Source organism: Eutrigla gurnardus (assembly GCF_963514095.1).
Source record: "Eutrigla gurnardus genome assembly, chromosome: 11".
NCBI lineage: Eukaryota > Metazoa > Chordata > Actinopteri > Perciformes > Triglidae > Eutrigla > Eutrigla gurnardus.
The window spans coordinates 7347257-7635614 of NC_139925.1; the positions used below are offsets into that span (position 1 = coordinate 7347257).

The 288358-nt window shown below is 42.2% G+C and overlaps 1 protein-coding gene across 15 annotated transcripts; it reads right to left on the bottom strand.

Moving 5' to 3' along the window:
• Positions 1-1598: 1598 nt before the first annotated feature.
• Positions 1599-238202, bottom strand: LOC311021393 (neurexin-1a). 15 transcript variants are annotated; one of them, XM_084021931.1, is made up of 22 exons: positions 237406-238185; positions 221872-221889; positions 220315-220344; positions 219034-219081; positions 158093-158394; positions 155574-155597; positions 154327-154488; positions 149321-149762; positions 143486-143869; positions 135766-135969; positions 133670-133696; positions 128405-128527; positions 127444-127825; positions 126243-126433; positions 125344-125517; positions 121749-121868; positions 81849-82030; positions 44022-44193; positions 37616-37705; positions 35928-36247; positions 15659-15737; positions 1599-3448 (listed from the first exon to the last, which is right to left on the bottom strand). In XM_084021931.1, exons 1-22 carry the CDS (start codon positions 238118-238120, stop codon positions 3144-3146), a joined length of 4494 nt encoding a protein of 1497 aa, XP_083878057.1. In that variant the 5' UTR covers positions 238121-238185; the 3' UTR covers positions 1599-3143. The 15 variants fall into 15 exon arrangements, with proteins under 15 accessions (XP_083878057.1, XP_083878050.1, XP_083878060.1 ...); XM_084021924.1 differs by having other exon boundaries at positions 15650-15737; XM_084021934.1 differs by lacking the exon at positions 133670-133696 and having other exon boundaries at positions 15650-15737; positions 237406-238200.
• Between the last annotated feature and the right edge of the window lie 50156 nt (positions 238203-288358).

The following is a 288358-nucleotide window of genomic DNA, read 5'->3' on the forward strand; positions in this document are numbered from 1 at the left end:
GCGCCTAGTCTCAGTGTAGTGAGTCCAAAACAGCCATAAAAAGCCATGGTCAACTTTTTCAGGGAAAAAAAAAGTCATACTATAGCATGTCGGAAAAAAAGTAAATCGACAAAATTCATAAAATGTTGTAAAAATGATGTAAAAGTCCTAACATATGCTTCTATATCGCGTGTCAATCAAAATCTGAGTGTAGTGAGTCCAAAACAGTCATAAAAAGGCTTATTCATGGTAGGCAGGTGGTTGAGTGGTTAGAGTGCATGCCATTTACCCATGTCTGCATATATGCAGCAGCCTCAGGTTCGAATCCCGGCTGGAGATCCTTTGATACATGTCACATCCCCCTCTCTCTCCCATGTTTCCTCTCTATCCACCGCTAAATACAAAGGTGTCTATGCAAGAAAATAATCTTTAAAAAAAAAAGCCTTGATCATATTGTTAAAAAAAGGTCATGCTATAGCATGTCGAAAATTCACGAAAAAGTCAGTCAGAATATATTCATAAAAAAATATTTAAAATTGTTAAAGAGTCATAAAAATCGCTCATATCGCTTGATGCACCAAGTCTCAGTGTAGTGAGTCCAAAACAGCCATAAAAAGCCATGATCAATTTTTTTCAGGAAAAAAAAAAGTCATACTATAGCATGTCGGAAAAAAAGTGAAAAATCGACAAAATTCATAAAATGTTGTAAAAATGATGTAAAAGTCCTAACATATGCTTCTATATCGCGTGTCAATCAAAATCTGAGTGTAGTGAGTCCAAAACAGTCATAAAAAGGCTTAGTCATATCCCCCCCCCCCAAAAAAAAAGTCATACTATAGCACGTCGAAAATTCACGAAAAAGTCAGTCAGGATATATTCATAAAAAAATATTTAAAATTGTTAAAAAGGCATAAAAATCGCTCATCTCGCTTGACGCGCCTAGTCTCAGTGTAGTCCAAAACAGATCTATGTTTTTGACATGCAATACTATCACTTTTTGTTGACATGTCATACTATGACTTTTACTATCACTTTTTTGACATGCTATGATATCCTCACAACTATGACAACCTTGTATTTTAAAGACTGTAGCCTCCGGCTTTATAATAAAAAGACATTTTGATATCCCTATTTTCACTGACGTGTAACATCATGCACCATCAGTGCAAATTTGTACCAACTCCACACAATAGGTCAAATATTACATGAGATTAAGTAGATGTCCTCCACCACCTTGACACCATCTCCAGAAGTGGTTTACTCTGCACGTTATTGCCTGTGGGGTGAGTGACTTTATTGATTAATTAAATAACATTTGCTATATTATTATTTTTTTAATGGCCATCGTCATCAAAATTATATATAAAAAAAAATCATGGTTGTATTTTGTTCTATATTGGAAAGGTGTATCTAGAAAAACAAAAAAGACAAATGAAAATCTCGTCGACTGCATGTTTCTAGGATACATTTTGTCAGACTGGTTTAGGTTCACTTAGGTAATATTTTATTCATTTGATTTTTCAAAACTAATTTTTAGAATTAATTTTAGATGGAGTACAAGAAGAGTTACAACAGAACATAAAACACCCCAATAAGAAACAAAAGAGGAGCAAACAAAGAGAATTTATAATCATCATTTATAGTTCATGGTCATTTTCCTCATACTCATTCCAAGTACAGGTCTCCGGAAAGCAGAATTGACTGACAGAATGACAGAACAAACACAGAACAGTTGAAATGGAGACTTATTTTGAGCTACTCTCCTGTGGTTTTGCATCAGCCCAAGCACACATTAGACAATCTTATAATACCACTTGGAAACAGACACAGCAAGTTAATTTATTTTTAATCAAGTTCATCATCCATTATCATCATCATCACCACTCGTTTTCGCAGTCTTGTAAGTCTGGATTGAGGAGGAAGGCAGTGATTCTACCGGTATCCGTAAAAGAGAGCCACACAAGTTGTCATGCCACGCCTCTCCACCTATCAAGACCTTGTGCAGTTTTTGGGAACGGTTTGGCTACTACTGGTCCGGGATCCTCTATCTCGGGTTGGCGTTTGTATAAAAACTATATAGGAACACAGGTAAAAACAGGGGAGAATCAAATCATTGTCCAACTGAAAAAAATGCAGATGTCTTCGTAAAATCTTCTATGTCTAGCAACACTTAATAACACTTATGTCTTCTTTTTGTCCTTTTTTTTTTATTCCAAAAAAATGGTTGAGGAGCAGTTATAGTTTGCATCATCTATACAACAGGCTATAAAACACCACTTTGTCACAGTCCAGAAAGCACATATAGATGTGGTTGTACTGTATATAAACATATGTACTGTAATAAGATAATTTTGCGTGCATGGCTCCCAAATGATCCCTTTTAGAGACATCCCCATGATTCTGAGGAAAGTCTCTCCTGTGAGTTCACACCTCCAGATTCTTACTGGCACAGCGGACATATTCTTTTCAAACGTAGTCTTTCAGGAGAAACTGCCATCCGTTCTCATCTTTGCACTGCGGCTGCTCAGTCAGCCAGGCATTAGTCTCTGCTGGCCATCATAGCATCTTCAGTGAGTACTTTGGCTAATTCCTCAGACGTCCATCAGGGAATTTATTTTTTTTCCTCTTCCACTGATTCCCCCCTTCCCCCTCTTCATCCGTAGTAAATGTTTGGCGTATTTATGTATGTATTTATTTATGCTGTGTGTCATTTTTCTCGAGAAAAAGTCTCAACAACACAAACACAGGCAATGTATATGAAAACAGTAAGTGTGTAATGCTGATTCTCCCTTTGCAAAGTGCATCCGCTCCTCTGTCTACTAGAAACAAGGGAGTCGGATGGCATAATCCAAGGGAACAAGTCACAGATGGGTTAATGTTGTTTGGTTGTCAGGTTAGATATGTTTTCGGCTCATTTTCATCAGGTCGCCAGAGACCTCTTCCATCAGACTCTTTCTGAACACTAAATCTTTTCAGCTGTCTCGAGTGCTCGAGGCTAAAAGTTATGTTTTCATTTTTCGTGTTTACTTTTCAGAGCATTGTCTTATAGGAAAAAATGACTAAGTAATGTTCATTTTGTTATTATACTGTACACACGTCGATGTCCTGATTTGTCTTTTCAATAAACGTTGAAGTTGGTCAGGCAAAGACCAAGGCGTTGACGATCACACGTAGTACTCCTTGTCCTTGTTCTTCTTACTCTTGCTGGAGGTTTTCGCGGTGTTCACGGGTTTCTCTTTCACGATGGTGCCGTTGGACTGCGCCGAGTTGCTGATATAGTTGCGACTCTCGTCCACGTGGTACGACCCTTCGTCTCTGTTCCGGTATTTGTACATGGCGTACAGCAGGATGAGGATGCAGAGCGCCGCCGCCGCCACGATGCCCACCACCATCCCCGTTGTGCTGCTGGACTCCCGGAAGACCTCCGACGTGCCGGGGTAACCGTTGGACCCGGCGCCGGTGGGATTGGCTGCAAGGGAGACGGACATGTGATTACCACGAATGTACTCGGCTCACCGTCAACTACAACTACTACAACAAATGCAGTTCTTCTCTGTGCGTGTGGGTCAACATCACTGTTTAATGTTGACTGATGCAGACATGTTGGCGTGACAGGAGATGGAGGTTGATATGACGAATAGACAAACATGCAGTGAAGCGACAAAACAACATCAATCATTATACGATGGAAAGCATAGGAGGGATTCTTTCCGTCTATGCTTTCCATCTTTCCAACTTCAATAAATAAATCCAAAAGAAGAACCTGAATCCTTTAACTATCTTATTGGTATGCAAGGAGGTGAAATGACACACAAATACCCGAAAATGTGAGTTTTCTTTTAAAACTCTTCTCTTACATCCTCTGACAGTCAGAAAATCTACCACTGGCTCTAGACGTTATATTGAAATGCCATCCGGTCATTCCTGCAGCACCCTGAAGTAATGAGAGTATCTCTTAGAACTTTCAATAACGTTAGCGAGGGACTTTCTGTTCATTAACTATCAACTATATGCCATATTACCTGTCCAATCTTCTGCCTAACAGCCTTTTAATTCCTGCATAACATTATTCTGACGATACTCACTGAAATGTAATTGTTCGTCTACGGGAGAGCGAAGAAGGTGAGGCGCGGTACGGATAAAGAGATTTAGGAAATTCAGAAGGGGAAAGCTGACAAGAAGACTAATGTGTTAATGACTCATAGAGAAAGCACGGTTAAGCTCACAGCTCATTACACGTTTTACAGCACGGTTATGAATGAACGGAGCACATCTCCATCATTCACTACATAGCCAGGCAGCATGACTGTATCACACAGTCTGTGAAAAATAAATCTTCCAAGAGAGAAACAATTCTTCAATTGACTCAGCAGATTTTTGCCAAAGGCTGTCCCCACTTCTGCTCTGAAACGGTGCCATTCAATGGAGCATATTCTGAGAATGCGTCAGCCCCCTGATATCATTCAGTCCTCCTGGCACATCTCGCTGCACGCTTTTGTACCAGTCATCATTTCTGCTTAAGCCCTCTTTGTTGCGTTTGTGAAACACTCAACACTAACATTTGGGAATGAAAACGCTCCGCTGCTGCCGGATCGAGGCTGGGTTCAGATCCCAGTCATGTTGATTTTTTTTTATACTGGACAAACTAACAATAACAGCCGACACATGAAAAGTTGCCTGGACAGTTATGTTAAAGGTATTCAGCAAACTTTGCAGTGCTGCACTTTGCTGCTGCTCCTTGATCTCGGTCACAAAGTGCTGAAACGCTCCTTTACCCAAGCTAAAGATGAACCACATTGTTGCTCCCTGTAAATAACCTTTAGTGTTGTTTCCACCTTTATTCATCTCCCAGGTACTTTCTTTCTCATGTAATTACATTTAATGTGAACTCTGGAGATTTCATTTGGAAGGTGAAAGTGTGGTAGAAGGTGCAAACGCGGGGTAAAATGAGAATTTGTTAAAAGGGAATATTTCAAATGAAGGAAAATGTCGGTTTTTGGTGTTTTTTTTTAAACGACACAAGGTTCTTCAGCTTTCAGTTAGTTATGAGTTTCATGAATATTATTAGAAGATAATAAGGCTGCGGTAGTATATGCTGTCAGGATATTAACGATGGGAATATTTTTACTTTAGTTTTCCTTCTTTTGCTCTTTTTTTTCTATAACATTAAAGCTTTTGTGGCTCATCAGTTGAAAACCACCGATCAGCTGGGGATGCCGTACTCCCCAGTATACGTAATAACAATTTAATGAATGCTCATTATATATATCAAAACTTAGGGCAACAAGATGGTTGTACGAGCTCATGATCACCATCATGCAAACCGTATACATGTACATTAAAGTGACTACAATGTGAATCTGAATATTCATGAATATTCATGTGAGCCACAAGACATCAGTCATCTCAGAAATTTAATTTTGCATAAACAATGACAGGTGTCAACGTCTCCCACGAAATGGGCTTTTATTCAAATTCATTTGACATGTCGTCCCTCATGTCCCGTTTTCCTGTCCCACTTTCTTTTTTTTTTAGAACATATTGGTTTTTTCGAAAATAATTGCATTCGTCTGCTTTGATATTGAACCAGCTTTAAAAAGAAATTTCACTTAAAAACAAGAACTACGACAATGTCTCTTCATTATTTCATCCTTTGATCTTGGCCAGTCAGAGTGATATTTCCACTTGAATAACTTTCTTCCTAAACTGGAACTCAGTATCTGGAGTAGGGAGCAAATCTCTGTATATCTCTCACATCAAAAGAGAAAGACATGGAAAACAAACTTTCCCTGCTACCTTTATTAGAGGGCAGTCCTCGTTCTCATTGGAAAAAAAGAAAAGAAACGGTTCTTTCTCCCTGGACCGTGAAGGACAGCCAGAATTGATAATATAGTAGAGCACATCCCATCCTACACGCTACTTTTGTGGCAATTTCTCAATGTCGAAAAAACAAAACATAAACCTGAGACAGTTTTGGATTATTGTTGTTGACAGTTTGCCTGTCCTTCAGATTACTGCCAATACAACTAACTATTGCAACTTCAACTTAAAGGACTGAACTTTCCGATTTAACATCACAGAAATCTGCATTTTGTTTTAGATTGTATGGATACATTTAACTTGGGTTCCATTGGCTTCCATTGCTTTCTTTGCAATAACATACTGTTAGCAGACTCTAAGCAATTCTATATTGAGTAAATCTTTCATAGTGAACTAAAAATACCACTTTGAATTTTGTCGATGTTGCATCAATCTTTGAACATATCGAGGGATAATCCTCTGGGGGGCTAAAGACTATATTTTTGGGGTTCTGGTCTAGCCGGCGGATATCCGGCCCAAGGCTTCCTTTTCTGTTTACAATCCTATTAGCAACTTGGGATCCGAGACAGGAGTTGAGAGAGTTTTCTCTCTCCACTCAGGCTGTTTACCTGCATTCAACTAAACCCTGCTCAAACGCGGTTGGTCGATACAGTATGGAGAGTCTGCTCTGCTTTAAACAGCTTTGAAATGAATGGAATGATTGTACTGCAGTTTCAACAGGATGCGGAAAATACACCTGAAGGTCTGATGCTTAACAGCGGGCTTTTAAAACCGGTCAATAACATATTCCTGTAAATAAGGAGCAAACAATTTGTAAACGTTACACGTCCACATTTATGTCACGGTAATTACTGTTACTATTGTTATCATCCAGTGTTTATACAATATTGAACTTTTAATGTTCACCGAGAGCGCGCTGCACTTTTGTGAATCGTTTCCGTCAATGAACAGGGAAGTGATTGCACATCAGCGTGGCCACTTCATATTTTGAAAGCCATCCAAGTTATAACACAGCGCTGCTTATGCCTCAGATAGCTCTATGTCTCTCTCTTGTGTCTCACTCTGTGTTGATGGCCTCAGAGATAAAGTGCTTCTCTGATTGCATTCATTCCTCCTCTTGAGCGATAGCTCCGCGTTCCTGGTTTGTGAATGGTGTAATATCAGCTAATGAACCACACAAACGATCTATCCTCACTCGGATCACGCCGTACCTAGAGGGCACGAGCAAGCGTGAGCTGCAAAGGGCAAAAGTTCTCCAAGCTGTCTGCCAGGAGAGAAGACGCTGCCGCCGCTCGCCGCCGTGTTTTCCACCGCGGTTGGACCGATCAGCGGTCCCAAGTATGCCACCGATGCCAGCAGACATTCAAGGGCAAGCGGAGAGCACCGCTGGTGGATTGAGTGTGACTGAGCGTTGCAACAGATTAGCTCTGCTTGTGACAAGCCCACTTATCCTTGCAGACAGGTGTGAAGAATGCTCTCCCCTTGTGGGCAAAAGCCACTGGTTGACACGGCCCAAGCCATTGTGCCGGCGTTATTGGTGAGTTACTTTCATATTTGCTATCTACCTTTGTTCGGGGTCAAAAAGTTGAAAGTGTAGATAAAGTAGCAGGTTGATGGAGCAGAGGTTTTTGTACGAGACCACAGCTGGCTCCTACAGCAAGGTGACAGAGTTGGAAGGTTTCGGGAGGCGAGGCGGCTTCGCCCCGCTACATCCGGAGTGAGTCATGTGAAAACATTACCATGGTGCACTGCTGCTCTTTTTTCTGTGAGCTAACACCTCCAGATCTGGGCTTTGTTCTGCCGTCTTGCCTGGATCTGTTGATTGGCTCCCCACAGGCTGTTTGCAAGGAGATCGGGAGACCATCAATCTAAGGGACCGCTTTCTTTCTTTCATTATTGGAAAAGTAAAAAAAAAAAAATCCTATACTATCCATTCATTTATTTTGAATTTGAAGGTTTTTCACTAAATTCGAATTGTTTCCTGTAAAACCCAATTGAACTTCTTAACAAAGAAAGCTGAGTAGCGACCACTATTTAAATCATTAACACTGCATTTAGCAGCGTGCTGAAACAGCTATGTTTTGTCCAGAAACATTAGCATTCATTACAGCTCATTAGCTTGCATTCAGTCTCAGCAGTGTCTATCAAACGGCCACCTGATGGCACACGGAGATCTTTCCATTCCCCATTAGATTAACTGATGCACCTGACGACGCGGCTCATTTGTTACCCATGACTCTGTCTGTGCACCCGGCCCCCCGATTTCCCTCCAGACGGAGTTCAAAGCAAAGTAATGTGGCAAACACGAGGCCTTGGAGAAAGCCTCATAAGACCTCAGTCAAAATGCATCTGCCTGTCTATTCATTAGCACTCCATCACCTCGGAATGAAGGCACATAAACTGAGAAAGAAATAGCGCCTGAAACAAGTGTTTAAAAATGATGGCAGCTCTTATACGCTCTATCCGAGCGTACCCAAGGGTAAAATTAGACATGGGGAAAATGACCTTAAAGTGGCGCCTTGCTGCACGCCGGCGTAGTGGGGGTGCAGCGGTGAAGCTATATAGGTAAGCTCAGGGGGGTTAACTTTTGAAGGATGGCAGTTGTGTAAAAGCTGCCAGAATAACTTTCTCCCCTCCGTCCCAGAGCGAGACTTAGATTACAGAATCACATGGAGACCATCATGGAGTCCTTGCCGTCTTATTCACAAGGACAACAGTTAATGTTGCAGTCTTTTAGTCACAAATCATTTGCTTTTGCCAAGCCTTTTGCGGAGATCCGGTAAATAAAGAAGCGGAGATGATCTTATATATATATGACCCTGCTCCATAAATGTTAGTGAAAAATATTAAATAGCCTTTCCAGGAATCCCATTTGCCATGCTTAGACACATGGAGGAGTGCAATGACATGAACACAGATTGGATTGGCTTCAATGTCCTAGATACTGCAGGGCTGATAGCATATTTCCAGCTTAATTCTACCTGGATTCCCCAGCACGGACGCACCAGTCCGCCTCTCGGAGATATTAGCATTGCCTGCGATGGAGCCTGTCGTTTAAAAGCCTGTGAAACGCCTGATGTGATTTCCCCGTCTTCTTTTTTCCACCACGTGCTCTCAAGGAGAGGACTGGGATCAGAGAATCCAGACTGTCAGGCGGGATTTGAATAAATGGTCCTCTTCAAAGACTATTTCTCCCCATTTGTATCCAGCGAGAGGGTTCATTTGTTTGGTAATTTGTTACCGGGTAAGCAGGTTGACGGGGGCAACGGATGAAAGACAACGTGGAGGGGGTTGTTGGGATTTTTTGGGGGGAGGTGTGTGTCAGGCTTGTTGAGAGGTAATTGAGCAACCACAACTACTTAGGCTATATTGAATAGACGGACTGGGTTTGGCCTTTCATTAGCTGGTGGTGGTACTGGGTCACAGGTTTAAGAAGGTAATTAAAGTTGATCTGGTGGTGCAACAGTTGACCAGCCTGAGCGGCGCATCACTCCTCTTTGAGAGCTTTAGAAGGTGTGGCTGTGCGATGCCTTCGGAGCAACCCCGGGCTAAGTCGGCATGCTCGGTGACACGTCGCTGTTATTCTGCCAGATTACTGTTACGCCATCTTCTCACTTCTCACATATCCAGCTCTAATCACAAGCTGTCAGAGCCTTCATATAGTCGGGGATCAGTCTGCAGACAGGTCACTGCATCAACTGCAGCAGAGCCAAAACTCCTATTAAATCCCTCTTCCCTCTTTAATTATCCGAATGTCCTCGAGAAGTGATGCGAGCCATCCTGTACTTGTGACATGCTGGCAGTGCGCTCGATGACAGCATGTATGTGTGAGTCTGAAGTGGCTCTGCTCACGCTGATGGCAGATGATGAACGTAGAGCTGAGTGAGCAAGCGAGAATGATTAAAAAAAGGTGTCTGAATTAGCCCAGTAAAAGGTATGGAACAGTTTAAGCCTTTACCCTGAGGGGCTCCACTTAAAGAGCAGAGATGAAAGGAGCTTACTCATCTTGAACCTCACAAGTCTTGAGTTCGTGTCTTGATTAGATTCCTTACAGCCGAGTTACAGGTTCTTAGGGTCTATATTTATTATATACAGTTGGCCTGTAGCTACATGGAGGTTTCATTGCACAAAAAGCTGAATAGTGAATCTGAAATACAGACTTTTTGACACCAGCTGTTCTGCAAACTCTGTCTATGAAGCGTGAAGTTATTCGTTGTCAGTTATTCCAATATCTCTGCGAATTAAATCCAAAAAATCACATATTTTTTTCAGTCAAACAACGCTCATTGTACTTGGAAATGCAGAGTTTACACTGAACATTTCATTCTGTGAAGTTCTTCTTTTATTAAAGAGTATTTACATCCTCAAAGAGAAATAACGACCAGCTCTATATGATAAACTCTACTTCACTGGCTGAGAAAACGATAAGTACTCAGATCAGAGGTCGAGATGGAGATGCAGAAAACGCAGCGTTTAAGTGCATATTCAGAAAGCATTTCACTGACTGGTCAGCAGTGAATGGCTGGGTGATATTTACAAGCCCCGGCTTACTTATATCATTAACATAACTGACCTTTGGCGGGTCTTCTTTCCTTTCCTTGGGAAAGCAAAGTCTTTCATGCCCTACTTAGACGTATAAACCGACACATTGTGTTAGCATCACTGTCAAGCACACCAAAAAGATGTGTGGTGGAAAAATAAAAATAATTGAAAATATAAATATGGTGGGATCAGTAAAGAGAAAGACTGACAGTGAGTGTGAAATCCTGTTTTCTCTCAGAACACACTTCATTTAAAATAGAATGTAGAAGGAAGACTTGGAGGGCATAATCCTCACTGAAAGAGTGCAGAAAAACAAAAAAGAAATGGCAGAATTCCATAGGATTGGCTGCATAAATTGGCAGCATATGCAATAATAACGTTATGTGATGTAATGTGTTTGGCAAAAAAAAAAAAGAAGGGCATTCATGATGCTTTGGAGGTCATCAGTGCTGTCTGATAGACACAAGCTCTGATGACATTCAATGGGCCTCTTGTCTTCAGAGGGGCTTTTCATTTGCTAAACCATCTCTGCTGGCGGCAAAGAAAGGAATGGACACACACACACACACACACACACACACACACACACACACACACACACACACACACACACACACACACACAGTTCCAGCTGGGTATGATTGAATAACCTATTAAATGTGGGCAGTGACCTCTTAAGCCAGAACAGTGTTCTTAATGTTTCATTAATCTCACAGCTACTTTTAAAACTATAATTTACTCTAATTCCACCCCCCCCCCCCCTCCTGGCTGGGTGCATTCCAGTCATTGCCGTCGGGTTACAGAGAGTATTCATTTGCAGTTTGATTTATTGGTTTACGCTATGTATTGTTTCCCCGCCCATAAATTAAATCTATTAAAACAAATGTCAAACACATTAGTAGCTGCTACGGTCGTGTCACTGCAGAGCGCTTGAGGATAGAGGAAAAAGATGAAAGAGCACATAGAGAAGAGGAAACTAGTGATGATTAACCTTAACCTGCCTATGGGCAATCTGCAGCGGAGGGCTACTGGAGCGGAGGATAAAAGCAGCCAGAGATTATTTGTGAAATGTAGAAGACGCTTATAACAGAACTCTCGCCGAGGCTGCTGGCGTGTACTTGCATTTGACAAGGAGCCAATTTCTTTCATACGTGTTACATAATTAATGATGGCTCAAGGGCGGGAAAGGTGTAAACATATTGAAGATAAACATCTGGCCGATGCCTCCGATGGTATATTGGGGAATATCGCGCTCCTTCCGTGCACTCCGAGTTCAGAGGAGAAATACTGTGAAATAAAGCGCAAGAAAAACTTTGCTTTGGTTTTCCTTCATCGTGTTGTTTGGAGCATGATGCATGCTGGGGGTTTTTTCTCCGGTAACACTTATGGGCGCCCAATTGTGGCGAGGTATGAAGAGTTAGAATAAAACTATCATGTCCTCGACACTACACTGCTCATTCTCTATAGTATGTGGAAATATAGAATAAAACATTATCTATTTGGTTATTTTACGCAACATACTAGAGTAGTTTGATATTTTGAGGGTCGGATAAAAAGATGAATACTAATCTAATATCTGTATGTTACATATGACGCTGTGACACCTGTTATCTTAGATAAGAACACAGAAACAGTAAACAGCAGCTGGAAACAGCTAGCTAGCTCATAATTGTGTACAGATTAAACAAACAAGATATAACGGATTAATTACTGAGCTTTAAAGGTGCCGATTGAGGGATTTTGTTGCCAACTTAGCTGTTAACTTACTACTGTTCATTAACTGGCTGCTCGTTGTAACGTCATATTTAAGGTACGGACATGAAAAAGGAATCTGTCTTCTCATTAAACTCTCTGCCACAAAGCAAATAAGCATGACCCCAAAAATGTGGAACTGTTCCTTTAACAGAAAACACGTGATATGTTTAATATTCTATACATAAAGTGTGAGTCCAGATGAGCAAAACTAGACCATATGTACACTTGGACCAGTACTGTGAATGACTACATATAAAAAGACTAGATCAAATAAAACTACATGAACTCTATATTTGTTATTCAACTGCTAAGTTAGATTCCATCAAATTGGTGATTTAATTAGACTTATTTGAACAAAAATGGAGGGCCAGCAGCAGGAAGACTCGGGAGAAACACTGAACGATGAGGCACAAAGGCAGTTGCATGGTAACCTTGTATATGGGTCACTCTGCAGCAGCTGCCCTCCATCAACACCCTGCACGGAGCCAATGAAACCAAGCGGGCAGGTACGACACATCCGTTCCATCTGACCCCCTGCAGCTTCATTAACTTTCACCAGGAAAACCAGAGGTTGCTACATGAAAATCAGCACCGGGCCGCCGTCCCTACAGACTGTTCATCGGGCTATTTTCACACAACGGAGCCATTTCCTCCAGATGATTGGCCAACACTTCAACCTGGCCTTTAAATGAACAATCTGTTTTTTCTGTGTGGGAAAACGCAGGATTCCATTCAGCTAAATGTCAGGATGTATGGAGTATTTCTATAACATCACACTTGCCCTTAAAGGTACCCGAGGTCATTATGCAGAATATTTGCATATATCTTGTTATTATTCCGTCTGAGACGGTAAGGTGAGCTCGCGTAAAGCTTCACGATACACACCACAGAGACAGATGCCACACTGTGCGCCTGCAACAGTGTAACAGTGACATTCAGCTGTCTCGGCCTCTGAGTATATGCACACACCCGAACCATTGCAGATCTCCCATTACAGATCAGATGCGTTGCAGCATCGTAGGTCTGTGTACTCCTCAGTGGTTTTCTGAACCGGAGGGGGGTGGGCGGGGGGTGGGAATTCAATTTGCTGCAGTATGATCTAATCTGAGTCCTACCGGGTGATAAGCTCTGCTGGTACTGCTGGCTTTCTGTGGTTTTTCTGGAGGTAAGAGAAATAAAGCATGGCAATAAGTAAGTTTACCCGATTGATGTCACTCAACGGCAGATAGCGCCTCCAGATGATACACGGGATGATCTAGGGCTGACCTTGGGCATAACAGCCTGCTTCAAAGCTCGCCTCTCCCCATCACTTATGCACCGGCATTGTCTCACCGTACACATGTGCTGTGGAGGTTCGGGAGAATCACAGATATCGTGCACATCTGGCCTCCCTGCTTTGGAGTCGCCAGACAGAACAGACTGTCAACGCGGCGCTTGAAGAACAACGTATTATTGGCGTCATTAAAAGGGAGACGGCTGAACGGTAATGTGAGGAAGTGGTCCCTTTATCAGCGGCAGTGGATCCAGTTCTTTATGCGCAGAAAAGGCCGCCTCGCGACGCGGTGAGTGCTTGGCAGAGCGTGTGAATCGTTGTGAACGTAGATATTAATCAGGATACGGTGTTAGACAGCTGCCACCCTGGGAGCCCCGCAGCTCCGGTGTCAAATCCCCTCCAGTGATCACAGGCGGAGAGGGGATACTTTGCTCGGGGAGTGCACGCGTCCCCGAGCATCACACGGTTCGCGACTGATGTTTTGGCAGATGCCCTTGTCAAAAAACATCATAATGCAAGCTGCTAGTGTGAATCGGTACGGATGGTGTTTGACAGAGGCAGCAGATGTACACTGGAAGTTACCTATTGTGATGCCGCCCCGACGGGAATATCACTCTAATGTGCAGTTATAGGAGTAGAGTCACTGTGGCCGGAGCTAATCTTGCGAATGGAACAGGAAGAGAGACGGACTAGAAAGTTGATCGTCTTGGCTGTGGGGCAGACATTAATTTAGTGGAGGTTTTATGACCACATACTGATCGATAGCACATCTAGATGGAGTCGGGGGCCTTGGGTCTGGACTTAATTGTACTCCCTGCGTCTCATCGCTTCACAATGCGTTTGGAAATCCTTCCATTCAAAGGTGGGAGGGCGGAGGAAAGGGCTGGAGTTAATTGCCTTCCGTGTGGGGCAAAGTAAGAGATTACAAGCTTGGCGGCATTGGAGGGAACACACAGATACACAATCCCAATTTGTTTTTTGAGTAAAGCTGTTAATAACGGCTTCCTTTCATTTAAATATACCATGGGGCCTGGAACTCACAGATATGACTAAAAGATAGACGTTTATATTTTATGAAGACAGATACCTGATACGTGCCAAACTCATTGACTCCAAGGGATTTCATGTGCAGCTAAAATGAACAAGAGTACACGGGAAACAACAGGAAGAACTTCACTGCTCGATGCAGAGCGTAATTAACAGCGGTGGGAACCTCAGCTTCCACAAACTCCTCTCTGGGTTTACCTCCGTGCGTCGGAGTCATGTGAGTCTGATAATTACAAGTGTGCATTGTTCGCCCTTTCTGAGAACTCCTCAGTTAGCGAATTAGCAAAAGCCATCAGCTGACGCCGCCGAAAGAGGCGCACTGCTAACACGCGGCAATCACAGGTTCTTTGACACGTAAAAAAAAAAAAAACACCTTAAGCAGTGTGGACTTTTAGTCACGCATGCAATTCTCAGAGACAAAGCTGATCTGATTGTGTTGCGTGAGTTCAATCTTGAAACCAATCAGCCAATCACCTACGGTCCAAATAGTTTTGGGAAATGTGCTTATGCTTTTTATTATCGTTATTTTATATTTTATTATTATCTCTATGCAGTCACTATGATTGTAGAACCAACAGTCACTTAGCTTAGCTTAGCATAAAGACTGAAAACTGATGGAAACAGCTAGCCTGGCACTATACATTATTGTGAGGTAAATTAATGAGGGTTAGAGTTACGTTTGTACAGACCCAGGCAAGCTGGTCCGTTTGCAATCTTTAAGTTAAGCTGAGCTAACTGGCTGCTGCAGCTTCATATGTACTGAACTGTATGGGAGTGATGTCAATCTCATCTACTACCTAGAAAGCAGATTTCTCTAAATGATGATCTATTACTTTAAGCGACTGTAGTTAAAAGCTTAACCCAGCTCCGATTCCACTGAAGCCTGAGGCTGCGCACTTGAATACATACAAATATAATTGCCTTTTATAAGTTTTACTGCATTCATATCCGTTCCTGTACAATGAAATCTAAGAACCAGTGAAATCATATTGTGTGGCAGGATGGAAGCTTCCCAGACAGACCTAATGGATCGCCTCCAGGCTTGCTGCATCATGCAGTCGGTGGTAGCGAGGAAGAAGAGCAACTCTGCCCCTGAGAAGTGTTTGGAGCTCTAACTAGGACTTAATCACTGTGCGTTGGCCTGGAGTGTCTTGGTGGGGGTGGACTATGACACACACAGTGAGACACAGTGACACACCCAGAGAGAAGTAGAATAAAAAAGAGATGACTAACCTAACCCACCTGAGCTCGGCTCACAGGGATCAATGTCTTCGTCGTCGCTCGGACACTCGGCCGACGCCACCAGCAGGTCGTCGGTCGTCTGAAAAAGAGAGAGGGCACACAGAAAAGAGCGGTGAGGGCACGGGACGCTTAGCCGCGTCGACGGGGTGCGTCCCACTCGGAGCGGCGTCTCCACAGGGTTCGGTTAAGGAGAGCGAGGCAGATGAGATGCGGATCCAGACAGCCACACTGTTTGGCGGTTGGATTTATCTGTCAACACGGTCACACGCCGCCTGGCGCCGCGGCAGCAGCTGCTGCACCGCTTCCCAGGCAACGCTCTCCTCGCTAGAAATGAGATCTGATTATTGGGGAACGGCGGAGGATAAAGTTCACGGCACAATTGTCAACTCGCATGCTCGGTCTGTTGCCGCAGTGTGTGGCTTTGCATGGCCCCTCGGAAGGGATGGTTAAGAGCCATCACAAAACACCTCTGACATTTAGAGGACAAGCAGCCATGAGAGCTTGGAAGGGGGAAAAAGAGATTGGAAAACAAAAGGGCAGAGACGCAAGAGATTAAATCAATATATTTTCCTCCCGATTTCCTTTAATGTGATTCAGTTATCTCTTTTACAAAATGATCATTCAAAATAAACCACAATCATGGCACATGGTGTTAAGGGTGCTTCATTATTCTGCTGCCACTCTAACTCTCTACTAGCCATTTTTTTTGGCTGTCTTCTTCTCACGCGACGCGATTCATTTTTATTTTTACCCTCCTGGAAAATGGGAAAGGGCAAACAAAAGACTAGAAAAAAGGTATACTGTAAAACATTATACTGCAATGTTCTTTTATAGTCTTGCTTCAGGCCATTTGATCAGCTCGGCGTTAAAGGTCATTTCATTTAAGCATGGCAGCCTCTTCAGGGCCGGGTTAGATTTTTCGGTTACGGAGCGCTGCTAAGCAGAATAACCTGCTGCTCTATATTTAGCCTTGCACCTCTACTTACCCTCTTTGTAGTACTATTTTTATTGACACTATTAACTGCATACCCATACCCCATGTGTCCTACTCTGGGATATGAGTGTATATATAGATAATAAAAAAAATAAAGAAGGCGTGAGAAATCCATTAGGCCCCCAAAAATGAAGATGGACTTGGAGTTTTATTAAATTTGTGCCATATTTCACTGAAGTCTGACATGGGCATCAAAAACATATTCCTGAGTTGGATTAGTATTGACTCATCTTAAGGAAATTAAAGGTGATGTAATTTTGTTTAACATCCATTTGGCTGCATATAATGCAATTTCATTGCGACTGTAACATCATTTCGACATTCTGAACACGGACCGACATCATCTTTACATAATAGACCTGGAAATGATAGATCAAACCCATTAGGGAGTCGCGGCGGAGGGCTGTTTTTGGGTGCATCTGTGCTGGGTGAGGCCCGGGGAAGCCGTCCAAATGTATATTTAATTTGCTGTGCATGAGGCTGATATACAGTGTTGGCCATCCAGATGGCAAAACCGCCGGATCCTGGAGTGCCACATCCATCACTTCAGCCTTGTGATTTGTTTTTCCTGGCGGGAGATCTTGACACTCTGCACTCACTGGCAGAGGAACGGGAATCAAGTAATCAATAATCCCTCTGTCTTCTTCCCACCTTACCACTCTCATTCTCTCCCTCTACCTCTTACACCCCCCGCTCCCTCTCTCCTTTTCAACTCTGTCCTTCAGATTTATTTGCGAGCAGAGACGAGGTAGCAATGTGATGTGGGTGTACTCGATGTAGGTTAACTCCCTTTAGAACAGCCTGAGTGGAGGTGTATGCCCGTTCATATTTTTATGCTTCCGTCGCCTCATTGAGGTCAGGCCGCTACAGCGCGTGGCCTTCGATTCTGAAATGCAATAATGGATATGAATAGTTGTTTATCTCCTACGCCAGAGAATCTTTGGTTTTTATAATTAAAGGTCCAGACATCAAACCCAGCCCTTTTATAAGATTAATGTTCAATTTAAAGCTATGACTCAACTCTGTTTAACTTGTAAAAGACGGGGGAAAATAGTTTATGAAAGATATGACCTTTAAAAATCTACATTATTCAGACATACTGTAATAACTGAAAGGAACTGACATTGGAAATGTGCCATACCACCTTGATTGAGATTTTCAAATAACTGACAGGGAAGCATGATATATCCTTTCATAACGCCGCCATAGGATAATGTCATTCCACCCTCCAAGGACAAAGGCTGTGTGTAGATCTGTGTAGCTCCATTGTGCCTGTAAGCCACCTCCAGGTCCAATCCGTCAGTCTTATCAAAATATCAACCACATGCGATTCTTTTAAATGAATCTGGCGCCTGAAGTGGATGTGAGCCTCCGAATCGACGCTTAAAAATGAATTGGCGTGTTGCTGGGCGTCTCTCTGCCGGCTAGGATTAGTGTGTAGGTCAACATTTTGATGTGGTCATGACCTGCTTGAAATCCAATAACATTACCAATTCATGGTGTCCTCCGACGCTTGGCTTCTTTTTCACCCGTGACAATTCAATGTGGGCTGTGTGAGGGGCTTACCATGCAATTTAGCCAGTGTGATGAAAACTGACAGGTACCTCGGGTGGGATGTCTGGACATTTTTTTAGAAGAGAACACAGGACATGCATGTAGTGATTTTGCCATCTTATCTTACATTTTCTGGAAATACTGTACGTGTTTGGGAGTTCATTAGCTCGGCAGATCCAGGTTTACTGAGGCGAGGAGCATCATGCCCACAGGAAAGATGCTCCGAAAGATAAACAAGATGTACCTGTAGTTCATTTTATGAAGGTACTTCGAAAATGCTAAAAGCAGAGCTCTGGGCTTGCAAAGCATCATTAATCTGACGGTAAAGTGCTGAAGCCATGGTGAACCTAAAGCATGCTCATTTATCTGCCTGCTCAGAGCGGCAGAGAGCAAAGTCCTACGAGACGTACCGAGAAAAACCTGGGGAGACAGGAGGGAGTACGAAACACACAATAACGGGTGAAAAAAAAAAAGATCCTGTAGGGAGAAACCGGCTTTTAGTGTTCATACAAAATGTATGAAACTCTTCATAGTTTCCAAGTACAGTGTCATTTCAAATACTTAAGTTGTCAGGGGAGTTTTATATACACAGACGAGAAAAGAAGAATAAATCTAAGCAGCCGCCGTGGTGGAGGAAACCCTATCGACTGACCTTGGCTCGTCCACTGATTGAACCATCAAAGGGGATGCGGACCAGGAAATTTCACCCTGACTCAGCCAAAGGCGCCCCGGTGCTTTCTTTAGCACTGTCATGCTGGATTTCGATCCCTGACGATTGATAATGGTCCTCCGTAATGAGATGTCCAGGCCAAGCCGTGCAAGTCTGCACGCGTGCTCCGCTTAGTCAGCAGTGTCATTCTGCTGGACACCAGGTTATCTACAGCTCTACAAACACTCATCTGCTCCCCGCTAATGCTCAGCGACGCACCGGCCAATGCCACTCTCTAATAACCACTGTATGGAGTTGGTGGCTTTACTATAATGCCCTACATTTGTACACTTCTCCCCCTGAAAGCGTGGTTTCCCCACTTAATCCTGGCAGGAAGAGGAGGAGGAGGAGGAGGAGGAGGAGGGGAGGGGCTGCTCTTCAGGGAGGATGCTGTGTGCTGGTAACCCGGTGCTCGAGAGCAAGAGACACCTTCTCTGTGATAACCTGTCGGCATGTCTCTACGGAGAGCCTTGGGTTTTCACATTGTTTTCTCCCTGGTCTAATTTGATGAATGCTCTCTGGCACACAACATGTCTCTTTGGAGACGAGCTGAAAGTCAGGAGGACACTGAAGGCATCTGAAGGGTTTATCCCAAGCATGCCTCTGCCGTCCCGGTAATGTATTCCACTGAGGATGCTTGCTGTTTTCTTTTGCCTCTCTGCTTTTCTGTTTTTTTGTGTATCCCTTGTAAGCCCTGTTACAAGCTCTTGTTTCACAAATTCCTCTCTCACTTGCTGATCGGTGACAATAATAATAAAATTGCTATTTTTTTTTCGTACTCAGTGTCTGTAATCTGCTGCTTATTAAGATCTGGCGTAAGTCACAATATTTTTTCACAATGCCCAAAAAAATGCTGTGTTATTATCAGAAAGTTGTTGTGGGTTGATTGAAAAATCAAAGGGGAAAATGGCTTCGCTCCACACTATCACGGCACACATAACAGACCTCCCTGTCTGCTAAACCGCAAGCAAACTTCACCTCATAACTTCTTATCTTTGTCTGCATCTTTCATTTCCACGATCCATACGCTCATCATCACCATCCATTAGATGTAAGCGTCCCACTGAATAAACACTTCCCGCCGACCGTCACTGATGTCAGACAAACGTCACAAAAGTCTCTAAGATTTGTCTGATAATTATTTTTTCAAAATATTTTGTATAATCTTTTATTCTAATCAAACTTTAAATGCCAACAGAGCAGGTTTTAGAATCGTATTATGTACGAAAACGTGATTTCAGGATGTTAAGAAGACAAAAAGCATAGTGTGCTTCCTGAAATATATCATTGCTTCATCAATTATGACGGTGAGAAGATCGATTGAAAATATTTTTGTGTTGGATAAAACTTTTCTACTCCTACAAGATTGTTCATACTGTTCTAGGTATTGGCCTCATATTCCTTTTATTTCCATTATCTAATGATCCCAGATAAATCATATCAAGATTACACTGAGGGCTCCGTTTCAAGCCAACACCAAACACGGAGCTGAAAGTATTACTTTTACCTTGTCTGTAATTGCCAACAGCTCTGAATGCCTAAGCAGAGGAATCACTATTGTGGATCTGTTCCCCGAACCGTGTGCCACAATCTCTCTTGCTGTCCCTGATTTACACCCGTAGTGGCCCAGTAGTGTCCAGACCCGACCAGAGTTGTAGTCTGCACCGACTAATTGGGAGGAGTTTGTTGTGCTAAGCTTCACTCTTGCAGCAACACATCATTAGTGTGCCAGGGAGGGAGAGAGAGAGAGAGGAAGCGATGGGACGGCAGATAGAAACGGCTCATGGTTAGACACGGGATGAATTTACCCATGGCAGCTCTCACGCTGCAGCAGCAGCAGCAGCTCTTATCGGAACGCCTGATGACATCCAAGTATCTAACTTAGCACCCGGGAACTAGGTCGAAGTTGATGAATAATTTAGTCCCAGATGCTCAATAGATTCCGTCTGAATAATGAAGGCGTGCAGGCCTCTGAGAGTGTGACTTCGGCTCAGTCTATTGCCTGGCCTTCAACCACACTCTTCCTGCTGCCGGTCTGTCAAGCTGTCAACATCGTGAACTCACACGGACAGACTTCAGTAATGGAAAACAATGGAATTACATTATCGCTATCGCAGCACAGCTACAGTGACATGCAGTGATGGATTTACACATTTATATATATATATATATATGCGTGTATATATAGATATAACATATTAGGTGTGTGTGTGTGTGTGTGAAACCAGTATGAGATGATTAGAGCTCTGTGCTGCTGGAAGTAGCCATCAGCAGATGGGTACACTGTGGTCATAAAGGGACGGACATAGTGAGCAATAATCCTGGTAGGCTGTGGCGTTAAAACGATGCTCAATTGGAAGTAAGGGGTCCAAAGTGTGCCAAGAAAATGTCCCCCACACCATTACATCACCACCAGCAGCCTGACCCGTTGATACAAGGCAGGACGGATCCATGCTTTCATGTTGTTGACGCCAAATTCTGAGACCGTACCATCCGAACAGTGCAGCAGAAATGGAGGCAACGTTTTTCCAATCTTCTATTGTCCAATTTCGATGAGCCCGTGTGAATTGCAGCCTCGGTTTCCTGTTCTTAGCTGACATGAGCTGCTGCAGGAGCTCGTCTGCTTCAAGGTTGGACGTGTTGTGCGTTCAGATTTGCTTTTTTTCCTGCAAAAACCTCGCTTCCAACGAGTGGTTATTTGAGTTACTCTTGCCTTTCTACCATCTCGAACCAGTCCGGCCATTCTCCTCTGACCTCTGGCATCAACAAGGCAGAGAACTGCTGCTCACTGGATGTTTGATCCTTTTTTCTGTACCGTTCTCTGTAAACCCCAGAGAAAAATCCTAAGAGCAGCCCTTCTGGCAACGACAACCATGTTGAACTTCAGCAGATCGTCTTGACCACGTCTACGTGCCTAAATACACAGAGTTGCTGCTATGTGATTGGCTGATATTTGAGTTAACAAGCAGGTGTACCTAATAAAGTGGATAACAAAGTGAGCGTATATTCATACTTTTCATGTTCAAATGTCTGTGATTGTCTGGGCTTTTTGAACAATTAAAGAAAAGCTCTGATGTGAGGCTTCATGGTGGCTCGACAGATTGCCAATGCAGCTGAACGAGTGCTGAACAACAGGGAACAAGCAGCTCGCTACCAAAAAAAAAATGACAGATATTCTCTGCTGTGTGCTCGCTGAAGAGGATTTACATCACATTCTGAAATTCTCCGTAAATGGATCAACAGAGCTTCAAAACAAGAACTGCCAAATGACATCAGGCAACAAACAAACCAAAAATATATGCAAAAGAGCACAACAACAACAACAACACCATCACCACCAGATGCTTCATTATTTCTTCCACAGAAATTAATTGTTGAGATGTTCCTGAGATATTGACAACCGAGTCTTTAACTGAGCATAAAAAATATAGTTTTCACAAGCATAAAAAAAAGGCATCTGGCCGTCGCACAGTTTGACCCGTTTGAAAGTTAATATGTGCCGCTACTTTATAATGGAGTTGGAAAATACAGGAACAAATAATAAAAGAGATATCACCTGAAATAATAGGCACGGTTGAGATAAAGCCTTCAAAAACTATCTAGAAATTCTTCATATATTACATATAATATCGTCATTATATTTCGATAAACAATACCGTGCTCTCAACAACAATCCTGACTTCTATGACTCCATCATTTCAATCTAAGGAAGGTATAAACACGAGGTGATTAAACTAACCATAACCACCATCTTTATAATGAAAGCTGGCAGTAATTACCCCAGGCATATGAGCAGTGTGTCCTGAGTGCTAGTATGCATTCCGTAGGTGTGATTCTACCAAACACCTGATAATTCATGCAACAAAAAAGAAGATGCTGGCATTTCTCAAAGGCAATTAACTCGGCGTAATTGGTATCTTCTCCTTTCTGTTTTGACTGCTTGTGTACGCCGTGGCGTGAAAAAAAAAAGAAACCCGGCCGCGGTGGACAGCTGTTTTCACTTGCCAAGTTATGAGAGACCGTCCCCTTTGGGAGAAAAGACTTTGCTTTATTTAAAACGAAGCAGCTGTTGCTGCAACTGGACCTCAGGCAGAGTATCAGAGTGTCATTAAAAAAAGAATGGTCGGAGGCTCTCCATCTCCCCTGGTACCCACATGTTTCTGTCCTGCCATACATCTTCCTCACGGCTCACGTCGCTACACCCCAGACGGTCTAACAAGGGGCTGGGAGGCAGCCTCACACACACCTGCTACACACACACACACACGGTGGAAACATACAACACAACCACACACGGACGAGTGGCAATGAAATGCAACTTCTGTTAGCAGCCTGGATTCAATCTGTCCACAAACAGTTGCTGCTAGTGTAACAGTGTGTTTTCTCCTCAAAGGAATGGCTACAGTAAACCTTGCAGATTTCTGGTCTAACAATGACAGAAAAAAAAACAATAATCCTCGGGAAAGGTGAAAGATCAATTGTGAGCTTGGTGCATGTCTGGAAAAGCCGTTTTACATGATGGACGGTGCAAAGGGGACGTCGCCGTGTGAAGGTGCACTGCACAGGAAGATTTGGATTTCAGGTGAGCAGGAGCTGCTTCAGGAAGTACACGTGCCCGTGCCCTCATTAAAACGCCGTCCCTCTCTGGGACCCGGCAACACTGCTTTGCTAGGACTCCTTTTAATGTGGCTGCTTCAAGGCGCTGCTACACCACTTTGTAGATGTTGTCTCAAGTTCCCCTCAGGAACCCCGTTCGACTCATTCTCCAGGAACAGTCGCCCGCTCGCCCTTAATGAAAATGCAACACTTAGCACGGTGTGTGACGGAGCTGGAGCGCCGAGGTAACCGGGGGAACGTTTTTTTTTTTTTTCCCCCGTGGCTGCGTGGGAGGAAACGCGGCCCGTTTCCCAGTCAAACTACCACCATGTCAGTCGCTGACTCAGACCGAGCCATGTGTGACTGCTGCCTAATTCACCGCCTCATACGACTCCAGACATTCTGTGCGACGAATGATAAGCAGTTGATATTTTGATTTCTAATTAAGCGGGGCCGCTTATTATTTATGACTTGGGAGACATAAATAATGTGCACACAATATGGGCGAGTGCCTGTAGTCACCTCGCGGTGCAGAAGGAGCGCACACTGAGCGGCTGCCACGCAGGATACAGCTTCAAGCAGATTACACAGGAGAAGGCTGGATGCCTTCTGCTAGCTACATGCTCTAAATGATAAAATCTTAATATGAAATTCATAACACTATCTGCCTCCATCTACCTCCTACGCTACCCCCTCTTGTTCTCTCACTTCTTCTCTCTCTCTCCTCGCTGATGCATAAACACCACTCCGTAGAGGTATATTACATGGTCGACTTTGTCCCTCCCCCTTATCCCTGCTTTCACACTTCTCCGATAAATGAAATCTGTCTGCATTGAAGCATTTTCCCCTCTGGATGCCCTGATATTTTCGTTATCTGAAATCGAATCTGGAGCTCTGTGCGCGTCTGTAGCTCGCCTTGGTAGTAATCTGGCCCGAGAGCAGAGAACTGCCCTGGAGGAATATCATACACTGAGGATAAACTGGGGAGTGAGGGAGGAATAACAATTACCGGAGAATGGTTTGTAATCACGGTGCTTTCTATCTAAATGCTAACATACAAACACTTGTTATTTTGGGGGAAGCTGTTTGGCTTCGATCCAAAGCGACGACGTAATTCTTCATTTTCTTCTTCCCTTTCTCCTCAAAATCTAAAAATAGATGACAGATCTAAGCATGCGTCTGTGTGTTTTTGAGAAAGAGAGCGCGTGAGAGGGAGAGATATCCAGCTCGGCCACAAATCACTGTCTTCCTGACTCTACCTGCTTCTTGACATGCAGTCCCAGTCCCTCATCAGGTGACAGCAACAAATTTGTCATCTTAATATAGATGCCATCACTGCAGAGATGAATGTACGCAGGGCCTAATTCCCACGTGTAACGCTTGCAAAAAAAAAAAAAAAAAAAAAAAAACATGACATGAGGAGAGAGGAAGAGAAGCTTTGCCCTCCAACAGCAGAGCGGGTCGCCTGTATCTCCCACAGAGCGCCGTCGTAATCAGATTCCTGTCCTGCAGGTCTGGATGTGTCATTCACGAAGGGCCGAGTGTTGGAAAGGCGTCAGCGATGCTCTCGTTCCGGAGAGACAAAGCAAAGACGCAGTCAGAAAAGTCAGGTCGCAACTCATGGAAAAAAAAAAGATCTTAATAATGGAAAGCCTAAACTGGCTTTATGGAGACTTTTAAGCAAAATTTATTTTTTCATTACAAATCCATCCTTTGTTGTAATGCGAGACTGTGTTTTGGACTGGACCATCTTTTTTTTATTATGTATCAATTATTTTTTGACTTGTCATTGGACTTTCCAATACATTCTATCTATCTATCTATCTATCTATCTATCTATCTATCTATCTATCTATCTATCTATCTATCTATCTATCTATCTATCTATCTATCTATCTGTCTGTATTCTTCTGAAAGGTGAAAAATAACATATTTATTCTATAAAAAAGTAGTCCTGCATAATATTTTATGCTGAATACAAAAATTTAATTAAACATTGCTCGGTTATTTTGAACATTATTCAATAGACTACATGCTGGCAGGGGAGAGAGTGTCTTAAACGTATTAAAACATTAATCATAAGTAAGAATCACATCTATTTATCTATGCATATATATTAAAGTCCAATTTATTTTTTTATTTTAACTGTAGTGTATCTATATCTTTGAAACCTGTTGATATACATACATATATAAATATATACATGATGTCCAACTATTAATTCGAACACATTTAGATTCAAATTGAAAGCACTCTGTGGCTTGATTGAGTTACATTTCCTCCCCAAGGCCATTCCTCCATTACTCTCTTCTCTTGTCCATTTGCCAAACAATGCTTCATTCGTGTGTTGCATGTTGATGCCCTTATTTCATCTCTGTAGCTCCTGGCATTTGTTTTCACCTTAATTGAATCCAAGTGGTAATGATGCTGACTCTCATTATCCTCCCTTTCATCCTTACATACCTTTAGAGCTCTAGATCTGATGTTCAACATCAGTATATGGTCGCTCCATAAACAGAGCCAGCCATCTTGCCTTGTGTACAGTATGATCTTAATCTAAAGCTCTTAGTAGCTGTAGACTAAATCACCACGCTGGTATGGAACTCTAGATAGAGACAATTAGATAGAAGAACATAGATTTAAGACCCAAGTAATGGTCTTCTAGTTTATTGATGTTCTGTTGCAACAAATACATTTTCTCCAACTGACGGATAGATTATGGGTTTTATCTGAACATAAAACAACATAAAACTGTGATTTCTGTTGTGGTGAGAACTAAAAAGATAAATTTGGCTGGCATCGGTTGTATCGTCGTCATAAAACAGGAGCTTTTCGATGCATAAGCCAGTTTAGGCCTGACACTTTCCACCAGCTTTTGAGAAAAAAAAAAAGATTTTAAAAGTGTAAACGAGCTCAACGAGCAGTTGGCACGCAGCTCGTGAAAAGTGTGAATCTCGCAGGTGGGAGCAATCCGTAGGACAAATTATAACTTATGTTCAACAGTTGGAGGACGAGGACTATTTTGTGATTTTCTACAAATCATCCTGTAACAGCAAATGTCCCGGGAGACAACAATATGGTCTATTACGCACGCTCTAAAGCTGTCAATGTCAGTATCTCCTCCACCCACAATCCAACACTTTAGAAAACAGAGACAACGTTCACAGTGCGTAGGTTTCATTTTTGTCATCTTAACAGACTTGGAGGGACAATCTGTAATCCTCCGTGATGCTGCCAGTAGTATGGAACCTACACAAACAAAGATGCTTCTTTGTTGATTAGCTCAATAATGGCAGTGCGTCTGAAGTACTTGGCTGTAACCATTTCAGGCGCCTTTAAAATAAGCAAAGGGGGAAAATGCATCCTGGGGGACTCAGCAGGCTAATTTTCAGATTACATTCCTCTGCCGCTAACTATTAAACAATGCAAACATTCATCAAACCCATGTCAACGCATGCTGGCATGTATGTGTTCACCGCTGCCAAGGTGGAGTGGATCGGCGAGTCGCATGTGTACGACACAGTGTTGAAGGGCAGCGTCTGTAATGGCCCCCGGTGAGGGCTGAGATGATGGATATGGTCTGTCGCTGGGAGTGAACGCCGCGGGCCTGAGGCCACCGCGGGTCCACGCCGTTGCCTCCTTTGCCATCTGTCAGCACTGGGTGGGCACAAAGCCATGACTGGGGGCCCGGGGCGGCACACACCAGGACCACCTTCAACAACGCGCACATCACTTTAGGGACAAGGTGGGGAGGTCAGCAAGACAAGTGCTGCAGCGGAGAGAGCCATCCATCTACAAAACGCTGGTTTTACTCTGATCTAATGATTGTTTCACATGCAACCACTGAATTATTCACTCTGGTTTTTAATTTTCTTCAGGATATGCGGTGACACCAGGCCTTTTCATAACTGAATATATGAGGATAAATACAATAAAAGCAGAAAAAAAAAATCAATAGTGCATTTGTCAGTGAAGCAAGCCGTTTAATAGCCAATGGTCTTCTTTTCCCCCTCGAGCTTATAGCATCTCAATAGCATGGTGGTCAATCCCGTACATCTGCATTGCAGGGGAAATCTTATCCCGAGGATGTTTTCTTTCTGTGAATAATTGAAGGCATCACAACCTCACAGGGCACTAAACACTCCAGTCTACAAGAGAGTCAGGTCTCCTGAATGAGATGAGACTCATCCAACAAGCCGTCTCTCTGCTAACGTGGAACGTTTCCGTAGTAACCTCTCGGTTCGCTGCGACTGTGTGTGAATCAGTGAAGAGGTAGAAATGTGAATAAAAACGTACGTCTGGTTTTCAGATGAGTTGAGGAAATCGGTTCCATTTCTTTTCATTATGACGAGTTATTTCTTTTAAAGCACCAGTGTGAAGGATTTAGGGGGCTGTAGCGGCATACATTGAGTACTTATGAGGGCATAGTCATGTGACACTAAGAATTCTTGTGTTTTCGTAACATTAGAATGAGAATGTGTCATCCACTAAAGGAGGAAGTCAAAATAAAAAGACCATAAGGAAATGAGGAATAGTTTGATATTTATTTTGGTCCTTTGCAAAGCCACGATCTAATTCTAATAGGACATGTTGGGCTGAATTTCATTTACCATCAGGTTGCCGGCGGTCAAATTGCATTTGATTTACCTTAAACAGCCTGCAATCTTTCCTCCGTCTCTGACTTTCAACAAAAAGCAATAAAAACCATCTTTCATGAAATGCAGCAGTGAGAACGGTGTGTACTCTATCTAGCGATCACATGGCCGACACCGGCACAAACACAGATGGGTACGACTCCTAAAGCCATTAAAAATGAACAAACAGAGTCAACCTATGCTTTTTCACTCTGCAATAAAATGAGCATTAACTTTGAGCGTAACTGGCAGCTATTCTGTTTCTCTTGTTAAATGTTTGCATTTCTTCCATTTGTTCATGAGAAAAGTTTTGACAAACGCTTCAATCAAAAAACAACTAGTACTATCGTGAGCAGTCCGTGTGATTAATAATACTTTGGTAAAACTTAAATAAAATGGAAGGAAACGGACGACCGTCTCGGTGTTGGAGGAGAAAGACTAAAAAAAGAAGCTAATGTTGCACAATAAGAAAGGTGGTTGCTACCTGCCACTAGGGGGCCATCCAGAGGGTTCGTGAACATCAACAGTGAATCATACGTTTAACATTATGTAATGTAGAATATAAATATTTATGGAATAAACCTGTATAGATCTATATCAGTAGATGATACAATTTACCCATGTTCCCTAAAAAAAAAAACCCTGAACCTAAATTTGGCCGCTGCTCAAAGGTTTAACTAAAGTTAAGGGCACTCTGGGGAAAAATAAGTTATGCATTAGCCCATGCAAACTATTGGAAAGTGCCTAACAAGTACAATTACATTTCCCAGTAATGATTGGGGAGCAGTGGTACTCCACATTTCCAGTAAGTAGTGAGGCAGCACAACCAATTGCTCATTCGCTATATTTTATCTCTTCTTGAAGAAAGGAAAGTTTGGAGGAAGATTACGCCACTTCTCTATCTTTGGATTCAGGAGAGAATGGAGGCGCTGCCGGGTTTGACGGTACGGAGTCGGCAGCTGCCGGTGGATCCTCCGGGGCAGTGCCATGTCCCGAGGGACGCACCTGACTGGAGAACACCTGACTGGAGAGCCGGTCGACTGGCATCTCTTTTTGCTCACATTCTGTCAATCCGGAATCATTCAAAAGTAAATATGAGAGAAAATGTTACGCAGTCAAGATTAGCTTTTCAAAGCTAGTCAACTGTACATCTATATGAGTTTATATTCACTACCAACAGGTAGAACAGCTTGTTCTTCAGGGATTGTTCTTTCTTTGGATGATGATTTCAGATATTTGGTGGACTTATATTCAAATCTATCCTAAAGGTGCAATGTGAAGATATAACAGCAGATCTCAAAGGTCTAAAACTAAATGAAGACTCATATTATGCAGCAGAGTTAAAGAAGCTGTACTGCATGTGTTCAGAGCAGTGCTTAATACCCACGCTAAGTCTCCGGTCTGAGTATTGATGCATGCAGGATTAGTATTAAAGCTAGGCTGTGCAGACTTATTGCAGCCGTAGCTTGTAAAACAATAATCCCTGCTGGTATCAAGACAATCACAACAAGGTCTAAAGGTAGCAGCAGATACAATAAAGAGACATAGTGCGCGGATGATTATAAAAGAAAAGAAGCTGCAGACTGAGCACTTATTGGATACTAAGTTGCAGAAGATTCTTCACCACGAGATTACGGTGACACTAAGTTTATTATAGTGTGTCGGAGCCAGCCAGCGAGGAGGCTGCGCGCTGCACTGAAGGTGTAGCAGTGCAGCATGTCAAATCTTCGATTATCCCTGTGAATTATAGAGGCCAGGTTTCTGCCCCTCGTCTCAGGGCCCAAGACAAACAGAGCCACTACAAGCCAGTTCAGCCGGAACTGAACCATGTGCTGTGAGTGCAAATGAAAATGGCCCACGCAATGTGTTTTGAATGTTCCTCACTTCCCCTGAACGACCATTACGCCCACCTCACCCCGGGTTAATTCAGAAATAGAGAGGCCAATTGGCTATTTGGTGGTAATGATGTGACATAGTGGCCGTTCGTTCTCCCTAGGGACAGACGATAATCTGCATTTCTGGTATTTCAGCAACAAGCTCCAAAACAGAAATTGCACTCTGTGGGAAAAGAAAGTTATTAAAGAAAAATGGGAAATAAGAAATGTCAGATAAGGTAAAATATTATGTTATCTTTAATAACTACCGTACCATATTGGCAAGAGGGTGTTTCTAATATGTTTGAAAAAGTTAGAGTTTCATTTTTAATTATTTTGCCAGAACCATTAACAGATACAATATTAATATATCCAGTACTTTGGTTTGGGATCACATACATACAAACCAATGACAATCCCATGAATCTGAGTTTTATTTTGTGTTTAGTGCTGAATAGGAAATGTAAAAAACAAAAATGGTGAACCTAGTGAATGTTAGCTGCTGGGCATCAGCATGTAAGCATTGTAAATGCTCCAATCTCACAGAGGTGGTTTTATGGTATGTTTTTATAACCATATGCTTAGAAGAGGCAACATCAACTTATACTCCTTTTTTTTCTATAACATTTTCTAACATATAAAAAAGGGAGGAAATAAGCAATAAAAAGTCAAACTTCCATATTAAAAACTACTGAAAAAAATCATAATGGAGAAAAATGATGGCTTGAAAACGAACCGAAACAACTGTTGCAGTGAGTCAAGTGTCAAGTCATTGAATCGTTCCTAATTACATAGAAAACAGAACTAGCAATTAACGTCGTGTCAATATTAACAAAGCAGATAATAACTATAAATACTGACTGACTGATGAAAAACTTGGTAAATTCAATATCAACACACAGCGTTTTTCTCTTGGACGTGTCTGTCCTTGAGTCTCTCCATGATGCTTGAGCCAATACCAACTTTTAGAGGCTGTTCCTGCAAACAGCTCGGCTGCTGGATGGCAGCATCACACTCCGGCCGCTTGTGAGATTGATATACTGTATGTGTACTGGCCAGGGTTGATAATACAGAGCGGTGCAGGTGAGGATCCATCACTGTCAAGAGCTCTCAATGGCTCTTCCAGATAGCAGGCTTTCGACTCTTTTCTTCTTTTTTTTGCAGGGATGGTAACGGCTACATAGGCTGCTATCTCTTATCCTTGACTGGTGTTGATTAAGCATCATCTGGTGTTAAATGTTATCTTCCTACAGTTTCCTTCAACTGTCCATCAGCAATCCAAAAAAGCTGCAACACACACCCATGTATTTCACTGAAATGATATCCCGCACATGTGCTGTTAACTTTACATCCATGTCTTCCCAACATGTCATCAGCCCCCCTCCCCCTCCCTGGAAGCAGTCATTTTATCAACAAAAAAAAATACATATTGCAAGAAGAAATAGTGCAAACAAAGCATATTGGTAGACAAGAGAAACAAGTAGCACCTCCTAGTGCATGTTTGCAATAGCTGGTCTTTTGTTTGTGAATGCAAACACAAGTGCATTATGGTTTAATTGGATGTGACCAGGCACCGCTACAGGGAGCGGACAATTCATTAAGACATAACAGTCAGGCCCATGTAGTAAGCCATTTTCCCCACGGAGAGCAGGAAGCACACAGCAGGAAGAAAGTCACTCCAGACAATACGTGACTCTCAAAGAGTCAAGTGTAGAATCTCTTAAGTCAGGAAACCCAAAGATATGATCAAAATGAAGGGAACATCAAGGCCTGTGCCTATTTCCTCTGTAATCTGTATTTGAGTGGTTTGCACCTCCTGGAATGAATCCAGTATCCCTTAAGCAAAGGGGGAATTCTAATAACTATTACAATAACAATTCTGACTCATCAGTTGTTTCCCATGGTGCATTTCTTTGGTGATTACACCAGCGAGCTCTAAGATGATAATATTCTTTGTTAATAAAGCGTGAGTGGACACCCAGTGATTTGAGGAGAATGACATTAATGTAATGCTACCCATAAGCCAAGGCCCACAGTATTTAATAATAGCATAACCCCAGCTGAGCATTTAGAGAACTTTTTGATAGGGCACCTGAGAGGCCAGAGTCCCCCCCCCAGACCCTTCAACAGCATTACACTAATGATGATTAGCACTGACTCTACCCTCTAGGAGATAAGTGGACTACTGCAAGAAGACATACCCTCAATCTACAGAGCCAGTGTCACTGAATGATGTCATTGTGCTGGCATTTTGACCATGTGTGCACTACAAGACGGCTGCAAACTTATTTTCTTATTAAAGGCATCAACAGTTATCAGTTATCAGAGGCCAGGGATTACGTGTTCTCATAAGCAAACTGATTGCAAAGGTTATTGCATCAAGCTCTGTTTCATTTAGTATCCTCTCATCGTTGCAATCCTGTAGACAGCAGTCAGCAGACAATCTCTTAAAGAGACAGTGAAGCCTGAAATACATTTCCCTACATTTCTGTTGGCTTATCTCTGGTTTTCCGTCAAACATATGCAAATAACCAAACATCCCTTTATTTTCTCTATCTATAAAAGCTCCAGCACTCAGTGGCATTCACATATGCATCACATGTTTTGAGGGTGCAGCGAGTTAACCATGCCCTTCATGGAAAACTGCACTTGAACATTAGCTCGCGGGTTTTAGCTAGCAATATCAGGGGTGTATATTCACAAGAGCAACGCATTGTTGATGGATGCCAACAATCTTCTACAGCTCTGTGGATTCAAAAAGCTAAAAGTGAAGGATTTGATCCAATTCCTCTTGGAATTTGGCAAATCCACATAAGTGGTGAAGTTGAGGAGTCTCCTGTGCCTCCTGAAGGAAATGTGTAGAAAACGTGTGGTCCACTGACATAAAAAAAATATGATTATAGGCACTTTAAATGTTGATATTGGAAGTAATAGGCACTTGCAATAAGTGAGTTTGACTGGATTTATGCGTGTCTAGTAACACCAAAGTGCCTTGACAATTACCTCTCATTGTTAGCAAAGGCCTTTAAAAGGTCTCAGATGTATTTTTCTTATTATTTTGGATCCAATTGCCGTCATTACCGGCCCCTTCTCCAATTTTCTGGAGCACCACTTTTACCGAGCTTCGACGGTTACAGTGTGTTACTGCCACTGCCAGTGTTAGTGTTGGCCGTCTGCACCGGGGGAACCGGCCGTATTAAAAATGTACACGTCCCAGTAATGTGAGGCTCTCAGGACATAAAAGCTTTCACTGAACTGCGTTCGCCATCAGAGTGGAGACAGAACAGCTGGACAATGATTAAAACGCTGACTATTCAAGGGTAAGAACAGTGAATGCACCGTCTCTTTTTACCAAGGCCAGACACGGCGTCTTTCTAAGTGTAGTGTCCTGAGACGGCGATGTCCTACCGCTAGTGCTCTCCATGGGAAGGTCGTCAGGTTGAATCAGGCTGAATGCATTGACATCTCCCAATGCACACGTTCCTGCATGCCTCATTCATCTCCCCACCTACATCACGGAGCATCTCTCTAATCCGATGACCTTTCTTTCTGTATGAATGCATTAGATAACAGCTAAACCAACAGTTAGCCTTGACTATTCTCCTCTTTCCAAGCCCTTATACGCCACTTTAAAGGTGAGCTTGCAACATCATTTTACAGTACAATATCTGTGAATGAATTTCGCCAAAAGTCATTACAGTATTGCCATTAACCTGCCCTGAAGCCTCGCTGATACAAAACCCACATTTAAAGCAATAGGCACAAGTAGATTCCCCACAAACAGGATCTGGTATATGAGCTGAACACATGATTGCAACAAGGTAAACTGTTATTGATTAAACTATTCAATCGGCATCTGCTTAGCATTAATGTCAGATATCCAAACATCGAACTGTATCTAAAGCAGAAAATGTGCTGTGTGCATATCTCTGTAATACACTGCATTTTTAAATTGTCATTAATATCAATTTACTTCCCTCCATGAAAAGGCCCGTAAAAAAACTAGGCATCCATCTTATCAAGCCTGTTCCTTTCTGCCAATCTTTTTTGTCTCCTTGGTGGCAATTTATAACACCGCATGGCGCTGGGATATAATTACACTCTATTGTGTGATATTTCGCCTGCATTACATGCTCCTGCAACGGTTCAGGAACCATGCTGAGTCTGAGAGAAAACCATTTCGCCGGATCAATATTTATGATTGTATTATTTGTCAGCATCTTATACAACCGGTTGGAATGCTGGGAGAGAGGGGGGGGGGGGGGGTCCGAGGACGGCCACTGATGTGGGGTCTTTACTGAAGTCCAGTTGAAAACTAAGTGTAAACTATCTGTGGGAGTTTGTCATTTCATAATGTGAGCCGGAGCTCAAACAGCCCTCTAAATTGAAAGAAACACTTGACATTTTGCTTTGAATAGAGTTGATCTTTCTAAAAAAGCTCCATATAAAAGCTTAAGGTTGACTTAAAAAAAATACATCGACATTCCAGCCTTTTTTATGCTTTCATTTTATCCAGAAGCAATCATTTGAAAAATAAACATTTCAATGGTTTTACTTTTGAACAATGGAACTTATCAACACTTAGAAGGCACTGAAAAGTTTTTTTCCCCTCAAGTCCTTGATACAGCCTGAGACATGTGTGCATTCACGTTTGTCTCAGTGAAACTGTGAAGGGAGGGAAAAAGGAATTCAAATGAAATGATTTTGATTGTGTGTATAATTCTCCCCTCCTGAGATGTTTTAATATCCCTTTATCCAATCTGCTTAATCCGAAATGAGTTAAATCCAAAATGATTTTAAACTATATTTATGAAAGCTGATTAAGCCCTGATTAAAGGGTCATTTAAGTGTACGACTATGCTTGATTTCAGCTATTATGTATGCTTTCCCTACAAATGACTCACTGAATATTGGAAATTCTGACACACATTTTAACTTTGCATGTGTTCTTTCTGCACGAAAACGTCTCAGCATCGTCTTCGCAGCTTCGTCTCCGGAACATTTAAAGCGTGTTTCGTATCAATGAGGTTGCGTTTTGATTTGTTTGTACAGGCTGGAAACGTCCCGCGGGCCCCGAAGCGTCTGGTTTTGTTTTGTACCAACAACACATGGCACAGCAGCCTACATTCTGACTATTCTCTTTGTTGTGATAGAAAACACAGAAACCATTTTTTTCCCCTTTGTGACCTAAATGAGTCAATATCATCTTCTGTGCAGTAATCAGGTATTCCTAGATCGTAATGAAGATCTGTCAGCATGTTTGTGTAAGCTCATTTCCCAGTAGAAACAACGTAAATCTCTTAAATTCACATTTTGAAAAACGGAATTAGTTAGTTACACTAATTCTTTTTAGGAAGTCGATTCATACACATACATTTCTAAATGGCATAATAGTCATTATTTATAGTGTTTTCTGTTCCTTGGAAGTATGATGGGCCGGCCGTATCGTGTGATCGGGCATACGTTTTGTGTTGCTCACACATTGTGACATCGGGGAAGTAATATGCTCCTGCAGACGCCTCGCCGCTCATACAGGACAGATAAAGATGATGTAGGACCCCTGTGATGGTTATCACTCTAATACACACCGGCACACGGTGGCACATGGGATTGCACGGGGGAGGAACGCTCTACAGCGAGGTCTGTGGTGCTGCTCCCAGTGGTGAAACAATGCACTTATTTTCCTTCGGTTTCTAGGTCAGAAGACTCGAGGAGAAGACAGACTCGGCACAGTTAAGTGAGGCGAACGCTCGACTATTTGAGAGCATAATGACTGAATGTATCGCATTAATCCGGCATGTGCTTAACGCCACGCTGTGCATTGTGAGTATTTCAAACGCGGATCAAGTTGAGACAATAATGAAATGAGTGAAAGACACTTAGAAAAGCCATTTAAAGCGGATCTTACCTGCTGAGGCTCTCGCGGCGTCGTCTGTTTGACTCGCCTGCTGGACGCCGTGGTGGTGGTGATCTCCATGATGGACGTGGACGTCTCGGAGCGATTGGCCGTGGTGCTCGACTGCGGGGTGATGGAGGAGGGCGACTCCCCCACGAGCCGCACGCTGCCCGTGATTTTAATGTTGGCATCCCCCTCCGCGGCCATGTTGAACACCTTCAAGCCATTATAGTAGAGGCCCGAAAGCTGGCCCTGAAACGATCGACTCCGGTCTTTCTCCACGGCCCCGATCTGTATAGTGGTTTGGCTGTTGAAGATCGTAAGCTGCCGCCCTGTGGGAAAACAATGTTACATATATACAAGAATGTTGGACTGTGGACTCAGCCACTTTTACTGAACAGGAACAAAAAACATAACAGAAAGACAGATTATTTGCCCAGTGGCTAATGAGACCAATAAATTACAGGATGTAGAGGCAAAACCTTGTAATTTATTGCAGAAAATATGATGAGATGTCAATAAAAAGAAAGTAAAAAGAAAGTAAAATAAAAACACAGGATTTGGAAAATCAATGCAGCTTTGCTAAAAGGGCAGACTAACCTAAACTACCACTTAAATCAGAAGTAATAAGGTTATTGGAAGGCAATAGATTTAACAGCCTGTTGAAGAAATATAAAATAGCTATAGAATTTTATTTGCAGCAAATTGCCTGGGAATTAAGGTAATGTGTCTGTAATGATATATTTCTTTATGCCTTTCCTATGCTATCTTGCACCTTTCCTTCGAACCTGATGATAACGTGATGGTGAGATTCACACGGCAACCATGAAAGAAAAATAAAATGATCTCAAATAGCTACAGGCTGTGAGAATTGGACTTTTCTTGAGCGCAATCTCACAGGAAGCAGGACACACATCAGGAAATGTGAAACTATTCATCCTTTTTAGCAAAAGCAACCAAGGGAAATTAACTCAGGACGGATATGGACTCATGGAAAACCTAAAAATATTTTATGACAGCACTTTCATAAAGGCGAAAACAGAAAACAAACAAACAGAACATAAAAATGATAGGGCTCATTTCACATTGAAAGTGAAAAATAAGAATTGGGTATCGAACTATAAAAAACAAAGCATGCACTCAGTTTGTTTTATATTACAGTTCCTTGATCTAATGCCCTATACATATTTACAATGTCTGTTAAAGGGACTCAGAATTCTGAAGCCAATTCATATTGCTCTCTATTTATCATTGCTAACAGTTTAGTCAGAACAGATCAAATGACACCAAGTACTGTACTGTACTTTATATCGTTCAAAAGTGTTTCAAATAACACTTCTAATGAATGACTAAACAAGAACGTTTAAATGTATCATTTAGATGTTTACAGCAAAATGCTAGAGTAATTTATAGACATTTTAACATTCTGATATTACTTCAGTAAGTGGATTTAAATTCATATTTACAGTCCCTTTAACCTTAAGTTGACAATAAACACGTATTAAAACAGCTGACATCTATAAAATAAATACATTATTATGAAAAGTATGAAACACTACAAACTAAATTTAACTGTTCAAATCATTTTATGTTTAACGTTTTACTGAACATTTATTTTTTAAGGTTTATTATTTACAAAATATTGCTACAACTGGTTATGATCAAATTATTTTATTTGAAATTTTAATCAGTGATTTTACCTTTGTCGAGTAGCCATTCGTCAACTACTCGACCAAGTCGGAATGGGATTCGCTGTCTAGCAATCGCCAGGCGTTCGTTATCATTGTTGCCTTTAAAGTTTAAAGAGACATTTCAGTGGTTACAATCTGTAGGGTCAAAGGTTAAAGGTTCATACTTAATGCTGAAGCTGTACAACTGCAAACCGTTTTTTTAATATATTTAAAAAAGTTTTGAATATTTAAAAAAAACAATATTTACTGAAACATTTTATTTTATTTTAGCCAACAAATTAGGCCTATATTAATTGAAAATAAGTGGACCAGCACGCAAATGTTTCATCTAGGTTAAAAGACCTATGTTATCAACCAACCCACATCACATATTTATACACTTCCATTACAAAATCTTTACTCACAAATTCCCATCCCCGTTGTCTTTTTAACTGGCTTTTAAACTGGTTATATCCATCCTCAAAAATAACATCATTTAAATTTATTGTTGAATGGTTTAAAGGACAATTTAACTTTAACATATTACAAATGCCCACCCCATTTATACATAGCCTAATTGACAAGAAATACTCATTAACAGTATACATTCAGAGTATCTGGTCAGAGAGAAATCAGAAGACAATGTCAAAGGAGGCACATACACAGTCAAATCTTCAATAAGACGGCTTTGACAAAAGTTATGAGTCAAAAGGAAGGAAATCCAAATATGGCAAATTTTACTGACATCTGGGTCAATGGAAAAACGGTTTTCCGACGAAAAAGAGCCGAAGTCAGGAGACAGAAGGAGCTCCTACAGAAAAACTCCACTCTGAGATTGGAGGGGCACTTCGGCATTAATGAGGGCAAACTCTGCATCACCCTTTTGTCAAGGCCAATAACCTCTCCAGAACAGAAGACTTTCAGCAAAGTGGCACTGTCTCACAGAGCTTTCCCCCCGGTATTGTCTGCAGAGATTGAATTCAGTCAGCTCCATTCTTCCGGCAGATTGACAATGTTTGTCCCATCAACTATATTAATTCAGTTCTGGCAGATAAAAGATCCGGTCGCTCACAATGATTCGGCGGAGAATAGCTTGGGAGGGGAAAGAGTCTTGTAGACATGAAGGGAAAAGAAGGTAACTTTGTAACAGATGCACAGTTTGGTCTGATGAAAGGTCTTAGAGGTAAGAAGACGCATAAAAAAAGAAGACATTTTTTAATCGCATCAGCTTGAATTACTGTAGGGGATCAGCTACCAGAAAAGGGTTTAAAGCTTGTCTACACAGCTAAAGGAATTTGGCTGCGGTTGATTGTGCCCGGTTGGAGCACAAAGGCTTGTGAAGGAGATTTAGTGGAAACACTTCTCCCTCAACATCGACGCAGACGGATACATTCAGAATTACACAGAAAAGAAAGTCACACAGGGACACTGTGTATATTATTTGATTTGGATCTCGGAATGTTATTTAGCGAGACACATTTCTGAAGCATGGCCCAGGTTATCTGATGCGACGCCGCGCATTCGGGACACGTACTGAACCTATTTTTCCACATTTCTATACTTAATCAGGCCACTTTAAATGGAGCACCTTGCTCGATGCTCATGAGAGTGCAACGCAAAACTCAGCGTTTAAAAGAAACCTCCACACGGAAGTCGTCCTCAACACAAATTTGTCCAGAGGTTTTTGAAATGACATGTAAATGTACTTCCTCTCAGTCTGACAACGACGAGGTTGGTGGTGTTCTGTGCATTCTCATCAAATCCCAAGAAGAGACAGGAAAATAACAGTGTGTTTGTCTTCCACACGAGTCTGAAGACTTAATGATTTCCTCACAAAGTTGGGCACTGTGGGTTTTTAGCAAACATCACTCAAACATGACAAAAAAGTGCATTCATTGGGGCCTATTTTCATCTGCAGATTAATACAGTGAGTGCTTTAGTGAGTATTTACGCCGGCGTCTGTGGGATCGATTAAAATAAGTCAATTAAACCGCGGAGCAGTACAGTTCATGGTAATGGAGGAACGTGTCAGCCGGTGCAACGGTGTAGCTGATTGACGCGTCTTTAATCGTTTCCACACAACAACTGAGCTCCGCGGCCTCCAAGTGTAAATCACAAACAGGCTGTGGATCCTCGTCGGTACAATTCATTGCTGGTTCTTGCTCATTTCCTGGGATTTGTTAACAAGAAGAACAATCAGCAGTTCAGCAAACCAAAAACTTCTACGGTTGCGCAAACGTAGAATTACTGAAAATGATATTTAATGTATTCCTTGGCTCGAAAGTCACTAAGCTTCCTCCAGGTAGGTGGATGTGAAACACACGAGCCTCCAGTTGCTTTCAGCTTATGTAACGTCTAGCGTACTGCCTGCTGCTGAACACACACTGCGTTTCCCTTTCTGCAAAGCTCCAGGAGCTCTGCACCACCTAATTCTCCTCAGCACCGCGCGGGAAGTATCGCACGCAAACAAATGAATACACAAAACAAGCGCACGCACAGCTGTACTTGTTTATATTTGGAATATGTTGAATGAATAATCCATTAATTGGTGTTGTCGTGGAGCTTTCGTGGGCTTTGTTAATTCCCGTCACCTCCGTTCGTCAGTCACGGGGTGTTAGTTCTGTCACCTCCCTGTTTCCTGCTGCTGTGGAGAGGTCAGCATCCGACTGGGCTCTGGAGAACAGTTAGCCTACAGCTGTTGGGAGGACGGCGAGGACGACGAAGAAGCACTTTCCCTCATTTATTCATTTTGAATTCATGTGGATTTCATCACGCGCATGCTTGCTTGGTTCCTTGACAGCCTGGATGTATCTTCATCTTTTGCATTTCTCTACATGCTGCTATCAACATGACAATTTGAACCACCAAGAGAAAGACAAACGGACAGGTGCACACACACAGCGAACACACGCTTTTCCTCGCACGGGGCGCAGCGGTGCCCAAATCCTCCACGTTTGTGCAAAACCATGCTCCGTTTTCAAAGGCGGCGGCGCTTTATCCGCTCGGCTCTGCACCCCTCGGTACGCCGAGTCTATCGCTAAGTCTATGCTTACGCCGAGGTTAATTAAGTGTGGATATAATCAAGGTCTGATCGTGTATTGATCCCCACTGTGGGACACAGGAGTGTTAAACAATGCTATCCCCTGGGCTTTGATGCAGCGGCGGAGCCCATTCATCCTGCCCGCAGGCGGAGCCTGTGACTGCTGCTGAGTGGTGATTTGGTGTGGTGCGGGACGGCCGGGCTTATCTCCTCCGCCAGACAGCAGCGATTCGGCTGAGCCGTCCCAACTGACCCGCTTTGCCCTCACTCACTTGTTTTCTTTTTTGTTAATAAAGTGGTCAGATAAGGTGGGGGCTTTATCTCATTACAAGCCCTTGGACACTCGCCACAATAAATGAACAAATATGCAAATGCTTCCTCTGTTCATGGAGCCGGGAGAATTAAAGGAGGAGGAACCTACACAAATCTCACTATTATTTTTATGATTCCGTTCCCCTTTTTTCCCCCTCTACTCTGGCTGTGGCAGCCATTGCACCATTTTTTTTTAATGCATGCTCAGTGATGACTGCTCGCACAATAGACTGAATAGGCTCATGTATAGAAGAGAGATGAAACCAGAGCAGATAGGACAGAGCCCTGTTGGATGAAGCAAACCCTCCTCTACCCTGATATCCTGAAAATCAGACTCCACACCGCAAGGTGGAAAAAGCAGGACAGAGGGCGCCGTCGACGGCGGGGGATGGACAGATAGGGTAGAAAGGACAGAAAAAGACAGAAATGAGAGCTGAGGGGAATGAAGGGAGAGACAGAGAGCTCTGTAAGTGCACCACGCTCTGATAACAGTAAAAGAATAAGGCCGGGGACTTCTCCATTATCTATGTTCATTGGGTGCTCTGATAGGATGCTGCCCTGCAGCCTGCGGGCCTTGCAGCGCCATTGTGATGGTATTACTTCCATGGCCAAGACTCGGGGAAGAGAGGCCGAGTTTTTTGTTCCTGCCCAGCCTTTTGTGTGTGGCACGGCACGAAAGCAGGGCGAGATTAAAGGAAAAGGGGACCTAGCTACAACAAATACGAGGCTAGATATGTGTTTTGCATTTTAGATTCTAATAATCGTGCTAAAGACTTTTAATGGCCCATAAGTATACAGCGGTACGAGACTCTTTTTAATGAGATTACGATGGCACCAATGCAGGCCCCGGTGAAGCAATTATTTCCTCGCTTTGAGAACGATCGCTCCCTCCCATATAATCTCCTCCTCTCCGTCATTCTCACTCTCCAGCCATCATTTTTATCTTTGCTGTCTCCTGTTATTATAATCGCTGTTGTTCTGTGAGTGGCCTAAGAGTGGCTGAGGGCTGCTATTATGAGTGCGTTAGAGGCAAACATGGATACTAATCAAACTACAGGCGAGCTGAGAGAATAATGGCTCTGTGTGCTGGGGGTGAGAGGAGGAACTGCGCAGTAATTGTGATTGGATGTAATTAGTCTGCAACGGGCCTAATAAGGTAGCTGGACTTGGCGTTGTCACTGATGCATGATTGGTGGTGATGAGATTGGTCACTTTCCTCCCGCGGCAAATGTAACTCAGCATTTATCATACGAGGGATTTATCCTACATCATTATCTCGCTCCCTAAATCTCACAACACATTGACCAAGATTTCAAAACACAGAGATTTTTGCGCCCTCACAATATGTTAATCACGAGTATTCAAATATACTGCAGTGCTTTTTCATTGCCATGCAATGGATCGCCCAATTAATTATTAACCTTAAAAGCTACTTCATGTAAGTGATTTTACTGATAACAAAGTGGTTAATTTTCTATTGAGCCGAAGCGAAGCCCATCAGATTTCCCTCTGCAGTATTAAACGCTTCAATAAGTGACACTTAAAATCCCATCGACGACAGGCTCGCACCTTTGTGTATAAACTAAAAGTGGCGTGCACCAACTTCCTATCTAGGCTACGCGCGGCACATTTGCAAGTATTATTGGCGTCCCGGGGACCGGGGGTATTTGTTGTTTGAAGATTGAGATCGCAGCATCCAGACGTTTAACCCCGCTGTGCATTCTGCCATGTCCACAACATGTCAAAAGCCATTAGCGTCCCTTTTCCACCTGAGGCGAGCAGCGGGGATTGAGTCCATGTCATAAAAACCTTCTTTCATTTGGATGAATGCACTGGTCATTGCTAAAAAGGTCAGCAAACATTATGCAAAAAGGGGGACAGACAGGTTGTCTCCCGTTTTGTCCTGCTGCCCGGTCGTTATTATGCACGCTCACAGTCTAACACATGTTTGGGGATTTGGGGGGCTGCAGGTCTTTCCTCTCGTGGACTGAGCATTACCACACAGTCACACTCCTTTAGAACTCTATAGGTTTTGTCAAAGCCTTTAAGCAGTTAAAAAGTGAACAGTTTCAACACAAGCAGAGAGCCATCATACTACTAACATCTTGACATTCTACAGAAACATACCAGTGTTGCTGAGTTGTTTTCCATTCCGACAGCAGATTACCTCATTTTTTCCCCACTAAAATAAATCTCAACTTTCCGGAGACAAAGTTTCACCTTTCCACTACAGTAAAAAAAATAGAGTGCCAGTGCAAATATTCCTGTCATATAAACTAGAACATATAACATATATTCTACTTTTTTCAATTACTAAATAGTCATTACACAGGCCAGTAATAAGGGAATTAATCTCCTTTAGTCATGTAAAGGAAAGTGCTACATGAATGAAAATAATAAGAATTAGTAGTACTGATTACAAAGAAAATAATTACAGCTTCATTTCTGTCCACGAGTAATTGTGGTGTCTGCAGTGAAAATGAATCACGTGTAAGTGCACCATCAGTGGTAAACGTATCCGATCATCCGGCATCTAATTTTGAGTGAGCAACAGATTAAATCGGGCATTCATTTCGTTTGACCGTCTTATTACATGTCTGTCTGTCCCGTTTCCTTCATTCAATCAATCTTTCCGTATTGGCAGAGGAATAAATATTGCACTGGCACACAATTACCTGCCACGGTAAAAGTGGTAATTTGTCTATAAACAGCCTATTGATTGGCTGTATTGTGAGCATAAACTGTAGGTGGATTGTTTATGTATATGGGGAATATAATGCAGATGTGCAGACAGGGTGGGTGGTTGACCTTTAATACGGCTTGTATTTGAGACTATGGGAGCGCTTGAGTGCAATCCATTTACATCGAGCGGGGTTGTTTGACAGCAATGTACAGCGATCATCATCGACATGAGAAAAAAACTCAACAACACTTGTATAATCGGTAACGGCTGCTGGAAACAGAAAAATAAAAAGCAATTAAAGCACATGCCAAGTCAACTAAAAACACCCTAACAGACGAGGCTTCACTAGTTGTAGCTGCTTAATCATAAACACGTAATTAAAGGCAGAGTGGGTGACTCACCTGTGGGGTAGCGCTCAATGACTGGCAGGTCATCCACCTGCAGAGTGGCATTACCCCCACTCCTCGTAAACTTCACTATATGGTACTTTCCGTCATTTACAAACTTTGACGTCTCCTCTATATTAATGTCATCTGTTCCGACATTAAACACAACGGCGATGTTTCCTTTTTCCTGAAAAAGACAAGAACAGAGGAAAGAAAAGCTTTTAGTGACATCAAACAATGCTGTTTTAGTGTGCTCAGTGTTGCTAAGGGACTGAAGGGAAATAATGGATTCCTTTGGCTGATTTTTGGGACAGCGGAGGAGGCTCCTCAGTGATTGAGGGTTATTTCTTGAGCACGTCATTAGGCATAATCCTATAGCAGGTGCAAACTTCACTTCATTCTGCATCGTGACAAAGCAGAATGGCTTTTAGGTAAAATGTCTCAGAACTGGTGATGTGTCATATCAAGTGCCAGTGATATCTCTTAGTCCCATAAAGAACAGCTGGAACATTTAGTAAACAAGTCAAATGTGTTCTAATGTGTGATTTGTTAGCTATATGATATATATTCTCCTTTAAAATAGTTTGAGTCTGAAATGATTGTTTGTTTTTGTTATAATAGCAAAATTATTATTAAAAAAAATCTGTTCAGCACGGCAACACCAAATAAGTATTATACATTCCCATAATACATCCATAACCATTCATAATATTTTGATTTGATTATTTATAAACAGAGCAGACACTTAAAATTCTAATTTCTGGTAAAAGTATAAAGGGCAATGGTGACTTATTACAATATAACAGCATCTAAATGGAATAACAATGTCCACGAGTTGAAAACTATGTTTGAATACAGCAGCTTTTTCGGCCAATGGGCTCCAGCGGAACAACCACTAGATTCTCAACAGACTGCATGGCTGTTTGTTATGTTAAATAACAATTAGCTGTTTTAATGCGACCAGAAAGGCGGTTAAATTGTGCACTTTTGACTCTTATTAACCGGAAAATTGGATGAAATTGTACATGATTAGAGTCGCTTTTGTTCTCCATGGTGTTGCTGGGGTCCTATGGCGTTCACATCTGTCACCCCCTACAGTCACATATATAGAAGCATATGCTCTCATTTTTTGCTGTGTGTGATATTATAGCTAATGCAGTAAAACATGCTGGGATGACCACGAGGCAGATTACTGTATGGATTATCGTCATGGATTGGCAGCCATACTTATATATATGTGCTATTGAATGTGGTATTGCTGTTCTTAGAAAAAAATAAACATTTTAACAGCAATGTATACTGTCCATTTAGCCCTTTATTGTTTTCATGACACTAGTTCGATAAATTATATAGTTAGTGGTTAAGAGTATCCCCTCGAGCTCCAGTACTCAATGTTACTGTTATGGGCTTTTGTGTGATGCTGCCATCTGCTTCTTTAAAAGTGCAATCTATTTTTATTTCATCTTTGCTTCAGCCATTCATCCATCTCACACACAGACACAAACACAATCTTCTCTGCCACCTTTTCAGAGAATACTGTACACACCCTTACCATCAATTAAAAAAAAAAAAAAAGAGGGGATATCACCGAATCTGAGCAGTTTGTGCGGGACTGAATGGTTAAACTGCAGCGTAACGCCGTTCATTACACAGAGAGTGTAAAAACATAAGCACGGAAACATTAAGAGTGTCTTAAAAAGGAGGTTTGAACCCAGCTTAGCCTCAGTCTCCCGGGTTCACGTGCTATGGGTATCTGCTTTAATAACCTCCTTCAACGGTAAATGATCGCAGTCCCTGAATCACGCCGCTTAATGCGGCTAAGACGCTGGCGCAGCCTCGCTCTCTCTGCTTATGAGCCGCAGTGAAAGGAGCATCTGGTTGGAGGCTCAAACTACTGTAGCAGCGCAGCACTCTGCATGTCATTATCCAGTCAGCACCGCCGATACTACACTACATCTCCATCTCGCTCGCAGACTCTCCCATATGCAAACAGACACACACACACACACCCCCACACACACACACGCACGCACACACACACACACACACACACACACACACACACACACACACACACACACACACACACACACACACACACACACACACACACACACACACACACACACACACACACACAGAGCCTCCGTTCCCTTTAAAGTGCAGAATGAGTCGAGCATGTCTCAAGAGCCAGAAGCTAAAGTGCAATTAAAACCATTTGTAATGTGTCACACTACGTTAGCAAAACTAGGACAATTGTATGCTTTGTAATGTAATTCCAACAGATTATATAATCTGATGCATTTAAACTACAGCAACCAACATCATTTACTGATTCCTTGTGGGCATTAACACAAAAAAAAGAAAAGCAGATGGCAACAGTGAGAGCCGATCACATCAGGTTGTCTGAACTGAATGGGCGAGCAGAAGATCCGTGGACGGCGGTGTCGTAGTGAAACTCATGTGAAGGGATTTGCCCTCTTCTCTGGAAACCCTTCAGCGGGATCCAGCAGCTCCTCAGGCGGACTAAATGCAGTAAGAGGCGGCGGATACCACAAGCATATATTCTAATATGTAACCTAAGTCCAAAATCTATGATTCCAACGGGGAATCTTCTTTCAAGGACTACCACATACTGAGCACATTAAGTCAGAACTTTTTAGTACCATTGCGCCTGGAAAAAAAAGCTGGAAGAGACAGGAAAAAAAAAGAAAAAAAGAAAAGGTTTAGTGGAGGGACCAACCCAATTAAAATCCTGCTTTTAATAGCCTCCTTCAATTGACTTTTAATGTTCCCCATGGTCTCGTTAATAAATTTACTGCATTTAGTCACAAACTGCCAACTCAAATTTCCATAGCATAAAAAGAAAAGCCTATTTCACAGTCTTGAAAGAGATGCAGAGGTAGATAAAAGCGGGTGACAGACAAAGGACAAAAAAGCAAACCGTTTAGGAAGTCAGATACCAGATGAAAGATAAGAGCTAAATCTTCAGGCTGAGGGAAACACAAAGTTACATCTCGGTCATGCTTAAAGCCCCGTGTTTCTCCCAGATTAACGTGATTAACTTTGACTGTTATTGCCTCTTGCCCTCTGAGATAGGCCTGGCTTTTGCTTTTAATTCCAATATCCCCCCCCCCCAAATTATAATCCAATCCATTTTAGCATTTCTTGAAATTCGATCTACTTAGACATGTCGTTTCTCACTGAGAGGAGCCTAATCCCGGAGCTCTAATAGAGTGCAGACTTATGTAAGGGAGTGATTGATAGCTGCTTACATAAACCCAATCCAGTACACCCTGTACAATTTTAGGGCTGCTCACTTTGGAAGTGCTGCTCCCCCTCAGGCTGCCCCTGTGGGAGCGTACTGTCCATACCACACCCGAAGAGCTCAGCCCTGCCTGACACTCCGCACGCTGCCTTGATTAATTGCTCATCAAGCTGCAATAGAGTTTAATTAACTGATGAAGTTGATCCACCATTCTCCTCTAATCTGCTCTTTTTTTTATGCTTCTCATCCTTGCAGCTGGAGGGTGGAGTAGCTGCCGCAATACTCAGGGTGTCACTTTCTCGTTAAAACTCCCCATCTGTCCTCATTATACGACCATAGATACTTGTTTTACTAGCTATAAAGCTGCAAAACAGCCTCCGCAGACCAAGTGTTTTTTTTTTCCTGTAATTATTAGCAGCACTGAGTAGCATGATTTTTTTCTTCTTCTTCCAATCTGTCAACAAAACCACATCTGAACAAATATGTTCAAGTCAGAGAGAATCCCCTTAATGGCAGCTTAGGATGTAACACGAGAGAAAATGAACTTCATAACAGCGGTATAAATAATAAATCAATTAATAAATAAACCATTCCGTCTTTATGTTTTTTGTTTAAATGATATGGTATGTTCATAATCTACTTGAGGCTGAAACAAACCCGCGTGTAGAAGAGACACTGAGTTGAAATGAGCCACAGTGGAGTGAGCATATTTCTCCAGCCCACGTAGAGGAGACGGAAAAGGACAAGACAAAAACAAAAACCAAAAAAGGAAGTGAGAAGTGCTATTAGAGATTGTGTCGAAACCTCCTCTCCAGTCTTTGCAAAGAAAAAAAAAAAAAAAAAAAAAAAATGAGCACCACTGTGTAGGCTGTAATGCTTTGCTTGTTTATGAGTCATTCGTGTTGACAACCATTGTGTACCCGTCACATTTCATATCTCACCCGCCCGACGCCACGGGACGGTAACACGTATCCCTCCGGTGTACGTGTCTGTGAGGGGGGTCCGTCGGCAGGAGGAGGAGGACCTCCGTCATCCCTCTGTGTGCGTTACATGTTGAGGGGGTATTACGCTCTCGCTGTAGAAGCTAAATATCTTAATGTAACTCGGGTCGGCAGACTGCTCCGTTCACCTTATCTTTTAATTACCTCTGACAGTGTTCCGCTTCTCCTTTTTTTTTTTTTTTTTTTTTAGCAAAGCTTAGTTAATAAAATTACAGACGTAATGGAATAATTAGAAGAACCCCCGACAACCCCCCCAGCAGCATGTGGTCCATCAACTGTACATTATGCCGTAATTCATCTCCAACCTGCAATTATGGGTCGGCAAACACGTTTATGCAGCCGCTCAGAAATAGTGAATTCAAAACAAACCGAAGGGCAGGAGAGAAGGACTTCTGAGGGGTTGAAGAGAATCAAATTTCACCCTCAAAGGAGCGCCACGCGATACATTAAGTCCCTAATATCCCGAACAGCTTAATCGCGTTATGGACTGTGACAAAACTACAGTATATCGTCCTTATAAGGAACGGTTTCATTTCACACTAGTAGAAAAAGTCCTTTTGACTAACAATACAAAGATGTATACATGCAGTACTTACATGTACTGTGTCACTAACCCAAACTCTCTGATACACACTTTCCCCCAGAGTTCCCAGCTTTTTTCCCAGGTTCGTTATCGCCGTCTGACATTTAGGTGCCATCACGTTGATGAACGCGGCCGTGTCTTGGCAAACACGTTAACATTCCATTGTTGCACGCGCAGGTGAGCAACAAGCCCCTTAAACAGACAGACCTTGACATCAAGTGGGCACATAAAATTGATTTACAAGCATGTGGAGGCATACTGTATACCTTTCAACACCTTTATCAGCCTTTAAATCAGCTGTAAAATGTCGGATGTTTGACCATGTGGTTTACTTCCCTACTGAAGCGCCATTCGGGATATTACTCGGCACTATTTGATATTAAACCCGACGTCAGAGTCGGATCGGCGAGGCTCGTTTTACAAGGGCATAACTGCCAGGACGAGCTACTGCAACTCTTTGTTACCGTCACTATTTACTGTGAGGGCACTCAGAGACATTACTTACAAAACTACGTCCACGGACAAAGTTGTTCAAACAGGTTTCCCATCCCCGTTCATTTTGGCTGTATCGCCTCGGAGCGTTTCCATCGTGGCGAGGTATAAGTGTGCTTGCTGGGACCTCGGCTCGTTTCAAAATCAAGTCCGCCGGCTAAAGTGCCTAATTATCTGTGAAGTTGGCTTGAAATTGTTTCCATTGCTAGGAGTCTCCTTTAAGTAGTTTTCTGTAGGCGAGCTTCATCAAATACATCAAGTTAATAAATCATCAAGTCAGCCGCGGCGACAGTTTAAAGGAGGGCGCTAACAAGAGGCACACTCCCACGGCAGCGTTAGAACATAAAAACATTCATTTATGTTCACGTATAATACAGCAGCACCTTCTTTGTGGGGTACTGCCGAGAAAACATACGTCACCTGAGTGTTCTTACAGGAGGATTAGAATAAAAACACAATGTTCTCCTCATTAGCGATACAGCAGCACTGGAGTTCATGAGTTCATCTTCGGTTGAAAGTGACAGTAATGGGAGCTGGACAGTGGTACTTTGGAAAAGGCACCGCTCTTTCTTTTTTTTTTTTTTTTCATTCTTCCTGAAATGACATTTTGCTGTCCGTCTACGCCTTTTCTCTCGCTGCGTCTTTGGCCCGCCTGTGACACATTCCATCAAGTGAGGTCAACAGATATCTGAAATTTCGTTCTCTCCCTCTTCTGTCTCGCTCAAAGAAATCAATTCAGGTTTCAGGTGATTCTCCTGTCCGTCCACTTGTGACAGCTGGCTCGCAGTCGGGGTGAGTTGACCTTCGTCTCTGTCCTCTCTGCCAGGACTTCCTGCGTCCCCCCTGAGCATACTGAAGGGGCCAGCTCACTCCATCTCTACGATTCATATGGCTTTCTGGCTTAAAAAAGAAAATCAGCTATAATGGTTATGGTCTCCTACACCCTACTATAGCCCTGACTGCACATATGTGGATACCTTAGCGTACTCACATAGCGTATTATTACTGCTATTATTACTTCTATCCATACAGTACAGACCTCCATCCATCCATCCATCCATCGTCTGCCGCTTATCCTGTATTCAGGGTCGCGGGGGGTCGATCCCAGCTATCATTGGGCGAAGGCAGGGTACACCCTGGACAGGTCGCCAAGTCTATCACAGGGCATAGAGACAGACAACCGGCGGGAGGAAGCCGGAGAACCCGGAGAGAACCCACGCTTACACGGGGAGAACATGCAAACTCCACACAGAAGGAACCCAGAACCCGGGAATCGAACCTTCTACCCACTACACCACCGTGCAGCCCACAGTACAGACCTGCATAGTATATTTACCAGACTCTATCACTGCTGTCACCTCTACCTACCCTGTAAGTAGCATGTTCATACTCTGAAATATGTAAATACTCTATAATTGCATCTCAGGTTAGATACTAACCTGCATTTCACTGTGTGCGTACTGTAAACAATGACAATAAAGTTGAATCTTATCCGAGTATGAAATGGAAAAGGCCGAGCCGGGGACATATGCCTGAAGGCAGGGGACGTATGCTATGACTGGCCCCGGGACTCCCACCATGATAGGGATCCACATCGGGACATTTGGTTGCGTCTGCTCGGATTATCTCCAGCAGGAGAAGAGAAACAGCTGAGTTATTCCTGCGCGTCAGAATGTATACTTTACATTTACGCCGACGGCCCGTTCTGTTCTTTTGTTTCGGTGAGATCACTTCTCATTAATATGCAGTTCTCTCTCGTTCTACTGAAATCTGCTCCGCTGTGTTTTCCCACCGTATCAGCTCCTCGTGGAATTACGTGACAGGTTCTCTAATCTTGTGAAAAGGTGTCACACACATTTCACCCCAGCGATGCCGAATCACAATCTTAACACCGCTCACATAAATTATGTCACGATTCTATAATTACGGCATTGTGTTTTTCAATTTAGAAACGTGTAATTATTTGGGTGACTGATATAACAATTAATTCATTACACGCAAAATGTGTCATCGGCGGGGATAAAAGATTCATCAATGGATTTGAGGTCATAAATCTGTAAATATGAGCATAATAGAGCATAACGGAGTACAACCAGGGCCTACTTTATTGAAGAGCAGACATTCTTTCTGGCATTTAAACTCTCAAAACGGCTCTCAGCTTCCTCACAGCTCCACTTTTGGCTCAGTTTGAGATAAAAAAAAAAAAAAAAAGAACGTCTAGAACTAATGCAACCAGCACAACTCCAGGCTCTCCTTGCAACACATCAGTCATACTGGTGGACTAAAACAAATGGACTCACGCTATGAAATAAGAACTTTTAAATCACTATATGTATAGTTTATTATGGGAAGGCACTGCTTGTTTTTTTTACTGCAGCACAGAAGTGTAACAAATTCATGGACGACATTTGAACGTAATAATATGTTGATAAAGTTATATAGTGGTTAAAGCAGAAAACATTTTTCATAAGAATGTGGATCGAGCATTTTATAGTAGTGTTTCACAATCAAATGAAGACAAATATACAAATATGGATTTAAATACTTCTGGATGGACATGTAAGCATAAAATCAATCCTCCTGCAGTTTTTCAGTATTTCAGTTACTTATTTATAATTGAATGTGTTCCTCAGTACAAGCTGGCTTCAATCTACATGTGTTCATGTCTGTTGTTGGGAGATCCATTAAAGTTATTACATGAGAGAAACGTAAATTGCAGCTCTTTGTAAGAGGTTTACTGCGGGAGTTAATAACAACACAACGATTGCAGCAATAGTAGTGTTTTCACCACATGCAAGAGGACTAAAGTGACAGGGATTCAGACAGGTCTGGTATGTCTTCTCTGTAACCCGTTGTGCATTCATGTCCATAATCATCCACATAAAGAGATGGCCAAGACGTTTCTTAAGTGCAAAGGAACGTGTTGCACAATATTTCCTCATTTGTTGGCCTTTTGCAACTCTAATTCCAATTATTTACTGTGAAGCTCTCAATGGAAATACATGAATTCACTCATCAGGAGCTATATATCATGGCCTGAGTAAGAATCTTGAATTAAGAGGATTTATTGAACAACATACAATAAATGAGTGATATTTTCAGATACTTTCTGCCTTCCCTGCCTCCAGTGTTGTTCAGTGAGGACGGAACATGGGATTCACTATTGGGGTCAGAAGTGGAAAAGGTTTGAGGAGGTTTCACCACATCAGAGCAAAGCTGCACACCACTCTGCTTCTAAAAGAACCGTTTCATCCAAACCTCAAAATTCTGGATGTTCCCCATAATACTCCATTTCTACCTCTGCAACTAAAATAGCCACGTGTTTTTTTTGAAGAGGAAGAAGGAAAGTTTCTTCGGGTAAAAATAACACGGACCTGTGAATCAACACCACAGCCCCCATACTGTAGATCCACGTTCTACTTTAGGCACTTCTAAAAAAAGGCTCATCATGCTGTTGGATTTAGAGCAGTGGGTGTCTTCCACAGTCTTGAGAAACCACCAATAATTTTGAAAATTAACGCAGTGTTGCATTTGGCACCAGGAGCGAGAAACTACCGCCTCTTACATGTTACTGCCTCTAGTTTCTAGGAAAGTACGTAAAAGAAATAGCCTGTCATTCCATAACTTGGCGCTGTTTGTCGTGTAGGGACATTTATGAGTGAGTCATTTGTCAGCTTTTCATTTTCAACAGAATAATTTCCCGGCCCCTCGTCGCTGTAAAGAAAATCACAAACGATTTGCTATTCATTGAGCGAACTGTCTGTAAACACAATCTGTAGCTGCAACAAACAAAAGGATTAGTAATAGAGGTTTGGGGTTATTAAGGTTGTTGCTATTGTGAGGGAAGGTAGAAATGCAGTTATGGCAATTGTCATAAGTGTAGCACTCATACAAAAATGTATCCTTAGTGTAATGCTGCATACTGAATATCTGCTGCTTGGCCAATGTTCAAACTCAGAATTTAGATGGAGAGCAACAGCGCCGACGCCATCTTATAATGAAAAACATGATGGACATGTGCTGTAAAAACAATAGCCATTAACTAGTTCCTAGATGTCCACCGCTGTAACGGCCAAATGGCACACCCTGCCAGTTACCCAGAGGAAGAACAGAAATACATTACCAAACACCCATAAATGTACATTGCCAATAGCTGCCATTTAACTGGGTTAATGTGTTGGGGAGCCTTTCTTCCTTTAAGACAACGCTGGACTACTTGTTTCTAATACTTCCACAGAACTGGGAGAGTGCCAAGCTTTAAAATTGCCACCATCAATCAAGAGGTTTTCAAGGATGCAACAAGCAATTTCATGGATGACTTTTTTCAACTTCTCCGACATTATTCCCCATCAATTCGTTCCTTTTATTCAGCCCCACTTTCTCTTTGATTCCAACGCCGGAGACAAAAAAGAGTCCCTCAGTGCCTTCTCACTTATTCATGTCCGCTTACTTCTATGTCTTTTAATGTTAACTTAGCTCAAACTGATTTTCCTATTCCCACACCGAATCGGTTCATCTCCGAAGAGGAATACATTAAAAGATGTGGAACAAGAGGTGTTCAGTTATGACAAGGTCTATGCTTTACTGGAACCTCAGAGGAATGAACCTCGCCCTAGATTTAGAGATAATGGAGGACTATGGTTGCTTTCACAACATTTTACAAATGTCATTCTGCACCATTGTATCTGCTCTCAGGCCCCGTTTTCATTTTTGGCAGATGAAGGACGTCGGTGAGTGTCGGGCAGCTGGGAAGATACAGTTCCTGTGTTTGTGATCCAGAATCAAGACTCTCCGTTGGCCCGCAAGTGGAGTATCCTTTACAGCAAATGGGCGAGGTGAGATCTAATCATTTTACCCCAATCAATCAAAAGGAACGGATGTGATATGAATTCTTAAAAGGCGAGCTGAATGTGCATCTTTGAAAGAAAATCATAGCATGAAAAAACCCCCCAGAAAAAAGCACAGTGTTTAAAGAGGAAAACGAGTACCTTAATATTGATTCCTGGTTACAGAAAAAAGAAGAAGAAAGAATCCATATTTTTAGTCTCCCACATGTACTATTTAGCCACAATAAAAATAATTTAACAGCAGCAGTCAGACACACAGGAAGGGCTGTCCTACTTCATACTTCGTAACAAAAAAAGAGATTTCCTACAAACCAAAAAAAAGGAAACACATAACCGTGAAAATGTGTGATTTCTTTGGTTTATGGGACATTTACTGATATTTTTCTCTCCGAACATATCTTCTCCAAACAGAAGGAGGCTGATACTTACACAGAACCCCCTAAAGAAAAGTGGGATCATTGTCTTTATCGCCAGGTCCAGCAGCTATCTGTGAGTGAAACTGACCCGTGTCCCTGTGCCGATGGGTGCTTTGATAAAGTGCAGGCGACTGTTAGGCTAAAATGGAGCTACCTTAATAGAATCAGGAGTATTAGAGAATAAATTGGGTCTTAATCTCTTTTTGATGTGCCCCTTTGCCATGTAATTTCTGTTAAGGCTGCCGAGTATACAGCTGAGTGATGACTAAAGACAGCAATGGTTTTCTCAGTTAGAGCAAGCTGGCCGACCGTAAATTAATGACTTGCTGCAATTGGCAAATCACAGGACCTCAGTTCAATCTGTTTTAATGGGGACATGTTATACTCATTTTCAGGTCCATACTGGTACTTTATACTAGCTAACACGTACTACTAACATGAGACACATTCATTTTCTCATGCCGTCTGTCTGACCACACCTGTATCCACGCCTCTCTGTAAACACCTCTCTGTAAACACCCTTCCCACCCTTCTTTTTCGCTAGCAAGGCAAATATGGCGTTCCTTTTTAAAAAGGTAGTTTTCAAGCTATGGTTGCATATACTCAGATGGGGGGTGGTGTATTCTAATCAGCCTGCATGTGAAATAGGAAAGGGAACCAAATCTGATTAATACAACAAATTAGCATAAATATCCTATTTCTAGGGATAAAAAGTAAATAAGTTTAACTTCAAATTATTTCTTGTTGGTTTTCACAAGCTGAAAGCACAACCTTCAACACCTGCCAGCTTCCTCCTTCCTCCTTAAAATGCATCTCTCTCCTCGGCCCTGTGGCAGGCTGACATTACGGTGCCGAAGAAAATACCTGTGAGGGCCACAGAGCTAGGTGACAAGTCTAGCCAGGGGCCGTCATTATGAGCCAACTGAGCCGTGAACCCAAATACATTTTCATTAAGTGGCAGTGTTTTTCTTTTTCCATTCTCCAAATGAACACATTCCCACTGCAATCATCAGCATCCCTTTAACGTGGATCTCAATCGTCTAAATCAACGATGAGGCGGCATAGCGGTGCGTGCATCCCCAGCCGCGTCCAACCCACTCGATTTCAGGATTGTGTCCAATTATTCTCACTTGTCATTTATTGTGGGTGCAGTGAGGAACACCTGCTCGGGGATAAACGGGGTGGGGTGAAAACCTACAGATGGAAAACGCTGACAGCGGTGAAGACAGCCTCTCTGGAAGGTGGCGACAGGTCGACGCCGAGTGACAGATATTTGGATGTATGTCATGTCTGTTGCGCTGACCAGGCACTTTCATCGGAGCTCAGTCTGCTGTGATGCAGACTCGTTTCTGCCTCCCTTCCCTTCCTATGTTCACTTACTGCATTGTGTAGCACATGCAGGTCTAGCTGAACGGCTCCGCCCAGATACGTGGCCGTCCGAGCCACCGTCTCGTTCGTCTTCATGGTCCACGGTGGTTATTTGATATTCATCAATTGATTATCATTAGAGGGACTGAACTTTGGAACTCTGCACCGTGCAGCGATTGAATGGTCACCTAAATGAGGTATCGACACATTTTAAAAGTTGTATAATGAGGACGCCAATTACATCTGCTCTAACGAGACCAAATTGATTAAGGCAGCCTCTTGGGTTGCATCAACAAGCAAATTGATGGAAGAAAAGTGTGTGATCCTCGGGGATCCAGTCATTTATCATTTATTCCGGAGATTATTTAGCACCTTCTAATGAGAGGATGTCACCTCGCCAGAGGCTTTGTGTGCATATCAACGTCTCTTTTCACCCCCATTCTGTAATTAATTATCTTAGATTTTGACCCAAATCCAGTTTTGTATCCGTTAGTCTGGGATCGGCAGCCTGTTTTCTGGACTGTGGTCGTTTGTTTTCTGGGCTGCCGGTTACGGCACATGAAAGGAGCTGCTTCCTGCTGGTGGTGAAACTAGAACAGAGCAGTCAGGTGTTACAACATCACACCTTCAAACCGGTCAGAAAGGAAGCCCAGTGCTTTTTGATTGGGCCGCTCCAGAAGTTGGGGCCAGGATATAGAAGAAAGGTAATTTGCCGATACCCTCCCCACCCACCCAAAGGTAACCTAGATTCTGCATGCAGGGTCATTTCTCCTCCCAGTCCGGAGATAGACAACACAGTTCTGCCTGCTGAGTTCTGGCTTGGTTCGACTCTCCTCTGTGCTTGCTGACGCCGCTAACCGCAGAGTACCACCCAGACCTCCAGATAGTAGCTAGTCCAGCCTCATTGATGTCAGCAAACTATCCAGACCTTGTAGAGCTGCCTAGTAATTGGGTATATAGACCTTTAGCAGCATCCAAAGTAAAAACATCTCTCAAAATGCAGTGGTCAGTCCGTAACACAGTCATAAAGTGGTTAGTAATTAAGAGTGTCTTGTAAATTCTCTTTTCAATTGAGAGTCACAAGAGTAGCCTTGATCCATACCATTTCCATCTCCGTTTCATCATGAATATGTAAACTGCAGCTACTTTTCGGGTAAAACAGGATCTGTAGAGGCCAAGGCACTGTGATGAAGACTTGTGTCAGGCCAAGTGAGCTGGAACTGATGGTGCACATAATTAATGGTCTGAAATAGACTGAGAATTAGTGCTGGGCTGGGATGTTAATTGACTATGATACTTGGGCTGGTGCCTCTCAGCCCGAGGCTCTTACTCCTTTCCCCCTGCTTTGCTCTCTCACATCGCTTCGATTTTCGCTGTGTCCTATTTCTTCCTCGCTTTGCTTTCTCCCGATTTGCGCCTCCTACTCAATTCCCCTCTCCCTTTTTTCAATCTCATTTTCCATGTTCCTTATCCTTCCCTTGTCAGTCTCTCTTACCTTGAAGGTATCTGGGGATTCAAAAACAGAGAGGGAAAGACATGTGACACACACTCCTCATGTTGAAGCAGCCACCTACACAAACGTTGCAAGCCTCAGTTGTTTCATACGGGACAGAGGAGTCTCTGTAAGGATGCCAGGGTGGTAACACTAATAGGACTGCCACACACACACACACACACACACACACACACACACACACACACACACACACACACACACACACACACACTTTGTACAGCATCCTTTTCCATAATGCATCTGCTCAAAGAGATGACCTGTGCAACTCTGGTGAGCAAGAGTGTGGGAAAGGTCGTGTTTGTATTTGATAAATATGCAACAAGGTCATAAATAAGCTGGCTCCAGCACTTTCTGGAACCCCCAATTTCCCTGACAGATTTTTGAACTTTGCATGATGCATTACTGTGACAGGTGGGACATGCAAATTATGTTTTTATTCACATCAAAGCAGAAAACAAGCAACAAACAAACACCACTATTTATTTGGATATATCCAATTTCTAAATTTCTTTCTCGGATCTCGCACTACAAATAACACCACCAGTGTAGAGACATTTAAAGAGGTATTCCAGCAATTAAGTATTGCACTTTTCAGAGCGTTTGTGGGTCTGGTCATTAAGGAAACAGACATCAGCAGAGGTTGAGATATTCTAAATGTAGTCCGTAGTATGGCTCAAAACCCCTGGATCCTACATCCCCCATCATGCAATGTGTTAGCACCTCTCATTAGACCATCCCTGCCTGGTAAAATCAATACTTCTTTTAAACTTCACTTAAAAATAAGTGAAATCATAATTAAAAAAAAGATTATACGTTATGATATAAACAGTGCTGAGACTGCTAATGATAATGATTCAATGATAATGGAGCGATTCCAAACTCATCATCACTGTCACACCCAAACTAAACATACAACCCGGTCGAGGAACTTCAGTTTTGATAATAAAAAAAAATCAGACGCTGCCAAAAACGTCTGGCCCCTCATTAATCTCCTGTGCCTGACTCCCAGGGAGTGACTGGTGATAGAGAGGAGAAGCAGAAGATAGAGCAGAAATGAATGACTGGAGTGAACAAAAGAAGTGAATTAGAGAGAAAAAGAAGACACATGAAAGCAAGGCTGGACAGATGAGAAACTGGATCACAGGGAAGAGAGAAGGCAGCACAGTATAGAGAAGGTGGACTTGGATGGGAGCTAAAGAGAAAGGGGTTCAAGGTAACGAGGAGCTGGTCTGAAGGGAATCGGCTGGACTGAAGGTATACGCTCGCCTCGCCGCTCCATCGGAGATTACATCGTGTCCACATGCCTCGTTGTCCACGGGCAGATAGCAATCACTGTCATCCCAATACATCCCCCATCACAAGCCATTACTCTCTCTTAGCCACAGATTCCTGCTTCCTGGCTCTGCACGTTGCCTCGGTGATGAACCTTCAGACATCACGCTGTCGCGGAGGTCTCGCCTGCCACTCCACATGAGCATTACCTCCCGTATTACTAAGTAGGCTTTGTCTTCTTCTTTTTTTTTTTTTTTTTGCGTAGGCAGGTCGTTGCTGAAGCAGCTGCTGGCCAGAGCAAGGGAAGACGGCCATTGATTTGTAACGCTGAAGGACAGGCTGAGGTTGGAGGCCTGAGGTTGTGGGGCTCAGCCTGCACCGGCTGTCAGGGTTTAAAGGCTGCTGGAGTTCTGAGACAGCGCAGCGTACAGAGGCATTTATCATCAGCAAGGTAACTGGCTTCTCTGAAAGCAACTCAGCCGCAAAATGAACAGCTGCCACGGCTGCTCTCACACAGACCCCACCGTTCTTTCTGCCTTTCACCAGCCTAAGTTCCCGACAACAGGAAACAAGTCAGACATATTGTCATTCAAATACATAACTGTTCACAAAGAGACTTATTTGTCTGAGTGGAAATGACATGTTGAATTGGAGGGCTTCTAAACTGCACAGTGTATGCAGGAAGGAAACAAAAAACACTTCTGCAATCTGGTATGCATGCGTTCTGTGTTTGGACCTTTCACAATTTCCGGCTTTATGGAAATCTGTCTCTCTGACAGCGTATCCCTGACAAAAAAACAATTTAAAGATAAACTGAAAAAGCTGCCAAAATAAGATGAGTCATCTCATCTTTTTTTTTAAATAATCTGACGCCCCTATGCTGCCTCGCCCAGATATGCACAATCCATGACATGAGATCAACAAGGCTAACAGCTCTTGTCGAAACATAAACCACTGAAACCCTGTTCTTTACACCTATCCAATTTACACCCATCGGCTATGTGGCTGGTATTTGAATTGCCTTTCTAGAAAGAGACCACACTTTCATTTCACTTAAACCTGTAAATGCATTCCCGCTTGAGAGTATGTGATATGAAAAGAAAAAAAAGATGTTTTGTAAAATATGCAGGTGTTCCCGTAATCAAGTATTCGGTGGAAACATAATCCTGTTTTTAAGTGGATGCGGAGTGTCTGCAATGTTATGGCTGTATAATATAAAGAGGAATGCATACTAATATGTGTTCTATGATACTTGAAAGATTGTATATACAGTGTGTCACACACTCCCCACATTTCTACGTGTACTGGAGAATATTTTAGCTATGCAGGCTTGTTCTTTTTTAATCACTAATAGAGCCTCCTACAGATTGCTCTTGAATCTTTATCACAAAGGCATTAGAGAAGTGTGTCCCTCGAATAAATCAGGTGTTCTTAACCAGATGCCTGTTCTATTACCACAGGGGAGAGGCGTTTGTGTGTGTGTGTTATTTGTGCATTAAATGACCTCCCTTGTAAAACAATAATTAAAATCCCCCTATGGATATAGAGTGTATTTAACACCTGCACTTAAAAAACATGTTTGTTTAGGATGGCAGCGCACTTTTGCCCTTCCTTAGAACAATTCATTTCACCTCCCTGATTCACTGCCATTCTACCGTGGCTTCAACTTTGATTTCCGTCTATGTCCAGCTCACGGTTTCCATATCTCCATCTTATTGAAGCTCAAACAGAATGTGGACCCATTTCCCTGTGCAGCGCAAAGTGTTGGGGAGGGCTGCAGATTAAAAAGCCTTCCCCTGGGTGTGCTCACCAGGCTGTTCAGCGCTGCTCGCCAGGGAGATTCACTACATACATTCTCTTTTATGGCCCTTTCCTTATTCATCATAACACAGCTTCAATTTTATTAACTTCTCCAGCCAAGCATACATCTTTGCCCGGGCCATCGGTCATTTCCTCTCTATTTCCATCCGTACAGCACCCATCTCCACCCGGTTCCCCCGTGATGCTCGTATGCACGTATACACAAGACCCACACCGTTATCTGCTCACATGTATACAGATTCAACACTGGGGAAGGCTGAATAAATGGAGGCATTTCTTTCAATCCAGCCTGGTCTTTATCTTCCTGTTGGGTAAGTGTTGTTCTCCAGCTGTGGCTTGCCTCGACACTGTCTCTGGCCCAGCTGGCCTCCTGTATAAAATATGCCGAAGTGGAAATACAGCCGTGACGCTAAACATTATTTTATGTAAAAATGGAAAGGACTGAATACTGTGAATATTGAGCAAAAGTATTGAACGATGAAATGTTGAAGAAGACTGCAGTCTTACTGAGCCATTATTCCAGTCTTTTTAAATGTTAATCAATGCATTTACCGTGCACCTTCACTTAATGTGCAGCTAAACAAAAACAATCATTGCATTGTTTTAATGTTGAGCAATACATGCATCGATAACGTGTAGTAGACTGTATATTTAGAAGCAGAGCGAGGATGCAGGATTCATTTGTCCCAGAGACCATGCGGGTTAAGAAAAATGCATAAACTAACATTCACACACAAGGGCATCCGTTCAATTGCATTCAATGTCATGAAAGGGAGCGACGTATTTGTCATGGATGTGGTGACTTATGCATATACACATTTTTTGGGAGGTTCCAATCTTAAGGACACAATGGAGTCCCAATGTCCTATTTCATAGCATTACATGGTATAAAACATCCGACTTCACACGGTTAACAGATTTGAGATCTATTTTTAGTGCCTTTTCTGTCCTTTCCCGAGGCTGTGGAACTGCTATACCAGACGCTGCAAGAAAGGCAAATTTCACCGGTCACAGTCTTCCCTGCCATAAGAAACGGGCATATGTCCTTGAACTCAACAGGGAGGCAGCGTGACAAGACCAGTAAGACTACTGTGATGACTTGAGCTGAGCGTACTAACGCTGGCTGCAGCGCTGCGCTAAGAAAAAGCTGAAGTGGAAAAGTGGATGCAACGGATCCCACCGCCGACTCACGGGGAAGTTGACGGCGTGAGGGCCATCTCAGCGTGATACGCTTTGATGGAAGGAGCTTTAGCCCATATTGTATCATGAAATCTGAAGTTTCTCAGAGTGAAGAAAATGGGAGGCCTTTCATGCTTGGGGTATAACGTTTACCGTTAACTGCGAAAGGCAAGTGCTCTATCTATGTTTGTACTTTACCCTTTTTAGCCATGGGACTAAATTATTCAGTATTGCAACCCTATAGCAAGACAACTGGAAACCCACTGTACAAGACGTGACACACGGTGTGTCAGAGTTGCTATTTATAGTACTATGGATGGTGCAGTATGATTGTCACTAGCCAAGATGGTCTTTAACTGCAAATGGTGATACATATAGACCGTATGCCTCTGAAGTACAGCATTAATTAATCCATCTTCCTGTAGAAGTGGCGGTGCATGCATATGCTGCTAGCTCCCATGAATTTCACTACTTTTTTTGTTGTAAGTTGTTGTCTTTTTGTGTTTGTTACTGGAGCCAGCAAACAGTCATCAGCATGGGGAAAGGAAGTGTGAGGGGGGGATTTAGTGCAGCGGACCTTGAGAGAATGAACGCCCGCGGCCGACCACCCAGCAAGACCTGACGGTCCAAACACCACCGAAAGCAGAGGCGACTGCCCCAGGAGGAGAGGCGAGATGAAAGCTAAGACGACCCAGCTAGGACCTAAAGCTACTCCACCACCCCGCCCACTCCTGGCTGCCTGATGTTCGGACGCAGGGAAATAAGATGGATGAAATAAGACTCCAGGCTAAGCCAGCGACGGGAGGTGACTGTTGTGCCCACGTCTTTACAGAGACCTGGATCCATGGTGGCATCCTGGATCAAGCTGCAGTTGACAGGTAGGCCTCGGGACAGAACGCAGGACTCCAGTGGAGGTGGTGGACTCTATGTTTACATCAATGATGTCTTGCTGTTCAAATATATTAAAAGTGTATGGACAATGTTTCTCTAATATCAAATATTTAATGTTATGATGCCAGCCAAAGGATCAAAGAATTATCTTTGTTGCTTTCTTTTGTCTTGCATTTCTAGTGGCTAACTCATTATGCATTCCTTGTAAAACTATAGAAACCACCAACTATTATATCATTATTGGTACTTTATTGTATTTGTAGTCAGCTTGGCTAAGTACCAGAACATATGTGTACAATCCTGCACTGACCTCCGTGTGATAAAATGCAAAACTCATTACCAGCTCACGGTTTATTAACATTTAGTTTAATGTAACGGGTTTCATGTTACACGCTTGTATATTCATGTACCTGAATTCATTCATTCAAATGATGAGGTCGCCCTATCTATGTTGAATAGTAAACATGCATGAAATATTGAACAGCACAGAAGTACTGTAGCCTGAAATAGAATATTAGCTCTAATGTCTTTTATTCAGTTTTCCCTCATCTTAAATCGCTGTAATTGAAAATGTTTTGCATTCCATAAAACAGGTTATTTCACAATATTTCGCTCATGGAGCATGGAGTGTTATGCACGGTAAATATTTAGTATCCAAGCTGTGCCAGTTGGTCAGTCAACCTTTTTGATCCAAACTGAAACATTCTCAAAAGCGATCAAAAGTACTGCCAAGTGATTTGGTCGAGACATTCACTGCATCCAGAGAATGGATGTTAATGGTAACTACTGGATGGATCGCCATGAAACATTCATGGCATTCATGTCTCCCTCGGGAGGACTTGGAATTACTTATCGTTTACTTTTACTTTTCATCGAGTCTACATTTCAATTTGTCCAATACTTTGGTCCATGATGACATTCTTCAAAGCCTCAAATGTATTTTATGTCAATTCTAAGGAGCCAAAACTCTAGCATGTTCGCATTGTCATTTTAAGCAGAGGACAGCTATTCTCACCTACTGAGCTACGCACAACACACTTTAGGTGTCGGACCCAAATTCCCAAAAAATCGTGGCATTTAGCAGCACCTGAAGAGAAACACAACATGCCAAGTATCACGCTCTGCTTCTCATTAAACATTCATGAGTTGCCCTCAGCCATCTTATCCCCCCCCAAAAAAGAGAATTCTACACAAAGACACATTCATCATCAAAGTGCTGTCCAGATCATAATGAGAAAAAGCCAAAACGGAGGAGAAACTGTCGTCTCCAGTTGTCCGATCCCCACCATATGCTGCGGCTCCTGTCGACATACTCGCTGCTTAAGAGAGAGCCAATTTATTCCCCCAGAAGGATGGACCACTTGTGACATTTGGCAATGGAGCATCAGACGTCTCATCCAGCTGTTCCAGACACAGGCGCACACAAAAAAACACGCGCACACACACAAATAGGAGGTGGTAGAGGTGGCGTAGTTACAGCAGAAGCTTTGATAGGCTAAGTAGGCTGACTAACAATCGTGGTGACCCTTATATAACCACCATTAGCCACCTATGCAGTGTTGGCAGCAGACACACGCACACACAGCCAAAACTGTTGTGTTCCAATAACCCATTGTATTAATTCTTCAAATAAACATTGCCATTTCCGCCATCCTCAGTGATATTGCATTTTGGTTGAATGGCCGCTGCAGTATTTACCAAACAGCACCCATCGCCGGAACACATCCAGTTTTTCTCCATAATATAATACCACTCCGGATTTCCCGATTGTGATTGCCTCGAATTTAAACTATTTATATCGTAAACGGGAGATATCATCATGTAACAATCTCCTGAAGACCCATCGGAATAACCGTTATATTGCTTTTCTGTGGAGATGAATGCACAGCATGAGTAGCAGGAAGCGCAAGCGTCTCCGATTCTAGCACGTGCACAAATAAATGTCCTGCCCAGTGCACCTTCAAGCATGTAGGAGAGTTAGTATGGGCGTGGGTGTGGGGTAAGGGGGTGCGCTGCCCTCATGGAGGGGGTTACAGGGCTAAAAATGAGCACGGAATCTGGGAACAGGGCTGTATGAATAATACAAATGGGATGGTTATGCCAGGCCTCCTGCATGCAAGTCTAATAAAATGCTTTCATTAGCCGAGCCATCCAGGTGTAACGTGGCCATTGACGGCTGGATACCCAAGTAGATAGAGAGCGCTGGAGCCTTGTTATGGTGGGAGCGAATCCAAGCCCGCTCTACCAAACATTAATCGGTGTGATGGCTCAATAGACTCTTTATGTCTCTGTGTGTATCTGGGCATGTATCTGGGTGCACACGAGAAAGGGAGGAAGGGGCGAGTATGTGTGTGGCACACTTGATTTGCACAGACTCGCATCGCCGTCACGGGGGGGCGCTGAAGGCGGCTCCGCACACGCATGTGCTCAGATTTCCATACTTAGCTCCAGGGCGCTCTCTGATGTGATGTAATCACTTTATCACGGTAATGGAAATTGGATTTAATTTTCGCTTTTCGGCGGCGGCGGCGGCGCGTTCGGTTCGCCCCTCACTTCAGCTTGGAGGGCAAAACTGACGGTAACTGATTCCTCGCCGACTGCCCCTCATCCAAGCCCATAAACACAGATCTTATTTGTAGAGGCGGTGAAATTGTTTAATTAAAAACAATAATTCACTACAGGTCGTTATGTGCTGCTAATTAAGCCGAGTTGACGGAGCAAGGTGTGTGGCGGGGTGGCAGTTACGGGAGATATATTGCTTTGTAGTCATTACGGTGATAATGCGGAGGGCATGTAGGAGTCAGTTATCTTATTTGTGCCTCGGCGAGGACGCCGTGCAAAGATTCATGCAGAGATGAAACACACCTGGACTGCTGGTGGACAGCGGCCGGGTACGTCTACCGCTCCCAAAATGACATGGTTCCCCAGAATATTTCACACAAGAAGCTCTGCGGCCACTTTAAACTGAAACTGGCTGTATAAAAAAAAAAACTCACCCGGCAGCTCTCCTTCTCTCTCTCACATTTCTACTACTTTCAGCCTCAACAAAGAGAAGTGCAATTTTGTAAATCCGCCCAGCAGATCAAAGTGCCACCATGTTCTAATGGCTGCCACCCACCCACCAGTCTCTCCCGTGGAAGAGCACCATCAGCAGAGTGTGTCTAAGAACAGCCAAGACAGCCTGATTAATCTTCTAATAGTTCCAGGGAGAGATGAAGACGGATAGCGGAGACGCAGCGGCGGAGAAAGTTGAGACTGAAGCCGGCGCGTTACACCGTACGTTCCGGCGGAAGGACGTGAAAGGAAGACGAGGGACGGGGAAGGCTGACGAGAATGGCATACGTTTTTGTCTTTGTTGTGACTCTTACACGTTTTTCCGCGTTTGAAATGATGAGGCTCCTCCGTAAGATGGCTGCCTCGCCTCAGCACCGTCTCCTGCCCTCCCGCCTCGCTCGCCTCTCTTTGACAAACTCCTCGGTCTGCCTGACAAGATGGTAATCACTATGAAACGGGCTCCATAAATAAGTGAAATAAAGATCAGAATATGAGATAAAAGGGACGTTCAGTTTGGAAAATGGACACGTCTGCCCGTGGAGGGTGTCATCTGTGAGACGTTGGGGGGTGAATCAGAAGGCGGGTAAATTGAAAGAAATGTGAGTGCATGCTAAGACTGACAATGGCACAATTCACTGGGAGATCAGGCCACCACCTGAGTTTGGCCCGATGAGAGTTAAATCATTTCCATTTACCTGAGTGAAGCAACGTGTGATCTGAGCTTTACTTTGACACAACAAGCTGAACACCTTTTCAGATTACAACAGATGATTTGTCGGGACAATTAACACACACGAGAGAATATCACATATGCCAGGGCCTATGGCAATAAATTAAAATATACACACGAGAAAAGCACCTTCAAAAACACGATGGCGTGAATGTGGGAAACAACAAACTGCTCTGGAAGCAGGCTTGCATGTTATACAAGTATTTCCCCTTTTACTGGTGCTTATGTTAATAAATATGATTATATTGGACATTTCTGCAACAGCAATTACGCTTGTTTACACAACTCCCATCATTATAATCATTGTTTGTGTTGGATGTTGATGTTAATATACTGGAGAGATTTGACGGAGGAGACTTTGATCTGACGTCAGGCTCCTCCTCTGGCTCCCTGTGCTCTGAGATTGTGACACAAGTAGGAATATGATTGGCTGAAATTAAAGGCTACATCATCTACCAGGTAGCCCTTTTTTGAATGGTGCCGTAGTTCCTGCTGGGTCTGACACCCGGCAGAACTTATTGGACAAGCTGCCCACGTTTTTAAAGCTCGGAAGCTGAGCAATTACATAACCGTGATGTGGGAGTTCCATAACAATAAAAACACAACATAACTGTCCTTGTAATCATTTTTGGTTAAAGTCAGCGTGGTACCGGTGCATGATTGAGTTTAATGTTTGGTGAAGGTTTAGGTGATTCATCAAAAAGCCAGAATAGATTGCCGTTTTTCCATTATGACCACACACTCACTGTTTGGCACGGAGCCACGGGGCCGCCGATACAGCTGATACAGTAAAATCATTTTTCTCCCCCGTTTACAGCAAATTTCATAATTCTGAGCGCTGCTCACTTCTTCCGCCAATTATCGCTAAACTCTCACAGTCAGCGGTACCACCTGGGCTAGAAAAACATCATGAATATTATTTCCTGTAAGTACGACATCAGTCAGAAAACATTCGCAGCGTGAGTGCAGCAGAGTTTTAGCGGAAACTTGTGATGAAAACGCACGCTTGGCTTTTGAGTCCCAAATCAAGCTTTAGGGTTGAGTTGTTTCCTGTCCCATCCAAGGCAGGAGTTTAGAGCATTGTATTGAAAGCTCCCTGCGCCTGACAAACAGGAGAACTGCTATGAGTGAATGTCGGCTTTTCAGATTGTCTATGACAGCGTCTGTCTTCATTCGGCGCTCTTAAATTGGCTTTGGAACCGATTGGAAATGGTTCTTTTATTATACACCTCCCATAACTCCCCCTCTCATCAAAGCCGGGCCATCTTTCATCTGGAAGATGACGTTTCCATTAGGGTCTGCCAACCTCTTACTGCTGCTCTGTGAGTTGTGGTGCCGGGGGAGAGCGTTGTTAACCAACACAACAACAACAACAGCAGCATCTGAGCGGCCGGAGCGTGCATACGGCTCGGTCGTGGCAAGCAGTTCATCAGAAGACTGCTCACCCACAACATACAGCGCAGCGGGCGCACGGACACACATGCTGTCTCTATCTCTCTCGCCCTCTTTTCTGTCTGTCTTACATGCGAACACGGGGAAATCATAGATCTGACAAAGTTAGACAACAGACACGCAGAAAAAAAGAAGAAAAAAAACAGGACTCGGCCAAAGGGAGTGTGCCTGTCAGCTCTTCCTCACTAGTTCCAGCGCTTCATCAAAGGTACGAGGGGCCCGTGAGGTTCGGCTGCCAATCTGGCAACACTTTCAGTCCCCAAAACACAGAAGTGGGGGATGTTTCAAAGACTGAAGCCTGGTAGCTCCCTGCACGTTACCGTCTTCATCAACTCCGTCTCTAGACGCGTCTCACATTAGCAATCAGGCCTCGCTTTTCAGAAATCGGGGGGAAAGCTTCAACAGCAAGGGCACTTTCTGCTCCTCGCCACGTTTGGGAGGCTGCGTGTTGACCAGGTCCGGTGACATTGCTGGTGGTAATGAGGACATGGCTGTGCGTGGCGTGTGCGAGTCGATAGAGACATACGCTCCGGTCCCACTCTGGGAGTTTTAATTAGATCTCCATTATGAGACTGTCTGTCCACATTGGCCTGAACAGCTATAGTGTTTGGATTCATTATACATCATCAGTCTAAGTGATCGCTAAAGAGCTGCATTGTCTCCGTGCCTGATGCAAGGTTAATATTGATGCCTCATATTGGTAAAACTGAAATGACATTTCCTCCTCTGGTCTTGTTTTCCCTCCCATGCCATTTCCTTTCTCTGCCGCTCTTTTATTCATGTCTTGAGGTAGAGCTGGGCTAAAAGAGCATTTCAGCCATCATGATCTCATCAGGCCCAACTCCTTGACCTTTTGCACTTTGCTGTAAATGTCAGCTTTCTTTATGAGGACGAATTTATTGAACAATTCACACTCACCGACGCCCACAAGTGTGTTCACAACGCACGTGCGTGTGCACACCCTGATCTGTCCTTCACAGCTAACTATAACTCTGATTCCGAGGAGTCTGTTGGAAATTCATGGTGCTCGGCGCTGGCGGGCAGCGTGAGAGCGGCCGGCTGCCCGCCGTCCTCAACAGAACCACCACAGATAAATCAAGATTTCATGGGGACCGAAATGGCTTCTTGCAGAACTGCCAGGCTTCGCTGAAGGCCTGTCCAGTAATTGTAGTCGTTGACTGTATAAGACTAAAATAAGTGCCCATTATCGGAATGGTGAAGTGTGGTAAAGTCCTTCCATATCCTTTTTGTCTACTACTGTGCACTATCCTGTGAATCAAAATGAGCCAACAATGTGCCGTAAAAGACCTGTGGTTTATAACGGGGAAGCGACTGGGCCAGGCTGGCAAGCGCTACTCCCGTGATGATAAATGTCGTGCATTAGACCGGTCTGGACCTCTGTGTCCACGCTGGCCTGCAACTCCGCCTAGTGGAGCACAGCTGAGGAGAGGGAGGATGAAGCAGGTATAACAAGCCGTTCCTCAACACTGCCGGTTTAATCTTCTTGTCACTCTCGCTGTTGCCCGTAAAATAGCCTATTGGAATAAAACGCAATGAAAAAGTCATGTCAGTGGAGCAGGAACGCCGCTCACCCCCGGCGGCGGGTGTCCGCACGGACTCAGACTTGTCATGCATGCCTGGCTATCTCCTAAAAAAAAGATGAAAAGGGGGGGAAAAAAAGTCACATATGCAGAACAACTTTCAACTGTGAGGACATAGACACACACTAATACATGCATGATGTAGTTCATCCGAGTGTCTGGCCACAGAGGAAACAACGAATGGCCACAGAGGTTCTGAGGACCAGGATGTACCTGACAAGCTGTCAGTAGTTCCCCGACACACAGAAACAGTACACAGGAGTGGGACGGATAGGAACCCATGTGTGCATGAATGCTCGTGTCCTCTCTCAGACTTAATCCAACCACCTCCCTCATTTCATCTTATCCCCTTCATCCCCCTGTGCACACATCAGGCTTTTCCTTTAATGAAATGTTTGGGTCCTTACACACTCCTTACTCTTTATCTTTTCAGCTCCATCTTTCCTCTTCCTACCCCCACCTCGACTTATCTTCCGTCTTTCCCTCCTCCATTGTCTTTGGGTCTTTATCGGTCATCTTGCAGCGAAAGGTAATAAAAGGCCAACATAGTGAGGGAGCCTTGCTCCGCTTTGTCATGCTGCTGTCTTACACCCTCCTTTTTGTCTTTTATTTTTTTTGTTTGTGGCAGCGGACCTTATCGGAGAGATGGCCGTGGGATAATCCCTCTGTGGTTCTTTGTGTTGAAATAATACGACAGGCTGATACGGCCTTGTCGGTGAGTAGTTCAATGCTGCTTCTCTCCTCCCACCACTGCCTTTCCCTCTTCCCAGGGTGTGCTAGGAAGTCCCCAGAGGGCCTGAGAGTTATCAAACCTTTCTGTCAGGTTCCGCCTTTGATAAAATGCCAACCCAGCCTCTTTGTCACATGCAATTAGGTGCTAGCGTTCGTTTACGCCGACACTTTCATGTTTGCATGTCTTACAAGATGAAATAGGTGTTTCCACACCACCAGGTCTGCAACTGCCTTGGCTGAACCGTTAACTACAGCATCCACTTTTCTTTTTAATTGTACTTTGAGGGACTTTTGTTCACAGGCTGATGCCAAAAGTCATAAAAACCAAAAACATTGACATATATAATGAAGCACCACACTTAAGTCCCGGACAGACACGAAAACTTTTCACCGCCATCTATTTTACTACTGATGGAGTCACAAGATCCTGGCTCACGCCATCACTTTGTCTCTAATCTACAGCACCTATTAAGATTTCATGAAGTGGTAATGATTATACAATTACTTCCAGCTTGGAAAAACCATAATAATGGCCACGGAGACCCAGGTTTGTGAGTTTACGGAGTGGATGTTTATGGATTAAAAAGCAAACACACACAGACTGTCTGACTGGCTGGCCGGACATCGATTTGTGTTGCTATTGACTAAAGGGTGGTGGGCAACACTGGCGCTCAACAGCAGTTACATTTTCATATAAATAACAGCGGTTATCTGGCTTGTAATTGCCCCAGAATGTATTACATGGGTGAATGGGGATGGGGTATTGATTACAATGCAAAGGCCCCATTTTAAAGACTTCAGAGAGTGATACAGCACTTTAATGACATGTACTTATCTTAAACTAACCATAATAAGCATCTTTACATCCTATTGGACTGTCCTTTATTGCTTACATGTCTCTTAATATAATTAAGGTGTGTTACTCGCAGGATAATTTGTTTTTGTTTGCTTCAGTCGTGCCGGGGAGGAGGAGGGGCGTACCTCGATCTCGACACCACTAATGTTTCAACAATCATGGCTGAAATAACCACTATTGCTTCTTTGTACATGTTGTGAAGGCCCAGATATGCCAGGTAACCAAATGCTGTCCTGTCTGAGTTCATCACCCAGAGGTGTAATGATGTGAATATCATTAAGCTGAAATACTTTCTACACTCCGGTTGGTTTACTATAGAGGTGTGAACCCCAGATAAACAATTTTGTTGTGATTTAATGGCAATAAACTGAAAAAAAGGATGCTGAAGTTACTACATAATGATGACAATTTGAAAACAGTCTGAAATCATGGTTTGTTAGATCTGTCTGCAAGACGATAAGAACATCATTTTTAAAATGCTTGTTTTCTGAATGGAGTTCGGATGGAATTGATGAATTTGCATCTTAGATTTCACTTTGTATGCAGGAACACCGCACGAAAAATGTGCATATTGTAAACATGCATAACCCTCAGCTCCACACTTATCGCTGATGATGTTTAGGCTTTGTAGCTTAGCAGACATTATAATGCTTCAGTGGTGAAGAAAGATTAAAACTTTGACTTGAGTGATAAGCTCAGCCCGGATCCAGCAGAGACATCGAATTCCCACAACAATTTTCTCTCTTTTATAGCGGCTCCTTGTCAGACACGAGGCTATTTCACAAAATGCACTGGTGAATTAAAGAGTTAAGGGGAAGCAGATACTTCAAGCATAACTGATTTATTAGGCCAAGTGAAGGGAGGAGACGAAGAGAAGAAAATGAATTAGGCCTCACATGCACTTTTAATTACTGTTGTCAAGGTGTTTGCGTCGTCCTTCTGGGGAAAGCAAACCAAGCCATCACTCATACCAACAACTCAGAAGACCCCGCAGAACGAGCCGTAAAGTTTAACACCTCGTCCGTGGTGTAACATTTACTGCAACATAAACAAAAGGAAGCCTTCTTCTGCGATACATCTCCACGGAGATAAGGTGCGCTGCATGGTTGATAAACTGAGCAGAATGAGGCCACTGATCCAGGGGTGCTCTTCTCACCTCCTGTGCTTACCGGAGGGATGGAAGAGGACAAAGGAACAACGCGGGCCTGTCTGTTTGATCTGCCTGTATGAGGTGCGCTGCACATGTAGGCTGCTGACACGTCAGCGGCTGTTTGCTCTTGCACAGGCAGCACTGCTGGCCTTCCATGTGCAGCACTTATTATAGCAGAGGGGCAGAGAAATATTTTCATGCACAATGTGCACACACACACGCACACCCTTTCCCTTTGATGAGGCTGTAGAATAAGCTATCTATGACCAGAGGCTCTGTTAGAGTGCTTGGCTGCAATGTAAGTCTGTTGTAGCTGAGAGACAAGATGCTGTCCAGACAGTCCGCCCTAAAAGCAATAACGATGAAGAAAATACATATGGGTTTTGCAATATTTAACTCAAATGTCAAGCGCTGCTCTTTGTAGACGTGGACTTAAAATCCCGGCGTTCCTGAGCCGGACCTGAGTAATATTGACTGGTAGCTATGGAGGATATCGGGAGGGTCTCTAAATCCATTATTCATAAACAGGGGACAAGAAGGGGGTTGAGTGTTTCTGCTGATGATGTGGTTTGCTCGTCCAGAAGCCAGGAGACGTTTTAAAAGAGGATATAGTTCCCCATCTCACCGATCCCAGTCAAGATTGGTTTCAGTTGTGCTGACTTCCGTGCGTCCACACGATACGACTCGCCTCTCCAATCCGTAGCTTCCTGCTGCTCGTTTACTCTTAATCTTTTATGAGAGTGTGTGGTTTTAGGGTGAAAGCAAACTGTAACAATACAGCAATCATTGTCTTGTTCCTGGCAGACCCATAGGGCAAGACGGCGTCTTCAGTAAAACAAAACAAAACAATGGAAAAATGAAAGAAAGAAAGAAAGAAAAAAATGTTTTCTCTCCTCGCGATTTCAGTTTAACTGAGTAAGACCACAAGCGGCGCACCCCCGACTCGCCCACTGTGTCACACGACCGAAAATGTTTCCACAGCAGCACATAATTAAAAACAGCATGCGTGTATGTGTATTATATTTTAAACAGGCGTCAATGAAAAGCACAAGGGGGCTGGAGATGAGAGCAGTGCAGCAGTGAAAAAGGTAATTAAGTTGACCAGAACAAGGCGAGCCAACTGTTTAATATTTCATGCAGCTCCACACCAAAGCGCCGTGGAAGCCGTCAACAACGGGGCACCAACAACAATTATGGCATAATTAGATGGTTTTCCTTTGTTGGGGATATGTTGAAGTAATTGTATAAGTTATTTCAGACCGGCCCACTCCAAACTGACTTTGCTTCAACCCTAAACACCAGAGGGCATACTTTTACGCTGGTTGGAAATCCTGATGTTGGGGTTTTCAGGAAATACACTTGCCTCAATGACATTTTGAACTCAGAAATGAGAACCATACTGCTGCTTTTGTGCTTATTTCTCCATTTCTCAGAAGACAGAACAATTTTCGGACATATCTATGGAAACAGCTGTTTAGCTTCAAGCCTCTGGGTGTGTTTCCCATGGCAGCTGTTAACTGACAGCTTGCTTTTAAAATGTTTATCTCAAATGGAAGCCAGCAAGCTAGACTGAAAGAGTCAGGGAGTACAAGTTAAGCGTATTAGCCGCCTTCTCACAAAGCAACAGCAATGGCACCGACTAATAGACATTTCGTTCATGGTGTTTGAACACCTGCTTAGTGCGGCTAACAATCAATCTGGGGACCCGTCGACTATCGGTATCTGGGTTCTGGTGTAACCGGGGGATATCCAGGCCGAGAAACAAACGGAATCCAGAACGTTTCCAATGTCACAATCTTGACTCGTTCTTTATATGAATGCAGAATCTGCTAATAGAGGTGAAGCTAACGTTAGCTGTTGTTCTTTAATGCGTAGGTAGCAAATCTACATTTTTAGTCCAAACCAAAAATGTATGCCTCCTGAATTACACTAATGTATGTGGCGCTACAAAACATAACAAAAGAAGAAACAATAATAATAAAAAGCACACAAGTAAAAACAAACACAAAGGAGATTAACCAACTGATTTAAACATCTGAAGCATGTTTATCCCTAATATTACATCCATCTGTTGAAACTCGTCATGGCAAAAAATAAATAAAACATTTAAAAGTGACAAAATAATATGTTATAGTGATTCGAGGGAACATGTGCATGTGCCATATGCATTAGCTGGGAGAAGCGCTACTTCGGCTCACTGCAATGGAGCGAGAAAGAGTGAGACTATTTTTATCCCGCCCCGGGGGCTGGGGCAGCTGTGTCAAAAGTCAACAACTATGGTGACTCCATGCTGCGACGCTCCAGTCCCAAACGCATAGACGTACTGAGATGATATAGTCTTCATTTATTTATCATATTTATCACATATTCATATAATTACTGGTGGAAAAAGTGAAAGAGGCTGTTTTATGTACAGGATCAAACAGGATCCAGGGAGGGAGGGGCTGAGCTAATACGAGCTGAATTCATCCTTCCAACTGTAATAACAAATAGAATGTGGATGCTCTTAACCTTGTAACCCAGAAGAAAAGTGAACATGCCCGACGGTGTAGCATTAACGATGAAATCGAATTTGCCCCATGTTAGCCATGGCAATATTGCTCCGTATGAGGCAAGCCCATAATGTATTGATGTACAGCTTTGAGAATGACAAGCTGTACTCACTGTGATTTGTTACACTAATAAAAGTGAAGACACATTATTGTCCTGCCCTCTCAAATACACATACGCACACATCTTCCACTCGCTTGTTCCCTCTCTCCAAACACACACACACACACACACACACACACACACACACACACACACACACACACACACACACACACACACACACACACACACACACACACCACACACCCACACACTCTCAATCCTTTTCATGGACCACTTGGCTTTGTAGTGGCAAAGAGCTTGAACAAATTGAGAAATGATTGGAATTGAAAGATGAGTAATGGTGATTCTAGCGCTGTCCCTTTCTCAATATGGAGATGATGAGATCTGATTCTTTGAGGTCAGGTGCATCATCCGAGCTGAATGGCTGCCCCTGTCTATGACTAAAAGAGGTAGGAGGCCGTTCACACGCACGTACGAGGCTTTATGCCACAATCGGTCACGGCTGACAGGAAATCAATGCCGTATTCACCGGTGCCGTATTACTACTTTTCATCGCCATCGCAAATTCTCTATGTTAACGTATTGAGATACAGTGATACGTTAAGGTAGCTCCAGACTGTCATCCTGTCTCCTCCCTTGTAATGTTTGTGTGACTGAATCAACACTGAGGGACTAAATGAGGTCAACGAGCCCCCCCCCCATCCATGCCTTTCACTGCTATCTGCTCATCATGGACAGCTATTAACTCATTAGCCTAGCTTTGCCACAAACGGCCCTGCAGACTGCCAAACATACTGACAAGCAAATGTTCTGGTTTCACTGGCATCTGGTTGTGAATGTGGCAGGGTTGGCAAACGCAGGGCGGTTTGTTAATGGGCATGCAGCTTTGATTATTAGCATTCCGTCTTTGATTAATTGATCCCTCAAATGGAGTATAATGCAAATTAAATGCGTCACAAGTGAAAGGTTGAATAAAACAAGAAAAACAAAAAATGTTTGAAAAAGAAAAACTCCACTCCAGCGCCTCCCCATCCGTAGTATTCTACTGATGATTCTCAAATTACACGCTCTGTTGCTTTTATACCTTTTGACAAAAGGTTGGCAGCTCCTGGCTGTCTTAAGTCATCGTCCCAGTGAGCCGGGGGAACTCCAGAAGTAAGAGTGACTCGTGTCAGCACAAACCGTGGAAAGCCAAATCACTTGTGAGATGCATGTGTTTACTCCTAGCCTCTGTTCGTTAGAGCGTGACGGTTCGATGATGAATAATGTCATGGGGAACAAATCTGTGTTTGTTTATTTAATACCAAAGTGCCACAGTGCACATGTATAGCAGTCCTGCCGTCATTTTATTTTTCATTCTTCTTTTTTTTAGCATGCATTTACCAGGATCCTCATTTGGTCTGGCTTTCATTTTCTTCCACCTGGATTTACAAGCAGGATTACGTTTTCAGCAAAGCTGTGACATTGCAATTAGCAAGATATAACATGCTATCTAGTTTCAAATCTGTTCGAAATGCATATCATCCCCATGGCACTGAATTCCCCGTCCTAAACCAGGATCGTTACCATAGAAACAGCTAATGAAATAATGTGGGGAAAAAAAGTGGGTTTCCCAACTGTGAAGTGAAAAAACTGTTCAAACACAATAACACCCAATGAATTATTTAAAAATGTGCAGCTGAAGATGGAATTAAACACTTAATCACCGCCCACATGGATTAACATCACCGTGGATGCATTTATTTCCCATTAATCGAAAGATGATGCATTTCAACAATAATACTGTATACATGCCAGTCGCTGGAGAGGTATGCTAATAACTTGACCAAACAAGCAACTCGGGGAAAGCTGAAAAAGCGGTGAACCCTGGAGGTGTTTGCAGGTCTGTTCTATGTTCGCGTGAGAGCGAGCGTGAGAGCTAATTACTGGGTCCGAAAGCTGAGCAGGATGAGAATAAGATCTCGTCCCCGGACAGATGCTCTAATAGGCGTATGGGGGATAGCGTGACACTGGTTCTCGTGACACCAGCAGCTCCTCTCCCAGGTAACGATCTCACCTGTAGCATCGAATCAGACTGCTCAGTAATCACTGAATGGAGTGTGCATAATCGCAACTCCAAAACTAAAGTGAACTCCAAAAATACATCGATGATGACATCTTCTTACTTGAGAATGGAGATGCTCAGACCTCCTTTTTCCTTTTCTCAAGCCAGTTTACATGATGAATAGTGTAGAAAGCAAGGGTTGAAACTGTAATTAAAGGTGTCTTCCATCAGAAGAAACCCTCCTTTCCAGGAGTCAGCTAAAGGAGGACCGAGGGGAGCGATGCTTCGCCGGAGAAGTCATTATTTCCCCACCATCCTCTCTGCTCTATGGAATACATTAACTTCACAGTGTCGCCGTCTTAGCCACAGTGCCTTCATTGCTTGTTTTTTTTTTTTTAAAAGGGGTGCATGCAATTAGAAGAAGGGAAAGAAGGAAGTGCTTGGAAGAGTCCCCGACCCCCACACAGCGATTGAGTACCAGCACAAAACAAGCTCAGTGGGCCCCTCGGGGCCCTGCCTGAGACTGAGGAGAGCCTCTGATAGTCACTGTCACCGCTGCTCATTGACAACAAAACAAGGAGGAAAACAACTACAAAGCCTCCATTTCACTGAATAAATGGCTTCCTAAAAATGTATAGATGGATTTCCAATAACAGACGCCTGTCCTCGTTTGTGGAGGAAAAATAAACGATGCTTCCTTTGTGGGGGATAAAAACACCTTAACGGCATTAAAGTGAATCCACCTCTACTTTATTATTCGTAAATTCCACAGACATGGCACGGTGAAACATATTAGCATGTTTAACTTCGACACCCACATCGTATCGACTTTGTTCCGATTCTTCCCCTGTATGGATTACCTTGCTGCAAACACCAAGGATCATTACATCCATAATTCCCTGTTTTGCATAATGTCATTGTGAATATTTCCCTGGATTTGACTTTCAGCTACAGTGCAATTAATTATATAAAGATTACTTTGATACTTTCCCAGGGCATACTACCGTGCAAAGACGAGCCTTATTTCCACATGGGATACGTGTCCAAGTAGTCTCATGAATATGCGTCACCTTCATAGAGAACCACCGTAATTGGAGAAATGGCGGAGGCATGATTAGGAATCCAGTCCTCCTTCCATGTGCGCTACAGTAATGAGCCTGAGGAAAGTGATTGTCGTACATTTGATGGTTCACTGACTTCACAGTCATTGTCTTTATCTGCGATAGAAAAAGGAGAGGCGGGGGAAGGATCGCAATTCCTTTGAGGTGCATTTAAATCATAGTCCCCACATATTACTCAGAATATTCCCTCTTGAGAGTGTGAGCTGAGATGGCGTCCTTCAAGCCCCGCTGGGTTTCCTGTCATCATGAAATGGGAGCAGGAGATTAGGGGGGTGAGGGATGTAGAGGATGGAATGGGAGGGGGGTAAATACTGAAATCTGGTCCAATCCCATCTCATACAGCTGAAGATACACTCCTACTAAGATATTTCTGCACAGAGCCGAGGTAACTGGAAGGAATGAGGGGAATACCGTTGGGAAGCAGCCTTAATAAATTGTTTGCAAAGTGTGCATCTTGGAATAAACTAACAATTCCAAAATTGGCACATGCATAGTTAATAAAGGAGATTATACTTATTCAATCTGTATGCTTATTTTTACTTTGGATTGCCCAAGGTGAGTGGAACTGACCCAATACAATGTTATAGAAAAATAGGCCAGAGCCATTATATGTAATGTTATTTCTCACCACAGTGTGAGCCACTAAGGGTACAATTCAAACAGATAGGGGCTTTTTGCAGGTGACTGGCTGAGTGCCGCTATTCCTGCATAAAAAAAACCACATCAACGTGGCACATTTTGCACAGCTCATTGTGTTTAATGGAGTGCTGTAAAACACGTCCTTTCCAGTGTAATTAATGAGACAGACGTGTGAAACATGTATCTAGAGGGTTTGTATCATCAGTTTTCCAATTTCATAATATACTTGTGATTTCATTTTCTGCTATTCTTCCATTTGGCTGCATCGCAAAGCTCAGAAAATATCCCTCATGACAATTAAATGTCACAACCAATTATATTTTGCTGAAATACTCCCTTTATAAACACATTTTAAACACAATGACAATTTCATCAGCCATTCCTTTTCTGTTATTGCAAATATTTCAATCAAATATTTTTAATGCTGTCTTTTATTGATAACATTTGGCAAAGCGCTTTATAACGCACAGAATGCAAATAATAATACCCTTCCATCCGGCGTTTTTGTGCGTGTATAACAGCCCCGTTGCTCATTTTAAATAACTAGATGAATGAAAATCAAGAGCATGGCCGCCGTTTATATTTCTCTTCTGTGCTTTCTCTCACGCTTCTCTCGTTTTCTAATGAAATGCAACATTTCACAAAGCCCCCAGATTAAGGTGCAGAAATAAATAAATAAGAAGACGCATTCAGAATGACTGCTGATGCAAGAGGAGAGGGGATTCTCGCAGCACATTTCCCTCGCTGTAGGAACATGCCTTATCAACATTTCGCCCCTGTAAAATGTCAATGGAATGCTGCACATTTCATCAACAAGGCTACACGGGCCTCTGCTGTAAGCTGCGTGATCTCCCGGCCCTGTTAGACTATGTGCGTTTCCCCTCTCTCACCTCTCCTGTCTGCATAGTTCATGTCTCTTAACCTCTAACGTTAAAAAGCTGGCATACAGCCTGAGACTGTCTTCTGCCCCGTGTCTTTCCTCAGCAAACGTCTACTCGTGTGTTAGCGCTAGCGTAGACAGAGTCATAACAATGCATGCCGGAAATATCTTCCAAGACGTTCACATGGCACGGCTTTCCAGTCAGTGTGCAGTGCAGCGGCTCCAAGCAACAGTTTTTCGAGGAATTCACCTTTACCTCTGGTCTCGAGGGCCTGAATTAATTAGCGACATGATATTTAAATCAAATGCAAAAGTGTGGGAAATGTTCAGCAATAAGTTAGCAAGTGTGCGTGATGTACAAGCAAGTGAGGACATTTGTATGTATTAATTCAGCACTGCGCTGGGATGAGCTACCTAGCAAAGCCCTGTTGTGCCATTTAATTTAAAAAGGCGCCCCGTCTATGCAAATCGCCGGAGAGGACATTTTTCATCACTCACATGAAAATAGCGTATAAAGGAAATCTCGGCCCGTTTCATCCCCGTTCAGGTGTTTGGTGCAGGTGGATAGGAGCCCAGAAAGCAGCAGAACACACAAGGATCTCAGTGGATCATTTTGAACATCAGAGAGAGCACATCAGTGCTTTTACACACATATTCCAATTTATGTCCTTTTGAACATCTTGTTTGTGTCCCTGCGTGGCATCTGGTGATGCATGATGTGCTTGAAAAAGCTTGTATCTGTTTAAACTCCTGGCTTAAAACTAGGGGCTAAAAATCACTTGGCGCCAAGGTTTGGGCAGATAAAAAGACGTGGCACAAAAAGCGAACCCACGGCGAGCGAGTGCGGAGGTGTCTCATGAGAAGAACATCGGGGCTGCTGTGAGTCCTCTGGACAGCCCTTCTTATGTCACCGTGTGCTTACTGTATGTGTGCGTATCGGTGCGTGGGCAGCTGCCGTTGAGGCAAACTTCAACACCAATTTCATGTTTGTCAGTGTGCTGATCTGTAGCTTTGTGTACGTGCAATGTTCCTGCATGCTCCTGGCCAGCACCAGTGTTGTGTGTATGTGGGCGGGACATATGTGAACGTTCAAACGCTCATGTGCATGCACGTACTAATGTTTAAGATAGACAATTAACAGAATGAGTACATCTGACATTTTCTATAGTTAAATGTGAAACTTGTATTACAGCAGAAAACATTATTACCCATATGATCTGTAACAAAATGTAACAAATGTGTTAAAAGAAGTGGAAAATAAAGAGCACATGCAGGATAAACATGTTCAGGCTGATAACCACTTAGTTTGGTGTTATATTCAACATGTTGTTATTGATGTGTCATGATTCAGGTTGAGCACCTCACCTCTCTCTTGTTTCTATCACGCGACAAGTCGATGGGGGCTCTCACGGTGTCTCAAAGGTGTTGTTAACGAATAAAGAAAGCCAACAGGCAGCACCCAGCAGTGCACATGCTGAATAAACATGGATGTGCAGACAACATCCAGCCTCACTCTTCCTACCGGACATACTATTTTTAATTGGTTGTGGAATATTTAAAGTGAAGGGATTTTATGTTCATGTTTTATTTTTTTTAATGTGCCATTTATTTGCCATGGCCAGTTATATTTAGCAGCTCCTCTAAACGTTTAACTGTAGGCCAGCAGTTACATCAGAATAATTATATAGAAACCCATAAATGTGTTTTTCCATTTTCCGTATGTGAACTTAAACAGAATAATGCATTAACAAGCACATGAAAAGGAAACGGTTAAATCCTACTTATCATATGCTAAAAGATGCTATTTGTATATTTCCACTGAGTTTTATTCTAGCCAGCAGGGGGGCCGTAGTCCCTAAAGCACCCTCCTTCCCAGGCTAATGAGTATAGCTGTTGGTATGAGGGTGCTAGCGGGCGGAAGGTCATGTGGTAGCCAGAAAAATGATGTCCAGGCGCATTGTATGGAAACAACCCTTATTACTGCACCATTTCCTCAATCCCTGCCGCACACACACACACACACACACACACACACACACACACACACACACACACACACACACACACACACACACACACACACACACACACACACACACACACACACACACGTAAACGTACTGATGGTCAATGGAAGTATGCAATTTTGTTTTGAGCCCCACCCATTTCAAAGCAGTGGGAGAAGAAAACACAATACAGAATAGTGAGAAACTGATGGAGAAAATGTGTTTTAGCTGCTTTATCCTAATGCACTGGGTGTTGTTTGGTGTAATGCACATTAGCATGCTGATAATGAACCGGTTCTTGACTTACGATGTGGAGCATCAGGAAGTCTCCGAGACCAGAGGAGCTGTCCACCCTCACCAGGACAGCATCCTTCAGGTGCGTGCTGAAGCCGATGGCTAGCCGGTCTGCCCTCGTGCTGGGACGTTCATTCGGCGGCCACATGTACGTGATCAGTCCACCATCTCGTCCAAATATGTACGTCGTTCCCGCTGGAGAAAGAACAGGAGGGAAGAGCAAACATATGAAGTTAAGCGTGTCAACATAAAAAAAAAATTGTTATTAACGCAGCAAAGGCGGCATCAGCGGCGTGTGTACACAGCAGCGTTCGATTGTGCTGAGTAATGACTTTGCAAAGCACTGAGCAACAGATCACTCTTGAACAGCTCTTAGCCCCGTCTGAGGGTTTAAGTACACTTGTGTCAATTCATGAAAAGGGTGGGGGGTGGAGGGGTGGGACTCTGTGGAAATGAGGGAGGCAGGTACTGGTGCCACTTTCCTCATAACGCTGCACAATCACTCAGCTTTACTGCCACTGGCTGCCTCTCCTCGGGCGAGTGGTGTCCCAGGTAACCGGCATGCCAAAGCGGGGCTCCTCCCTGTTTCCCGCGCTTCATTAGCAGCCTCAAAGGCAGACACGGGCGGCAGCATTATTGACTCACTGGTCCAAGTGTGCCCCCCTTGCGACCTCCAAACCAGCTACATCCTGCCTCGCTGCATTAGCGCGTTGTCTAGCAGCCGTATGAAAGGTCTGAACGCGACCTGGAAGATGGAAGAGTGCTTCTAATTACGTCGCTATTCAGCGTCACGGCATTATGCCAGTGACCTAGTCAAATTGACGGTTGGGAATAACTACGTCTCGGCTAATGAAGGAAGCGGTCTATTAAAAGTGGGAGCGTGTTCCGGTACGACGCCACAGTCTCAGGTTTTGATGCTTGCCAGCCATCCATTCCTTCATCATCTCAGAGCTGTCAGAGTTGTCTCGATCAAATAAGTGCCTATTTCTCCCCAATTAGGAACCTTCATTAGGGTAGCGTTTCGATTCATTTCTGCCAGGACGTAGAAAAGTGCGCTTGGGGAAGAAAAGTGTGTAAATGTGTGTGTGCAATCGTGAATGAATGAGTGTATGATTGGGAAATAAATGCCTGTGAGAAGGGCTGCAAAATAAATGCAGCTGTGAGATTAGCATAAAAACAGCTATCTTCATGAAAAATTAGACAAGGAGCTCTGCTAGTGCGATATGCATTCACATGTGTGTGTGTGTGTGTGTGTGTGTGTGAGTGTGTGTGAGTGAGGAGGCGAAACAGCGAGAGCGAGCGTGTTAATATTCATAGGGACAGGGAGTTAAACAGCCTGAGCCTGAACAATAGATTATAAATCATTCTGACTGTAATTCCAATATTTTCTTGTAAACCAGTTCACGAGGATATAAAACTATCGATATATATTCTGCATTTATTTATATATTTGGGTTTTCTCCCCCTTTGGCTTTCCGTCGCAGCACAGTGATTAAAGCGCGTCACTCGCCTCTCAAGTTGCTTTTCCAATTCCACTCCCTCATTTGAGTCAATACGCGCTGTCAACCATTAGCTAAAACGGATTGCATCATTAATTAACAATAATGTGATTAACCAATGATGTAGGGACGTACAGATCTATGGCGGGATTTATTGTTTTCATAAAGCATAACTCGCGTTTGTGAATCGTAATGAAATAACACTGTAAGCATTCGTGTTCGCCCCTAATGGATAAAGCGTTATGAAGCCTGATGACTTCTGCACAGGAAAAGACATTATGTGTAATATATTTTGCGAGGCAGGCATCATTTCTTTTTCATGAGGTCTGGCGGGCCGCTGCTGAAAAGCCTCCCCGTTCCACTAACGCATATCTGATTTTGGCCCCTTTCACTGAGCGATCTCCAATTCATGTAGCTGGTGCTGGACTGTTGTCACTGTCTCCGACTTTCACCCCCCCAAGCCACCAAACACTTGCTCCATGCTCCAGCTTATTATAATTAAGCTCTTTTAAACCATGTCAGTGTGGGAACTCACTGGGCCCTTAAGCGTCCATTTCCCCCTACTGTCTATTCACACGATTTGACACCCACTTTATTCCACTGACAGCGTATTTACTGTTGGTGACCTAAAAAGAAAACAGAGAAAAAAAAAAAACACTTAAATATAAAAGATTGCTCATTTCAGTGGACTGGTATGCAGATCTGGCTCATGAACCCTTAAGCCAAATGGATAAACAGCAAGACTCTCATGTCAAGGCACCAAAGGTCGACTAGACTAACGACTCGGTGACAAGTAATTACATAAACGGCTCCAAAGCAGATCCAGAGAGTGAAGATAATAAGGTTGCCGATATGTGGCAAAGCAGTCTCAAATCCATACGAGCATGTAAGACCGGCGGAAGAGTCCTTGAGGGACGGTTGAGGATTAAGATACATGGAGGGAACACGGCTAATGCACACCTACACGGTAGTGCAGTGGCGTGAAATCCGCAGACACGTGCCTGCGTAACTCCAGTGGTGGGAGTAATTATGCACTGGCTAGATATTTGTTATTTGTGGGCTCTCCTGGGACGCCGGGCCCCGATATGGATCTGTTGTAGTCATTAGATACAGTCACGTCCTGGAAATACTTGGCTGTTTGTTGTCTCTTTAATTTGACAAGAGTTTCAGCTTAGTTCCTATCCATCGACCGTATGAAAGGGAAAAAATAGCAGAAAAGAAATAATAGAACATGATCAAGGTCCAATGGCGGGCATTTGAGATAGAAAGCGTAGCACTACTCAACATCAGATCGACGGAACAGAATGTACATTCAGCTTTTCTTGCTCCATTTGTATCGCCTACATTCATATGGATTTTCCCACAGAAAGGTCACGGTGTGGAAAGCGAGAGGTTTTGAGGAGGTATCGGTAGTTCTTACTCGAGACCACTCCAGATGATCAGACCTCCAGGATGAACTCCTCAACCACGAGGCTCCCGTGTTAAAGGATAATGAATGAATGTGTCCTACATCGAGAGCTGGCTGCTCTCTGCTGTGTCTGTTAACATCAAGGAAGATAAACATTGGCAGATCAAACACTCTGCTTTCATTAAAAATGTAGCACCATCCCAGGAGTTCCCCCAGCATTTGGCCAAAGAGGTGTGTGGGATAGTAAGAGTGTAGGAAAGAGAGCGTGGCCTGTGTGTGAGAGCCCTCTTGGCACCGACTTCACAATGTCCATTTCTGCCGGAGTGGAGCATATAGCACAACAACTCTGCGGTGTCAGGTGAAGAGGCGTATAGGTGTGAGCAGAGGGAGGGCGATCTGGCTCCGTGCCCCCCGTGTAGCCGTTGTGCTGGTTAGGATACACAAATCAAGCAGCCTGCTTGTCTCTGCTGCTCGGCTAAGGTCAGACCCGCAGACCGTCTTTCCTCTGACCTCCAACACCACCATCATAACGAGCCTCATATTACCACCTCTGCCGAGAAACTGGGGAGGAATCCAATCATAATTACATAGTTGTGATGGAAATATGAAAAGGGGAGATGACATTATGGATCTGCTTTCCGTCAGCACCTAGCACTTGCGTTCCCCTCCTTCTGCTGCCAAGGATTCCCGTAATGACTGGTGTGCAAAAATAGATTAGCAGAGATGTGGCATATAGAATCTCCTTTTTTTATCCTTTCCGTGCTTCTCGTGAATGAAATACCAAAGCGAGATAACCTCTTTTTCCACCCAATCATCGTCTCTATATATTGTAAATGTTGATGTGAACACAGTGTTTTGCAGGTTTACTTTGCACTTTCATGTATTTATAAGGAACATGAACTTAATAAGGACATCATCTGTGTGATCTTTGATGCACGTTAAACTCCTTTGTAATAATTGCACTGACAAGAATGGAACATCCCCAAAGCATTTAAAAAGGACCAAACTATATTAAGCACAACATCATTTGGGTTTATCTTTGGTCTGTGCCCCTCCCCCATGGGAGGAGTACAATTAAAAGAAGCTTAATGATGCCTATTGGATTACTATTTCAGTTTCCAGAGAAATCATTACCACGATTTATGAGGACACTATTGTCCAATAAAGCACTATTGGTATCTGGTGAAGGAGCTACCTCCGATCAATGCTCCTGAAGATTTAGTGCCATGAGGGAAATTGTTAGTCAACTTGATCAATTTTTTTTCCTTCCCCCCCGATCCAACTTTCTCACCATATTTTAGCTTTTGGGGCAATTAAATGGTCTAGTAGTTGAGGAGATGAGGTGGTAAATAGATTGTGGGGTTATGAGCGAAACCTTTTCAAACTCACATCTTTTTTTAGCTGCGTTCTCCAACTTTGCAGCGATTACAAAGCTGTGAATTACAGAGAGTCAAATAGGGGCACAGTTCACACAGCCTGGTGAATAATTAAATGATACATCACACCGGATGATCCAAAATAATGGTGCCAATGCAGTGTTATCGGCATCTATCTAATAAAGGGATTTTCCTCCTCAGGCGTCTTTGCCAGACGAAAATACATCAAATAGTATTCAAACCTCTTGTGACATGAACCTGAAATAATAATGGAAGAATGAAAGAAGCTAAACATAACATGATTTGATTATTCAAATGCCAATAGAGCTGAAATCAAATGAATATGTGTCTTGCAGTTATTTCAACAGGCACATTGCAGGACAAAGAGATCTCAGCTTTCAGCATTTTAAATGCATGTTTTGTGGATTATGTCAGTGAATTATTGTGGCTCTGGAACCAAAAGTCACTTCAAGCCATTTTAAATACATTTCCAAATGAACACTATCTTAAGTAACTGTTTCTGCACATCTTTTTGTGGTAGTGGCTGTTCCCACTACACTGTTAGCATACAGTTAGTTCCTGACACGATCGCTGCTGCTGCTGTTGCCACAAATGTAAAACATCTCTCCTGTACACCACAGAATGCTTCCCAGAAAAAAGGACCGTGAGGAGGACTCTGCTCCCCTGTCGGTGCACGGCGAGGCTTTGTGCTGGCGAGGTGACATTACTGTCAGGGTTTTTTTTTCTTCTCTGTGCCAGTTTGGTGTTCTGGCAACATGCTGGGAACTTAACTGCTCCAAAGAAGGGGGGGGAGAGGAACTGTGGTATTAACGATCACCTGGGATTTTGGCTTGTCTCGTTCACCTTTCCGAGTCCGGCTCCAAAGGGTTGCGGTGCACTGCAGTGGCGTTCAGTGCTACTTAACCAAATGTGTGCATGTACGGATCCTTCTCAAGAGCTTATAAAGCATGTGGATATGTAGGCCAATTTGACTTTGATGCAATTCCCTTAGGCAGGGAGGAAATATCTTGATTTTTTCCATATCCACATGTGGCTATACAATGAATGAGGAGCAGGTTGGGGGATGCACCTCTCCCAATGCAAACTAGTGTCACAGAACCTTCCCATTCATTTGGCAAAGAAGCTCTTTGTACCAGAACAGCACAATAGGCTAATACGTTATCTCCTCCCGAGCTAATTAACTTTAAAGTGTCATCTACTCGCTCCTGGCAGTTCTGCACCTTTTTGCTCAAGGACACGAGAGAGCTTTTTTTTTTGTGATACAGTAGATCCATTCTGCACCGAGTTGTCAAAGGGAACTGCTTTGACTGGTGATGAAAATCCCACATCTACTCATAATGTATTCTGCAACACATGCACTGTGAACATCTTGTCGTGGCAAAAGTTACTTCCCACACCCGGCACCATGTGTCCACTGACCTACAAAAAGAGAGCCCCCGGTATTTGGAATAGCAAATGTAAGAGTTCTCGGTAAAAGAGGTCAAATAAAGAGGGAATTATTTTAATGTAAAATGTCACAAAGTATTATTTTTACATTTTAAAATGTATTCTATTAGATGAAGTCTAGTCCCAAACTTGGAGCTTCTGTAACTCGTCCTCACGTTCTAGTCATTTAGGCATTATGTCATACTTTAACCTTTGTCTGAAACAGTAGAATATTAGTGTTTTCAGGTTGGTTCTAGAGGAGGCTTTTACAGTGGGAAAGTGCTTTTTGTTGTACGTTGGATTAGGAGCCAATAAATGGACACTAAATGGAAAATGGGTCTTTTGTACTCTTGTCATTGTAAATTGGTACATTTTCAGTCTGGCGCTTTTGTCTTTCTTAACTATGTCATTAAACAAGAGTCATCATTTTAAAACCACCATAAAAGCCTTTATTATTACAATAATGATGAGTTTTTAAATGTTTTCCCCTGGACTTTCACAGATATTTAAAAACAGATGAAAAAAAAAAACCTTCCAGCCAGATGTGAATTCATTAGCAGGAACCAAATGCTTGGACATGTGAGGTGATTAGACGCTCGTCACCTTTGACTGGCAGCCTCGGTGTGTGGGATTAATTAAGTACAGTGAACAAGCGCCGTGACTATATGAGCTGAGAGCAATTGTTCCGGTTGTTTGGAGTCTGCAGTTAAAGCCCAGCCTCTGGTCGTCCGAGCCGTGGGCACCAATGAAGAAAATTCGGTTGGACAATGAGAAGTGGAAAGTGAAGTATAGCGGATAAAGCCAGATCCCTGTGGCCAACCTCAAAACCCCCTCACCCAATCTCTATTTTTTCTATCTGCTCATTGTTCCACTGCAGTACAGCGAGGTCCTTTCAACAATTTAAACATTGCTCTCAAGCTTTACTCCTGGTGAAAAAAAAAGCCATTCTCTACCTTCAGTGTTGTGTGAGCAGCCTTTTGGGAGACTAAAAAGGCTATGGATTGTTGACGCGTCTTAATCCTCTCTCTGCACAAACAACTGCCTTCCTTATAATGGGATAGGCAGTTAGAACGGAACCGGTAGGCATGAGAAAAGGTTTCATCACAGGTTGAGTCTGGAACAATCCTGTACAACATTCGACTGCAATGACAGCAGCACAGAATTTTTAATGTGACTGCTTGCACTAAATGTGCGGAGCGAGGATTCCCTCAACAGGATTAACACACGGGATAACTATTGTGGAAGCGTTTCATACATCTCGGGAATCTCGACCATCGAGTGGAAATTGAGCAATTTCGCCAGCTAGCCTATAACTTCTGCAGATCTGTCATGAAACTAACACACAACATAAAACACTGTATACTGCACATTCTGCTTTGCCTCCTTCCACATTTCTCTCCCTCTCTTTTTTTAAGTGATAAATCCTCCCTTCAGTCTTTATCAGACGGCTGGAGCTGAGCTATTCTCTTTGCAGTCAGCAGAAAGCAGAGTGGACAGAGGTACTAAATCAACCAGGAGCGCAGACTGCCTGCTTACTTTATGTTGGCTTAATAAGTCTGGGCATATTGGCACATATACAGCACAGTCGATATATACTTTTACAGTTCATTGCCCAAGGACTTAATCTTCACCACCGTCCGATAGACTATCCAGTTATATATATATATATATATATATATATATATATATATATATATATATATATATATATATACACACGGCATTTGTTTTTAATGCATGTCAATGATGGTTAAGTTATTGTAGACAATACATGTAAATGATACGCGTTACTAAGGGAAACATGGATAAAAAAATACAGCTACCTTCAAAAAAGGGAAGAATGTAAAGTGCTCCCTGAGTCTATAAGCTAGACTTGGCAAATATTCTAATAAGCCCATTTCCACAGTATTGTTTGAAGAATATCCAGTGACCTATGAGCCTTAAGCTTCTCCTAATGAAGACAATCCTAAAGTAGCATTTCTGCATAGGGCAGCTGACAGTGTCCAACCTGCCTTCATAAGCTGCAAAGGATTAATCCCCCCCCCCCTTGCTAATTTGATGTAATTAAATTAAGTGGAGACTAAAAGTGGGGCACTGTCGCTTGCCCCCATGATTGGTCATCCTTATTAGAGGGTATAAGATGCCGCCTGCAAAATTATAGGAGCAACAAAACCTAATAAAAACAGGGAGAGAAAACACAGGAGCACTCAAGTCAGACCTCAAGGCTGCTACAGTACAAAATGACCACATCAGGGAGGAAGGAGGGGGGAACGAGAGGAAGAGACGGAAGGGAAGGGAGAGATAACGATTTGCGATAGAAAAATTGTTGATTAGAAAAGTAGTTTCATGTTTTCTTTTTCCTCCGAAGGGACAAAGGGCAGAAACACATTTAATACTTTCTCAACCTTCACTGTATATTTTCTAAATTCCTATTTTTAAAGAGCATCTTCCTGAAAACCTCGTCTTTGCTGACCTTCAGTGGTTCAATGTCTCATCCTATCGCGTCACCTTGCAGTGATGTACAGGACGACTTCACGTCTCCGTTGGGTGTGGTTACAGGCGCAACACGACACACGTCTGACAACACCCACCCAGAGGTCAGAGGTTGGGATAAAAAACGGCATATCGGCCTGGTGTTAAAGCCCCGAGGAAGGCAAACACATGATTGGCTCTTAATTATGCAATTAGCGATTGAATGTGTGTATAGTAAACACCTAAGACGTCTGAGAACATAGCCTTTGACACAGCTCTAATCCTTCCCTGTTGGCATGGCTAAGCAAGGACATTAATTATGTAATAAATGTCTGCTCAATCATGTTTAAGAGCAGAACTATTGATGTTTCCATCTCGCCAAGCTGACTTTAAAACACTTCAAATGGTCTCCCCCATGGGAAACAGTGCATTGCACATTTCTTTGCTTTTAACTAAAAACTACATTGAGATTTGAAATGAATCTGACATGGTTTGAAAGATGTTAAAGCTTAACACTAGATGACCCAATATGATAAATAACGTAGCAAAAATTAAAACTACTCCAGTATAGATCAATAAAAAGACAAATATGGGTTTTTACAGATCAAGCTAACTACCACAATACTGGTAATTGATTATTGATAAGAAGCTCAAAAGTTTTGCAAAGTAAAGCTAATTCCAATAATAGGTGTGACCATAAATGGTGACCCCATTGTATTTTTGAAAGCTCTCGACTGAAGATAGTGACCGTATAGTTAACCTCTTGCGTCACAGAATGGGAAGGGTGACAGATCTTTGGCACATCGAAACAACAGCCAACACAATTTGGGACCCATAACAAAACCTTATTGGAGTATGTGATGAAATATGATAAAAACAGCACCATCAACCCAACGGTTCTTCAAAAAGCAGCTCCCTGGTTTGTACATGTCTGTCACATGTGCATGTGTCCTGCCTGTTTTCAACTGCCCCTTTGTGGATGCACTGAATTGAATTTGAATGTCTGAAGTGGCAATATAGCTGGGTGACAGAATTTGGTGTAAGATTGGGACTCAAGAAATCTGCCCCCCCATTTCACCATTGCAGTACTTCACAGTATTTCATCCTCACACTGCTCCGAGGAGATAAGCCCTCACCTCATCATGACGGGGCCCCCGGGTAGCCATACCAACTACGCTCACTCTTCATGGCAGGACACCATCAATTCATGGTTGAGGTAAAGTTGTGCCCCCTGGCCTGGTAATATAACGCCATGAATGCTCAGTCGACCAGTGTCACTCACACCCTTCTGCCCCCCTCCCCTGCCATGCTCACTTCCCCTAAGCCCTGAGTGATGCATGAGCCCCTGCCTTGTGGAGCAGAATGGCCCATCCAGGCAGAGCTGACAAGCCCCACTGTCTTAATGGGGCAATACACCAAACGGGCCCTTTGTTACCCTGACCAGCTGCATATCTGCCTCCCCAGCCAACCGCCTTGGCTCTGATAGAGGTGTCTCACAGTATCGACAGCTTCTAATTTACTCTCTCATCATCACTTGCCTCATTTGCTTCTCAGACTCAATGCTCCCTTTCTCTCAATTCGGGTCAGCCATTTTGTTTGCCAGCAATTTGTTGATTGGATTTTTCTGCATCCAGTGTTTAATTTGCGTGCCAGCGAACACACATATCAAAGTTGGACTTAAATAAAATCGAGCATCAGTCAATTCTCTGCTTTTTTTTCTTCTCCGTTCGCAGTTAAAAGCCTCTTTGACTGATTGCGTGCCATCAGACATCAGTGCATTATTTAGTTTCAGTGCGTAGCATGTAGCAAACATCACAGCCTCCAAATGGTCTCTAGAAGCTGTTGTCTTCTCTATTAGGGAGCCAACAGATGTGGAGTATGACTGCAGTTCTAATTACCGAAAAAGACAAGTGTGGGGGATAATTACACAGTGGGAGTGAGGCAGAAAACAGAGTCCAGGGCCAGAGATCTGATCTGAGACAAGAGACGACGCAGGCTGCCCGTCGCCATATGCAGCCCAACCTGCATCAGCACAAACACTGCTCTCGCAGGGAAGCTGCTCTTGGATCAGACGGAGCCACACTGAGCACACACCTACGTTAACGCTATTCATAAAAGCAAACGCTAAAGCCGTCTATACTATTCCTGTGTGATTACCGAACGCATGTGCTGCACTAGGACTTTCTTTGATGTGTATTCACACATCCACATATCAACCTAAAGACCGCGCCGCCGTCTCTCTTCGTTATTAACAAATCACTGTTTAGCTCAAGGCCAGGTACATGTGCAGTAGGAAGCTCAAAAGCGGAGCAACACTTCAAAGACTTGCAGACACTGTTTGACACACGCATATAGGAGGCACTGCACAATATGTGCAGTATTCATTTTACATAAACTGGTAAATGGTAGCGTGTACCATACGCTCACAGACATAAAAAAAAAACCTGATATAGTGTTATATATGTTTCATGTTATCACACCATTTTATTTTTACCATTTATTCCTTTGCAAGGTGTACCCAGGAGACAACGAGCAGGCCTTGGCTTTAATTGCAGGATTAAACATCTGCTTTGCTTATTGCTGACTAGCCTCACTTTAAAGGAAAGCCTCTACTAAGTGGTGAGATATTATTTAATTAGCTGCATATCTTATAGAAATGAAGCAATACAATTGATGGAATACGAGTAAAGCAGCAGAAATTAACATTGCATGTGTACATAGGTGTACCAGAGGGAGTTTTGTCGTGCAGCATAACTACTGCCTTTTGCAATTTATACACAGCTCTGCCTCCCCCTTATCAACAGCCCGTGTGCTGTAGGAACACCATAACAGAGCAGTGCTGTCCTTTATCTCCCACCGATGCCATGTATCTACCAACAAATAAATAGAAAGGAGAGAAGAAAAAAAAAAAGAAATCTGCGTGGGTATGCATTGTATTTCTACACTATGTTGCAAAATGTATGCTAATATTAGCTTGCACTTAGGTAGGCGTGTTTTTATCAGCCCATGCCAGAAGGCCTGAGGCTCTAAGAGATGGAACGAGCAATGAGGAAGGTGAAATCCCACACAATCCTATTAGAGTGGATTAGGGGGTAGCTTTCTTTCTCTTGCCACTCTGCTGCAGGTGAGCAATTGTAAATTGCAAAAAAAAGAATAGTTATGACATGGTTGGTTTTTATTGAGGCCTTCTATTGTAACAAGGAAGCCATTCATTTTTTTTTTTAAACATTACATTTTCATCAATAATCCAACATAACATGATATTAAAGTGGTTGGGTAATGATTTGTGAGCTAAAGGAAATTAGAACACTGTCAATCAAACCACCCACGTAGGAGAGCTAAAGGATGGACCAAAAACAGACATGTGGAATTTAAGAAGAGGCTCATTATCGATCAGATGATCAATGGCAATCATACAGTTCCGTCCTCTGCGAGCTGGCTGCCACAGAAACCCTTCCCCTCTGGCCTCCCTTGTGGTTGAGGTTATCAGGCTGTAAAGGCTGAGAGATTTCAGACTTCATCTTCTGTTTTTTTCCCCTCTGACCTTTCCCAGAACCCAATTAGACCATCACTAGGGGAGTTATAACTGTAGTCTTGAAACTACTGTACGCCACCGAACAATTTTATTTTTAAATCCTTTAAGTGCACATACTTTTTTTTATCATTTACAGCCAATTTTCAATTCTATCTCACCAATTATATGTTACATTATATGAATTTAACTTTTCCCATGTGAAAATCTCAGAATAACTTCCACATTCTCACTCTGGTGACAGTGATTCAAAGATGATCTGCAAGTGGTGATTGTTGTCCATGCAGTGAGCTTGTGTGCATTTGTGAGTAAATGTGCATGTGTGTGTGTGTGTGTGTGTGTGTGTGTGTGTGTGTGTGTGTGTGTGTGTGTGTGTGTGTGTGTGTGTGTGTGTGTGTGCAGGCTTGACTTGCACAGAGATAGCTGCTGCATCATCTTGATGACAGAGAATGAGGCTTCTCCAGGGTGACTGAACTCAATTCGGATTAGATAAATAAAAGAAAAGTGCGATTTGGCATTCTTTATCTCCACTTTATTTATTTCAATTGATCTATTTCTTCCCCCCTTCCTTGTGCTGTTCCCCTGGGAATCGGAGAGACATTCATAGAGTCAATCAGCATGGAGTGTGGAGAAACAGTTAAACTCTTTCATTAGCATGTTTAACACGCTGACCTGCGCTACAGATGCGTCACTCCTCCACGATTCCAGTCTTTCTACCAGTTATTGTTGGATGCAGAAGTCCAGCAGTGGTTCAAACACTCACAGTTATTGTGGAAGAAATCCTACTTTACCTATTTATAATGCTTTCCTTTACATACATTCTCACACTCCTCTCAGTGTCACACTATTTTATATGCACTTCTAATTTCTATTTCTACCCTTTTCACAAACGCACAAATCGTTGACATATCCAAGTTCTGCTAGCCAATTCAAATACGCACATCGACATCGTACACTGGAGAGTGGAGCCGTTTACTGTGATAGTCTCCCTCCCACTTCTGTGCAAGATGACAGGTTTTCTTTATCCCACTTGTTAGTCGAATGGAGGCAACGTTAGCGGCGAACATTCACCGGGCAACTTCTTATTTGAGGTAACTTTCAAAAAATAACTTGAAAAAGGAAAGCCAGAGGTGTAAAGAGACGGACGGAGGGGACGGACAAGAAAGAGGGAGATGGCGGAGAAGACGACGCTGCGGAGGATGATTCACTCGGTGCCTTTTGGGTAAAAAGCTCTCTGACTCAAAACTCATCCAGGACCGATGCATGTTGAGTCTAAGGAGGGGGCTTTTTTCCCTTCTCTCTTTCTCCTAAGTCTCTAATCCGAAACCAGACACATTACTCAGTTGACCCCTCGCTGCACAGTCAGGTCTCATTTCCCTTTCTGCCATCCTTCGCCTGGTCACCACCGAAACCACACAGACCACTGCGGGCGCAAAAGGCTGCCCACTCGGTCTGCTTGGATGGACTCTGGAGACCGACCGGGGGGGCTGGGAGTCGGGTGTTAGGCAGAGTGGTCGGGAAGAGATGAAGTACAGAGGGGAGGGAGGAAGGAAGATGCAAGCATGTTAAAGACCTAAAGTGCAAACAAATTAGAAAAAAAGGGGTGTTTGTGTTCTCACACATCAGAGAGAGAGGGAGGGAGGAAAATGAAACGACTGCAGTCTTCACTCTCATTCTCGGGTCAATAACTGCCTCTGCTCCCTCTAGAGCAGAGGAACATGTACTCAGATCCTTATCAGGGCAGCTATCATCTCTGCTGCCTCACAGAAGCAGAGATACTGTCATCCTCACACTATCGCAGAATGACATCAGCTCAGAGACATGGGAGTAATTATATTACACAAGCCCACAACACACCGGCAGCGAACATCAGAGAATACCCGCCTCTCCTCTCCCTCATTCTTTTAGCGCCCTTCCTTTCTTCTATCTACACTTTCTCCACCTCCGTTGTTCTTCATCCCGTCTTCTTTCTTTCCCATTTCTTCCATCCGCCCTCCTCTTCGCCCGCTCATCTGTTCCCTGCAGCAGTGGTAGCACAGACCAGCACCATCTCTAATCCAGTCTACCATTAGCTCTGAAGGTGGAGAGCTTTAAAAATGATTATAATCACTTAAATTGCTTTGCTGACTTCGATCAAACCGCCGGGTTTTGAATACAAAAGCTGTGTGTGCAGCGGTTGACGGAGCAGGTTTTGGGGAAGGTGTGTGTGTGGAGGGGGGGGGGGACATGTCTCTTGAGACATGTTAAGTAGATCACATAATCATCATGGATCCGGAGGTTGACTCTGGGCCTGTTTAACATATGTGCTATGACTCAGAGAACGAAACCCATAGCGTAGTCTGAGAAAACAAGTGAGGACGGGGGACGGGGGGCGGGGGGGGGGATGCTGTATATTTTGCGCAGGGAGTTGCAGATCACTATCGTCTGCATTTACCAACGGGAGTTAGGAGCGCATAATCCACAGAAATCCACAGAGTCTGCTTTCCCATTACACACCGAGATGCATTGCTTAAACTCGAAAACACTTTTCCTGTTGATCAGATCATCTCATCTATCCAGTCTCAACGATTAATAACAGCGGGAACAGAAGAGAAGATGATAGCCTAGTTATCCAGCATATCGAGTATCGTATCCATCTCTGGGAACGAAGACTATCACCTCTGGGAGTCTGTTGGTGATGAATGGTATGTCTGCTCCTCAGAGTTGATACTGTCTGAACCTCATTACTGCTAGCCCTAAACAAACAATGCATCACACTCCAACTCAATTTCATACATCCTGACCATGGTAATTTTCTTCTTCTTTCCACATAAATCAATGACAGACATACCAGTTCAATACAAAATGAAATAAAGCGTGGTTTCTGTCGCTGAATGCTGATGTATATAAAGAGAGAGAGCAATGTGTGTTTCCCTATGCGTGCTCGGATGTGGGAGAAGATTTGGAAACATGTGATGGATGCCCTCCCCCCCATCGGGCCAGCCGGAGTTGTGCTGCTAATTTAGCGACACACAAACTGAAATAGTGCATTTTCATGAAATGGAGGCAATTTCCATATAGAACTAAATGTCAACACTCTATTAGCTTTGTTTGGTCTAATCACTTGAGACAATGTTAAATGCACTGTGACAATAATAGGATTAGATTTTAACATTGGTGGTGACACCAATGTTTGGGGGGGGGGGGGGGGGGGGGGGGGGAGACAGGAAGAATCTAATATAGCATAAGGCTAGTTTCTGTTGTTACAAACACAAAGCAAAAAAAGCTAACGTTAAAAACACAGAATCAAACCAGAGGGGCTTCGGCTCTTGCGTTCGCAAATTAAGACTGAAAATAAATGAGCAGTGTTTAATTGCTGCAGTGAACAGACACTCCATGTAAGAAACAAGCCCCTTGGAAATCAAACCAATCGCAGCACAGCTAAGACAACAGCGCTGGGGCTTCTACAACAGCGGGCTTTGTCCTGCAGCCAGGTACCATGTTGAACAGCATGCCTCCCATTTTGCATTCGTGCACCCTCCGAGCGCTGATCAACCATAAATGTAATCACGTTACCCCCCCCCTCTCTCTCTCTCTCATAATAGCAGCACGGTGGAGGCAGCATCACTCACTATGATATTAAGTTGTGGAATGTGCCTGAAAGCACACACGTGCCCCCGGGGTCCCGAGGGGGAGCAGGAGGCGAGCTGAGCATTGTCCGCTGCAGACAGGTCACGGCAGAGTGGCCTAATTGCCTCTCTTGTTGTCTCAGTAGGCCGGCAAACCTCCCATCTCCCTCATCATCACTGAGGAGCTCTGACTCCCTTGTTCATACAGGTCTAACTCTGCCCAGTGATCCAGGCTCCGGTTTTAGTTTCTGAGCTGTTTCTATGTTCTTAAAAAAAAAAAAAAAAAAAAAGTGCTGCTCTGCAATGGTGTAATCTCAACTTGTACTGCTAAACTTTAATATTAAAGAATCCAGAACATTGCAGGAGAGATACTTATACATTATTAAGCCAGTGTACTCAGTGGAATCCAGGGTACCTCAGCATTACGTCAGTGTTACACCAGTAGTGGTTACGTCACTCAAAATGCTTGGGCAGTATGATGACAAAAAGAAAGAGTATTTTGTCTTTTATGTGCCTCAATTTTAAAGATCAGCGTCGCTCACAACTCGAGGTGAAATCCACACGGAGAAACATACAAATACGACAAAGAAGTGGGGGAGAAAAAGAAAACTGCAGCGTTTCTAAAGTCATTCTCGCACATACTGTATTGTGGAGAGCATGCTGCAGTCTACCATGAATACTTGGGTGAGGTTATATAATTCCTCATTGTTGAGATTCATCCTATTCTCCTTTGCGTCCTCACTTAATGCCAGTGTTTCGAACCTCCTTGCCAAACAGGGGAAAGAGGCCTGATCCACCCTCCATGCTGGGCAGAGGCCAGGAGCGGCTCGACGCCCTGCAGAGCTGGAGCAACATATCTTTGTCTCCTCCAAACACCCAGGGGCAACATGGAGCGCTACAGCGTTCTAATCCTGTCTAATCTGGACACAGTGGAGCATCTGGAGATAGGGATATGGCTAATCTCAGACATAGAGACAGAGGGCACTTTGCTGAGACAAATAAAAAAGGGGGACGGCTGTAAGCAAGACTTGCTGTCTTGGAAAAGGGAATATTATATCTTATAAAAACAATTCAATCATATCGGCAAAATATACAAGAGTGAAAGAAGATTTCAAAAAGTTAATGACAATGATGAAATAAAAATAAATTTAAAAAAAGCTAAATTTACTTTTACGCAGAAATTGTATTGATGGTGAGACAAGGAAATACTTACTGTGCCCTGCTCTAAGGGATGCAGGTGATCTGTGGATGGCAATAGGCACAATATGGTGACGCTTGTTTCCATGGGAGAGGTGAATGTGGTGGAGACTCTCCACAGCACCTGGTTCTGACCCTGCCACAAAGCCCAGGGCCAAGGCTGTGATCCACAAGGCCAGGTGGGTGAGTGAAGATGAATTCCGGTTTAAGGGCTCTGGTACGGGTCTCAGGGGAGAAAACTGGGTCCTCCAGCCTTCGAACATCTTCCCTGAGTGGCCAGATGAGGCTTCAGATCAAGGTGAAACTTCGGTGCGCCTTACAGCCCCATACTTCTCACCTTGTCAAATTTCACTACGCCGAGAGCCACAAATCCACAGAGAAAGGCGGAAAAAAAAAGAGCAAAAGGAATACACCGCACAAAATGTCGGTTGAGGGATAAAAAAAACAACCTCTTACTGTTCTCCAGTGAGTTAGAAAATCCGTAGCAGCGCCCAGGAAGGTAAAGAGGTATAATAAATCATCATACAGAAACAATCAAAAGCATTCACTCAAGAAATCAGGGCAACCTCAAACAGCAATGGAGAAATCCCAGCTTGCTCCAATTCCCAGAGTTCCCTTATTCTCTCTTTCTTTTTCTCCTTCTGTTAAGCCTTCACAAAATCATCTTCCCACCAAAAGCTGTTAATATTCCAAAAATGCAACTGCCGGGGAAAAAAATAACTTCAGAAGAGAAGGAAGGCACCTGTGCAAAGTGAATTTCTTCAGATAATCAAGACGAACATTCTGACTTTCCCTCCTTTTCCTCCTCCAGTGGTCTCAAAGGATGTCCAGAGGAATGGGACCATAGTTAAAATCCGCGTCTCATTTGCATGTGTCTGACAGCTGCAGCGGCGCGCGGGAGACGGCGTGATTGCACCTGTAAGTTGTGCGAAGTAGCGCACCCGTTCCCCATCCAGAGATCCCTGCTCTCAATGAGACCGAGCGATAGCAACGGCAATACCTGGGAGAGCAGCCCTGGGCGGGAGCACACACTCATACACAGGCAGCATCGGCAGCGCCGTTCCAGAAGATGTGCGCAAGAGGAAGAGGGGAGAGAGGAGGAGGAGGAGGAGAAGGAGGAGGAGGACAGAGGGGAGGGGGAGACTCGACAGCCAGCCAGGAAGCAGGAGGGAGAGTGGCTATGCAAATGGGCAGCATTCACATAGCGAATCACTGGAGCCTGAGTGCATTACAGAGGAAGAGCCTATTTAGGCAGAATAGCAGGAATTGAAGCTATGTCCCCCAGCCCCGATTCCTTTCACATCCTCCCCCTTCTCTCCCGGTTCAGTCTTTTTCATCCACTCTCCTGTGTGGACATTCATGAGCAGTAAAAAGGAAGAAAGAGAATGCGGGACCTGCTAGAATATATTTTCTATTCCTACTTCTATCCTCCTTTTCTTTCATTCCCTGGGTCCCTTCTCCTTCTATCTTTTCCATTCCTCTCTCTGCATTTGGGGAAGTTGTATGAAAATAGTCCTGAGGATATAAAAAATTGATGCCAAGCAGTCCAACCAAATCCGAGCCCCGCCATCGCCCAGCAAAACTGTTTCATATAGGATCTGAACCGGACTCTGCACTCTGTCCCCAGCAAAGATTTTTAAAGAGTGATGATTCTGCAGCTCACAAAAGCCAACTCTCTCTCTCTCTTTCACAAACATATGAACACACACACACACACACACACACACACACACACACACACACACACACACACACACACACACACACACACACACACAGACACGTACGTAAACAATGCATGCACAGTGCTCGAGCTGGCAGTCGAGCGCTGTCCACAGAGAGGGTGCTGAATCTGGGCAAGTCTGCCTCGCCTGCTAATAAAAGACCATTCCTCACAGGAGGGGGGGATGCTGATCGCAGACTCAGCGTGCAGCGCCGGGTTACGGGAATGTAGAGAACATGTGGACATAAAAGCCCTGCTGATAAACACAATCCGGTTCAGCTGGGAAGTGTGCTCTGTGTTCAGAGTTCAGGACTGGAGAGCACAAGGCTCAGCTGCAGTGTGCCTGCCTATGTTTGCACACCGGACGTTCGACATCCTCCCCTTCAAAATGCAGTGTTCTAAGCTAGAAGGGGAAAAAAAACAAAAAAACTAAGCACTGCTGAGCTGATCTTTACGGTTTACAGGGAATACACAGGCATTTCATGCCCAAAGAAAGCCAACTTAGCTAGTGTGACAGAGGGGATCATGTGTCCATCTCCACTCGCTGTTCACACGAAGACAATGGAAGACACTTTCAGGAAAGGAAGAACCAGTTAAATTAACATTAACGACCAACATTTGGGTTCACGTTTTAGCGTTGTTGCTGAAATCTGAATTCAAATATGGAAAAAAAAAGAAACAAAAAACAACAGAAACTGTATTGTTATAAGAAGAGCATAACCGGCGAGATAAATATAATCTGCCATCTGGCAGGAGGACAGTTGAGGATACCTCATATTTCTCTGTTGTATCTGGTATTGTTTTCCTACGTAGTAGAAAAATGTGATTGAAGTAGAAAACAGATGCTGCACACATTAGGCAACTGTGCTGTTCTCACCTTGTAAAATCTCAATAACTTGGTGCAGCCACCTGGTGCTAAAAAGTCAGCAGCATGGAACCACTGCTCTGTTCTCATTTGCAATGGTGAAAAGGAATGCTCCTGCTGAATGTGTTTACACTTTTATAATTATCAGCAGTGCAATCTGCATAATTACACCTAATAAGGCAATCTATCAGGGCTGTTTGTCAAGGACAACAACCTGACTTACTATGTCCTCAACAGCAAACTTTTACAGGAAAACAAAACGAGATCTTAATGTGTAAGAGTTGCTATTCAGCTAAATAGAAGTGTGATGTGTGCACATTGTCACCTTTTTTTAAAGTCTGCACTGGGTATTTAGTGGGAAGGCTGTGTTGGTATGCAGCTACAGCAGTTAATGACATCAGCAGCAAGGTGATACCTTTATCAGGTTTATCATTAGTTACTAGTTCATTTGTGCCCCCAAGTGGCGGAACTGTAAATTGCTGCAACAAAGGTCTGTTTATCACAAAGCCAGCAGCTGAAGTTTGAAATGTTCATTACGACATTAAGATTAATAGCATTCAAAAAGTTTCATTATAAAACAATTGCTAGAAGCCTCATCTCTGCATCATATTACTCCAGATATTCAAACATTAAAAGCAGACCAGTTGTGTTTGAATACGTCATTCTCATTGTAATCAATTCTAATGAGATCACCTCTGCTAAAATACCAGTAAGCCTTCAGCAGGTTGCCCTTTGCTCTGATCATTTCCCGGGACAAATCTGCTAACTGAAGTATGAGAAGCAAGAACAACAAAGGACGTGCAAGCGGCTTTAGGGGAAAACATTCACAACTTAATTCCGTCTGCCTGCACAAAAGCAAACACCTGGGACCACAACCTAAACTCATTTCAGCACAGTTACAGATATCATCTGCTTTACCCAGATGATTGTAGTGAGATGGCCACAAAATGAGAAAATCCTCTCCCACAACTACACAGCTAAACTTTCACCGTTAAAGTTTTTATTCATGTTTTTGTTACTCTTGTTTGACTTCCTGTTCGTGAGATGTCTTCTTGACAGCCAAAAACAGCTTTTCTTTGTTTCCATGTAAGACCTAAAGGATTGTGCAAGTCTCTGATGCATGTGATGCCTTGAACACATCCCCCCTTTTGGATCTATATCTTCCTATTTTTGTTTCTTTTCAAGGTAAGACACATGAAGTAAAGTGAAACAGAGTTATTCAAAAAGCAGGAGGAGGAACAAAAAGCGTGCCTGACACTTTGAAATTGGTCTTGGGTGTAATAGTCCCTTGGAGAGCAAGGAGAGAATAAAAAGAGTAGTCCCCTAGTCGTTAGTCACTTAAGACTCCAACCACAGTGCACCTCGCTGATGAGATGATTTTTAGAGGACCGGAGGAATAGTGGAGGGGAAGCAGCAAATGGGTGGTCTAAGAGTGCCTGACCCAACTGGAGCAAGAGCCTTTAAATCAGTTAAAGGGCCATCAGGCGACACTTTATCTCACATGGAGAGACCCTTTAGAGGGGCACTTGGAAGCACTTTGACAGCAAGAGCCACTATGTTTGCTGTACACATTACAAAAAAAAAACTACCGACGTGTTGTTTAAATGAACACAATCTGTGTAATGCTGAAGGCGCCGGGATTACAGCACTGTTTTCTAATTAGGTGCAGTTTAGTGCGTCAGATACCACTGTCGGCTCAGAGCAGATCAGGCATGCAGGCCAAGTCATGCATGAACCGGGTATACCTGTTGTGTGCTCGAGTGACACATCTGTGTCAGGCACAGCAGCATATGGGTCTCTATAAACCAGATTGTTTGGAGGCCTTTATCTCTCGGGTATACTGTAGTCAACATGATGTAATGAAAGGGAAAGGGATTCCTGTTACCAAGTCACCTGATCTGAAATGTTCATCGGAGGAGGAGGAAGAGAAGGAGGACAAGGAGAAGAAGGATGATAATAAAAGAAGTGGAAGCAGGAGGAGAAGGATGAGGAGAAAACGGATGAGGTGAAGGAGAAGAAGAAAAAGAAGAAGAAGCAGAAGGAGGAGAAGCATGAGGAAGAAAAAGAGCGACGACAAGGCAAATGAGGATGAGGAGTAGAAGATGAAGGAGGAGAGAGGGAAAAGGAAGAAGCAAAATGAGCAGAATAAGGAGAAGGACAGGGAGAATGAGGAGGGGGAAAGAAAAAGAAGGACCAGAAGAAGAAAAAGGAGGACTATTCAAATGTCTGTATTGATGCGCAGGAGCCAGTCAATGGAACGAGCCACCGTCGGAGTCACATTACATACTGTGTCATCCTTTCGTCACAAAGACGTAGGTATTCAACGCTGTTACTGTCATTCATTGACACAATGTTAAACCTGAGCTCTGAGTATCGTGTGAACATCAAACGTGTCATTACTCATTCAAACATGCTTTGCAATCGCTACAGAGAGACAGACGGGCACACAGTGCACTGATGCTAATGCGTGCAAGTGTACGGAAATAGAAACGGAGTGCTGTCTTAGTCATACCAAGATGTGACATGATGAGAACAGACAGATACAGGGAGGCAACGCTCAATACAAACACACAAGCTGTACAGTATTTCAACACAGAGGGCGGCCGGAGTGTTAATGCAGTTTGTGTTGGCGGGGGGGGGGGGGGATGTTACATCAGGGTGACTGTCCGTCAGATTACGTTACCGTGTCAGTCAGAGTGGGTGAGGTGAACTCTGACCTCAGCGGATCAAAAAGGCACCGACTTGCTGGCTTCCAATTCATCAGCACCTCAGCATCCATGGCCGGCTCTCGTACTGCAGAGCCGTAGTCAAGACTCCCCTCGTCATTAAGTGATTAGCTCTCTATGCCGCTGCATGTGCTGCTACCGCACAGCCAATGGTTAAATGCATGTGCTTTAAGCTAAGACTAAAGAGGTAGGGCTACATACATTACACCAGTCAAGCTGAGAAATTGGACCACTAATAGGAAATATGCAAAATTAGTGTTGTAAAATCAAATCCGCAAATGGTACTGCGTGGCATGGTAATGGAATGACTTCATTTTCACTCGGAGCAAAACAAAGAAACAAAAGCTACACATCAATCCTCATTCCTCCTTTCTCTAATTTCGTCTCAAACTACTTTGGCATGATTATTAATTTAATGGAGCTACTAAATGAAGTACAAAAAAAACGAAAAGCCCATTTAAAAACACTCTTGATGCCATTAATGCCGAAGGTTATTGGGTTTGATTTAAGTATTTACATACTGCAGCACTTTTATTGTGGTGTCTTGGTTTCAGGGAGTGGGGCGACTGTGTGTTGTACAGAAATAGAATATTAAGTAAATATGCAGCTGTAAGCTATCAAAGATAATGCAGAATTTGCTCTGCACATTTATCATCATAAAAGTACAGTGACATAGCTTTAGTCAAATAATGATACCGTCTTATTTTCTCTTGTTTAGCATAAGCACACAGATACAAACAATCACACAGCTTTCCTTCCATTACCAGGGCTCTAGCAGACGCAAACTATATATGGGATATTAACAGATGGATTTTTTTTAATTGCACATTGAGCCGTTTGTCTGCTGGCGAAGGATGCTTTGGAATATGTCTGGCTGGAGTTTTTTTTTTTTTTTCTCCTAATGCATAAACGATTCCACAATAGTGTTATTCATTTCCATAAATCCATTTAAATGCACAATAAGATCAAGCGGAAGGAAAATAACATTCAAAAATCCTTGAACCTGAGCGCCAATAAGTGTGTGTGTGTGTGTGTGTGTGTGTGTGTGTGTGTGTGTGCGTACAGGCATACATACTGTGTGTCAGTGAGTGTGGGTGTGCATGTGAGACGATGTGTCTGGGAACGCATAAACCAAATCCTAACTGTCAGTGAGAGAGATAGGGGTCACAGGTCGGCAGCTTTCCGGAGGCTTTCTCTCTATCTCCTCTGACAGTTACCACGATGCAACGGGCCACCGGGGCACCGCTCCAGTCTCTGTCTCTCCGTCTTTCCTAAAATCCGTCCAAAGTAGATCAGTTCCTTTCCCAGAGTGCTTCCTCCTGAACAGGTCAAGGACAGACGGTGTCTCCCGCCAGGAGTGCAAAGCTTCGTTGTTAATGAACCACTCTTCCCTCGCTCCAGCTAACTGGGACAACAAAGGGATTTAATGGAGAAATGTTTCTTTGTTTTCCTGAATTTTTAAAATTACTTAAAACAAACTGTTTTCACTCTTCTCAAAAGCATCTTGACTCCTTTTGAATGAAGTTCATTGCTTTTGGAATAAAACAACAAAAAGGATGCAAAAAACAAAAAAAAACTCTTTGGAGAGGCAAACTGCAGTACACTCATTTCGTTCTGGTTTTGAAAACATCATCGGAAATATAGCTGTTAAAAATAAAAAGGCATTCTGCAGCCAGTAGTCAGATCGGTAGTCAAGCGGGGATCCTATTACATGGAGTCATGTAATGAAAGCATACACTTCATACACAAAGTTGAATCAATGGGCACTACTACAGCTGCTGCTCTGTTTTTCCATTGTTCCTCATTCAAAGTGCACTTCAATCTCCATTGATGCCACGCACACACATCACCGCGTATTTTTCCGTCCCGTCTCCGTTTTGAATCATTCCAGTAACATGAAATCATGAAGAGAGATGAGTCGGGTGAATGAGATTCCAGAGACTAATAAGGGGGTTCTATGGTCTCTGGTGGCTTCTACCTTTATGACACACAACGCGGAAGCTGTACTTCACACAGGCTCCGCGCTCAAAGCCGCTCTATTAGAAAAGCACGCCGCTGAAGATCGGGAAATATTGTGGCGCTGCGATGAAACAGAGGGTGAAGCTGTGCCAAATGAGGACTAGTGGAGGGGGAGCAGCAGATGGGTGGTCTAAGAGTGTCTCACCCAACTGTTCGGCTCCCGTAGACGAATCAAAGCTGAGGTGGCTGAAACCTCTGGACACATTCTAACATATAGGAGCAAGCTAAAGATGAGCAGCTGAACAATGTCTGCTGGGTGAGCTTTGGAGAAAAAACAAATAATGTGGAGTGACTGTAGATAAAATGAAAAGGGGGAAATGTTATTTCAAAGTCAAAATACCGCTTTGAAAAGCTGAGGGTATTGGTAACAGAAGCTTTAGGAGCTGGGTCAGTCTCACCCATTCCCAGGCCGGATTTCTTCTCAGCTGGCTGGTCATGCCAAAAAAGAACAAGATGAAACACCTCCTGAATTGTAATTGAAGGTTCAGAGTCATCTTCGGAGTGCTTTTTGACTCCGGTTCAAAAAGTGTTGCAGAGGAGGAGGCGTCATGAGCAAAGGCTGCCTGATGTGGCGCCACTGTCCTCCGTGACATCAAAAGCTTTCAGACATCAGAGGGGACCAACATGCAGTCCCATCAGCCAGCAGGGTTTTACACATTGGTGGTGACCCGCATAATTTGCCAGGTAGATGTAAAAGGCTGTAAGGGGATCTGGCACCATGGTGGGTGTTGTTGTGTTGTTGTTTTGGCAGCGTAACTAGACAAATTTGCCAAAAAGTACATGCAAAGTGGATGGCGCCGTTTCACAGTGACGAGTAAGCAGATGTTCCTCACCTATTGAATCCAAACTGAAGTCTGGTAAACATTCACAACGCACATTGAAAATGCACCCTGACATAACATATGGTTACACTAATTTCATTTAGTAAAAAAAAAATACTTTGCTGGAGCCTAGAAGAGTTGTGGGGACAAGACAAACAAAGCATCAGACAAAATCCAGTAGAAAGTGAAGCAGGAAGTCACCACTGCTGAGCTATGCAGAGCCATTCATGCCTAAGTGAAGGCTTGGTATATGAATGGCCAGCGGCCTGAAGCACAGAGAGCATGCAATATATTAGTCAAAAGTGTGTCACATACAGAATGAGTGAGGCAGCGTGACTACAGTTGTCTGCATACACCATCACTGAAATTGGATCCGTTCTGGAGGCTGTTAGTGAGCCCCCCAACCCCAAATAGCCCGTCCAAAAATGTTCAAGCCTATTAAGCACGTTTCCTCTCTAGATCACTCATTCAGGACAGCGTCATTGCTGTGACTGACTTTGGCTAGTTCACACCAAATGACTTTGGCCCTCATTTTACACTCACCAACAGTGTTTGGAGCTCCCTGACAAAAGCCCCGGATTAGAGGTAAATCCGTGTTAGCTCAGCGCCCACACATTGGCGGCGCTGGAGTACCGGTGCTCAATTATTAACGACTGGAGTGTTGATTAGCTCTGATGCAATTGGTTCTTTTAGCTGTATGTTTAAATGTTTTGGTGTCATTTATCATCACACTATGCTGCACATCTCTGTTGCATAAGTGACATCACTGGCTCAAACTGACGGATATCATTCGTGCCGAGAGCAGCGACGAGCTGTAGTTCACAAAGCGGCCTCACACAAAACCTACCATTATCAAACTTCTTCACGATAAATCTTAATTTTTTTTGCATGAAAAATTATCTTTAAAAACCACAAACAACTTATGTGAAATTCATGGCACAATTCAAACAGGACCAGAAAATAATTTTGATCTAGCCATAGGAATACATGCATCAGAAATTCATATGGAGGTCCCATGTACCGGAAATAGAAAGGCGAGACTTTGCCACTCTATTGAAGCCCTCCAAGTAAACACAGAGAGAAGCAGAAGCCACAGTCTAGACAGTGAAAGTGAACCGAGGAGTATCAATAAGAGTAGTATGGATAAAATCCTAACACCCATCACCCTGCTTCGTGCATGTGTTATTATGACAAAACGTCATTTGGAGACCTGATTGCTCTTGGTGAAATACACAACGACTTGAAGACGACTGAATACAAGACGTGCAGGTTGTGCTGTGCGAGCAGTACAGCCATCTGACGACCTATAAAGTCATGTAGTGTGAACTTGTCTTAAGACAGCCTTTGCTCTCGGTCTCCAACCTGGCTCTCTCAGGATGTGAGGGGATTCGAGTAGAGCCACACACTCTCCTTAATGGGTAAAAACTTTCAAAACTAGAGTTCAAGGACGACTCAGACAGTTACGTTCTGTTGACCTCTACACGATGGAGAAAGAGAGGAGCGTTGGCACTGTCTAAGCCCTCCGTGCATGTTGTTAATAACACTCAGAGCACACGGCTATGCTCAGAAATACAAAACAGTTGTTTGTTTGTTATGGAGACTTGAAAGTGAAGCAGAGGCTCTTTCACTTGCTTCGGGACCACATTCCACACATGTATCTAGATGCTCCTGCAGGCAGAGCATTGCGTCAACTGTGTTATTTGGTTAAAACTAAAAAGTGCTTAGGGGTAGAAAAGGTTTATCTATCAGGCTGATTCCTTCACCAGGTCTCTAGTGAATGTGGAAATTAGTTGGCTTACACACCAACCAACAGAAACCAACCAACAAAAAAAACAATGCAATGGATAAATACTGATTTTTATGTAAAACAGGATGTTTAGCAGGGTACAAATTAGGGGAATGAAATACGTTACAGTGTTTGTCCTTGAGCTTCTTTGAGGCCAAATTGTACAACGGTGGAAAGCTTGTCAATTTTCTTCTCCAATTCTGGCGAAGTAGGTGACAAATTATCACAACCGTTTAAGCAAGGGCCTTAAAATGCTATTAATTTACATTGCATGCACCCTACCTTAAAGAAGTGGTTGTTTTAACCCACATCGTGATGTCTACTGAAGTTATTGATTAGGGGACTAAACCTCACCGAACCGTTACCATGGCACTGGGCACTAACAAATGATTTAGTCGATAGCAGCAGCAGATCAGAAAATCCTAAAAAAGGAGGTGGACATACTATGCATCTTCTTGCATCATTTGAAGGATTCATTGACAGTTAGGTATTCTCTCTGATGTGTGTAGATGCACGCATTTTATTGGCCAAAACAGTGTGCTACCAGACAAAGTTACATTGATCTGTTAAACTAGTCGAATTGCAACTTTTGAGCCACTGATGGACCTGCAACAGGACACCCCCGTGGAGCCGACACCCTGTTCTCACTGAAATGGAAAAGAAGCCTGCTGCAGTGCCACTGTTGATGATGCTCATCGTGCTAAACTTTAACATCAACAGCAGTGCTGCAGCATGTCCGCTCCTGAAATGTTTTCTTTTTCTTCCTTTGTCTCCATTTAGAGGCAAAAAGAAGTGCAGACCCAGTTAAGCAAACTTGGATTGCACAATTCATTACAGTCAATCAGGCTCATTGTGTGGAATGTTGTCAATATGTCAATTCCTCAGCAGGTGATGGGTGCACCAGAATCCCGTTTGACTCTAGATCACACATCTGCAGCTCGCGAGCACACCAACCTCTTGCTCCACATGTTACTCAGGGCATAATAGGTTTTCCATTAAGCCAATAATGACAGAAACCCACGAGAGCACTTAAGACTCACCTGGACCTAAAGAAATGATCTCACCAAGCAGGTGGGTTGCTTAAGTATAGGTGTCATAGTGACAGTATGCTTTTGACTCTTTTGTCCACCTCGACACATGCTGTTACTGCAACGTTAATTCTATTCTTGGGCCTGTCAAAGGGGTGAACATGCATTCCTAGTTCTGTACTCACAAATAAAATCACAGTAGTTTGAAAGTACATAGATTTGTATATTTAGTTTCTAATTGCAGAACAATTTACTGGTTCTCCTTTCATTGGAATTCTTTCCTTTTCTTTACAGCGAGTTTTGATTACAGTGTCCATCAGCATCTCATCTTGAAGTGAAAATCTTTTTTTTTTCCTTCAATTATATGACTTCCGACTGTGAAACCATTCTCAGAATGTCAACAGAAGCAATCAAAAGTTTTTAAATAGTTAAGTACCAGCAAGCAATCTTGTTTTTTTTTTGTTTTTTTTGGGGGGGGGGCACAGTTCTCCTGTGTCACGTTCAATAGCCTGGGGGGATATTCACAGTGTCAGTGTATCACCCAGTAGGGTAGTTTAGAAGATACTCCGTCTTCTAGTCAACACTTTAATTAGTATTGTGTTGTGAAGAAACAACAGCTCCTTATTTCCTGTCAACATCCCCCTCCGGGCTACCAATTAATAAAAAAACACCTCAAAGATTAGGTTCTCACCACTGCACCGCAATGAGTTCTAGATGAGATTCTGATTACAGCAGAGATCACAATGAAGACAACCAAATGGGCGTATTGCTAGTGCTCAACTCCGATCTGAAAGCATACTGTTCATTGACACAGAAAAAAGGCTCATTTGGGGAATGCACCAGAAGTGCTCTCCCCAACGGAGCTCGTATGACTGAAGAAACGCCAGCGCTCCGCCACACCATATGAACAGCAGCGCAGTTATAAAGCAATCACATGTCAGACACTGCTAATCCTCCATACTGTACGAATGCCACGGTGCCAGCATGGAGCCACATCACATAATAAGCAAGTGCCGAGCCTCCCCACAGCTGTATTCTGTGTTCTACCATCAGTCAAGTGAACGATCAAGTCATGGGCGTGTGTGCGTAAGTCAAATTCATGAGGATTCAGTATTCCATCAAGCCATCTAAACCGTCTTAGCGATTGCACACCACTTCCTGCTGAGATGGAACTGCTTGGGCAAAGTTACAGACATGTTACAGCATCCACCGTGAATGGAGAGGAGACCTGGTTTCCATGCCAACAGGATTTACCCACATATGGCCACTATTTCCTGGCACAGAAACCCATTTCAATTTAGACACTCAATCAGTAGTGGAAATTATTGAAAGATAATGAGGGCAGACAGTGACCACTTGTATTGAGTTGGAAGTGGAGGATAAGTGAAAGTAAATGAGGGGCAACAAGAGGATGTGACAATAAAGCCTGATTCAATATCTCAGAAATGATAAATAATAAGCAAGACTACAACTCTTTGAAACTTTTGCCGTAGGCGACTGGGCTTTTTCAGTTTGAAGTCTGGAGCTCTGGTATTCCACCTCTTGTGGGCTAACACCTTCTAAATGCCAAAAGGCATGAGAGTTCTCACAGTGCAATATTAATATATAGATATAGATAAAGAATAATTACCCATTGATAACATGGAATGGCCATTTGATTGTACGACTTTACATTGGACGCGCTGTAATTTGGGTAAGAGTGTGTGCACATTTGGGGGAATGGTTGAAGCTGGCTGAAGTGAACACACAGGCTGTGATAACAGATGATTATATTTTGTTACAGGGATGTAACAGTGTGAATGGTTGTTTGTCTCTACATGTCTCCCTGTGATAGACTGGCGTCCTGTCCAGGGTGTACCCTGCCTTCGCCCAATGACAGCTGGGATCGGCTCCAGCCCCCCCGTGACCCTAAATACAGGATATGCGGTAGAAAATGGATGGATGGATGGATGGATGTAACAGTATGAAAATTTAACCTCACGGTTAATGTGTCCAAAATGATCACGGTTTTGGGTATCATCGCGGTATTTTTAAGTGCGTTCAAAATGTTCAGAAAGCACTGATAGGCCTACACAAACTGAAATAGTTTCAAAAAGTGTAACAGTGTTTATTATATTTAAAAAATATAGGCAAAACCTTATCAAAAGTGCAACTCTTAACATCAAACAAGGGTTCAGCATTTAAACAGCTTATTTGTCAGGAACATTTCCAGTAGTGCAGGTTTATATACAAATCCAAACATTCAAGCTGAGAAAAATATGTAAACAAATCAAAGAAACTCCACTTATTATATAGTTGTTTTCTTCATCATTAAAATTAAAATGTAGAACTGTACACATGAGCATTTGAAAGTAAACCTTAAAAATAAGACGAAAAGTGCATTATGCATTTAAAATAGCCACTATAAACAAATTACAAAAATAACTACTACAATCATGTGCAATGAGGCACATAAGCAGACTCTTTTTTGAATGCTTGCTCAAGTGTCTGTGTCACTGATGAACCAGTAGCGGTACTTGGTTGCCTTACTGCATATCCTCTCTGTAAAAAAGAAAAGGGATAGCCATGTCATTATTGTTATTACTTATTATTAGGCTACAATTGATATCAATGTACATACGATTTTGCCTATAGGTGGTGTTGTTGCTAAATCAAAAGAAAATGATTCGCTATAAATTCATAATCTTACAGGGCAACTCATCATGTTTCGTGTTTTCAAAGAAACGTGGTTTAGACCGTCACCACGTAACTTGGTAAATCAAAGATATCCAACTTTGCTAATTATCCTTTGCTAGTGGTCCGTCTAGCTCCTAGGCTAGCAGCTAAGCTTAAGAAAAAGTGTCACGATGAGGGCCACACTGCTGATTAAAAGCATGCCTTTCCTTTCCTTAGCAGTGTTAAGTAATGTTTCACTATCTCATCGTGAATGAAAATTTAGCCTAGCCGTTTATCTTAGAATATTAGCTGCTAAATGCATTGTCGCTGGCGGTGGGCGCTGCATTCAGGCTTCTGTTGACATTAGAACTACTGACAAGTTAACACGTTAGACTGACGGATCATTGCATTCTCGAAGTCACACCATGAATGCACACCATGCATTCAGCAAAAACGTTAACGTTAACTTGCCTTGCATGATTCCCGAGCGCTGTCCTCTCCTCCTTCCGGCCTAAATCCAGTAGAAAGTTGTTGTTGATACACGCGCAGGCTACACACTGCGCCTGCGCGGTAACTTCAGGCGACTTAGATGGAGCTGGGAAAGATTAAGCGCACAGTTTCCACACCACGCTAATCCACTATGATAATAAATGTATTTGAAATGAAAACGGTAATTATACCGTAATATATATTAAGGTTAGTTAACATCATATGAGGGGCTTATTACCTATTAATTAAGGTTTATTACAGAGCTCTTGATATAAAGAGTTTGAAAAAAATATTTATTTATTTTGTCTAAAACATTTATATCAATTGAGGGTGGAGTCACACAAACACTCCATTCCATCTATTGCATTCCATTTCATCTATTCCATCTCCATTCCTTCAGTGATGACATCACCGCTTGATTCTTTTTACATTCCATTCTTTCTTTGATGTCCATTCTGATGACCTCACACAGTGACATCAAAGGATGAAAGGCAGTGAGTCTATAAATAGGTACAGGTACTGGACAAATACATCCTTTATTTGTGATGTTGCAGTCCGATCGAGAGATACAATCTAATACAGATACAATCTACTACGAAACCATGCAGAAGCAAGGGGAGAAGGACGACCAGCTGAGTGAACATTTTGAGACGGAGGAGGAGAAGCAAGCCAGGCATCTCAAAAGTCGGAAGTATGACATCCTCCTTGCAAAGTTCCGGTTAAAAAAGGCCGCACAAAAAAGCAACCAGGGGCTGGAGACTGAAGACCGGGAGAAGGTGAACGTCCAACTGATGGACGAGAGAGAGGCGCTGCAGGCAAAGTTCCAAAAGGACCTGGTCCAGTCCCAGCAGAGCTGGTACACATGCATCAGCCTGCTGGACACAAAAGTAAAACAGCTGGAGGACGAGAAAAGGGAAATGGAGGACAAGTTCCAAAAGGACCTGGCCAAGGCCCAGCAGAGCTCAAAGACAAGCATCTGCCTGCTGGAGACAAAAGTCCAACAGCTGCAGGAAGAGAACTGGGAACTGGTGGACAAGTTCCAAAAGGACCTGTCCGAGTCCCAGCAGAGCTCAAAGACAAGCATCAGCCTGCTGGACACAAAAGTCCAAAAGATGCAGGACGAGAAAAAGGTACTGCAGGACAAGTTCCAAAAGGACTTGGCCAAGTCCCAGCAGATCTCAAAGACAAGCATCAGCCTGCTGGACACAAAAGTCCAAAAGATGCAGGACGAGAAATGGGAACTGCAGGACAAGTTCCAAAAGGACCTGGCCGAGTCCCAGCAGAGCTCAAAGACAAGCATCAGCCTGCTGGAAACAAAAGTCCAAAAGATGCAGGACGAGAAAAGGGAACTCGAGGACAAGTTCCAAAAGGAGCTGGCTTTGCAGATGGTAAATAAGGTTACGGAGCTGGCCAAGAGCGAAGTGTTGGCCACAAAGCTACGAGAGGTGGAGGAGGAGAACAAACACCTGGTCCAGACAATGCAGGGCTTGGAGACAAAGGTCCAACAGATGTCTGTTCATGTCAAATCAATGGAGGACAAGCTCAGAAAGGAGCTGGCCAACGAAGCACAGAGATGTGAGACTAGAGTCCAAGAGGTCCAGAAGGACAACAGCGACCTGGAAAAGCTCTGTCTGAAGCTGAAGAAGAAGAGGACCTCTCCTCTAGCCTTTCTCTGCAGGACAAAGATACAGGACGAGCAGGCAGAACTGCAGAAGATGAAGGACAAGATGCATGAGAAGGAGAAGAAGAAGGAAGCCAAGCGGGAGAAGGAGGAGAAAAAACGTGAGGAGAAGCAGAATAAGGGTTTCTTGAGCTTCATGCACCGAACAAACAGGCGTGACGGTCACGATAAGGTGGAGGAGGCTGCTGATTGTTCAGCTTAGGTTGGACAACAGTAGCCCCCCCCCCCCCCTCTGTAAGGGTTTTTCTCCTCAACCCATCTACCTCACCTCCACCTCCCTCCCCTCTGTCCTTCCTCAATGTAAAAGGGTTTTCTCCTGGTGCTCAGGTTTTCCCAAAATATATACAGTACATATTAATGTATATATGTGTAAAAAAACAGCCTTCATCCATACACCTCACCTCCATCTCCCTCCCCTCTGTCCTTCCTCACCTGCTGAGGGGAGAAGGGCTGCTTTATGCCACACAGGTCGCTTACGGCTCTGACGGTCATCATTTAGCATCAGATTATGAAAGATATAAAAAATGTATTACCCTCAGTGTGATAGAACGGGTACAAAGGGCTCTCAAGCATTTCAACCTGTTCACTTGTTCGTTTGACGAACTACGCACAGAAACCTTGCACACTGAGTCCGATGCATTTTTGAATACATATTTGTTGTATTTGAAATGAAAACGGTAATTATACTGTAATATATAATAAGGTTAGTTAACAAAGACGAGCATCAGCCTGCTGGAGACACAAGTCCAAAAGGTGCAGGACGAGAAAAAGGAACTGCAGGACAAGTTCCAAAAGGACGTAGCCAAATCCCAACAGAGCTCAAAGACAAGCATCAGCCTGCTGGAGACACAAGTCCAAAAGATGCAGGATGAGAAAAAGGAACTGCAGGACAAGTTCCAAAAGGACGTAGCCAAATCCCAACAGAGCTCAAAGACAAGCATCAGCCTGCTGGAAACAAAAGTCCAACAGCTGCAGGACGAGAAAAGGGAACTGGTGGACAAGTTCCAAAAGGACCTGTCCGAGTCCCAGCAGCGCTCAAAGACAAGCATCAGCCTGCTGGACACAAAAGTCCAAAAGATGCAGGACGAGAAAAAGGTACTGCAGGACAAGTTCCAAAAGGACTTGGCCAAGTCCCAGCAGATCTCAAAGACAAGCATCAGCCTGCTGGACACAAAAGTCCAAAAGATGCAGGATGAGAAATGGGAACTGCAGGACAATTTCCAAAAGGACCTGGCCGAGTCCCAGCAGAGCTCAAAGACGAGCATCCGCCTGCTGGAGACACAAGTCCAAAAGATGCAGGATGAGAAAAAGGAACTGCAGGACAAGTTCCAAAAGGACGTAGCCAAATCCCAACAGAGCTCAAAGACAAGCATCAGCCTGCTGGAAACAAAAGTCCAACAGCTGCAGGACGAGAAAAGGGAACTGGTGGACAAGTTCCAAAAGGACCTGTCCGAGTCCCAGCAGCGCTCAAAGACAAGCATCAGCCTGCTGGACACAAAAGTCCAAAAGATGCAGGACGAGAAAAAGGTACTGCAGGACAAGTTCCAAAAGGACTTGGCCAAGTCCCAGCAGATCTCAAAGACAAGCATCAGCCTGCTGGACACAAAAGTCCAAAAGATGCAGGACGAGAAATGGGAACTGCAGGACAATTTCCAAAAGGACCTGGCCGAGTCCCAGCAGAGCTCAAAGACGAGCATCCGCCTGCTGGAGACACAAGTCCAAAAGATGCAGGATGAGAAAAAGGAACTGCAGGACAAGTTCCAAAAGGACTTGGCCAAGTCCCAGCAGATCTCAAAGACAAGCATCAGCCTGCTGGACACAAAAGTCCAAAAGATGCAGGACGAGAAATGGGAACTGCAGGACAAGTTCCAAAAGGACCTGGCCGAGTCCCAGCAGAGCTCAAAGACGAGCATCCGCCTGCTGGAGAGACAAGTCCAAAAGGTGCAGGACGAGAAAAAGGAACTGCAGGACAAGTTCCAAAACGACCTGGCAAAGGCCCAGCAGAGCTCAAAGACGAGCTTCAGCCTGCTGGAAACAAAAGTCCAAAAGATACAGGACGAGAAAAGGGAACTCGAGGACAAGTTCCAAAAGGAGCTGGCTTTGCAGATGGTAAATAAGGTTACGGAGCTGGCCAAGAGCGAAGTGTTGGCCACAAAGCTACGAGAGGTGGAGGAGGAGAACAAACACCTGGTCCAGACAATGCAGGGCTTGGAGACAAAGGTCCAACAGATGTCCGTTCATGTCAAATCAATGGAGGACAAGCTCATAAAGGAGCTGGCCAACGAAGCACAGAGATGTGAGACTAGAGTCCAAGAGGTCCAGAAGGACAACAGGGACCTGGAAAAGCTCTGTCTGAACCTGAAGAAGAAGAGGACCTCTCCTCTAGCCTTTCTCTGCAGGACAAAGATACAGGACGAGCAGGCAGAACTGCAGAAGATGAAGGACAAGATGCATGAGAAGGAGAAGAAGAAGGAAGCCAAGTGGGAGAAGGAGGAGAAAGAACGTGAGGAGAAGCAGAATAAGGGTTTCTTGAGCTTCATGCACCGAACAAACAGGCGTGACGCCATCCAGGCGTACCTCACCTCCACCTCCCTCCCCTCTGTCCTTCCTCAACGTAAAAGGGTTTCCTGGTGCTCAGGTTTTCCCACAATATATACAGTACATATTAATGTATATATGTGTAAAAAAACACCCTTCATCCATACACCTCACCTCCATCTCCCTCCCCTCTGTCCTTCCTCACCTGCTGAGGGGAGAAGGGCTGCTTTATGCCACACAGGTCGCTTACGGCTCTGACGGTCATCATTTAGCATCAGATTATGAAAAATATCAAAAATGTATTACCCTCATTGTGATAGAACGGGTACAAAGGGCTCTCAAGCATTTCAACCTGTTCACTTGTTCGTTTGACGAACTACGCACAGAAACCTTGCACACTGAGTCCGATGCATTTTTGAATACATATTTGTTGCGAAAATTCACAAAACTAAAATTTACGGAGTCATCCAGCAGTTAGCATGATAGTTGCGCAGCTTCATTCATTCATTTTCTTCTTTCAATAATGAGATGCTCACATCATTGTCATCACTGCTGGATGATTCTGTTTATTTTCAATGATGAACCTGAACAGCAACTGCAGTACGTTCCCGAACCTAAACTGCTCAGCGATCGCTCGCCACAATCTGTCCTGTATCGCCGCTTCAAAGCAGCCCTTCTCACCTTTTTTCATTAATTTTTTCGCCAAACTAAAGACATTTTTTTTAATTAGATATAAAAAGCTACATATCTTAAGGCACAATGGGTGTTCAAAGCTAGGCAAGCTTTGAACACACACACAGCGAAGACCAAATATTTTCAGACCCATAGATTTGTTTGGCTGAGCTGCATTGAAAGGAGGGCCACATCCAGGGCAAAGAGAACATTACTTCCATGTGACAGCAGACCGTTTACTCCAGTGCCTCATATCCCCTTGGCCTCACTACTGGACTGAGTGTCCCCTCGTATTGATCGAAACCAAACTAAGTGGTCTGATCGTTGCGTGCCACCACAAAGGACGGGGACAAAACTGTTTGCTGAACTTCCTGCATGTTAAATCTGGAGGACACGACTGTACAGAAACACAAGTGCCCTATTTTGATTGAAAGGGCAATTTTCTGAACAAGCCCGAAGATTTACACAAGACTAAACTGGGGCAAGTCATTGTTCGCCTAATTTCTGAATGCTATCTGCAGAATCCTAGAAACATTGAACATGGTGCATTGATACTTTAAAATGAAATACTTTTATTGAGTGATCCGCCACTCTGCAGATTGATGGTTTTCATTTTTTTTTTACTTCCTTAGATTCTTCGAGTCTTTTTAAAATATTTATTTGAATTCTGGCTTTTGTGAACTGATGCAACAAATGTATCAGTGTATGTGTTCCTCTGTGTTAGAGTAGCTGTCACATGAAGAGGGGCAACATGACAGAAATAAGATCATTTTTATCTCTTCTGTATGTGCTTAATAAAAACCAGACCCCAGTCTACTGCAGATCGTGGAGTAAATACCAAGCCTGGGGCCCAGACGGACTATTCTCAAGGTACAAAGACAAGAGTGAGCATTGACTCAGACACATTAGAAATGAAGAGAGGAGGGCTCGTCTTTGCCCCTTGGGCAGAGACAATGGAGACTAGACCTACATTACCTCCATTGTTGATACAATATTGACATGGCACTAATAGCTCTGCCTATAAGACTGAGCGGAAGAGCAATCAGGCGAGTCAAAAATTGCGTGGAGGCCAGACATGCCCCTCGCCGAAGACACTCCACGACCCACTTTAGCTTAACAGCAAACGCCATCCTGTTTGTCTCGTCTCTTACACTCACCACTGCCGGAAAACTCCCCCAGGAGGTCTAGACTGGAGTCTAAGTCCCACAAACGCACACATGCCAAGTCAGGGTCTGAATGAAAACTAGACCAGACACCAGTGGACATTACAGAGAAGTCAAACTGTAACACGGCAAAATCAACTCATACCGAACATTTAAAAGACAATGCTGGTAACGTTCTGCTTAACACCTTTCAAAACCATCATAGTTCACCTCACAGGCATGATGAGCTGACAGAGATTCATCTTGGCCAGCTTGGCTTGTATTTCTTTTTTTCTCCCCTAGTTTCACCGACTCTAGGTATCCAGTGGGGATAATTGGTTCTAAAAATACAACTCTAAAGACACTGTGTCCACAGTTCATTCAACAAAAAAAAAAAAAAAAATCCTGGAACATCACTGGGATGGAGTGTTTGGGAGATGATGAAGAGCAGATCTGAAGATTGTTTTTATATCTATGTCATCATCCCACCAATCATTTGGAACTGAAAGGTGCAGCACTGTTCTGAAAACTTGCAATACTTTTATCATCAAACAGTCACAGCACAGCCAAGAAGTGGTGGATTGCTCTGAAAGCCAGGGCAGAGTGTATGTGGCTTCATTTCATGCTCATTGTAGACTGTTGATGAAATGTATACGTATTTTCAAAAAGCATTAGCATGCAATGAAACTGCAAAAAAAGCTTTGAAGGGCTGGTAAGTCCCATTACCTTCTGGAAACGAAATGCATAATGTCATTCTCTATTCTATTAAAGATATGTGAACTTAAGGTGCATAAATAAGAAACTAGTCATGATCTCATTGATGTTTTAGTGTTGTGTCTTATTTGGCTCATGTGTAGCTTTTTGACACAATGAGCAGAACTCTGCAACAAATGTGTAAGCAATCACAAAAAAACTTTAAAGCATTCGTTTCATAGCATTAACTGCAAATCACTGTCACATACTGATTTTCTTTTTTGTTGCACTACATTAAACTGAATTTTATAACAGTGAATTTACACTGCGTACAACCATCAATACACTTTATTCCGCTCAAATTGATTTACGTTTTGAATTTGAATGAGCTTAGTGATGGGATGGTATTCTCCTATCAGACATAATATTCGTCCCCTTATGATTTGTGAGTGACGGTCTTACAATGCATCCCGACTATGAATGTTGTGGGGCCCGGGGCTGAGGAATGGAGTTTTTCTACTCGTGAGAAGGCAGAGTACACACCAGAGAAATATGTGGAAATGCAGCAAGCTCCCCATGTAAGTTGCTTTCTCAGAGAGCCATTGCTCTGTTATAAATTGCCTGCATTTCAGCTTATGCAAATGCATGTGGTAAAAAGTGATATTTTCCTCAGAGGCGCTTCTCTCGTTTCTTTGCCGCTCCACCATCTCCTCTATCCCCATGACAATCCATCAACACAGATAAACCCCAGCATCTCCAGCCTCATTTTTCCCACTCATAGAATTTCCTTGGCAGAGTTAGGATGTTTTGCACCACTATTTTTAAGCGTAGTTCAGTTCATCCGTAGTGAAAGAGATTTCCTGGAAAGTATGTTTTTTGTGGTAACATATCATATCCCTTGGGCCCACACACTGATCCGTCCTATTGTTTCATCAGGTCAGTAGGAATAATGAGACGAGCTACCGTTACTACACTCAGCAGGTAGAGCACTTTTGCCCGGCTATAATATACGCGCACGTGTCCTGTGAGCCGCTCGGCTCCCAGTGCTGTAAATGAGCCGGCCTCGCTCGGGATGAATATGTATGACTTTAATGCACACAGAGGTTCACGTGGAGTTCGCCATCAAAAATATCCCTCAGCACCTCCAGCGCCGCCCTACTGCGATGTTGATCCAAACACGGTCGGAGGAATAAAAGGGAGAGCAAAACGAGCAGGAGAGGGATAGGATAAAGGACAGGTTGCTCTCGAGCGAATATCTCATGGACAGGAGAATCCTTTTGGCGTTATCATGGGCAGCAGATATGTTCACTGTACAAGGCTGCACGGGAATCTATTAACACTTTGTGTTGATAACAAAAGACGGGGTCTTATCAAGCTGGTAGAAGTGACACAGAATGCATTAGCATTTATTGTGCTCTCTCCTCGCTCTTTCGTGTCCTCTCCAGTGTGCCCACTCTGTTCTTTTTCTCTTTAATGCAGTTCATCACGTTGCCCATTCACCCCTTACTGTGTGAACTGCTGCAGAAGAAAATAATGACCAAAAGAGAAAAAAAAAAAAATCCCCTGTGCATGTTTTGCATAAAGAAGTAGCACATTTTCAGAAAGGAGGAGCAGTCATTACCCTAGTTCTCTCAAAAGCTAAACATTAATGAGCAGAGAGCCCCTTAAACAAAACACTTATCTAACCGTCTTTAAGACAGATTAATATCATAGAACTTTTAAATTATACAATGTGGTTCAAAGTATGTTTAAATCTTTATGGTGTGTTTGAGGTTTAAATTGGTCAATGCAATGCTCAACAGAATCCCTTCTGGTAAAAATTCTAATAAATTATGAATGCGTTTTTTGGTAAGTATAATTTATTTTGTTAGTTTTGTAGTTGATGTTTTATTTAGCGGAACACAATGTCTGCTGCTCCCTCTAGTGGTACATCCCTCAAACTTTAATGATCTTTCATTGAACTGTCAGCCAGATGTCACAAATGTAAAAGTTTCTGCCCTGCAGACTCTGAACAGCTCTCGACACCCTCAGCGATGACTCAAAAACAGAACTACTGGGAAATAAGTTGGGTCAAAATGCATTCTAGTTGCCAGAGTCACAGTGCACAAGGCGGCGTGGGCCTTAACGGAGTTCAATTGGAGGTTTGACAAAGCAAGTATGTCTCATTTCTGGCAAACAACGTGTTTCACAAGGACACAAATATAGCACACAGACAAGAAACAATAATGAGCTGGAACAGAAAGACGGTGTGAAAGCACAGGATAAAAATGGCCCTGCTGTTGAAGCTAAAACCACCTTTAAAACGTCTGACACCAAGATTTTCCTGGACGTGTTTAATGAGCTTAACAGAAGGCAAAATTCTGCATCCAATACTTTGAGGTGCATATGAGGCATGTTTCTTTCGTGTGATTTGTTTTAACCCATCATCTGTTATTTTGGAGGGACAACATAAAGTATACCAGAAGCGACATTTCCTTTCTACTAATAAACAAACTATTTAGACTTTGAGTGTTAAGAACCAGGAAGTGGAATCCTACCATCATTGCACAGTGGTCCTCCGAACGTAGTCATGCTGCAGTCGCAGCTGAAGCCCTCCCACTGCTGGAGACACACACCCTGGTTGGCACACGAGTCCTCTTGGCACGTGGTGCTGGGGCCTGAATACGGAGACAAATAGCAACTTGGTGACTTTTATAATAACCAGCAGCGGAGTCTGCAGATTGATTGTGCATTGGAAATTAAATGTCAAACAAAAATATAGGAACAATAGGCTTCTGCAAATGGAAGAATACACGGAACAAACACGAATATGCTATGCAAACACTAACAACTGAGTACTAGCCATATTGTGTATTTCTTCTATAACGTCTTCAGATTTGCCTGCCCAGAACCCACGGTGTATTCAACTATACACACAATGAAAACCTCACGAATGTACAAAAACAGGATTAAAAAAAGAGAACGTTTTAAAATGACTTCAACGCTTTGATGAAACTGTCAAGTCGAGATTTCAATATTTTATTTTACATTATATATTGAAGAACAGCTGAGTTCAGAATATTAAAAGGAACGGCATACTTTAGACCGCAGTGGCACATTTTCAACCTCGTGTCTAGTTTTGATGTAGTTATTCTTACACCACCCGAGTAAAAACGCAGCACACACTGTAATATGCAGTCCAAACTGTCACGCGTCACTGACCACCTGTGCAGATGTTAGTGCAATCAGAGAACACCATGTTATTACCAGCTGTGAAGGGGGTCATAGCACAATGATGCTCGGTTCCGAAGCCGTGGGGGTCTGGGCTATCCATGTGCTTTTAAATAGCGACGTAATTGTGCTTCCAGATGTGTTTGCAGTCAAAGTGTTTGTGCATTGATTATCTCTGATCATTCCATCAGCGTATCAGTCAGTCAGCCGTAAAGAGACGACTGTACAGATGGTATCGTCTGTTTGTGTGACAGTGATGCCGAGTTATTTCAGTTAATGGAGAAATGTTAGGGGAATGGCAAGGGTTAGTATGGATGACTGTTGATATTGAAAAATATTTTAATTATGAGAAATTTGGGGGTTTTAGACTATTACTATTACTTTATTTGTCAATTATTATTATAACTGTCAATGTCTGGATACTTGAACTTTATTTATGACAAATGAACATCATATAATCTGAATTACCAGCATGGAACACAGCTCACTTTTTCGATAGTTTAGTCATTAAAATGATGAAGTGCATATTTATTTAGTTTGGTTTTTTTACTCGTTTTACTTGTGGGATTTTAAAGCTACTGAATACACATACATTACAAATTGACCTCTAAATATTCTATTTTCTGAATAAAGTGCAGCCACAGTAACCACTGCTCAGCCTCTGAGTAGCTATGGTAACTGCTTCATAGTTTTAAGTGTTTGCTGCAGCTCTCTCAAAGTGGAAAAACATGCAGAAACTAAAATCATGTAGAGTGCACTTGATTGAACTGTAAATCAAGATATTTCTGAAAACCATTTGAAAGCATGTCAACTATAATAGCATCTGACTACATGCTATACTTTCACCACATCTTTTAAAATATAATGACGTGTCTGATGTGTCACCACTGTGATGGGGGCTTGGGTTGACTTGGCTTGGGAGTCAAGGAAACAGTGAGACAACAGATCTGTAATGGTGTACTTATAAACATGTCACATCACATCAGATTTTCTATTGACTTACAATCATATTTTTTTCAGAGGAGACCCCATTTCTGTAATGCTTTCTAATGTATGTGCAAGCAAGGCATGAAGTAGAGAATATTTGAATTACTAAAATGTTTATATTTATTGATTTTATAATTAAAATTATGTTGTTAAATTGTTATTTATATTGAAATACTGAATTGCCTGAAATTAGTGGCTTCTGGTAGTATTGGTTTAAACCGTTAAATCTGCCTTCTGCTCCATGTAACTTACAAAGTGGTAATAGAGTGCTAGAGACTACAGGAATATGGCATTGGTAAACATGGGACCTGTAACAACAATCATTAATTTCATGTGAAACATGAAAATTACTGAAACATGAAAACAACTGAAGTTTAATTTAAAGTAAACCTTGTTTAAAAAAAAAAAAAAGGGAAATTCATGCAGGAGAAAACATTATTATTAAAAGTCATGCAAACATATCTCTTACATGTACAGTATGTAAAAGAACCATGTTATGTCCAATAAAGACGACATACAATATTTGAGTGCAAATCAAACCGTGAGCCCCATAGACTATGATACAAGATGGTGATGATGCTTGTATTCCTATGGGACCGAAGCCCATTCCACACTACAGGTTGGTGGATTCAAATCAGGTAGATATCTTGTTCAGGGAGTGGAGATTGTGGAGGTGAGAGTCCGTGGAGAGGTGGGGGAGGGGGGGCAGAGGGATTGCAGATGCAAAGGGAGGAAGGACATCAGACTCTGTATCAAACAGACGAAGCTATCTACCTTGCAAGTCAGCTTTCATCAATGCAACTTTTGTCAGCAAAATAATAGGAAAGGAAAAGGCAAAGTATACCAGCTGTTAGTAAAGGACCAAGATGTCAGAGATGGAGTAATAGAGACACAGGAGAGCTGAGAATGAGGCTAACGTGGAGCCAGAGGGGACAAATCGCATTGTATAATATAGACGGGGTTAAGCCGCACTTTAATACCAACTACTTCTAAAATCATCAGAAAAAAAAACATGCAATCGGTTGGGAAGTAGGTTAGCTTTGTCCATTACATTCAGTGAATAATAAAAAATGGGATATTGTCACTTGGTCCCTGCTGTAGTAAAATACAGAATACCATCAGCAACTTTATGCTACCTTCTGACTCCTTGAGGACAATTCAATAAATGTGTTATAATAGAAGCCATTTTCGTTTAAGAGCGACCGTTGATACTGTGTGGGGCAAAATGAAAACAGCGAGCCTGACCGACCTGCAGAGGGCGCTGAATTTAATTACATTTGTAATGTCCAAACACGAAAATGATCAGAAGTTGCGCTCCAATAGAAAATTAATTTAAGTGAGTGATGTTGAAAAATAAATCAAATATTGTCTTTGGATGTGGCGCACACATTAGACTGGGCAAATGATATTCAGGCATGCAACAAAGGCTTCATACATAATTCAAAAGGGATTGCTTCTGGCAAACTCTCAGATCCAGCGAGCATGCATAGAGCAAAACAGAATGGGGATAAAATGGGAAATAACACTGGCAGTACAAATATGGCAGAGAATAATCAGATTATGGCTAAGTGAAACAGAAATGATTGCCTGTGGAGGAGTGTCAGAGCTTGATGCATTCTAACAGAATACTAACACACTTTATGGATGTTAAATTATGTGCCACAGGTTGGCAGTGTGGGTGTGCTTCACAGCGTCATGTGTGTCCCCGCCGGAAATATATGAGCAGCAATGCAGCGCTGCATGGTGTCGCAATGCCCCTTTAGGATATTGTTGTGATAATGAGCGCAAACCAAAGTAATTAAAGAGGTTTATCAAATTGAATATCTCTCTGTTTTAATAACCAAACCAATACAATTCAAAGTTTCATATAGAATGTAGTGAACTCCAGAGACAAAGACAAACAAAGTTTTCCTCGCCTACTATGAGCGGACTCACCTTCACATCCTCTCTCTATCTGTCCCACGCAGTCCAGAGCATCGGACATCAGGTCTGGGAGCCGCCCGTTCAGATCCACCGATGCCAGACAACCTTGAAAACCCTCCTTGGCATGCACCAGTTTGGGCAGCTCCTTGAACATCTCCTTAGCCACCCCACCGATGTAAAGGTTACCTGTGCAGAAATAGGACAATACTGACCCCTAGTGGAAGCAAAACATGCTACCACGCTTACCAATATTATGCTGGTTATAGTTCAGTAGCAAGCATTTCAAAGTAAAATCTAAAGAGGGTCACTTTAATTGTAATGAGGTCAGACTTGATTTTTTTCTGAATAATGATCAGAACCATTAATGATAATAGAATTTCTTTCCATGTGAAAAGTGCAAGAAGTTAATCATCAGACTTGCTTAAAAAAACGTTTCCATTTGTGTGAAATTACATTTTATTGGAAAATAATTCAATAAAGGTATGAATAAAAAATAATATAATAATATGCTTTCTACAGTTTCATTGATACATTTTTTAAAATGCAACATACTTTAAGGCACTCATTATGCCAATATATTTTCAGTTAGAAATGTTTTTATCTTGTTAACAGATAATTCTTTCAAATACATTTTATCAAATGAATACTGAGCACAAATGGTCTTTCCTGTGAATTCCCGGCTCCGTTAGTGTTGGCTATTGAACAGATGGGGAGTTTTTTCTGCTCGAGGGTACTTCAGTGGTGGTAATGAGTGAGGGCCAAGCATTACCTTTCCCCTCCAGCCCTGCAGGCTTTATCCCGCTGGTGCAACCTTTCAGTCACAGACCTGCTTCCCTCAACTCTAGGCCACTGCTGCCCCAATTTAATGAAACCCAAAAACATACATTTATAAATCCACCACGCCTACGCACCCTTTAGGTCCAGGTTTTTGGCTCCTGTGGTCGTCTGCGTAGTGACCTTGGTGTCAATCTTGACAGTGTGGAGGTTGTTGGTGTCCCTGGAGATGATGACATTGTGCCAGTGGTTGTCGTTCAGGGGCTTGTTTGAGTTGCCTTTGATCAAGTGGGCTCCATTTCCCAGGTCAGACACATAGTGCAGGTAACTGGAACCAGATATTTGACAACATGGGTCCATGCAACCAGGGACAGGAGTAGAAGGACATCAAATCATGGCATTATTAAAAAGGCTTTGTGGGTGTTTCCGAATTCTACGTGTATTCAAGTCCATTTAGAGCATTTACCCACATATGTGGTATCAAGTGCTTCAGACAAAATGCATCAGAGTAATGAAATCAAAAAGTACCACAATTAAAAGTATAATAAACCTCTGAAAACTGGAGCAAGGCTGTCCACGTTGGCTGCTGTGTGTCTGTGCGCTCAAATGTGCAGATATGAGAGTATCGGAAAGTGCAGCTGTGTGAAAAAGAGCTAAATAATTGGCAGGTTGCAGCATGAACAAAAGGTTGTGGGCTGAGCTGAACAAATTGGTTTTGAATTATTTGGTTAACAGGCAATTACGATTTGCACGCCCATTTTAATTAAAATATATGACTTTAATGTTTAGCACATTGAATAATACCTTAACTCCAGGCATTACTTAAGAGAAGGTCATTCTATAGCTGCATTCCAGCAATAAGAAATGTGCCCTTGTGTAGCTGATTCCCTTTTATGTCGGGTGTTCGTCGTGCCTTCATGAAGATTAAAAAGAACAGTAATAGCCGACAGCTCTTTCAGTAAATATTCTGGCACAGAGGTGATAAGAAAAGAATTTGAATTCCTACGGTAATGGCACATAAAGCTGTCAGGAATTATATTCTGTTGGAAACTGTCACACACTGGAGTTAGGAAGAGCTGCATTATTAAAAGCCGTAATCCATTCATATGGAGATTCTTACATAAACAAATATCTTGCTACAGTAATATAAAACTAATTCAATGTAGTTTAAAGCATCACTGCTCTTTACACCTGATGGCAGGTAGCACGTACGTGCAACATTGGGCTGTGCAAAACACCAGAGTCCTGCATCAAAAAGACCGTCAATTTGGTAAAAAAGGAACTAAATATCTTAAATATCTAAAAACACACGCGGGGCAAGGCTTTGCATCCACTCACCCTTTAACCAGCTCCACCACGATGAAGTCGTTTCCATCCCCGCTGTTGAAGAGGATGAGGCCGTCGGAGGAGGTGGTTTTGAACTGAAAGAAAAGGTGCATGGAGTAGTAGGCCTGCAGAGTGGTGAGGGTCACGTAGCTGGAGCGCGACTTGAAGGTGACGGGGTCGGCGATGATGTTCTTGAAGCCGATCATGGCGTTGAGCTCGCAGTAATCTATGTCACCGTTTTTACAGAGGTCTATGTAGGCCATGCCGTTGAAGGCGAGGCTCTGGAGGTGGCCGATGAAGTTGGACGGCACCATGGACATGAAGCGCTTCTCCGTCACAATGCCCGTCTCAATGTTGTGGAACTCCAGCTGGGTGTGGTCACCTGCCATTTGACCTTTGATCGGCAGAGGGAGGGAGAGAGGGAGAGGGGATGTTATTGGGGGTTTACAACAATTAATGGAGCGTTGACAAAGGGTCAGCTACAAAGCCTCTGATAATGACAGTAACACCTCATGATGTGAAAGAAATCTTATATTAGAAGAAAAATTAGCAAAGGAGAATGTTTTTGAGTTCTGCATGGACACTGTAAAAAAAAAAAAGTCTAGACTAGTGTCTCAACTAAATTAGTTATGAATTTTTGGTATTTTGAGGTTGTATATTATGCAAATCAGTGTTGCAAAATGTAACAGTACACACTGTATTTATAAAAAAATAATTTTTCCCTGCAAAGCTACGAAACTTAAATGTGTATAACTCTCCCACGATGACAAAGTCAGCTCTCTGTGACTTATTATGAAATGTTGCTGGAAAATAATTGTGTTAGAACATGTTTTTTTTAACATTGCCTGATGAATATGAAATAACATAGGGAGAGCATCAATTAGGCAATAACAAAAACAATGAATACTCAAAGCAGTTAAGTTTACAGGAGAAAAAACAGGATTGTGAGAGAAGAGCAGAGGTTGAGAAGTACCTTCCACAGGCTGCAGATCATCTACGGTCAGTTTCAAACTCTTGCCCCTCCTGAACACACGTACTGTGTGCCACTCATTATCATTCAGATTCTGACCAGCAAAAATAGTCTCTGGCCCTTTGCCTGCAGGACAGTCCAAACAACGGTTAACACACGTGCACGCATACAGTACAGAGCACAAACATTATAGACAGGCTGAGAGAAAGAGACGGGGAGATCGAAAGATGGGCAAAGTGGATGAGTTTAAGTAGTTTGACGGAGGCAGAAAACATTAAAGTAAACATGGTTAATGATGCATTGAAAACGCATCATTCTAACTTGAATTTGCTGTCCTGATCGCACCATTAGGTAGGGCATCAAATCTCTGAATTCTCACTGAACACCATTTTCCTCAAACCGAGTGGAGGGAGGCTGTAATCAGGATGTCACATTATTACCAACACTGACTGTTCTGCAGGAAATGTACAGAGTCTAAACAAACAGGGGATAATTAGGTGTTTTATTACACCTGGTCCCTCATTCCTGACATTTCACTGTTCCTATGATGCCACTTGGTGGCAGTATACAACTACCAAAAGGCTACGACGGAGCAATGCACTAAGCAACGGAGCATCACTCTCCATCTTGTTTACCTACGCCAGTGCAACCCAGCATTTGATTTCTGTCATGTCCACCACATGACATGAAGTAGTGGAATTGAATGAGCACTTGCATAATGGAAGCAGTGTCCTTGGTGGTGAAAAGAACCCATTAAATGCCAAACACAAGACAAGAGAGTGTCCCTGGAAATCCAGAAATACAAAAACAGGAAATACAGAATGTGATTCGTATCAGCACCCTTGAAAATAAATGGGTGTTTTGGAAAAGGAGCAGGTAGCTGATATTGTAAGTTACACTTGATAGATTGCACAAATTCTTTTTAGGTTTGATGCACTCTCATTAAATCCATAAATAATGCCAAAAAAAAAAACCATTCAACTGATTAAAATCCAACTAACAATAATATTTAACACCTCTGAATCCTTCCTCCTCCACTGACTGCTGAAACCAGCAAATTAATATTGCATAAAGTGTGCCACTGCTAGCGGGCAGCAATGGAGATGTCACACAGAGTTACAGTGCCAAAAACCCAAGGAGAGATAATCAAATTTAGAATCACGGAAAAATCCGAGCGACTGCACCAAATCTCTGATCTCGTGAGCAGAAAGAAAAAAAAAGAGAAATTCAAACATTGTCTAATTGGGGAAACATGTTTTCATTTATTTTTTTTCCAACCAGCCTTCGTCTTAAAGCATCTTTAAATTGCCAAATAGCTCTTATGTTCCCCTGCTGTGCACATAACCAAACAGGCCAATGAGGAGCAGCCACTGTGACGGTATTAAAATCCCCAGGCGTCGCATACCTTGCCCACTGTGGGGGGAATTTCTCATAGGTGCCATCTTCATGCCCCTGCACCCATTTATGGCTATTTATTTCCCTCCTTTTCTGCAATCTTCAAAGCCCCGATGCAATGTGTATGCAAATCTGAGGGTGCCAAAGCACTGGGACATACTCAATCTCAGAGGCACAGTTCTGCTTTGTAAGCACTAAACACCGGGACAGGATTGAAACCAGACGACTGGCGAGGGATTAAGGGGGAGAGATGTGAAATAATGGGACGGAGTTGGACTTGAAAGCATGCTCGATCTTTGCCTTCCATCGTCCTGTCCTTGTAGCGCTCCAAGGAGGAAAGAAAGGAAAGTGGAGGAGAGGTCAAGCCCAGCATTCACTACTGTAGGGCCTGTGATTACGCCTGTGGTGCAGTCTGTGGTCCAAACCGCCAGCTGCTGGCCAGACACTGAGGTCCTGTGGTCCACTGTCCGTGTCCAGCCCTCTCTAGTGCCCTCGCTCGTGGTGATCTATCTGCAGTGATGGATCTACAGTGATCTCGGGACGCCTCATTGACTTCAGGCCCAAGGGACTAGTGGAGAAGGGTGGCACAGGGCAGCATGAGAAGATGCGATTATCCAGTCAATCAGCTCTGGCTGGCTGGATGACAGGCCGGAGCTGCCCCGCCACTGTGACTCACCCAGGTGGAGGGAAAGAGGGACCCGCTGACCAAGCAGCAGGCCGCCGCCGCCGCTGCTGCTGGATTACAGTCAGCACAGACATCAAAGCCAGCACGCGTGGCAAGCGAAGCTTTATCGGGGCTATGATGCTCGGAAACCTGCTTGTCCAATCAATGCCTCCCTGAATGAAAAGCCCTTGTTTAAGCAAGCAGAGGTTAAACAGTGTTAGAACAATAAACGATGACAATCAATACTATCCTGCCGTTTCTGGCCATTTAAGTTCATTTATTCTACAAACAGGCTGCTCTACATAGTTTAAAAGTTGCCATCCCTGTACTCGGAGTATTTTTAGCAATAACTCTATATTGGCCGCGTTAACTACCTGCTGGCTTGACAGGAAAGTCCCTCAGCACGCTGGAACTTTTGGGGGATGTCAGTGTTTTCCCCAGCATTTAATATAAGCAGCTAATGTTTGTTACAAGGACCTTCTGGGCCAACAAACCAGCCTCTTTATCAAACTAATTCTGTGCAACCATAAAGAACATCCCCATAATTGCTCATTAATTTCAAGCACTTCACTGTTCTCTCCCTTCACTGGCTGTTCAAGTTTGTACTGCAGAAAACATAGTTTAGTTTCAATTTAATTGGTATTGTAATTTTTATTTTGGCTGACTGCGGTGCTTATCCTATATTTACAATTAAATGAAATGTGTCTGCTGAGCAGGCTGAAGGTATGGACATGTGTTTCCCCCTTTGCATCATCTCCTTTAAATCACCCTCTCATGCATGATTTCTAACATGCACATTTAATATCCAAGTAAAAGAATCTCCCGCAGCTCTTTCACACAAAATAAGTTAAAAACCGAAAGAGCTACGCATGGAAAAGATCAATTATGTGAGGAAAAAACTGCCTTGAGATGTTGCCGAAGGTCATGGGAAAGAATAAATTACATGAAGTTACGCTCTTCGCTGTGACACTGTAAATTGCGATTATCCTGCAGTTCAAGTTAATGAATAATAGAAGACCAGAATGTCAGCCTGAAAAAAGAGCCAATCTATCACGAGATATTTTTAGGTCATATTTTTAGTTTGTTGTCACTCAGTGCCTGTTAACAGTGTTTAAGTCGAAGTGGCAGTGTTTTCTTCAGACAGCTCCGGGCAGCCCCAGGGAGCCGAGGTCTCTAATTGACAGTGATGTGTTCTTTGAGTCGGTGCTGAAATTCTCCATCCAACAAGCTGACCGGAGCTGCAGCGCCTGACAAGACACATTCATTAACACAGGAAAAAAAAAAAAGAGGACAAAAATAATAACCTAGAAAATATGATATTAAATGCTAACTCTTCATAAGTGTAAATGCCTTGGCTTAACACAGTTCTTTTCAAGAACTTCAATTAAACATCTTCCTATGACACAATTAGGTCTGGGTCTATTGAATTTTCCGTTTCATGCTTTTTTTCTCTATTTGACTTCAACATTAGCTTAGCTAGATATTAAATGTTGATGACCTCAAAATCTCTCTCTGATTATTTTTACGGAGAATAAAAGGGACAAAAAAAAAATACACACTGTCAGCATAAAAATGCTTGAATGCAGAAACAGACTGCATGGACATTTTGCAATTTCTAGGCTATTAACACAGACTGCATTACACATTACACTACACGGTTCAAAGCTAGTTTCTAAAGCAATGCTTGAATGTACTGAACACCTTAAAGATGTGGATTTTGTGGATTTAGAGCTCTATGCCTTTAGTCAGTACTTCAATCCATTCTACATTTATCCTGCCTCAATCGATTTTAGCAAAGCTGTGCATGCAACTTAAAGGAATATGAAAACTGGAATTGAAAAAAAATAGAGAAAAATGAAGAGCTAAAAATGGAAAGAAAAGTAAATCAGTCAAATGTACTACAACAGCTAGCGGAGTGCATGTTTGCACATATTATGCCTTCACACTATCCCCATAAACCAAGAATGACCTTTTAACGCATTAGAGAGGGGAATTAGAGCTTAGAGCTTTGTATTTGCATACACAAACAAGGGATGCAATCCAAGATGCATGAACAACGCTGTTTAGCATTTAGAAAGGTGTTAAGAAGGGCTGGCTCACAGAAGCATGTCTAGAGGTCACATCATGTGATTCCGTGCGGAGGCATTTAGTTGTGCAAGTCTCCGCTTCTCATCAGGCGATGACCTTCAAATACTGTAACACTTCACACACAAAAGAGTTCGCGCTTTCAGAGAGGACCGTCTGTCCCGATGTAAGGTGTGTGACGCCCGGCACTGAATTATGAAGCTTACACTATCTAATTTCTCTTGGCATTTTCCTGATATCGAGAGTGTGTCCGTCACTTCGGAATCATTAAACAGGAAGAAGGCACTCGTATTATGACTCCAGAGGTGTAATTATTAATTCATCACTGTTCCTGAATAATAAATGTCGGGGATATTTACCTCCCAAAATATTGCAATGTAACCTCATTGTTGAAACACACACACACACACACACACACACACACACACACACACAGATATCCACCATGAATCCCACAACGAGATCTATTCTCTCTCCTTCCCTCTTCATCCCTTTCTTTCTGCTCCGTGAGGCAGGTTAATGAGAATAATAAAATCACACTCTGTATTTCCTCAGTGCCTGAATGGCCTCATCAATTCACAACTGGCACGAAAGACTCAAGTAGAAAAACTGAATTGTGGAGGAGGAAGGGGGGGGGACAGGGAAATCATGCATGTCTAAAATACCTTAAATTCCAAAGCATGCTTTTTTATCTCGACCTGAGTGAAAAGGTTTGTTAATCAGTAGCAACTGAGAGTGCAGAATCACAGCTGACTGCCATATTTGGATTCGCCATTAATTCAAGCCTCCCTCCATCTCCTCCCCACTGCTCATCGTTCTCCTGGACAGATGATGCACACAACACCGCCAGGCATGTCTTATACACCCGCAGAATGATTGAATGGAACATCTACGTCCATGCAAGGTGCACGGCAGATATAATTCAGTGCACTGATTGCAATCCCACTGGCATAGCTTTGGGGATGTTTTAATGGCAGGGTCACGCTATGGCTGCAGAGAATAAATCCTAAACATGGCTACGGAACAACACTTATATAGAGAATAACACATTAATGCCCAGAAACAGGAAGAGTAAGAGAGTATGATGAGAAAAAGAAGAAGAAGAAAGGTGAACAGTAACTTACTGGAGGTACAGTTAATCCTGATACAATCTAGATGGGGAAGAATAGATGAGAGATAAATTCATCTTTCAACGTTACAGCTGCAGACATCATTAAAGCATACAGTCCACCCCTCTGGGGACACACACACGGACCCTGTCCGTCCTCTGATGCTCTCACCCATGGCCCCGAGCTGCAGTGAGCTGGTAAAAGCACTGCAGTGGATTTGTGCCAGAGGAGCACGCTTTACAGGAATACGTGTCCTAGCGATGTAGAACAGAAAATCACAAGAGCCGAGGTTTAGTTACGCAACGTTGTTTGTGTTGCTTCGTTTCTCCATGTAGCCAAACAAAAACAGGTTTTACGCGTTCTAATTAACAGGATGGGATCGTCTATACAGTATGAAAGCATCAGATTTGGGCCAGGGTCAGACAGGACCAGGAGGAAGCTATTCCATTTTATGCCATTTTATACCTCACCACAGCTTAGAGGCAAATATTGTAATTTTATACTCCAATACATTAATCAGACTGCTATAGTCCTTGGTTTGCACATTTTAACAACTTTTTACATAAAAGAAGAAGCATATGGTGATTATAAAATATGGTGCTCTGTTACAGTATAGATTTTAATACCTAACAATATATGAAGTGCATAAAATGAGAACCAGCTCAACCAGCATAAAAATGCTGCTCGCATGTTAATGCATCAGTGATAACCATCCTATCACTTTAAGTAGGGGCCCTTATGCATAATGACATAATGATACACATTTTGCTGATAACAGTACTCTTACATGAAGTGACATTTTGAAGGCCAAACTATACAAATATATTTCATAAAGGAGGAGGAAGAATATATCTCCAAGTCAAGCACTAGTTGACATTACAGTCAAAATAAAATGACTAATCTTGTAACGCACCATAATGTCATATTGACCTCCTCTATTTCTGTATCTCTTTTTTACCTCCGTTTCTTAGCTCATGTCGTGCTCGGAGAAAGGTGACCCAGATCGAACCCCCCCCTCCCCTCCTTCCCACTTGGCCCTGCCTGTCGTGTGTCGTCAACCACAGCAGAAAAGTGGTCGCAAACAGCCAGAGACCAACACTGGCCTACCCTAACAGGGAATGCTCTGCTTTGTTTAAAAGGACGGACGGGGAAGACAGGCTTGAAGGGCTGATGGCCGGGGACAATCCAAAGGAAAACAAAAAAACAACTCTTGTTTTCATGAGAGGGCATCTTTTTTGTAGTCGCGATGATCTGACTTGTCAGCCCTGTCAGTGTGTGGCGCTGTTGTCTTCCCGGGGTGGGACACAAGCTTCCTTGTGGTTGACAGCAGACACAGACGGTCTACTTTGTATGCACCGCTAAACGGCTCCGCTTAGGCAGCCCATTTCTGTTTAGCCAGTGGAAAGGAGAAATAGATGGCTATCATTTGTGCGGCATTGCTCTGTTTGAGAGATATCAAACTTTTCACAGGCATCATTGGATTCTTTCCTGAGCCAATAAGCACACACACTCAGAGGTTTTTTTTTTTTTCATTTTGTCCTCAATTTGCTTTCTGCTGCAGGCGGAGGCATGTCTCGCCTTGTGCTCATTTCAAGACACAAGTTGCCGATTTATGGGCAATCAGTTGCATGCTAGGTGCACAAATGATCGCAGGGCTTTTTTGGGCCACATCTCACAACAAAGGACTGTATCATATATATATATAAAAGGTAACCACTAGATGAGAGTTGTGGTATTATAAACATTCTCATCTTCTGAAGAATCATTATTAGCCTCCTCTTAGTCTAAATTGAACAACACCAGGAAAGAATACAGCAATGTGTGCAGCGTAAGGGCAATGAACATGTATGGATGTTGATGTGAGGTCAGCTGATGGGGCGGGCAGCGAGCATTCCCTGCCGGGCAACGGCAGCTGTGTGCTCAACTGGCAGTGAGCGGAGAGCCGCAGACTCTTTCCATTGAAAGGCTTTATACCTTCACCTTCTACTCAAAATATGTACATGGAGAGAGTGTGTGTGTGTGTGTGTGTGTGTGTGTGTGTGTGTGTGTGTGTGTGTGTGTGTGTGACACGTGACTTTGGTGCTGCAGACGGCACATGTCCGAGGCGTTACCTAAATTGACGGTCAGGCGGACGCGGCCGCTCTCCAGCTCCAGACGCAGGGTGTCGGTAGAGTCCCGAGACGTGGTGGCTATTAGGATGCCGTAGGCTCGCTGGGAGCGGAAGCGCAGGGACACGTCCTCGGCTTCTGTGTGCATCACCACTGGCAGCTGGACCTTCATAAACTTACTGCCGTCGTAGCTGAGGACGGTCGCCTCTGCAGAGAGAATGAGGAGAACAAGATGAGCTGAAGTGGATAGATGGATTTACAGGCTTGACTTTCGATCTTGATGTGAGACCTACATTAGCGGTGGAGTTATTAAACACATATAAAAACAGAGCGCTGTGATTCGAAGGTCACCACCCACACAGTGAGAAGCCGGTTATGTGTCTTTTGGACAAATGCAGATTCTACTACTGCTTTGCGGTGAGTAAGCCCAGCATCATGCACTGACTGTATCGTGTCCATTCATAGATGAACACTTTAACAATGAGGTTGGAAACTAGAAGCTTCCCAAAGTGTCTCTGGGTGATGCGTTTCTCAGACGGTGCGTATCACTGACGTCGGACATCCGGCTTGGGTGGTATTACGGTGTACGAGGCTATTTAGAAATCCCAATGCTATGATTTTCAACACTCATAAATACAGAGGCTGCGGGCTCTATGATGCTGTATTGATATGATGTGTTGTAGTGCACAGTATGCAAAAGCAGAGATCTCTAAAATATAACAGCAGGCAGTTCAGCTAAGATGCTTAGTGTTGCCATCTTTGGTTGATTTAAAGAGCTTACAATTCATGGTGGTGGTTTTTGTTAATTTTGCATAAAAAAAACAAGCAAATGTGAATCAACGGGACATATAAAGGCAATTTCCTTTTACTCTGATGCTCCGTTGACTCAATGCATGCCGTCACATACAATCATATACCCTCATATACCGTATACCCCTGATATAATGTGCGGAAGGGTATGGAAAAACAGATACCGCCCAAGCCTATTGGACATCCCTAGTCATTCTGACTGCAGATGAATCCAACAAACAGGTACTACTATTACAAAATAAAATAAAATGTATTAACACACTGTGTGTAAAGACTTGTCATAAGTCTAGCATCGCATTAAGCTGACAGATAAATAAACTCCCTCCAAAGTCTGAGTCCTGTCCAGTCCTTTCTGCAGAGACACGCTAGGACAGTAGTAACACATCATGACAAACAGATACATATCTTATATAAGTGTTGTATCTGCAATGTTATAGTGACGAACAACAAAAGGGACAAATTGATATTGATTGATGAAACAAAAAGAAAGACACAAATGGCGAGAGAATTGTAATAGTCCGCGGACCTGGAATATCGAGCCTCTGCTCAGGGTGACTGCATTTATTCAAAGCATTAGGCAGCCGCCTGGAGAAATGCAGGGGAGATTGTTTAACGCTGGCAGGGGGTTGTAACAGCATTTCCAGTAGTGTAACTAAACCATAACCCAATAACAAAGCCATTACTGCAACTGCAGCGCCGACACAGATAGAAGCCACGTTGGAGGGACCGGAGACGGAGAGCGGCGGGGGCGATGGGGTACCAATGTACACACACCACCTCATCACTACTTCCTCGTCACACAGAGCCAATGTCACATCCATCCCCTGAGACGACTCCGTCACATTCCTCACCCAAATCCAATTTCTCCACGCCCTCCTGGGGTATGCTGCAGATGACAGGGGCGTGTGACAAACGAGTTCTCACTGCTAAACTGTCTTCTTCCTGCCAGGCAGCTAAAGCAAAGAGCTGCATTTAGGCAGCGTTAGCAGATGCCAGCAAAAAATAAATAAAAAATGAAGCATGCCGCTAATACTTGAAATATGTTTGTCACTGCAATATTAGCTTAAACCACATGAGAGCATTTTCTAGTGGAAGCATGAGTATTTGATGTACTCTCAATATGTAACTATGCCTAATACTGTACACACACAAATAAACAGCGAGTGTCTGTTGTTCAGGTGTATGTTTACTCTGGGAAGATGGGACATGAAAATCATTACAGCTACACAATGAGTGACAGATCTGAGTGCTGCGCTGTATAAGATTCCTGCTCCAACCTAAATCCTCCCCCCTTTAAATGCCTCTGTGTGAAATCGGATCAGTTACACTTGTGAAAATATGCTCAAGGTAAAAAAAGGCAGACATGAAAACAAATGGCCACGAAGAAACAAGATGAGAAGAAAAGTATTGATGTGATGTACCTAGTGCAACATCTTGGATAAATAAAGAATCATCCGGATTTTTTCTTTTTCTTTTTTTTTCACCCCGAATGGATCAAATTAATCACAACTGGAGTAAATACTGCATTTCATCCAAGATGTCACCTCTGCTGAAATTCATAAGAGAGGTTGTCAAAAATGGCATAAATAAGCAAAGTCCAAATAGATATGAAAATATGGAGAATGACATGTGAGGGAATCATTACCTAATGCAAAGTGAGCACCTGTCAAAAATGCAATCCTGGACGCCCAGTCGTTTTTAATGGCACTCCCATGTCTAATATCATAATAAATTGAAAGGACTGAAAGTGGAGCTTCCGTCTGTGCCGACCCAACAGGAGGCTGTCAGGGGGGGGGGAGATGGAGCATACCAAAGCATTCATTCCCCGCCTTGAAAAAACACAATACAAACATTGTTCTCTGATTTTCACCACAAATCATGGAAGGATTGTGGTTAAGGGAGCCACTTTCAGAGAAGTTACAAATTAGGCTGTTGTGCTAAGAAGGGGGGAGTAATGGCAGCCAGGCACACAGTCCTTCTTCCATCCTTCCCCCAAGGAGAACAGCCTCTGCAGGAAGGGAGAGCTGTCAGCGGCATGTCACGGGATTGTGATGTCCCACAGTATCAGGGCGCCAGGCCCAATCCAATTCACAACTTGCCAGAAAACACCTGCCAAAGGCTTTTGGAAAATGTTTTCATGGCTCTGAGATATCATAAATAATTCAAAGCTGCTCATGTCTTCTTCACCGTAGCCCTCTTTGAGCATCTTAGTACACAAAATCCAAATAACAGACTCACTATTATTAAATCTATGAAAACAACCTGCCAGGCTGAGTGAAACTATTCTCACAGAAAGAAGCAGCACTATCATCGACAAATATTCACATAAACATCTGCTACCCTGTGATCTCGGGGAAACTTTGTTACGGCTTGCGAAACGAGAGCAAAGATGAAAGATGAAAATGGACCAGTGTGTCCGTTCGGGGCAGTGGAATCTGCAACTTCAGCTTATGCGACAGCCAAAGATGTTGAAGAATTAGTATGAAATGAGACCATTAATGGAGAATTACAACTAAGTTTAGTGATTTACAAGTTAATCTCCAGTCTTTGGTCTTCGCTGCGCTATCAAAGTCTCTCAACAAGAGCTATTATAAGAAACTCAGTGCAAACCAGACATCAGAAGGTGTAATATACAGCTGAAAATAAGGACTGAGAGACACCATGAATGTTCCTTTCAGGTCTATATACGGAAAACAAATGTGATCGTCTCCTTGCCAAATGTCTATTCCACAAAACATGCTTATATTCCCAGAAAATCAGGCCCCAGTACTCTTAGTCACAATTTCCAATGTTTTTCAACCGATTCTCTGCGCATCTGTACATCGCTTAAGGCATGAGACGACCAGTTCTCTCTCTAATTTGTGACTATGCTCAAGTGTGGTGAATGGTGACTAACACACAGCGTGTTGTCAAAAGGGCATGGCTAAAATGCGCTTTTAATGCTAAAACTCAGCCGTGTTCTCCTTTGAGGGAATTTCACAATTATGCAATAACATTCTGCACCTCTTGGCTTTAGCTTCAGGCCAGTGGCAAATGGCTTTATGCTCTGAAAAGCATCAAACATGCTCAAACAATCTGTTTTTCCATAGAACAGATAGAACATGTTTCTGTAAGTCATTGTCACTTAACATTGATTTTCTAAATGTTTCTTCATCGCCTCAGTTTTAAAGTAATTCCGACACCACCGTTGTCATGGTAACGTGACGTTAGACCGTGCGTGATCCATTGTCGGTATTCAGCCGTTTCTGTGTACTTTAACGACCATGTATGACTGAGAAAACGGCTTGAATTAACTCGGAGCTAAATTGTTTCAATTGTTTACCCAAACTGATGCAAAAATAGTACATTTGATTATCTTAACTGCATATTACTCCAGTGATTAATACATCCATTGTATAACTATTTTAAGTCAAATACTGATTCTACTTGGGTTGATCAATTAGTTATATTAAACTGGAATTAAAACGTTTTTTTAATTCAGTTGTTAGAATCAATTTAAGAAATCATGAGACCCCTGTTGATCCCCACACTCAATAGTCTGATTAATTTAAATAATTATTATATTTTCTATTCAGGTTGGAGATATTGCCATTTTCAGTAATTATGTTTTGGAGCTCGACATCAGCCACGTATTACCGGTCCTTGTAATGATACATTCCAATATAATGGAGCTTCACGTTAATGATGTATTACCTGCAGTGTGGGACTACTGAATTTAACAAGGAAGATATTAAGCTCACTCTTGGCGAGAAGATACAAGCAGGACAAAGCGCTGTGCAAAGCCTCTGTTCACGTGCAAACGTCAGCATGTGTGTGTAACACGTATGGCGTACAGTGAGTATATAGTGTATCGACCCGTGTATTGATCTTCAGCATCTCTCTGTATTCATCGCTGGTATCTGTAAGCAAACATCCATCTGCAGCCACAGTCCATGTCACGTAATGCAGGTGCTGTCAGCGTTGGAATCCAGCATGTCATATCTCGTTAGGGAGTACGTGCATCTGCTGCAACGCACCTACTACACCATCTGGGAGGCTGCCTTAGCCCCACACTGCAAGACTAATATTTGGGCTAATTAGCAACTGGAGGAACAATGTAGAGGAAGACATTTGGGATGCAAGGGGGAAAATTGCTTTGTCTGCTTAATTAAAACCTCTCAAAATAGGGCGAATAGCTCCGTGCTTCTCTTTTCCGAAGCTCCACCTCCTGTTCCTTCCACTCGTTGTCGCTCTCCTCCTCCTCCGCCATATGCAGTAGCTGTATTTTGCCACCGGGTGGTACAACATGCATGGATAAGTGAGAGCCGGGGTAATTCTTTTGACAGCTCCTCGGCCTGCTGGTGCCTGCTCCATCCTACCAGCGCAGAGGCAATCTGGAGCCATCAAAACAGCTGGCAACACGCCACGGCCCCATCCTCCATACCACTGCTCCCACTCACACTCTCGCAGATGTGAGTCTCGTACATGGATCGGAGGCAGCCAGAAACCAGGAGAGTTGAACATGGGAGACGAGACAGCAGATACTTGAGTGTTAGCAGGGAGAAGAGGGGGGGTCATGGTGGCAGAGACCTTCGTAACATGCAGGATTCACTTCCTGTCAGGCGCTTTGAAAAGCAGAGCGGCATGCCTTCTGCTTTTGTTTTTCCGATCAAAAAAAAGAAAAGCAATTGAATGCAAGAAGACTCCGCATAAGTCATTATCCTACTGAAGTGAAACGATCTGTATCCCATGCCCACTCCACCTCCCTCGTGTACTATGCCCTAATTCCTGTCAACTCATTAGCTAGAATGGAAGTGCACGTGTGGAGAATGAGAGCCAAGCCTAACTGACACATTCATCAGAGATGGAGGAGATTCACTCGCTCTCTCTTTCCTGTTCTCTTTTAGTATTTTCACTGAAATGATACAGAATGAAAATCCCGTCTTCACCGCATCAAGACTTGTCATGTCATAAGATGTTCATGACTGCATTCAATAACAGAAAATATGAAATCTTTCCGCTATTGTGCTTTTGTATTATGTTGCTTTCATTCTGACACAGCAGATTTCTATCAGCTGTATCATTAGCGTCTCAGCCAGACATGTTCTACAACCCCAACAGGATATTTAGGCAACACCATCTTACAAGGTGAGTGACTTGAACACAGTGGAGAAGCGTGAGCATATGTACAGATGACACAGAACTGCGTGGGTTGTGTTACATTCCAACTGGAGTTAATGTTCTCCCCGATGAGAGAACCTGGTCCTGCTGTCGTTCCCGTGCAGATGCATCACGCCGTGATAACGATGTCACATACTTGGGGCTCGTTTTGACATTTGCCTTGATTAAGCATATGTTAACTACTTTTTTGTTTTTTCGCTCATTTGCTGCTAGTGCTCCGTTGAGACTTTATGATGAAAACACTATACGTACTGCTGCAACATATGGGTTTTACCACTTGAGTGCATGTAATCCTGGCTTTAGGGACTTATAATGATATATTAAACATTGTATTTGTCCAGGACAATATTTGTATTGATGTGATATTCATTATAAATTCACTATATACAGTCGCTTCCTGCACTTAGTTATTATTAACGGAATACAAAATAAACACATCATTAATCCACTCATTTGTGAGTGAGTTAACAAATTATAATTACTGAATAATACTGTTAAGCCTAATTACAACAAACTCCTGGGCTCTTTATATAAGTTAATATTGCAAATCTCTTTAGTGGATAAACTATACATCCAACATATTGATTCACTTAGTCTGATTATGTAAATAAGCTTGAAATTTCCAATTTTAATCAAGAAATAATTGCCTCGGAGCAGACCATGCCAGTGAATGGCGTTGCTTCCTCACAAAGCTGGTTGCCGTTTTTAATCCGGCAAGGTTTCGATTAAAGAGGCCAAAGGGCAATCCTCGGGTCAAAAAGGCCAACAAGCTAAAGCTGAGCAGAAAGAAAAGCAGAAACATGTTGAGCTTCGCATTAGTCGACACTTATTTTTCCATGACTGGTTCTAATTCTCAGCTACATGACAGATACAGTAAAAATAATCTGCAGTAGAGCGCTAAAACGGGATTGTCTAGACAATCTCAGGGGCAACTTCAAGCAAATGCATCTCTTACTCTAAACAGATAAACAAATATTGGTTACAACGACTTTACCTATAACTTCTATAACCCTAGTGAGGATCCTGAGATGTTATTTCATTACAAGCACCTATAAAGCTGCGCTTTCCGTGCGATAAACTACTGCAGAGTCAGGTTTACGTCCGCTCCAGCTGCAAGAGTTCACTCTGTGACACTCACTTCTCCCATTTCTCTTCCGTGGAGGGGAGAGGGATAAGTATTCTGCACCAGGTCTGGTCATGAGCGAGTGGTTTGATGAGCCAAATGGTTAGCAGAAGACAGCCAATTTACAGGGTGGGGTGCACGGCGGACGTGACCAGCGGCGTCTCAGTGGTGCATCAGTCATCTGTCACTCAACGTAGTCCAACATCAGGCAGTCGACGCTCCACGTTCGCCGACTCATTCTGCACGCCTCTCTGTGGCTGTCTCCACATGCACAATTTCTTTCCCTGTCTTGTTTACTTTCAGCTTGCTGTTTGAGAGCGGCTGATGTTCAACCATGTTCAGCCTAGATAAAAGGACCACCTGCGGGCTTTTGTCAGTGATGCTGTTCAACCTGAACTTGAAAGGAGGTCCCATTCAGACAATGAATACTAAATCTAAAGACTGTATAATTAAAATAAGTCCGTTGCTGGTTGTCTTTGATGTCATTTGCGGTAAATCCACATTGTTTATTCAGTGCCCACCTCAAGACGATACGTAGTGAGGGAGAAGTGTGTCACTGTGTAGCATCGTCAACATTTCACAAATCCCGGTGATGTCGAAAAAAGAAATGAGACAAAAACAAAGTCCTACCTCTTTCACAAGAGCGTCCCAGGTATCCGGTCCCGGAGCAGTCACACACGTAGCGGTTCCAGCCCTCTCTACAGACCCCATTGTTTTGACAGGGGTTGCTCAGACACTGTTTAGGAGGCTCCTTAGAGCAGGAGGGCTTCACCCCCGCAGCCTTCTGGACCTCGGCCAGCCGCCGGACATCCTTGCTCTGTCCGTCAATGAATAGATCCCGGATGCAGCCCACGTAGCCATAGTTGAGAAGTGCTGTCCACACCTCAGTGGGAAACACCAGCCCCATTTTGTTCTCTGGCAGACCCCCGAGGTAGAGATTGTCATCCAAGTCCAGGATCTCACTTTCTCCAGGGGCTGTGTAGGCAGTACGGAGGGTGTTGATAGAGATGGTACCTGGAAAACAAAACAAAACCAATGGGATGAGTTTATTTTTTCCTATTTTGAACAACTCTTAACTTATTCACGAGATGGATTACAGCACCTATCGGTGACTGGAGATGCTGGAAAACACTATGTGCCCAGCAGTAAGACAAAGATGCAGAGAGGACCCATTTAAAGATGGTTTGATGAAGATATTAGCTTAATTGGTGCTATCCATGTGGACAAGGTCAGGACTTTCTTCATTTAGAAAGACTGATGAGTGTTGATAAGACACATTAATCATGGGACAGCTAGTCTATTAGTAGCCTAATCTAGGACCCCAAAGAGTATCCTCTCCATTTTCCTCTGATTTCCCATAATAAATCTCCTTTATCTATACAGCAGTGGTCATAAAAAAGAAAGGAGAAGAAAAATCATTGCCCCCTCTATCACTTCAGCCAACCAAACAAATAAAAAAATAAAAAAACATCATCGCCATCTTTTTGAACTTGATTAACGGACTGCAGGCTGTTTTTTTTTCACCCCGTCTCTCCTTCTGTTTGCCTCTAAACCTGCAATGAGAGTTTGTGTGTTTCCCCACCATGATTTATCGCTCTCATTCAGGTTTAATTCTCGATCTGGAGCACGGTAAACAACAGCGGACATGACTGGACTGTAAAGCTGTGGAAAGGAAGGCCTTACTGTGGGACTCAGACCGGGTGATTAATTTGTATATGGATCTGTTAGTCTCAGTGCAGGAGCCATTGTGGATCTTTAATTAATGGTGGCTGCCTCCACTGGCCGCGTCCTCGCCCAGTAATCTATATACCGCGCTGCCGAGGAGCCACACAGGCCACTGCCTGGGGACGAGTGTCCGAGAAATAATAGGCTAAGGATACTCAAAAATAGAATTGCCATAAAGTCATAATTTGCATTTTGAGTGGCAGATGCATGCCGTGGCAGATATGAAGGAGCTATTAGTTGATTCCCTCAGGCTAAATGGCAGAGTGCTAACTGCTTGTATGTGGAAGAAGAGCGCAGCTTTTAAGTAACTTTTCTAGTCAAAGTGTTTATGTTGGGAAACAAGCCCTAAGCCACGCATGAATTTTCAGCGGGGCTGCCTGGCACATTCTAGAGACACATTAGACATTAAATGGGGCCTTTCACGTTTCATTACAGCTACCATTAGCATGCATGAATGTACATATCACAATTCATTCTACATAAGATAAATATCTGTATGTTTCTTTTAACTAAAAAGCACAATTTTATTGTTTTTCATCTTTTAAATCTGAAAAGGGCTGCAAAGAAAAAATAAATAAATCACTGTGCTAATAATAATAATAATAATAATAATAATAATAATAATAATAATAATAATAATGTTGGTTATGTAAGTTCTTTATAGCCAAGGTGAGCAAGCCATCTTGCAAAAGTGCTTGAGAGAGACAGCGAAGGACCTAGTGCACAATGATTAACCTGGTCCCACTAACATGTTCCAGCTCTTTTCTCGGGGTCTTGGCCCCCGGCATCTGTTCCAGCACTTTCCTTCCGCCACCCACTGCCCCCGCTCACTCCAGCCACAGCTGCTGTGACTTCCAAGCTTTGCACACTTGGCAAGGGCCACCCGTCATGCAGCCAGAACAGCTCCCTTCAGGTTATCGCTAACGAGCTCAGTACATCAAACTCATTAGCGAGGAAACTTTTCTCGGAGTAGAGCAGGTGTCCTGCTGAAGAATGAGCATCATGTGGTCAGCATGAATCGTGATGGAGGTATCTCCACCACAGTTATGTCACATTTCACCATATGGAAGGTAGTATCTTTGGAACATTCCTCTGTGAAGTGTAGATCTACAAAGTGAGAGATAAGTAGGATACTTTAAATTCCATGGAATCTATACTTAAATCGTATTACGGTCATTAACAGGAAACAAGGATGCCGGAAGTCAACAATAAGCATGTCTGCCTAGATGGATGCAAATAGGAGGCAAGAGCAGGATGTCAACATCTTTCAGGCATCTGCTCAGAGTGCTCTGCTCACTTGTCACAGTCCTGTAAGGAAGCGTGTAAACACAGTCAAGCTATGTTAAATCAGAAGGCACTATACAATCCCATGGGGACACATGCCATCGCCATGCTAGCAGCATGGGACGCATATCACACATTGCAGGACGGCCTATGTTTGGAACAGTGTGCATAGCCAGGAGGGGAAGGGGATGTGTCTCGGCGAAACGCTAGCGAGCACAAAAGAGGAGGAGATGGATACGGAACAAGATGGGGACATGGAGATAAAGGCGTCTGTGGAGAAGATGAGGGAGGGATATATGATGACAGATAAGGAAGCAGATGAGGGAATGGCGGCGGCAAATCATTTCTTGAGAAGCAAGTACAGGATGTACAGTTTAGGAGGGTTGATCAAAATGATGATGCAAGCAGTAAATGAGGATGGATAATGATGTGGAAGCTCAGCATTCCAGCCAACTTTAAAACCCTTTGACCACATTTCTGTCCACCCCTCTCTTTCTCTACGGCCTGGGCAGTAAGTGGTACTCCATCACTAAACCTGAAGGCATGGGTCCAAGGAGATCTCTCTCGTACTTTCTGCATCAGCAGCCAGGCTCAACTTGGCATGATGTCCCCTAACCCCACTCACACATCCCCAAAACATGTTAGACAGGGGATTACTACAATCCAGTTAGGGCGATACGGCCAAATCTCTCTATGTGATTGGATTCTCTGTAGAGGGAGCGAAGCTGGCGAGTGGGCTGTGGGGATGGGAGGGGGTCGAGTTGTCTATATGTGCGCGTATGTGCACGTGTCCGTCCGTGTACTGTACGTGCGTGCATGTCTATGTGTAAAATAGTGTTTGTGCCCTGGCAGGAAGTGGAGCTTCAACAGAGCCATGTCCGTGTAATGTCTCTGATGAGAGGCTCGTGGCACTCGTGGCCTAGAAGCCCTCGCTTAAAAGCAGAATGTCTCTTAGCGTCTCTAATGCATTGAGGTTAGAAGATGCTGTCTGAGAGCGAGAGTACATTTACAGGGTTGCTTCCTGCAGGAAGAGCTGGCTAAACTAAATAGGGCAGGGATCATTATCCGCCATCGTCACGGCTGCAGGAAGTGTTGCCAGTAGAGGAACTGACTGCAGATAATTACGCCCGACTGTCGAGTTACACTTTTGTTTCATGTGATGTGCTTGGTGGTGTGTATTAATAAAACATCTGATACACAGATGAAACGGCGTACCATATGTTTCGTGACTCACCCTCTCAGGGGACAAGTGTGTTCTTTTCTTAAAAGTTTTAAAATTACCTTAATTCCATCAATTATTAAAAAGTATCACTGAAAGGGGGCCGGGGAGCATAATAGCCTACAAGAGCCAAGAAAGCATTATATACGTTGGAGGTATTTGATGGAGAATCACATGTGGACTATAAAAACTGAATGATATGTTGACAGGGATTGATTATGTTCGGCCAGGCTCCCATAAAGGTAACAAATTGGTAACAGCACAGCACAGCATACAATTCTCAATCGAATGTTTTTACACTTTTAAAATCTATGTCCACAAATGAACAATTTCTTTATTTCACGAATCAGCTCCCCTGTGACCCAAATATCAATATATAGCAATAACTCATGGGGGGAAAAGTCTGCATTTAGAAAGCTGTTATCAAAGTTTTTATATCTCTCAATTTACACAAATCTGCTATTTAATGCACCATTAAAATTACATGTATCCTGTGGGAAAGGAAAAGGCATGAGGCCTTTTCAGTACAAAAAGGTTCTGAAAAAATCATAATGCTTTCATTTGTGGTGCTGTGCACACATCATTACACACTGCAAACAATAGTGCTTTGTGCAGTTCATGGATATCTCCAGATGTGAGATTTTAGATTTAGGAGGACTGCATACTTGCAGAGTTTAATGGGATTACATTTAAAAGGGTGGGCAAATAAAACGGTGCTGGTAAAACTGCTCGGTAACTTTAAACAGTGTGCCAGTGCACTGTGCGGTACTCCAACCATTTTGTTACTCCTCTCACATGAAGTCGTCATATTACAGAGACCCTTTTATGTCCCCTGTACACTCCAGCTTGCAACTGTTGACGCCTCAGACTTGAGGAGAGGAAGAAAAGTTATTCTGAAATGTCATTAGTGCACAGCTCAGCACAGCACTGTGCAGTAACTGTCTCAGTCCTGGGAGAGACCACCTCCTGTTTCCATGGAAACATAGGCAGAGTAGACAGCGAGAACAGCGAGCTCCACCAACAGAAAAAGATGTTCAATAGCTTTTGTGTGTTGACGAGTGGGGGTGGATGATGGGAGGTTAATCGACAAATAATGAACACAATCTCATTTAGACAGTGTTTCCTATAGTTAGATGTACCATAACTAAATATTGTTTTTCTTCCACACCTATTGTAAATTAAGTTGAATCCAAACCACTCGGTACTGTTTATCACTGTAAATGACTGTATTCAGCTGCCTCAATCGGAATACTGGAGCTGAATGTCTGTCTAGGAAAAGCCCTCGATGATTAATGCAGCCAAGTAAGAAAAAGAAAAACATGAATGGGCTCTACAGCTATTCTAACAATGTGTACAGCTCAATTTAGACCACAGCCCAGCATTGCTTTGAGGGGTAATGAAACAGTTAATCTAATTTCCACCTCTTGAGATGGAGTGGAAAACATGGTCAAGGGGTATATCTAATTTGCAGCATGACATTGCAGGGCCTTGGCTCTAAGCACACACTAACAAATTGCTGCTTAGATAAGCAAATCAACAGGGACCAGAGGAGAGCAACCCGGGGCTTAGAGGACACAACGGGAGAGAGGGCAAAGTCATTTTGTGGCAAATGTGTCTCTGGTATCACAATATATGACACATGGGTCGCGCAATCTGCCATCAAGACTTTTTTTCTCTCCATTAAATGTCTAGGAATGTTTAAAACATGCATCCACTGGAAATAAATCTCTTATTTTCTGTGGAGATGTAGTGTCAGCCTTGGTGTGGTAATGGATATGTTCTTTCACAGCAAACTTAACTGTGACCCTGGAGTAGCTTTTTTTGGTGCAGTTAAATAATTAATGGGGATGGTGCACAGAAAACCTGGTCCTCGAGGTCGCTGCTGAATGTACATGGCACGCACGAATCTATGCTACTCATTCAGATTCAGACAAGATCATTATCACTCGTATCCAAACGTTTATGTATTCAGTGATCTAACTAAATAAAAAATAACAAAAAACCCAATGGAAAAGGTCTTCGCCAATTTGACAACACATGTAGTATAACAGAACAAATTCAGACATTAAGTTTTGCTGCAGATGTGTCGTGAAATTGTGTTTCTCAGCATTTTTGTCTCACGTTTTGTCTATTTCCATGTGTAGACTGAATATATTGGGCTCTCAGGTCCACCACAGATGTAGCGACAAGAGCTCAATCTCCTGTTACACGCTCTCCATCTAAAGATAGAAAGTTACCTGATCTCCCATCTCGCTGGAAGTCCACATGGTACCACTCGCCGTCATTGACTTTCTTATTGACTGCCTTGGTCTTTGTGGTTCCCGAGCCCATGTCCAGCAGCAGGTACAGGTGGCCATCCAGCATCTCGATGGCAAAGAAATCCACCTTGAGCGTCTGGGGATTCTTGGAATCCTTCGGCTGCTGCTTGGGCTTGCCGTGGCTGAAGAGGAGAAGGCCGTTGGGCTCGGTGGTCCGGAAGTCGAAGGAGATGGAGCCCGTCTTTTTCGCGTTCCACTTGTTCAGGATGATGAAAGACTCTGGCGTCTCGAACGTGATCGGATCCAGAGTGGCAACATTCTCGCACTTGAAGGCCACGGTGCCGTGGACTTTCATCTTGGGATCGCCCTGCTTGGCCATCCTGGACAGCTCCAGCCTCACATCGTTGTTTTTGTACACGACCTGAGTTGGGAGGAGAGTAAGACAGTCAATTCTACAGTCAGACATACAGTAGCACGTCTCACCTCACGAGTTGAAAGATTTACTTTCATAATAATGATTGCGTGTAATTTATTTCCAAAAATGAATGAGCTGCGTGTGTAAAACTGCTGTTTTCCATGTGACATTTCCGCGTCGCCGGACGGTCTGTCACAAGCCTCGCTCGTCCTTGTCTCGCTGCACCTATGCGTGAGGAACTGTGTTTGCGTGGCACTAAATGTCACTTGCATCACCCCGCTCTCTTTGCTCCCCGTTTGAAGCCTTCACAACACGTGCATAGTGTACTCCGGCTGGGCCAAGTGTAGACAGTTGAGACATCATTGTGATTTTTAGCGTCAGTGGCAGCTAAAGGAAGAGACAGCCTGAATTTAAAAAAAAAAGGAAATGGTGATATCGGTCGGAGAAAATTAGTCTCGTCGGGTTAGCATCTCCTGGGATTGTGCGTGGAAAAAGTGAGACGGAGAGTGATAAATCTCAACTGCTGCTTTGATTGCAGGTGTGGAGTAAAATGCTGATTAAGGCCCCTGTTGCAGCCTGTGATTACAATAAAAGTGGGCAGATGATGGATATTCCTCTCTAAGGCAAATTAAAAAAAATGACTGCATGAGCACACGCGTTGCAACAGTGCATTATTTTCAAAAGTGATGAAGTCGACCTGACTCACGGTTTTATGCAGAAATCCCTCATATATTCTCAGACGGCAGTTTATATTCTCACACACTGTAAACCAGACAGGGTTTGGCGTCTGAGTGCTTCACTAAATGAAGTGCGTTAGTGCCGTGACCTTTGAGATGCCAAGTGCTGAAGAGCTAAGACGCACAAGTGACAGACAGTAGTAGTCCGCTACAAAAACACGAACCGCAATGTCATTAAAATACCAATTAACCACAGATGAGATATGGTACTGCGGAAATATCAACTGACCAATTTGCCAACTTGATCATTTGTAATTACCGCTGTTTGTTTCAGTAATCAACTCCATTTGTGTGTGTGAAACGCATCTTTAATCTCCTGTCTTGTGGTTATATAAAGGCAGCATAACGGGCATACTAAATTCTGGTCTCAACACTGTAGACTTGAGAAGGAAATCTTTTACTGATCGCAACATCCCTCTCAAGACGCAGCAGCGGCTATAATGTGTGTAGGGGGACTCTGTAAGCTGCACTGTGTGCAAATCAAAAAGAAATGCTACTGTAATTGGCAAGTCTTGTGAAAAAAGAAACTTAGACAGCTATAACTTTGTCATTATCCAATCTCCATAATGAAAGAGTGTCTTGAATAAGTGCAGCTGTAATAGCATGAGTCCCTCTGTCTAGTTACGTCTAATTTCCATACGAGAAAGTAATTAACATTTTGGTGAATGTCAAAACATTTTCATTAAAACATCAGTCTGTCACGATTTCTCAAATTTACTTCTCTAGAAAAACACTCACACACGCATCTGAAGTGTTTTAATTAGGGATGCACCGTTACAGACTTCGGATATCGGTCTGCTACTGACTCGCATAGCTGGACGGAGGATCGGATACCTTTATTTTAACAAATACCAATTACAATTACGTTTGTGTGTTTATTTCTTACATTTTGTTTGACAAAGTTAGGAAAGCAATGTTTAGCCTGATGTTACCTCACATACAAATAATCAGTCACTCCCACACAGTGAAGCAGCTTATCAATTAAACACCAGTATCTGATCAGTACCCAGTACGAGCCAAATCCTAGTTATTGCTATCAGGAGTGAAAAAGCTAGATTGGTGCCTCCCGAGTTTTAATATGATGTGTCAAATGGCTAACTAAGCAAATATTATGAAGACAACAAGACGACTTTAAAGTGGCGATCTCAAATATCTTCATTTAATATCACCATCACCAAAGGAGATAATACAATGGTGATTGAGCCAATAGCCCACTGATAAAAGTATTGTATATATTTGCAGTGTTATGAATCTGCTGTCTGTGGATACTTTTTGATATATTCTCACACACAAATGTGTCACAGTTCTGAAAACATAAGAGCTCATGTATCAACCAGACCCCACATTACTAACCTCGAAGCACAATTTAAAAATCAACCTTTAAACACAAAGCTGTCAATAGCATGTAAGACAGACTAAGCCCTGGAAGAGCAGAGTCAGTGATCTCTTCCACGCTGCTCTAGCACCACTAATTGGTAGATAAGGTTATCCAGTGAGAGACAGCACGCATGTGCATTTTACATAACAAAAAGAGTTCTAGTGGTAAATCTATATTTCTTTCAACGGGACAAATCAAATGGGTTACAGCTGTGGAAAACACTGTCCGTGACTTTATCTGCCATCATGCTAAGCGTTCACCTGAAAACGGGGACACATCCGATGGGATTGCATTTGCATGGAGCATTATGTTTATCAGTGAGTCAGATCTACTGTGTCTAACTGTTCAGGTAGATGGAGCTCATAGCGGCGCATTGGAATTAGGTAAGCTCAAGCTTAGTCTCATGTAAATGCTGAGTGTATCAGAGTGCATTTAACTGCACAAGAGAAAAAGAAAAAAGGGAAACAAAATGGCAGGCTTTTATTCCCACATCTCTATTTTATATCTATCTCTATGTTTTTTTTAGCGAAGATATAGACATTAAACAGTCAAATTGTATGTTTTAAAGATTTCACAGATGTAGAAGCGGAATAAAGGGGTAATTTGACAAGACTGCTGACACGAGATGGAATTTAAAAGGGGTAAAGAAATAAAAGATAATATCTCTGCCAGCTGGATCTTAGTTATGTGGAACAGACTCGGCCTGTAAACCCAAATGTATTCTTTGTAGTCAAGACAAAGGACACCTTTCAGAGTCAAAGGAGCTTTGGTCTGAGCTACAACTGGTGCTGCTCTAGTAGTGCTGCACTAATTTGTCATCAAGCTAGGGCTGTGACAACTGAGCAATTACTGCACCACCGTTTGTTTTGCCATCAGAACCAACAGGCAGGCGCGGCGACTCAGACTGCAATCTGATCACGAACGCTGCAACAAGCCACCTCGAAACTCACCATCAATCAGGGCCCACAGCACATGCTGTTAAAGCCGCTCTCATATGTTATCATGACGTGCACGGAAGATGACCTGAGAGAGGACGTCTGTACATGCAACAGGCAATAAAAATGTCCCTTTTCACCAATTATATTAAATTAACTTTGGACTAAATAACACATAATAAATTATCCTCGGAAAAAATACTGTATAAGATGTGCTATTCTGTATGTCTCACATCTCTGCGGAACAATCACAGCCATGCAGAATGTCTTCAAGTTTTTCAGCAATTAAAGCCATTGAGCTCAAGATAGTAAGAACAGCTACTGTGGTCAGACTGACCAGGAGCAATGAGGGCAGCTCTCTGTGGTGGATGACCATGCTAAGGGTGCACCAATCCCAATCCTTATGTCACTACAACTACAGCACCTCAGAGACATGCAGTTAAGTACGATTCTCCCCTTCAAAAACCAGACCTTTAATGAGCTGTACGTGCCATGTGGACATGTGGTCCATGCCCTGCCTGCTCATTAAAGAGAGCTTCCTCAGACCTGAAGAACAACCTGCGCCTCTGGTGAAAAAAATGTAGGACACCACGGGAGTACGAGAAGGAAGAAGAAGAATGACAAACAAGGGAAAGGGGAGGAACGGCTTTTGAAATTAGAAGAAAAATGGATGGATCATTTTCGGAGTACTTTGGAGATCTGCCTGCTGGATATCTTCGTGCATCCCCAGTGGCTCTTGAAATAAATGCTTTAGGTCAAAAACCCTCTAAACCAGCAAACATTCTACTGCACAGCTTAAAAGTGAAAAGGAAATACTTTGAAGGAAGCATTACCTCTTCCTCTATTACTTCTATGAATAAAAGATAGACTATACATACTTCTACAGTAGAATATTAGAACATACCAGTAAAGGGGCGAGTGACAAATAACATCCTGTAAGTTATGACCCTGATTCAAAGGGCGCATTACGTCATATAATGAATATGAACACACCACCTGACAGCATTTAACTGTTACATTTGTAGCATAAGTTAAAGTTGTATAAATAAAGACCAAACATTCTGCGTTCTCTGATAATATCAGTCAGGTAGCCGATGCATTTCCCCCAGTGGAAGAATAGTGCGCTTTTAAGTGTGTCAGTTGGCTGACTGCTCATGAAAATTCACCTGCCTCATCTCAGGATCACTGCTCCTCTTTGAAGTGCACCTGACGGAGCTGTATGAAGCCGCCGGTAAATTCCACTCAGACAGCTCATGTGCGGCCGTGTGGTACGGCCGATACCTCGAAGTGAGTGTGTGCGTGTGTGTGTGTGTGTGTATAACATTATGAGTGCACTGAGGGGGCGGTAGAGACAAAACAAAGTTTGCGTGCGGAAAAAGAGGAGAAACAAACTAAAGCAAAGTGTAAAGGATGAGACGGGGTCAGTGTGTGGGTGGAGTGGCCTGTTTGGAGTCCTGGGGTGAAGCCAGTCATATCCGTACACCCACCAGCCTCAGAGTGCACACAGAAGTGGTGTTTACCTCCTTGAGGCAGCCCATGAAGTTGTTGCTAACTGGAGATCCAGGCAGGTCAGCGGTGCTAGGACTCCCTCCAACATAGAAAAAGTCGTCAGAGCCTAGCATGGTGTAGTCTTCTTGTGTGTATCCTGTGGTGGTCAGAATCCCATCCACGGATATTGTTACCTAGACAACAAAGCACAGGGAAAGGACACGCTATACTCAGACAGCCTATATACTGCAATGTTATTGCCTTTGCTTTCGGTTGTCTGACAGACTTTCCTATGTTTTTAAACCCATTTTCATGTCTGTTTTCATTGTCTTTTTTTCTTGTTTTGGATTTGTATTTTGTCCAGTTTGATTAGTTCGAAAGCTGCAAGCCTTCCAAAGAGTGCTGTTCTAGTTAGTGTGTTAGTGAAGTGCCCATACTACAGTGTTAGTATTGCCCCGACAGCAACTTAAAAGTACTTTAGCAGACACAAAAATGGTGTTAGTAGAATGCCATCTAGGTTAGTTAAACTACGTATTCCATATTAGTACGTCCAGCAGTTCTACAAAAGAAAACAGAAAGTGCTACTAGGTTAGAGAGGGAGCACACATGCTATGAAAAGGACAATCAACTTTTTAGTATAGGACAATGACTGAGGATACTAAAGGAAAAAAAATAGCATGCATGCATTTTCTTTTTGATTGTAAGCATACAAAAAGAAAACTCTTGACTGGGACACTGAGAATCAGTATCTGGCACTTGCCGCAGTGTCAGATACATGCAAAAGCTGATGGACACTGCGAAAGCACAAAGAGAAATAAGAACGCACAAGAGAAGTACCAATGACAAACACAGATCCACTGTCACGGTCATGTTGACAAATGGGCAGAGTGACATTTGCAACACATAGTCAGAGTGCATGCCATGCAAAGTGAATGGGGGGATACAACTGGCTGAGCCAAAGAGCATTAGGCCAGCCAGACAGGAGAGGGTCTTCATTATTAACCACAGCTTGATGCAAAAGGCTGGAAATGATGCTCCTAAAAAGGTGGATCAAACAGAATTGGACAGGAAACAAGTGAAATAAAGAGGGCGAAAACCAATGAATGAACCGAGAAATTAAAAAGGTTTCGAAAAAGTAAGCAGAAGAGTACCAACCGCAATTTCCCTTTTTTTGTAAATGACGTCTACAGTAAAAAAAAAAGAAAGAAAGGAAACACACGGCAAACCCAAACTAAGAAACAATTAGAATGATATCTACCGAACAATGTAGTTTGTTTACCATAGCGTGTCCAATGCCTGAGTGCTTTGTGGAAAAGGGGGGAGAAAGGAAATTAAAAACTGTGAACAGAATAACGATTGTTACTCAAATAATATATGATGGTCAATACTGTTAGTACATTGTTAAACGGCAAAAAACCCATACTGGTTAGTAGAATGACACATTCCATGAATGATGTTAGTTTGTTTCCAAAGCATGTTAGTAACGTAGAGGTAAAAAGGGCAAAATAAGTTCAACAAGAAAAAAGCAGACCAAGGAAATAACAATAATGCTCCGGAAGAGGTGCCGGAGCTTGACCGGCGACTCCCTAAGCTCCTCATGGTGTTTTTGCACCATGTTCTGTAGGCGACCAGACCGCTGAGTAGCAGGAAAACTCCCTGACCCAAGTCCTGACAAAAGGTTATGACTGACAGACATCAAATGGTTCATTAGAAAGAATGCCTAAAGCACATCAGTTGACCCTCTTTCAGTTCAAGACCATTTTAAAGCTTTGTATCTTTTGTCGGTACTAGCATTTGTGTTCTTTTGTACATGGTTTTAGGCCGGAGACCAATCCAGTGGATCAGACTCTCTGGCACTCATACAATACTGTACCTCCGTTTGGTCTTATTGATGAACTTTAGGATCACTTTACTGCAATGAGACAAAGCAAAGAAGACCCTGACACAGAATGAGCAGGGATGGCAGTTTTGACTCCCCCCGAAGAGCATGCACTCAATACGCTTGGTTATCTTTCACAATTTGAATGCGGTGAATGTTCAAGCTGCCCAAAGCTTTAGGTTTGCCAATAATCAATTGGCCGATTATGCAAAAGCAACAGATTTGGTAGTGTGGTGAAGACAAATGTTTCCCACCAAATGAGCAGAAACAAATCTAGAGATGTTGTCTCAACAATGCGTTTGAAAAGCTTTGCGTTACCGTCTTTATCGAATCAAATATTTGATCATTTATGTGGATTAAAATAATCAGTTGGATACTGAAGGATGAACAGCAAGAAATATGTGCTGTTCTATTTAACACAGGCTGCTTCATGCTAAAGAATAATCCTTGAAAAACTAACATGTTTTGAAGGCCTCATATGGCCACTAAAAACATCTTTGCATCCACTGATCTTCAGCATGTAAGATATGCTGACTTTAATTCACCTAGGTAACGTTGATGTTGAGTCCCCAAAGGTGGGAATTGTATTCATATGACTGAGTTAAGCCAGCACTAGAAGAGGACTTCATGCTGCCCCAGGAAACAGATGCTGTACCTAGAGGTGCAGCTGGACTCTGGGTCCCAAGTCTGTAAACCCAGATGAACAGTGATTGTGGACATGATACAGTACACTAAACAGGGGTAAAAGGTCACTGGCTTAGCGGTTATACAACACATCAGACACATGTTGCAGTGGTTTGTGCCCCTGGGGTCAGATCCCAAATGTCACGTTGCACAATGGACTCAGTCTTCCACCCGTGGCCAATCAGCCCCTGGGGTACTGTAGGAAAGCCTGTGTCCTGTTGTAACGGACCAGTTGGGCAGAGTGAGTCATGTCACATTAACATGCTGTAAATGGAAGCAGTGATCAAGCTCTTGTTCAGAGTTGGCAGCTTTTAGACAGCAGGGTTGTGAAATGCCAACCAGCAACAGACTCATTGGTGGCTTTCATCAATTGACCAGGGGGAGCGGTTGTCATTGTCTAGAGCCATGAAAAAACATGTTGATCAGCAGCCTCAGTGAGGCCTTGGATGGGTCACGGGTACAGAAGTCTGGCGCTGTTGTCGTCCAAGGGTGGTCTGCTCAAGATGCAATGTGTTCTTACAGGCCAAAGGCTCTGCTTTACACCTTTCCTCTCATTCCATCCGATTCCTCTGCTCTGAGTGAGAATCAGGCAAGAGCCAAATCTGGCCAGTCCTCCATGTTTGAGCAACATTGCCACATGCAATTGGCACCATTAGTAGGAGGTTGAATGAACCACCCTGTGGCGTTTCAGGACATAAGTAGCACAAGCTGCTCCTAGAGAAGTCTAACGCACAAGAAATCTGTCGCGATTCACTTTATAGTGCTTAAGAGTTAATAATGCAAAGGTAAATTTACTTATGCTTATATAATGTTCATACTATTTTCCAAAAAGTTTGCCTTCAAATGCTTCTCCCAAAATAATCCCTCATCAATGTCATCAAGTGCCGAACAACTGTACTAACATCCATCTAAAACATTTTGTTAAAACTGTGTTCAGTAATATTTAAATTTCACTTAAATACTGAAAACTGTGAGAATTGTAGATGCTTTTAAGGGTAAATAAGTGGCTCCTCTTTTCTCCATCGAACTGTAACTTAATAGAATCTTCATTCACATCTGGATGTCTCTGCTCACTTGTGGTCCTGTTTTATCTCCACCACACACCGCCATGATTCGATTTAGCAATCCGATTACAACGTCTGGGAAAAAAACAATATATTGTATGATGGTAATGATTAAAGTGCATTTGTTTTGATTCATTTACTGGGTCTCTGCATCACCCTCTGTACTGTTACCTGACGTAGATTCCTTGTTACTTTGACATCATGCCAATCATTGTCATTAAATTTCCCATTGACTGGCTCCACAAGAGCTTCAAAGGCTCCAGACCCCAAATTAATGACGAGTGAGACAGCCCCATTTTTCAGTGCCAGGTTGACGTAATCAGCTGATTTGCCCGTGTGCAGCATCAGTCCGTTCCTCTGCAGGGTTTTGAATGACAATGTGATTTCGTCACTGCTGCTTTGAATCGGGTTCAAGGACAAGTCGTAGCAGAAGAACTCGGATCCTTTGAAGGTGGCGACGTGCTCTTCTTTTCCTGCGGAGACAAAGAAAGAGAAATAGGTTTCATTAATATCGCCCGCCTCTCGGGTGTCTGTTGGGGAGCTGAATGTCTGAAAGATGCTGGATTAATAATGAACTCAATGAAACTGGAGAGTGGTGGCAAGCTGAAGTACACTCAGAGCTTTCAATAACCAGCTAGTACCTACCTTAGCCAGAGAACATAATGTCTAGATAGAAGCACTGCTTTATCCATTATACAGTATTTCCCACATATAATACATTTAAACAGGAAGTACATGTGCAGAACTACTGCCATTTCTTTATATGTCACACTAGATAGAGGTCTACCTGGTACCCAATGATATAAAACATTACAGCACTGATTTTACTGTATTTACTTGGTGATGTGTACCCGTTCTCTTTTCTCTGATGGGCAACGACAAGCACTCACTGCTACTTCAACACCCTTGCAGCTGCCCTACATGTCAATCGTGCACATGCACATACAATATTCACAAACCCACTTCTGCAACGAACGCCTACAGAATTTGTTGTGGATAATTCACAACAGTCTCATGAGACGAGTGTAGAACAGCAACTCCACATTCACACGCGATAATTAGACCCGCCTGCATAAAACAATGATGTGAAAGCACTCTACAAGCACATTACATAAAAACATATCCTGTAGCATATTTAAATCAATTACTCGATATGAGATCACACACTGAAATTCAAGTCACCAAAACAATATGAATCCATGGTTATACACAATGTAAAGCCTCTAAATTAACACAGGCCACAGGCTAAACAAAAAACTGAGATATCGCTTCATGATTTCACGAATAAAACGGACTCCAGTAAATTCATTATTTGATGAATTGATATCTATGAGCTTTGGAAATCCAAAGGGAATTAAGGGATTCACTTGTGTTAGTGTTGCCTTTGTGTTGACAATATGTCAGGAAATCTGTAGAATATGTGAAAAAACAACGTAAATCATTGTTATATTCCAAGTACTGATCACATTTGAATAAAGACTAGATATGATCACTATGATAGATTTTGATTCGATAATCATCAAAATGTGCTTAAAACCCTTAAAATGGCACTAAAACATTCTGGTATCACTTTACATTTAGTTAAAAAGTTTAGTATTGCATCACTGATAAGACATCCTTTTTATTGAAAATCCTTTTTAGAGATAAACAGTCAAATAATCTTGAATAAGATACTCATGAATGAAAGGTCTCTCCATAAAGAAGAATAAATACATTTAAAAAAAAATTATGGTACTTCTGTATCCTGTTTTTTTTTTTTTTAATCAGGCTCTATTTTTCCACTACAATGATAGCAATCTATACAGTTTTCGAAGTGATATTTACGATTATGCCAACAAGGGAAATTCCCCACGTTTATTGTGTGTGTTTTTAATCGCGGTATAATCCTATATGGTCCGATCCCTTGTGGATAACAGTCTGAATTCATTTTTATTTCTTACATCAATATCAATATCTCCACAATTCTACAAATCAATATATACAGTATAACGGTTGATTAGTTTAGTGTGTGTCCAGTTTCCTGACCAACAATCTCCCAGAATACAGCAGGAAACATCCCTGTGACAGATTCGTACGGACTCCTCCCACCATGAGAAAGATTAGTTCAGCTAAGTGTTTCTCAGTACACTCAAGCAGGTCAGCACTCGGCCATCCTCGGATATGACAGGGGGCTTGACAAAGCAAAAACAACCTTGAGAAAAACCTTAACACCGTCAGTGTGAGATAAAAAACAAAGCTGCGCGAGTGTCAGAGGGTGATGCATGTGAACACCCATTAGAAAACGTTTAAAAACGTGTTTAGACAGATAACAGGCCATTAAAGCCACTAGCAGAAAATAAACCACCAAAACACAAATGGACCAAAGCATTCAATTATCATAAATGAGGGAGCGCCGCACATTTATATATGCTTGCCAAACAAACACGGACACGCATTCAAAATACACTCACTCACACATGCTTAGAGTAGCATTCAGGCATAGACACAACAACACAACTAAAAGGGGCTGCTGTCCACAACAATTTGTCACCTCATTGATTCCCCCTTAAAGGCACTATAGTGCACCTCTGGGAGAACTGCAAGGGCCCCGTAATTGAAGTTGGCTGGATCTCACCACTCTTTGGTCATTCCCTCAATGTCTGAACTCCCTATCAGTGAAAATGAGAGACCTCTACCCTCTTCACTAAATCCACCCATCCCCGGGTCCACAAGCTCAGTGACCACATAACAAATAGAGCCAATAGTTTAGGGTCATTCTCATCTCTCGCTCTCGACACACATCCCCACGCCTGCACTTCAGTTAATTCCCCTAACCAATGGAGAATGAATTGTGTGAGTACAACAGGGGTGTTGTTGGGAATTTACAACACTTGGGGCTCGGCCCAGAGGCAGTTTCCGGGGCGAGGGGCACACATCTCCTTTGAGAACCATATTTCTGTTCAACACTAGCAGTCTGGTGCACTGTGATAGGTTTATTTATTTATTTTACCATCAGCCTGAAAGAAATAAAAATACTATTTTATTGTATCTTAAACTCAAAATCCAATATTTTTCTCTGACCTGGAAAACAAAATCTGCCACATGCTTACATCAGCTAGTATAGCAACCAATTTCAAGCAATAACATCATGACAACCAACCAGCTAATCTTTTGAACGATCACATTAAATTCCTACCAACTTTATGATGGCTGCTTTTCCTGTTTCACTCGGAAATATGTCACGGAATGGAAGATAGATCTTATACTCAACATATATAGAACTATGAAAGAGGATTGCTCCAATAATTAACAAACATGCGCACATTCATAAAGACACAAGGGGCATTTTAAAATGATGTCGGCTCTGGCAAAGCATGACTTGTCAAGCTTTAGCTTTTGGAGTCATTTCACCATAAAGCTGTCAGCCAAGTCAAGTGTCAGGCCAAGCTCGCACTTAAACTTCCATCTGGCCTCTGATGGTAGTCGGCTCCCAAGTACACAGCTGGCATCTTTTAGCCATCTTTCCATATTTGCTTAACAAGCCACCCTTTTATGCAAACTACATTTCTTAATATGGGGTAAAGTGCTTGGGAGGAAAAGACCCTGCATTTGTCTTTTGCTCTCACTCTCTTCTATTTTTTAAGCCTAGGCCTGGATAAAGCTGCATTAAATCTTCTTGACAACCGGGGGAAACAGACTTCATAATACATTTACAACAATGAGCCTTTATACTAAACATCAGCTGCTATTCTGCAGTTCTTACGGCTAACAAGCAAACAAGTATCTGCTAAACCTCCAGTAGATTTTTGAAACCTTTGAAGTTCTCGATCTCACTACCGTTAAAATTCAAAGCCAGTATCCACTGGTGATTTACACAGGGAAAAAAAGAAATCTGGGTCTCTTTCTAAATGTTTGACTTTCTCGAATGATGCATTCATCAATATTTTATATGAACAATGTTTCAAAGTCCTATGTGTAACATAAGATGTGAAGCTCCTTGTGATGAACCCACCAAGAACCACAAAGCTGCAAACCCCTTAAAAAAAACACATGGCATTTGAGAGGCGAAAGCAGCTGAAAGAGAGGCTGTAACAAATTATACAAATTACAGAAAAATACTGCTCAAATGTAATTTATACGATACAATATGTTCCCTTTTCTTCTCAAATGAAGTATGACGGGACTTGGCAGCACTCCTACCAAAACACGAAAGCATGACACATGAAGACAGCTGGATACGATGCTCGCATGCCAGATTTAAAAGCAGGGTCAGCTAAAGTACTGAATATTGAATCTCACATTTAATACAGCAGGCCTGACAATTTGAATGACAATTATATACTCTTTATATATGCTGAAAAGAGATAACATCATCCAACAGAATCCACCTGATTAGACTTCTATACGCAAAGAGTGTCATGAGACAGTGCGTAATTTATGAGCAGGCCAACGTCACCGGTGAGCAGTACACAAGATAATCTCATTCAGACAAAGGGCCATGACAGAGAGCGCAACCTGCAGTGTTAGAATTTAGCGTGCGTCACTCGGATGTATCATGTCTCTGCAGAAAAAATGCTGTCGTCGTGTTCTCCTGGGTATTTGGGCATGTCCCACTTGTCTCTCTGGGCTGTCCTGTGATCTACAGTCAATCAAACTACATCAAGCTGCCGGCACCTTAATGCCCTTGAGTCATGACACCAAATGTGAACATGGATAAGAGCCAGCTCCTTTCGTCTTTGTAGAGAGAACACAGCACAGAAAAGGCATGAGCTCCTAGGGAAAGGCCATAAATAGACACATAGGTAAAAACTTGTCACAGCTCTTGCCTGTTGTACAAAAACAGAACATTGGTGCCTTCGCCGACAGCCAATTTACAAGTTGTAAAATGTACCATTACCAGAAATAGAAAGGGTTTATCCAAATATCTAAAATAAATACAACTGGGTTCGACGCTGATTTCCCCATAATCTCTTTGGCATTTAGGATTTGTCCTCTGCCATATAAAAGAATTGTTAATCAATAGCATTGAATTGTTAGTGCTATTAAGGATCCTCATTCTCTATCACATTATAGCACATCTATCTGTGGTGGGGGTGCAGAACTAACTACCCACATGATGGAAGTAATGCAATTATTCGGCGCTCAAATTAAATTAGTGTGAAGAAAAAACGCTAGGTATACCTCGCTGCAAAAATAGAAGAGGCTGCAGTATCATCTAACACTCGGTTAAGTGAGAAGCTGAGTGTGCAGATCATACAAATCATTCATTTCTTATGAAGCAACAAGGGGCCACGGGAAGGAGCGTACATTCAACAGTGCCAGCATGTGACCGTGCGACCGGGAGGCTCCTCATCAGTCACTACGACTCTGACACTAATCTGGCATCTGCTAATCTATGGCTGCTTTTTTTTTCAAATTAGCTTGCACCCAGGGGAGCACACTGCCTGTCAACATCAAATCACAAACTAAAGGTCAAATGGTGGGAAATGGCACCTTTATTTATCAGCTCAAATACAAACATAGAAATGTTCTATATGCATTTTTCAATTTAACTTAAACTGCTTTTTTTTTCAAAAAAAGTCAGTGAATATAACTGACAAAAATACAATTGTCCTCCAGTGTCAGAGACAGAACACAGGATGGCATATAACAAACAAGACCGATGGCTATTTTAAGGGGAGTATTATAAGCATCGCACGCAATTATGTTGCCCATCTCCAGTGGTGTTGTCTTGTTCATGACAGTCCTCAACATTAACTGTGACTATATCATGGAGCGCTACATCGCCCTTTCCCTGTCAGAGATCTCACCAACACCCACCTTCCTAGCTTCCTTCCTCACCACTAGAAATATCCCTCTTCATCTCTCAGTAACAAGCTCAAGTAAAAAGACCTTGTTGTGCCACGCTCAGTTTTCAAAGGTTCAGCAGAAGTTCACAGTTCTGGGGGGAAAAAGGCAAAAAAAAGCAAAAAAAAGAAGAAGAAGGAAACACTTCCAAAAGTAACACCTGTGGATTTTTAAGGACTCAAATGTGCCATAAATAAAATTGGACGCTGAAGCCATGCATTGCGGAGACCAAAGTTGTTTAATCGTCTGTGGCGGGGCTCGGTGACTGACAATGTATTTCACTCTGTTCCCATTCACTCTCTGTTCCCTTGTTTGACTGGCAGCCTATTAAGATGATACAGAAGTTAGTGTCTGGCAGCCTATTAAAATGATAGGAAGTTAGCGTCATGAAGCCGGGTCTAAGCCTCTTACGTTATGACAGAGAGGAGAGTTTCTGAAGTGCTACATTCTTTGAGAACATATTTTATTACATGATTATCACACCATTCAAAAGACTTAATAAAATGTCTCAAACTGCTCCCTGCTCGCAAGTTAGACACTCCCAATACATTGATACTGTATTTCACATCAATTCCTGTTTTGTTTTTTTCTCCCCCCGTGTCTACAATAACATCTAAATCTCCGTGAAGCCGATTGTGTTGACGGAGCAAGGAGAACGGGCGAGAAACCCTGAATTAGATCCGTAAAACATAACCAGGCGTTTCAAACGAGTCAGCATGCGTGGATGTGTCTGAGCTTACACATACTAAATTCTGTCAGACGCCATACTGCGCCAGCTTAACGTACAGTGTCATTTAGATTCACAGCTTGAAGGGCGTCTTGCTGCGCTCAGAGAAAGTCCCCTCCCCTGATGTCAGTCTGCAGAAACACTTGGTCCGTGGTAAATTTACCCGTAATTGGCCTCGACATTCAGCTCGTCACCATGTATGGAAGCAGCCATCGATTAGACGCTCATTAGAACACGCGCGGCTTGTAGTCTGCAAACTCACTGTCATTCAAGGTATGCAAATGTGTGTGCACTGATGAATAAGACTGTAGTGGAAAAAACTGTCTGGAATGTTTTATTATACATCATTAAAATTCATAATAATTAAGTGTATAAGCAGGTGTATCAATGGTCACTTGGCAGTCAGCTGCAAAATATGCATTTTTTTTACAGTTGAATAGTGGATTATGACTTCTCTCATACTCATACAGAAAATAACAGACTGCCAGTGAAGTGAGTTGTCAAATAGAAATAGAGTCCAGAAGTTCCAGAAAACACAACTTTCTAAACGAATAAGTGAATACAACAAACAAAAACACCTTTTTAGAGTGGGGGAAAATAAAAGCAGAATACAAATGAGAGCCCAGTCATTGTAAGGGGCTGAATGGATGCATAGCAGCACTGCCACAAGGTGAATCAGTGAGCCTCCTCATTTATCAAAGCAGGGAAGCAATTAACAAGAAAACAGCCGCCTCAGCATTTCATCGAACAGATATGACTGTGGATGCACTATCAACACGGGGCTTATCAACCGCTTGTACCAACTGATTGAATGCAAACACAAACACGCAACAGACTTAATTGAGACATGATTGAAATGCAGAGTGACGTAGATGCACGTAAGAAAATAAGCACAGCTGCAAGCTAACGCTGCCGATTGCAAAGGGGGCCTTGTGAATATTGGCCAGCAGTAGCCTCACTAAATGGATCAACAAGTGTCTATTAGAGAACTGAATATGTATGAAACTACATCCTCGTGTGACTAAAAGTACTTATAGTTGCACAAAACAAAAATAAAAAGGCAGAAACGCCCGTTTTGATACTTAACGGCACTCACAAAAACAACTCCTGAGCAGCTTCCGGTCCAACGTCAATAGCCGCTAGCTAGCATTAGCAATAGCCAACACCTTGCTAGCGAAGCATCCCTGTTTTAGCTTATTCAACTTCCAAAAAATATACATTTTAACATACTTACAGGCGATGCATTAAAAAGACGTACGGACTGATGAATACACACTTCTCAGCACACCACAGTGGTAAAAGGCTCTAAATATTTCTTAGGACAAATGTCTAATACAAGTAACGTTAAGTAGTAGGGACAGGGCTAAACCTGAGAATTAGCCCCCCCCTGGTGGCCAGGAGTCGAACTGTTAGTAGCAGGTACAATTAATAGGCTTTGTATTGTAAGATTAAACTTCAATGTTTCCTAAAGCTTTAAGTACTCCTAAGTTGTTGTTTTCCCCCCATTCTTTTTAATTATTAAACATTGTATTTAAAGACGTTTTATCACATTAAGAGATTTGGACAAAATACTGGAACTGCCTACAACTCCATAGAAAGACTGCAGTAAGAAGTAGTAATATTTTTGCCTTCACAACAGCTTAAATCCTCATTGGATTTCTGTCATGCCTCATCCTGAACCGTGTCTAGTGAGAAATTGAACCATACTTCAAGAAGAAAAGCCTGCAGGTTTTTGAGGGACAAGAAGTTGGAAATATATTTCACGTTCTGCTTTGCAGAACCTCCCTGAAACGACCGATTCACGCCAAATTTATTCCTGAAGCCGCTGAATTGTTGTGTATGACGGTGTTGTGACATTGTCATCTAAGATGGCAACAACGCAAGAGAAAACTCCTTGGACCCACGGTGTGAATTTGGTCGTGTGAATAAGCTCCAAATTCCCTGATTATTCATGCGGGGCAAACACCACACCAAATTATTTCCACACAGTTGCTGCCAACAGCATCACAGATAGCATTGTGAACAGCTGGCGACAGGGATCAGGTAAGGAATCCTTTTACTTTCTCCGGACATTCATCCAGATGCAGTAAAAGGGGGGGTGGGATGCCTCATTAGACCATTTTCTGCATACTCAGTGTTCCATGTGTCAATATGTTGGACATAAGAGCAGGGCAACATGAAGATATATACGTATCCTAACAGCAATCGGGAGGAGATGGTGATGATTTGGATGTTTGATGATGGCAATTATTTTTGACATGCATTTTTTTGTGAAATGCAAATTGGGTGACATAAATCTGGGACAATAAGGCACAATATACCCACAAAATGTGAAGTACTTTTACGTATATGAGTATGTAAAATGGGACAATATTTTTTGCCCAGATTCCACATCTCACGTCTTTCGCTTTCTCTCCCTCCCCCTCTCTCTATTGCTCTCCCTTCCAATTATATAAATGTATCAATTCATATTAAGACAAATTACTAAATTACTGCTGCAATTTGACTGTGGAGTGGAGCTTAACAAAGTAAAAAAATAAATATGTGTTTGCCAGAGTGTTCATTACAGCAAAAGATCCGTGTTTACAGCAACTGCTGGCACTGAGCCAGAATGAAGGTCAGAGCTACATCCTGTTATTTATAGCCACCGCCTTTATCAACATTTCTCTCGAATAACGTATGATAATGGGATTCATATAGCATGTCAACCCTAATGCGACATCATGCTGATGCATACTATAAGTTCCTCAACAAAATGGGGGGGTCGACGGCCTTTCAGTGGTGGACAGCAGCCAATAACATCTAATAAAACGGAGCTCTAACAAAGACCCCGAACAGTCATTTTCAAGCGTGTCAGCCAGATCACACGCAGTCGGCGCCTGCTCACTCTAATTGGCAGCGTCTCAATCAGGTGCGTCGGCGGCGTTCCTGTGGGAACGGCTCCCACAAGGACATAAAACCACCTCGTCCACAGCTGTAATGGCACCGCCGCTTTGAGCCGCACACCTGTGCACATATTCATGCAAGCATGACAACAAACACATGACAGACAATGGAGCTGATGTGGATGTGCACGCATGCTCAACAATAACGCACACACACACACACACAACAAAGACAGTCTTGTCCTGACAGATAAACGGGATGCATTTCTAAAAACGCCGCTGACTCCTGCGGCGTCGACCAAAAAGATGTTTCAGACAGTTTTACAAAAACGAGGTATTGTGTGCAGACTCGCTCGCCACATGAATGTGCGTGCCAGAGAAAATATTTCATCTGATTCCCACTGACCACCAATAATATGTCATCGCATCCTCACACTTTCAAGATATTTTATAACAAACACAGCAAGCAAGGTGCTTCGACATGAGTCACAATATCACAATCATGCAAAAACAAAATAGGATAGAAGGTGGTGTGTGTGTGTCTGTGTGTGTGTGTAGGCTTTAAATACTCCCTTGAAAGGGTTCTATGAACATCACCAGAGTGTTTTCTGAGAAAAGTGGAGAAGGCTTCTTCTTTAAAAAAAACGACTGAAGATTCCCGAGATCAAATATACAGTATGTCTGAGATAAAAACAGGAAGACATTTATAGTTGGCAGCTGGGGCCATTAAACCCGATCTGTGCTTCCCCCACCAACATGAACATTGGAGTGGAGTGGGTTTAACAAATAACTCCTCCAAAAGCAGCATCTTGAGGACTTAATGGTCCCGGCAGTAGACAAGGGAGTCAATCTCTTGACGATATAGAGGAGAATGTTTTTAGCCGATGCACGGGTGAGAAAAGGTAGCCGAGTCTCTAAAAACGTAGAAATAGGAAGTCGACTAAATCAAACAGGGCATCAAAATAAGAGGAGATGAAAACCGCTCTCTGATGGACAGCTGACAGAAGACAGAGGTGCATGTGAATACCCAAAGAAATTACTGTATTAATACACAAACTAAGCAGCACACTTCAAGCTGCAAGGCTCTCATTTGCCCGCGGCCCATTACAGAATCACAACAGCATTATGGTGAAGAGGGAGTGTAATGTGCTGAATACTAATCTGCAAAGCCCAATCCATTTCTACAGACTAAATCCAGCGGATAATAATGTAAGCCTTGGGGAGGAGGGGGGGGGGGGGGGGGGGGGGGGGGGATCAATATCCTCATCAAAAGAGAAGCATTTTGATATTAATGTACACAGTAGTAACGACTTCACTTAACTAAACGCATATTTAAAGAGCGGGAGACTATAAACATTTTTCCTCCTATAGGAAAATCAGATGAGCCCATCAACTTTAATTCATCATACCTGATGATTATATTTCAGTGGTTATTTGCTAACAGAACACCAATGAACTGCATGAACAGGTGCGTAGTAACATTTCATAGCAGCTTCCTGTCTGGAGCCGTATTTGAAATGTGCTCGCGGCAATAACTCTCCGCCATAAGCATCTTAACAAGCTGCTCAATTTGGATGTACCCTTGTCAAGGTTGCCGGAGCCGACCTGAAGTGCACACTGCAGAGGTTACCGTCCACTTTTGATTACCGGAGCAGGGGAGGGGGGGGCAGTGTCTCACTGTAAAGGACTGGCATTTGGCAGATGTCTAATTTGGTCCTTCTACATGGAGACATTCCTCACACAAGAGCAAAGTCAAGAGGCGCCGAGGCGTGTCATTGCACAGAAATAATTCACGTGCTAATTACAATGCCGGCGCGTCTGGGGGATGATTTCTGTGCAGGGCGGCCTCTTGTCTCTCCCCGGCTCTCGGCTCCGAGATCCACTCCCTCCGTCTGACACAGCATGAATGCTTGATAGCGAGCAGACACCCAGACACGTCGGCAGAGACACGTTCTTATCCTGATCCCCGCTGCTCATCCCTCACTGGCCAGACCAACGCATGCATCAACTTAAGTATCAAGCTGCAGAGCTTCAGTGCGTCCTTGTTTGCGATTGTTTATCATTGCAAGCCAGTAACTTCACTTAACTATTATCTGCCGCTCGGATGGTTTGAATAATTGCCGTTGCTCATTTTGATTCCACTCGTGCTCGGCGACAAAACTCATTTTGTGTTTTGTGTATATTTAGTTTGAGCCTCGGACAGAAGGTGGCGTTATCATTCTGTGTGATATGAAATGACAACATGAATTCATTCTGAAAAACAGAAAGAAAGAACACAAAGATAGAGGGAACCCGTTTCAAAAGTGTACCACTATCATGAGTGGGGGGAAAAAAAACATACTGCAATATGTAATGTGAGGATTTACAGTACAGCTGCATCGTATGCCAGCAGCACTCAGACCTCAATAAAAGTGAAACTACTTAATCAACTGTGGCGGAAACACTTACTGTGTATTTTATGAGCTGCCAAAAAATAATTAAAGCATATCATTTAGAGAGACATCATCATCTGTGGGTCACTGCTGTAACCTTCATTTCAAAGAAGTTGAGAGCATGAACAGATCAGAGCCATGTTTTGTCATGTAAAAGCATTTAGTATAAATAATAACTCACATTTGCCTTTCAGGAACAGCCAGAGCAAATACCAGCAAAGGAACCATTCAATTATTTACTGAGTGACAATGTATAGGAGTGAAAATGAAGGCGAAACACTTGTGCTTTTAGAACTATTCATTTGAATTCATATCCAACTGACAATTTTTGGGGTAATAGTTTAACTGTGAAAGAAATCCTTTAAATGTGCTGTCGTTTTCTGAGGACACGGCGTCTCCGTGGCTGCAACTTCCAAGCATCATGTCTTCCAGGGGCACAGATATATACGCTTTTGATCTTTCAGTTCCAAAGTCAACACAATGAGATCAAATTGTTCATTCATGCCTTTCATACTCTGACACTAGCAAAGTGGCCTGCCTGTCAGGACCAGTTCTTTCAGGTGCAGTGAGGTGAACTTGAGATAAATGTATCCTGAATCCAAAACCAAATCTTCCCAGCACATCACCTCCCGCTCTTTCTTACTCCGACAAGAAAGCAGGGGAACAAAGAGCCCGCAGTTTGGTGTTCACCACTTTTCTTTTCTTTTTTAAAGTTGTGTTTTGTTGTCAGATTTATAGTGGTCACTCAACAGAGGTTTGCCAATAGCGTACTACGTGTGTTAACTCCCCTGCAGTGAAAGGACGGTGGGCCGAGCACCATCGTTGCATGTTTGAAAACGCGCTCCAATGAACAAAACGCTGCAGGATGGCGAGGCTTGACAGAATCCCAGCATCACCTCACTGAGCTGCCGGGCAAGGTCAACAACACCAGAGTGGGGTTTTCTGTTTCTCGTTGGCCAAAGGATGGCACTTCTCCCCTCCTCCATTATTATATTCACAACACTTCCACTTGTGCTAATGCGTTCACACGAACTAGCAAAAAAAACAGCATCCGTGCAATTATTTTCCTTTCACATCGGGCTGGGTAGCAGCTGTCCCGAACACATCCTGCAGATATGGGCTATGTGAAGTCGCATAAACACACACCGAGGAATTTCCTCAGGACCCTACATTGTGCGTTTAACGGCAACGGCAGTGCCTTTTCTCTCTCCCAAGTTGCCCGTCGCAATGCCAGCGTCGCACTGAGGGATATTTGAGGAAGGAGAGACGATACTCTTCCTCCAAGCTACGAGTGAGATCACACTTCTCCTTAGCGGCGGAGAACCAGAGGCACAAGTGTTTGCAGTGAGCCACACTCTCCGTGGCAATGGAGATGAAAACCAGGTAAAAGCAGGAGAGGAGCTTTCATCGAGGCGCTGCACTTCAAACACTTAAAACACCTCTCTAAAGTTGTTTCTAAAAATAAAGGCTACAACCCACCGGTCTCGCTTAACAAGTGATCGGAAATGACGGTGCCGCTTTAACGGCCTCACATCAAATAGCTTTAATGAAATCCAGTTGAGAAAGAAGATAAACAAATATATGGACTAATTAAACAGCCCTGAGAGGGAAAGTTTTTCAGTCCGCCTAATCAGATCGTTCTAATTACATCGACGCTGCTGTCCTCACTGGGGTTTGCGTGGTCACCCCTCCTTCCACGTCCATCGCCGTAGCGATTGGTAGTGGCAGGACCACCCCACAACACCTTTATCTGCAGTAGGAGATTGTCCGCCTGGCAAAGATGCTGACCTATGGAGGGAAAATTACTCACATTGTGGGTGTTAGTGTTTCAGCGGCGCAATGGCCCTGCTGACACGAGACCAAGGTCATTTCATAATGGCTTGTCCAGCTGCCACTCTGCCGTCAACGGGCCTGAGTGATGAAGGGGAGTGCAGCCAGTTATGGTGACAGGAGTCAAGGCTACGACGAGCTTGATAAAGATCAGCCTCTATCAGGAGTGAAAACGGCAAACAAAGAGGGATAGAAAAAAAGATGATCCAGCATTTTGCCCCCTAAGCCTTCAAAGCGGTGACAAATAGATCTACTTTGTAGCCGGGCGTCTGCGAGCCGCTCTGTTTTGCATTCTGCTCGGGGCTGGAGCCGGCGTGCCACAGGAATAAATGCATGTGATCGGCGCGAACAGTCATCACGGTGCAGCAATACCCTGAAAAGTATTGACTGTGCTACAGCTCTTTTCTCAGGTCGCTGTCAATCCTGGCAGTCCTATGAATTGATCAGTAGGGGCTCACATCCATCAGAGTGACTCACCCACAGCAGACGTGATGATTTGTTCTATCCGCTGGGAGAAGATGGAAATTTGTGGTTTAATCTGTATTTCTTTCCTATTTCTTGTATAACATCCTTATATCTGTATGCCGTATATACAAAATTGATCTGACTCTACACTGCAATGTGTGACCTTTTATCCTCTGACCTTTTAACCCCTTAAACCCCAGATCAGCATTTTTCTACATGTATGACCAGAGGTAACTGTTGGTTTCAGGTCTGTAATTTTGGAAGAACTAGGTTTGATAATTCATTATCATGAATTAAAATTAGTTTTTGTTGCTGATTTGCCTTTGTCTTGTTTCCACACAGTGCATTTGCCCATTGTGGTGGTAGTAGTAGTAGTAGTAGTAGTAGTAGTAGTAGTAGTAGTAGTAGTAGTAATAGTAGTAGTAGTATGCAGCTAAATAGTCCAATGAAGTGGGAAGATAAGAAACACAAGAATAAATCTCTTTCTGTATTTCAAAGGTTATTTTACAGCACACAACAGCATACTTAAATGCAGCAGCTTAATGCTCTCTAACAATAGATCTCACTTTCAATATCACAGCAACTTAATGTAGCCATTTGCTGAGTAGTAAAAAGATTGTTTTCAAAAGGATTTCTCTCATGAATCAAATAAAGAGATATAATCTCAATGGAAACAAATAGTAGAATTGCTTAACTGTAAAGGGTACAATGAATATGTAGGGAGTTATCTTATTGTTTCTGAAGAAAATCTCTTTGTCCTCCTTATATAATAAAAGTGCTAATGTTAAATCCATTCATGAAAAGACTTTGGTTTTATTTAACTCCACAAGAACTCAAATTGTAGTTGTGTTGTGTAGTTCTGAACCATTTTGACATGTCATACATTAATAGTGGGAGGATGGGAGGGGGTTGAGGGGAGCCGCAAGAAACCAATAAGCCAAAAAAAAAATGTTATTTGCTGTTAGTCACAGGATACTCTGTTTCCAGCTGGTGCATGTGTATTTTCTGTTTACTTTGCAATCATACAGCGTTATCGTGGAAGAGACTGCGGACTTAATGGGATTTCCTTGTTTCAGCTGTTTAAAGACAAAGGATTTATTCACTACATGCATAGCCTAATTCCATTTTATTCCGTCTGCTGTAACAAATGAATACACAAAATGTGACATACAGTACGCAAAACACACATCCTGCAAATTGCACGGAAGACACGTGCATGTGTGTGTGTGTGTGTGTGTGTGTGTGTGTGTGTGATTCCATGCCTCTGCTGATGCCTCTCACGAGGGAAGGAATCCATTTCCACAACATGGCACAATAAAAGCCCGGAAAATTTACGAATTAATTAAAAGAACAGGGCTGCGTTTCCCGTTCCTCTGAAGTGAGCTCCAGAGACCGGTGAAACGGCCCTAACAAGGGTCCCAGCATGTGCTTCTTGATGCCTCTTCACGAAATACATACGAGACAAAGAGGGGACATGGGACATGGGGCGGACTTTCCAGCAGGGATCATTTTAGTTCTTAAACTGTGCTACTCCCCCGCTCAGCAGAAAACACTGTCACTGTGGTCTACATGCAGTCTGCTTTTCTCCTCAAAAGTAAGTATGTAATTCAACCTGCTCCGTAGTATCAAAATGTCAGATAAACACTTGGTGCCACCAGCTAACGTGGCAGATTCAGTCAGCTTTCTGGCAGTGGCGGCGGGAAAATGAAAGGATCGTGCTTCGTGTGCTACTTTTCTAGAGAGTCTTTCTGTAGGAGGGGGGGGGAGGGGGCATCGCCCTGGGTGCCTGAGCCTTTTACCTATCTGCCGCATCCAGCCACCTGCCATGGAAATCACGGCTGTTTCCGCCATATGCCTCAATGTTCTGCCAAGCCCGCTCCGGTCTGTTCCGCCGTGAGCAAATTTCATTATGGGATGGCTGGGAGAACGCAGAGCCGCTCATTAAGGCTATCAGCGTGGCACGTCACCGTTTGTAACACGGAGGATGCAGGAGGTTGAATACCCACGAGCGCATGGAGATCGCTTGACAACTTTAGTAATTGTGTAACTTTTGTTCAGGAGTCTTCTCAAATCCAGACGGAGGTCGTGCTGAGGATTTAGGGTTAGGGTTAGGTCACCCTTTATTCAACTTTAGAGATGAAAGAGCCTGTGAGTTGTGTGGAAAATATGATTACAGAGGAATTTCTGACTAAACTAAAAAGGATATCACAGGTCATGTCAAAGACCCAATCAGGAGTTTAACCCACAAACTAAGGGTGTAGGTTTGTGGACTACGGTTTTCAAGCCTTGAGTTCAAAGTTTTGGCTGTCGCCATCTTGGATTTTGGCTGTCGCCACCTAAACAGTGAATGGAAGTGACCATATTTGGACTGCAGAGGAGCGTGGTAGCAACGGTAGCAACGCCTTGGTAGCGACCTGTCAATCATAAGGTGGCCACACCCTAAAGCATGCCCTTTTGTGCCTGTTTTACTCTAAATGGGACCATAATTCACTAAATGAACACCATGCTGTATTGAAGAAGACTTGAACTAGCGGATTGAGACCATAAACTCATGTTTACAATGATTACTTATTTAAGAAAGACTTTGTTTTGCAACCAGAGGAGTCGCCCCCTCATGGCCAGTAGAGAGAATGCAAGTTTGTCTACTTCAGCTTGCCTTCACTGTTCACAACCAGAGGTTGATGCCTGATTTGACCATTGTTCTGAAATCTTTGCACAATGTATATTAATGTGCAATTATGTACCTTTTGAAAGAGGATTCAACACATCCTCATACAAGTGAGAAGATTAATTAAAGCAATAAAAAATTCCTCCTTGCTCAGGTGAATAACTACCCTCACATAACAGCAAACGCCTACAGAAACAAAACCGCTTGATACTATTGTTAAATAACTCACTGAGACAAAATAAAGGATATCAATTCAATTCTGATCTGCGTTAATCGCGTGTAAACACAGTGACTCAACGACACATGCTGTTTTGGCTTTTAAATGACAATCCTAATCTGCGGCGGTGTATGTGGAGCTAAGCAGCTAATACCCTCCTGGCAGCCTTTTTCTGGCACACAGCGGGCTTTAATAAGACAGAGCTGATCCACGACAAGATAAGGCATCCTCCACTATCACCCATGAGCCAGTCTTGCGTTGCCATGAGCCAGTGGCAGTGGTCCACTAACATGGTCAGCGCATAGCCAGATGGAGCCGAGCCACGGGGATCAAACGGCGAGTTCTGCCATCCTGCCAGCTAACACTCACCACCCTCTGACATTTCACCGCGGCCCCGCTCTCCATCTCCTCACTCTACCCTTGAAGAAGAAATGAGTTCACTTTGCTCAGGTATTAGAGTCGTGGGGGGGAGTTGATCATGAGCACCGCAAAACAATAATAGCTTATCCTCCCGCCTGTCTTTTGCATTGTTTACCCACGATTGTTTCCTCATTTGTGTCCTCATGCGAGAAGGCCAATCTGTGGCCTGAGCGTCGGAGAGGCAGAGTTTAGCCTCACTGTGCTTTAACGTGATGTTCACTCAGCCATGCCGGTGCCATGCACCCAGAGCCATCACAGTGCATTAAGCCCTGGATGCTGCCTGGCATTGTCTCACTGGACTGCAACTGCAGACTGCTTCGAGTCCTGAGGGTCCGTGGACCTCAAGCTGGCTGAGGAAAGGGAAGTCAGGGTCAACCAACGTGGAAAATTATTTTGTAAAAAAAAATAGAGGGGCAGAAAGAAACGAGGAGAGTTTCTTGGCAGAGAGACAAACCTGCAGTTTCGGCCTTTTGACTGGTTTAATAGATGAAGCGTGTGAGTGATGCATGTTGAGAAGTGAATCCCTCACCTCTCTATAAACGTTTGTCAGAGATGGACGAGCTACAATGTTCACCGATCAATATAGTTAGTTATGTACCGGCTTCAACTGTCAATAAGCCTGTGCTTTTAAGGCGCATCAGTGGTGCATTCTTACTACGTTTCTGCGGTGAGAATAAACAACACGGTCGGGTTGGAGACAAAACACAAAACCACGATTTGTGGACAACGTTTTACATTTAACAACTTAATCAGCCGAGCAGAGTTTGGCAGATCCCGGGCCTGTGCTGGACCGACGCTGGTGACGGATTAAAAGGTGGTTGAATGTGGCATGGCCTCTGGTCATTAACAGGAATCCACTGCAGGCTCACATTACTAATACTGCACCCTGGTGTTGCCCAGGAATTACAAAAGAGCAAGCTAAACATATCAAATGTAAATACAGAAAATATGGGATGGCTGAAATTGAATAGCCAGCCAGATGAAAATAATTTTATTTTTAAACCAAATTATTGCGTTCAGTAAATTCAAAGCTTAAAATCTTAAAAAAAAATATTCATTCAGAAAACTGTCTCCTCAGACTTTGAGAGCAAACACCAGCACCTTTTCTTCAACCACAAAAATCCAACGTTCTGCACTCGCATTGAACCTGGGCCAATCCAACAATGTGGATGAGAGCGCAATCACAATGGAAGTGCTGCGTTTTACAGACAATCACAAACAGTGAAAGTGTTGACAACTGTTTCCCTCCAGGAACCTCCGGCGAACAGCAGTAGCAGTAATCACAGAGGGGGCATGATGGGTTGGCACTCAGGCACGATGAAGGGCATGACTTCACATCCAAATGACCCACACCAGTAGTTATCAGCTCTGCACTGTTAGAGAGGCAATCTACACTGACGTCTGCCCTCATTTACCACGATGCTTACGGAGATTAAAATAGCCAAGCAGCTTCAACAAATTTAGAGAGCCAAGGGACACAAAGCTAGGGGCGGCAATCATTTGTGGAAACTCTGCTGTCGTTGTTGTCTCTTTGCCGGTCCTTTATTCGAAAGCCAAGACTGTCCTTCTCCCGTGACCCCAGGGTGGCACTCTGTCAGGCAGGACCGACACCAAACCAATGTCTAATGGCTCTTAAGCCGTAAATATGGCCCCAGAGTTGACAGTCTGGATCTACAGTTCTCCATTACCTTGATTCATTCTGCCACAAAAGGAGTGACTCTGCAATGTATTGTGGTCAACTTAAGGAGGAGATTTCAGAGGGATCCACAGATTTGCCCCGGTGAATTGCAAAGTGGCTGAAGCCAATCTCCCCTAATTACCATCACCAGGTCTGCCCCAACAACCTGTTACAATAGAGCACCAGAAGAGGCTCTCTGGTGGATATTGGAGTAAAAAAAAAAGGCTTTTATAAGAGGCTCAGATAATTTAAAGTGCATTTCAGCACTTATGGCAGTTCCTAGTGCGTCCCCTTACTGATAATCCAATTGTCCTTTCTTTGCGCTGGGCTGGTGTGCACATATTCCTGGAGGACAATAATTGAAATATGGGGCAAGAGTGGGTCAGTTCAGCGGCTGGTCTACCGGAAGGATGCTAATGCCTTTCAGCAACATCAAACATGCAAAGTGAGAGACGGGGTTGATAAATATTTCACTGTTTTCCCCCTGAGATGCTTATCTTACACATTTTTGCCATTACGACTCTTACTTCCTGAGAGTACATCTGTTTGTGCCTGCAGCTGTGAAGATCCTGAGCATTTCCAAAAAGATCTCAAGATCAACAACAAACTAACAGATTCTCAAAATAAATAATTGAAAAAGTAAAGCAGTATGCATATACTGATACCAGCGGAGCAGAGTGTGAATAAATCACACGCCAAGCAGATTATTCGAATAATATTGAAAATATGTGAAGCGATTTTTCATTAATTTCAATGTCAAATTAGAATTTTCTACTTTTATGTCAATTAAAAGTAAAATGGAACATAAAAAATAGAGAATCAAAGTAGTTTCTATTTGTTGCCTTTGACTGGTTGACAGAAAAGGAAACCAGAGCTGTCAAATTTGGCTAAGAATTATTTTTCAAATATCTGTTCTTAAAAAACACATTGGTTTGAAGTATTCAAATCCATTTTTACGCATTATGTCCATCACTGTCAGTGAGTGAGGCAGCACAACCTGTTTCTATTCATTTATTTCGCTCGCTTTAAAAGCACTGTAATGGATGACTCCAATGTAAAGCCATCCGCCTCATTATTAGATGGTCGAAGCAACTCATGTATGAGGAAGAAGGTCTGCCTTAGGAGGGTGGGTGGGGACACACTGGACTTTGACTCAGGAGACCGCTGTCCTTGTCCCCTGAGAGTAGCAGTTATTTTAAGCCAAACCACAATGTTTTCCTCAGCGTGAGTGCTTTCGTTGCATAAGTAACAAGACAAACTAAGTAAACCCACCTTGGAAGTTAAGTTTCATAAGAGACATATAAGAGCATATAACCAGAAAGCGACACACCATCCCACGTCCCAAACTGATGCTAGAGGGGTACTTAACGCCTCGTTTGTAAGCAGAGGGCCTCTGACCGAGCAGATGAGTTGTGAGTGAGAATGTGTTGGCTCAACTGATGGGAGCGTCATTCACTCTGCAGGTATTTTGGTCATAAAGCAAAGTGGTATCCTCGGAAAAAAATTGAATTTTTGACCTTATGATGGGTCGGATGAAAGATGGGGAGATAAAAGTTATTCAAATCCTTTCTGAGGGGAACATAACTGTCTACACCAAATTTAATGCCGATTCATCCAACAGTTGCGGAGACATTTCCCCACAACCACAAATATTAACCTCATACTACATAAACAACTTACTACTTCGTCTGAACACTGAACATTTCCATTATACTGAGCATAAATCATGTGCCGCATCATTTCTGGGGAGATCATGGTGCTTCAAAATATGTCAGTAACTCCATATCATTACAGGAGAATAAAACAACAGGATGCCGAGTGTCATGCCGTCTTTGCTGCGCATGGTTGTCTGTGAGTCTCTCCCACTGTTTATTTACAAAGACGTGTCATTAGATTACACCACCGAATATGCAGCTTTAGAGAGTCAATCTTTCTCATTGTTCTTCCGCTCGTGAAACACGGGCTGCTGTTGCAGTGGTGGCCAATTAAAGCGCAGATTAACGTTGTTGACATAGTATTTATTTATACAGGGTAGTGGGTGCCCGAGAAAAAGAGATGCACTCCGTGATGTTGTGCCAGACAGTGGGACTTCATTACTACTCACAGAAGCAGCAGAGAATAATGCAATGTGCTGACATTGGGGCCTTGCTCTTGTGACAAAAGTTATCGGTTAGTGTAATGTAAAAGGCAATGCTCTGGGGGGCTAATGAAAATGTGATGGACACTTCTACCCCTTCTGCCTCCCTTTTCTTTCTGTGGCTTCAGCTCCAAGGTCACCTGTCTGAGCCTTGGCCCTAGTTTCTCAATCCCATCCCAGCTTAGCATGCAGACCATCCCAGAAGCCCTGCAGACCACAGCTCACTGTCACGACAGCGAGCTGCGCAGCAGGGCAGGCCGGCAGCTATAAAAACAGGATGTTGTAGAGCGAGGGATGGAGACGGGGGCAAGGGGTAACGGCAGGCGATAAAGCAAGAATGGTGAGTATCGTAGCTCAGAGGGTATCCAACACCTGACTGTGTGCTGACATCATCAGACAGCGCCTGGGATTTTCTCGATGATACATTGAGGAAATATGCCCTCATGTCGTACACTGCTTCTCGTGGCTAAAACAAACAGCTGTGATGTCAAAAGGCTGCTGATGTACTGTAGAACAATGTGCAGCGCGGTGCAGCCAGCGGCTATCTAATACTAGTACATCACACATCATTGACAACTAATCAGAGTGAAATACAACCATCAGTAAAAGTACTATAATTTATTTGGGCAAGCCTACTAAAAATACTGAGAAAAATAATAATATATATGCAACCAAGTGTAATTTAATTCCTTGGACGGCGTACGGTTCACTTTTACAGCTCCGATGCAGAAAGAGGACGGCCTCCCCCCACTGCCCCGCATCTGGTCACGCTGGCTTATAGTTTGTCACAGACCTCAATTGCAGATAGTAAATGAAGCCATAAATTTGATGGAAGTCCATAAACAGGGCTTTTAAATTTGCATGCTGGTCTTCCTCTCCGCTGAATAATGACAGGGAGCACTTTAACACTGGTAAGATTCAGGCAGATTCCCTTTTTGGTATTTATTTCCCAATTTCCTCTCATATCATCAGTCTGCATCGCATCACTTCCTTAGCACGTTCAATAATTTCAGAAAATGGCCTGGCCGCGATGCAATCTTATACCGGAGCTTAAAAGGTGCATGTTTGTGTGTGTGTGTGTGTGTGTGTCAGCACGTCTGAGCCTCAGCAAAAGACCTTGTGAAACAAAATGGCTGCAATGAATAAAGAGTGAGTGGGGTTTATGAATAAATAGAGGTAGATCACTTGTAGACCGGAGTGATGGACAGATAGATGAAGCGTTGCCTGCTGAGATGGGGAGCTGATTTGCACTCTGTATCCCTTCAATCCCTCTGTCTGTGGGGGAAAGTGCCGTCTCAGCGTGTTGCTGGCAGGCGGAGGCAGCGGGGGGAGTATCCACGCCCACTCACCCGAAGCACCCTCCTGGCTGGCCTGTCCCTTACTGTCCGTCACAAGCGCCATGCAGAGGGTTCCAGCAGCCAGCAGCCCCGCTTAACATCCTGCACATCTAACATATTGCATTTGAAATCTTTGCTGTCATGTTTTGTAATTTGCATCGGTGTTACATCATAGTTGTGCTCCCTTATGAGGAAAAAGTGCTCCACGCTCCGTGCAAACTTCACTGATATGAGTATTTACCCGGATTATTTTCCTTTTCACTAATTTAATTGCTATTTTACAAGTGGCAGCAGATAGAAAGTCTTGTTTTCACTCTTGTCCAGGATTCTTGACTGAAGCTCATACTGTATGTAAAATGACATCATGATAACACAGTTTAAGGACCATTTTCACGTTCCCACCCTATCACCATGAGTGTGTTTCCTTTGATTACATTAAAGGTCGCCTGTCATGTGTAATCTGTTTGCCATCTTCATCTATCCAAACTGGAGGGAGTCTCTATGTCTGTCCTTTGATTTTCCTGACAGCCGTTCGTCCGATCGACTTCACACGTGGTTGCTGTGTTGCCGAGGACCGCGGTGGAAGCGCGGTGTTGGAGTGTGAAGCTGTTTAGGATGATCGGTTCTCAGGAGAGCTGCGAGCAGCGATGCCAGAGGCCAAGTAATCGACATAAAAGCAGCATGATTACTGACCATGTGTGCTATTAGTGCTATGGAGCATTGTTGTTGGGAGTGGGTTCCGGTTTTGTCTGTATATAATGCATGCTGGCCAGGAAGCAACCTCCGGTTCTCAAAACTGAAGTGCCAGTGTGAAGTGCCTTGAATTTTTTTTTAATGATTTCAAATGGACAGCAGGGGGCGACTCCTCTGGTTGCAATAAGAAACAACTGATTTTGTAGAAATCTATAGGAAAATGACCCTATATCTAATGTATTAACCCACTACCTCAATTGCGAATTTCTTGTTATTGTCTACTTCAAACGAGACGCCGAGTTCATGCGTGACTCTCAGCCGAATGAGTCTGTGGTTGCCTGTAGCAACAGCAGCTGTATAAAACACAAACAGAACATTCTGGTGTCCTTGTAAAAGCCCTCAATCAATATTAAAAACATACTCATCTGTGATTATTATCTATGCCAACCGTTAGCGTATGTTAGTCTACTACAAGCACCCACGGACACATTCGGCTGAAAGCCAACCTGTCGTAATGAATAGAAATGGAGTCCGCCGGTGGAATATCCATTCTGACAACAGAACATGCAACAACCAGACATTTTGATGCCGGTAACGGTTTTGATTCGATGTTTACAGCTTGCCAACTTGTTTGGACGACTGGGACAAAAACGCCACCTCCGTTGCCAACATGCTGATGGATATTTTGGATCTTTATGTTGTACTATTTTGGGACAGCAAAAGCATTTTTTACATCTGATCCACATGATAATTTTGTTTTAATCTCTTGAGCATCTTTCAAGTCATATCATATCATTTTAATTAGTAATTTGCAAATACGCAAATATCACAACCTCGACAAATGGCCGATAATCACACTGTAAAGTAAAAAAAACAGCTCTCCTGATGTACAGGTAAAGACTGTCAAGGAAATTGATTTAAAAAAAGAGAAGAAACACATGAATAAGTGTGCCATTACACTAGAGAAAACGAAAAAGAAATGGCTTGAGGAGGCAGAGACAATTAAAAAGCAGGGAGGATACTCGGCACACTGGTCCATGATTAAGCTAATGGACTGCCAAAGACACTGAGATCTCAAGCCTCATTTGTCCGCTCCAAATACGATTAAATGATCAAATGTGTAATTATTGCATTGCCACTTGTTGCTCAAAGTCGTCTCTTCGTTTGATCTCCGTCCAGCCGCACAGAAACGAGATCAGTGGGACTTCACCTCCAACACTGTATGCATGTCTGAATCCCTGACTCACCTTTGTAAGTACACTTGTCATTTATGAAATCATGCCCGAGTTACGGCCCCTGCAGAGTTGAGTTAAGTGCTAACGAATAGCCGAGTGCTGGAGGAGGGCAGTTTCATCCTTGAGTCACAAGGAAGGCTAAATAAACTAATTAAAAATATTGCTGGGAGCGTGCTGTGTTCAAGGGGAATGGGTTTGAGCTTAATGAGTGGCTTAACATCAGGAAACAGAGCCGGAGGCACAAACACACAGAAGCCCTGTGACAAAGCTTGTGTGACTTGCCGCATCACCTTTGCTATTTAAGTCTCTGTCCGTTTGTGTGTGCTTGTGTGTGTGTGTGTGTGTGTGTGTGTGTGTGTGTGTGTGTGGGCGAAGGAGAAGGAGTGTGTATCCGTCCTGTGGTGAAGTCGGGGTGGACGGTTGGCTGCTCTAATCACAATGCGAAGGAGTCTCTAGGTGACTGGTACATCAATCTGACATGGCTCCTCAGGCAGCTGAGAGGAGACAAGGCCCCGCCAACTAGTGCCATGCCATGTGATTCATTATGCCAGTGGGCAAAAGAAAGAACCTCGCTGCATGGCAAAACTGACACCTGAAGAGGAGGTTAAAAGGAAGGAAGGCGTGGAGAGTGGGGGGAGGGGGGGGGGGGATGTAAAAATGTGAAGAAAAGCAGCTGAAATTAATTGAATCCTACAGTTAGTTCTCTGCGGAGGCCCTTGTTACTGAAGGATCACTGCTGTGTTTGTCCTCCACAATATGACAAGGACGGTGTCACCCCGCGGTGTACTGTAAGTTGCCATGGTGTTACTGTAACGGCAACGCGGTACACAAAGAGCGACCCGGCACAAAGGCCTATAGGTTAGCCTCGCACATGGGAGTGGTGAATGAAAACCTACGCAAAACAAAACAGTCATTTCAATCATTGTGTGGCTGAAAGGCCGCCGTGGTGTTGTGAAGTGTTTAGAAATTGAGCTATTATAGAATGTTAGCTCATTCCCCCTTAATACGGTTTAATAGGTTTATTACAGCTCTTTTTGTGAGTCAGTGTTATATAACATTGTTCTTTAAATGGTCAAGCCTGAATGGAAGATAATAATGTCAAAGTGACCACTTTATTCTCATTTAGTATGAATCCTTTAATGGAAGCTACGCAGGCTAAAACCCCCTCATTTCCAGCAAGAAGCAAGTCATTCTATAAAAATGGAGGGTTGTATCCATCTGGCATGTGAGTCACTCGCAATCCATTTAGTTTGCACACATTTATGTCAAAACAAGGCTATGGACCCCAACCTATAAACGCAAGTAAAAAAAACACACTACAGCTCATTTTCCACTGCTGGAACTTTGGCCAGACGTGGCATCAAAGACATGCACTGACCTCGTTTCATAGCAACATCTGTTCAGCTACGAGTCGTAACGTTACAGAAAATCAGAGCCGAGTTGCTACTGGAAATATCCTCATGTTCATCAGCACCCTCCGGGAGCCCGGGTGGGATTCTGGACCACAAGCATATTCTTATTCTTATACTTCTGGTGCTGCGAATCTCTCTTTCTGAGACTCATTCAATATGCATCTCAATGCAGACTCAATAATTCAGAGCACCTTTAATATATTTGAGGCACTCAGTTTAATGTGATTCAATCCGGACCCGCAATGCAATTTGTTTCAGTTCTACTTCAAATATGGTTCTGTTTGGAGGATCCCTCCAGAATATATGAATCTAAGACTCTTCCCAAACACAGAGGCTGTGCTGCATGTGTTGCTATTGTTTGAGATGTTGTGATTCCTTTAAAACTGACTTTAATCCACCACATACTGCATCACAACCGTAATAATAGCGCACAGAGAGAATCCAGAGAAGCACATAAACATCAATTTTGAAAAAATGTGAAAACTCTCAACTGAATTTTCAACATTCTCATACATTTCTTCAGTATTTTATCCAGCAGAGAAGATGTTTATAGGGTGGACTGCACATTGTTTCATATTTAAAATAATTTGATGATAATTTCCCCCCGGTCAAACTTCTCCATCGGACCGCTTGGCCTCGTGCCGTCTCACCTGCAGACCCCAGCTCCTAAAGAAGATCCCCGTCCTTGTTTGCTCAGTGTGATGCTCGGCTCGGTTTCCAGAGAGGAGCAAACAGACTCGACAGCAAACAGAGCGAACAGTTCATAATCACGTCACATGCCGGCGCGCTCTACTGTCTATCAAAGCGATAGAGTGGCAAAACCAACGCGCCGTAAAAATGTTAAGTTCCGCGGTGATAAAAATGAAATATAGCCAGACAAAAGAGGGAATTATGTGCTTACTCCTGCGAGAACACATACAGGTTGTCTTTTCAAAGTGTCTCAAGTGAATTGGGGTTTTTTTTCCATTACGGTACTCAATTAAAGTATAAATAAATAAATAATTAAAAACAACACGGAGAAATGTGGCACTTATATTCTACCTCACATCTGTCTCCAGAGGATTAAGAAATTGTCTCATATCCTTACCGTAGACACCTGCTGCTGCCCTGCAGGGCTAATGTCACCTTCATCTTCTACATAATTGTGTGTGTTTCAGCAGCTGTCCCGTCACACTGACAAGCATCGTGTCACACACACACACACACTCACATGCATGCATGCATATTCTCTCCCTTTGTCCCCCTTCTGTTCTTATTAGCCCTCAGGCTCTGTCCTATCCCGGTGTCATCGGTGGAATGCACCTGCAACATGCCATTATACACCAACAGCATCTACAAGCATTGAAGGAGTCTGAATAATTCATCGTATAATTTAAATACACATGATACCACTGTTTTAACATCTCACAGCTCTTTTTCTTGTTAAGGATCGTGCCTCTCAGCGACCGCTCCCTCCAAAGAATATTAAGAGTGTTTTGTCTCCAAGATGGCATACATTGATCACGTGTTGTCAGACGGGAATGTTTCCCATGTTTAATGTGTTTATCCTATCAGTGTCTTGCGGTGAGTAATTCTAGCCTATCACGGTTGAAGGTTAACCTCTGTGGACGTTAACCTTTATTTCTTTTATGGCAAAGTGAAAAATGTCTCAAACATTGCATTTAAAATACTTGTTATGATTATTCTACTTTTTGCCTGGATCCTATTTTCTTTATTTTTTACGGTTGTGATGATTAATTGAGGTCCGGTTTGACAGAAAATACCTTTAATTTGAAGGCAGAGCTGCCCTGCAACACACGCTCAAGGCCAAAGCAAGGTGAAAGCTGAGAGCATATCGTTCAGCAACACTGATATCAGACCTGAACCTGCCTACATCCTATTTTCTAGTGTAAAATGCCTCCCTTCGATATGGTCAAAAAGCGACTTTAAACAGATGCACCAGCAGAATCCGGGACGCAGATCTGTGAAACTGTGGCCACTATTTTCATAGATTGATGACCCCCATGGATAAAGGGGTGCAATCACTACCAGTCACTTCATTCATGCAATAAATCCTGTTATTCACCTTTCACTTAGCTGCTCCTGGCTGGAATTGAGAGGAGGATCACCAGATTCAGGGAGACAGGTTAGCAGGGCAGGTGGTTAGATTACAAAGCAACTTAATAAAGCAAAAAACAAATGCTGTCCTGTTTTTTTTATCCTTTTTTTTTTATTATTCCTAATGCCATCAGATTAAATGTTACAAAAAAATCTCTGTGATAACCTAATATCATAGAGATGTTTTTTTCTTTCAAAATTGATCAACACTAATGCAGAATCACAAATATAGAAAATAATTAGATCTCAGAGGTTGACCTGCAGTGATGCAGTGGTTTTGCAACAGGGTGAAACAACTGAACATCTCATGTTCTGCACATTTCCAAAAGCCTATTGGGAAAACTATTTACATATTCCCATGCTCATAAACAACGGCCTGGGGGGCAAAACCCTGCCGGGGTTACATCATCGCTAGTAAACAATTCTACCTCGGAGATGTTGTTTTCCTACAGCCTCCGCACGCTACTGTCCATAACCCATGATCCCCTATACTGTATAAGGTATATATTCCATACGAGTTGTTTTGAAGACTTTAAATCCATCATTTCTAACCCTCCACATCTCCTGAGCGAGATAGTAGGTTGTTTTCCTCTTCAGCTCTTTATTTTCCCTCATTTTCATTTCCCCTCCTCTCTGCCACTTCACCGCTGCCTCTGTATTCCTACGTCTCATTCTCGTATCACGCAGCTCCATTGCTGTGCTCTCCACCGGAGCTCAGTGATCACTACATTCCCTCCTGCTTCTACGTTAGTTTGTAGATCCTAAAAAGCAACATGGGGTTTTCCTGCCTCCATATAGTATTTACTATCATCGACTCCTTCTGCAACCCGACTGCACCTATGGGATGATTGTGACGGCGGTAGCGTACGCACCCCAAGGCTGTGAGATATTGCACACTGAGGCTATGCCTGTTTAATATTGAGCGCTACACAGTGTGTGGCGAGAAGTTTTTCTCTGCATAAGTTTTATGGCTGTGCACAGGTGGAGGATGATGATTGCTTCATTTAAAGTCTTAATTATGCTTTACAGGCTCGGAATAATAACCGAAGCATTAGTGGACCTGGACCAAGGTCTAACAAGGCTGCAGTGAAATTAACCTTAAGGAAAAGAAGTGACTGAACCTTAGAAGACAACTAAAATTCAAACTATCTCTACAGAAAAAAACAAGAAAAAGACAAATGGATAACCTTTCAATGATTAAATTGATTGCATACATTTTTAAACAGTCTCAATTTCTGTACTTGCCTGATTACATTATAAATTATCTATTCATATATCTGTCATAACATCAAGATACCAGGTTGCATAACCAAGACTGATAAAGGTGAGACGCTGTTTGCATGCAAAATACTAAAAGTATCAAGCTGCATGCCAGGTGTTACAGCTTTTTGCATGGTAATTAATTTTTACAGCGCGGTTTGCACAGCGATATAACGTTTCATGTGCAAGGGGGATGAAAGAAAAAAAAATCCTGAAAAAGCTGTTGTGTACTTTTCACATTATCCAATTAGTTCTCTTTATTCTGGTAAATCGTGAGCCAATACCAGGTCTGAAAAATGTTGAAATATTTATGTGTAGGATTAGTATTGTAAATTCAGTGATGTGTTTATCCTGAGGATTATTATTATCATCCTTATTATTTTCCTCACACAGCCAATGAGTGTGCTGGATTTATACCAGGGTTTGTTTAGTCAATGACCTGGGTCAAGGTAGGAATTTAACTTACTTTGTCTTTTCTTGTATTTGTTGACTTAAATATATAAATATTAAGTATCTTATCCCTGTTTAAAACCCTCTTTATTGTGCCGTAAGTAGTAGTAGAAGTATTTTCTCTGCTGTCTTGATGAATAACCCACACACTCCATGGTTTCAACATTTTCGCTTTCCATTCTCTCTTCCAACCATTTCCAGTTTGGGAGACGTGGTGCCGGTGTGTCCGACGTCTCCCTAATTGGCAAATTAATTGGGGTCACCCATTGAAGAAGACCTGTCTCTATGGCAACATTTCTGTCATGCTTAGAGTCTGGAACATTTTCAGAGAGTACACAAGTCAAGTGAGCAACATCGACTAAACACAGAAACAGGGTTTTTTTTATTATTATTATTTCTCAGTGCTGCAAACATGTCAAACCAATGTGGGCTATTGGAGTCGTGCAGACAACACCTTACTGAAGCTGTAGCCAGCAAACAAGAAAAAGAAGCCTCGTGTGTAAAGTGAGGGTCAATAAAAAGCACTGAGCTGACTGTAGTATTGGATTTCTCATACAGAGGAGGGTGTCAGCGGGGAGCTTTTAAAACACAATGCCTAATGCTACAAGGGGTCGTTGTAACGAAGGATGGGGAGCAGACTGTCAATCACTGGAGTCAAACGGCTGACATTTGTGTAAATGATCATTATGTGGGATAGTGGGGCCTACACACAAGCATATGCTGCACAGCATTAGATGAGCAACCCTTCGCACAAAGTATTAAGTGGATATTAATTTTCCCAAGGGTGCTCATTAATGATCCAATTCCCCATCTCCTGATCCTCAAGGACCTGGCAGGATTCCTAAGTCCATACAATGCACATGCAATGTCATTCACCTGCCTAAGATACACATGTGGAGGTAAAAAAAAGAAGAAAAAAAAGAAGAAATGCCATAAACACAGTTGGTGCATTCGATTAAAACAAAAGAAATCAATATAGCATAGATTTTTCATGATGATAAAAACTGATACGGAATTAAAATAGAGCCCGCTAAGCAGACAAGTGACATTTTTCTCAATATTACCATGTACAACTGTGCAGCTGGGAATAGGAACAAACAACAATATACTAAATGTAATAAAATAGCACTTGCTGAGAGTAAAATATTCTACTTTAGTTAGAAAATTATTCAACATTACTGTTTAAATGTCAAACAACTTCATAAAATCATTTTTGTGTTTTAAACTGCTCTCGGCAGATTCCCACTTCAGTTCAACAAGTCAAAATATGTATTTCAACCAAAGTTATTTGTTTCTCTCCGCTCTTCACTGCACACATTACCTGAAGTACTTCAATAACCTCTCATTGCTTTATTCAAAAGGATCGCAATGATTAATAGCATGCTCTTAAACGCAGCTCAACCTCCCTTGTGAGCGCTAATCTATTGCCAATATCAGATATATTTCATCCTTTATCAATCTGTTGAATCAGCTGTCATTCAGTGTGTTCCTGGCAACGGGCCGAGCTGATTGGCATGCAGTTGACTAGGTGGATTGTCAGGCACATGCCCTGCACTGGTGAGCCATAGTCGGAGAGTCATTAACACTCAACAAGCACGGTGCAGCCCCAGGGCACCCTGCTCTCTGACAGTAATGCATTCTAATCTTGTCAGCCCATTGAGAGCTTCAGCTACATTACAGATAACAGGAGCTGAATCAAACACCGCTGTCTGTCAACATCTCAGATCAATCAGGAGCTAAAAGTCTGTGGGGCAGCCATGCGTGCACTCAGGCCAAACACCATTAATCCGAGTCGAAGAATCAGACTTCAGAATCGCGGGACAAGTCTGTCACGTGCTGAGAAGAAGGAAAAAAAGAATCAGTGCTGTCTACTTCTAGTCACAAACGCATGCGATGTCCCAAAAGTGATTTAAATTAATGTCCTTCTTTTGCACATCCGCTCTGCACAGAAGGAAGCTGGTATATTTTATTCAGAGGAGTGTGTGTGTTAGTGAGGCTCCAGACAGTGGTGAGAGCAGGGGCACGAAGTGGAGCTGAGGCGGGTTTATTTTAAGGGTTCTGGCTGTGCATTATTCAGCAATCCGCGTGGCAGAGAGTCAGACATGTCAGGCTCACCTTCTCCAGCATCATTCCTCCCTCTTTAATAAATAAAATAGCATTCCCGTTCAGTCCTAATTAAGCAGCACAAGCTCAAGCTATTAGTAGGTAATGATTACTTGGAGAAAAAAAGAGGCAATGATCTCAATAAGCACTAACCCTTCAACCAAGCTGTTAGGATTTTTAGTGGGCTTTTTAGCTGAACAAGGGTCTGACGCATCACTGCAGTATGTGGAGCAACTCCCCAAACACGTGGAATAAATGCTTTGTAAAACAAAGCAAAAAAAAAATACTGATTGAAATAGATATTAGCCATGACTTCCTGTCTGCTTCCGCTGCATGATGTACATGTGAAGTGTTTCAGGTAAATTCTATCCGTCTGTTTCCATCACTTTACATTTCCAGTCATCCTGTATACATAAAGCGATACTTCAGACCATTAAGTAGATTCATTATTCATAAGGAGATTATTACTTTGCTGGTTCACTTCCCATAATTGTCCTGATATTTTTTCCCCAGTGATCCACGGGTACAGGAAGTGCACGGGAGGGAGGATAAACATCATAAATAATCCAAAAGATGTCATCAACGCAGACATGGCTCAGAATACGAAGATGTCCCATGGCAGACAAGAGACACTGACCACACAATACATAATGTGTGCCATAGCCACACAAACTATTGATCAGAGATAATACACTTGAAAGAGATTTTGAAACAGTAATTCATTACATTTCTTTAAGCCCTTTATTCTCTCCAAAAGTCTGAAATATACATGCGATCCATCAAAAACAGAACTGAGTAGAAACATAGTGCAGGACTACTGAAAGTGAATTTTCAGTGAATACCACTCTTATAAAGTTACAAATTACAAAACAAAGAACTGTGTGTTCAATTTAAGCCTGGCTAGGAATCCAACAATTTTACGCTTTGTTCATTTTCGTCTATGCCAACAATTGGTAGGAAAAGTTCTCAAGAACACTTTACAACAGACTGCTGACTGTTCTCTCCCCACTGGGACATCAACATGACCTCTTACAACACCCGAATGGAAAAAACACACCACTTACTGAGCTGTCTTTATTTCAGATTTTCATTCCGGCTTTTCTAAAAACATTTCCTGTAAACTAATAACCACTAAAATCTGTTAACAAACACAGCTAGGAAACTGCAATGCAGCTGAGGTTTCATGTTGCTGTTTGAATCCTGAAGTCTTAAAGGGGAACTCCAGATTTTACACATCAAAGTAGTAGTACCTGTCAATCAGAAGGTAGCCCCGCCCTAAAGCATACCCTGCTGTATTGTCTATTTGACTCTAAATGGTACCATAATTTATAAGAAAGAAGACTTCAAACTCAACTCATATTTACAATGTTAATAATAACTCAAGTGAGTCGCCCCCTGATGGCCAGTAGAGAGAACGCAAGTTTAAGGCACTTCAGCGTCGGCTTCACTTTTCTGAACTGGAGGATGCCGCTTGACATGAGTCTCACAGACTGTCAATAGCAGTAATAAGATGTTCCTGTTTATTAAAGAAATAAATATAAATTAAATCTTGTCTGCAGCTTTGGTGGAGACATGTTCATTTGCCTCAAATGAAGATGCATCTGTGCTGAATCTTAAAAGTGATAAACATTTAGGTTTAGGCTTCCACTTTCATCACATTTATGTATGTACAAAGCTCTTTAAAAACAGGTCTATATAAAGATCAGTTGAACTGAATTATATTTACTGATTATGCTGATATTTAATACATTTTTAAACAGTTAGATGAATATGATGAAAGAAGCTTTTACCAGCTAGAGAGAAGAACACAGTGAATATGTTTTGTGTTGAAAGAAGCATTTAGTGAACAAACCCAAAAGTTAAAAAAGGAGAAACTAAGTGTCTCTGTGGAGTATGTGGCTCTGTCTCCCCGACGGTTTGTCCATTTAGAAATGTCATCGGCTCCGGGACTCCCCAGGATGCCGCCTAAAAGCTTTACTACAATGGTCTTCCCCTTTTACAGACTGGGCTGGCAGCTAGATAGTGCTGGGTTTTTGTGTACCTGTGGTTACCAAGAGAGTCTGCGAGCAGAAGTCTTTAAACCAAGGCGAGGATATGAGTTGGCGACAGCCCTGGGGAAGGCTATACGGCGCAACGCAGATAAGAGCTTCTCACCGCAGCACAGAAGACGAAAAAGTCAAAACAGCACTCAAAGATGAGGACATGACTGAGTCACTGATGTGAAGTGGATGTGGTGTTATTATATTCATCCATTATTAATATTTTTAAACAGGATATCTTAAAAACTAGTCACCAGCTTGTCATGAAGCCTCTGACTGCTCCTGTAGCACTGACATCGGGTCAAAACTTCCCTGGGACAACCACATGGGTTCATGATATTATAGTGTGTGTGGATTGTTGAGGCTCCAGACTTTTAATTGTTTCTTATGACCCTGTTGATTTTTACTCAGATGAGCCAAAGTTTTATCCAACCAAAGTTTTATAAACTTTATCCAACCAAAGTAACTCTATCAGGCACTATCCTATAGTGTCACTTCCAGGTGGCAAAAATCATGACTTTGCACAGATTATTTCCTCGAAGATTTGGGAGCACATCCTGCTCCAAAGTGGACAAAGCTGTTTGATTCTAACAACCCAATGGAGGCTCTCTGAATAGCAAAAAAATCATTATTGCTTCAGTTCAGGATGACTTCCACAGAGTGAAGGACTAATTGTGCCCTCCATGTAGTGAAGCAGACTGTAATGGCTGTACAGCCCATCTGACTTTCATGTAGGTGGCTGGAGTTCTTGTTCTGTCACAGACCTGCAATTCATTATTTTACATAACTAGACTTCCCTAACCTTAACTTAGTGTTTTAGTTGCCTATGAACTGGACCTTATTATAGTGTATTTGAACATGCTCTTCCCCTAACCCTTAAAGTGACTTTAATTGACTTGTTTTATAATAATGTATCAAATGAAAATGTGAAAAACAATTTTGACAATGGGAAAGGGGTCGCTTGTCACAGTGAACCTACAGAGAATTATCACCTGAATCTGCAGCTCTCCTCGGCTTTACAGAGCTTTATATTGAGTTTCACCTGCAGCAGGCAGCTGTTTTCTGACAATAAATCAGTTATTGCAGGTTTAACTGCATGGTGGTTGCCATGCGTAGGTATTGTATAAACCAACGTATGTCCAGCCTTTTTTTTTTTACTTTTTAAAAATGTCCTCTATTGACATTCTTGTCAATCAGGTTGACTGCTGTAAAAGCTAAAGATGCTTTAAAACACACTCACATCCTCCACACTTTGTAAATGACACTCATCACTTAAACACCTCCACATACAACTGCATAATGAGACATTGCTTAAATCAAGAAGCCCCATAATTAATACCAGTTGGTGCTCCATATGTATACCTCCAGGAGGATGCTCGACGATGTTACAGCAAAGTTGTAATTATGCCATTTTGTAGCAGCAACACTGGCTTCTATATTGAATGTAGCCCTCAGGCCCGCGCTGGATGTGGAGAGGAGACATGGTATCTCAAGGTAAAAAGCACAAACTTCAGGGTTGATACTGTATGTAGCTCATTAGATGGAGTTCCTCAGGGGACCGACTTGGGATAGGATCCACGCCGGTGCCTTTGTTACCGCGGGGCAGGCGAGTCACCAGGGAGGGGGAGACAACAGGGATCACAGGAAACAAACAGCGCAGCCAATCAGGACGCTCTCTGAATTGCAGTACATGCTCCCGTATTCAACTGACACGGCTGAAAGATGGTCTTCCTCACTCTCCTAATGTATGTCATTAGTGCAGAAACCATAGAGAGGTAGAAGAGGGCTCAATGGAATCAAAGCAAAAACAACATGACGTGTAATATATACAAAAAACAGACCGTTCAATAATAGAAAACAATTCAGGTTTTCTATATTTAAGATGAAAACTGCCCATAATTTCTGGTCTGGAATTGTAGACAATAAAACAATACAAATAATACACGGTGGAGTCCCGTTTCCGGCGAAATAGATACTGTTGATCAGGTGGTTGTGCCAAAAGACTACCGACCGCAAATTCTTAGTCTGGCGCATGACTCCAGCTTAGCTGGCCACCTTGGTGTTAAAAAAACGTATAACCGTGTGTTGCGCAACTTCTTTTGGCCTGGATTAAAAAGCGACGTGGTAAAACACTGCCGCACCTGTCACACATGCCAGATAGTGGGAAAGCCCAATCAGCCTGTTCCTCCGGCGCCCCTGCATCCAATTCCTGTGCTCGGGGAGCCGTTTGAACGCGTTTTAATAGACTGCGTGGGTCTACTGCCAAAAACTAAGTCTGGTAATAAGTACATATTAACAGTCATGTGCGCTGCGACGCGGTACCCTGAAGCCATTCCGTTACGCACTCTCAAGGCAAAGCCAGTGGTTAAAGCTCTCATAAAGTTTTTCTCAACTTTCGGGTTGCCGAAAGTTATTCAGAGCGATCAAGGCACCAACTTTATGTCTAAACTGTTTGCTCAAGTAACCACAGAGCTAAATGTTAGACATGAAAAATCGAGTCCTTACCATCCGGAGTCCCAAGGTGCGCTTGAGAGGTTCCACCAAACATTAAAATCCATGTTAAGAAAGTTTTGTTACGAGTCCGACAGAGAGTGGGATGAGGGCCTCCCTCTCCTGTTATTTGCCGTGCGTGAAACTCCGCAGGAATCGTTAGGTTTTAGTCCCTGCGATCTGATCTTCGGACACACTGTGCGCGGACCACTCCGCCTCGTTAAGGAAAAATGGTTATCCGTTTCGCCCAAAGTTGAACATAATGTGTTGGACTATGTAAGTTCCTTTCGTGGGCGTCTTCTTAACGCTTGTAAATTGGCCCGTGAGAATTTGGCACAAAGCCAAGTTAAAATGAAGTCCCGTTATGACAGGAAATCAGTTCTTAGAGTATTTCAACCTGGTGATAAAGTCCTTGTACTGCTTCCGTTACCAGGATCTAGTTTGCAGTCACAGTTTTCAGGCCCATACTCGGTGGAAAGACAGATAAGTGACACAAATTACGTTGTGCTAACACCCGACCGGAAAAAGAAATCCAGAGTCTGCCACATTAACATGTTGAAACGCTACTTTTCCAGAGAAAGTGATCCTCAGATGACACCTGCTGTCCCTGCGGTGCCTGTTTGTATTGCTGTTTCTCCTCCGTATCAGCCCTGTGATGATGGGTTGGCAGAGAAAAGTGGTCTGATGCCGGTCGCTCGTTTGAAAAATTCTGAAATATTAAGTGATTTGGAAGGTTTCTTGCTTCACCTGTCTGATTCAGCCCGTGCAGATATCATGTCCCTAATTGAAAATAACTTGTCGCTTTTCTCTGACCATCCCGGACAGACCTCTGTTCTGTTCCATGACATCGATGTGGAGGGCCACCGACCCATTAAACAGCACGCCTACCGTGTTAATCCGACTAAACGGTCCCTGATGCAGCAGGAGGTAAAGTATCTTGTCGAACATGGTCTAGCTGTTCCCAGTGCCAGTGCCTGGAGTTCTCCGTGCGTTCTGGTTCCAAAATCTGACAATACTCCTCGGTTTTGTAATGACTACAGAAAAGTCAATGCGGTCACTAAACCCGACTCTTTTCCACTCCCTAGGATGGAGGACTGCATTGACAGAGTAGGTTCCGCCACCTTCGTAACCAAGCTGGACCTGTTAAAAGGTTACTGGCAAGTCCCTTTGACGCCACGCGCTTCTGATATCTCTGCGTTCGTCACACCCGACGCGTTCCTTCAGTACACTGTAATGCCATTCGGGCTGCGCAACGCTCCTGCCACTTTCCAACGTCTGATGCATCGTGTGTTATCAGGTGTTGAAAATTGTGAGGTTTATTTGGATGATGTGGTTGCCTATTCTTCCACCTGGGCCGACCATCTCCACACTCTGTCCCTCATTTTCAGTCGTCTCCGCGAGGCCTCACTCACCCTTAACCTGGCCAAGTGTAATTTTGGCAGGGCTACTGTGACATACCTGGGTAAGCAGGTAGGACAGGGGCAGGTGCGTCCGTTAGAAGAGAAGGTACAGGCAATTATTGACTTTCCAGTCCCACAGTCCAAGAAAGCGCTGCGCCGTTTTCTTGGAATGTGTGGCTACTATCGCGGTTTCTGCAGAAACTTTTCCGATGTGGTGGCTCCTCTCACCGGCCTTGTTAGTCCGTTGAAACCCTTTATTTGGACTCCCGAGTGTCAGGCTGCTTTTGAATCCGCTAAAGCGTTACTCTGTAGCGCGCCCGTCCTCGCTGCGCCAGACTTCACACGCGCATTCAAACTGGAAGTAGATGCCAGTGCGTGCGGCGCAGGTGCTGTACTCCTGCAGGAAGACGATCAGGCTATTGACCACCCAGTCTGTTACTTTTCAAAAAAGTTTAATAAGCCACAACTAAATTATAGCACTATTGAGAAGGAAGCTCTAGCCCTCCTGCTCGCCTTACACTACTTTGAAGTATACCTCGGTTCCAGTCCACAGCCAATCCAAGTTTACACAGACCATAACCCATTAGTCTTCCTGTCACAAATGCGCAACTCCAACCAGCGACTTATGCGCTGGTCCCTTCTTCTGCAGGATTTCACCCTGCACATTTATCATAAGAAGGGCACAGAAAATGTAATAGCTGATGTTTTGTCACGCTGTTCGATTTAAGTGGGAATTAAACATTTATAGGGGAATGTTTAATTCTTGGGTATGGGAATGTTACGACCAGCGTGTGTGTGTTGTGTGTGTGTGTGGTTTTTCGGGACTTGTTGATTTTATGTAAATTAGGTGTGCCAACGCCTGCTGGGGATTGGAGGGCCTTCTTCCCGCATGTCGACGCTTGATTGAGAACAGGTGCTTGAGGCTATATGGAGGGAAGATGGCGGGCGGCAGATGTCGGCATCCTCCTCAACCTCCAACAGCCCACGTGCCATGTTCTTTGTTAGAGAGAAGTCTATTGTTAGAAGTAGGGTCTTGGACTGCTAGAGTGGCTTTGTTTTCTCCTGTGTTTCGTTAGTTAGATAGTTTAGAGCTTGTCTTTTGTTTTACCACCTTTTAGGTGAAGTAGGTATTTATTTTTAAGAGTAGTATCATTTTGTTTGTCTTTTATTTGCAGTCCCCCCCCGAAGTTGTTTTGTTCAGTATTCTAGTATTGTAAATAAATCCTCCTTTTTTACTTGATATTGGCTATGTGGATCCTTGGGACTTGAGGAAGATGTTACACCCATCATGTTACGCCTCGGCCCCCTAGACGGGTCGTAACAATAATTAAAGAATGTGTTTGTTTTTTAAGTCCGTATTAATTATTGTCTTTTTTTTTTTTTTTTTTTTTAAATATAAGCATATTCGTTTAACTTGCAGACCAATCAACAGTCCAGGCACCACACAATAATGATTTAAAGCCATTTCTGACCCTTACATTTTTAATGGCCAATCGATCAAACTGGACAGACAGTGTATATAAATGAAAATGTAAAGCACTGAATTAGAGAGTATTGAGAGCATGCCCAGCTGTAAATTATGAAGACATGGTGCTTAATGGCAGACGTGGCTCCCAGGGTCACCCTTTATTAAGGTTGGGTCCTCATAAATCTATTCCATATGGAGTGCTCATTGTCACCGCTCGCTGGGAGACCTTTGTAGGGACGGGGGGTGCAATGCAGAGTCCCGCAAATCTCTAAAATAACGAGGAGGCAGAACTGTCAGGGGCATTGGCTCATAGAAAAAAAAATGAAGTAAAAGGAACACATCGGGAAATGTCAAAACTCCCCAGTGGGATATAGCAACACTTCCAAGGAGATGTGGATCACAGTGTTCGTGTCACACGGAGTCCTAGACCCTCGGACATTGTGGGAAATCTGTTTAATGTCTCTCTAAACAGATAAAAATAGAATATATCTTTTGATATCAATGTCACGCTGCAAAAAGGGCCACGAGACGGCTTAATGTGCTGTAAAAGCGACAACGCTCGGGAGTCAAATCAGAGGACCACTGGTTCATTTCACGCTTGTTTGGAACGCGATAAGAGCATTATAGCGAACACCAACAATGTATTTGATGACGACAAAGAAAATGTTTTTTTTTTTTTTTTTTTAGACATTTTGAATGGCAACAAGACAACAAGATACAGATCTTTAAAAGACACTTTAAACACCAGCGGAGGGAGAATATTTTTAGGTCCACAGGGCCCGATTTATGAGCTGTATCTCTTTTATTGCGGCTCTATCTGAGGACACTGATGGTTGGTATTGGAATTTATTGAGGCAGAATTGACCTCCTGATACTTGGCGGATGTTTTATGGGTCACCAATATGGGTCGCAGGTCATGAATTACTACCAAACAAGCCCACATCAATGAATTGCTATCCATCTGGGGACAGGGAAACAAAGTAAAATCACCTCAATGCCTTCGATGTTTGCATGACTCATGGCCTGTTTTCAGAGAAGGCCTGTTTAACGGCGTGTCAGAAAATATGCTTACGGTGCCCAAACATGAGTTTAGCTGAATGGTACTTTAAAGCTGCACTCGTCAATAATTTTTTATGAACAATTGATCGTATCAAGGGCCTCTCTTAGTGATAGAAATTATCACCTGACGCTGTAGCTCCCCTCAGCTCGACAGAACATTTTAGCAACTTTCATCCCATTGTTCTGTTTTTATAGCGGACTACTTTACTGTTTTTGGTTTGCAGAAAGTAAGTAACGTAAGGCAACAGATTTTAGGGAGAAACTTGGATGAACCCACTCTAACCACCCAACACCAAACAGCTGCAGTAGCAAAGCTAACTACTTGAGGACGAACATTGAGCTTTTAACATCTAAAGAACCAGAAAGTCCCCCCTCAAGAGTTGGTGGAGACCAAAAACAGAGCAAAACGGTTACTGTTTTCAGATGTGAAAACTGCACATCCCAGGAGCACCTTCAAAACCTGAGCCATAGTTGTTCATCAAAATAATTGTTTTATCTTGAAAGAAAAACCCATCTACTGTGAAGAAGATCCTCATTGAGATGAAATCATGAACAGAAATGTGTCAGCCTTTCAGAATTGGAAAACGATAATTGTATTGAGGCTAGTGGAGCAGAAGCTAGTTTCAAAATGGTGAGGGACTTAGTGCTCTATATACCAACATGATTAGGAATGATTGATAAAAGGTTTGTGCCCAAACAGTATCCTTTACTCTAACCACAAAAAAGTGTCAAATCCATCCAACAATCTGCTCCGATTCTACCAGTCAAAAAGCTATTTATGCAGTGTTATCACCGTTTCCAAACCATCCATGGCCCATTTATTGTATCTACTACAACTATTTTCTGTACCTCAATACAAGACCATGCTCTATTAATTCTCACATTGGCAGGACTTCAGGATCACTGCTTCCTACGGGGAATATCAAGGTCTCGGGGAGTGCCAGACAAACAAAACAAGAAGATGTACGAAGTGCTCTAAATATGATACTGACATTCAGCAGCAAAGTGCTCCGTGGATATCTTCTTCCAAATTTAGCCCGTTCAAGATGTCACATTATTGTGTTTTTTTTATTCGCTGTAATCTACGGTTTGAAGACATGTGATATCTACAAGTCTAGCAGGCATCAGCCCTCACACCACACTCCTACATGAAGTGATACTTCTGTTTGCATTTCAAGCAATCCAATCTCTATTATCTCTCTACAGTCCCTTACATCCGGCACATAGAAGTTCTGTCGCTCTCGTGTGCAAGCGGCATGATTTATTTATGCGAGTGTCTCTCTGGAGAATTAGCTGTTACTCTCTTCCTCCATCAGTAAATGCAATCTCACCACAATATGGCCGCGGTAATTTGTCTTTATTTAAGTCCCTTATTTGCTTTCTCAGCCACTCCTGTGTGGGTCATTCACTTGCAGCGTGCCAAAAGCTATATATATATATATATATATATATATATATAAAGCAGGTAAATCACATTACCAGTGGCTGACTTTTTGTTTAGTTTGGAGTATTCATAATGTTTTAAAGCAAAACACTTAAATATGGTTAAAAATATATAATACCACAAAATAAAGGTATGCATATTGTTGCTTGATATAAATAAAAGAATAAAATGAAAGAGCCTTAAAATATAAAAATACAATTTGAAATAATTTTCTTGAATCTACAACCAGTTTGAAAATAATAGCAATGTTTTCCCCCTCTATTAGTAAGTCAAAGGAAATGTATTTTCCAGCCATTAAGCGGAGTTGCATCCTGTGCTTATATGCTGACAATGTTGCCTAGCGCTCTAATATAAATTCACTTGAGTAGCTGCAGCCTGTGTAGGTGTGGTTCCGTTCCTGCTGCGGTCTGACCTAGCGGTGAAGACTGGGCTTCTGACTTGAGGCGCTACATCTCCGGACTAATTACAGCGAGGGTTGCCAAGCAACTGCAGCAATTGGGGCCTTGCGGGTCCAGGGGTGGCCCAGTGGTCCAACCAGCACTAGTCAGGTCTGTGATGGATGTTCATCTGCCCCCGGTGACCTTCTGGCCCTCCGACTTAGACGGAGCATCCGTGCTCCACGCAGCCTGCTGGACACCGTGAGCGATAATACAACGGAATATATGAATTTGCTGGCTGACGGAGCACGAATACTGTTCCAGATGTATTGAATTTCAACACACATACGTGGGACTTTGTTGAGAGTTTGCTTTTAGTTGAACTCCCTTATTAATGTTGCAACGATCTGCACCAACATAAAACAACATTTCTGATGATGTTTTCTCTCCTACACGCTATCGTTCCACACGCTTGCGTCGCCGTCCCGTGTTTAGCCTCCTCGCATGGCAATTACGAGGCTGTTTTGTCTTCACATGACAGCATGGACATATTCAACGCATGCCACCCCTCCTTCCCCCGTGCCCTCCTGTTCCTGTCTTATTGTCTCATCCCCCGGTGAGTTATGTCTCGCGCAGAGAGGCAGACAGCAGTCCCAAGACCCCCTCCTCGTAATTACCATCCTTGTTTTTACCACAGGGATGCCAACCAGCTAATTACTGCGGAATAATCACATGTTTGTCGAGACCCCTGCAATCCTGAGTGCGCAAACTGTGCGTCTCTTGTCAGATTGTCTCGCACACATGGACGCACGCAGCCCGTCTCCCGCACTCTCAGCGATATCACAGAGATTCTTCTGTTCACAAAGAAAGGTGGTCATCTCTGCAAATTATTCTTTAGTGGTTGTAAATGATGAAACATGAGAGTTCAATAGTGTTGCCAGACAGTCTTGCACTATTGGAAGACTGAGCAAAAAGCACAATAAGCATCCATTATATGCGGAGTGTGCCGAATACGTTTGAGGTAAGCCCGGCTTTTGTGGAGCGTTTTGTGTTCTCCGGTGGGTGTAATGGCTGAAGATGCTATCTTCAAATGGCCACACACACACACACACACACACACACACACACACACACACACACACACACACACACACACACACACACACACACACACACACACACACACACAGACGTGAAGTGCATGCTTGACCTTTTTGCTGTGAAAAGCATCGCACACACTGCCGTGCATAATTAGTAAAGTGGTTTTCAACACTTATAGTATGTGAGTGTGGCAAAATTAATTTCCCTGACAGACACCAAAAGCTATATATATATCTGTGTGTGTGTGTGTGTGTGTGTGTGTGTGTGTGTGTGTGTGTGCTACTACATATGTACTGTATGTATTTTATAAATATATAAATATTCAGCTCCTTAATAATTGATTTAATCATTCATTTAGTTATGTCAAGATAAGGAATGTGTACTAAAAGCTCCGTTCGTTCATGAGCTTTGTCTATTTCATCCTGAGCTTTTGCATCTCTCTTTGAATGTTTGCAAAGGAACCATGTGAAAAAAAAATTGCATCACATACACTGATATTCCCACTAACTTCTCTGGCTGGAGGGCGTTCGTTGTGTTTCACCAAAACAGGCTGTAAATTCTTACAAGGAACACGCCAATGTTACAGTTGTTGTTGATCCTGCTGGGGTGATATTCCAGTGGAACCACGCAGCCTTGTTTCCAAGTCAGGGCAACAAAGTTTAGGAGCTAACTCAGTTCAGGCAAACGGGTGAGGCAGTAAGCTAACCAGAAAACCGTTTAATGCACCACTGCTGAAGATCAACAGTGAACGACAGAGCACACAAAGTGGTCTTAAGTTGGCCATGTTGCATTATTTGAACATGTGAGTACCCATAAGAATGTGGCTTTTTAAATATGCAAAAACTAAAGTATACATCAGAAAATACTGCACCTCCATTTCATTCTACAACTTAGTCGCATATCACATTCTGAACCAGTTCTTATCTTTTTTTTTTCTCACTTTCACTGTTTTAATTGTTTTTAATTGTTTTTATTTTCTTTTTGCTCTTTTAATTTATTACCTGCTGTAAAGCACTTTGGTACGCCAAAAGGTCTGTTGTAAAGGGCTGTATAAATAAAGTACATTTACATTTACATTTAAAGAAACTTGCGAACAACATGCTTCAAAAAAGTCGTGAAAAGTCTAATTAACACCGTAACGCTCACATTGATACCACCTCTAGAACTTTTCTTTGTTGCATTAAATCGCTTATCTTTGAAGCGAATACAAGCAGTTATTGTCGTCGGCTCTTTCTTGCTTATTCTATAGCAGAAACACACCCTATCATAATACATCATAACTATGTGACATCAGCTATGTTTAAGAGAGTAGCTGTGAGTAAAAACGGGAAAACGTATCAAACAGTCAAGATCAAAATGCAGCTACTAACCCAAATCAGCGAGAAGCACACACACACTCACAGAAGAATAATCAGACACGTCCTATAAAATCACCAAAACATTGTCGCATTGGCAGTAAATGAAAGATCCCAACACTCACAGTGAGAAGTTGATGGAAAGATGCGTTTCTGGTATTTGTTCATTCATTCAAATGATCAGTGATGAAATACACGGAGCGGTGATGACATCCAACGGGCAATTTACGTGTCAAACCGTGCCAATTTAGCACTTATGGGCTGATACTGAACACCTGCATGCATCGACTTTGAAGATGCAGCCTATTTTTCTTAAGTACTGGAAAGTTATTACGTGGAGAGAGAGACATGAAAGGCAGCGTCCGAGTTCTAAAGTCTGTCCAAGGCTATCGAGGTAACAGTTGAAGGCGGTTGTGTCCTCTCTTTAGGTGGGTCACAGCTACACAGTTCTGGCCTCCACACAACACACAGTTCTCCGGTCAGCTGTGAGGTCCCCATTATTTATATTATACCGTCATACAGCAGGGTCTGGTGCAACGCTGGTGACACTGCAAACTAGGACAAACAAGCAGCGCTGGATGGAACGGTGGGTGTTCTCACATCCTCAAGACCCCCTTCCTCTGTTGATCTGCCACTTTAACCAATTATTCCCTGTATTCTCGTTAGTCTTTTGTCCCCACCCTGTCCCCAGTGACCCTCCCTCCCCTCAAACCCCCACCCATGGCTCGCCTCACTCTCTTCTGACCTCCTTCTGAGGGACTGTGGTCCTTGCAGTACACACGTCTGGTCATTAATAACACTCTCTGCTCTGTTTTTCCTGCCAAACAGAGCAGTGCTTTGCTGTCATCCTGACACAAATTAATTCCCCTTATTTATCTTCTGGCACCAAGGCCGGCATAGGCGGAATAACTGTTTATGGGGGGAAAAAAGGACAAAGAATTATAGATGGGGTGTTCTTGATGACAGGGCCATTTGTTTCTCAAATAAGACTCAAGATTAAGTCCACAACAATCATTTTGATAACAGAAATCCTTTGTCAGCTTTCTTCTTTTTAATCCCCAACTGAGCGAGTTGTGTGGGGTAATTGTGTTTTATTCCCATATATGCTATAATGGATGTGTGTATTGTGTGTTTCACATTACACGAATTGTCAAAGTGTCCTTAAGAATATTACAACATTGTTCAAAGTGACACTTTCCTGATGAGTAACCTGCATTTTGTATTCAAAATGTGTTTTTAGAGGGTGTGCTATGGTTGAAAGCTCTGTAAAAAGCAAGTAAGTGGACCTTGAGTCCGATACAGACCAGAAGAACTAAAAGCTGCAGTGGGAATGACAAAATCTAACGCGCTTGCATTTCAACAGGACCATCTCCATGACAACCAAGAAGGTCTATCTGCCGATGAACACCATGTTATATGGTCGAAAGCTTCGGAAAAGAGCTATTAATCGGATATCTGGTCCCGTAAGGTACTCACGTAAGTAGCTAGTCACGTGACTTGTTTGCCACATAGCGTCGTTAGTGAAGTTAACATCAACCACGCTCTTTTCCTAAACTTAACAACTTTTACGAACTATTTTTCTGTGAAGACAGAAGTTTAAAGACACGTATATTGGCGTACCGTCACTGACACGTACAGAACCGACGCTAGAGCGTTACATAGAGTGAGAATGTTTCGTACCTGCAGTATCTTAAGCCCACAGTCTCGTAAATATGGCTGGACTCTATAGACACAGCAGACGTGAATGTCTCTCTTTTTTGCTATAAACCCCTAAGTGAAATGTTAATAACGCTAAATGTCAATATAAATTATTACTACAGTCAGGTCAAACAAGCCCCGTTCCTCAGGAATCCTGCTGCACATCGGTTGTGACACAAAGCACAGTGTGGACTACCATCCACCTCGGTGTATATATGGGTCCCACAGGAGCAGGAGCACCAGCATCTCCTCATTCAAATCTAAGCTGCTCCAGCTCCTCTGACAGTGAGAAATGGATTTAATAGCCAGAGAACAGCTTGTCAGCAGTCTAAAAAAACACAATGTTAAGAGACTTTAAAAAAAAAAAAACCTCATCTCTGGATCCCCACGGTATTACAGGGAGGGATATTTGAAATATTGGAAAATACCTATGTCAACATTGAGTTTTCTTTCTCTGTAATGTATATGATTCATTGTCTATTCACTGTGAAGCCCGCGTGCGTAGATGAATTACACGTATAATGAGAGAGAGCACCCGTAATGTATAATAAATTAAAGCCCGTGTTTGATTGGATCTGTTGCGGTTGCTGTTGTGTTATACTGCTGCTAATTACTCTGCAGTGCCAAACACGTAATGAAATGACTCACTGAAGTGGCGTTTGATTATATTTTAAAAAGCTGACGGGATGACAATGACTGTGCCTTGCCAACATTTTCCAGCTAAGCGTACTGTACCTCTAAAATAAGCACACGGTTGCACGGAACAAAGCAGTCGCGCAATCGAAAGGCACACAAAGAGGAGACGAGGCAGACGAGCCCAACATCCTGCCCTTCAGAGATGTATACTTCACTTTTCAATTTCCCAGAGCGGTATCTTCATAGATAATACAATATTTTCTTTCTTCCTTCCCAGGGAGTGCTCGGAGTGGTGTGAAATAATTTCACTGATAATGTTCCTCGAGGTGCACTCGAGGCTCGTGCATCGCAATACCTGCACACGGAGAACTTTTGGGGAGGGAGAGGGGAAAAAAACCCTGATCGGAAGTGCATCAGCTTTATCACTGCTTTAGCAGACTGGAGAACAAACAGCATTCAAAGGATGTTGTAGCTTTGTTATCAGGCACTTCATGTCGCAGTGCACCGCAATACTCTTCATCAGAACGGCGTTAAAATGAGGCAACGTGAGGAAGGTAGGTCTGTGGTTATCTGGCTGTTGTCTCTCCGGGGGAACGGCAGGCAGCTCAGGGGCGTGTTGTGATATTTCACACTTAATGATGTGCAAGGCATCCTCAGCTCTTATCTCCGGGCCTATTTCAGTCACTGACACAGCCTCTAAATTACACAGCAAATGGAGCTCCAGCACTGTTAAACGCTTCATATACTGTTTCCTCACAATCACAATACTCAAGTTCATAGAAATATCTTCTTGACAGAAGATTGTCTTCCTCTACTATACGTTGTTTTTTGCTTGAACTTTCAAGATCAAAATCGAATCACTCCTTTTTGAGTTTACGTTTGCGTGCAAATTTGAATTCATTCTTGCTAGACTTTGGTGAGCTATTGCATTCACAAGAATGGAACGGACGGACGATCTGAAAACATAATAATATTCAATCAAGGTTTCGGCCGTTTGGGGAGCTTCATTTTGACCCAGTCATGTGAACTTCGTATTCAATTTACATGCACTTCGTTTTAAGTGAAAATGTAAATCAAACTAAGCTATGCGGCCTGATAATGACAACATTTTTGTTTAATGAATCAGAAAACAATACCATATTTAGAGCAGTGTTAATCCCTAATGGCTGAGTCATGAGTTGTTGTTGCATAAAATGTCATTCAGTTTGGAAGTCAAATAAAAAATCTCTTGAATTATTTAATGTTTTAATTCTCTACAAATTGGGGCAGCGTACAGTTTTCAGAATTAACTAAAAGAACATTACCTTCCTCTAATATCATATATTTGTTTTATTAGATTTGCTTATTTTACTTAATTTCTGGTAAAAATGAGTTTGTTTTACCTAAATGTCACTGTTGAACTTCAGATATCAGCGAGTCGAACCCAGAATATGAAATCATATGAATATGATTTTCTGAACATTTGCTGCTCTTAAGGGGATGACTTTGTTGAGCTCTGATTTTTAATTTCCTGTGGGTGAAGTGACCATTTTTAATGCCAGAATTTAATTTCAGCAAGTAAGGAAAAATGTGTGTGATCTCAATCACGGTTGAAATAAGCCCTTCTAGCACACCTCCACATTGTGATGCTGCCTGATAAAATCTATTTTTATGTAAAATCTCATATACTGTAGCTTTACTTTCAAAAGGAAAATGCTGGCAAGACTTCTTCAATGAATCACAATACACTTCCTGACAATGCCACAAAAACATTTCCAGCAGAGCTAAGGAGGATGATTTATAATAAAATAGCAAATATGTTCAACATCAGTGTACACTCAAGACTCCAAAACTACTCAGAGATTGATCGTTGCATGTCCCTCACTAATCTCAGTGGAGGCTGATGTCATCCACAAATGCTGTTTTACTTAGCAGGATCAATGTGCTGCAAAGGCCAACTCTGCTGCTATTCTGTCAAATTATGTGCTCGCTGCTTTAGAGGGAAATCTGCCCCAATCCCACAAGCTCAATTTTATAAAACCAGAGGATAAACAACAGCTGACTGCGAACAAAAAATGAAAATGTACGATCCAGGTTGGATCGACTCAGCCGGCCACTTTAATTCTCGGGAGCCTTGCTTTGCAGCGCACATTCATGGGAACATGAACATTTTGACAACTCCCCGGCGACCTTCACCTAGAAGTTATGGCCTCGGCAGCGCCTTCTGAAAGCAATATATTTACAGTTCATTATGGCGTTCCCTAAAGGCAACACAGAGTTTATCAAGCACTAATAATACCAAATCCTCTCAAACACAGAAAGGAGCTCCTGCATAATCACTCCAATGTAAGTATGTCCTTTTCTTTTAAGATTTTAGATTAATGATTAATATTAATGAGTAAGAATTTAAAAAGAGATAATATTGTTTAAACATGAATAAAAAGGCTTGTTCTATCAGTAAGATTCTAGGAAAGACAGGGTAACTCTAGGTTAAAATATCTTTCAAGTTCCAACTCATTTGCTTGACATTATATTGTCCTTTGTGTTGTGATGGTATCTTTCTTTGTAAGATTACCACTCCTCCAGTAGCTCGATTGTAGGGAAAGTTATCACCGAGGCTGGTGCAAAACACACCTGTTATGGTGATTAAGACGAGGAGGATCCATGATAGATTAGGAAAACACCAGAGGGAATAACCACGGATGGAACAATAAGTTTCATCTGTAATTCATTAGAGGTGCGAATGCCACTGGAGAGGAGAGATGTGGATGATAAATTGGCACTTTTATCTAATGGAGTTATTAATACTGTGATACATATTTAACTGCATGAGGCGGTACTGCAATTATTAGCTGTGAATCATCAGCATTATCAGGCATGCCATGACTTACACCAAATGCTACCATTTCTTACTCTGGTTTTTAGTTGATTATTTGCAACGTGATGTTAATTTGATCAGTAATGCTGCTCACCGTGCTCTTGTGAATTTCCTTTAACAATTAAACCGAGAACAGAAATATCGCTGCCATGTGTGTTGGTACTCCAAGGTGGATCTCAACCATAAGTCAAAAAACTAGAGTGCACCGATGACTAGAAACGCATTGATACGGCAGCTATGGCTCAAGTGGGGTCATGTAATCTCCCTCCGTCTTTCATTGGCTCGTTCTCTCTCTCTGAGGATGTGTGGGCGACGCACAAGTGATCTGAATCTCAGGAGCGGCGAAGAAAAAGCCACGGCAGGAAATGAAAGAGGAGGGCAAACGAATAACAGAGACGGTTGAGTCTGCTGCATCCGAAGTGAAAACATGACTTAAGAGGCGCAGCAGAAATAGCCACTAATAAAGGAGGATGGTTGGATGAAACCACGCGGATCTCTAGTCCATGAATTGCTCATTTTCATGACACTTTTTTTTCATGTGACAAAACAACTTAATTAGGACGATGAAATTGAGCAACATATCATAATATAATAGTTCCATGATTTCTTCCTATGAAGGCACCTTTAACGCCTGTGCGGCATGCTCTGGACTTTCTTCAATGTAACATAGATGCTTCGAGAAAATGCTCAAGGAGTATTAAGTGTATGAAGACAACCCTCCCCAAAAAAACAACCAAGATATTTTACTTAAACCTAACTAAATTATTTTGTTGCCAAAACATAAGGAATTGCTTTTGTTTTAATTTGTAACATTAACCACATATTTACGTTAGCAGAGCGTCATAGTTAGAGCTCAGGTTTGTATAATACGAGGCATCATCTCAAAAGTCACCTCCCTCCTGCTAAAATATGAGTAAACTATAGTTATTGATAGCAGGCCATTTTTTGTCCATTAAAATTCATGACACCTTTAACAACAAAATGTGTCTTCCAAGTGGCATAAATATGGTACTCTGCTTATAATTAAACAAGGGACAGGAGCAATTTGTTAAACAAAGATGAGCCACTCAAAAATAGAGGTTAATGAGATGCCACTTCACTGGGATAGAGGAAAGTGTTGCATTGAGCTGCTCACTATGCGTTTATGCTACTTTTTCTCTATTAATAAGATACTCCTACTTATTTTCAACACGTAAAAAAGAAATATTTATAATACACATATATATAGGGGTTGCAAGTCTCCTTGTAAAGAATGGTTCAGTCCCTCGAGACGTGTTGGTCTTGAGCGTAATGACTCTCGCTGCAGACCTCCTGAGACAAATTTCCACTGACCCCCATGGATTTTCCAGGGCACACTCGATTGGAAATGGACTATTCAATTTCCCACAGGGAGCCTTGCCATTTCTACGCTATGCATCATTGAAAAGGCATCCCCGTTCGGGTTTGGTCGGTCGTGAAAGAAAATGTTCCCAGAATGTTATATCAACGCCGCACGAACTCTCAGGTCCTAATTATACATTTGTTTATCATATTTGTTCATTTAAGTCAACCACTGAGATTAATAAAATGCAGCTTTGTTAAGTTATTCTTGTCATATTTAAAGCTATGGAGAGAAATGAGTGTCGATATGTGGACAAATGCAAGGTTCGTGGTAACATTTAATAAAGTGTTTAAAGTGTAAATCAATTATGGTGATCACAAAAGCATCATTCTATCATTTTTACAACATATTCAAAAATATATTCGACATATTTACAAATTGGTGTCTACTAGTCTACATTCTAAAAGGATATGCATGTTAATGTTTGTATTCTTATGCATAAACAGGTGTGGATTTTATTCCATTGTGTGTGCAGACTCAATGAAGATCCATAGGTGGATGTTTGGGTCGGGGGGCTTATATAACACCTAAACACGCCATTGAAGGACAATAGAATGGTGTTTCCTTGTTGGGGAAAAAAAATGCATTTACAATCACCATGGTTTGTTTAAAAATCATCACGTGTGATGATTTTTAATTTGTGTATCATGAAGAAGACATTTGTCTCGGCTGCACCGACCCACATTCCTCTCCAAATTTAGCGGTAAACAGTATAATGCCACCATGAAAATAGTCGGGACGAGGGACGAATGAATACTTTGTGTTGTGCGAGAGATTCCATATAAATTAGTCACACCGTATCCCCTTTCTCCAACATGTCTGGAAAGTAACACGTGGCAGACGTTATAATGGGAGAAGATGAATGGACCATTAAAGATGGTGGAAATAACAATCGCTTTGAAGGCAGCTAAGCCACTGGCTTGCTCTCATAAATCACCCACACAAAGCAGCGCTGCCATACGTCGCTCTGTAAACATGTATTGTGCACATTTAAAAAAAAAATATTAAAAAATCTCATCTCATAACACGTACGTGAAAGGATAAATATGATTGCATATACAGCACATCATAACAACACCTGACAAAAGCTCCTTCAGCGGTGGCCAGTGAAATGGCCACATGATCTAAACGCTGCACTATAAACAAACCAACATGCAAAGGATGCATTTCACAGTCCGCAGCCGAAGCATGGGTATCTCCTTTTTATCTATTTTCTGCTAAGATCCATCCGCTCCCATCTGCGGGGCCAAGAAATAGAGTTTTTCATCACTGCAGTCTCACACTGGCATCGACCGGCGATATTGATCTGGAGCAGATCTCCTTCCATTCTCCCTACCTGGGGAGCCAGATGAGCCTTGTTCATATTGATCCATCCTTTTCTTCCCCCCTACCTTCTCCTTCACCTTTCCTTAGGTTGGGAAAATATATATACGCCTGTCATCTTTTATAATAAATATTCTTTGGGAAAGGCATTGATAACTATTAATCCAGAGCCTGATGCTGTGATTTTGTTATCATTGATGATGTAGACGGGCAGGGATGCTGTTGAAACCTGCCTTCAGCCTAAGAAAGGCTGTCTGTTATGACAGTTCAGAGAAGTTAGTGACGGCACACTAGCGTTTATCTGATTCAAGATGCTGCCGATGAAGCTGAGACTGGCACAAAGAGGCAAAACATGTCTATCAGAGAGTCAGGCAGGCAGGTCTGATGTATGAAAATACATATTTGCTCGTAACAAACCTAATTTGCTCCACAAAGAAAACACTCAAACAACTCCAGGCAACAGGCGGAATGAGTGTATGTCCCCCCCTTCCCTTCATTACTATATTTTCCCTCTGTCTTTGTTATAATCACATGGCTCTGCTTTATAATCCCACTTTATCACACGTATTCTTTCCATATAATACCCAGCTCTCCCTTTCTCTGCCCATTTCCTTGTGCTCATTCTGTGAATGTCTCTTTCTGTCTGCTTTAAGTCCTTTACTCTTTTTGTGTGTCTTCCTGCCTCCCCCTCAGGAGCAGAATCTGTGGTAATGTACTAATCTGTGGTGCTTTATAGTGCGGTCTTGCCAATCTGCCACGTCAAGATACACAAATCTCACTCCAGGCAATTACAGTCCCTTTTTCTCCCGCGCTGCGAAGGAGTCTCTTTTATCCATCTCTGTGAAAACTGCCTCTGTGACCCATCGAGTACAATTACCTTGTTTGTAACAAACACTGATGGCCCTGGGGTGGTGTGTGAAGCAGGTGAGCTAAGCAGTGCAGGCATGAAAGAGCTAAATTGGTATGTAAGTAAGCTTGAAGGAGGAAGAATTCAGTTTGCATGGGATGTTATAATGTTGGTTTGGACAGCCAGCAAGGAAGGCAGTCCTTTATCAAGCTGACTGCATACGAAATCAATATGGCTACGCTGGGCAATCCAAATGGCTTAGCTGTTTAGATACATTATAGAAGTATCATGGATGGAAATAGTACTTGAATATGAAAAGTAGAAGTACTCAGAAAAGTAAAAAGTAGCTCAGTTAAAATGTATTCTGAATAAACTTTAATGCATTACACTAAAGGCAAAGGAGAGCTGGTATATGATTATGATAAAATGGTCATTTTATGACAGAACTAATACATTTAGGCCCTATTTAGCTCCAAAATAAAGTGTATTAACAACATCAGGCTGTCCCTGGTTGTGAACTGCACCACCGAGCCCTTATGTCCAAACCAACAATAAATTCCAGTCTGTTCATAAAACTCATTAGCGATTATAAATATAAAGCCAACTCCCTCATTAGAGCCTTACAACCTGACATCATTGCACTACTTAAATTAAATAGCCTTCCTTTTTTTTATATACACCACGTATGCAACTAGCACACGTGATTGTTGTTGTCCTCCTCTGTACTGTGATGTACTACAATCAATAGGTAGTTGTACTGAGCTGTCTGAACGGCATTCTGCCAGACCTGTTCCCTGCAAAGTCCACTTCAATCTGCTCTGGGTTCATCTTCTCTGCTAATTCATTCTCTTCTCCCACCATCAGCTACTTCATTAAATGCCTGTATGCTGTCGAAAGAAATCAGACACATTTGACATGATGTAGGCCTTTAGCAGATTATATATTTAAATCATGTATGTGCCTCAGAATCATTTGTGAATTTCGAGAAAACTATTTGTTTTGTTTTCAACAACAGTTGAATAAGCACTGTGTGTGTTTAGGAAGTAAAGACAGCAGATTGACAGAAGTAGCAGAGCTTGTTGTTCACCTGCTTATCCACATTGTTGGGATAAAACTGAACACCATGAAACATCATGTCTGTCATCTTAATTGGGAGATTTTTTTTTCAAGAAATGTCAAAAACAGCACTCAGTATCACACAGTCAACTGCAGCAGAAGTTAACGTTTGCCATCAGTAGGCAAAATTAAACAGTTTTGGAAAGGCAGCCAACATGGTTTAAAAAAAACAACCTGCATTTCAGTGCTGGGCACAAACACGCTGACGCTGGAACAATTTAGATTAAATTCATGAGAAAACTTGAACGGCACTCAGAGTCTGCAGGCGATGGTGCATTCACGTGCTCCTTGGATTGTGCCATTTCCCAAGTAGTGGAAGTTGTGCTCCTGATATCAGTGTTCATGAGCTTTAATGTGGAAACAGCTTGGATGCTACAAAGAAGATATGTTTTAATTTAGCTTTTATTTTTGGCTTAAACAACTCTTTTTGAGTCCTTGTGCCAACTTGAGGGTGCGTTCATGTGACTTTTCCTGGTTGGTAAAAGCTGCACAAATACACTAACTCGTGTTAATGAAAGTGACACTAAATGCAAGTAGAAACAAATAGATTAACCAAGGCAAATAACCTCCTTGATGCAGGTACCAATATGTTGACCTAACGTTAGCAGATGTGTTTTCTTGTTGGAAATGAGATCGTGACGGGTTGCTGTTTGGGGGTTTGCAATGGAAACGCAGCTGGGTCGTGCAGTAAATCAGCAATTGATTAAAGTATAGATTTTAGATTTCTTTTATATGCCAAGACGCAATAAAGTCAGTCTTTCCCATAACCCATAAAGAGTTATCATCCTTAATTTGCTTTCACAGTAATCTAGTAGCAGAAACGTTGAAAAATATAACTCTTGCATTGATGCCCTATGCCAGTGCTTATCTCAAATACACACCAAAGCACATATTTCAACTTTGCAGTCATGTCATCATCAGTTACTCTGACTGATGGTCTCACTTCTGATTTAAATGAAAGTTTGATGACATGAAGGAATGAAAGCCATCGACCTCTCCTTCTGTAGAGAGGCCGGGGGGCTTTGGCCTCAACAGATGATTCAAATGAAAGAATTTGAGTGTAGAGAATCAGTTTGGTCAAACAGCTTAGTGCTCAAAGAGACTCTCCAGGAGGTATGGCGAGGAGACAGTGAGGAAGCGGGGCCTCGAAATCACCTGTGACCAAACCACAACCTTCACAAGGAGAATGAGGTGATAGCTCTGGGCAGAAGGTCACCAAACTGTAAATGGAACAGCTATACATTTTCATTATGTGTGTCAGGGGGTATCCAGTCAATATGTTTAGGCATAGGGCATCATTGCATGATTCTTGGGTACATGTCGGAAAGTGATAGATATCATTCTTTAATGAAACTTATGAGGTTGTAATTTCCTCTTACCCTCAACATTATTTTGATAAGTCAAAAATGTTCCACGAGGTTCTTAAAATCAGTCAGTAGCAATGTATTGGAGGTGTGCATCACTAATCACTATTACACTTGGCAACACCATTTATTCATCACACTCCCCCCCCTCACTCTAGCATTCATCGTGTTTCTCACATACTGCTGTGAGAGAACATGAGTAATTATACGTGAGAATTGGCGTTGACTCAATGCGTATATGCACTTTAATGGTTATGTGGGAGTCTACCAATTCTGTTTGGATGTAGCACCAATGTCATGTCTGAGGTCTTTATCACACTACATGACTTTAGCCCTGATTTTCCATCCCCAGAAGTGTCCAAAGACGCGAGCAGAGAGTCTCGCTGGCGTGTTTTAGATACCAGACCAGATTCCTCCCGGTGAAAGATCTTGTAGTATGTGACCTCCCCTGTTGGACCCTGAATGCCAGCAGCTAATGAGGGTTTTAATGCGGATAAAAATGTAAATCAGTATTTGTATGTATTATTTTTTTAAATGTCAATCATAGGGATTTACAGTTATTTAAGGGGGGGGGGGACCTGCTTTCTTTTGAGCTATGGAATTTAGGTCAACAGGAATATTTGCTTAAGCTTGCAAAATAAAGGTCTGCTGAAACACTTCTTGAGGACTTCTCAGCAAAATTCTGAGCAAAAAAAAATATATAGCTGCTTAAAACCTGGAACTGAGCAAAGCTGTGACACTGGTGAGATAATGCCATGGTAAACATTTTCCTCCACCTCCATGTTTATAACTGCTTGGTGAGTTTCTTTCTTCTTGTTTGAATGTGACAGAAATTGCAAGGTAACATAAATATAAGGGCAGCTCCAGGTCTTTCTCTAAGCACTCGACTTTACTTCACTCGTGTTGTGAAAGCTTTGCCTGCTGCTGGAGACAGGCTGTATGTAGGATGTCTTCTTTACAGTGGTTTATCTCCTTTATAGTGGTGAATCCACTTCTGGGTTAACAAGACACCTCCTTTGGCCATCAAAAGTAATGGCCAACTAATCTCGGACCAAAAAAACATTTCATTTTGCAATATCATATTTTTACAATCCCTTTCTGTGCGAGCGCTGCTGATTTGTATGCAATATGAGATTAAGTCAGGCTCTTACATTAAATTGGGAGTTTTCAGACCAGCTGGTGGTGGTGTTACCCATATGCCAAGACCCGGAGATAAACCCAATTTAGTTTTTGTTGAAAAATCTGAGTCAGCTCCTCAAACAGCACTCCCGCTGGCATTTTAAATAATGAGAGTCCAGATGACCATTTACTGTAAGGTGTTATTTTCTTGTACCATCCAGGAGAATCAAGAGCACCGGAAATAAGCACTACTATCATGATTTGAAGACGTATTTTTATCTGAAAATACATCTACCTCACAGATTTCTTTAAAAATAATGGACTGCCACCACAGATATGCTTAATGGTTCAAAGCTGAGAAATTAAAATCCCAGAGGTGTCAGTGGAGCTGAACGTATTTCACTGGCACTCTTCAAGGTTTCATGTGAAGTTTAAGAGGCAGCATCTGTTGTTGATTCAACGCACACCACATGGTATTGTGTTACCTGTCAGATAAAGAAGACCGAAGTCTTGACAAGTTGCACTCTTGACATGCTATTGCACACCTTTTAAAAGTACTTGTTACGTTTTCATTGCAAAGAGGTGAGTGCGCTTCAGACAGGCTGTTTGGTTACAGCTATCATCTGGAAAAAAACACACAAGGCTGCTCATATTTTACTACGAGCCATTGTAAGGAAGATCATCTCTAGAGTAAACTGTAAACTATCTCCAAGAAAACAAATACAAATAATGCTTTGAGAATTCAGAACACCACGAAGGAACAAAGAGAGAGAGAGAGAAAGAGAGAGAGATTCCAATGCATACTTAAGGCAAACCTTTTTTATCTCACCACCACCGTCACCAATATAATACACACACATCCCTTTTGAGCTAAAAATAACACTGAATGAATACCTTTTTTGAGAACACTGTGACAAATCTTCCCATTGCTTGTCATAATAGTCATTGTTTCTGACTGACATGCACCTGTTGTGTCAGATGTGTAAAAGGGTATGCCGCCATACCCTCACACATTTCACCTTTCATCTCACGAACCTGCCAACCCAACTGTAAATCAACGAGGGAAATAAAACCTGACGCCTACACGAACAGCGTGGAACCAGACATAATTTCGACTGCTGGCCACTGCGCTGTCAACATAGACGGTATATGGATCCATTGGTTCGTGGACTACAGTCTTGAAGCCTCTAATTGGGCATTTTGGCAGTCTCCATCGTAGTTTTTGGCCGTTGCCATCTTGGCTTACTAAATGAACATCATGCTGTATGAAGGGAACTTGAAACTAGCAATTGAGACCATAAACTCATGTTACAATGTGTACTGAGATAATACATTAAGTGAGAAGTAGGGTCATTTTCTCAGATAACTTCTATGCAATCAGACTTATTTTTGCAACCTGAGCAGTCGCCCCCTGCTGGCCATTAGAAAGAAAGCAATTGGCTTTACTTTACTCATAATTTCTCGTAATTTCATCACTTAACACATCCCTTTGGGTTTCTTTGACCATTTGAAAACCTATGACAATTTTGTTTCATTGCTTTAAAGTTATACGTGAGACTTGGAGACAAATCTTTGCAGCACAGCTGATGTGGCCTTCTCTTTGGCCACACAATTGACTTCTCTTTTCAAGCCCGGTATAATCCATTCAAACAAGTTACTTATAATAATCACTGAGGCTTTAACTGATTTCATGTTACATAACGGAAAATATTCAAAATGAATATACAGTAAACTGTCAGCATTGCTACTGTGACTTAAGAGTTATGCAGATGGTCAAACTTTGCATAATTCGAGACACTAACGCATCTTACTGAGCTTGTTTTGAAGTAAACGTGTACTTCAAAATCCCACAGACAGCATGTCAGGTGAAGCTTTTCCAATGTCTTTCAGTGACCTCAACACACTCCTACAGCACTTACTCACTGAGCTGTGCTGAATCTCAGCTTTTCATTACTCTACCCGTCTGTGCTATAAGGAAAATAAACATACGCACATCTAATTTCAAGATGCTTTTTCTTCAGTTATCAACAGGGCCTTAGAATCTAGCTACACATAGATCTGTATCTGTCTTGCATGTGATTCAATCATCCTACAGCATGCAATGCACTAATTCCAATACTGTAACATGCTTCTCCGTGCTTTCCTGACATAGCTGGGCCGGCTGTGTGTGCTTTTAGAGCATGTCAGTGTGCACCCGCTGGCTAGCTCGTGGCCGTCCCTCTGCACTGCCTTCACACAGCAGATCACGCCTCGCCCTGACGTTGTCGTGAGAGTGCAGCACTTACCCTCTGGTTCCCCGTCAGGTAAGCACTGTTAGCTCTGTCAGCATTATTGCCGTAATTTCAGCTGTTAGCACCATTAGCTGCGAGATGTCATCGCCATCTTGAAAGCCGCTGAGGGGCAATCGAAATGCTCTCAATCTCGTATAAAGCACATTTAAGTTACTGTTTGATCGCATCTGTCAGACAACGTCGTGAGACAATCTTTAAAGGCTAAGGTTTATCAGCACCCTCTATAATAAAAAGAAAGGGGATAGTGCCATTTAGACATCAATTTAATTCAACACAGCACAGGGTATATAGGGTATAAGTGACTTCTTTAGAATGTGAAAGCAATTACATTAGGAAGTCTCCTAATTTAGAAATGCCCAAGTAGTACCTGTAAGCCTGCACAGCCTGCAGTTCCTCTTAAGCTGCACATGGCAGTTTATTGTGATGACAGCAATTAAATACCCAGTGATTCTGTGTGCCAGCGGTATTATGACTTATCCTACTGTATGCCCTGCTTTCTAGAGCTGGATGGAAACGAGGTTTTAGGAAAAGCAGCTGAAAGCAGCACACGGAAAGCAGCCCATCCTCCAGGGACCAGCCATGAAACAGAGGATAAACCATACAAGTAGTTAACATGACACAGGAGGACCTTAGGGGGGGCTAACATAAGACACAATATTCTCACAAGCTTAAAACAGACCATGAATAGAGGCACTGTCCTCGCTGGTGGATTTAATACTCAAGTGGGGATGTGTGTTTGTGACCACACAGTACATAACTGGACTGACTAGGTTTCACACTGTACACAGGGGACATCTAACAATGGCCCAAATTAGAAGCAGTGTGCTACGTGTGTCAGATTTGTGCCTCATCAGCGTTCTCTCAATCTCTCCCTGTGGCTTCCCTTCTGCCACTAAGCTGGTTGTTTGGTGTGGTGTTGTAAAAACCTGTGGGTTTCAGATGAAGCCACATAAGGTGCACTAAAAAACGCCAGCATCAAGTGTGTATTAGGGGTTTAAAAGAGGTTTAATAGTCAACATTTCACTACTCAAACAATTACCAAGTGAAGTCATTCGACTAGATTATATCAAATTTGTAGCACATACATGTACGTGCAATGAATAAATGGCCTTTGTATTGACAGAATACCAAATACCAAGACCTTTTAATATAGTTTTTCTACATAAGTAGGTCAACGACACCTAATCTATAAGTCCAAGGCTTGTGCAAGACTTGATGGCTGCAAAAAATGTCCTTTTTTGAAACCACCCACAGTGGGGATTTTCTAATTGAATCAAACGTTCAAGCTGAAATTACATTTGGTGTGTGTATGTCAAGTATGTGTGCAATGAAAAGCCAGCTGCTACGTGGAAATGACACTTACCTTAGGAGATGAAAAAATCAAACTCGACATTCTATAATGGAGAATGTTTTCATGTGTGTGTGTGTGTGTGTGTGTGTGTGTGTGTGTGTGTGTGTGTGTGTGTGTGTGTGTGAGAGAGAGAATGTTATTCATGTATTTATCATCCCAGCTTTGAATTCAAGCAGCAGAATATCTGACATGACAGATCCTGTTAAAACAGCATACAGTAAAGCCTCACACGGTGCGCCCACAGGGCAGTTTCAAGACTTACCTGTTCAGATGGCGCTTCATAAGTATATGATAAGCGATAGCATGACATCATATTTTTGACTCTGTATATTACTTGTGAAACTAAAAGCAATAACAGTAAATGTCAAAGCAAAAACAAGAGCAAGCTAAATCAAGGTATTCCAGATTTCGAATGAAAGCACCCGAAGGTCGTAGTGTTGATCACTACCACCCACACACACACACAATGACTTGCTAAATTTGGTTTTACTTCACAAACTAACTTGAAAGAATCAAAGGTTTACCTGGAATGCTCAGTAGGGACCTTAGTAGCCAAACTTCCCCTCTCTGCCCTAAGGAGGAGAGTCAAATGGCAAAGATCAGAAGTCCACTTACCCCACAGGGAGAAGAGGTGAGGATCACAGCCAGGTTGGGAGGCCCACAACGCTATGATCAAGCCTCACCCGGCAACCCCAAAACCCCGTTATTTGAACAAAAAGAGAGTAGTTACCCCTGGATGGTGGTGGTGGTGGTGTACTGGAACTAGGACAGCAACGATTGTGTTCATATGCCCACGTGAGTCTCATTTATGATTCCCATGCATCAAGCAGAAACGAAACAAGGTGACAAAGCTTGAACGTGTGAATGCAAAGGGAAATCACCACCTACCTTGTAAAGCTTTCATTAATAGTAAGAAAGCATTTTTTTTGAAAAGGCCAATGACTTTATATACCGCATTTAGCACTGAGTATATAATGCCACAAACACTGCTGTCATAGTTTCATGAGTTCAGAGGATTAAAAGGGCAATACCTTTACTTTTACCTATGAGATTTGATGAAATGTTCCATGAAGAAAGCAGATTCCAGACAAAAAGGGAGAACAAAAGGGAGAGGGGACACCGATAAGTGTCGTGGTCAAGTCGGGGAAAAAAAAGGACAGACGGCAGGAGAACGAAGCTGGATGGCGACACTTTTGTGCAAATCAAAGAGGAAAGGAAAAAGAAAGGAAAGTGGGAAAGAGAAGGACAACACTTCACATCCCTGCTCTGCTGCATGATAAGGATATGCAGCAGGCACACAAAAGGATGGATGAAGATAGAACGGACTGATCATCCGTGCATGACAGATGAGGATTAGCTCAAAAATTCCGTTGGCTATTTTTCCACCACCATGCATTATATTCTAATAACGTTAATGTAAATGCCCCTTTTTCTCGAACCACATCATCATAAAACATCAGAATTCTACAGTGTATGTGAATAATTAAAAGGAAAGGAAATATGGAGAGAAACGACACGGCTACCCAGCAGAGTGGGGAGTAGAAAGCCAAATGAGCATGAAAAAAGGGCCATACGGAGAGAGAGACAGAGAAATAAAACTCACTGGGAGCATAAAACCAACTAGGTCATTCAAAATAAGTGACATGGCAGCCCATATATGAAGCTTCAAGCCGAGTATCGCACAAGAGTTATGCACACACACGCACGCACACAACCAACCACACACACACACACACACGTCTGAGCACAATGGGAGCAGGAGGGACAATGGAGGAATGATGGGAATAAAGGAACAGAGTTCATACCTTGGTCGCCCATCATCAGGTGTGCCAGACCTTAAAGGAAAACAAGAGCACAGTCAGCAGAGAACAAGGGATCATGGGAAGCTGTGTGACACACACACACAGGCATCTCTTTCAGAGCAGATGTCTGTGTTACTTGAGGAGTGTTGGGATAGGGAAGAGTGGGACGGAGAGAAGGGGGGGAGGGGGTGCACAGACAGGGCGAGCGCGATGAGCATTTAGTCAACCGAAGCAGGTTGCGATGCATCATCAGCCACTTACGAGTCATCATTCTGAAATCTAAATTCGGGTTGACCTTTTTTTTTTTCTTTCTCTATGAATGAGTAGCACACAGACTATCATCCCACCTACCAATGAAAGAGCGATCCCTATGCACAAATATAGCAGAAGTTTCTGACCTTTAATGACTGTCAGCTTTGAGGCATACTTGTGTCATGCAGAAATTTAAAGAAAGGAAGTTAATTGGACATCGCTTGGTCACTGTGCCATTTTCAGTAGCATGTAGCACAAATTGTTTGAATTAACAATTAATGTCTATAACATTTGAATGGCACAGTTAACTAATTTAACCGTGAACAACAGGGTCTTTGTTTGGCTGGTGGAACCGTTTCCTCTCCAGAGTTCTTCTGGCATTCAGGTGACATGCCATAATGTTGCAATTTGACTCCAACATTTCCAACAACACTTGAAAGGCCTTTGCTATTGTCGAATCGCCCGCTAAAGCAGCTTGGCAAATGCATGTTGTTCTAGGAAGGGGCTTTATATTAGCTGCCAACAGCAGTAATTCCAGTGCTTTCCTTCAGCGAGCCTTTCTGCCTGCTATACAGAGCACATTGTCATTACCCTGCTGTTTGAAAATAAGGGTGATCTCGAACTAACAACGATTCCAGATGGAATCCTCCTTCAATTTTGCTTATAAAGAAGAATATAGAGTGAAATTATCTATATAAGTGGTTAATGTCACCTTTCAAGACAATATACTTACAAGACACTTCTCATAATCAACAAAATAAAAACTGCATATATTTTAAATTGACAGAGAAACCTTTCTGATCACAGCAGCTTATAAAGGCACTTACCACGAAACAACGTCAAACCTTTTTAAATTAATTTATTAATACCGATTTAAGTCTATATTGGTGTGTTTTTAATACCTTTGATTAGTGGTATAATTATGGTGCTCTGAGTCCAAATCCCTGCTGTTTGTTTTTGCTTGTTTTCTTTTTATTTAATTGAGGCAATCAAACAGAGCCCTGAATTACACCTGGGATAAAAACAGGTGAAGGGAAGAATTCACATTTAACCAGTTGATAGCCAGGAGTATTTCAAGTCTACTACCAAGAAGTTAGTAAACCTCCTTCAAATATTAATTTAGGTATTTGTTTAATCATATACATAACATAATGAATAACAGTAAGGTGTAAAAATAAAAACAAACAAAACCCAATGAAAATCCGATGAATGAGACTTACCACTCCAGTAATATCAATATGATTTCCAGTAAAATAATATGTGCTTACAATATAGCAAGAATGGTAAACCAACGGTTAAAATACCCACCTTCAGTATAGTTGTCTTCTGGAAGCACGGACAGGCAAAGAGAAAGAGAGGAAGACATTCATTAAGCAGCATGCAGACTAGTACTGGCCGTTGCATGTCGTAACCATGCAAGGCATTTAACATCACATGCAAGTGAACAATTAAAACTCCTGCAGAGGAAACACCCATCTATGCATAGGCCTTTCATTTTGTCGCCCACCCTTTGTTGCTCATATGCTGACCTGGGATACAGGACAGAGCTGTAACTGAATGAGCGCCTCTGAATATTTGATATAACCTTGAAGAACTAAACTCTTTGTTGGCGGCAGATAAAAAAACTGGCATCGCTGCTAAAAGATTGAAGAACCAGTATTGATCACGAGGCGTAAGGGGATAAACATCTAGAGGCACGAGGCCTAGTTCCTCCTGTTGCGTAAGGCTCGTTAAATTGTTTATTTCTTTTACTTTTTTTCTTTTTTTAACATGACGGACTGTAACTTTTGGTAACAACAACAATTTAATTCAACAGACTCAATGGAGTCTGTGTGCAGTGTTTTGTTGGGTTGGTTTCATAAATGAAAAGCTGCTCCACACCACATGTGATGAAATGCAGTGCAAGAGAAAAGCACCCAAATAAATAGACTTGGCTGTGGTATAGCAATGCTTTTAAGGTTTCAGATTGGGCGCTGGGGTCTCGTGACTGGAACTCTATTCGGTTGATTTGGTCGCCGTACTGAAAGCAATGACCAGTGTGCACAAATTGGCAATGCAAAAAGGAGATTGCCTCCCCGAATGAAATTGCCCTAACATTGATTTTGGCAACCAAAGTGAGGTGTGAGGAGGTGAGAGGACCGCCGTGTAAAATCTGTCACTCCAATAAAGGAGTGCAAGAGAAGAATTACACACTGGTAAAGTAATAGCAAACAGGTGAGGTGATCATGCTACCAGTGAGAGGAAAAATAAATGGGCTTTGAGGAAAAACATGCAAAGCTAGTGAAATGAGAGCGTGTCAGGGCACAACTGCCTACAAAAAGAACAAAAAAAGTCATTCAGCAGTTCTATTTGCCGTTGAGTGCTTCTGATTTGCCAGGAGACTGATTCCATATTTATCATCAAATATATCAAATATTTAAAATCAGAACAGTAGAAATGCATGAAATGGTATAAAATTAACATTTGGTTATACTTGTTATGATTTCTCAATATGCAATCTTGAGCTGAAATCATGAAGACAGTAGCATGCAATGTCTAATAAATATTTGTACAACAACAAAAAAGGCTCCTTTTATCTTATCAATTCAATTACTGTTACCATGCAACTAATTGGGCAAAAAAAGAAAAGCCCACTTTGCTCTACAAAACAAACTCCTACCTCTGTAAAAGGGTTTCTTGCCCAGACTCAATCGGATTTTTTTGACCCAAAACTTACCATGACCACTGGTTCCCCTTCCAAAATCACAGATCATGCACAAGAAACAATCCAAATCATTTTGTGAACAAATTACAATGAAACCATTTCTCTTGACATGGCAAGACCAATTCTGTTCAATTCTGTGTAAAATTTGGTTTTGCATACATTTTGCAATAGCTGTCACAGAATGTGAAGAAGGCCTACTATGTCATTTAAAGTACTGCCTCATTTATCCACACCCCTGTAGAATGGGATAGATATGCACTTTTTTCATTTTTTTTTTTTAAATTAAAAGTGAGATGTGCACAGAAACTCATATAAATTTATCCTAGCTAAAATGTGTGCATCATATTTCATGATTTCAGTTTGGACATCTACAGCACATAAATGAGATTGTGTTGTGTGAAAGAAACTCAAATAGGTGCACTTTGTTCACAAAAAGTAAGCTTGATGATGAAAAGCACACTGCTGAAAATGCATTCTGACGAGGCAAGCATGAAGCTGGCAGTTGCAAAGAGGCCACATGAGAAGTGAAAAAGCAAAAGAATCACAACCGTTTGCTGATGTCAAGTCTCCAAAGACCAACGCTGACATTTGCCACGGGACCGTAAGTATAATTCTTCCCACTGCATTTTTATTCCAAGAGTGGTCTGTTTATCTTAATATTTTATGTTTGTTATTATAAGGTGATGATGCAATTAATATTGATTTATAGGGATTCCCTTCCTCTTATTATCGGTTATCAAAACCAAATTAAAATCAGATTTAGAGGTATTCATTTATCCTAATTAGGTACAGCAGCATGCAGTATAGTATCCTTACATGAGATCTGATCCGAGCACGTTCTCCACACACACGATAAATGCTGACGGGAGAAACAGCATGTTTCTAATTGTGATACTGTATTTAAGAAAACAATGTCAAAATAGGATTTGTTGTTGTGTCCAGTGTTCTGAAGAGAAGAAGCTTTCCCTCTGACAGCAGTGTCACCTGACATGGGCCATTAAAACAAGCCTCCTATCACACACACACACACACACACACACACACACACACACACACACACACACACACACACACACACACACACACACACACACAGACTTTCTTTCACAAATGTACCCAGCTGGTTGCATCCTAATCCAGAGACGTAAATCCATTTAATCCCCTTGACAAAGTGATCCCAGTGCTATTGTGCTGGTAACACTACACCAAAATGCACTCAACTGTCTATCAGACGATCTGCATCTCTGATGGTCTTGTGCTGTTGATCATGCACATGGTGTTTAGCTCATGGAAAGTAATTACATTACTATTCAAGTCGATGCCAAACCAAATTAAGCATCCGGTATGTGACAGCAGACAAGAAAAATACATATCAAGGATGGTAAATATATCTATGAATCGATTCTATTTGCCTCCTGCAGACATGATTCTGACACCTCAACACAACATTGACACTGACTGTTGACTGTGAGCTCAAAACTGTGACAGTCGATGAACGTCAAAGTGACAGTTCGTAGAAAGCTACAATCCACTGTGACTCCAACACATTTCTCAATCCAACTAGTCACATTCCAATGTTTCGTCAGACCCATTGGGGTCACTTTCTAACGCACTGGATAGCCAATCACAGTAAACATGCGGTTAAAGTGGTTAATTCAAACAAAAACACTTAAGTTAAAGCAAAACAACATGGTTGGGTTTAAAATAGCTATGTAAACGAATTAAAACGATGTCACATGTATGGACAAACATCTAACCCAATTTAACTCAACAACACTTTGGGACACAAACACCCGTCTCCTGGTTGAATGTCCTGTATTTGTTTGGCCCACCAACCATGTGTGCGTATTTCTTTATTTGTCATAACACTCCCAGAGCATTTTCTCTGAACGTTTAATAATAACGCAGATGGGTTTACATTGTATTTACTTGAAAGGCTGGTGCATCTCATTCAGATGCCAAAGGGTCACTCGTGCGTCGGTATCAGACGCCGAAGGCGTGACAAAGCGTCGGGATTTGACACCCTGGGAATGAGAACGGGCTGATTATATTGTACAAAGCTACCATCAGGGAGCTCGACACAATATCATTAAAACATCTATGTCTATACTGCAGTGTCTGTGAATGCAGCGGGCTGATGAGATGTGGCAAGAGCATGGGAGATGCTACATTTTGCATAAAGGAACGTGTGTCACATTCACTACACACAACATCCAGCATTAGAAATAACTCTTCTTTTTCTCCGCCATTTGACAAGAACATGCTGTTTGCCCGAATCAACCTTTGTCATCCACCCTTAATGTCATCTGCATTGCAGCGTTAAAGGTTCGGTGGAGCTCGTTGCCTCTATGATTGCCTTGTCTCAGCTGGTTCTAGAGAATAATCTCAGAATTCAAGAGGTATTTACTTCAACCTCTTAACAAGTGCTCCAAAAATCCAATGGTCACTGCCCTTGAACTTTTTTTTTTTTATTATATTCTTGATTCTGATGTCTTCTGAAAGGAAACTCTTTGGAGTTAATTATCAAAAAAAGTCAAAATATACGTGTGTAAGTGATACTGAGCCAAATTTACAGAAGCACACATGCCTATTTTTCTTGGCAAGAAAATAAGAAGCTTGATCTTGAAAGGGTTTTCACTGATATAATGATGAAGCTTTGTGCCGTCTAATCATGTATATTCTCTTTAGTAAGTTTATTAAGGACTAAACTGCATGTGTAATCATAGCCACTTTCAATAATAACTTTAAATTAAAATAATATTTCTGCAGACTCTTCTAGAGAGCCTAATTGTGTCTGTGTTCATGTGTGTGTGTGTGTGTGTGTGTGTGTGTGTGTGTGTGTAATGCAGTAGCTCTTAAACAAATGGCCTCATTCTCTCCTAGAAAGTTGTGTATTTAAAAAATCTGAAAGTCAGACTCTACCTTAAATTTTTAAAAAGAACTGTGACACCAAAAACTGCCTGCGTGTTCATTCGGGGAAACATTATTTATTCTCTCTCGCAGCATTATGGTTATTTAGAAGACTGGTTGGACAGGAGGTGAGAGATTAACTTTAATGGGGGCATGTTGTATAATATGTAAAATGTAATAACAGTGAAGAAGTTATATGTTAAATGATTATCATGAATTATTAAGCGACTGACACTTCCTAATGCAAGCAGTTCAATCCCATCTTAAATAGCCTCAAACTGAAGCAGTTTATCATGCCAGCGTTGCTTTGAGAAAGTAGGTCAGCTACTACCATGTTTTATTTTGGAACAGCTGAAAATCTAATTGCAAAAAACACTTGCGTAGTGTCTTTGGACATCCCTTTAAAGGTGTTGCAGCAGAGAAATGTACAAGAAACTGCTTGAAAATGTTTAAGTGACAGCATGCTATGTGACGTGAATGCAGCAAGTCCCCCCCCGAGTACCCCACACATGATCTCATTTCAAAATCCATACACTATATTTATTAGATAACACCTGGTGTCACTGCTGTTTGTGATTGTGGTTTTTAAATTACATTCTTATTCCACATTTGTCAGTTGTGTCTAAATGGAGAATACAAGCGTGGCAAGCAGACAGGCACACACACACACTCACACACACACACACAGTTGGAAACTGGTATTAGGATGCAGTAAATCCCTCACTACTGTTGTCAAGCTAATTTGTGATTCACGATTGACAAATGCATCTAAATCGACAGGCATTTTTTCTGGGATCCTCCTCAGTAGCCTATAACTCATCAGATACTGCTGCAGTTCCAATAATGCAACTCCAATAATGCAACTCAGTGTCTTTAGATGATGTCATACACAAACACTTTTCTGCAGCGTTATTAATCGGGGGGTACAAATGTCACTACCATACATGCAATAAAAGAGAGAACAGAAGGCATTGAATCCACTGTCAGCCCATTAGACAGTTGTAAATTTGAAAAATCATACCACAAAGTCTGCTCTGAAATCCTTTGTCACAGTGGCGCTTTAAGGGAAACTGTAAAGGGACAAATGCCCCATAGCAAAGGTCAGAGCTACCAGAGGATCGATTTGTTGTTAAATTACAAATTTGACCAAATCAAGAGTAATGAGAAGAAGTGGGGTCTCATTTCTTAGTACCACAGCCTAAACCTAATGCATCTATCTCACAGGGGAGTGTTAGTGGCATTACACAGCATACCCTCTCCCTCATTATCCTCCTCAAGCAACAGTAAAGAGTGCAGAGAGAGAGGAAATGGGCAGAGTGACCAGCCACTCAGATGGAAATTGATAGCTCCCACAGCAGCACGATTCCTACTCTCACCAGCTGAGTCGGTCAACAGTGCAATCTTCATGTCACCTTTTTTTTTTTTTGTGAGGTCATGCCAGTGACACTGCAGCTCTTAAAAATGGGACAGTGTCTCGTAACTTGGGTAGGGTTTCATATTTTGGCAGAATGTCAACTGGTGTACAAAGACTTTGTCATTTCAGCGTAATAAGTTAGTATTTTCTAGTAGTTAGCAGATACTTCTCTACATGAAAACTGATTGCAAACTTAATCAAATGATAGATGGACGTTTGGGGAGAGATGCTTATTTGCTTTATGGCGGTAAAAAGATCGCTCTTGTGTCTCTCCATTCAATAAGGCTGCAGCTAACTAACAGTAAGCTTAACACTAGAAACCGTCAGAAACACCTCGCTGACTGTCTAAAAAAACTAAAATGTGTGTGGTAGGCAGATATTGTTACCTTTGGATAGAGCCAAGCTAGTGGTTTCCAGTGCTACGCTACGCTATGCTACACTACGCTGACTGACTGCTGGCTTCATATTGAACACACATATATGGGATTGGTCACAATTTTATAATTTTCTCTGCCAAAAAGATCATAAGAGCATTTTGCAAAACGAAACTACTACCACAGAGATGCTAAATTCTGAATTCAGGTAGTCACAGCTAACAGTGGTCACAGCTAATGGTAGTCACAGCTAACAGTGGTCAAAGCTAACGGTGGCCACAGCTAACGGTGGTCACAGCTAATGGTAGTCACAGCTAACAGTGGTCACAGCTAACGGTGGCCACAGCTAACAGTGGTCACAGCTAATGGTGGTCACAGCTAACGGTGGTCACAGCTAACAGTGGTCACAGCTAATGGTGGTCACAGCACTAACAGAGCATAGCAACATAGCTGACAGAGCTAACAGTACTTACCGGGAGGCTACACTGCCATGGCGACGCCATTAGTCAGGAAGGTGTAACTGCAGTGCATAGTGGCAGCTGTGAGCTAGCCAGTGGGGTAGGCCCACACTCACATGTACTAGCATGCTCTAAAAGGCACAGGCTGCTATGTTGATGCTCTGAATGTCATGTAGAGCAGTTGTTCCCAATGACTGGGTTGGGACACACAGGTGGTCGCAGGGGATTTTAATAAGCATTTATATCTGCAGTACACCTTTGAGTCACACAAGAGAGTCTGAATGTTATTATTAATGTATTAATAAGTGTTCATTGTTCATAGTATTGTTAAAAAAATATAATTGCAGCCTACTTATAACACTGACTCGACTACAGGCTAGCACACATTGTGTTTGTTTTACTGATGAGAGGGAAAATAAACGAGAGCCTGTTAACTCCATGATGAAAGGAACTGATATTATTATACTTATTTGGTCTCTTGTATGAATGTGTATATGTTTTCAATAACAGATGGATAAAGCAAAGCTGTGATTTATCAAATGTATCTCTTCAAAATGGCTGGTTTATCTATTCAAGATAACATAAGATGATGCAGAATCTGGCAGTAAAAATGGTGAGGAAGGTTAATTTATGCACATTCTTCTCATGATGTGATTTTTCAAAAGTGGGTTCCCAAAAGTGTGCGAAACATTGATATAGAAATTCTTTTTTTTTCTCTCATTTTTAGAATGGAAACACTGGTGGAAACAGACTTGATAAAATATATATTTTTAAATATTACTAACTTAATATACTCACACAGTGTTAGCGTTAGATTTAATTAATCTTATTACGCAGCTAAGACAAGGTTCTCAGGACAGATGGCTCGTGGACAATGTAGTCCAATCCCGACATTTCTCAAGAGACTGCCCAAACACAGAGGATTGTGGGAGCAGATGTGCTGAAGACCTCGCCATTCTTTCACATCTTGTGGGTCGGAATGATCCAACAGGATAATCAGAGCAGCTTATAAAGTAGTTTTTAATAACCTTTATCCCAGGATTGAAAATATCTAGGATAGTATTACAGATGTGGAGTAAATCTTTGTGCGATGCAGTGTCTGTTAAACTCTTGAGTATAAGGCCTGGCAGGGAAACTAAGATGTCAACTAAGAATCAGTGTAAACTTCATTTGTAAGTATGGGCTCAGCTTATTTGTAACTTATTGTAGCAGAAATCACAGCTTTGTGTTGAAGCAAGCACCTTTTCTAGCTAAATACGCTCAGCAGTTGCTTAAGGAAACTCTAGTTGTGTCTCTCACTGTTGACGTGTGACAAATCCCTATCTGAGAGCGGCTCTTCAGCGAAAGAAGGGAAGAAAAAAACGTATTAATAAAACACACCGAGCATTAAATGCAGCTAAGCTCTAAGTACTGTGAACAGTGATCCCCTCCCCATTATAAATGACAAAAGATACAGATTCTTAAAAAAAGAAAAAGAAAGGTCCTTGCTAGCAATGGTTTCTGAATCTGATCAACAACAAAAAAAATCTACATTAAGGGTAAAGAAATATGTATTGCAAGAGAGAGCACTCTAAAATAACCTACACTACTGCAATAGTCAAGTTGGGTTTATTTGTGCTCTTCCAGTCACAAAGGGCTTCAAAGTCACATAAGATGTTCCTGAAAAGTGATTTGTCTTCGCTCCACCATTAGCGCGACAGCTTTCAAATTATGGCGGTGCACTTTTGACTGGTTTTAAGTATTTCAGACGACTCTCATGAAGGATGACACCCAACCAGCGGCATCAAAGGCAACTTATGTTCAAAGTGAAAATATCGTCTACAGCCGTGAATTTAAAGAGGCACATTTTCGCCTGTATGCAGCTTTTATTCTGTATCTCTGTATTATAGGGGAGATCAGACCGTTCAGATTGCATAAAACATTCGGCAATTATTCATAGCGAGAGACGTTTCCGTACAAAACACAGGAATGAATAAGGACGTCATATATGATAAACAAACAAGAATAATGGATTCAAAAGGGAAATTCTGCCCGATGCAGACGTGCATACAGGACGTCACTTCGTGCCAGTGGTTAAGAGATAACAGGATTCAATCAATGAATTATGCATCTCAAGATATTCTCTAAACTCCACCTGCCAGCAAACATGCTTCAATAAGATGCACACTCAATAGCCCAGTTTAAAACAAGCGTGTGTGCGCGTGGCTGCTGGGACGTGTTTATTTGTGCTGGGGGATGAATCCCACTAAAGGAGGAGTTTGGTGTCAAAGAATTTCACAAACACCCTTTGACAGTCAGGAGCGGTTGTATTTAAACAGGCAAAAATCCTCCGGGAAAATCCCTCTAATCTTTTGATCCCAATATCTGTCTTTGGACTCAGAGACAGCAGTATACTATTAATCTGCTTTTGTCTGGGTGAGGCTGCAGGAGGCTTCTAGGCAGAATGACACTTCCGGAGAGACAGTGAGACCACATGGTTTTGTGCTATGATGACAGACATGTCTGAAAAGGGAGCGCTCGTTTCTAAGTAAGAATTTGTCTTAAAGCCAGGTGGTCAAAAAATGATATGTCATTCACATAAAGCCATAAATCGCCTAAAAAACATGTCAAATATCACACACACATTCACACACACAGTCAGTTATGCTTACACCGACGAACACCTCTCCCTATTGGCTTGCACATTGTTGCCTACTGCTTGCATCAATGTATTTGCCCAAATTGTTGTACAGTTTATATTTATTATGTTATGTCCGTTGGTTATGGTCCTGAGAAACCATATAGATGGAATGACAATGTAAAATCTGACCCACAGAGGTGTGCAAAAATCACTGCTTTTGTATTTAAGTTGGCCCAAAGTCCAAAATTGTAAAATGCTTCCTGTGGCCACAAGATATATTTCCAACTGTTGTAATCTTTAAAACACATTGATTTAACTTTTATAGTTGTTAAATAGACCATTAATTTTTTCCCCCAGCCACTCTATTGTTTCTTTCTGTGTGTTAGGTTGAATTTTCCTTCAGGATACAACTTGGAACAAAATAGCGTAAATGCAATATTAAAGCTGCTGTAAAAAAAACTGCATAAAATTTCCCTTAGGAGTTGGTGGAGACCAAAATTGAGCTACCATAAAAGGGGAGTTAATACTGAGCTGATGTTTTAGTCAGAGACATGACTCCAGAAGAATGGGAATTGGACCTCCTCCTCCTCTGTATACCAAGTGGTGTTATGGCAGGTGGCGAGTCACTGGTGTGACAGATAATGTAAAACACCAACTCAAATGTAATGAAAGGGTTTTCAAAGTCGTCACGTTTCAAATTCTACTGGCAGGACATTTTACTGGGTAATCCCATTGCCACGGATTAAAAATCAATTTGTGTAAAACAGACCCAGTGAGGGAACCAGTGTCATCAAAAACATTAAAGGGACCAATGGCATACCAAAAACCCATCATAAAAATGCTTTTACATATGTACATGTAAATGTGTAGCTAAAAACATTAACTGTAGTAAAACTTTACATATTAGTGTAACTATCTGATGATTATGATCCAAATGTGAAAAATAGGTGTGATATAATTTCACTAACTGTAGCCTACCTGTACCCTGTCATCATGTATTTAGCAGCTTTATCAAGAGGTTTAAGTCTTCTGACTGACAGTCCTTCAATGAGGGACATCAGTTTCAAAAACCTCTAACTTAATCTTTACAAGGCCTTAAAAGCTATGCCCTCACTGAAGTGCAAAGCAATCACAGTTATTTTCACCATGCAGTCAATGTGAGTTATCCTTTAAATAACATAATGCACGAAATGAAAAATAAAATGCTGTACACTCTTTAGATCTGCCCTACTTTTTTAACTTGGGCTGATTTATGTTTAGCTAATGTAGGATGAAATAAACATCGTTCCATTTTATCAGGACAAAATAATTTATCTAATGAGAAAAGGGAGGACAGATTCTGGGAACTTACTGGCCATAGAACAGTGCATTTAAATAATTGTTTTACCGATCAAAGGGATTTATGTGTGCGTGTGTGAGGTCGAGCAATGTGTAAGCTTGCGGTTGGATGGGGGGGGGACTTGACAGGTCTGGTGGCAAATCCTGTGATCCTTCCATCTGATCAAAGTGATACGACAGCTTTTAAATGATTTAATGGAAAGGTAAATGTCAAACTCCAATGTACTTTGGAGGTTAACCAATGTATGGCCATTAGGTAAACGTATGAGAAAACATACCTGTATTACTACTTCCAGATTGTTCATGGTTAGATTTGATTTCTGATGAATACGGATTCTGACTGGGATGAAACCATTGATTTAGGCTGGAACAATAGCTTATCGTTAATTTAAATGATTGCTCTGTTCAAATTCCCCATGCTCAGACATTTGTCGTAGAAGTTGTTGTTGCTTGCCTCCCCCATTCAGCTCAGGATGAGCAACCGGCGATACCACATTACCTTGAGGTGGGGAAATAAAATCTCTGAACTTGCAAGAATAATGTATTAGCTGGCAAAGTTGGGTGGATTCTTTCATCCAAAGTGAGTTAAGGTACCATGAGTTCATACAATTTCAGCATGGATGGCTCCGATGGGAATTGAATCTCTTCGTCTTGCTATGTGGCAGAAATGAGCTATTAAGAGCTACCAGTCTTTCCTCATCGCAGGTAATATTACTGCGTTTTATAGTCTGGTGTCTGAGATGTAAAATACAGTTGATGTAAAGAGTTCAGCATGAACTAACAGTCTAACAGTCGTTTAGCTCAAACAAATGACATGTCAAAAAAACGCATTGTTAACTCCAGTTCTTTTGTGCTATTTAGACTTGGAAGGCTAAGGAAAGGGCTTTGTGTGGTTTTCTTTTCTTTTTGCAGGCACACAAACAGAGGGCTACGGCACACCAAGGTCAGACATACATTTGTATTTGAATACATGTGGCTAGATTTAAATCTGCATGAATCCATATTTTTGTATTAACAACGGATCAAATGAACAAGCGCGATGTGAGAGGGGCTGCTCGTGGTGACAAATCCACAGAGAACTGTAACCCAAGTAACGGAGCTTTATAGCACCTTTTCGGTTCACTGTTTTGGTTTTACAACCCACAGCTTTAACGGTGCAGTTCAGTCTGACCGCTTTCATCAACATCATTTCCAACTACACGGGTCAGCTGTTCTCAGCACTTTGATAAACAGCTTGTATGACACCTGCCCAACATCAAACAGCGACTAAGCATTTAGGAAACTATAGAGCTGGTTTTCCCCCCAAAGAGTTGGTGGAGACCAAAACAGAGCTACAAAAAGAGTGAATATTGTCATGAAATTCATTGGGCAATCCAACTCTAAATGAATGCTAATATCGCGTTGTGTTGACGTGTTCGCCATAACAACTGAATATGATACATTTGTAGAAATAAAGTTATCAGTGTTGTTTTCCTTTTTTTTCTATTACAGCTTTTTGTCAAGAAAACCTCCACTATTGCCTAAACCTAACTACTGGTGAAGAATAAATTAATTTTAAAGGACATGATAACTTATCATTTGTCATATTCTTTTACCTAATTCTCTCAACTTTTCTTTTTAATACAAAAGAAAAATACAATTTAACAATTATGTGGTTTAAGAATCCGTTGTGAATGTGACCTAGACTTTTCTTGGGATCTTTTTAAGAAGGATTGGTGAATGAGCCCAGCTGACTATCATGACACGTCTCTACTGACATATTGCCTGTTTGTCTTTGAGGCTTCTGTTGTGTAATCTTTTGGATGTAATTACTTCAGTTCAGTAACCTGTAGTCCCTCTTCCATGCTTCGAGGTGTTTATTCAGGCAAGGTACATATAATAAGCGAGCAGATGTACAACTTTCATTAAAGACATTCAGGTTGCTGCTCTCTTTTTGAGTGGTTTTCTCACCCACCATTTTGGAGCTTGCAAAATGAGCGCACTTGGGAGACCTTCTAAATCTGGGAAAAGTGACTCCTTTGTCACTGTCACTGCAGCACCTAAAATTAGGCTGAACTGGGCATTTTTCAGGGTTTCAAGTCAAAGTGTTTTGTGGTATTTTAGTTGGTAAAGCTGGTAGGGATACTTACTTTATCATGAATATGTTCGTTTGAGATTTATATACCATTTATTTATCCCATCAAACCTCAAGTCACTAAGCTAGTGCATGAGACGACCAACTCCGCTATTTTGCGTGGACATAGACACGCAACATGGAAAGAGATTAGACCGTATTTTTAATTTGCGTTATCATAATGTAGCTTTCATCTTCACGAACTACAATGGCTCTGGTCCCCACTGTCATGGTATATTCATTACATTGACCTCTTTAAACAATAACTGCTCATCCTTAGTGCAGCGCAAAGGCAATATCTTTTACATCATTCATTCTAACACTGCAATAACATAACCAATTAGTTCTTTCACAGCCATAAAACTATTAACATCAGTAGCCACCCTGGTGTGAGAGTGATGATCTTTTCCCGCAATTTCTTGACTAACAGCACATACTCATTTATTTTTCAAAGTATTATTTCATTTAGAGCCACTCATAAAAATAGACCCTGACACTGAAGTATTAAACATTATAGGTCAACAGCTTGCTGATATTAAGTGCCACATCATTATTTTATCTTTTAGAACCAGTGTTGTTGTCATTCAAACAATATTCAAATAATTATTTTTGCAAATGTTTTTTTTTCCGAGGTAATATAATTTTATATTTATATATTGTATCAAATGTTTGGAATTCTAAAGCTAATTTGCTTTGACCCAACTCTGCTCAGGCAAATCCTAGTAGGTTGGAAATGAGTTTAGTGAGAAGACAGAGCACTGAGTTATACTTTATAATTTAATCTTTACACATGAAAATGAATATGCTTAATTCCCAGAATGTGTGTTAAGGATATTTCATCAGATATGACTTTAACGCACAAAATCTTTATTAAAACACAGTCGGCTATAATCGTCTGGATAATAACCCGTTGTTAAGTTATTAACATCCACAACAGATTGTTGATTGTGCAATTTGTTTTAAGAATCATCAGAAATTCATTGCATTTGTTTCCTAGAACATCACAGATTTCCTGAGAGGGAACTCTCATCAGGCTCATTGGCATATAAGGAAAAAGATGGCTGCCATAAAATTAATGACAGTGAACAACACTACCTTTTCTTCAGCTTAGAGCAAAGTAGGCCAAATAAGCTGTTGTGCAGTATAATAAACTCTTAAATGCAGAGGTGAGACAAATAACTAAAGTGTAATCAACTAAATGTACCAATGTCAAAAGCAAACCAAGTGACATGTTGGCATGAGAGAGGCTTCTCCAGGCAGTGTTTGTCCAATTACCTTAAAATACAAACACTTTATTAGGTGGTGAAATGCAATTTTCAGTAATATCCACAATGGAACAAAGCATGTTGGTGCAATAAATAATGACACTATTATAGTAAAAGGCTTATGATTATAGACTGTACTCGAAAAAGAGCAAGAAAGAGAACAATAACAGTGTCTGGGTGGCATGTCCAAGCATATTTACTGCCACAGTTAATTTTTTATCTAAATTTATTCCGGGTGCTTTGATGCAGTATGGCAATGCAGCCCTGCTATTTCTCACTGATGTGCAGTGGTTTAAATAAAGAAATACTTAATGTAGCCTAACGCTGAGAGCCTGTTAGTGAACTGCAGCAACAATCATTCATCCTGTCAGTGCATGGGGTTAGTAAAAGACCTGATATTCCCTCCCGCTGTATGAACACGGTCAAGAAAACATGAAGCCAGCAGAAAAATAAAACATAGCCTACACCGTGGACATTCTAATTAGTGGTATTTCACATTTGCCTCAATGACTAATGACAATCAGCTGGCCTAATGAGCTTATTGTTAATAAAAGATTATGTGCTTGGATAAAGATACACGAGCATTTCCAATGAAATGCAAATTGTGGCCTATATATTTTATACTACAAGAGTCCATTGAGGACTTGATGAAACTGGATAAATAAATTTTTTTTAAATAACACACACACAAACACACACACACACACACACACACAAACACACACACACACCCCTCCCCCACTGACACTGGGCCTGACCAACTAACGTGCTCCTCCCCAGCACAGCAGTGAACTGCCAACCTGTGGGAGGCTCTGTACCCGACGCCCTGAATGCTGATACACACTCATTACAAACAGGACTCAGAAATTAACGAGCTCCTGATATTAGGATCAAAATATTTGGCCTCGACAGAGTGACACTAATCTCAAATATCTCAAAGAACCTTGTGTTCTCTTTTCGTATCAATTAGCTTCGTCTCCAGCTCTTTTATCCTCCTGCATTACACAGCTGATTGTTTTATCTGCTGTGATTAATACATCGGTTGGGACCGAAGGAAGTCCATGATACAGCTAGAGTGTGTTTTTAGAAAATAATATGATAACGACAGATCATAATGTATCAAGTTTAAAGTGGCACTGTATTAAAAACCACAATGTTAGCAACTGATACAAGCCAGTTAAAATGTAATTTTTCCTTCTGTTGCCAATGAAGCAAATCTATTGGCCGCTTTAAATACAGGTACGAAGTCAAGGACATGATGCATGTTTACACCATCGGACTGGTAGATGATTACCCCTGCTCTTGTGTTTGAGGTAAGCCATTGGAGATGATGTTTCATAGGTCAACCAATCCCCATGGACCTGTTTTAGAAGAATGGAAAACACCTTTGGGGATGGAGAACACCTGCATGTTTTGCTAATGAGGCCTTGCAGGAGATTCGCTCATTACAAACAACCTTATTGCAGATCGTCGTAAGACTAAAACAAATCCGAATAGAGGAGGGGGAATGCATTACTTTAGGACTGATTGTCATCACCTTCGGGTGCTCGAGTTTGTTTAAATCAGCCCACGTTGTGGCTGACTGGCAGGGCTACAGAGGACACGTTGTACCGACTGGATGTCTGAACTGAATCCAGATGTCTTACCTTCACTGCAGTCCTTTCCTTGGAAGCCCGTCCGAGAGCAGTCACACATTGGTGCGTTGTTAATTAGACTGCAGACTCCTCCATTTAAGCACATGTTGGCCGAGCCGCAGAGGTCCTTTGTGACCCCCTCGCTGTTGATCGTGACAGACTCCGTGTTGTTGACCTTTATGTCAGTTAACCATCCAGCGAAAGGTAGCTGATCCTTGACTGCAGCGGATGTGAGTCGCAACGCCACGGATCGTAACTCCGGTGGTATTCCACCAACAAACAAATTGCTGAAAACAGTCATATCCCGTCTTTTCGACTTCACCTCCACCCACTTGGTCTCATTGTCCACCTTCAGGGTCGTGTTCTTAAAGTTTCTCCTTATCGTGACTGCGTGCCACTGGCTGTCGTTGACCGCCGTGTCGGATACGACCGTCGCGGGCTCGGCGCAGAAGATCGAGAAGCGAAGGCTGAGTTTACCGTTGACTATGAGAAGCTCTAGAAAGTCACAAAATCCCTCGTCGTCGAAGTAAACTAGCAGCCCGTGGGAACTCTTGGTTTTCATATTGAAGCTCATTTCACTTTCGCAACATGCGTTCCACACTGGGAATCTAGCCCACTGGCCCTCAGCACCTGTAAATTCTAGACAAGTGCCTATTTCTACAAAGCAACAAATGAGCAGCCCGACCCATATGACATGGGCACCATGTGACTTTTGTAAAACCATCATGTGATCACAAAATCCTTGCAGGTGGACAAGGAATTTATTTATAAGAACCTTTGCTAAAGCAAGAACTATATTGGGTCGACTGTGAGAGAGTAGACTGGCATATAAGTGACTGTCTACATTGATAATCAAGTGTGAACCGATGCATTGTAAAACAAAACAGCTAAATGCTATAAGATATTTGCGTAGCAACGGGCTTGGCCAACATTTCCTGGTGCAAATACCATTACCTCACTGTCCATGCAGGCCACCGGCCAAACCTCTCACTGTTGGCGCCCAAATAGTTTGAACTGTTTAAAGGTCCTCTCTGCCATGGCTATTTAGAGCAAAGTGACAGGATTCAAATATCCATTGGGCACACTCGATCTAATTTCTGTAATTATGGAAGAGTCCCTTCTGGTGCCAGTTAGTGTGTGCACGGTTTCACTTGAGTTGAAATGGCAGCTTTAATCTTCACGTTCATGCCAGCATTCTTTGGCGGGGGAACTGGAAGCCTTGCTCGGGGCTTTTCACCCTGCATCCTCCGTAGCAACGATAGAAAATGCCATATGGAAACACGTTGGCTGATAAGCTCAGCAAAAAAAAAAAAGAAGAAGAAAAAAAGCAGTGTGTCTCTCAGAGCGGTCCTCCGTCCCGAAGCTCTGCAAAAGAAAAGCAAATTTAATATCAGCACTTTCACCGTATCCGTTTCCAAATCCACTTTGGCTAAAGCCTTAATCAAAAGTCAGAGTTAATACTATGATTAAGGCGGAAGCACAGCCAATCAAGTGCTTGTATCCAGAGAGGCCTTTGATGCAACAAACATGAGATGCATCAATAGATGAATATCACCAGGGCTTTCCAGGAAGCACAGCAGCACTGGACAGTCGGTAACACTGGATCCACGCATGACTTTTATTATCTTTTAACACGCAGTTCTTGAAGACATGCAGATTAAAAAAAATCGTGCACATGAGAATAAAACCTATAGCCTGCATCAATAATCGCAAACAGATGTTCGCACGTCTAAAATCAGTTCCTGCGGACAGAATCAGTCACACCAAAGTAAAAAAAAAAAAAATGGAAAGCACATATTTACAACTGTCGTTATTTCTTTTAGGAATGTCACTTCATACTCGTTCGAACTTCTGTGGCCATAATCAGCAGCATTCCGATATGCAGTCGGCTATCCGCTGCTCCGTCCTCTCTAGAAGACCTAACATTTGAAAAAGTGCGTCATTTGATTCACAATGGTTGGTCTGTGTGAGACGAACGAGTCGGGCTGCAACTGGGTCTCAGTCAGAACCCCAAAATGTGTTCTCCGTGAGATTTGCCTCGTCGCTGTTTTTCGGACAATGAAAACGATTTTGCTTTTTCCCCTCCTCTCTCTCTCTCTTCCAAACACCAAACGCGCTGTGGTTGAATTGGAAAAAAAAGAAGAAAAAAAAAGAGGGCAACCTGATTTTCGCAATTAGTTTGCATTATAAAGCGGGATAGATCGGGGTTTACTTGGCACTTTAAAGAGGCTGAAACATCTACAGAAACAAGCAAATGGGACGAAGACCATCAGGGATCATCATCATCCTCATGCTTCACAATGTATTTGCTCATCCTCAGCAGAATGTTGCGTTTCGCAGGCTATTTTTATGCCGAAACGGGACATCATCTCATCAATAATATGCCCCATACCTTCGCATCTCCCCCCGGATGACAGCTGTACGGGCTGCATTATAATTAGACTATGTTATATGCTCATATATGTCGTTTACAAATATAAAATCCTTTGCAAAAAAGAACAAGATGAGACGTTATATACATATTGTTTTACCTTATTGCGCGTACACCTTCTACTTCTACGGGACCCTAAATAGTTGTCACGAGAAAAGAAAAAGAGAAAAAGAAAAAAAGATGCGATTTCGTGCAAAAACACCTGCACGGGCTGAGTTCCTGTAAACCGCGTCTGTCCGTATATGATCGGTCTGTTTGAGAGCGTGTACCTCACATCCACTCTGGCGAAACCTTCACATCAAGATCTGCTTTCAAGTGAATCGCAGCGTCGGAGCGAGAGGGAGAGAGAGGGGGAGAGAGAGAGAGAGAGAGAGAGAGAGAGAGAGAGAGAGAGAGAGAGAGAGAGAGAGAGAGAGAGAGAGAGAGACGGGTCCACTTTCACTCTAACTCCACACAAAAAAGGCTTAGTGGCAAAAAAAAGAAATTACCTTAAATATTCCGTCCTCCAAGTTCGTTTCCCCGATTTAAAAACAAAAAAAATAAAGCGCAACTTAACAGAAAAATGAAAACGCCGGATCAGTCGGGTAGAGCCGGACGAAAACAAAAATCCAGTTATCTTTGTGGAAGAGAAGGTGCAATCTGGTTTCCCTGTTGAGCTTATCCAGCGACTGTCAGGAGCCACAGACGGAGCGTATCACGTGTCTCTCAATGATGTCTGCCGGGGAGGGGCTGAATGCAGCACCTTGGACAGCGCCTCTGCCTCCACGCGCGTCCATCCAGCGTTGATGGCAAGCAGGCAACTTTGGGCCATAAAGCGTGTAAAACTGCTGTGATTGATTAATTGACGCAGGGAAGCTGTCAGAGACGGTTTAGGTGGAGCACTTTTTTTTTTTTTGGCTTTATAGCAAACTACCACATATATTCCAATAGGTGATGTGTGTATTATCTGGAGGGGGAAACAAATCAATTCTATTGAATTATTGCCACCGATCAGACCGACATTGGAGAAAATAGAAAATAAAAACAGCCAACCAAGGGTTGTCAGTTTAGGGGTTATTATGACATCCAGCTGAATGATTAAATACTCATTTGTGTTAAATGTCCCCCTTTAGTACTATTCTTCATGCAAGTTTATGGTTCATGTATATTAATTACCTTCTCCAGCATCTCTAAACAGTATTTCCTCATAGCATATACTGTTTTTTTTTTTTTTGGGGGGGGGGGGGGGGGGGGGCAGTGTTTATTGTTATTTATCTAAAATGCATTAATGCATAATTGCTCTCACAGTGAAAACTGCTGCGTTAATCCAATAAGCACTATTACGAGTTCCAGTCATGGATGTCCTCAATCAATTTAATTAGTGCAAAATACTCCGCTGCTAGTTGCGTATACATAAATATTCCACTTCCTGTCAGTAACTTCTATAAGGTTGAAACAATTAACAGGCTGCGGATAAATGTCGAGAATGTGTGCTAGTAGCATTGCCATGGCGACCCTCAGGCCTGTGTGTAAAAGCGTGTAAAACACCTAGACTAGCTAGTTAGGTAGAAATGCGCTATATAAATGCAGGTCCATTTACCATTTACCTTTTTTATACTTACATTTTGACATTGTTTGGCATGTGGACAGCAAAGGAAGACTTTCATTGTACAGGCAAATCTTGACATTGGGTATAATGAAGACTGGCATTATTATTATTTTTTTACACTTATCTGTTCAGAGTCTATTATGCCACTAATCAGCATTTTGACATGCACATTATTAATCTGTCCGAGTTTTATCCATGTTACAAGTGAGCCCTGCACCAGAATGTGTAGACTCGTGTCTGGTGCAATTGTGGTGCAATCAGTCTTTCACTTCTGTGGTGGAAAGCTGCCTCGCATGTTTCATGTGACTAACCTGACACATCACTCCAACAGGAAGCCGGGTGAGAAGATTGCATTTTTGGTCAGGTCCCTTTCTATCTGATTTCCCATTTAAGAATGTTTTGGCACTGTTTTTATGTACATACTTAACAGAGCTGAGTGTTTTATACGTGAATATTGATGGTGCTCGGTGGTGTTGGGAACAGATATTATATTTAGTTGGAAGAAAATGAATGTTTAACCGCTAACAAACAGGATTTGTCTTTTCGAGGTCTCAGGGTTTTAAGAAAACACATTTTTTTTTTCAAATATTTGAGGTTACAGAGTTGCTTGTGTGACAGATTGAGGTGAATGGAGAGTGCATTCAAGATTAATAGAGGTCTGAGCTTTCAGAGTTCATACTGGGGTAAGATAAGGCAGCTTTGTGTTCATACATTAGCAATCTGTCACCCTTCCAAGGAATCCAAGTTTAATAATCAGACATTACACCCAAGCAAATCTCGTAAGTTACTCGTTAACAATCATTTAAGATGGGTAAATTGTACTGAGTTGTTCTTCTTCTGCTGTGGCTGCTTTTCTTCTTTAATGTGACTGGCTCTCAGAAACCATGCATATATAAATATAGATTTCTTATCAACTCCCACATACTAATATGTGTGAACTTCTGGACCGTGGATACAATTCTCTCATGAGCCCTAAAGTGAGCAGACTGAGCAAAGGACATTGACTCCATCCTCCTTACAGCCACTATAAGCCAAACAGTTTTACAATCTATTTGACCAGATCAACTATGACTTGTTTAACCTTTTGTGGTTTGCAAAACAAGTGGCTCCTCCTCCAGTCTCGTTGCAGAGCAGACTTAACACAGAGTCTGTATTCAACTCTCATCGACCACCGAGTGAATCAGCCAAATATATTCAGCCAAATCTTACAGTTGACTCATATTTAACACAAAAAGAGAGATTTTTGTAACTTTCTAAATATTAAAATGTTCACATAATAGTCTCTTGGGAGAGCAGATGAATGTCTTTTGACGACCGTGAAGGTATGAAGTCGTCTCTCAAGGCCTTGTTCACAACCACATGACCTTCAACTCTGCTGTAGTTTCATTGTGGTGCAACTAGATTGCTAACCAAGTTCACAAAAAACACTCGAGCTAACTTTTAAATGTTTCCAGCTGACTCATTCTAACACAAGAACTATGCAAAGTTTGTCTTCAATAAACACATGGCTGCATACGTACATACTTACATGTGCTTTGAAGATTGAGGGTAAAGCTACTTGACATCATCCATGTGGAAGAAAGAAACATCATAATAAATCGAATGTTATTAACCGGAGTGGCAGCTTAGCTCAGAGAAATGTGTTATTTATTGAGATATGTTTCAATTTGTACTTTTAAGAGGACAGGGTTTTAGAATTAAGACTAATGACAGTCTCACAGTCAGTTGTCAGTTTCACATAATAATATTCTCAACATGTCAGATAGCAGTAATGTAGTCTACAGGCACAGTGTTTATCTGGCTGCCAAGGTAAACCTGCATGTCTTGAGGAAAATACATTGTGTTGAAAAAAAAGATGGACCTTGATATTATTGAACTGTTTGTTGGACTGGTCAGCGGATCTCCTACAGGGCCAGAAGAACATATATAGCCTACTGTAAGCAATATTCTCCCAGGCTAATTTAAGAAACTGTATATTTACTCATAGTACTTCTCCTGCACAAGGACATTACTTTCCTCTTGGGTGGTGGTTTTCTGGCAGAAAAATGACTCTCCTTCAGGTTGACACCACCTAAGTTTGAGGCTAATTTTAACAACTCAAGCTCTTGTATTTTACTTTCACAGATAGTTATTTTTACACGTGCTATAATTCTTTTCAGTATGTGTCTGACATTTGAATATACACCTTCAAATGCAATCAGTACAAGTGTGTGCTCTCCTTTAATTAAACGTTCAATAAGGTTTACTAATGAATTCATTTTTATTCTGTTTCGTCTCATGGAGCTGCAGTTGTTTTCTGCAGCTTTGTGAAATGTCTTTAAGTCACAAAATGGAAATCAAATATTATGGATTTTCTGGGTTTACCTTTTTGTTTTTTAGAAACACATTTAATGAGGCTTTGGTCTGTGAAGAGTATAAATCACATAGTTTCTTTTAAAACATTTGAATAAAATATGTGATGTGAGTGTTACTTTGGGTAACCGGACAATAGTTAAATGCAATAAGCATAATAGTTACTTTTCCTTTTGTTCAATGCAATTTCTGAGTCACATTTCATTTGAACATTTGCAATCCAGTTAGTCTTCCCCTCAGAGTTATTTTGACCTTAAAGCCATGAAAGATATTCTCATTCACAGTGGGGCACGCTGGCCAAGGATACATTCAATAAAAACACACAAATTGTCTCTTTTGGTAAACGTGTCCACATTACACGTGTCCTTGTCCCTCTAAAGTAGCCACATTTTTTTCCATAAGACTTTCACCACTCACCAGCTGGGACCATATCTCTCCCTATTGAAAGCATCTGTATCCCCCTAGATTAAAGCTGATTGAATTTAGAAATCTGTATCATTACAGTTATTAGATTAGGAGAGAGGGAAAAGGACATTGCAACTCTGAATTTCATTTCAGTGAAATTAATGAAACGTAGGATTGTGAACCACAAAGGGCTGGTCATATGTCCAGCCTGAATGAGCTTACTGATTGTATTGACTCATACATAATGACCCTACTGAAGATGCATGAGAAAAGCAGTAACATGGCAACAAAAATGTGATTAAAACCAGGATTTCAAAGCCTGAGCAAACAGTCTGGAACAAATTGCTTCACTCCATATTGACATGAGATCCAGGGATGTTTGAATCAATTGACTTTTGAACCTACACATTTTTTTCACAGTATTTGCATGTATTTATTTTGTACAATATGTTTCCATTTAATTTCTATTAGCATTGCGTTATATTTCCAAAGTATAGAAACAGTGTGAACTCCATGTCTATTCAGAATCCCCTGTTCTTATTTACAGTAGGTTGGCTAACACACTACCATGGCATTTGCAGAGTGACCTTTTGTGTTTATAATGACCAAAAGTGATGCTATATTTCCCATATAAGAACCCATAATGTGACCTGCAACCAAAAGGCAGCATCGACTTGGTTTCCCACTTAGTTAGTTGACTTTTTAGACTTGTTGTTCCCTGGGTCAGCACAGTAAACACGGCTTGCTATTGGTCAACGTTGTAAAGTCATGGGTCAAAGTTCACCAAAAGGGAATGGATGGAAATAACAGGGAAATGTTGCCATTTAAAATGCAGGATGCAACCAGAACAATAGTCACCAAATCAACTCTTTCCATCTTTTGAAAGAAGCTACACTTGGGGGCTTTGAATGAATCCATGTTGTCAGTGATTTGGTTTCATAGCATCGCCTCAAACATTCTCAGCCAACCATTACTTGATTTGGACTGGAACAGAATAGGAGTGTTACTAAACTGATATCTGAGGTGAATATACTGGTGTGAAGGTGTCAAGTATCTCTTCTCTGACTCTGGGATCAATGAATGAGTTTCTTGTGTCGATCATTTTTTACCTACCTCTTCCATATTTGTCTGGGGTGCATCCTTCCCCTTGACCTTGCTTCCTACCCCAAGTGAACACAGGACCCAGCATTATACTTTCATCCTCGTTTTTTAATCTTCATACCAGGTCAATGGTCCAGCAGCTTCCCGACAAACTGAAAAAACCCCACCTGAAAGATTGGGTCAGTAGATCACGCAAGATCATCTCAGGCAGTACAGTGCTCCTGCATTCATGGAAGAGGAAAGATTGATTTCCCTCTTGTAGGTCTTCATCTAGTCGTATCTGCACTATTCATGAGATCTTCAGTCTGTATTGCCTTGGGAGATCTTATAACTCTGTGTAAATAAACATGCAAGCAACTGTTTACCCGTAATATCTGTCTGTGTGTGCGCAAGGATGTGTGTAATTCCTGCACATTTCTGATGAATAATGGATTTGAACAAGAGTCCTCAAAGGTATTAAGGCAAACCTTGACCTTGGTCGTATCAGAAAATGTGCTTCAATCCTCACTGAAGCATGCAGCATCATTACTTACTTTCCATATCTTGTTCCATCGCGAGCAGCCATGACAGAATTAATCACACACCAAGTCTAGGTGGAATTCCTTGAGTTGCGTTTACAAATCAGAAAACCAATGCTTTATTCAACTATAACTAGCTTGCTTTTGTACACAATGCATCGGCGTCATGTCATCTTTCTGACCTTGACAACGTCTAAACAATCTCCTTCCATACAAAGATTCACATCTCTATAGGTGTGATTCATTCTCAGTTTATTTCAGACTTTACTGAACTGTGAGCCTTGTGCAACAGCTAAACTTTGCAAAGTTCATGAGATCAGTGTGTGCAGAAAAAGAGAGTTACAAAGGAGCAGCCCTATCATTGGCGAGTATCTGTAAAGCATATGATAATGTGGAATAATATTCATTGGAGTGCAAGCTGGTGTGAAATGGCCTGATAAAATGAGAATGTTGACACACCTGCTGATCACAAATAGTAATCCCAGCATTTTTATGGCACCTTCTTTGCCTTATCGTTTGGGATTGTCAATGCTATTGCCATAGAAAAGGATTTTTACTGAATACAGGCTCAACACTCCCAAAATAGCAAAAAAGTAAGGGACAGAGGCACACACACACACAATGAATATATTACAAATATTTCATTGCACACAAAGAAGTGATTTTAAAAGGAAAATACACCATTTTTCAACATTATCCCTTTGAGTAAGCGATGTAGCGTAAAATCCACATGCAGTTCTTGTCAATGTCTTTCTTTTGTCTCTGCAAGATCTGTTGTTGTTCTTCCTTCATCCAGTGATGTGACAGTGATGTTGTTGCTGGCAAGGAAAAAACTACAGAGTGCTACTTTAGCTTTGGTAGCTGCAGGGTGCCAAGCGAAACCTTCCTTGTTCTTCTCTTTGCTTGTGTAATGTTTCCATCAGTGAAAATAGCATCCCAAATATGAGTACAGCGGATGTTATGGATGAGGATTTTCACAGTGTGCATTTTATAGGAGAAACCCCCTCCATCGAATCGCCATCTTAACACAGTGAAGGGGTTTGTGCGACTCTGGAAGCTGGGTCGTCAGGGGCAATAGCTCCCCGGCAGGGTCTCCAAAGGCAATGTGATTGCAGGGGAAGGTCAGATTAAGATTGATTACCTCATACGAAAAAAGGTAACCTTAGGCCACCTTCTGGAGCCAGATCTGGCGAACATCTAGTTGTTGGGCTTTAGCCGCTCTCTGGGTTCACCACTTACAGGGAGGTGTTTGGGGAGACTATGGATAAGGACTTTTGGTTGGCCTCAAGGAAGGTCTGGTCTCAATCTGTGTTCAGCAGGGGAGCACAGACATGGACTTGGGATGTTGTCGAGGGGTAGAACTTGAGGAACTCCTGAACTTAACACGTCCTCTATGGAAGACTGAGGGGAAGACCCACCCATATTCCTGGCAGAGGTAGTCAAAAAGCTCCTGGAGAGTGGATGAAATGAGATGAGATTGTGAATGCTCTGGACATTCTTGGCTCACACGACTCTTCTTTGTCTCATGGAGGAAGGGACACTGCATGCAGAGTGGAAATGGTAACGTTCTGCTGTAATGAGCATGGGCAGGCTCTGTTTGGATGCTGTCGCTGACGAAAGAGCCCGTGTGTGTGTGTTACTATGCATGAAAGACTTCCTCCTCACTGGGACAGAGGTGTGCTGGAAACTTTCTTCAGGACCCCGAAGATAAAATGGACATGACATCCAAGAGCAGGGCAATTTTAGGATGATTTTTGTCATTGTATATTCATGACTTAATGGTCTCCCTCTGAAGAAGAAGTTAGAGCTGCCAACGAGTCACTGCTCCCCCGGCAGCTGGCAGCACGCACAGAGAGAGAGAGAGAGAGAGAGAGAGAGAGAGAGAGAGAGAGAGAGAGAGAGAGCAGGAAAAATGGCGTCTATTCTGTAAATAAATAATAGATATAATATAGAGTAATATTAATATTATTAACATAATTATTATTAAGATAATATCATGAATAATAGAAACTGATTGTGGTTTTGTTTTATTTATATTTTATTTCTGTTTAATTTTGTGTTTTATTATGCATATACAGTATTGCCTACATCCGTGTGAATTTATTTATATTACATAAATACCACATACATTTCACATAAACTCTCTAAGAGGAAAAGTCATTCCATTCCATTCAATAGTTCGTTCAATACACGAATCACAAGGGAACACACATTGTTCATTGAGTGAACTCAGAGCAGCTCATTTATGAGAATAATCGAATGGCTATGAGTCACAGTAGCTGTCAGCTTCAAGTCACCAGGATTTCTCTTTAGCATTCTGCGAGTGCAGCAGGATGTGCGTGCGTGCCACCTTCTGCTTTCATGTGTCTGACGTTTGCATGGTAATTGCCCACCGCGACGCCAATTTAGAATATTCAGAAACATTTTCCAAAACATAAGGTGAATAATATGATGATTAAAACAGGAACACACATACTGGGTAACCGCGGGATGTGACTTCTTATACTCTGAAGCAGGTTATCAGCTCTCTAGAAATGATACATTTGACTTCCTTGTTCATATAAATGTACTTTAGTCCCCTCGTCACCCGTCTTGTTCTGCTGTCTTTTTCCAAACCTTAGAGTCTAGAGTTTTTTTTTAATACATTATTGATTTGAATGATCACATCCTTGAGATTTTCAAAACAATGTGTTAAAAGCCGCCTGCTGTCACTGCGATTCAAAAATGGGCTCGTCTGCGGCGCTGCGACTGGAGCGCGGTGATAAAGGGACGACCAGACAGACACAGTCTGAACAAGTGATTAATGGCCGCTGTGCTCTATTGTTCTTGTGCTTAAAGATTTCTTGTCTTTCACTTCATTAAACAGTTAGATCAAGTGGTTTTTCACCAGCGAGCTGTTTTGAAACGCACACTGTTGGAGCGATGCCCGCTGTCTAAACGTGTATGACACCGTGGCTGAGGAAAAGACATAAATCTGGGAGTAAATGAAATGAATGTATGGTAGTAATCCAATACTAAAAGGATTTGTACTTCCAGCTGGTTGGTTGTGTTCTGATAAACTGTGGAATGATTTGCACCATGCAGGATGCAGATGTCCCAGTGCTTTTTCAATATCGCTAAGATAAACTCACCAGCAAACCGCCGTGATACTATCCAAGGAAATAGCCGTGGTGATTGAAGGGAAGAACTGACTCATTTAGCCTTTCAGCGTTTCACGGACATCAGGTTTTTCATGCAGAACAAAGTATCAGTGAAGCGTTCACTCAAGTGGGTCGCGGGTCCACCATGGATCTTCTCAGGGGCAGTGCAGCGAGGCTGAGAGAGCGTTCATCTGGTGACCGTGAAACCGGCTCATCAACACCTTGTCGATCTTGTTCTGTCGTTCCCACAATAGCACCTAACTCACTCGGGATGCATCCAAGAGCATTCTGTAGTCCCAGTTTTGTTAGAAAAATGGTGTTAATGCTAGATCTTCAACTAATAAAATAAGGACCACATAACATGTCATACATTCTTGTGTTGTGGATAGAAAGGTGTTTGAAAATGGACTTTGAATAGCTCATGTTTTGGTGGTGGTTCCAGGCTTTTAACACTATGGTATATACGAGTCCACGGTTTCCAGCAGGGATCATCCATCGCAGTAAGAGTGTGTATGATGAGGGGAAACACTACAGGGCAGCAGAGTGTTTGTCTCAGCTCAGGATGCTGTCACAGACCAAGACAGAAAGCAGGTTAATGGCTTCCTGGCAGCACTGGGATGGACTCTAAAAGTGCTTATGCAGGTAAAACTACGTAACACTTACCTGGAAACGTAACTGGTCAGGCTTGTTTAAGTTCCCAGAAACATTGTCTTGTTGCAACAGGTTTATTTCGATGTCTCACACAATATAATCAATTATCCCAACAATAAACAGTGATTTGTTTGTAAGGCAAGTGTATATTTATTTTACGTTTAGAGCAAGTGCAGCTTACATAAAACTACCAGTATTTTCTTGTCACAGTCCTTACTGCTGAGAGTTCATTCTCTGAGCTCAAGATACTTTATGGTATAAACAATGTGCATCAGAAAAACAAATTAAAGCTATGTGGAGTGGTCACACACATAACAAAAACAGTGTAGGAAGGTGCTGGACCAAAAACAAGACAGCAATGAAAAAATAAATAAAGGTCTGATAGCATTCTGCTGGAAATGTCACTTGCGGATGTGCTAATAAATTGCAATTAAGGTAGCCACGGTGTGCAGACCTTTATTTATATTTTCAGATCAAGCAAGACGGTATTTGCCTTGGTCTCCCAAATGTGGCAAAAACACACCCAAGCCTCTTACTCTGCTTTTCCTTTTGCCGGCCAGTAAAACACTCACTAATGATGTAGTAGAAGTATGTAGAAACCATGGTAGACCTTTAACTATTTCAACCTCAGTAAGTAAATTTCAGGAGAGAGGAGTTGTCAAAATGACATCACTCCTATGAGTTTGCCGATCCAAAGGGAGGGCTCAACCTAAGCTTAGAAATGTATTCCGACACTGAACCCTCCTTCAACTCGTCTCGTCTCTTTTAACTAACGGACAAGTCAAGCAGCTAAAAATGCAGACAGTATATTCCAGAAATTGAAATAGCATAATAATTTGCCTCAAAGATTAAAGGAAGAAGTAATTTCAAAATGCAGCACTTACTTGCACTCGGAGCCCAGGAAGGAGCTTTACAATTAAAAGTGTTAAACAGCTGCAAGGTAACGGCTGGTTGCTTCCACATGTCTGCTCGTGACAGGAAGAAAAATCAGCCGATTCACGGCCATCTTACTCCGCCGTCCCTTCTTCGGGGAAAGGGGAGAGGATCGCCTCATTCAGTGGTTTCGTCAAACTGCCATCCAGCGCCCAGGAACACACTTCATTAACCACTCCTATGGCAGAGGATGGTGGCTTTTCCAGACGGCGAGCACAAATCTGAAGTCTTCGAAAGACCACAATGCATTACACTGAAAAGGGTTGTCACTCCTGCCCAGGTTCATTTCCTTTTAAGTGTGAGCTTGAGTCAATCAAAGGAAATGAGTTGAGAAACCGTGGCTATTATTTATCAGTTCATCCGCTGAGGTTATTTCACCACCCGTCCACATGTTACACATTATAGGGAAGGTGGATGAGGGAGGAAATAGATTTGGCTTGGGAACTACACACTTATTAAGCAGGCGTACGAGTAGTTGAAGGTAATATATGTTGTTCGTTTATGGAAATTGACCCTGATGATAGAACCACCGGTAAGAACAGAATCCTCCTGTGGCAAGAATGAGCAATTTAAGAGAAAGGAGAATTGTTGCATTCGCTAATTTTCTTGTCGTATGAATGTGTGTAAGTAGATTATAATGCCTCAATTTGGAGTTTAAATATGTGACCAAAAATCCAATAAAAAACAAGCAATATCTGTCCGTCAGTCTATGGGTGTGTCCTTTGCCTTTCTCATGAACCTCACCATCTTCACACTTAGCAGATGTATTGCTGGGGAACCAATGTTTAATTTGATGACATGTTCAATATTAATAAACTCTAACCGATCACTCAATGAGCTGGCACTGCACCAGTAAAGTAAAGAAGCAAAATCAATGTTCCGGCTCACATCCAAGTCATGCAACACTAAACCTGAAAGCTGTTTTTTTTTTGTGGTATCTAATTTTTGTCACTGATGAAACACTACTATTAATAATAATTCAATATAAATATTAAAGGTCATATTGATAAAAATGTTATTCAAACGAATAAATTAATAAAATGAAGACATCCACAGAGCTTTTAGAAAGGTGCAGAATCAAAGTATCACTTCTCGTGAAAAACATTTTTTGATTGTGAATGAATAATTTAAAGAAATGCCAAAGGTCCAAAATGAATGTTTTGTTTACCTCTGTAGATGTGTGAAGTGTGGCTGTAGCTTCTATCAAGACTTGTGAGCCAATAGAATAACGATGTTTGTATCTTGTGGTATCTCTGCGTAGTCAGGGGTCAAGAGTCTTTGGGGTTGCCAGTTAGTGTGGAAGAAATGGGAAAATGGTTGAGTTTGACGGTAAGCTGGCGGCATTTCGGTACATTTTCAGGAAATGTATTAACTACATGTTGCAAATTCATACCAGGAAAGATTCATCACTCATTCATCTGTCTGAGTGGATGCTATCAATGTTGTCAAGCACCTTTAACGATATTTTTATCAGGTCACTAAAAGTATCGCCTCAATCTGATTCATGCCTGAGTCCCGTATGCAGATGAGCGTACCTGTCCAATGTCTCATAGTCATCCCCCTATTGTCATGTGAGCAGATTGGAGCCGGCCACTTGAATAATGGAGGTATTATGTACACCAACACATGTACACCAATGGGGCGTGCTATCTCATTTGTATGGTCATTATTCACAGTAATTTCTATGATCCTCCACAGCATCCTCAATTAAATGATTATTCATTCATTTATTTTTCAATTATTCACTGGCACTGTCTTTTTGCTGCCAATTATTGCCGTGCTATCTGGCATTTCTAAGGGGGAGCAAGTGGGTGGGATTTTAATGATTTCTGCAGAGACTCTTTTGAGTCTTTCATAACACGCACCTTGCATTAAATGCACATGCAACCTCAGCATCGTGGCTCCGTATGTTTCCACCTCACGGCATTAATGTTTGATGTAAACATACAGCACATTGAGTGGATAATTCTTCATTCAGCGTGGACTTAATGGCACAAACCTTCTTTGCCATGCATGTAATGGCAAGCGGGCGCTATTCTTACAAAGAGGGGAAACGGGTGCAATAAAAGCAAAGCCACAATTTATGCTCCGCCGTTACGCCCACAGCACAAGTAAGCATTTAAGTCAATCAGGGTACGCGGACCGTAGCTCCTCTTTATTCATGCCAAGTACACACTTTATTCTCTTTCAGCTCCGCACTCCACCAAGTCGTTCCAGTGTCTCCCAGCCTGTGCTTGTTTCTTATTATTCATTTTTTTTTTCTGAGAGAACCGGGGTTGTATGCAATCTATCATTCTCTGATAGGTCATTCTCAAGTATATGAGAACATGGACCTTTAATGCTATGGTTGAAAATGACATGAATCCGTAACCATCAAATGGTTTGCTGCTAGACTGACTCAATGTTTCAGCATACCTAGCGATCTAACGGGCAACAACTGCATTAAACGGACCACAATGTGGTCAAAATGATAACTGGTTATTGTGCACATTGTGTGCACGACTCATATTTTCGAGGTATTGGATGTGTTTTCTGATACACCAGCATGTTGTCACAGATTTCAGATCAGGAAAGGATTATCTCCGCTCTTCCATTATCTGTTGACTGGATGCACAGACTTGAAACCTGAAGAAACCGGCTTCAGAGCCAAATGTATTAATTGAATTACGTCTCCTGTGTTCGAGAGTCTGCATTTAGAATGCATCTGTAGGAAAAGGGAGGGCTTTCACTGATAGAGTTGAAAATGTTAATTTGATCTCACTCATTTCATTCCCTGACCATATCTATAAAATTGATGAAGACTTTAAAGAGCAGCTATACTTCTCTTAAAATATTTAATTTCCCATTACTCGAAGACTCACTCCGGCAGTAATGAGGGTCTCCCGAGCAGCAGGCTGGAGGAGCTCGCCCATGTGATGAACAGATATATAGGATGTCTCCACATCGAATGACAATGAGAACAGTTGGCACCCTTTAGTGGGTTAAAGATTGATCAGAGATGGATACGGACGAGAAACCCTCTAGAAAACATATAAAACCATACAAATAGGTGCACTCGGCTCCTTGTGAGACAGTCAGACTAGAATAGGATGCCTTTATTGTGTCATTGCACATTGTATGAGATTTGTTGTGTGCCTCCTAAACATTCACACACACACACACACACACACACACACACACACACACACACACACACACACACACACACACAGACTCTAGAAACCACATTCTGCAGCCGATCCAAACACAAGGTTAGAAAAGATTACATTCCTGAAGCATCATAAAGGATAGGTCTGATGAAGTGATGTTCTATTCGTATTATATATATAATGTCAACAAATCCCATTCTAAAGACCAATAAAACAACAATAAATGATGCTCCTAAGTTTTATCTGTGCAGCCAAAGCTGATACAACAGATTCCTCTGTGCCTTAGAGCTCCATTGTTGTCCAAAAACTAAACTCAACTTCACAAAAAGCACATCAGTGAGCTCCACTGCTGCACATTGGTATATTTCTTCATTACCACGAGCACACACTTTACACTTTATTTTCAGTTCATCCCATATACTCCATGCTGCTGCAGTGTATGCTCGCTAGAGCACTTCATGTGGACCAAAACTAACAGTTCAGCATTTTGTACACAAACTGAATACACTCTTTTACTTTCTTGAGCGCTTGAGATCGACACTCTCGAGGTCCTCGCCCCAGCTACCGCTGCTCCACGCCGGCGCTGCTCCACGCCGGCGCTGCTCCACGCCGGCGCTGCTCCACGCCGACGCTGCTCCACGCCGGCGCTGCTCCACCCAGGTCAGTGAGCGATCTCCGCCATGTTTAATTTAAGCCCAAACGTGATGTTTTTCCTAAAGCGTACCCGAAAGATGCTTCAAACTGTAATAAATTAGTTTGAAAGTCCTGCTCAGCAAGATTTGGGTGTTTTGAGTTGTCTTCCCCAACAAAATCCACATTTTACTCTTGTTTAAATAAGTTTAGCTAAAAAGTATTTCAAGGAAATTTTTAAATGATGTCATATATTTCTAACCGGTTTGTAAAGATTGATGTTTTCTGTAGAAATAAAGCACCTGTGTTTAATATTTGCTGATATTTTACAAAATTATAATTGACATAAATCAACTTCTAAAATCAGTGATTTAAACTGATGGCAGTCAAAGAAATCAGTTTTTTTGCAAAACAATGATATCAATGGAAAAAGCATCAAATAAACTACTATCTGTGAATACAGCGAGTAGCTTCTCCTGAAAGCCCAAAGTGTTTTACAATGAATCCTTAATCGTTCCTGTAGGTAGAAATGTCATGTAGCCAAGGTTCCCCTTCATCTTTCCATCTCAGCTGGGAGATATCCTCATTTAGCTAAATTAGCTCAAGTCAAGCTTGGCTTTAATGTGCAGACACTAATGACATTCCAAGGTTAAAGTGAGGAGTCAACCATTGATTTGTACTGTCTGTCTTCAACGTCTTTAATGAGAATGAAAACCCGGGCTTCTGCACGAGGCCACATGATGGAGAGGAGAGGGCCAACAGCTGGGGAGAAAGAAAGAAAAATCCAATCCTATAATTCGACCTTGATTTGATCAATAGAAAGCCTGCTAGCTTTTACACTGTAACATTAAGATTGTCATTATATAGCAGGTGTGAGAGGGTAGGCTGACATTTCACAGAAGATGATAATAAATCAGGGACAAACTACCAGACGATGTAAGGGCATGTTGTTCATTAACGGCTGCCCTCTCAACAACGACATGAAGTGTAAGAAGAATCAAAGCAGAGTGGCCAGAAAAGGACAAACTGTGTGTGTGTGTGTGTGTGTGTGTGTGTGTGTGTGTGTGTGTGTGTGTGTGTGTGTGTGTGTGTGTGTGTGTGTGTGTGTGTGACACAGAAAAGAGAGAGCGAGGGGGAGGGAGGAATGCGGATAGTCTGTTTTTACCTAAGTAGGAGGCAACACGGAGGTTTTGCTTTGGAGGTTGGATGGAGTGATGAAGTAGGCTGAGATAAGCACTGCGTAGGATTATTCAATCAATCACCTGTCATCATATCTTCACGCAGCTTGTCTAAGGAGACGCAGGAAGTAGTCAGTGCCTCGAGGGATAAGAGCAGGAAAATAATGTGACTGGGTCACTCCAGCTGCAAGGTATCCCCACAAGCATTGTGTGGGAGAACATAATTACGGGGACGGGGACACTTTAAATAACTGTTACACTTATGTAACTCCAATAACATTATTCCACATTTTAAGTATTAAAGCATCTTTTCTGTTTTAATACAATTTTAATAGCACACATTATATCTACTGCATTCAAAGTGGAGACAGAAACGAGGCAACCTAATATGTCATCCATGATTGATAACTTCTAAAAGCATGCTGAGAGTACATCAGGGGAAAACAGATATTAAATCCTGTCCAGGCACAGGGTTTTTATTTTTTAATTTTTAATGCAGGTATCCGTAGCATAAAAAAATCACTTTTCACGTTACGCAACACGTGATTTTAATGTAAACAAAAGACATAAATGGAGCTTCGGGACCTGCTATCAATCCTGAATGAATTAACTGATCTTCAATGTATGGACAGATACTGGACAAGTCTGTACATTTAAATGAATTACTTAGACATTTTGGAAAATGTGCTTACCTGCTTGCTTGCTGAGAAGATATACAGCCCATCAGTCATGAGAGTTGTATAAATCTTCTAACTCTTGGCAACAAAGCAAAAAAGTATAATTCCCCAAACTATTCCTTTAAATCATGAGTGCTTTGTGATGCTGTGTTTACATCAATAATGTTTGTAAACACATTCATACATTTTTCATGTTGACAGTGTATTTCAAACATTTTGTTCCGTATGTCACAACCCCGACTCCTTCCTCCGCCGAGCCTGCAGCTACTCTGCCCCTCCTCATGTCTTCTCATTTCTCTAACCGACTATAAAACAGTCTTAATGTAATACTGATGTCTCTATGCAAGTAAACACATCACCAACAAGGTTGGCTATTTCTATGCAGTTCGGCTTAATCGCATTTAGGGATTGAGACGTCCTCCAAGATGGCAGGAAGTAGAGTGAGTCATTGCAGGAGTGGCTACAGGTATGTGAGAGTCAGGAGACCAGCTGCCTAAAGACCTGGTCCAGCTTCCACCACGTCACCAGATTGTGGTCTGTAGTAAACCTCTGCTGAGTCCAGCCTCTGCATCCGGACTTCCTGCCTCATCTGCCTCCCTCACTGGTGTTCGCTTACCAGCCTTCGTCCGTCTCCCCTCAGCGTCACCGGTCTGCCCCTCATCAGCTTCAGCCTCTCACCTTGGTCACCCCCATCCCCGGCTCAGCTCCTCAACCCCCCCCCCCTTCAGCCCGGCTCACATTACCAGCCCCCAAAAATAAAGCCATCTTCTACTAACTCTACCTCCTGTCTCTTTGTTTTGCCCTTGGGTTCACCAGTGTTGCTGTAACAATATGTGAATATACCTGTCAAATGTGACAGATTGGGTGTTTAATTGGGTGAATCAAGGGAGGCAACAAAGTGGGTAAAAATGTTCTGCTGTGGTGATATTAAAGAAGAACGTTATTCCTGTCTGGAACACTACTGAATAAATTAAGGGGTTCACAGCATTGCTGCCAGTAGAGTAGTTATTGATGGAGGCATTAAGGGGCATCTTTGGTTTCTTACTTTGAATCATCAATTTGTGCATTATAGGGTTATAAAACTATGTTGTTTTCTTGCAGTTTATCGTCTGACTGACATAAATTATTATTCGACTGTATCGGTGCGATCTCTCTCCTCTTTCATTCGAAATAAAATCAGCTTTGGCACTACACCATCTTTCATCGCACACCAGAGATAACAGATTACAAATGCTATGTCTGGTTACAATAAAGGTAAAAGAGAGCGCCAGATAATATTCAAGAAAAGGTATGAATTTTGACGTGTGAAGGTTGAATCCTACAGGTAGATAATGTGTATATTCAAGATACTGCACTGTGATATATTGATAACCAAAAAGGAAAAGAAGAAAAAAGAATAAAGGTCACCGGGCAAGCTTAAAGCGAACACCATTTGATCCACTTACTTTGCCATGTATGATTTGAGGAGGAGTGTCCTTTCAGACTGCTGCGCGTCCCACGGATCCACTTATTTATTCTTACCGCAGAGCCTTCTGGTCAAAATGTCAGGGGGCTCCAGTGACTCATTGGGTGGAAGACTTTAAAAGTAAATTGAATTCAAAAAGTGTAAAAAAAATCTATTATTGCTGAATAAAGTACAGCATCATCCAGGCATTGACTTCAATGGCATTTCAATAGAGGATTGGTCGCAATAAGTTACAACACTTTGGTGGGAAGAATTAATGTCAGACTGCAGCCATTTTCACTGATGATCTTTACATCATCTTTTTTTTTTTTAAAGGGAGCTGTTGGGCACCGGAGGAGTCCTATTGATCCTTGGTTTCATTGATTTCCTCTCTTTTTTCTGTCAGCGGCAAAGCAAAGGGATGGGAGGTGCAGTAGCTGTGAGAAGGCCTCCCTTTGAATAAGAATTGTGAAGAACTGGGAACCAGGGTGAGGTGCTGCATGAACAATAACGGCTGGTGCTGCTGCAGATTTTCGCCGCACCCAGGACTTGGTGTGCTAAGGGGCTCCCACTGCAGATGTGCTCCCGACACATTACAGCAGGTGAATTGGCAACACTTAATGAGACCACGAAATTATTGGATTCCTGTCGACTCGATGTGAGACACAAAGAGACATGCTGGCTCTGTCTAAAAGCTCACTTAAAAGCTTCCTCAATTCCCGTCCTTACAGTATGCACGTAATGTGAACAAGTCTGCACCGGGTCCCAAGATGGAGATATCAATGGATGGCGTTCTACAATTTAGTGCTTTAAAGGGTTCACATTTAGATAAGAAGGAAAGAGAGTTTGACAGTGGGATGATGACAGGAAATGAGTGGGGAGAGAGAGAGAGAGAGATGGGGAATGACATGCAACAAAATGTCAAACAAACTAGAGACAATGTGGTTCATGATCAGAAGCTTGATCTTTACAAAAGCATAATGCAAGCCATATTGCTCTACCTTCTTCTTTACTATATGAGGTTCAACACAAAGAAACTGGTCAAAGGCTTCACATTCAAACTCCAAAATCTGCTACTCACAACAGCAAATGAGACTGATCAACCCCTCAATCAACACTTTACTACCGTCTGGTTGGAGAAGCTGGACATTAAATGATTTAATTATTATTATTATAAAAGCTTGTTGGCTGGGAGCTGAGACACTGGAAAGTACATGAATGTATGCATGAAGATAGTATATCTGTTAGTGTTGTACTGGCAGTGAAAAGGCGTCTCCCTCTGGCACAATAAATCTAAATCTTTAGCATATTTCTAAAGCTTGATTTCTGCTCTGTATCTTTGAACTTTTCATGAACACAAAACTATTCTTTGTTTCTCCCTGTGGCTATTGTTCTTATCTTTTTTCGGCCATATTTCTGTCATTTTATAGGCTGGTGCCCTTGAGTTTGTGTCAAATTGATGTCTAGTTTGCTTCAGTACTGGATGTTTTTAACCCACAAAGAGACCCATTTTATGTAAGATTACATGTATTACCTGTTCTTTTTTGTTGTTGTTGTTATGTGCTATTTTGTTTTGCTCTCTGTTTTGGGAAATTGTAATTACAAAACATAAAGAGGCTGCCTGTCAACTCCTACTAGAACATTTCTTGTCCAAGAGCTGCAGACTCTAAATATACTTAGCATAATTCATTTCCAAATAGGCATATTAGTCGCTTCCTTTGACATAACCATTGTAGTTAGAAAGTAGAGCTTGGGTTTAATGGGTTTGGTATTTTGCCCGGACACCAAACCCATTAAATATGAGTTGAGTGGCAGTGTTCCTGTAGACTATCTGCTCATCCTCGTTGACTCCAGAGAAGTGAAGAAAAGTTTGATGTAACATTATCTTTGCATTCATGTGTAGCAGGCAGCAGGCTATATCCAAGATTAAGTAGCAGAAGTGAAAACATCCAATGCGCCTCTATGGCTGTGTGTTTTCAAAGTTTGTTTTTATTCAATGTTTCCTATTCCCAAAATGCACCAAATTGGAAAAAGCAACCCATGGGGTCCCCAACAATACACCTGCCAAGTAGATCTTGTGAGTGGTTCTCAAGATACTCAAACAACACACAGACAGACAGACAGACAGTAAGACAGACAGATATCCATCCTTGCCTTAGAGATGGATGTACATTCACCTGACCTAAATGTGTGTTTTCTATTTTGGGGTTGTAACAAACTGGCAATGACTTGGCCATTGTGGAAGATGAGAAATGAAATGATTTAACAAGTCTCACTATTTTCTGAGTTTTTTTTTTATATATAAAAAAAAAGAACACTGGTGCAACAAATTGCAAATATAGCAACAAAGAGGCAGAAAAGATAGTGTTGAAATGCTTGCATTTGTTGGAAGCATTACTTCCTGAGCTTGAAGGGAATGACTCAAACTCTGTAACACAGAGTTTTGACAGCGTGAGTTATCTCTTCCCCATGGCTAATCTTCAGTGGTGGCTGGCTGAGGTTAGAGTGATGTCTAGGCTAAGGTGCTGGGGAACAGTCCAGGTGAAAGGCTACGCTGTAATTTATTCCCTCAGCTGTCTGGACTCTACGTGTAGGAACGACTACACACTGTTTCCTCCTGTCAGACTCTGCACTCGGGGGACCTTTTCCCCAAGCATTTGAACTGAATAAGCAAACCACGAGTGAGTCATTTTATTGATATGTGTTTTGTTTAGTCTTACCAAAGTTCAACCTGACTGTGAACCCACGCCGACTGCAGAGATTGTTCACGAAGCACACAGGGTTCTTCAGTTTATTGTTTTCATTTATTGTTCAGTGTTTATTTGAACAAAGACAGATAATTACATGGAGACAATTATCAAATGCAATGTGTCACAGCGTTCATACTGCACTCCCAACTCTTGTCTCGCGTTAGCTTTCGATATCCATTTCCCTTACATGCACTGGGTCCTATCACTCTCATCTTCACAGGGAGTCGGTTCAGTCAACGACACCATTTAGTTCAATGTCATCACTGAGTGACGTGACCTACAACACGACTCTGGTGACAAAATGCAGACTTCCCCATGGGACACGAACACTGCTCTCCTGGATGAGAGTCCTGTGTTTGTTTGACCCATCTACCACCACTCATGCAGACCCTGAGAGGAGTCGCACAGACTTTATGCAACGTCATGTGCTCTGACCATCCACCAATGCAAACTTGTTAGGTGAAAGTCCTGTACTTGTTTGCAGCCATGAAAGGGGGCCTCTGTGTGTCTCTTTACAATGCTGAGAGGCTGTGACTAAACATTTGTGTGATGAGGGAGTGAATAGAATCGCCTTTAGGTGCATGGTGGTGAATTCATCCATTTCAATTCCAGCACTAGCTGGCACATCAAAAGTGCCTTTCTCTTTATTTCCGATGGCCTCAATAGAACCATCTGAGTAGCCGTCAATGGAAATAGTTTGGAAAGAGACAAGCGCTTTCAAAAAATGCCTGGCAGTTGATTGGAATAAACCATCTGTCAATCAAACTCTTGCAGCCTTGGCAAAGAGCGAAAACATCTTCAATAAAAAGAGAAGCCTTCAGTGCCATTCTTTGCTCTTATATCAATGAAGAAATAATACCCAGTTCTGACATAACTGGTGCTATTGCAGCATCTACACAATCCTCAGGAGCCGCCATTGTCCTCTCTGGGAAGTCTGGCACACACCTAAGCCCCGCCTACAGTAGCTCCTCACAGGAAACCAGTTGGTCCATGCACTGGCTTCCCAGACACAATTCCATTACTTGAAGCCTGATGATATAGATTTTTGTGTGATACATGATCCCGCAATTCTCGCATTACCATAAGAATCCAGCTGCTGCACACGGTAAAATAGACCAGCCAGTTTGCAATTGGCAAGTCGTTGAAATGACCTGAAAAAGAAATCATTAAATGTATGTGTGAATTATCCGCTGTCCAAGATAATAAGAATCCCTACTTTGAGTTTTTATTCTGTGGTTTTATGAAGCCACATCAGTATCAATTGTCTCAATGAACAAGACAGATGTAGTGAAACCAACTCCACATCCTTCCTAATGATAATTTACAAAGCAGTCAGTGCATAAATCTACGTTTCGTGTTTAAACATATTTTTGATTCATTAACATGAGAACAAAATTCAAATCAAGCTAAAAGGCCTCTTGTAATTGCTGATTTTGTGTGGTTATCTTATTGTTTGGGGTGAGCAATTTAGCATAATTTCTATTTCCACGGTATTAATCACAGCAGGATGGCATGTTTCCTCAGTGGTTAGTCTCACAGCATGAATGCGTCGGGTCTGAAGACAACCAGGGCCGATTGGGACCCTTCTGTGTACAATTTGCATGTCCCTTTTCTCTGGGTGCTCTCGTATCTTCCCACTGTTCAGTCATGCAGGCCAGGTGATTTGAATGCTCCAAATTGCCTGTAGTATTATGTTTATTTATGCCCCCCCCCCATACAATCCTCCAAAGGAGTAAGAGTATAGGAAATGGATGGATAATTACACTGGTGCAAAAATAGTCATGCAATATTCAACATTTGGTCGAGTTTATATGGGGAATCTATGAGTTTAATTTTTAAACAGGAATATTTTTTCGTATTCAAACTTGCATGTTAACTACTGCAATTACATCCAGGTTGAAATTCTGCTTGTGCTTCCACCTAGCATTCCCTGCAGTGCAATTATGGTGTTTGGAATTGATGACGTCATCATGTTAAAAAAATGTCCTGCCCAGCCATTGTCCACAGCTTCTGCTACTATTCCTCAGTCACCTGCAAACGCACCTGTCGCTCCTTTATAACCATAATTAGACACTCATTATATATACAGTACCTGCTCACTTATCTTAGCTAATTTGCCAAATTGTCTACTCAGCTTTAGTGGTCGAGCCTTAGTCAGTAAACGTCTTTTTAGCCTCTGCTTTGCATCCTGAGTCATCTCAACACTTGTAAGACAATACAATTCAGTCTAGCATAACCGGTATCTTAACCTTTCTTATCAGCTGACATCAATTAGCCTTAGTATGACAAAATAGCATCATCCCAAATGGAGACAATAGTTACACCCACAGCACAAACCTATTGGGACAAAGTTACAGCAATCACAGAGCAGGCCAGCCATGAAGGTCATATGATTAACAGTTAGATTACTTTTGGTTGTTTGTGTCTACTGATATGAAATGTGATTCTTAATTTATTGCCATCGGTGATGCTTCCATTAACCCATCCACATCTTAAAATCCCTGGTGGGGCGGCGGGTGTGGAATTGTTAAGCATCGCAAGATTACCGAGGTGATAGGACGGTCTCTGGTGCAATCTAATGAGGCTGTGTTTGTTTACCTCTTCCTCTACACTGCTTTCGGTGGAATGTGCCAGCATTTGCGCGACATGAATGCCAGTGTTTTGAGAAAGGTCAATGAGAGTGAGACAAGGCTGCTGAAGTTTGCCTTCTTTAATTAGCTCTGGCTTTGTGCTCACTGCTCATCTCGTAGCGGCGGCACACCCGTGTTCAGCTCTCAAGACGTGGCCAGAACGAAGATGGGGCAGAGAGAGGGGCCAAATGAGAACGGAGCAGTGAATCACTGGGATGAGACGCTTGAATTACTCCGGCTAAAAATAGACAAAAAATAGACATTGATGAATTTGGGGCGATATGATCAGGGAGGCAACCTGTTAAAAGTGGATTATTTGTAATCATTGTCGTACTCGGTGTTTGACCACTTTACCCAGAGGATTACTAACTGAAACAATCGCTTTTTTCGGGTAGAATTACAATTCCAAGAGCTGCTGGGAATGTGCCTGTATGTAAGTGAGCATATTCTCGTTGTTACCCAGACACACAGCCGACTGATGATTAGATCTCCAAATGAAAAAGCTTCGTGGCCGTTCATTCTTCCCTCTCATCTATAGGCAGCCACAGCAGGAAGAACTGAGAAAAGGTCAGATATTTGTCACAGTCATTAAGTAGGAGTTATTTCATATTGCTCAGGTTGCATACCTTATACCCCTCTCTCTCTCTCTCTCTATATATATATATATATATATATATATATATATATATACATACATGCATACAACTGCTCAAATAATGTAATGGAACATGTAAATCACAGATCAGATCTTGATGAACAAATTATTCAAGTTTTGTTGAGAACAAAATGGCGAAACAAAGGTCAATGGAAACCCCAATCACCAAACAATTGAGGGCTGTATTCAAAATCACACCAAAAACCAAAGGGAAACATTTAAATGACAGGCTCATCCAACAGCAACTCCAAAGGTGACTCAGTACTGTGTTTGGCGCCCATATGCCTGTATGGACTCAACGTCTGGGCTGCTCCTGTTGAGTCGGCCGATGGTGTCCTTTGGTATTCCCTCCCAGACCTGGATCAGGGCATCAGTGAGCTCCTGGACAGTCCGTGGCGGTACTTGGCGGTGTCAGATGAACCATACATAATGTCCCATCGGTACTCAATTGGATTTATGTCAAAGGAACGTGAGGGCAAGTATAGTATATGGCATCAATGCCTTCATCATCCAGGAAATTATTACACACCACATGAAGCCGGGCTGGTCCCTGAAGTTAAACTGACTTGGTGTTATACTGTGATGATTAAGTGTTCCCTTATTTTTTTGAGCAGTGTACACATATGGTAAAGTACCATGAGTATTATTGAAAACACAAAAAAAAACACCATTATTATCTGCACTACTGGAACCACACATCAAAAAGAAGACCACCAATCTCTGCGATCCAATTGGCCCTGAACAGCGGCAGGCAGTATATCAATCTGTCCTTCACCTCGACATCTTTACATTCTTTAGACGGTTTGTCATACAGCGCCTGGCTTTGAGTGACGAGGAGAATGAGCTCGTCCGTTGAACTGTTGGGTGTATGCAGGCTATACGGTGGCTCTGAGTGGTCAAACTCTCCAAACGCTTTTTGACAGATGCAATGCTATTCCCGTCAACCTTTTTGGAGTCGGTGTGCAAACGTGTTCGGCACAACCCAAGGTCGTATTTATGTTTTAACGTGCGATAATTTCTGACAAAAAAACAAAAAACTATTTCAAACAAAACAACTCCATGTGGTTGAAGTTGCTATGGCAACACATGAACCAAGGCCGATAATACACATTGAGAATCATTCAGTCCACATTAAGCTGGACTAAATTAGCTGAAACAAATGTATGTTCCTCAATATGTGTGTATCTATGAGTGGTATTTTAGTGATGCACGCCAGCATCTACAAATATAACATTGTAGGTGGTGCATTGTAACCAGTTCACAAAACATTTTGAAATGTTCCAAGATGCACAACATCCTCATGCCAACAACGATGACTCAAGGCTACCAGTCTTTCTGCCATATTGGAACAAAGTTCTTGTTGTGTGGTAATTTTCAATACTTGTTATTTCTTGAGAACGCCTGAACTCCCTGCAACCCAAATGTATCAAATTACACCTCCTCACTTTGTAAAGGTTCCTGTTGGAAATGATGGTTATTGAAATTCTGTCTTACAATAAAGGTCATTCACAGTTAATGAGGAGTGCAAGATTGAACCACATACCAAGTTCCATCGTAGGAATGAAAGCAACATGTTGAGTTGACTCAATGTAACGTCTATTTGTTTTTATGGGACAAAATACCGAATAGAAATTTAGAACAAAACCTTGCAGGCCGTTGGATTGTCTACTGGGAATACAACTGCAGGGAATTGTAAAGTATCGTACCAAAATAAATATGCCATCAAGTCGTACTGCTGTTCCTATAGGGACAACACAATGTGCTGCAAAGCACTGTCATCTGTGAACATGTTTTGTATTATTTTTAAGGCCCTTCTGCAGGCATTCAAATGTAGTAGTAGCCACAAATCCAATAATGCATTGCATTGCAAAATTATTTCTCTCTGTATATGATATTTGCCCCTCTCAAATAAACCTGAAATGAAATTAATCCTTATTTGTAAGACGATCGATACTCCCATCTGCATCTATTTGTGTCCTTTAAGAATCTGAGTGGACTCAAAATGTTTGGAGATGTTTCCCAATTAACTGCCTAATGAAATGCTCATCCTGCATATTTAGTTTGCATAAATCCTGCCTGGAAGATGCACTTGGAGGACGCCATGCTTTTATCCATCCATGATGCAGAGCGTAACAATTATTCTTTGTTATTTTATCTCATTGATATCAACATGATTAAACAAAATGACCCATAAAAAGGAGTGAAGAGTCAACCTGAGAAATCAGCCCATGCATGCTCGGTGAACTGCAGCTGACTGCTTTAAGCTTGTCAGCATTACAGTGTTGCAAAACAACAGGCTGTATAAACACACATAACATCAAAAGTAAATCAGCATGTTTGTGTTCAACCATTTTCATAACAACAACTTGGAGCAACTTGGACCCCTCCTCCCAAACACACACACACACACACACACACACACACACACACACACACACACATTTTTTCCCAGTATTTGTTCTGCCCTGGGGTAAAGCGTAATGCACTTCCTCTGTTTATGCAGCATGGAGTCCACCATGGGAATAGACAAGCTTGGCTCTAATGTCGGCAAAAAGTCAAGATGATCACTGTGTGCTCGTGAAAGTATGAGAAGGGTCCACTGAAGAGAGCTAAGAGGGTCCTCACGCTGCCTGCTGGGTACTTTCGCTCTCTCCTGTATCGATCACGCTGTCCACCGTGTAATTAGGCCTCAGTGAAATAGGAGGGAGAGAAATAGAAAATAGGAGGGGGGAGTCCGGAGTTCCGGCACACAAAGGCCATTTTTGTATGCCGTGTCAATAAAGGAAGAAAGGAAAACAAGCTAAGATGAGATACCAGAGGATCTGTCACAAAACCTCAATATTCTTTAGCCCCTTGTCCATCTGTAGCCATGTGGGTGAAATGATTGAAGAAGAAACAAATGAGTTTGGTGAATAGGGCAGCGAGAAGGGCGGAAAGTAAAATGTCACTGAGCTGTTGATCGACTGCTCAGTTCAGTCCTCTCTGTCCTTCTGTTTCCACGCTGCTAAGTGACAAAGCATGATCATATTTATTGGTAGTTGGGGGAACAACACTTAACTTTTTATGTGTTTCAAAATAATCCTAATTGGAATAATTTTGCTTTTAAAGTTCAAAACACATCGAGGCTTACATGTTGATTGTTACCAGACTCATATCTGTCCATTCGGAAACGGGAGCCATCAACGGTTAGCTTAGCATAGCGTTTAGACTGGAGACAGCTAACCTGGCTCTGTCCAAATTTTTGCTTTTACTCTTTGCTTTTTGTATAGCTCAAGGTCACCAATCAGAAAGCTTCAACGTGTTGATTGGCTAGCAGTTTCACCTGTTCCAGTATGCTAAGCTAAGCTAACCAGCTGCTAGCTCCAGCTTAATATGGACAAACACGAGAGTGGTAAATTACTCACCAGACTCTTGGCAGGAAAGCAAATAAGCATATTTCCAACTAACACTGCATGTTTAAAAGACTATTAATTATTAATTAAACACCTGGTTCATGTGCTTAATAACAAAAATGTGATTTTTGTCTACACGATGACCAAACAATCTGTAAATGAAAGCAACATCGAGCAGTGTGATTATTACTGATGACTTTCTCAATAAACCAACATCAATATTTGGTTATTTTTAGACTGTCATGTTTTTGCAGGATATGACCTTCCCATTCCCGTTTCATGAGAACATTCGCCCCGCTCTCGGCTACTTGTTTCTCTATTTCCTCCGCTCCCCTCGGGGCAGGACATTTTATGTGCGAAAAGCTTTGCCATTTCCCCCGACACTGTCCACTACATGCAATCGCTGGGAATACATCCCTGCAGTGCAAATTTCACTTAGTGAATTCCTTGAGGTTAGCAGACATGTTTTCTCACACTATGCACTCAATAGTTGAGGGAGAGATGACACTGTCTGGAGAGATATGTGGCAGAACCGTTGCAAAGATTGCACGTTTGTTGCAAATGTGTAAAGCAACCATTTCCTGTTCATTTCATCTGATTGATATATGTTAATCGATCTTGTATCTTTGACTTTTGGGTTTATTTATACCTGTGATCTTTACACAGCATCTCTTTTGCATAGTTTTTATGTTTGCTGTTTCAGTACTGAGGCAACTTTCTCCCATTGTTGCCTAGCAAGGAGCCCGAGAAGACAGACCTACCATTTTTGTGTTATCTTAGTCAGGCATTTCATTCGGTTGACACAAAGGCCACAAAGCGAGCGGAGCTAAGAGCAACTGACAAACAAGTTTCCAACAAAACACATCCAAGTATATCCCACATTTAAATGTACTTACCGAAACACGATTACACGACAGTGATGGCTAATTTATACCAAGTTAGCCGAAACCAAAGTGGCGCATTTACATAACACACACTGAGGTGTGGTCCAATACTGGTGGCGGTGGCTTATTAAACACCACTTTAATTATACAGCTTCTTTATTTGGTTCGGCGTTATTCTGCTTAACATTCAGCGATGCTGATTTGGTCACACTAATTATAACTGGCGTCTCAGCCATGAAATGTGTAAAGAGACACCCTGCAGGCAAAAAATGTCATGTTTGGATAATCAACATCAAAGTGTGACTGCTTCCATTTTGTATACATGATGGTGAGATCCTCATAAGCAGTGATTTAATCCTGTTGTAACTTGGCTTATCATTGAGCAATTAGTTAGCAACCCGGGACTGGTGTAAGCTTACTAGAAAATATTTAAAGGCAGGAAGGTGAAAAAGTGACAAAGCAGTGGAAGCAGGTGATCAGAAGATCAGGACTTCAGAGTTCTTGTCTCCCTTTAATTCACTTATCTCAATAAAATTGTACACAAGTACTTTTATTTGAGTACAATATTCTTCTACTTTATTCATCCCATAGGGAGACTCTATGAATCCAGTGAATCCAGTTACACAAAGATGTTTCTATAGGCACAAAATAAAGAGGCTACCACAGGTATGGTTAGGTAACTCTAACCCTAACTCTGTCAATGAAACATGCATTTAAGGTTCCATTCCATTCTTTAAAGGAGAAATCCGGTAATTTTTGACCCCATTTCCGTTGTCCTCGGGGTCATCCCGACTTATTAGAAGCAAAAAACCTTACAAAAATTGACGTTGTCTAGCCCGAGATCTGTACCTGCCTGGCAGCCTTCCAGACTCGCTCCAATGCTAACCCATTGGGGCACGTTTTATCTGCTTTCCTGGGCCCCAGAAAACAATTCCAAGACCTATGCAACACAGGTTGGGTCCGTACGAGACACCACGGCGCTCGTTTAGCTCAAATAGTGTTGCAAAACGAAATAAATATGTGTGTTTTAGCATGAAGTTACTCACCTCAAATCACCCCGTAGACATTAGCAGTAGATAGCCGAGCGCCTGTCGTCCCTCCCAGTCACCGCAGAAACGAAAACGTTTTCCTCGTAGTTTTGATTTTGTATCCATAAAGAAACGACTGAGCAGTGCAGTCGTCCTGTCCGTAATAAATCCAGGAAGCTGTTATGTTCATATGTATGACTAGTTGTGTTGACAGCACGAGTGGGAGTCGCGTGTCGCGTGTCCAGACTGCAGTCTCTCATCAACAGAGTGAGATCAAAGTGACCCTCGCGCGACTGTCCAAGATTTTTCACTGTACGGGCTTGAAAACAGCTACAGAGTGAGGACGGCAGACGGGAACTTGCGCGAGACTTGCATTGTTTTGGCTCCCGGCTACTGTTTAGCTGTAAGCAGTCGTTGCTATGTTGTAACATAGTCATACATATGGACATACAAGCTTCATGGATTTATTACGGACATGACGACTGCACAGCTCGGTCGTTTCTTTATGGATACAAAATCAAAACTACGAGGAAAACGTTTTTTGTGTCTGCAGTGACTGGGACGGACGAGTGCCCGGCACGTTACTAGCTGAAGCTATCGTTGCTATGTTGTAACATAGTCATACATATGGACATAACGGCTTCATGGATTTATTACGGACATGAGGACTGCACAGCTCGGTTGTTTCTTTATGGATATAAAATCAAAACTACGAGGAAAACGTTTTCGTTTCTGCGGTGACTGGGAGGGACGACAGGCGCTCGGCTATCTACTGCTAATGTCTACGGGGTGATTTGAGGTGAGTAACTTCATGCTAAAACACACATATTTATGTCGTTTTGCAACACTATTTGAGCTAAACGAGCGCCGTGGTGTCTCGTACGGACCCAACCTGTGTTGCATAGGTCTTGGAATTGTTTTCTGGGGCCCAGGAAAGCAGATAAAACGTGCCCCAATGGGTTAGCATTGGAGCGAGTCTGGAAGGCTGCCAGGCAGGTACAGATCTCGGGCTAGGCAACGTCAATTTTTGTCGGGTTTTTTGCTTCTAATAAGTCGGGATGACCCTGAGGACAACGGAAATGGGGTCAAAAATGACCGGATTTCTCCTTTAAGTAGGTTATTAGACTATATTCATTTACAATGAAAATAATTTAATGAAACGTGAAAGCATCCTAGGATAAGAAAATCACGATTATCATCAACCATATGAATGTGGAATCCTCTTAAACATATTCATGAAAGTCACTTTCTATGATCAGATCAGTCACTCATTCAGCATTCCCAAAGAAAATGAAAAGATCTTCAGTGCTAATAATATGTTTGATGCAGAGAGAGGAACTAAAGTTGAGTACAGTAATCCAAAGAGACTGCATTCGGGGGGGAAATGGTTGGTGCTGTGTATTAGAGTATAGACTATATAGCTTGCATTGGCTAACATACACAAAGAGCTTCAGGGGAGAATTGATCAAGGCTAATTAGCCTAAATTTGAAATACTGAGGAGGTACAAGGGCTCTTGAGGAATAGAAGAGAGAGAGAGAGCGTTGCCTGTGAAGAATCCCTGGATGCCTGAACATACTGTAGATCTGGGGCCAGCTTGGAGGTTGGACTCTCTCTCCTAATCAAACGCCTAATTAGGTGTAAGATGTAAATAAAAGACAATCTATAAACCACAGTTTAAGAAACATATATTTCAAATCCAAGGTTAAAAAAGACTGTCTCAAAGATTAAACCATAATGCCTTTAGATCTGTTATTAGGTTACATCAGATCTGTGTGGAGCGATGATTGGATTTTCAGGAGAGCACAAGCTTTAGTGGTCGTTGAAGTCAAATGCTTCAATTACGGCATTGTCTATTCACTACATCTGTTTCCAATGTATTGACGTTTTCACTCTTTATGTGCAAATTGAAAAATGCTCATTGAAACAGATGGATGGTGACGCACATCATGTCTGTGTGCCTGTCTCAGATTTTGTCACCCAAGGGGTGCAGAAGATATAGTCTCTAGTTACCTCTACCGACAACATCGAAATAGATTGTGCCTTAAATGTAGTAAAGGCAGTTATTTGTGTGAAGTTTGGTGCAATATCAGATTATCGTGGTTATATCATCTTTGTCGTTTTCACATTCATGTGCTTTTGGGAAAGTCCAAATCTGGGACTCCAGACTTGGCTGTTGCATGGAATCGCATTAACATGATACGTTGCCGGAAAATCAAACGGATAACAAAAAAAACAAAAAAACAATAAAATCTGGGGTATGCCAAATACACACAGCAAGATTGCCAGTTTAGTTGGCATCTTGTACATTTCATCATAATTGCATTGCTCCAAATGGCCCTACTTGCATGAGGTGGGAAGAATGGCACAGCTCTGGCTGTGTTTATGCAAATCAGGTGGCACCATTTTTTTTATCTATTTTGGCATGAAATTGCACAAGCATTTCTGCCCACTGAGACAACGTGAAGCCAAAACAGTTGTGTGTTGAGTTTAGTATATACAATTATGCAGTTTATAATATTCCATTTCATATCTACTGTAACTATAAAGCAAGGAATCGCTCTCTGTCTGCTAGTTTGTCCTTCACATATCTGGAAAACCATTCATCAGCTCTACTTCACGCTTGGCGGGAGTCTTGCTGGGGAACCATGGACATGGTGTTGAAATTGGTGCAATTTGAACACGTGACACATCCAATATTAATACAATTTGAATAACCAAGTGAACAGCCCTGCAGGAAACGGGCTTCAGGACTCTTGAAAGTCTGCAGCTAGACTTTACAGGCCACAGCTTATCGGCTGTGGTTCACTTTTGCTGTTTGATGATGGATATGCTAACATTGCAACCAAGGGCAGTTGTTCTGAACAAATCTTCCCTTGAAACATCTTTTCTGCCAAATACACCCTGACCAGCACAAAACATGGTAAAAACACAACAACGACTACGATTTATTGAGGTAAAATACAGCGATGTGCCTTCGGTATCCGACTTGCCAAACAACAACCTTATAAAGGAATTGCCATATTTCAAATAATTGTTATCCACCTCTAAAAATCCAACTTATCAAAAAAGATGCAGTTCCGTACAACCACAATGCCGTTTTAGTATTATTGCATGATGAGAAAAAAAGTGGTTTGCCATTAGCTTGTTCAAGGACGTTTATCATTGTCGGTGGCAGGGACGGGGAGGCAACCGCCGTGGAGTGGAGCCCTCACACAAATATTTGATTTCCAGCCCAGGGTGCTTGTTCTTCTCACATACACTCTAAACTGTGTCAGAGTGGATGTGACTGTAAACCGCTGAGTTTCTCACCCAATCCAGCTGTGCAGATTTCTCCTTCAAGTCAAAGGAAGTAAGAATTTAAAGCACCAATCAAGTTAGCCAAATGCCCCTCCGTGGTTGACTTTACTGGAGATCTCTCCACTTCCTCACTGGAGAGGAAAGCATCCACGGGGAGGGAAGCAGGTGGAATCCTTGTCTGCAAATGCCCTTTCCCACAGCTCTGCTTTACTCCCTTCTTTCTTGCTTTCTTTTTCATCCTTGCCCTGCAGACACACATTCACGTCATACAGTTTGTTGAATACATCTGCCAGATATCAGAACTTTTGCTCGTCAGTCTAGGGAGATGGTGCTCTGGCAGAAAGGTGTGCACTTCAGATCGTAATTCCTACAGCCTGTTGCGTATTCTCCCGAGAGAGAGGCGGTGCACGCCTGTGTGTTATTGCAGTTCAGTCAGACTACTCAAGTTTGAAATGTTTATCGTAGCAGCAGAACATAGCGTTTGGCGTCGTGGCTCAGGCCTCATCACTCCGCAGATATGATTACATAGAGATGAAGGGGTATTGATGAGTAAATACCTTAAACCCCCTCCGGAGCCTACAGGTGGATGCTGGGGGAGTTGGAGGGGTTGAAAGAAGGCAGGCAGCAATACTGACAAAGGGGGGGATGGGAAATATTGTAGATTTAATGGACCGCCCAATAGGGAGGATGTGAATGGAAAAAGATTATTAGAGTATGAGGTATTTTCACGTATACACAAAGATGGTGAAACAGTTGTGATTTAAGTGGTTTTGAAGAAGTTTATTACTTTGACGATGTCATTCAAAACGCTGTGCAACACCAGTGTGTCCCTGTGTATTGACAGCGGGTCAACTGCACTTCAGCGTTTCCATTTTATTATCGTGCCACGCGTGTCAATACAGACACTGTGCTGGATTTCCAGCTCAGACCGTTTTTCACAGCATCAAAAAATGACCTCCACATCAGAAACGTCCTCTCCCGTTGTTATCCCCTCTAAACTCTCGCAGGAAAGTATATGTTCACAAATGCTGTCGGTATCAGTGTAACTGACACCAATACACGAGGCCTTTCCACTGAAATCTGTCGATTTATCGAGCTGGAATGAAAACAACTTAGCAAATACTTGTTTTAAACAAGCATATGCTTGTTTTCAACCGGATGTTTGCCGTTGCTATGACAACAAGTGAAAGCTACAGCTAGTATTTACTCCAACTGCCCGAACAATAAACAATGGTCCATATAAAATTAACCAACAACAGCCATCATCGTAAGGACCATAGCAAAGTGTGGTCACACGTTGTGATGTATTAATTACAAAAATAATTGCGGCATTTATGGGATTTTAGCTATAAATGCTGGTTGTTAGCATTGTAATAAAGTAGAAAAATTTGAGACTTTAAAAAGAGCAAATTTGCTACTTTATTAAGTCACAAATTTGCTAGTTTTAAATTAGGAAATGTCTGTTTTTTTTTCTCTGGATATTGCTCACCTCTCTCGGCTCCGTTTAAAAAAAAAATTAAATTCACTTCAATTTACTCGTGAACGTGTTTGTTGTTGCAATCGGCAATGAAAATAAGAATTTTGAATATTAAAAAATTTCCATTTATATTTTTTTATTGGACTCATTGTAGTGGAATTATTTCTAGAACCATGCATTACTGATTTTTTTTTATTAAGATCGTGAACCTGCGGAAATGACTAGTTTAACACGCCACACCCTCCAAAGTGTCCAAACGTATGTGCAGACATTTACAGACTGTGATGTTAAATTTGAAAATCATATGTCATGTCCTTCTTTATTCTGTGTCCTGTTGCAGCAATGTGGAATCGTGCTCTTCTGTAATTCCTTCTCATCATTAAATGCGACCCTGCTTTCTTTAGACAGCCAAACGTGTCTCCAACACAAATGGCATGTTGATGTTTTAGTTTTTAAAATATTGCTATTTTCAGCTTCAAACATCCGCCTGCAAAGCTGGTTTCAGCCCAGACAGCAATGATGGCTGAAACACGTTTACGGACTCTGTGGTCGATCACAAAGGTCTTAATTCCCTGAAAATTGCCTTGCAATAAACCTTGTTGTCTATTATTGCTAAATGCTTATCTAAAGAAAAAGAAGGAGAGCTATGGTGTCACGGTAATTTGTTTCATATAGAAATACTCACTTTTAATGATTACTGTCCAGTGCAGTCCACAAATCTTCTCCTGTAAGCAGCTATGGGAGAGTGACAACGAGGTCACCTAATCTCCTTCTCTATGCGTCACACAAGGGACATCTGTGGAGCTAATGAAGCCACATGAGAATGAAGGAATGTGCCTGCAGAAAACATACACTTTTCCACAAACAGGAGGATAACTGCACAAAAAGAATATCACAGGCAGAACACACTCAGAAATATGAGCTATTTTGGGATGTTTGGAAGTAGTTTTGCTCTGTTGGATGATGTGCTAGCTGTGATTTACAGTCTGTAATATAACACAGAGACAATAAAGGGCTCTGCGAAATGCTGGGAAATCATTTCGTCCAAAAAGTTTAAACTGAATTCCAGAAGCTGGCCAAGCAGCCAAACATGACTCCCTATACTTTTTCCTCATGTTGGAGTTTCTATTTTGGGGGCGACAGGATGGTCTTTAAGTCTGTATTATTACTTGTTTTTCTATTATAATATAGGTTTGCTCAAGGAAGATTCAAAAAGAAATGGAGCATGATCAGTTTTACTAAATGCTGTGGGGATTAAAAAGGACAGAAACTACATTTTGGATCGGACAGCAGTAGAAACAACAAAAACCACAGGCACAGGTTTAAGGGAAGAAACTAATTTGGTTCTGGCAGAACAAGAAATTGGTGACAAGACACAAAATTGTTCTATTTAGGCTCAATTATATCCACTGGTTAACTCTGTGCACTTGAAATGAACCCTAAAAAGCTAGTGCACCGTTTTTGAGTGTGAGGATTTCTGTGCGAGAAAAATGTTTTTAAAAACACAATTTCCAATAAGTCATCAGAATTTAAAAAAAAAAAAGGAAAATGGTGGCATCAGGCAACCCTAATACACTTATATTTCATATATTTTGAAACCATACTGTGCGCTGAAAGTGATATGTTCACCTCTAAACATTCTTCCTGCAATATGCTGCACTGCCCATGGGATGTAAACAAATGAGAAAATAATGAAAATGCAATGGGCTGGGCTCTAATGCTGGAACCAGGTAATGAAGATAAAGAGTAACGCTCTGTATAATGTGCAAGAAGAACAGATAGGAAACAAAGTGCGAGACAGGAATGAGTCAGTGATGGTGAGCAGAGCTCCGTGCAGCCTCCAGCAAAAATAAGACGAGGATTAGCTGCTTTTCACTCATGAGTCATCAGGCCTCAATGGTATTACCAGTCATTATGGTATTCTTAAATTGATTTCACCTGGCTTGATGCTTGTTAAAACACAAATCAATGACTGATGATCACTGTGAAATGAAGTCATTGAATAATTGCCTGATATTTGAATAATCCTTGACAAGGACGGCTTGTTTCCTGGTCTAACGGTGAAATTAAAGTTGGATAACCATCGTTCAGATAGACCTCGTTATTGACCTGTTCTAAGCTTGCTGTGTTATTTGCCAATTTCACCCGCATTAGATAGCAGATGTGTAAGGGGATTGTCTCTGGTATCAACATTCCACTTTATGGTTCCTTGTTTATAAAAATCTACTGTGTGTTTCTGTCCATTTAGATGGGACGTATCTCCATTGAAAAAAGGAAACAATCATAAAAGATAAGCAATGTGTGAGTTATTAATGGTGCAGTCTATTTTCTTTGCTGTTGCACCCGCTGTTCTAATTGTTGAGCTTTTGCAAACACATATCGAACATTTCATTACTTGGGTAACAAAGAGAAGGACACGTTTGGCCTCACCACTGCAAACAATCCTCATCTGTCAACTTGTTTTGCCATCTGGTTGTAAGAACTACTAACCAGTATTGTTGTTTTACCAGGATTTGATTTCCATCCTTCTCATTTAAAAAAATAAATAAATAAAAAATCAGGTTTTCACACCGTCTATTATACGAGATGAGGGGATGTTTGGAGAAACTGCTGAAACCCATTATTCTTGAAAACATCAGAAAGCGGTAACTTATACTGCTCAAGTCTATTAAAAATGATTTATGCAAATGTTTTACCACTGTCTTCAACACACAGCAGTACGGCGATAATGTGATTCAAATGTTTTCTCAGGAAGAATGAAATCACAACAAACTTTATTTTATGTTTTGAGGAGCTCTCTGGAGAATCTATTAGCAACCGAAATCACAAGCCAGAGGGCATGAATTCAGGCATTAGAAATAACATATCTGTGAACCATGAGCCTCTATCTGTTCTATAACACACCCTGTTTGAGACATGAAGAAACTGATGCCAGGAGCAAGTTAAAGAAGGAAAAACCAGCCACACCTGTGCAATAGCTACACGTTTATTGCCGACACCCAAGAAGTGTTAAAAAAATGTTGTCACAATTGGTAATAGTGTAATCACAAACAAGCTTACAGATGCATATCCTCACAAGTGAACTCTCACGGGGATTTGACATCATTCATCCTTCCGATATAGAAGTCATGTACAATTCAAAGCAGTTCCTCCTTCAATAATGCATACTGACATTTAAATGTACATTTTTTGGCCCAGGGGAACAAATTACAGACTCATGCTCTCACACATGCTCAGCGTGACATTGTGACATTGAAGTGAGGCTCTGACTGAGGGATTGCATAATTGGTATAATAAATTATGGAGATGATCTCAGCCAGATCTACTGTATATTCACATTATGTTTGCAATAAAGACATCGCAGGCAGAGATTCTCTGGGTTGATTGAGTGTCATGAACCAATCAGAATGTGTCAGAGGCGCAGCTAAATTGCAACAACCTGACTGGTGTGTTGGCCAAACTGTACTGGGAAAGCAAATTCATTAGTAACACGTTGCACATGGTTTATGAAGCTGTTTCCATAAGAAGAAATAATGTACATTTAGTTTCCACATTTTTAAAACAGATCTTAAAGACGTACCTTTTTGGAGCAAAAGAAAGCAAATAAACGAGAGATAAATTACAGAATTCTCATGATGTTTATGTTTTATATCTTTACAGACAGCGGAGTGAAGAGGGTGTGAAGGTCATCGTGGTCGATGAGTGTACTGTATAATACCAGTGCTTGCTTTTGACAATTGTGGCCCAGGTTTGCTAATAGTGCTAAAAATGTTGACATTTTTATTTGCCATGACCGATATCATTCTCCAACGTAAACCCAGCCGTTGACCTTCCCCTCATTTAATTGCTAAGAGCAGAAACTGCCAGAGTATCTAATTATGTTTTACGAAAGATATGCTGAAGTTAAACATTTAACTACACAACATCTATTCAAAGTATTTATATACAGTATAGAGTAGTGATTGGTGTTTGATGCTCAAAATAAATATTATATATAGAGTACATATATATACTGTATTTTTCCTTTATAGAAAACTGTGTTGGGTGTTAAAAGAATGACCTGTTCTAGGTGAAAAACCTCCCTGATACACACCACATTATAAATGTGACCTGATCGTTGCATATTCAGCTACTGGCCAGGAAAATCGGAGCAGGGAATGTGAATGAGAAAAGGCCTCTCTTCTCTCTGCAGTAACTGTCAAGGTGCCTTTTAAGCCCCTTAATTAAGTGACCTACGATAAAGACTTGTGGCGGTGGTATTAGTGGAAAAGTGAAGGTGATTACCCCAAGGAAAACCAAAACAGACTGTCCACTACAACTTTGTTCAGCTAATTTACACTCTTTCAAATAAAGCATTTTTATTACCCAGCACAGTGGCAATAAAACAAACAGGAGAGAAGCAGCTAGGGAACGGTTTAAGCAGGGACTGACAAATGTGGTTTCACAGGACATTTGATACCTATTATTGTAAAAGAATTACCTGTACATTTTTGTAGAAAAAGGTTAACACTTTATAATAGTGCAGCAAAGAAAGGGATCTTTATTCTTAATCTTGAGAGACAAACGGCTGGCTATCGGATCTTCAAGTTCACCTCTAATACTTTCAAGTGCCCTAATTACTATTCTTGCTATTGTGCTTCAATTCACCGCTGTGTACACTTAACTGAAGCAAGTAATTATAATAAGGACCTGAACTCAGCATCATCACCAGAGGAGGTGATACAGTAATTACTATTCGAGCGCCTCCATGTAGTCCATCCATCTCCAAGCTGATAATCTGATGATTTCCCCTGGATAGCATTTTAATAAAACCAGCATATATCATTTTTCAGAACAATCACGGGCCTTTATGACCATATTCCTACACTAACAACAGTCAAAATAATGTGGCCGTTTCTCTCTATGATAGCACGAGTGGGACATCTCGCTGTGGGATACGCCCCTGCATAAAGTCAGGAGACTTAATAAAAAATACATAAAATCAACATGGTCATCGTTTGGCCCAACAAGTGGCTTCAAAATACAGACTCCATGATTCTGGAGGAATTCTTAGAATTTCTTGAGAGTTTCCCTCAAAATGTAGGATAAGATTTCAGACAAAATCTAGTCATTGCATTTCTTTTGTAAGTCTTTTGTCAGTCTTTTAAGTTCAATTAAAGGCTTTCACCCATGGGAGAACAAACCAATAGAAATTTGATGTAGTTTTATATCATAATTGCATCTGGAACAACACTACCAACTGTGACAACATTTGGGACCCAAAGTCAACTCTGTCAAGAGCAGATTGTAAAAGAGGAGTTTTAGAAAAGCTTCAGGCTTATATATAAAACTAAAAAAAAAAAACCTACCTGTAGGGACCAGGATGAAAGCGATGTGGATCTCTGTCCTATAGTCATGTGGTTCGCCGGATATGCAGACAGAAGAAAGCATCAGCCAAACCCCTGTCTCTTTGAGACCCTTTTAAAGGATGAAAAGCCTCCATGCAAAGTGGGGAAAAACCCAGAAAAAACATCCGTACAAGGTAAGTTGAGCTCTACAAAAAAATATATATATACTAGCAAAAATAAAACTTCCTAAAGGGGAGCTTTGAAGCTCACCCATCATATGGACCACAACTACAACAGTAGAAGAGAAACAGCAAAAAAAACAAAATGGGATAAAAAAACAAAACACAAACCACATACTCCAACACTGCTCGGCTGTTTCTGATTCCTTTAGGGCAGCGTGTCTAGTGTGGTCTCCAGGTGTAAGTCAAATTACACATCTGCTAAACTCTGCAAGAAGTCAAAACAAAGAACATTCTCAAAAGTGTGAAAAAAGCCTGATCCTCACAGCCGCAAACCTGCAGGCCCTTTAGGAAATGCCCTGAAAAGAAGAACAGACATGATACTCAAAAAAGAGATGGGAGCCAACTTTGTGAAAGACTTTACCCTGAAAGATGAGTTGTTTAAAAGTTTTTGGAACTTTCTGAGATTCTGAAGAATGTCATCCTCAACTCACTTTAAGGAAAAAGCATGGCTCACAAATTGAGTCATCTCTTGCTTTTAAAATAATATTTGGTTTCATCCGTTTCATCTTCCGACCAGTGTTTTACTCAAGCCCATTTCTGGAAATGCTGTTGACAACGGCAAGTATTCCGATTTTCAATAGAGACGCACAACAGATGGGCAATCGTGCATTTATCACGGGAGACAAATTGGTGAAACAGAGATAATACGGTAAGGAGCTGCGGGTTTGAAGCTGAAGTTTCCGGTCACAAACAACCCCACGCTTCTTTCATCACGTCCAGGAATGTGAGTTTGTGGACGTCTACGGTGACTTAATTGATTCGCAATATCAAATTATAGATTCTTTGGAAGTCTGCGGTCTTACAAGTGTCTTTCTTTTCTATTACTCTTCAAAAGTCCCACAGTGTGAGAAAGGATAGTTAAGGCAATGGAATGAGGAGAGGGTCACCTTCAGAGCTTGTCTAATCCTTTAGTTCATCTATCCCAAATCTAATTCACTTTAAATTAAAGATAAGCAAAAGTTTCTCCCAATTAACTTCAAATCCATGGTTAATGGGCGATGGAGTTGGAGCATCATTGTAGCATTTAAAGGTGCAGTATGTAGGATTTGACGGCATCTAGCAGTGAGGCTGTACATTGACAATTATATGAAACCAATTCTTAATTTCAGGTGATTTAACACTAAAGAAAACATTTCTGCCAATAGTGCTACACACTGGGGCTTTAAGATCTATATATTTTCTCTGGTAGCTACCTGGACTGCTAATGAGATAGAAATAGATGTGCTTTATCATCTGCTAATTAATCTAAGGTGAATGTTACTGAGAGGGTAGTCCAGAAAATGACCAAATACTTTATATGCAAAACTTTATGCTCTTAAGTGTCATGTTTGAATGTATTGTATTGTATTTGTATATATTTGCATTATTATACAGCATAACAACCTCTGTTCTTAATTACTGTTGTGATTGCAGGAATAAGTAATAAGTAAATGTATGAAATGTGTGATGTCATATTGTTTGACTTTTAGTGAAACTGAAACAATGTAAGTTTATTCTTTAAATTACAAAATAAGTGCCTGCATAATAATAATAATAATAATAATAATAATAATAATAATAATAATAATAATAATAAAAACATGGGTTTAACGTTTTGGGTTAACACAGTTATAACCCATTGATTGAAGTTTGGCTGAGAACATTTTGTCAGTCTGCTGCAGAAGCCCTAGCAAAGGTGTTAGGAGTGGAGGATGTGAAAATGAAAAAAAAAAGGGAAAAAGCTGAGCATGGAGGGGTAATATTTCACGGTCCTGTTTTGTCTGGTGGCAGTTATCAGCAGCTGCCAGTCTGATAATTGCTGCTTGAGGCCCAGTGCTACTACTTCAAGTCGGCACTGACAGCCCAATCCAAGCTCTCAGCCATGGGAGCCGCTGCCTGCTGCTATGTAGCTGTTGGGGTAACACTGGCTTTTGTTTGATATCATAGCACAGTTGCCTGTGTCAAGTGCTTACTTCAAGTTGTCTTGTGAAGTTTGTCTTATTCGAGGGACTCAAAGTGTATACATGCAGTATATATACCGAAAGGCATATGAGTGCACAACATCGACAGCAGCCATAGTGATAGTGGCATCGGCAGTTATACATGTAGGTACTTGCTGGTGCCAAATTCATCTATGTGTACATAAAAATACAATTAGAATTCGAAACAGTTACTTTAAAAATCATCATTCATTTTCATCAGATGTTCCTCACTTTCTGACTGTAACAAATTAAATACACAACATGATGATTTAACATTGGACATTGTGTTTTCCTGATACAAACAGAGTACTTAGGGATGTTAACAATTCACTGTTTAACTTCGCTATCAGTTAAACAGTTAAAATAACTATTGGAAATGAGCAGCTTGTCACATACGGGGAAAAATAGCTGGTGCACTTTAAAGGTCAGCCCACACAAAGTGCACTTCGAAGCTAACCCCTTCACTTTAATCATCAGCTGTCTGACAACCAAGACACAGGAACGTAGCTTGAAGGGTCTCGAACAGTTGTAGCATTATTCACCGACGAGCAAACTGTATACACACTGCATTCACAGCTGTAACATTACGGATCATCATCACACACAATGAATGCTATCTCCCCGTTAGGTGAACCGAAGACTGCCTGATGGATTCAACCTTTTCTGCATGAGGTTATCGTTGCAGCTGGGCGACTTATAAGGTAAATAGTAGTATCAGGTGCGGTTGTACCAGTATTGGAGCCCTTATCTGATACTGGTATTGGTGCGTCCCTAGTTTTGGAGTTGCCGGCCTACGTTTCAGTCTGGTCATTTGTAAAGCGTGAAACAAGCCAACAGTGCAGGGACGTGTGAAGAAATATTAAGGAGGAATAGATTGCCAAGGAGGGCAAGAGAAAAACGACAGGAATTTCCTTTGATTTAAGAGCTGGCATTCCTCTTGGAAGAGTTGTGGCTGTGTTGTGTACAATCAACACGCTCTGTCACTTAGCCACCAGATAACTGATGTTCCACTCCCCTCATAACCAGAAGCTATCAGTCTGGAACTTCTGCTTGTATCTTTTCTGTCGTCTCTCAAGTAAATTACTGCTCAGCAGTTCCAGATAGCTTGATGTTCCCCCTCTGCCCTCCGTCTCCCGTTCTCCTTTGCCCTTCGTTGCTCTCTTTTCTTTATGATTTCATTTCATCTGCAGATGGTGCACGCAAATTAGGACACTAACTCGCCACACATTTCAGCAGTAGGTGTGACACCAGAGTCAGTATTGTAATTTAAATGTTATTTCGTTTAGGCCTTCTGGTCTGTCAGTTGTCTCATTTGCTTAAGAGATCATTATAGCAGATTTAATACCGAAAACTTTAAAAGGCACGATGGGACCAAAATATCCCTCTTCCTTTATAAAATGCATGATCTTGGGATGTACAAGTTAATAGCTACATTCATAGTAATAGAAGTTAAAACCAAAACATATTTCCTCATGGATCGCCCCCTAGAGGCTGGCTGCAGTATAGGTCATAATACCTGACCCGAATGGGACATGGGCCAAACTAAAAAAGTACTGGTCAAATAAAATAGCTCTTCGCGCGAGTGTACATTTTTCCAATACATTTGGTTTTTAATTAGTTATTTGATGCTATAAAAATCTATCTACCTGTACTGTAATTAACCCAATATGTCTCTGCCCAGTTTTTATGGGTTCCTGCTGGCTGCAGCTTCATATTCACCCCATCAATTGTCTCATCCAACGCTGCTGCAAGTAAGCAACCACGTTGGGGTGTTTTTCCTCCACTGAGAAGGCACAATGTGATAGTCTGTGTCTTGCATGCTGGTTTCATTATAGCTTCCTAACAAGTGTCGAGGTCTTGTTAGTGGGGAACCTTTGAGTGATGTGGAAACTCCAGTTAGAACAGCGTGCATGAATATAAAACAACTTTTGGCTCAACTGCCTAAATGTGTATATGCAGCATTTTGCACCTGAGGTGAGCACTATCATGAAAAAAACAGACAAGGAAATTAATAACGAGGTTATTTTTAGCACATTTAGGTCATCGTTTAGGTTCAGATTAAACCTGAGGTCATTAAATACACATGGCCTCGGCCTCTTCCAAACTGCTGTGCCTAGAACACAGGAGGTGTTAGCTAGAGGTGATAAAACTGCGCCGTCCTGCACTCATCAGAGACAGCTCGGCCAGAAATAGAAAGCTCTACTGGAATTAATTACACCAAGTGTCACCAAATGGCTGTAGATTAAGAAGAAGACGACTCATCTCGCAGGGTATAACGTGAAAATCGTAATAATTAGTCCCACGGGAAAAGATCCATTAAAATAAAAGAGCGGGGGAACATACAGCACTTTTAGCTGTAAATTAAACTATATGGCTGCATGTGTCTAAATAGTGTTGGGCATTTGTAGGGATTTTATAAATCAATACGAGTTGCTTTTTTTCTGTTGCAGCTGTTGAATTATTGAGGTTGAAGCTCCTTTTTTTTTTTTTTTTTTTTGCAGTGAAGAAGCCACAGCTGAGTTGTTTCATTTTAATCACACTCAGGATCAAAAGTCTCAGCCCTTGAATTCTCCTGGGTTGATTATTAAATTCCACAGTCATGAATGATCTTCCCGCTGTAAAATTCTTTGCCAATAAATAAACTTCAGCTTTTCAGAGCTGAACATTAAATACATATACATATTCCTGTAAGAAGTACACTATTCTCACTGTGAAAATGTAATGGGGACAAAAACCAAGTTGGCTTAACTGAACAGAATGATGGGAAAATCTAAATGTCAGTTCATTAGGATGATAAACCCTCTCACAGGAGTGCTATATAAACAGTGAAGCAGCTTGCAGCCTCTTTACAGATCGCTCTGTCGCAATTGAAGTCTGCCATGGTGCACCCTGGTGCTCAAAGTGCCAATTTAGGCACAGTCCTGGGCAGACCCGGAGACAGATACTGTGTCTGGAGTACCATAGCAGACCATTGCAATCACTAGGCTCTGCTTCAGTTATGTGTCAGAGCAACTTAAAAATAAATAAATAAACGGCGAGATTATTGATGTCATCGCATCGACTGTTAACATTTTCTCTGACGTTACATGTCACCTCACTCGTATTTTCTTGAACATGAAAATAAAACTATTCATTCAAAGCAGCGCAGTCGTACTATTAATTTCATAACCCCCCATATCTCTAGTCTACATGAGCTGTTGGATATAAAGACTGCGGCAGTGATATGGCACTTGTCCTTGCTGTGAAAAGATCCATCTGCAGGTATGTCTGTCTGCATCACAGGCCTCCTCTCACTCATGTCTCTCCTCCGCTCCCCAGACGAGCGAAAGCACCTCATTTACTCAGGCTTCAAAGACATTGCCTTTTCTCCCATATGATTTCACTTCCCAGAGGGGGGTCTGTCTTTCCCTTTAAATCCCAACCAAACAGCCTTTGATGGCATCTTTGTGTATTACATGAGTCAACCGCATTCCGCTAAGGAAAAATATGCACGCTCTATAGTACCAGCCATGATATAAAATGGGAGAGAAGTCAAACTTGGCACCATTCAAGTCCTCGTGAAAATGAATGGATTCCTTTGCGCAGTTTTTTTGCTGAATTATGTGTTACGCGTATCGAAATGTCAGAGATCAGCTCTTACGAAACTTCTCAGTGTGAACCTTCAACCCAAAGGAAGAAAAATTAATGCACAACTTGATATTTGCCATAAATGATCAAGTATGACACCTATTGAGTATATGTAATGTTCTAACATCCACAATTATTAAAAGCAAGACCACTGCAGTCTTGAAGAGTGAGGATTCTTTAATGGATTGGCACAGTTGGTTAAATAAAACGATTATATTATCGTATTTTCCGAAGATGGAATGGTGATTGCGTATTATTGACCACTGAAGCCGAAGCATTTAGCATTATTGATATGCAGCGGCAAGCGTCACACTTGACTGGGGTTGTCTTCCCACCGGGGAGATGAAGTGTGGGTGCAAATGCAAAGCAAACAAAGACACACTGAAGCTCGTCAGTTTTCAACAATGACGCACACACCCTTGGGAGTTGCTGTCTTCGTCACTATTTTTTTTTCCCCCTTGTATTTTTAATCCATTAAAGATGATTTTGGATGACTAACAGCAGAGCGTTTCATTGATCCAAAAGGAGTTGTTTAAAAATAATTGTGGTAAAATATCGAGTTTACAGAAAAGCAGTGTGGAATGGGAATCTGCAGGGCTGGGCTTTATGTGTGAATAGTTTGGGTTGTGTGGAAGCCGGAATTGGTGAATACCTATTTTTCAACAAAGTATGATTGATATATTTCTAGACAAAAAATCCTGATGACAATAATTTGGAAAAGAACGCTGTTCTCAAAGATAGTCTTCGGGCCCTAAGGGACAATATAGAGAAATTACCTCCATTATATGCATACTGATTTCCCCTTTATGCTCTGACAGTCACATAAGCTTCCTTTTTAAAATGATATGTGATTTAATAGTGCCACGCTGATGCTTCCTGCACGCAGTGCTGTCTAGATTTCCCATTAATCAACTGCTGTGATGACCACGTGATGCGTAGACATATTATGATGGAGTACCTCACCTAAACTAGTCAATATTCTTGGTATTTGTTGCAGTACTGACAGCATACTGACAGCATGTACAATTACTGCTTCGGCACCCTTGGAAAATGATATTAGGGAGAAGACAGAATGAACCATTCTCAGCCGTCAAACAACAAGGACGTTTAACACTTTATCCTGCGCTTGTAAATCTCTGCAGATGATATTAAAGACAAAATAAAGCATTGCAACAACCAATACTGGATAATTAAAGGGAAAGAATGAACGAGAGTATTATGGAAATTAGCTTTGCTCATGTGTGACAAATTGACTGGAAACACAAACTGAGGCCGAGTGTGAGAATAAATGCATATATGACTTCCACCTGCAGGTTTCTAATGGATAGCCTAACAAGTACTTATTCACCAGACTGGCTTTAATTGAATTCACAAGAATTTCATTTGAATATGAACCTAATCCTCTCTCCTTCAACGTCTTTTCACTTATTTACCAGGACTTGCTGTTTCCTTTACTCAAAACCTGTTTTGTAAAACTCAGCGTGTGCTTTCACAAAAAAATAAAAAATATCCCGAGGATAGGACATTTTTCTTTTAATCGCCAGGAGAAATGAATCTATACTTTTTGTTTCCTCCAGAATCAACAAACAGCGTGTCACTTTGCAGCTGTTCCCATGCAAACACCGATATATTACCCGTCTAACGTCTCTCTTCAGCGGCTCCCTTATGTAAACATAATTGATGGTAAGTCCTATGTCTGACGTTCAAGGCATTAGATGATGTTGTGGCCGACTTATTCTCCGTAGCTAACGTGCACTCTCCCCTCGGAGGGTGCAGAACTCTTCGTCAGTCCACACGTCGGAAAGAAAACAGCTGGATATAGAGTCTTTCCCTTCAACAAGCCTCCCGGTGAAGTCAGCCTCTTGCCACTTTCAGGGAATCAGACACTGACTTCTTAAATCCCAACCAAAAAAAAAACAGTTAATCCAGCACAGTTTACAGCCGACCTCAACTCCCGTCTCACCAGCCGTTTCTTTCTCTTTATATATTTATCGTATACTTTCCACCAGTCATTCAGTGACTGTTTCTGCTGAGTGCCCTGATATTACCTGGTTTTCTCATATCCACTTACGCACATCTCATGTTTTAGTGTCCTTGTTTTTTCATCTGCTGTTGTGGCTACTGCTTTTGTGCAAAGCACTCTGTGTGTCACTCGAGTCTGTTAAAAGCCCTCTATAAATAAACTCAAGCTAACTTGAACAAGCCAGTTATTAATGTATCCACAAAGTCTCAAAAAAGTCATTTAATTTTTAAGAGGTGCATAACAAGCTTCTAACCTTTTGTAAATGAGTCATTATCTCCCAAAGACTTGTAATAATTGTGGCAAAACTGATGGTAAAACAAGAACCAAGAAAACCTACAATGTAACATTCAGTGAATAACGAGTGGCGATGTGAATGTTTACATGATATTAATACTTAGAAATGGTTATTATTTATTTGGCTCAAGATAACTCTACACATTCTTTACAAATTGGCTGGACAAAAAGAAATAATCATGTTTGGATGCAAAAATGTCTTAATATACTGCAGATACATTTGAACAATAAGCTACATGTTTAAGCTTCAAGATTCATTGCATTTAACTGCAAAAGTCAGAGTGAAGAAGGGAGCCTGTAGTGTGAGTGGTTACAATATGTTTATCCATTGATGGTGACTATAAATCCATCCATCCATGCATCTGTAAAGTTCAGAAGTGAATTAGTTCATATCGTTCATTCTTGGGTCAATTTATAAAAAACGTGTTCATGTTTACACAGTCAATATAATTTATTTGTGACTGCAGTTATTATTCTTTGCTTATTGTCATGTTGAAACCTCTCATAAATGTGCTGAATGTACCTTTTGGGTTGCCGTACAGTTACCTCGGTCCTGATAGCTTCTGATTGGTTAGTTGAGTGACATGTGAGTCAGAAACAGGAAGAAAGGCTGTTGTTGTGAGGCTGAAATACGGTCAGAAAGTAAAGTGTTACCTAAAGAAATGATCCGTCTCCATCCTGCTCTTTCTATTATAAAGACTGCACAAACCACCACACACCGAATCCTCACATTAAGGCCCCTACACACCGCCCAGACGTCCAACTGCCTTATCCGACCATTCTCCGCCCACTCTGTTGCCTCTCGTCTGACCCGTTCGGTAGAAAAGTTGCGTTGTACACACCGCTTCGACGTGCTTCCGACACCACAGCAGCGTGCACGTTCTGCGCTTGCGCGAGATGCAATAAGCCTCCTTAACAGCGGGTGGCGCTAGTCTCGTGCCAGTACTCCAAAACAGGAAATGACGGAACGGAGTGCAGATAAAAACAATGCACACACAGTCTTGGTTCAGTATTCGTTCGACTCGAGAAGACCTTTGTGGACTAAATACTTGGCATTTCTGGAAAGATGACTCTGGCTAGGGTGACACTCGCGTTGTGTGCTCTCGGGCTCATTATTTTACGAAGACGTCGTCTCAGTAGGGAACGAGTCATACGGAGTTTACCATCGTCACTTCCGCCC

Coding starts and splice junctions, on each gene's coding strand:
- LOC311021393 (XM_084021924.1), bottom strand. CDS start 238,120: ATGATGGTTTTACAAAAGTCACATGGTGCCCATGTCATATGGGTCGGG. Junction 155,598..158,092: donor TAACAAGGAATCTACGTCAG/GTAACAGTACAG, acceptor TTTTCCACAAAG/CACTCAGGCATTGGACACGC. Junction 133,697..135,765: donor CCGCCTGACCGTCAATTTAG/GTAACGCCTCGG, acceptor TTCCCCATCTAG/ATTGTATCAGGATTAACTGT.